The 288,358-nt window shown below is 37.4% G+C and overlaps 4 protein-coding genes, 1 long non-coding RNA gene and 4 pseudogenes across 39 annotated transcripts; 4 read left to right on the top strand and 5 right to left on the bottom strand.

The window, feature by feature from the left end:
* Nucleotides 1–720: 720 nt before the first annotated feature.
* ANKAR (ankyrin and armadillo repeat containing) lies at nt 721–73,132 on the top strand. The gene is made up of 23 exons (XM_005573714.5): nt 721–953; nt 2,607–3,242; nt 16,011–16,448; nt 18,742–18,905; nt 19,557–19,660; nt 22,051–22,231; nt 23,216–23,435; nt 32,488–32,689; nt 34,391–34,599; nt 38,526–38,630; nt 46,777–47,018; nt 47,874–48,042; nt 54,647–54,888; nt 55,058–55,211; nt 55,447–55,608; nt 57,300–57,406; nt 59,920–60,042; nt 64,411–64,569; nt 65,298–65,415; nt 68,039–68,148; nt 69,795–69,994; nt 71,271–71,317; nt 72,870–73,132. Exons 2-23 carry the CDS (start codon nt 2,642–2,644, stop codon nt 73,115–73,117), a joined length of 4,305 nt encoding a protein of 1,434 aa, XP_005573771.3. The 5' UTR covers nt 721–953; nt 2,607–2,641; the 3' UTR covers nt 73,118–73,132.
* Nucleotides 59,226–88,603, bottom strand: OSGEPL1 (O-sialoglycoprotein endopeptidase like 1). 12 transcript variants are annotated; one of them, XM_074009583.1, is made up of 9 exons: nt 88,518–88,603; nt 87,222–87,462; nt 81,678–82,065; nt 80,660–80,864; nt 80,435–80,583; nt 79,377–79,507; nt 79,181–79,252; nt 77,061–77,167; nt 59,226–59,471 (listed from the first exon to the last, which is right to left on the bottom strand). In XM_074009583.1, exons 2-8 carry the CDS (start codon nt 87,440–87,442, stop codon nt 77,089–77,091), a joined length of 1,245 nt encoding a protein of 414 aa, XP_073865684.1. In that variant the 5' UTR covers nt 87,443–87,462; nt 88,518–88,603; the 3' UTR covers nt 59,226–59,471; nt 77,061–77,088. The 12 variants fall into 12 exon arrangements, 10 of the variants coding, with proteins under 10 accessions (XP_073865684.1, XP_065381838.1, XP_065381835.1 ...); XM_065525766.2 differs by lacking the exon at nt 59,226–59,471 and adding an exon at nt 72,303–73,833 and having other exon boundaries at nt 81,678–82,060; XM_065525763.2 differs by lacking the exon at nt 59,226–59,471 and adding an exon at nt 72,303–73,833.
* A 50-nt stretch (nt 88,604–88,653) lies between these two features.
* LOC141408198 (uncharacterized) lies at nt 88,654–91,421 on the top strand. The gene is made up of 2 exons (XR_012421308.1): nt 88,654–88,826; nt 90,717–91,421. It is a non-coding gene; the product is annotated as an uncharacterized lncRNA (long non-coding RNA).
* Nucleotides 91,422–96,167: 4,746 nt separating this feature from the next.
* On the bottom strand, nt 96,168–110,236 carry ORMDL1 (ORMDL sphingolipid biosynthesis regulator 1). 6 transcript variants are annotated; one of them, XM_065525769.2, is made up of 5 exons: nt 109,780–109,916; nt 108,919–109,053; nt 108,327–108,507; nt 101,414–101,565; nt 96,168–97,761 (listed from the first exon to the last, which is right to left on the bottom strand). In XM_065525769.2, exons 3-5 carry the CDS (start codon nt 108,498–108,500, stop codon nt 97,626–97,628), a joined length of 462 nt encoding a protein of 153 aa, XP_065381841.1. In that variant the 5' UTR covers nt 108,501–108,507; nt 108,919–109,053; nt 109,780–109,916; the 3' UTR covers nt 96,168–97,625. The 6 variants fall into 6 exon arrangements, 5 of the variants coding, with proteins under 5 accessions (XP_065381841.1, XP_065381842.1, XP_065381839.1 ...); XM_065525770.2 differs by having other exon boundaries at nt 109,771–109,916; XR_012421307.1 differs by lacking the exon at nt 108,919–109,053 and having other exon boundaries at nt 99,744–101,565.
* Nucleotides 110,237–110,350: 114 nt separating this feature from the next.
* PMS1 (PMS1 homolog 1, mismatch repair system component) lies at nt 110,351–202,651 on the top strand. Of its 19 annotated transcripts, XM_045367394.3 has the most exons (14): nt 110,351–110,478; nt 111,219–111,344; nt 116,596–116,747; nt 120,878–121,060; nt 131,047–131,149; nt 143,971–144,134; nt 168,522–168,638; nt 177,275–177,397; nt 178,604–178,747; nt 178,904–179,793; nt 188,804–189,286; nt 192,840–192,970; nt 198,533–198,693; nt 202,293–202,651. In XM_045367394.3, the coding sequence occupies exons 3-14, from the start codon at nt 116,616–116,618 to the stop codon at nt 202,455–202,457; spliced, it is 2,796 nt and encodes a 931-aa protein (XP_045223329.1). In that variant the 5' UTR covers nt 110,351–110,478; nt 111,219–111,344; nt 116,596–116,615; the 3' UTR covers nt 202,458–202,651. The 19 variants fall into 19 exon arrangements, 16 of the variants coding, with proteins under 16 accessions (XP_045223329.1, XP_073865675.1, XP_005573789.1 ...); XR_006691102.3 differs by having other exon boundaries at nt 110,351–111,344; nt 192,866–192,970; XM_074009574.1 differs by lacking the exon at nt 168,522–168,638.
* Nucleotides 149,005–149,883, top strand: LOC141408197 (glucosamine 6-phosphate N-acetyltransferase pseudogene; annotated as a pseudogene).
* A 29,284-nt stretch (nt 202,652–231,935) lies between the features above and the next one.
* On the bottom strand, nt 231,936–234,871 carry LOC102139997 (protein FAN pseudogene; annotated as a pseudogene).
* Nucleotides 234,872–252,289: 17,418 nt separating this feature from the next.
* On the bottom strand, nt 252,290–253,544 carry LOC102117027 (telomeric repeat-binding factor 1 pseudogene; annotated as a pseudogene).
* An 8,495-nt stretch (nt 253,545–262,039) lies between these two features.
* LOC123568021 (RING finger protein 11 pseudogene) lies at nt 262,040–270,910 on the bottom strand (annotated as a pseudogene).
* Nucleotides 270,911–288,358: the final 17,448 nt, after the last annotated feature.

The raw sequence follows: 288,358 nt of genomic DNA on the forward strand, positions 1-288,358 counted from the left end.
AGCTCGGTTTGTGCCCCCATCTCTCTTGTTCCCTAAGCAGGGTTTTGCTCGGTTTCTCAATCATTTCAACTTTGTTCTCACTTCATTTCTTTCTCTCCTGCTGTTCCCTGTTCCTGAAAAGCTACTTGTCCAGTTCTTTGCTTGGGTAGCTCTTTTTCATTTTCTAGGCCCGGAGGGGGAAAGGGCACTTCCTCAGGCAGCCTTTCCGAGCCCTGAGCTAGGTTAGCTTTCATTCGAGTGCTGTCATTCCATCTAATATTGGCACACTGTTAAATACAGCTGCGAGATGATCTGTTCAACTGTAAGCTTCTTGGGGTTTCGTGTCTGCCCTGTTTTCTAGGGTTTCCAGTGCCTGACTCATAATAGGTGTTCCATAAATGCTTGTTGAATGAAAGAATGATGATGGAGGTGGCATTCCAACTCGGGACTGCCTCAACGCCCGGCGCTTTCTCCTCTGCCACTCTGTTTTGGTGTTTTAGCAGAGGCAGAGAGTGAGGGCGGCACAGTGCCCACGGCATGCGGCTGGACTGAGCGCTAAAGCGGGCTTGGGAAGATGAGCACGCGGCGGGTCTGAGCCAGCCAAGGGGCCGGGCGCCGCCTGGGGGCGCTGGTGCTGCTGCGGGATGCACCAGGCCTAGTCGCCCGCAAGCTCCGCCTCAGGAGCGGCCCCGCCACCCCAGGACCCGGAGGACCAACCGCTTCGACCCGCGCCCGGGCGGCGGCAGTGTTGGCCGGCGCGGCGAGGAGGGCCGGGCAGACACGGTGGGGCGAAAAGCCCTGAAAGTTCCTCTTAGTTCCTTCCGGTGCGCCTCCCGCCTGCCCATGCAGGGGCCCTGAGGGCGGATTCAAGGCCCCACGAGAAGTCATCTAAGGCGGCGACGACTGTTCCCAGCCCCACTGGAACGGCGCGGACGCAGCGCCCCTCTCTTGGACAAGAAAACAGTCATTCTACAGTAGGTTCCTCCCCTTTCCTTGTTCTATCCCCTTTCCCGTGCCCACGGCTGACGCGAGCTGCTTTTAGACGTGGGTCTGGGCTTGAGTATGGACAGACGTGGGTTCTGTTTCTGAAAGGCGTAAAACCTCAGACATGTCCTGCAACCTCCTGGTCTCCGTTTCTGCCTCTATAAAGTGGGCATAACAAGGTCTGACTCACTCACCTGGGGTCTCAGGTGTGGCGCCCAAACAAGCAGTATCAGCATTTCCTGTAACTTTACTAAAATGCATATTTCCTGGCCCCACTACAGCTCATTGAATCAGAAACTCAGTGGTGGGTTTCAGTGATTTGTATTTGAACAAGCCCCAGGTGATTTTGATACAAGCTAAATTTTGAGAACCACCATATAATAGAGACCAATCAGATGAAATAAATAAAACCATTCTATAGTAAAGAGCCTGACATATAGTAGATGCTCAATAAATAGTAGTTGTGGTTATTATTATTTAAGGAATAGAGAGGCATTCATTGGCACAGAAATTGAAGGTTAAGCAGATGCTGCTTTCCTTTTCTTTTTCTTCTTTTTTGAGACAGTGTTTCACACTTGTTGCCCACGCTAGAGTGCAATGGCGCGATCTTGGCTCACTGTAACCTCTGCCTCCCAGGTTCAAGTGATTCTCCTGTCTCAGCCTCCCTGAGTAGCTGGGATTACAGGCATACCACCACGTTTGGCTAATTTTGTATTTTTAGTAGAGACGGGGTTTCTCCATGTTTGTCAGGCTGGTCTCGAACTCCTGACCTCAGGTGATCTGCCTGCCTCGGCCTCCCAAAATGCTGGGATTACTTGCGTGTGCCACCGCGCCCTGCCCTTTCCTTTTCTTTCATGCAGGTCATTATAGTCTTGCTTTAAAAAACTGAAAACAAAATAAATATCCATATGGTTTGGATATTTATCCCCGCCAAATCTCATGTTAAAATAGATTCCCCAATGTTGGAGGTAGGGCTTGTTGTGGGGTGTTTGGATTATGGGGGCGGATCCCTCATGAATGGTTTGATGCTTTCCTGGCAGAGTGAACTCTACCTCTGAGCTCATGAAAGATCTGTTTGTTTAAGAATAGACACCTCCCCTTTCTCTCTATTGTTCCCTCTCTTACCATGTGACACACTGGCTCCCCTTCCCCTTCCACCATGATTGTAAGCTTGGTCTCCCCAGAAGCTGAGCAGATGCTGGTGCCATGCTTGTACAGCCTGCAGACTTGTGAGCCAAATAAACCTCTTTTCTTTATAAATTATGCAGTCTCAGGTACTACTTTATAGCAACACAGACAGACACAAACATACACAAAAGAATGCCTCTCCAACAACAAAATAGGTATGTAACAGTAGCTTCTCACACATAAACTTAACATTTCTTTTTGACATGCATCTTCTTGTCTTTTGACTTCTTTGAAAAGCAGAACATGGTTAATATTAAAGATTTTATAATTTTAATTATTTTAATTCAAATTTCAGCTTTCATGTACTGCAGTTATTTTTAATTTGAAAACTGTAACCGTTGACCATGAAAAATTAACCTTATATAGGTGAAAGGTACAGATTTATTTCTACAGAAATCCAGTGTCATTGCCATGTCAGATTTTATTGATAATCTTTTCCTTTTTATTCATTGCAGAAGTTTCAAAAAGGACACACTAGATTTAATTGGAAATGTTAAGATTGCCCAAAAAAGGATTACCTAGATTTGAGCAAGTTCAAGATGAAGAAACCTACCTGGAAAATTTAGCAATACAAAGAAATGCATCTGCTTTTTTTGAAAAATACGATCGGAGTGAAATACAAGAGTTACTAACTACTGCACTAGTTAGCTGGTTGTCTACCAAAGAAGATGTTCGCTCTCAAGGAGACCTCCCGTGTGGAATTATGAGTCAAATGAATAATGTAGGCTTCTCCACTGCAATCCTACTGACTCCCGTGGACCCTACTGCCCTCTTAGACTATAGAGAAGTCCATCAAATGATAAGAGAGTTGGCTATTGGAATTTATTGCCTAAATCAAATCCCTTCCATCAGTTTAGAAGCTAATTATGATCAGAGTTCTTCTTGTCAGTTACCTCCAGCTTATTATGATACCAGAATTGGGCAAATTCTGATTAATATTGACTACATGCTAAAAGCACTATGGCATGGAATATATATGCCCAAAGAAAAACGAGCTAGATTCTCTGAATTGTGGCGTACCATCATGGACATTGATGCCGATGGAAAACCTCAAACAAATAAAGACATTTTTTCAGAGTTTAGTTCAGCAGGTAAGAGAATTTAACACTTCTTAAAATATTTTTTTTTTTTTTTTTTGAGACGGAGTCTTACTGCGTTGCCCAGGGTGGTCACGAACTCCTGAGCTCAAGCCATTCACCCACCCAGGCCTCCCAAAGTGCTGGGATTACAGGTGTGAGTCACTGCAGGTGGCCCCTTCTTAATTATTTTTATTCAAAGCCATTTTTTAAATGTTTAAATTTTATTTCGGTAGTTTTTGGGGGAACAGGTGATTTTTGGTTACATGGCTAAGTTCTTTAGTGGTGATTTCTGAGATTTTGGTGCACCGGTCACCCGAGCAGTGTACATGGTACCCCATGTATAGACTTTTATCCCTCACTCTCCTCCTACCTTTCCTCTAGAGTCCCCAAAGTCCATTATATCATTCTTATGCCTTTGCATCCTCATAGCTTAGCTCCCACTTATAAGGGTGAACATAGAATACTTGGCTTGCCATTCCTGAGTTACTTCACTTAGAATAATGGTCTCCAACTCCATCCATGTTGCTGTGAATGCCATTATTTCATTCATTTTTATGGCTGAGTAGTATTCCATGGTATATATATTTTCTTTTTTTTTTTTTTGGAAATGGGGGTCTCCCTATGTTGAACAGGCTGGCCTCGAACCCCTGGCCTCAAACGATCCTCCCATCTTGACTTCCTAGAATGCTAGGATTACAGACATGAGCCACCGCACCCGGCCACCACTTTTTCTTTATCTACTCATTGGTTGATGGGCATTTAGACTGGTTCCATATTTTTGCAATTGTGAATTGTCGTGCTATAAACATGCGTGTGCAAGTGTCTTTTTCATATAGTGACTTCTTTTCCTCTGGGTAGATACCTGGTAGTGGGATTGCTGGATCAAATGGTAGTTCTACATTTAGTTCTTTAAGGAATCTCCATACTGTTTTCCATAGTGGTTGTACTAGTTTACATTACAATTCCACCAGCAGTGTAAGTATTCCCTTTTTACCACAACCATGCAAACATCTATTATTTTTTGATTTTTAAATTATGGCCATTCTTGCAGGAGTAAGATGGTATCTCAGTGTGGTTTGATTTGCATTTCTCTGATAATTAGTGATGTTGAGCATTTTTCATATGTCTGTTGGCCTTTTGTATATCTTCATTTGAGAATTGTCTATTCATATCTTTTGCCCACTTTTTGATGGGAATGTTTGTTTTCTTTTTGCTGATTTGTTTGAGTTCCTTGTAGATTCTGGATATTAGTCCTTCGTTGGAAGCATAGTTTGCAAATATTTTCTCCCACTCTGTGGGTTGTCTGTTTACTCAATATGAGTTTCTGTTTCTTTTGCTGTTTAAAAGCTTTTTAGTTTAATTAGGTCACATCTATTTATGTTTGTTTTTGTTGCATTTGCTTTTGGGTTCTTGGTCATGAACTGTTTGCCTAAGCCAATGTCTAGAAGGGTTTGCCCAAGTTATCTTCTAGAATTTTTATGGTTTCAGGTCTTAGATTTAGTTCTTGATCCATCTCGAGTTGATTTTTGATAAGCTGAGAGATGAAGATCCAGCTTCATGTGGCTTGCCAATTATCCCAGCACCATTTGTTGAATAAGGGTGCCCTTTCCCCACTTTACGTTTGTGTTTGCTTTGTCAAAGATCAGTTGCCCATAAGTACTTGGTTTTATTTCCAGGTTCTCTATTCTGTTCCATTGGTCTGTGTGCCTATTTTTATACCAGTACCATGCTGTTTTGGTAAGTATAGCCTTGTAGTATAGTTTGAAGCAGGCAATGTGATGCCTCCAGATTTATCCTTTTTGCTTAGTCTTGCTTTAGCTATGTGGGCTCATTTTGGTTCTATATGACTTTTAGGATTGTTTTTTCTAGTTCTGTGAGGAATGATGATAGTATTTCTATGAGAATTGCATTGAATCTGTAGATTGCTTTTGGCAGTATGGTCATTTTCACAATATTAATTCTACCCATCAATGAGCATGGGATGTGTTTTCATTTGTTTGTGTCATCAATGATTTCTTTCAGCAGTGTTTTGTAGTTTTCCTTGTAAAAATTATTCACCTCCTTGATTAGGTATATTCCTAAGTATTTTATTTTATGTTATGTTATTTTACTTTCTTTTGTTTTTTGCAACTGTTGTAAAAGGGATTGAGTTCTTGATTTGAGTCTCAGCTTGGTTGTTGTTGGTGTATAGCAGTGCTACTGATTGGTGTTCATTGATTTTGTATCCTGAAACTTTACTGAATTCCTTTATGGCATCTAGGAGGTTTTTGGATGAATCTTTAGTGTTTTCTAGGCATATGATCTTATCATTGGCAAACAGCCACAGTTTGACTTCTTCTTTACCAAATTGGATGCCCATTATTTATTTCTCTTGTCTGATTCTTCTGGCTAGGACTTCCAGTACTATGTTGAATAGAAGTGGTGAGAGTGAGCATCCTTGTCTTGTTCCAGTTCTCAGGGGAAATGCTTTCAACTTTTTCCTGTTCAGTATAATGTTGGCTGTGGGTTTGTTATAGAGGACTTTTATTACCTTGAGGTATGTCTCTTCTATGGCCATTTTGCTGAGAGTTTTAATCATAAAGCAATGCTGGATTTTGTCAAATGCTTTTTCTGCATCTATTGAGATGATTTTTGTTTTTGATTCTGTCTATATAATGTATCATATATATTGACTTGCATATGTTAAACCATCCCTTCATCCCTGGTATGAAACCCACTTGATCATGGTGTATTATCTCTCTGATACGCTGTCGGATTCCATTAGTATTTTCTTGAGGATTTTTGCATCCATGTTCATCATGGATATTCGTCTGTAGTTTTCTTTTTTTGTTATGTCCTTTCCTGGTTTGGATATTAGGGTGATACTGACTTCACAGAATAATTTGGGGAGAATTCCCTCTTTATCTTTTGGAATAGTTTCAGTAAGAATGATACCAGTTCTTCTTTGAATGTCTCATAGAATGCAGCTGTGAATCCATCTGGTCCTGGACTTTTTTGTTGTTGGCAATTTTTTATTGTTTCAAGCTCTCTACTTGTTATTGGTCTGTTCAGAGTTTCTGTTTCTTCCTGATTTAATCTAGGAGGGTTGTATATTTCCAGGAATTTATCCATCTCCTCTAGATTTTCTAGTTTGTACATATAAAGGTGTTTATAGTAACCCCAAATGATCTTTTGTATTTCTGTGGTATCGGTTGTAATGATTCCTGTTTCATTTCTAGTTGAGCTTATTTGGATCTTCTCTCTTCTTTTCTTGGTTAATCTAGCTAATCGTGTATCAATTTTATCTTTTCAAAAAAACAGCTTTTTGTTTCATTGATCTTTCATATTGTTTTCTTGTTTCAATTTCATTTAGTTCCGCTCTAATCTTTATTTCTTTTCTTCTACTTGGTTTGGGTTTGGTTTGTTCCCGTTTCTCTAGTTCCTTGAGGTGTAACCTTAGATTGTCTATTTGTGTTCTTTCAGACTTTTTAATGTAGGCATTTAATGCTATGAACTTTCCTCTTAGCTCCACTTTTGCTGTAATCCCAGACGTTTTGATATCACTGTTATCGTTTGGTTCAAAGATTTTTAAATTTCCATCTTGGTTTCATTGTTGACCCAAAGATCATTCTGGAGCAGATTATTTAATTTCCATGTGTTTGTATAGTTTTGTGGGTTCCTTTTGGAGTTAATTTCCAGTTTATTCCACTGTGATCTGAGAGGATACTTTATATAATTTTGATTTTCTTAAATTAATTGAGACTTGTTTTGTGACCTGTCATATGATCTGTCTTGGAGAATGTTAAGCCATTTTTTTAATTTAAAGGTAATTTATCTGGATCAAGGTGATGCTAAGAGCTTTGTGAAGACCTGAGGTCCGTGGAGGTTAAGGATCAGCAAGAGTGGGTGATGGTTTCCAACAGCGTTAGAGCCTTGACATTTCTGACAAAAATTGTGTTTACTTTTGTTTCCCTTTTTACAAATTTACCTGAGGCTCTCATTTGAGAGGACGTGGGACTGATGATTCATCATTCTCAATAGGCATATGCCAAATTGGTAAAGAAACAACAGCCTCTTTTTAGATTCAGATATCTAGATGGAAACTTTCAGTATAGAAGTCAAATTCTAGAAAGTGATAAAGGTTAGATACATATTGATTAATCATCCACATGTTAAAGCCACGAGAGCCTTTGGATCATCCAGTTAGAGCACCAACAGAGACCTGGTCATGGCAGGAAGGAGCGCATGTCTTGTGTAACTAAGGGAAGAGGGCTCCTGCTTACTTGATGACAAAGTTAGTTACATCAAGCCACTTCATGGCCCAGGATCTGGTCTATTTCATCCAGCTGTGTGTCATATCTGAGGCTGCCACCCTCTATGAGGATTCCCTTGCAGTGGTGCACCTGGTCAGGGGATCAGAGACACATAGGAACATCCTAGTCAAGTTGTAGGTGGAAAGGGAGAGCACCAAAAGACTAATGCTGTCTGTTTTCTACACCTACATTTCCAGGGGTGATACTCAAAACAACCACCAGCACAGTACTGGCACTGACCAATCAGAATGGATGTCAGCCATAATGCTGGAGCAGGGTCTCGGAGACCTCCTGCTTGTCATATTTACCCTTTTCTGGATCATGGAGCTTTTCAGGGGATCCCTGGGGAGGGAGGTATTCAATGAGCTTGGGGCTGCAGCAATTCAGTTTGCCAGTTGAGGGTTGTGTATTTTAACAATGTGGCGTTACTGATGCATATTAGCTAAATATCAGTCCTTTCCTGATAGGAAACTTACATCTTGAGTTTTGTGATTCTACTTTTAAAATATCTCTCAAAATCATCTACTTTGGCTTATCTCTACTGCAACACTGTAGTACAGAATACCCTTTTCCACTGCAACAGCATTCTGACTGCTCTCTGCCTCAAACCTTTTTAAAATTGTTTATAAATGAGGTTGGAAACCTTAACAAATTCAGTCAGTCTACTATCATGTGCCTGGGGATAGTGTTGGGTGTGTTTACAATAAAGTGCTTAATGCTGTTGGCTCCTGGACAATCAAGGATGAGCATCACAGCCATGCATGGTGGAATCTGTCTTTATTCCCAGCTACTCAGGAGGCTGAGGCAGGAGAATTACTTGAGGCCAGAAGTTCGAGGCTGTAGTGTGCTATGTTCGCACCTGTGAATAACCAGCACTCTGCAGCCGGGAAACATAGTGAGAACCCCATCTCTTAGGGAAAAAAAAACAAGATGAACATTACACCTAGGAGAAATATTTTTTTCTTCCTCCACTGCACATTGGGTGTCTGCTTTAGAAACTTCAACAATGTGTTGTGCAAGCAATGGTAAATGACCACCAGCATACATACTAGACCTACTGAAGTAGTTTATAGGGGGAAACTCATGGTGGCAGTAGCAGGAATAGGCACAGGTTTCCCCATCATGCACCACACCTGGAGTACCACTGTGAAATCCTACAGGTCCAATAGTCAGACTCTAAGAAAGGGACCTGAACCCTTGGGCTTTTATGCTACCTGATTAAAGAAGCATCAGGTCAGAGGAAAGGATACAAGAGCAAGATGTTTTAGCCTAGGTTACCCTCCAAACTGCATCAGAAACAAGGACATGAGTCAAGTTAGTTTTTGAGAAATGATTCCAAGGAACAGGAGTGAGGGACAGGAAAAGTGAATAGAAAAGGAGGGAGCACCAACCCAAGAATGTGCTGTTGAGCTTTTTCACCACTTTGGCAATTGGGATTTATTTCGTTGGGACATTCTGAGGAGTCGTATAGAATACACTGCAGAATTGCCAGCCTAAGGAATGTGCTATGGTCTGAATGTTTATGTCTCCCTGAAATTCAAATGTTGAAACCTAATCACCAATGGCATTAGGACACGGGACCATTGGAGGGTGATTAGTTCATGAGGACAGACCCTCATGAATGGAATTAATGCCCTTATAAAAGAGGCCCCAGAGAGCTGCCCTGTCCCTTCCACCCTGTACGGATACAGCAAGAAGGTAACATCCATGAACCAGGGAATGGGTCCTCATCAGACACCACATCTAACTTGATCTTGGATATCCCAGCCCTTACAGCTGTGAGAAATAATTTTCTATTCTTTATAAGCTACCCAGTCTATGCTATTTTCTTATAATAGCTCTAAATGATTAAGACAGGATAGATAAGGGAAGAGTGTATCCACTGGCTACTGTCTCTCATTAGCCAAAGTTTGAATGGAGGGTTAACTTGCTCATGCTTTCAGATTTGTTCCTACACCAGAATGGCTGGATGGGTTCCATCAGGAGTCTTAACAGCAGTGGCAGAGAAGCTTCAGGGCAAAAATAATCCTGTGGTGCACTTGAGGCGAGGTACAGTCAGGTCAAGTCTGTGTGGAGCAAAAACTACAGTTTAAAAATGTGGTCTGAAAGGATGTGAGGTAGGGAACAAAAGATGTCTAATACACAGTGTGACTCATGGAAACTTGGTTGCAGCCTTTTCTTCCAAGCTTAGTGTTACAGACTGAGGGAGTGTACTACCTCGCCACTGGCATGATCAGAGAGCTGTTGTCCAAGCTTTGTAATTGCAGGTACACGGTGTCAAGCTAGCAGCAGTGTAAGTTGTTACATCACTATTCACGTTTGGGAAAACAGCAGCTCCTCTCTTGGCATGACTGGGAAACTGTTCACACCTTGCAGCTGACCATGTGATTACCTTAAACACTGTGCCACAGCGGATTTCCAAGGAATTGTGCAGAAAGCCAACTCTTTGGGAGGGCAGACTGCTGGGAATCAGTCTTGGCCAAGTTAACCTTTACCTCTCACTTAGCTTTGCACTGTGCAAACCACCAGCAACATCATTCTTTAAAAACAGTAGCAATAGTAGAGAATAGAGCACACCAAAAATCTGGTCATGTTACCCAGGTTTCTCAGCAGGTATTTTAGTTAGGGTGGATCCCTTCATCTAATTCATAAATTCTTGAACTCTTTCCAGAAGGCTAGGAGGATGGAAGGAAAGAAGAAAACATCTCATGATAGCAAAATAGCAGAAGGGAACTTTTAATAGAAATATTGAGAAAAAATGGGAACTTATTTAATATCACAAGTGAGTAATGTGAGTTGGGTTGTTTTGTTCTCTGTTCATTCCCTGTCCTCTATCTGGAATGCCTTCTTCCTGCTCACCCCACACCACTCGTCCACATTCTTCCTATGGTTATTGCTACTCATTTTTTGAGACTTGATTCAGACACTGCCTCCTCTATTCTGACTCTTATCTGTGCACAGAAAAATACTTTGTATTTTGAATTGAAATTATTGGCTTCATTTCTTTCTTCCTTATTAGACATTAAGCTCCTTCTTGAGAGCACAGAAAATTGTGTCTTTTTTGGTTTGATTTTAAATTCTCAGCACCTTATACAGTGCATGACATATAGTAAACTTTCAATACATGTAGAAATTAAATGGGTAATAATAGAATATAAGGGAATTCGTCTGGCACAGTGGCTCACACCTGCAATTCCAACACTTTAGGAGGCTGAGGTAGGTGGTTCGCTTGAGCTCAGGAGTTCGAGACCAGGCTGGCCAACGTGGTAAAACCCCATCTCTACAAAATACACAAAAATTAGCTGGGCGTGGTGGTGCACGCCTGTAGTCCCAGATGCTTGGGAGATGGGGGTGGGAAGATCACTTGAGCCCAGGAGGTTGAGGCTGCTGCAGTGAGCCAAGATCATACCACTACACTCCAGCCTGGGTGACAGAGACCCTGGCTCCAAAAAAAAAAAAAAAAAGAGGTTAAAGCTGTGGAAACTTTTTTTCCCCTCATTCCCCTCATCCTCCAAATTTCATTTGATGCAATTTTTTATTAAATTCCTTTTCATTATTTACTTTCCTATGACTTTGTATGTATTTCTTCCAGCTTATTTACATAATGTGCACTTTGTTTTTTTATTTTTATTTTTTTTTAAGGGACAAGCTCTTACTCTGTCACCCAGGCTTGAGTGCAGTGGTATGAGCTCAGCTCATTGTAGTCTCAGACTCCTGGGCTCAAGTGATCTTCCTGCCTCAGCCTCCTGAGTAACTGGGACTACAGGAATGTGCCACCATGCCCAGCTAATTTTTTTGTTTTTTATTTTTTGTAGAGATAGGTCTTACTATGTCACTATGTTGTCCCTGCTGGAACATTTCCTTTCTTTAATAACTTTATTTTTCTTTTTTTTGCTTCTGGTCCTTGATTCAGGGAACATTATTTTTCATGATATGAACAATCATGTTTTTTTTATTTTTTCAAGTAGCTGAATTTTACATGTACTTATTACTAATTCAGTTCCAGTCTTTCAAAGGGAAATACTGAACTCTTCTTGATAAAAAATGGGATATGAAGTTCCATTTTTTCCTTAGAGATGTCTTTCTTGATAACTTCATCCTTCCTTTTGTCAGAACTCATTGCTTTAAGCCTACTTCACTTTCCTTTAGCACCCCTCCCTGCCCCTGGTCCTGTAATTCCAGTGTCTCTTTCATCTGAGAGCCTCTCCTTACCTGCCTGGCGACCCTTGCTGCTTGTTTTCATTTGAGAGTGAGGCAGGAACACTGGTAGACCTCACTGCAGAGTGATGAGGAGGAACCCCTGACATTCCACTGGGAAGCCTGTCCCCCAGATGTTATATCTGCAGGTCTGTTTCCTCCAGTCTCCTGCTTGGAGGGAGGGCTGTGAGTCTGGGGCCAAGGGAGGCGAAGTGCTGAACTGTGGCTGTCTCAGTTCAGCACTCAGACTCTCATTTAACTAGTTTTCAGCACACTGCTCCTCCCAACTCTCAGCTGTGCTTTGTACCCTTTTAGTGAGAAAGAGGAGGAGGACTGTGCTATCTGGGGAAGGTGATTGGGGTCTCACTACACCTTTTGTTTTAAAAAAATTCTTACACCACGGCCTGTCCTTCACAGCCTCCACATAATGCTTTCAATTTCTAAGGCTTCTTGTGGTTTTTGTTGGCTCCCAGCCACCCCAAGCCATGAGGTTTTAGTGCTATCAACAATCCCTCTGGCTTTTTAGACTTCTTTAAACTGCCAGAATCCCTCTCACTTCTTTATAATTTATCTAACTATTTTGCAGAAAAGAGATGAATTATAGTGGCCATTTTAAAAACCCAAGAGTATTCTGGCCTTTTTAAAAAAAAGATTTGAGAAAGAAAAAAGGAAAAAGGAGGGGACACATTGACGTATAATTTACACTTTAGAGCATATATACTGCAAACAAATGCCACATTTTCTACAGTCATGTCTTATGACTCCAAGCAGTTTTCTCAAGCCTAAATTAAGGGTAACATTGTAGATATAACTTTTTTTTTTTTTTTTTTTTGAGACAGAGTCTCGCTGTGTCGCCCAGGCTGGAGTGCAGTGGCGCGATCTCCACTCACTGCAAGCTCCGCTTCCCGGGTTCACGCCATTCTCCTGCCTCAGCCTCCCGTATAGCTGGGACTACAGGCGCCTGCCACCGCGCCCGGCTAGTTTTTTTTGTATTTTTAGTAGAGACGGGGTTTCACCGTGTTAGCCAGGATAGTCTCCATCTCCTGACCTCGTGATCCGCCCGTCTCGGCCTCCCAGAGTACTGGGATTACAGGCGTGAGCCACCGCGCCCAGCCGATGTAACTATTTTAAAAAGACTATTTGACAAGAAGAAAGTCCTCAATTTCTTTGTAAATGGCAAGAAAATGTAGCACGGGAAATTCGTCATTTTTTGATAGAGTAAAATGAAGTTTTAATTCTTACTAAATGATGATTACTTAGCTGGCAGGTTCTTTGTTTATTATGTATGTCTAGCTTCTTATTGGCAAAAAAAAAAAAAAAAAAAAAAAGGCAATGTATAATACTAGCCTGAAAAAACAAATTATGTTTTTGGCCCAAGTGAGAAGCCGATACCCTGGTTGAAGAAAAATCATGTTTTCTTGTCGTTCCATATTTTCCTTGATCAAAGCTGGGACTTATGTTCTATCTGTCTTCACTCTCCTTAGTAACCTACTCATCTGTCTGCTTTCATCTTACACAATTTTATTGGCATTGTTAACTTAAGAATCATGAGATTTATAAATTTAGAATGGAGACTATTTCTTTTTTTGAATTATTTTATTTTAAATTTTTGTGGGAACATAGTAGGTATATATATTTATGAGATATTTTCACACAGGCATACAATGCCTAATAATCACATCAGGGTAAATGGAGTATCCTTCATCTCAAATATTTATCCTTTCTTTGTGTTACAGACAATCCAATTATACTCTTTTAGTGTTTTTAAATGTATAATAAATTGTTGTCTGTAGTCACCTTGTTGTGTTGTCAAATACTAGATCTTATTCATTCTATCTAACTATATTTTTGTATCCATTAATTATCCCCACGCCCCTCCTGCCCCACCATTCCCTGCCACCTTTCCCAGCTTCTGGTAACCATCTCTATTTCCATGAGGTCAATTGTTTTAATTTTTAGCTCCCACAAATAAGTGAGAATATGCAAAGTTTGTCTTTCCGTGCATGGCTTATTTCACTTACCACAATGTCCTCCAGTTTCATCAAAGTTGTTGCAAATGACAGAATCTCACGGCTGAATAGTATTCCATTGTGTATATGTACCACTTTTTCTTTATCCGTTCATCTGTTGATGGACACTTAGGTTGCTTCCAAATCTTGGTTATTATAAACAGTGCTGCAACAAACGTGGGAGTACAGATACCCTTTGATATTCCGATTTCCTTTCTTTTGGGTTTATACCCAGCAGTGGGATTGCTGTACCATATGGTAGCTATATTTTTAGTTTTTTGAGAAACCTCCAAACTGTTCTCCATAGTGGCTGTACTAGTTTACATTCCCTCCAACAGTGTACTAGGGTTCCCTTTTCTCCATATCCAGCAAGCATTCGTTTTTGCCTGTCTTTTGGATAAAGGCCGTTTTAACTGGGGTAAGATGATATCTTATTATAGTTTTGATTTGCATTTCTCTGATGATAGAGATGTTGAACACCTTTTCATATGCCTGTTTGCCATGTGTATGTCTCCTTTTGAGAAATGTCTATTCAGATCTTTTGCCTATTTTTTTAATCAGATTAGATTTTTTTCCAATATAATTGTTTGACCTCCTTCTATAGTCTGGTTATTAAGCCCTTGTCGGATAGATAGTTTGCAAATATTTTCTCCCATTCTGTGGGTTGTCTCTTCACTTTGTTGATTGTTTCCTTTGCTACGTAGGAGCTTTTTAAGTTGATGTGATCCCATTTGTCCATTTTTGCTTGGGTTGCAAAATGTGATTGTGAGATATTACTCAAGAAATCTTTGTCCAGACTGATATCCTGAAAAGTTTACCCGAATTTTTTTAGTAGTTTCATAGTTTGAGGTCTTAGATTTAAGTGTTTAATCCATTTTGATTTGATGTTTGTATATGGTGAGAGACAGGGGTCTAGTTTTATTCTTCCATATATGGATATCCAGTTTTCTCAGCGCCATTTGTTGAAGAGACTGTTCTTTCCCCAGCATATGTTCTTGGCACCATTGTTGAAAATGAGTTCATTGTATAAGTATGCATTTGTTTCTGAGTTCTCTGACCTCCTTTGGCCTGTGCATCTATTTTTATGCCAGTACGATGCAGTTTTGGTGACTATCATTCTGCAATATACTTTGAAGTCAGGTAATGTGATTCCTCCAGTTTTCTTCTTTTTGCTCAGGATGACTGGCTATTCTGGATCTTTCATGGTTTCATGTATATTTTAGGATTATTTTTTCTATTTCTGTGAAGAACAGTGACTGCTATTTTGATATAGATTGCAATAAATCTATATATTTCTTATAAAGGGTTACAGTCTTCAAGCTGGCCATTCTGACAGGCACTTCGAGAAAGAGAGGAGCAAGACAGGAATCTAAGCTGAACTGTTTGGCCAAGTATACATATTCAGGTATACATATGTAACAAGTTGTAGGAAGAGCTATGAACATTCATGAAGTGAGTTCTAACATGCGTATTGAACAAACATGCACGTTACAAATGATCCATGTTCACTTTGGGGTGGAGACTTAACATATAATTAGCATTATAATTAGGCCCTTATTATATGTCAGAAGGTGAAGCAGTGACTTGAAGGCATTCATGTGTACAGCCTCTGTAAACAGTCCAGAACCACATCATGGTCAGTAGTCTTATGAGGATAAAGTTACTGAAGTCAGTCTCTTGTCCAATCAAAGCTCTAGTTATGGCATGGGGAACAGGAAGGTCAGTTATTCAGCATCTGTTGGCGAATACGCCGTAATTATTTTAAAATTGCTTATCTTGAGGACAATGTTTGTTTAACTGTTAGAGAAAAAAGAAGAACCTTGTGACTGTTAGAACATAGTTTATTCTTTAAGTAGAGGGGTTTGTGACTTCACCCTTGCCTGGCATGGCCCTAGGTTTTGTTTATAGTTTGGTATCTTATTGCCACAAAGAGTCCATTCTGTCAGTCTTATGATCTGTATTTTAATATTAATGCTGGTCAGTTGTTGTGTCTAAATCACAAAAGGAAAGGGGTATAATGAGGCATGTCTGACCTCCGATCCCATCATGGCCAAGAACTTAGTTTTTAAGGTTTCTCTGGGGTCCCCTTGGCCAAAACGGGTCTGTTCAGTCACTTGTGGGTGGTGTTTAGAATTTTATATTTGGTTTACAGCATCTAATTTTTCCTTTACTGTCATGTTAGTAGGATTTCACGATAAAATCCTGTTTTCAATCTTCCATATTTATCCAGAAGCCAAATATGAAATTTCCACTATCTAAAATTTTCCTTTTTTATCATGAAGGTTTGACTGATATTACAAAGGATCCAGACTTTAATGAAATCTATGATGAAGACGTGAATGAAGATCCAACATATGATCCCAATAGCCCTGAAGAAACAGCTGTATTTATGAAATATGCTGAAAATATTATGCTAAAGTTAACATTCAGTACCACACAAGTTCAACAGTATGAAAATGTCTTTATATTTGAAACAGACTATTGGCTTACTAATGCTATAAAATATAATCAGGATTATCTTGATATCTGTACCTACCAGAGACTACAGCAAAGATTATATCTTCAGAAAAAGATTATTCAAAAACACTTTGAGAAGAAAAAAGATATCAGAAGAGGGATAGGATACCTAAAGTTAATATGTTTTCTGATTCCATTTCTACTGAGTTTAAAGAAGAAAATGAAAGTTCCATATTTAGGTAGTCTGCTTCAGCCTTTTTCAGGTAAGAGTATCACCAAAAATCAAATATAAAATATAGGTATATATTAAATATATGTTTAAATGCAATTTTGTTTCTAGTATATGGGTGCAGGCAGTAACCTAGCTATAACCTGTTAGAAAGAGAAAACAAACAAAATTTAATGTCTCTAATGTAATTAAAAACACTCAGCGTATGTACATAGTACTTTGTAAATATTTATACCAATTATAAGGACTTCTGAAATATTTAAAATAAGTTAAAATAAAATAAGTTATGTATGAATAGGGAAATATTGCCATATCCATGATGGGAAAACACTGTGAATGTATCATATCTCATTCAAATTACTCTATAAATTCAGTGTACTTCTATTCAAAATCCTGATCATATTTTTCACTGAAGTTTACACACTTACTCTAAAATTAATATAGAGCAGCAAGGGGTTGTTAATGATCTTTCATTTCTGAAAAATAGATTGAAACATATTAAAACTACAATAATTAAATGAGGGTAGTATTGGCACTTTAATAAACAAATAGAGCAATGTAAGAGAATAGAGAGCTGAAACAGGCCATGATTAATGGAATTTGATGGGACTTCAGTATAAACTCTTCATTCTACACTGATTAGCACACAATTTATACATTTTCATTGCTTTCCAAGCATGTAGGCTTATTATAATGGACTTTCTATTCAGATGGCAACTTTTCAGCAGAAATTTTGCAAATTCTTTAGTGAAAGTTTGTATCATGAGAATTCAGGTGCTGAAGATATCAATATCTGTGAACTATTAGAAATGGAATCATGACAGTGCATGGCTCTTGGGTGGTGGGGAGCATGTATAGAACTGAGAGGGACTTGCTTAAAGAGAATGTTAGCTATATCTGCAATATCTTATTACTTAAACTATGGGAAGCAAATAGGACTAATGTTAATAGTTAATTCTAGGTGCTGAGATCAGGGTGTATAGTGTATATTATTGTTTGTACTTTTCTTTACCTTTTATATTTCCCAAAATACATTATGTCCCTTATGTTGAGGAAACTATATTCTACTAACCAGTCAAAATATTGAAAAAACCTAGCCTTTGCTGGAATTTGAGGAAAGAAATTTTTTTGAGGCAGAGTCTTGCTCTGTCGCACAGGCTGGACTGCAGTTTCATAATCTTGGCTCACTGCAACCTCCACCTCCCAGGTTCAAGCAATTCTCCTGTCTCAGCCTCCCAAATAGCTGGGATTTCAGCCACCCGCCACCATGCCCAGCTAATTTTCTGTTTTTAGTAGAGACAAGGTTTCACTATGTTGGCCAAGCTGGTCTCAGACTCCTGACCTCAGGTGATCTGCCTGTCTCGGCCTCCCAAAGTGCTGGGATTACAGGCATGAGCCACCACGCCCAGGAGAGATAATTATTTTAAAAAATAAGTTATCTGTGTAGTTTCATTACCTTCCAGAAATACAGGATGGTTATTTCTGTATGTGAGATATACCCATCTATATCTTTATAATGTCTCTTTTTACCTAAACTAGCTGACATAAGTTTTTGTATATTTAACCAAAGATTCTCTCAGGCACAGAGTTTCTGGTCCTTTCTTATAATTGGGAGTAAGGTATTAATCTTGAGCTCACGATAAATCGAGAACTAGAACAATGTTTTGAGCATACTTTTGAAATGTCTGTACAATGAAACTACAGAAAGTGCTCAAAATGTAAATATATTTTATATATACATACATATATATGAATATATTTTATATATACATATATGTATATATTTGAGATATATATAATATATATGGTAATTGACTGAGGGCAGTATTGGCACTGTAATATATATATTTGAGACAGGGTGTCACTCTGTCACCCAGGCTGGAGTGGAGTGGCATGATCTCAGCTCACTGCAGGTTTTACCTCCTGGGCTCAAGTGATCCCCCCACCTCAGCCTCCCAAGTAGCTGGGATGACATGCGTGGGCCACCACATCCAGCTAGTTTTTGTATTTTTAGTAGAGACAGGGTTTCACCATGTTGTCCAGACTGGTCTTGAACTCCTAGGCTCAAGTGACTCGCCCCTCTCAGCCTCTCAAAATGCTGGGATTATAGGCATGAACCACTGTGCATGCCCAAAAATATATTTTAATGTTAAAATATTTATATACATTAACAGCAAAAATAATTTTATGCACTATAATTGCCAAGATTTTAATTTCATCTGAAATTTTCCTACTTTGTTTACATGAATGAGAAGTTAGATCTCTTAAAATATGATTGTTTTTGTGTTGTTCACTTTTTAAATAAAAATTTGTTTTCATTTTTGGAGATGACAAGGTCAAGACAGAGCGAGAATTGCCTCCATTTATTTATGGAAGAGATTTTAAATGCCAGAATTTTCACTACAAAGAGAATCAATATTTTCATGTTCATGGAGGAATTGAATTTGATATCAGCACCCCTTCAATTGAGAATGCCTTGGAAGATTTTCAGGTTTAAATGATTCCTTAGACAGTTTATCATTTCTCAACTCTTTTATCCTATTATCCAACCAAAAAGAGCCTCTGTTGGTACAGGCACTAGACAGCTTTCCAAATGATTATTCTCACAACTCAATAATTTTTTCATACATTATTTTAACGTAAATGAATTAAGTGCAGATATATGTAAGGTACTGTGTTGGATATCTGAGACAAAATTATAAATAAGCTAGGTACATCTATCATCCTCACAGAATTTACAGACTTCTAATGGACCATATTTGTCCTAGAATAGGTAACCGAAGAGTGCAGTAGAAATCTCTGGACACTCAGTACACATTCTTCCATATTCCTCAAAGAATCAGGATTAGAACAGAGATCCTTTAAAATTTTGGAACAGTAATTCTTCACCTGGAATTTAGTATAAAAATTCTACATTTCAATTGTTATTGCTTTTCTGCCTTCTGTATACTATATGTCTGTCTTTTAGTATTTTTTCCTCCTTCTCAAAGTAAGGATTAGATATATGCAGCTGCTATCCGGGTCTTCTGGAATAGTAAATTTAAAATTTGTCATTTACATGTATACTATTTCATACAAAGAATTATTATAATTGTTTAGATGTGTCTAAGGATATGTCTTTAGTAACATACTCATATTTTAGAAAAGTTTAGAAAAAATACGAGATTGTGCAGCTAATACATTCATAGAAGATTCAGGATATAAAGAATATTACTCAATACCAGTCATGGAATTTCATGGAAAAAGGTAAGGAACTTTTACTAATTACTGACGCTAGCTACAGTTTGTTGAAAGTTAGTAGAGAACAAAGAAAACGACAAAATGCAAAGGTTAATTTAAACCTTTACAATGGCGATTCCAGAATAATAACCACCATGAATGACATATGGACTCAACAAAGTATTAAATGTTATAGTTATTACTTCATGTATTTGGTATAGTCGGTGTAATAATCCTTAGAGTTTGTAATTAGTTCTTATAATTAACAGAGTGGTTAAACAGGGATAGAGATGAGGATGAAATCCCAGCATTTTTTGTCTTTTATGTGTTGTGTTCTTGGATTTTTAAATCTTGGACACTGAAATTTGGAAATATGGGAACTAGAGCTCAGAGGAAACATTTTAATTAGAGGCAAAGATTTAAAAACAAATAAGGACATTTTGCTTGTTGGTTCATTTGTTTGCTTTTAAGGCACGCAAGCAGTTGAGAGGATAGGACCAAGTCTGGAGCTTTGGAGAATAGTAACTGAGGTGGGAGGATAGCTTGAGCCTAGGAGTTCGAGACCAGACTGGGCAACATAGTAAGACCCTATCTTTGTTTTTGTTTGTTTGTTTTTGAGACAGAGTCTTGCTCTGTCACCCAGGCTGGAGTGCAGTGGTGCAATCTTGGCTCACTGCAACCTACAGCTCCTAGGTTCAAGTGATTCCCCTGCCTCAGCCTCCTGAGTAGCTAGGATTATAAGCATGTGCCACCACGCCTGGCTAATTTTTGTATTTTTAGTAGAGAAGAGGTTTTGCCATGTTGGTCAGGCTGGTATCGAACTCCTGACCTCAAGTGATCTGCTCATGTCAGCCTCCCAAAGTGCTGGGATTACAGGCATAAGTCACCATGCCTATTCATAAGACCCTATCTCTACAAAAAATTTAAAAGTTGGCCAGGTGGCCGGGCGCAGTGGCTCACGCCTGTAATCCCAGCACTTTGGGAGGCCGAGGCGGGCGGATCACAAGGTCAGGAGATCGAGACCACGGTGAAACCCCGTCTCTACTAAAAATACAAAAAATTAGCCGGGCGCGGTTGTGGGCGCCTGTAGTCCCAGCTACTCGGGAGGCTGAGGCAGGAGAATGGCGTGAACCCGGGAGGCGGAGCTTGCAGTGAGCCGAGATCGCGCCACTGCACTCCAGCCTGGGCGACAGAGCGAGACTCCGTCTCAAAAAAAAAAAAAAAAAAAAGTTGGCCAGGCTAGGCGGCACATACGTGTTGTCACACCTACCAGGAGGCTGAGGTGGGAGGATCTCTTGAGCCTGAGAGGTAGAGGCTGAAGCGAACAGTGATTGCGCCACTGCACTCCAGCCTTGGTAACAGAGTAAGACCATGTCTCAAGAAAAAAGAATACTGTATTTACAGCAATAAATAGTTGCATTTGGAGGAGAAACCCAGGTAATATATATTTTTTTTTTTTTGAGACGGAGTTTCACTCTCTCGCCCAAGCTGGAGTGCAGTGGCACGACCTCGGCTCACTGCAAGCTCCGCCTCCTGGGTTCACGCCATTCTCCTGCCTCAGCCTCCTGAGTAGCTGGGACTACAGGCGCCCACCACCGCGCCCGGCTCATTTTTTGTATTTTTAGTAGAGATGGGGTTTCACCGTGGTCTCGATCTCCTGACCTTGTGATCCGCCCGCCTCGGCCTCCCAAAGTGCTGGGATTACAGGCGTGAGCCACCGCGCCCGGGCCCAAACCCAGGTAATATTAAGAGGCTTACCACTGACAGAAATAGGTCAGCAGCTGAAGTATTTACCGCTGAAATCTGGGCATGGGAAAGGTACCTCATGGGGGGAAGGGGAGGAAGGTGGTCGTTTTCCCTCACCTGTGATGATAAGCAAACCCAGGGAACAGAGTAAGTCAACATTTTATCAATTTTCCATTCCAGAGTGATAGGGATCAGGGCTGTGTCAAGCCCTACCTATGTTCCAGGGACCTGGTAGGAGGGGGGTTTCTCTAGTCCACTGCTGCAGTGAGTAAAAGCCAAGGAGCCATTACCCAAAGCATCATTCCAGATCACATTCAAGGTAAATTCTTGAGGAGCCAAATATAGACATAATTAGCTTAAAAGAATAAGAGGTAGGTAAGCAGACAGAACTTCAGCCAGAGTTAGGCCTTCCAGGAACTTTTAGACATTGCCCCAGATCACTGTCATGGGAAAGACAGAGTCAATACAATATGAAGAAGGTATTTTTATATAAAGACTTGATTAACAACAGTTGATAATGATGTTATTAATATACTTACAGTTGAGTACAATTTAAACTACCATTTTGTATTTAATTGTTACAGAAAAATAAAAGTTTTGCCAGCATAGAAAGAGAAGTAGCAAATCACTTCAAAGTTAGAGAAACATCTTTTTTTCTTTATTTTTTATAGCTACTATGTGATGTATTTTGAACTTGAAACTTTCTATCAGCAACTATATAAGACACAGTGGTGGGGAGCCATAAATGAAATAATGAACAATCTGAGACCAAAAAGACTTCCACTGACAGATGCTCAATTACACGAACAATTTAAGAAAAAATTTGGTTTCAAAAGAGCTATGAAATGCAAGGTATTTCAGTGACTACCACATAATTTAGTATATGAAGTTATATATTATTGATAAGTATGTGTGTCAGATGTTTATCCTAGGGATAATAATAGGTTAAAGTCTTCAATATGAAATAAAATGCCACATTTTAGTAGCTGAAAGGCTATATAATTCTGGATTATAAATTTCTGTCAGAGTACCTGTTAATGCACTGGATTGTGATTAATCTCAATAATGGCTCATGCTTATTGATTACTTATTTTTTATGTTAGGCAGTGTTATAAATCAACAAACTCTTTTAAGGTATGACTAGTTCTATTGTTATCATTCCTGTTATACAAATGAGAAACTTGAGGTGTAGAGAGGGATCTTTCACAAATCATATAGTAAATGGCAGAGCCAGGCTTCAATCCTCGAACTAAAACCTAAAGAGCAGACCTAGCATCCTGAATCAAATCTCCGCATCTGTTTCAACAAGCCTTGAAGTACAGCTTCTGGAACTGAGCAATGAAGCTCACCAGCTTGAAAGGTTAGACTGGTATTTACTTTCCATTTATTTGCTTTCACGTCCACAAATTGAAAACTCAAAAATTTGTTAGTTGAATTTTTAAATATTAGTCAGAATGTCTCAAGAGGGTGACATTTTTACCTTTTGATGATAAACTGTATTTCTGTAGCTAATTTCTAGACTTCTAAATTAGGTTTTTCTTAAATCAGAGAAGGAACCCAATGATCTTCATTTGCTTTTAAAATATTTTAGAAAAAAATTAAAATAATAATAAGAAAAATTCCCCAAAATATTTTAAAAATTCTTAATATTTGCTTATAGCTCTAACAACTTTAGTCATTATCCAGTAAGAAACTTTCCACGCGTGGATCTTGTGAAAATTCTACTTAATTTTCACAGCATTCATGTGATTCTGTTAATATATTTCATGTCTTTTTTTCCTTAAACCAGACTTTAAGTGCATTTTGATAAACTGATTCTGGCCTTGTTAATTTTAGAGTATTCCATTTGGTATGAAGTCCGCTGTTGAAAGAGGGTTGTCTGCAGTTTTCCATACATTTAGCCGTAAAACCTCAAGCTCAACAATCAATGTTTCAGATGAAGCAGGTTATACTATTTTTCATCATGCTGCCCTGCACAACAGAGTTTCTATTATATGTCAACTGTGCAATGCTAACTTCAAGGTCAACCAGAGGCGCTTTGTTACGTTCGGCCAAGGTACCATAAAGCTTTTTAACCTAAAATGTTGTTATTTTATTTACCCTTACTCAGCATTAGGAATGCATGTTGATTTTAGAGCGGGTTAAAATTTGGTATTAATTAGAGCAAAGTTGAGGTTTTTGTTTCATTTATCTAAGAAGGGCTCCTTTTAGTTTTCTAAGTACCACTTATAACTATCTTATATAGTTTTATATTTGTTCATTGCGTCTCCTTCATATGAGTATAAGCTCTAAAAGAGGGCAAAGATTTAGCCTACTTTATTTGCCTTGGTATCCTAGCGTCCAGATGAAAGCTTGGCTTAATGGTTGCTCAGAAAGTATTTGTTGAGTTAATGCATGGATGGGTGAAGGCAGGATATCATTTGATAAGGGCTGGCAAAATTAATATACACTGATATACTATAGAAATTCAGAGAACAGCAATAGATATGACTGTCAGGTCCCAGTAGAACAATCATTCTTTATTCCAGGATCCTCAAACAGGGAATAGTTTCTTTATATTACATATATTTAAATTACATTTAATAACAAAAAATTTCTTTATAATAATAATATTTAGCATTAATAGCCCGTTAAGGTTAACCTCATTTAAACTTTAAAAGCTATTTTTGTGATTATTAAATATGCATGGACATTTTATAGTCATTGAAATAAATTTAGCTAGAATAAAAACAAAGTTGACAATGAAATTGGTGGCCCTGCATAACTGGAAAGGAAAATATAGATAAATTGTCAGGGGTAGGTGTAGTAGCTCACTGCTGTCATGCCAGCACTTGGGGAGGACGAGGCTGGAGGATCACTTGAGACTAGGAGTTCAAGATGAGCCTGGGCAGCATAACGAGAACCCCCTATAAAATTTTTTTTAAAAAAACCTAGCCAGGCTTGGTGGTACATGCCTGTAGTCCTAGCTACTCTGAGAGGATGAAGCAGGAAGATTGAGCCTAGGAGTTTGAGGTTACATATATATGTACATATTTATGTAAATTGTGAGGAATGGCCAATGCAACAATATTGGCAATAAGAAGTGGTGATTTTATATTTAATGAAGTCAGCTATCTTAATAAGCTATGTTAAATTTTTACAGACACCAAAACAAAATGTTGTGCTTTAACCATATTGAATATCCATAAATTCTGTACTCTATCAGTATGATTAAAACATTTTGATATTCAGATTCTTCTGTTACTGAAAATATTCAATACATAATACATAATGAACCTAATTAAAGTAAGACACAATTCAATCACATTTAAATGCAATAGGTAACACTATTTAAAGATGTATTACTTTAAGCCTTTTTTAGTGTGGAAAAAGTCTTTGGTAAATTAAAAGTTTCTCATGCGCCCTTTGACTGCTTCAGTTTCCATTTGCTGAGAATTGGGTAGATTTTGAAGTGTGGAAAACATAATACTCTACTGCCAATATTATTGCTTAACCAACACCAATTGTCCCACCTGTGAGTTTTAAGCAGCCATTTGGGGGGGCAGATTTTCCAGGTCTGCTTTTATGCGTTGTCAGGTGCATATGACATGCCTGAATGACTTGACCAAAAGTTATTCTCAACACCGTTTGATGTAATCTTGCCAGATACATCTACATAGTCATTTTGTTCTTATTCATATGAGTCTTCTTGAACAACTTAGGAAACCGCTGTATATTAATAATCATACTTCTATGTGCATTCCCTTTTAAAACAGAGTCATCCAAAGTAGAAGTAAAAAAGGAAAGAAATGGTAAGACATAAATAAAATATTTGGTGCATTTAAAAAGGCTGTTGCATATATTAGAACTTTTCTTATAGTATATAATCTCCCAAATGCTGTTGCATCAGAATGTTGCATAATGATGTTTTGTATTCATTTTGAAGTATAAATTACTTTCTACTTATAGTTATTTATTGATACTCCTCTTCAGTTTGGGGAGTTTTCTCTTTTTTTTTTCCTGTGGAATTTGCTGTCACCTCTATTTTTTATGAATTCAGGCCCAAAAGTGGTTTCTACAACTTAAAAAAAAGAAAAGTTATTATAATATAATTTAGATATGCTGCCGTCTAGTGGCATTAACAATCTATGAGGTCTGAGGAATGAGTCATTTTTGACTGAGGTAGTAGACTTAACCTAAATGTTGGATACGGAGAAAAACAAAATTTTAAGAGGTTATACTTTCTGTGTCTATATTTAAGAGGCTATACCTTCGCACTCTGTATAAGAGAATTCAAAAAGGCTTTTGTTTTGAAGAAACTACTTTCAGTGACCTGAATTGTCAAGGGGGAGGGGATAGTTACTTAAACTGGCCATCTTCCGTTTGAGGAGGAGCACAGCAAACCTGAGATGACCTCAGAGAGGGAGCCCGACCTCATTCTTCCTCCTCCAGTCTCCTGCCAGGGCTACCCATTGGCAGATACTGACAAGGAGCCAGAGGACAGGGGTTGCTTTTTCTGCAGGTGCAGGAGAGCCAGAGTGGTAAAGGAGGTGAGTGGACCTGGAGCGGGATAAAAGGAAGCTTACCTGTCCCATCCACCCTGTAGAAATTTCCAGTTAAGTAACAATAGTGTGCCTCCTACATTATTGCTCTCTCTTTTTCTTTTCTAAGTATCACTTATGGCTACCTTATATACATTTATTTATTTAGTTAGTCTCCCTCACTTGAGTATAAAGCTCCATAAAGGACAAGGATTTGGTCTATTTTGTTAGCCAGTTTCCTAACACCCAGAAAAACACTTGGCCTTCATAGGTGCTCAGGAAACTTTTCTTGAGGGGTGTACATTTTATTGGAAACCTTAAATACTCTTCAAATAGAACATGTCTTCAATTAAGGCTCTAAGGTAGTCTACACAGAAAACCGAAGTTTTTCAGATTAGGGGCAAGGAGAGGGACAGTATAGAGGACAAATGCTTAGTTTGCCACAAGGACCCCTCATGATTAATGCTCCTCAGCCAGCTTATCAGCTTCCTTCTCCTTTTTAGGGTTTTTTTCCTCCTATCTTAGCATATTCATTATACTGCTTTTTACATTTTTGTTTTAGTGATTGCCCTAGAGTTTACAACATTAATTTACAATTATTCCAAGTCTACTTTCAGATGACACTAAGCTACTTCACAGATAGTGTAAGTACCTTATAATAACAAAATATTCCTAAGTCTTCCCACCTATCATTCATTTACTCATTTCACTTGTGCATAAGCATATATATGTTATGCATTTCATAAATGTCATTCATTTCACTTATGCATAAGCATATATAAGTATATATCTATATCTATATTCAAACCCTTTGTTGATAATGTTATTATTTATTTACTTATTTTGAGATGGAATCTTGCTCTGCTGCACAGGCTGGAGTGCAGTCGTGCGATTTTGGCTCACTGCAACCTCCGCCTCCCGGGTTCAAGCGATTCTCTCATCTCAGCCTACCATGTAGCTGGGATTACAGATGTGCACCACCACACCCTATATATTTTGTATTTTTAGTAGAGACAGAGTTTCACCATGTTGGCCAGGCTGGTCTTGAACTCCTGACCTCAAGTGATCCACCCACCTCGGCCTCCCAAAGTGCTGGGATTACAGGCGTGAGCCACTGTACTGGGCATGATAATGTTATTTTGAACAAACTGTTATCTGTTAGCTCAATTAAGACAAAGAGAACATTTTACTTGACCTTCATTTTTTTTTTTATTCTCCGATGCTCTTCCTTCCTTTATGTATATGTAAGTTTCTGACCTGTATCATTTTTCTTCTCTTTGGACAACTTCTTTTAACATGCCTTGCAAGGCAGGTCTACTGGCGGTAAATTCCCTCAGTTTTTGTTTGAGAAAGTCTTTATTCCTCATTCATTTTTGAAGGATAATCTTACAGGTTACAGAATTCTAGATTAGTGGTTCCATTATCTCAACACTTTATTTTTTCCTCCACTCACTTCCTGCTTGCATAGTTTCTGAGGAGAACTTGGGTGTAATTCTTATTTTTGCTTCTCTATTAGTAATGTGTTTTACTCTGGCTTCTTTTAGGATTGTTTTCTTTTTAAAATAATTTTTAATTTCTGTGTGTACTTAGTAGGCATATATACTTGGAGTATATGAGATTTTTTGATACAGGCATGCAATGCATAATAATTACATCAAAGTAGAGCATCCATCACCTCAATCATTTATCCTTTATGTTACATATAATCCAATTATACTCTTTTAGTTATTTTAAAATATACAATTAATTTTTTTTTACTATAGTCACCCTGTTGTGCTAGCAAATACTAGGTCTTATCTATTCTTTCTCTTTTGTACCCATTAACTATCCCCACTTCCCCCCACTACCCTTCCCAGCCTCTGGTAACCATCATTCTACTCTGTATCTCCATCAGTTCAATTGCTTTAATTTTTAGCTCCCACAAATAAGTGAGAACAGGCAAAGTTTGTCTTTATGTGCCTGACTTATTTCACTTAACATAATGACCTCCAATTCCATCCATGTTGTTGCAAATGACAGGATCTCATTTTTCATGGCTGAATACTACTCCATTGTGTATCTCCATGAATGGATAAATTTTCTCTATCCACTCATCTGTTGATGGACACTTAGGTTGCTTCCAAATCTTGGCTATTGTGAATAGTGCTGCAGTAAATAGGATTATTTTCTTTATCTTTGTTTTTCTGTAATTTGAAAATGATATGCCTTGGTGTAGTTTTTTGTTTGTTTTGACATTCATTTGGCTTGGTGTTCTCTGAGCTTCCTGAATCTGTGGTTTGATATGTCACATTAATATGGAAAAATTCTCAATCATTATTGTTTTAAATATTTCTTCTTTTCCTTTCTCTCTTTCTTCTCTTTCTGTTCTTTTTTTCCCCCTAGACTTTTTAATTTATTTTTATTTTTGAGACAGGGTATTTGTTGCCCAGGCTGGAGTACGGTGGCATGATCTCGGCTTACTCCAGCCTCTACCTCCCGTGCTCAAGTGACCCTCACCTCAGCCTCCCAAGTAACTGGGACTACAGGCCCATGCCACCATGCCTGGCTAATTTTGTTTATTTATTTATTTGTTTATTTATTTATTTGAGACGGAGTCTGGCTCTGTCGCCCAGGCTGGAGTGCAGTGGCAGGATCTTAGCTCACTGCAAGCTCCGCCTCCCGGGTTCACGCCATTCTCCTGCCTCAGCCTCCCGAGTAGCTGGGACTACAGGTGCCTGCCATCTCACCTGGCTAGTTTTTTGTATTTTTTAGTAGAGACGGGGTTTCACCGTGTTAGCCAGGATGGTCTGGATCTCCTGACCTCGTGATCCGCCCGTCTTGGCCTCCCAAAGTGCTGGGATTACAGGAGTGAGCCACCGCGCCTGGCCTAATTTTGTTTATTTTTTATAGAGATGAGGTCTCACTATGTTGCCCAGGCTGGTTTCAGACTCTTGGGCTCAAGCAATTCTCCCGCCTTGGTTTCCCAAAGTGCAGGGATTACAGGAGTGAGCCACTGTGCCTTGGCTTGGAGGTTTCTACTGATACATCTTCGAGATTAGAGATTCCTTCCTCAGCTGTGTCTAATCTCTTTATAAGCCCATTGATGGCATTCTTCCTTTCTTTTACAGTGTTTTTTATCTGTAGCATGTCATTTTGGTTCTTTCTTAGGACTTCCATCTCTCTGTTTACATTGCCCATCTGTTCTTGCAGGCTACTTTATCCGTTAGAACCCTTAGCATATTAATCATAGTTGTTTTAAATTCCCTGTCTGATCATTCCAACATCCCTGCCATGTCTGGTTCTGATGCTTGCTCTGTCTCTTTAAACTACGGTGTTTGCTTTTTTAATATGCCTTCTAAATTTTTCTTGATGTACTAGGTAAAAGAAACTATAGTACATAGGCCTTTAATAATGTAATGGTAAGGTATAGTGGGAGAAGCATTCTATCATCTTATGATTATGTCTCAGTCTCTTGGTGAGCCTGCGTCCCTATACTTTGAACTTCACCAGTGCTTCTCAGTCCTCTCCCCCTGTCCCTTAGGCCAGGCAGGATGGTTAGAGGTGACTGGAGTTGAGCATTTCCCTTCCCTAGGTAGGTTAGGTTCTGATAAAACCCCAGCAGGTTAGGGTCTGATAAAAGCCCAATAGGTTAGGCTCTGGTAAAGTAGTTTCTCTTGAGAGCAGGTCTTGTTAAGAACACAGTGTCTTGGAATATTTCAAAATGGTTCCTTTTCTCCCTCCCCCGGCTGGAAGTATGAGGGGATTTTTCTTCAATATTCACCGTAAGGACCTGATAAAACTCCTAGAGGTAAAACGCATGAAAGCATGGGGCCCCACTATGATGGATCCTTCTAGAGTTTTTAACTCTCATACTTGTCCACACGGAGCTTCTAGCAATTGTGAATTAATGTTAAGGTTTTCTTAGTCCAGTAATGATTCCTTAGAAAGTTTCTGCTTGTGAGTTTCTGCTCTACTAAGTTATGACTCTCTGAATCCACTTGTCTCTCCAATTTTGAGGGTATCAGTTTGCCCATTACCTCCCTTATCTGACAAACTTAAGGGCTGTTGATTTATTTAGGGTTGGTTCAGCTTTTTACTTGTTGTTAGGATGAAGTGGTGACTTCTAAGCTCCTTAAATCCTGGACCAGAAACTGGAAGACTAAACAATAATTTTAAATAAATAGATTTGGATCAAATTTTATAGACTATCAAGGCTATAATATCAAGCTCCAACTATGAAGGCAGGACACTGGATGTTTCTGATGGCAGAGATTTAATGAAAACAGTGCTTCACTGAGGAAATATCTTTTAAACTGAGAAATGATTAGGAGTTAGCTAGATCCTGGTAAGGGAGGAATTGTTTGGGAGAAGGAAGGTGTCAGAGAACAGCAATAGTCCAGGGTGACCAGATAATTCATCATCCATATCAGGGAGACTTGAAAGTGAAAGGGCACTATTAATAATTATGCTAGCACATAATTATTTAAACTATTTTTTTTGCTTTTTTAATATGCCTTCTAAATTTTTCTTGATAGCTGAACTTGATGTACTAGGTAAAAGAAACTATAGTAAATAGGCTTTTAATAACGTAATGGTAAGGTATAGGGGGAGAAGTACTTGACCAGTACTTTCCTGGGTAACCTGCGGCGTGTGATTATGCTACATTTGGGGAGCTACAAGAAAGCCAGAATGAGGAGAACAAGGTATGCATGGTTTTACTGGGAGGTAGGTGAAGAAGGTAGTTGTAGCTCGTGCTTCAAGTTAAGTTGGAGCCAGTGGATCCTGTCACTGTTCCTCATAATCAGATGGCCTTGAGAAGCCATTGAACAAGGAGATGAAAAGATCAGATTTATGTTTTGAAAAACTGGGTTGGATAAGGGCAAAACAAGATGGGGATAGCAGTTGGGAGATGATTATGGCTTGGATTAGGATGGTAGTGGTGGTAGAGTGGGTTCTAGAGATTTTTAGACTTGGTGATGGGCTGGTTATGGAGAAGGAAATAAGAGGGAGGTGCCAAACAGTCTTCCAGGTTTGTGGTCTGTACAACTGGCTGGATCATCATATCTCTCACTGATTTAGGAAGCAATAAAAGAGAACCAGGTTTGGAGGGAAGGATAGTAGTTCAATTTTGAATATATTAAGTTTGAGGGGATGTGTGAAGATGCTTTACGAGATGTCAAAGATATAGATCTGCAAATCAGAAGAAATCAGATCTAGAGACATAATCCTTGGAGTCATCAAGTTGTATATGGTAAGCAAAGCCACTAAGAAAAGAAAACGGCCCAAGATTGAGCCTTAAAGTTCATTTGGATAGTAGGACAATGAGAAGGTTCCAAAGGAGACTGCCAAGGAGTAACCAGTAAAATTGGACAAAAATTGGGAGTGTGATATCACAAAAGCCAAGAGAAGAAATTATTTTAAATAGGAAGAAGTGGTCAATGGTGTAAAATACTATTGAGAAGTAAGATGAGAAATGAAAAATGACAGTTGGACTCTAGTGAGAATTCATTCACTATCATGAGAACAGCATGGGGGAACTGCCCTCATGATCCAGTTACCTCTCTCCCTTGACATGTGGGGATTACAATTCGAGATGAGATTTGGGTGGGGACACAGAGCCAAACCATATCACATGGTAAAGGTATGAATTGCTATTATGCTTTGGGAGAATAATTTGGTAATATCTATTACCAGTAATAATGATACTGTTGATGATTATACAGTTTAACCCAGCAACTCCCAGTTTTGGGATTTTTTTTTTTCTTTTTTCTTTTTTTGAGATGGAGTCTCGCTCTGTTGCCTAGGCTGGAGTGCAATGGCATGATCTCTGCTCACTACAACCTCTGCCTCCCAGGCTCAAGCGATTCTCCTGCCTCAGCCTTCCAAGTAACTAGGACTAGAGGCATGCGCCACCATGCCCAGTTAAATTTTTTTTTTGTATTTTTAGTAGACCCCGGTTTCACCATGTTGGCCAGGCTGGTCTCAAACTCCTGACCTCAGGTGATCCACCCGCCTCAGCTTTCCAAAGTGCTGGGATTACAGGCAAGAGCCACCGCACCCGGCCCATTTTTGGGAATCTACCCAAATAATAAATATCTATGTGCACTGGAAAAAAATAAAAGAAAAATGCCCATTGGATTTAGTGACATAGAGGCCTTTGTGAACATATATATATATATATATATATGAATTTCAAAGGATCTTATCTTCAACTAAAAAACATGAGTAAAATGGAAAATAAACAAGAAATAATTTACCATAAGACTATTTTACACATTTACTTAAATTTTCAAATATTTAACATTTTATTTTATTCAAATATTTAATATTTTAAATGTTACTCATTCTTCTTTGCTTATAAAGAAATACAGATTTTAAAAAATTTTTGTTTTTTGTTTTTTGTTTCTAAGTATGGATTTTTAGCGGTCGGGATTTTTAATCCTGAGTTAAAGGAATATAGGGTTGTCTAAATGTTTTTTTAGTACTTACTTTGGAGATTTTATACCATACAATACTAAGCTCTGTGGATAGATATCAATAAGGCATTTAGGTTTTTTTTTTAGGAATGTTAGTGCTCTGATCACTGAAGTAATTGTCCATCCATTCTAGGTCCAACACCTCTACACCTTGCCGCACAGGCTTGCTCATTAGAAACAACAGTCTGTCTACTGTGTTCCAAAGCTGATTACACGCTTTCTGAAAAAAGAGGCTGGATGCCAATTCACTTTGCCGCTTTCTATGACAACGTTTGCATCGTTATTGCTCTCTGTAGGAAGGATCCTAGTTTGCTAGAAGCTGAGGCAACAGCTGAGTAAGTCATTAAGCATTTATATCAGGTTGAGGTTGATGTCTGGGCAATAATAAAAAAACAAGAAGAAAGAAAATTAAATAGAATATAAATTTCTGCTTTTCATGGTTTGCCGCACACACTGCCATTAAAAGGCGATAGGCATGGGTGATTTGAAAGGTATGTGAGGCTTACTTTGCTGTCCTTTCTACTCACTGTCTCCTTCTACCATTTATCATTAGAATTTCTAAAGACAAGAGCTTCTATTAACCTATGCATGTTTTCTGGAAGAATAAAGACTAATCCCTGGGGAGTTTTTCCTAACCTTGTTCCAGTAATATGGTTCTGCAGATTAATTTTTCATGTTAAATGCTTTGCTTAGTGCCCTGGAAGAAGCCTGAGACTAGGGAGGAGAGAGTTGCTCTAAACTGGATCCTACACAACCAGGAGGCAGCCCTAGGACTTCGGATCAAAGGGGACAGGCTTTGGATTACAGGAGAAATATTTAGTGATATCTGGAAGAGAAATACATTAAAAAGAATAAAATAACTTTGAAATTAAAAAATCCCAACACTCTTTTGTTTTACAGTTTAGCTGCGGATCAGCATTTAGGGTAAAGTTGTAACTTCTCCTAAAGGTACATTCTTGGCTAGAAATCTAAAGACCAGGTCATTACTTTGGATCTCTGAGCCTGATTTAGGCATAGGTTCATTCAGGTTTTTCTAGGTCTTCGAGTAACCTTTCCACTATTATTCAGTGGTTTAGGGCTAGTGTAACGGCTTGACAGTATAAGAGACATCAGCTTCCTCTTGTTGCTCTGAACATGTGGAAGCCACCAGAGGAAGCTGGTGTCCCTCAGATGGCAACTCCTGCTTTCACCATGATGTCTGGCCATGAGAAGAAAGAAGAGGCCAGGTGCGGTGGCTCATGCCTGTAATTCCAGCACTTTGGGAGGCCAAGGCAGGTAGATCACTTGAGGTCAGGAGTTTGAGTCCAGTCTGGGCAAAACCCCGTCTCTACTAAAAATACAAAAATTAACCGGGTATGGTGGTCCATGCCTGTAATCCTAGCTACTCTGGGGGCTGAGGCATGAGAATCACTTGAACCAGAGAGGCAGAGGCTGCAGTGAGCTGATGTCGCACCACTGCACTACAGCCTGGGCAACATAGTGAGACTCTATCTCAACAACAACAAAAAAGAAGCAGCAGCATCTGGGAAATGTAATATTGCACTGGATAGCCAAACAAAGTATTTTCACTATCTAAAAATCAGATAATGGGTTTTCGAGCAAAACTGTTAGTTTCTGCCACAATGAGGAAGCTGGGATTTGAAAACTGGACATGAAGCAATGGGTGTAATTAATTCCTGAGCCTCAGTTATATCATTTGTAAAATGGGCTGATGATATTTGCCTTGCTTTTTCCTTCACTTACAGAGTAGTTGTGAGGCTTAAATAGGACAGTGTATTGTAAGAACTTTGTGCATTATCATCCTCCAAACAAATTATAAGGCATGATAATTAAGTTGGGTGGGTAGGGAGCCATAGTAAGGATGGCATGGCAAGGGAGGCAAATCAATTCACATGTAGAATACAGAAGATGAGAATTCCTAAGAACAAAAGGTGGTGGTGTAAGTCAGACTGCCTCCAATTACAACTTGAATAGTTTTACAAAAAGTAAATTTGACACTCTATGTGTGTTTAATTGTTACGTTTCTTAATTTTTAGGAATCAGTGCACTCCACTGTTACTTGCTGCCACTTCAGGAGCACTGGACACTATTCAGTACCTGTTTTCTATCGGTGCTAACTGGAGAAAAACAGATACTAAAGGAAATAATATAATCCATTTATCAGTGTTAACCTTTCATACAGAGGTTCTCAAATATATAATAAAATTAAATATTCCTGAACTCCCAGTGTGGAAAACTTTGGTAGGTGAGTATAGAGTATAATCTCTTTATAAATACATGTTCTGATTATTATTCAGTTTAATTATTGATACTCTGAGAGAAAACAAAATAATACGTGCATTATATTTTAAATATTTAAAAATCATGAAATAAATGTTTTATTAAGACCAGAAATAAAAATACAAATAATAAAGAGCTGCATTTTTGTGTATGCAAACGTAGTTTTGTTTCCAAGTTAAAATCAAAGATCTGTGACCCAAACAGACTATATTTACACAATTATATTTATTTTTATTTTCCAACTTTTTCCAGAAGTTCGAACATCTTCTTCATAAAAAAAAAAAAAAGGAAAGAGGAAATTTTAAGTGAAAAATATTCCCTCCAACTTATTCCTTGCCTCCTAATTTTAGAGACAAATTTGGCAAAATCTTTTGTTATATTTTGACGAATGTTTTGTGAAAAATTCTGCTGGAGATTTTGTTTTCGTTTTTTTTTTTTTTTTTCAAATTTGCATTCAGTCTAGCCAAAATAAGGGTAAGGGTCACTAGGTCGATTATATGGACATATCTAATTTTACTCCCTTTCAAGACCCCCCCCCAAATTACATGGAGATTAAGCAATACTAATAATACCACCAGCAGCAGACAAGCATTCAAGGGAAAACAAGAAAGGATGCAACAGCAATAAAATATTGGAAGATGGAAACAGAAAGGCAAGACTTAGGACTTAGCCAGCCAGAGAAAATCATTCCAAGCCAACAGTGGGAAAGCTGAGAACCTCTTGGACTCACACCATAAATCCTCAAAAGGCTTGAGAACTGGCAGTGCCCGTTAGGAGTGCTCTCCTCAGAGCCTAACTAGGAAAGACCTAAAGATGCCAAGGCTAGAATTCTCCCTAAGAAATAGAAAGGAGAGGGACCCGGGAAACTGGGAACCTTACCCAAGCGTAAAGCATAGGGAATTTCAAGGAAGACAGCAAGGGGAAGTTCCAGAATGGAACTGTGCATCCAGTCTAGAGGAAAAAGATGGGAGGAATTATCAGTAGGTACAAGGAAAACTAAGCAGATGAAATACAGCAGTCTCCCCTTCTCAGCAGTTTTTCTTTCTATGGTTTCGGTTACCTGCAGTATAGGACAATAAGATATTTTGAGAGAGAGGGATAGAGCACATTCACATAACTTCTGTTATTGTATATTGTTGTAATCTATTGTTAGTTATTGTTAAGCTATTACTATGCCTACATACTTTATTATAGATATGTATGTTCAGACAGTCTGGTTTGACTTACAGTTTTTGACTTTATAATTGTGCAAAAGTGATAATCAGAAGAAATTGTACTTGCAGTCCTCATACAACCATTCTGTTTTTCACTTTTAGTACAGTATTCAATAAATTACATGAGTTATTAAACACTCTATTATAAAATGGGCTTTGTGTTAGATCATTTTGCCAAGTTGTAGGCTAATTTAAGTATTCCAAGCACATTTAAGTTAAGCTAGGCTAAAGTATGCTGTTTGGCAGATTAGGTTTATAAATGCTTTTCAATTTATAATATTTTCAACTTACAGTGGGTTTATCAGGACATAACTACATCATAAGTTGAGAAGCATCTGTCCGGGAAAAAACGTAGTATATACAGGGTTCAGTACTATCCTCAGTTTCAGGCATCCACTGGGGGTTTTGGAATGTATCCTCTGCAGATAAGGGGGGGACTATTGTAAAATAAGGAAATTATTAGGCCGAGGCAGGTGGATCACGAGGTCAAGAGATAGAGACCATCCTGGCCAACATGGTGAAAACCTGTCTCTGCTAAAAATACAAAAATTAGCTGGGTGTGGTGGCACGTGCCTGTAGTCCTAGCTCCTCGGGAGGCTGAGGCAGGAGAATCACTTGAACCTGGGAGGCAAAGGTTGCAGTGAACCGAGACTGTGCCACTACAGTCCATCCTAGTGATAGAGTGAGACTTTGTCTCAAAATAAATAAATAAATAAAATAAATAAATAAATAAAATAAGGAAATTATTACCTGTTTTAAAAAAAAGGAGACACAACCTTAGTACATTACAGTGTTCAGCTGTGAATAATAATTGTATAGACATCATGTAAACACTTAACATTGATTTAACTAAAAGCTATAAATATGGAGAAAGGGAAGAGGAAAGAGCAATGTTGAAAGAGGTAATTTCCTATTTTTCATAACATGAAGTCAATGAAGTCTAAATCAATGTAGCAAAACACAGCAATGTGTATAAATATGTAGAAATAAGGAGATCTATAAATCATAGAGGGTTATAGGGAAGAGTCTAAACCGATTGTATATGGAGTGATGAACACAGAAAAGTTGGGAGGGTGGGGCCAGGAACCACTAAGTTTTGTTATAGGCCATTTAGTAACATTTAACTCTGAATCATGCACATGCATCACTTTGATAAAAATAAAAAACTAAAGCCAAATAAGAGAAACGAATTGGAGAATGAGAACTGATTTTTTTCCAACAACTCATTTTAGGATAGGATAAAATATGTTTTTAAGATTTTCAACCCCATTCTACTGATTCAAGAAGTCTGGCTCAATACCTGATGTTAGAATTTACTAGGTACTGGGAACATATCCCAAATACTGGATATGAGCCCCAAGAGATATTGGAAAGTGTTTTCAATGCTTATTTGTGTGCATTTGTATCATTTCGTAGTCTTGTTAGGAGGAAGTGAGAGGATCATCCTGTTACTTTTACTAGACTAAATGATTGTAAAAACCTACCTTAATAGTAGGAAGCTCTGCCCCCTAACAGGAATGGCCTAAAAGCACATAAAAATTCACCAGGGCTGCTGCTTCCTACAGCCATTGTGGGGGAAGTCCTGACAATGACACAAACAGAACAAATAACAGTGAGCATCTGGCCACTGCTGTTTTGCCTTGGGCCCTGCAATAGCTCTCCCTCCTCACACTACCCATTTCCACTATGTGTAAAAGAAAAATCAGTTTATTAGAGGTCTCAGGATGAGTTCTTGGAGTAGAAGCTGAATTTTAAAAGAGAATGCCATGGAATGGTAGAGCCAAGCTAGATTTAGGACAGATTTGGTAATAGAGTGGCTGGCTAAAGATATGAGGAAAAGATTGTCTGTTTTTTCCTAGCACAATAGACATGTATATTTGTAATATCTTCTGTCTGTAGTACAAGTTCATCCAAGATTTTATTTAAAGTATCTTTTTTATACTCAGGAAATGTATAAAGCCTCATACCTAATTTAATGGATATTAAATTTTTATTGACAATACTGTGGATTACTTTGCTATTCTTGAAAACCCACATTCAAATTTTAACAACTAATTTTAGCCAAGAGAGATGTATTATTTTCCAAGGGAATTTGAAGTATGTGACCACCCAATCTAAGTCACTCAGACCAAAGATTAAAAATTTCCGCCAGGCATAGTAGCTCATGCCTGTAATCCTAGCACTTTGGGAGGCCAAGGCAAGTGGATTGCTTGAACCCAAGAGTTTGAGACCAGCCTGGGCCACATGGCAAAATGCTGTCTCTGCAAAAAATACAAAAATTAGCTGGATGTGGTGATGCACGCCTGTAGTCTCAGCTACTAGGGAGGCTGAGATGGTAGATCACCTGAGCCCAGGGAGATTCAGGCTGCAGTGAGCTGTGATCATGCCATTGCACTCCAGCCTGGGCAACAAACTGAGACCCCATCTGAAGAAAAGAAATTTCAGGATTTTTTCATTTACTATGTAGACTATAAACCTCAAAGATCATGGGCTGATGGAATTTGTCACTACTTCACAGGGAGCTGTGCACAGAGGGGAATTTAATGCATGCAGTTGGTGGTAATAGTGGTGACCTCAACCCTTGGTTTTACTTAGCTGGTACAAAAAACAGAATCAAGCATTTCATTGCCTCTTGTATAAATTACAGCTGTGTTTTTCTGTTGAACACTTTAAACAGAAATGTTACAGTCTGAAAGCTATAAACGAAGGATGATGGCTGTCATGTCTTTGGAAGTAATTTGCTTAGCAAATGATCAATACTGGAGATGTATTTTGGATGCAGGTGATGCAAACTCTATTAACTATCTTTTTTTAATGCTATTTTATGTAGAGCTATATTTTATTCATCAGTCATTTTTAAATATATTTTTGATTGTAAAGGAAAAATTTTAGTAGATTTTAGGTTTCTTTTGCTAAGATCACTTCATTTACCTGTCAGCCATATATTTTATTTTCCACATGGAAGCTGCACAGGATCAAAAAACTATATCAATTCTATTTGTCTAAAAGCTCAAAAAATTAAAAACTGATGTTAAGTATTAATTTAACTTTTAAATTACTTTACCACACTACTTTTATATTTACTTTCATTTAGAAATTATTCCTATTCTATACTTTGCACAATTTACTTTTGAAATTAAAAATAGCAGATTTAGTGTCAGGTCTGGTGTGTAACTAGCTCTGCATTTAGAACTTAAGATAATTGCTTAACATCTCTTAGTTTAGTTTACTCACTAATAAAATGGCTCTACTGGGGTCCATTCCAAGATGGCCAAATAGGAACAGCTGTGGTCTGTAGCTCCCAGCGTGACTGGCACAGAAGACAGGTGATTTCTGCATTTCCAACTGAGGTACCTGGTTCATTCCACCAGGACTGGTTGGACAGTGGGTGCCACCCATGGAGGGCGAGCCGAAGCTGGGCAGACATCGCCTTACCCGGGAAGCACAAGGGGTTGGGGGATTTCCGTTTCCTAGCCAAGGGAAGCTGTGACAGACTGTACCTGAAAAAATGGGGCACTCGCACCCAAATACTGTGCTTTTCCAACGATCTTAGCAAGCAGCACACCAGGAGATTATATCCCACGCCTGGGTCGGCAGGTCCCACACCCACGGAGCCTTGCTCACTGCTAGCACAGCAGTCTGAGATGGACCTGCAAGGCAGCAGTCTGGCAGGGGGAGGGGCATCCGCCATTGCTGAGGCTTTAGTAGGTAAACAAAGCAGCCGGGAAGCTCAAACTGGGTAGAGCCCACTGCAGCTCACCAAGGCCTGCTGCCTCTGTAGACCCCACCTCTGGGGGCAGGGCATAGCTAAACAAAAGGCAGCAGAAACTTCTGCAGACTTAAACGTCCCTGTCTGACAGCTCTGAAGAGAGCAGTGGTTCTCCCAGAATGGTGTTTGAGCTCTGAGAATGGACAGATTGCCACCCCAAGTGGGTCCCTGACCCCCTTGTAGCCTAACTGAGAGACACCTCCCGGTAGGGGCCGACTGACACCTCATACAGGCGAGTGCCCCTCAGGGACGAAGCTTCCAGAGGAATGATCAGGCGGCAATGTTTGCTGTTCTGCAGTTTTTGCTGTTCTGCAGCCATTGCTGGTGATATCCAGGCAAACAGGGTCTGGAGTGGACCTCCAGCAAACTCCAACAGACCTGCAGCTGAGGGACCTGACTGTTAGAAGGAAAACTAACAAACAGAAAGGAATAGCATCAACATCAACAAAAAGGACATCTACAGCAAAACCCCATCTATAGGTCACCAACATCAAAGACCAAAGGTAGATAAAACCACAAAGATGGGGAGAAACCAGAACAGAAAAGCTTAAAATTCTAAAAACCAGAGTGCCTCTTCCCCTGCAAATGATTACAGATCCTCACCAGCAATGGATCAGAGCTGGACAGAGAATGACTTTGATCAGTTGACAGAAGTAGGCTTCAGAATGTCGGTAATAACAAACTTCTCTGAGCTAAAGGAGGAGGTTCAAACCCATTGCAGGGAAGGTAAAAATCTTGAAAAAAGATTAAATGAATGGCTAACTGGAATAAACAGTGTAGAGAAGACCTTAAATGACCTGATGGAGCTGAAAACCATGGCACGAGAAATACATGACACATGCACAAGCTTCAATAACTGATTTGATCAAGGGGAAAAAAGGGCATCAGTGACTGAAGATCAAATTAATGAAATAAAGCAAGAAGAGAAGTTTAAAGAAAAAAGAGTGAAAAGAAACAAACAAAGTCTCCAAGAAATATGGGACTATGTGAAAAGACCAAATCTACGTCTGATTGGTGTACCTGAAAGTGAAGAGGAGAATGGAACCAAGTTGGAAAACACTCTTCAGGATATTATCCAGGAGAACTTCCCCAACTTAGCAAGGAAGGCCAACATTCAATTCAGGAAATACAGAGAACACCATAAAGAAACTCCTCGAAAAGACCAACCCCAAGACACATAATTGTCAGATTCACCAAGGTTGAAATGAAGGAAAAAATGTTAGGGGCAGCTACACAGAAAGGTCAGGTTACCCAGAAAGGGAAGACCATCAGACTAACAGCGGATCTTTCGGCAGAAACTCTACAAGCCAGAAGAAAGTGGGGGCCAATATTGAACATTCTTAAAGAAAAGAATTTTCAACCCAGAATTTCATATCCAGCCAAACTAAGCTTCATAAGTGAAGGAGGAATAAAATCCTTTACAGACAAGCAAATGCTGAGAGATTTTGTCACCACCAGGCCTGCCTTACAAGAGCTCCTGAAGGAAGTACTAAACATGGAAAGGAACGCCCAGTACCAGCCAATGCAAAAACATGCCAAATTGTGAAGACCATTGATGCTAGGAGGAAACTGCATCAACTAACAGGCAAAATAACCAGCTAACATCATAATGACAGGATAAAATTCACACATAACAATATTAACTTTAAATGTAAATGGGCTAAATGCCCCAATTAAAAGACAAAGACTGGCAAATTGGATCAAGAGTCAAGATCCATCCATGTGCTGTACTCAGGAGACTCATCTCATGTGCAGAGACACACATAGGCTCAAAATAAAGGGATGGAGGAAGATCTACCAAGCAAATGGAAAGCAAAATAAAGCAGGGGTTGCAATTCTAGTCTCTGATAAAACAGACTTTAAACCAACAAAGATCAAAAGAGACAAAGAAGGCCATTACATAATGGTAAAGGGATCAATTCAACAAGAAGAGCTAACTATTCTAAATATATATGCACCCGTATACAGGAGCAACCAGATTCATAAAACAAGTCCTTAGAGGCCTACAAAGAGACTTAGATTCCCACACAATAAATAATGGGAGAATTTAACACCACACTGTCAATATTAGACAGATCAACGAGATAGAAGGTTAACAAGGATATTGAGGACTTGAACTCAGCTCTGCACCAAGTGGACCTAATAGACATGTACAGAACTCTCCATCCCAAAGCAACAGAATATACATTCTTCTCAGCACCACACTGCACTTGTTCCAAAATTGACCACATAGTTGGAAGTAAAGCACTCCTTAGCAAATGTAAAAGAACAGAAATCACAACAAACTGTCTCTCAGACCACAGTGCAATCAAACTAGAACTCAGGATTAAGAAACTCACTCAAAACCACACAACTACATGGAAACTGACCAACCTGCTCCTGAGTGACTACTGGGTAAATAACAAAATGAAGGCAGAAATAAAGATGTTCTTTGAAACCAATGAGAACAAAGACACAATGTACCAGAATCTCTGGGACAGATTTAAAGCAGTGTGTAGAGGGAAATTTATAGCACTAAATGCCCACAAGAGAAAGCAGGAATAAAAAAAAAAAAAAGAGAGAGAAAGCAGGAATTGGTCGGGCGCGGTGGCTCACGCCTGTAATTCCAGCACTTTGGGAGGCTGAGGTGGGCAGATTGCAACCATCCTGGCTAACATGGTGAAATCCCATCTCTACTAAAAATACAAAAAAAATTAGCCAGACTTGGTGGTGGGCACCTGTAATCCCAGTACTTGGGAGGCTGAGACAGGACAATGGCGTGAACCCCAGAGGTGGTGCTTGCAGTGAGCCGAGAACGCACCACTGCACTCCAGCCTGGGCTACAGAACGAGACTCCATCTCAAAAAAAAAAAAAAAAAAAAAAAAAAGAGAAAGCAGGAACGATCTAAAATCGACACCTAACATCACAATTAAAAGAACTAGAGGAGCAAGAGCAAATAAATTCAAAAGCTAGCACAAGGCAAGAAATAACGAAGATCAGAGCAGAACTGAAGGAGATAGAGATACCAAAAACCTTTCAAAAATTCAGTGAATCCAAGGAACTTGTTTGTTGAAAAGATCAACAAATCTGATAGACCACTAGCAAGACTAGTAAAGAAGAAAAGAGAGAAGAATCACATAGGCGCAATAAAAAATGATAAAGGGGATATCACCACCAACCCCACAGAAATACAGACTACCATCAGAGAATACTATAAACACCTCTACACAAATAAACTAGAAAATCTAGAAGAAATGGATAAATTCCTGGACACATACACCCTCCCAAGACTAAACCAGAAATAAGTTGAATCTCTGAATAGACCAATAACAGGCTCTGAAATTGAGGCAATAATTAATAGCCTACCAACCAAAAAAAGTCAAGGACCAGACGATTCATAGCCGAATTCTACCAGAGATACAAAGAGGAGCTGGTACCATTCCTTTGAAACTATTCCAATCAACAGAAAAAGAGAATCCTCCCTAACTCATTTTATGAAGCCAGCATCATCCTGATACCAAAGCCTGGCAGAGATGCAACCGAAAAAGATAATTTTAGATCACTATCCCTGATGAACATCAATGCGAAAATCCTCAGTAAAATACTGGCAAACCGAATCCAGCAGCACATCAAAAAGCTTATCCACCATGATCAAGTCGGCTTCATCCCTGGGATGTAAGGCTGGTTCAACATCTATATATCAATAAATGTAATCCATCACATAAACAGAACCAATGACAAAAACTACGTGATTATGTCAATAGATGCAGAAAAGGCCTTTGACAAAATTCAACAGCCCTTCATGCTAAAAACTCTCAATAAACTAGGTATTGATGAAATGTATCTCAAAATAATAAGAGCTATTTACGACAAACCCACAACCAATATCATACTGAATTGGCAAAAACTGGAAGCATTCCCATTGAAAACTGGCACAAGACAGGAATGCCCCCTCTCACCACTATTCAACATAGTGTTGGAAGTTCTGGCCAGGGCAATCAGGCAAGAGAAACAAATAAAGGATATTCAATTAGGAAAAGAGGAAGTCGAATTGTCCCTGTTTGCAGATGACATGACTGTAGATTTAGAAAACCCCATTATCTCAGCCCAAAATCTCCTTAAGCTGATAATCAACTTTAGCAAAGTCTCAGGATACAAAATCAATGTGCAAAAATCACAAGCATTCCTGCACATCAATAACAGACAGAGAGCCAAATCATGAGTGAACTCCCATTCACAATTGCTACAAAGAGAATAAAATACCTAGGAAACCAATTTACAAGGGATGTGAAGGACCTCTTTAAGGAGAACTTCAAACCACTGCTCAATGAAATAAAAGAGGACACAAACAAATGGAAGAACATTCCATGCTCATGGATAGGAAATCCATGATTTCCTGAAATATTGTGAAAATGGCCATTATTGCCCAAGGTAATTTATAGATTCAATGCCATCCCCATCAAGCTACTGATGACTTTCTTCACAGAATTGGAAAAAAACGACTTTAAAGTTCATATGGAACCAAAAAAGAGCCTGCATTGCCAAGACAATCCTAAGCAAAAAGAACAAAGCTGGAGGCATCACACTACCTGACTTCAAACTATACTACAAAGCTACAGTAACCAAAACAGCAGGATACTGTTACCAAAACAGAGGTATAGACCAATGGAACAGAACGGAGGCCTCAGAAATATCACCACACATCTACAACCATCTGATCTTTGACAAACCTGACAAAAACAGGAAATGGGGAAAGGATTCCCTATTTAATAAATGGTGCTGGGAAAACTGGCTAGCCATATGTAGAAACCTGAAACTGGATCCCTTCCTTACAGCTTATACAAAAATTAATTCAAGATGGATTAAAGACTTAAATGTTAGACCTAAAACCATAAAAATCCTTGATGAAAACCTAGGCAATGCCATTCAGGACATAGGCATGGACAAGGACTTCATGACTAACACACTAAAAGCAATGGCAACAAAAGCCAGAATAGACAAATGGGATCTAATTAAACTAAAGAACTTCTGCACAGCAAAAGAAACTACCATCAGATTGAACAGGCAACCTACAGAATGGGAGAAAATTTTTGCAATCTACCCATCTGACAAAGGGCTAATATCCAGAATCTACAGAGAATGTAAACAAATTTGTAAGGAAAAAAAAAAAAACAGCCCTATCAAAAAGTGGGCAACGGATATGAACAGACACTTCTTAAAGAAGATATTTATGCAGCTAACAGACACATGAAAAAATGCTCATCAACACTGGTCATCAGAGAAATGCAAATCAAAACCACAATGAGATACCATCTCACATCTGTTAGAATGGCAATCATTAAAAAGTCAGGAAACAACAGATGCTGGAGAGGATGTGGAGAAATAGTAACGCTTTTACACTATTGGTTGAAATGTAAACTAGTTCAACCATTGTGGAATACAGTGTGGCATTTCCTCAAGGATCTAGAACTAGAAATACCATTTGACCCAGCAATTCCATTACTGGGTATATACCCAAAGCATTATAAATCATGCTACTATAAAGACACATGCACGCGTATGTTTTTGCAGCACTATTCACAGTAGCAAAGACTTGGAATCAACCCAAATGTCCATCAGTGATAGACTGGATTAAGAAAATGTGGCACATATACACCATGGAATATTATGCAGCCATAAAAAAGGATGAGTTCATGTCCTTTGCAGGGACATGGATGAAACTGGAAACCATCATTCTGAGCAAACTATCACAAGGACAGGAAACCAAACACCGCATGTTCTCACTCATAGGTGGGAATTGAACAATGAGAACAGTTGGACACAGGGTGGGAAACATCACACACCAGGGCCTGTCGAGGGATGGGGGTCAGGGGGAGGGACAGCATTAGGGGAAATACCTAGCATACATGAGGAGTTAATGGGTGCAGCAAACAAACATAGCACATGTGTACCTATGTAACAAGCCTGCACGTTGTGCACATGTATCCTAGAACTTAAAGTATAATAATAAAAAAAAAAATGGCTCTACCCCATAGGATTGTTTTGAGAATAGCTCTGTCCAGAATAGCTTTCTGAAATGTTGAAAATGTTCGGCTGGGCATGGTGGCCCGTGCCTGTAATCCCAGCACTTTGGGATGCCAAGGCAGGAGGATAGCTTGAGCCCAGGAGTTTGAGACCAGTCTGGGCAACATAGTAAGACCCTTTGTCTTTATATCTATATCTCCATCTATCTATCTATCTATCTATCTATCTATCTATCTATCTATCTATCTATCTATCTGTCTATCTACACACACACACACAAAGAAAATGTTCTATTTGAAAATGTCCAATATGGTAGCCACTACCGTAATGTGGTTATTGAACGCACGTGAGATGCTCCATAAATATTAAACGAATAAATTAAAATTTGATTTATCACCGATAGTCCCCTAATATGTTCCTGAAAATCTGTACAAAAAGCTCTATATCCAAAAGGTGAACTATAGACTTAAAGAAGTGACGAGGGATGTTTCATTTCAGGTAGCTAAATAAATATGGTCTTTATTATATCTATTATATTTTCTATCATTTTGTGTGTGTCCTATAAGGTGCTTTCTGCTTATCATTGAATTGATGTAAGTATAACAGGCATCAAACTGAAGCCAGATTTTCTATTTTCACCATGCCCAATGATTTCTATCTTTGAGCCAATTGTAATTAATGAGACTAATGTTGCATTTTACTAGATTCAGCACTTTTTGTTTTTCACATGCTGGTATAAAATAAGGATAAAATATAATAAAATGCTCAAATACTTGCATAAGCAGTGCCATACAAAGTTGATGCAATAACCAAAACTGAACTGTACCATGTGGTAGCACAAAGAATTTATTTATCAATAATCTTAAGCCAGAATTCAGTGTTTCAATGGTGGCTTAAGGTTACTAACATAAAATGCATGATCACGCTCTGTGAAAATCAAATGTATGAACAATGAGAGCTGCCCATACCAAAGACAAGATGGAAGGTTTCTTCATATAGTTTCAAATGATAATTTTATAAATATTTTATACGATTATTTCATAATTATTTATATTATAATGCCCATAAATATTATTTAAATATTGCCATGATAAATTGACTAAAATGGTTACCAATAATTCAAGCTTTTTTATTTTTTTGCTCTTTTCATTACAGGCACCATTCCTGCCTTAATCAATCTATTAAAAAGTTCCAAAATAAAACTGCAGTGCAAAACTGTTGGGTTACTGAGTAATATCTCAACCCACAAAAGAGCAGTGCGTGCTTTGGTAGAAGCGGGAGGCATTCCATCTCTAATCAACCTACTGGTTTGTGATGAGCCTGAAGTACACTCTCGCTGTGCTGTCATTCTATATGATATTGCTCAATGTGAAAACAAGGATGTTATTGCCAAATATGTAAGTTTTTTTCATAGACCGTTATTTTTGACTGACAATAACTCCGTCATATAGAAGTTACAAAAATAGAAACCCACTTTGCTATTCAATGACAAAACTCCCAGAAATACTGGCATGGATGATTCTTCTCAGGGAAGAATACAGCAGGGAAGAGGGAGCGAGAGGGCGTGCCTGATGAAAAATGCTCCACTGAAAAGTTGGCATTTGAGTACAGTCCAGAAGTAGAAGAGGGAGTATTTTCTTAAGTCAGTATATGTCGATTGCTTCTTGCTGTTTACCAATTACCAGTGCAGTGTCTACAATGGCAAATATTTCCTAATGGGGCAATATATTCAATTAATCTTAATTACTTCACTTAGATAGCTGTATTAACTGTCACATAATGTATCTTACCAGTAGACACATTTGTTTGTGGCACTCATTCTCTCCTAAATAGTTATTTACAGCAAGAAAGATTACAAACTTGTGTTTCTTTTTCTTTCTTTCTTTTTTTTTTTATTTTTTTTGAGACAGTATTCTCTGTCACTAGGCTAGGGTGCAATAGTACAATCTTGGCTCACTGCAACCTCCGCCTCCCAGGTTCAAGCAATTCTCCTGCCTCAGCCTCTCAAGTAGCTGGAACTACAGGCATGCACCACCACGCCCGGCTAATTTTTGTATTTTTAGTAGAGACTGGGTTTCACCATGTTGGCCAGGATGGTCTTGATCTCTTGACCTCGTGATCCGCCTGCCTCGGCCTTCCAAAGTTCTAGGATTACAGGTGTGAGCCACCACGTCCAGCCAACTTGTATTTCTAAATAAAGATTACATTTATCTTAAACTAATTCAAATGTAATATTTTTTGTTTATTTTTAGAATGGAATCCCAAGTCTGATAAATCTATTGAACTTAAACATAGAAAATGTGCTAGTAAATGTAATGAACTGCATACGAGTATTATGTATAGGAAATGAAAACAACCAAAGAGCTGTCAGAGAACATAAAGGCCTCCCGTATCTTATCAGATTTCTGAGTTCTGATTCAGGTGAGCTTCTATCTCTGTATTATTTTATAATGACCAGATATATTAAGTGAAGCAAACATGGGGTTTGACTTGTCCTATATGAATAGATGTCTTGAATCTGTCTTTGAATAGATCTAAACATGTGTAATATAACCTTAATATCTAAAACACAATTTTTTTTTCCTAACTGCTAAACTATGTAGATAACAGTTAAATTAATTTAATTTAATTTAATTTTATTTTATTTTATTTTTCTCAAGATGGAGTCTTGCTCTGTTGCCTAGGCTGGAGTGCAGTGATCTCAGCTCACTGCAACATCTGCCTCCCGGGTTCAAGCAATCCTTCTGTCTCAGCCTCCTGAGTAGCTGGGATTACAGGCATGCATCACCACGCCCGGCTAATTTTTGTATTTTTAGTAGAGACAGGGTTTCACCAGTTGGCCAGGCTGGTCTCAAACTCCTGACCTTGTGATCTGCCCGACTCAGCCCCCCAAAGTGCTGGGATTACAGGTGTGAACCACCATGCCCGGCAGAAAACAGTTAAATTTAAACTGCTGGGCTTATAAAAATAATTGACTGTCAGAGGCATATTCTTTTAAAAAGTTTAATTAGACATGTTTACAATGGAAATACTGGCATGGATGATTTTAAAAATACATACAATATGACTAGGAGAGTATTTGCTACCTTGGGTGAATAGTACACATATTGATCATGGGTAGCTATTTTGCAAGTGACAACAAGGGTTTCAGATTTGTTAGATATTTGATGTCAAAATTCAAGGTTATCGGGAAGCATTAGGCCAATTATCAGTTCCTAAAGTGCATCTCAGTACCAAGAACATCAAAAGCCATGAGGCAGTTTCTGCAGCTACTGCAAATGGTCTCCTGGGTTCTGTAAGAATAATCTCATTCCAGTCAGCACATGTAACAGTGTAAGCTCCAAATATATGGTTTTCCCCAAATTTGGGGGAAGAGAAAATTGAGAAGAACTTGCCCTTTTTCTTCCTGCTCAGTATATCATTTGGCTTCCTCTTCCAGTTAACCAGGAATAAATACAAAATAAATATATTGGTTAAATGTAAGTTAAGATTTAAGAATAAGGGGAATGTAGAAGTGATCTTTCCTTTACTTTAAAACTTCAAATTTAAGCAAGTGTCATCTTCTAATAACTTCTATCGCGTGGTGACATCATTTGAAAGCCCTCTCCTTTCATAACAAATTCCTTATGATCTCTCTGTTCATGTGTTCTTCCATCGTTTACTATGCTCTACTTTATCCTTTAAGAATAGCATTAGAGGTCAGGTGCGGTGGCTCACACCTATGATCCCAGCACTTTGGGAGGCTGAGGCAGATCACTGAGGTCAGGAGTTCGAGACCAGCCTGGCCAACATGGTGAAACCCTATCTCTACTAAAATACAAAAATTAGCTGGGCATGGTGGTACACGCCTGTAATCCCAGCTACTCGGGAGGCTGAGGCAGGAGAATTGCTTGAATTCAGGAGGCGGAGGTTGCAGTGAGCTGAGATTGCACCACTGCACTCCAGCCTGGGCAACAGAGTGAGACTCCATCTCAAAAAAAAAAAAAAAGGAAAAAAGAATAACATTAAAGAGGGTCAGCTTTTATGTATATTTTAAATCTATAATTTTTACTCATTTATAGTCATTCTTTATCTCTTTTTTTGTGTTTTATCTAACTAATTAAAATTTAAATATAGGGACTAGATCTTCTCTTCCTGTTTTCCTTTTCTCAATCCCAGATGCTGTAACAAAGTACAAATTGTAGCAGCAATTTGAATAAATAAATAACAAATGAGTTCATTCATGAAAGAAAACTATGGTATGAAATACATTATTGAAATAAAAGTATTTTTTCCAACACCATAATCTACATTATCTGCTCACTCCAACGAAGATAATTTAAAATAAATTTTAATTATTTTTTTCTTTTTAGGTAAGCCCCCCTATATAACTTTAGTGCTTTAGCAAATAGTCCTCTTGGATGTTAGCTGGGTTGTTAAGGTATAGGAGATCAAAAAGGCATATTATTAATTCCAGTGTCTTCTTTACCATGTGAGCTACTCTAAGATTTCATGTATTAAAATGGTCCCAAAGTAGATTCACATATAGTTTCTTGAAAAGATAGATTTGTTAACATCTCCTTAGTCTGAGTCTCTATGTCCAGAGCAAGCCTACCCTTGCTAAATTTGGTTTGTTTTAGGCCTTTCCTTCACCCATTTAGCTGCTTGTATTCACATTCTTATATACATATATTCATGTATACATGCTTTCATTCCTACAATGCTTCTGATTTCATATGGCACCCAACTTTCCTGTTCTGTGTTAGTAACAAAAGCTTATGACACCGCCACAGAAACTCAAATATGTAACAAAAGCATACAGAATTTTCTCAGTTTCAAACTGAGAAAAACTTAAAAGATCACCTCATTTTTTTCTTGAAATGATTAGTCACATATTTCTGCAGAAATTGATTTTCTCCAGACCCTTTGTGATGTTATACAATATGTAGTATTATATACTCCTAACATTCTAAAATCTGAAAACTTTGGAATTATGACCCCAAAAGTTGTAGATAAAGTCTGCCTTCACCATTAGTCCTCCTTTACCCAACTCTTAAAGTTGGAGTTCCTTAAGCTTCCATTCTTGTCATGCTGCTGCTTTCACCCAGCATACCCTTCTTTAACTCTTATTCACTCCAAAGGAACTCTACTAGGTTTACAATCTATTCTTCCCAGTTCTTTATCCACATCCCTGACGTCTTCCCTGAGCTTTAGAGCTACTTTGGATTACTGAATAGCTTAGTAAAGATACTTCCATTCCTTTCAGAATTTGGGTCCAAATGAGAAACAGACAGGAATCAAATAGAGATCCAAACTTCAGCCTTATTGTTGGAAAGCTTGCTTTGAGAAAACAACAAAAAGTGCCAAAAAGAACCTAAACCATGCATTTGCAATGACTCATTCTTCAAACTAAAAAAATTATGTAACTCACTATTCTTCTCATGGGGAAGAATGAGTAAGGGGTAAACTTTTATTCTTAATATTTCTGAGTTGGCCATGGGTGGAGGAATTTCTACTTTTTGTACTGATGCAGGAATATTGGGTAAGGGAAAGAATGGTTTCCCCTATACTCTCTTAATTTTATTAATCTTTCAGGGTTAACATTCCAAGTGTTACTTGAGTGATCTAATTAAAATGTAAAGTTGATCATATCTTCTTCTTTAAATTACTCAGTGACTGTCACCTAGAACATGGTCCACATTTCCAGCATGGCCTATAAGCCCTTTTTACTTTCCTACTTCAAGAGGAAGTGACCCTGTCACTCCCTTTTTCTCTGATATGACTCTCAAGTAATATTTAACTTACTGCTTTATTCTTTACTCTGGTCTTTTCTTTTGTACCACAAGGTCAAGGACCTTGTTTTGTTGGTTCACCATTGTTTCCCTAGTGCCTGGGACAGTGTCTAGCACATAGCTATTCAATAAATATGCACTAAATAAATGATTAGATGATTAAATGAAGAAAATACTCACAATAAAAATAGTTAATGTGTTTGACATAAATTGATATAAAGTGGGTGTAGAAGTTGGTATGAACAATAAGGCCTTAATAGAGAGATAATTAACCTTGATAGTATATGAAAAAACAAATGCTGGATTATAGAGCATCTAAAGGATATTGGTAGCTACATGAATGTACAAACACTTTTCTATCTAGTTTTGCTTTTGGAAATATATTGATATTCTACATAATCAAAAAATTAAATGTACAAGGCTGGGGGAAATGAAAACTGAAAGAAATAAACAAATTATATAACTAGATTTAAAAAGAAAAAATGAATACAAATAATTTTAAACACAGTACATTATATACCCTCTTTCTAAGGGTAAACACAAAACAAACTACACACAGATTTTGAGTTCTTTTTAGTGAGCTTGTATGTCACAGTGATATGGGTAGAACAATTCTGAACCCACATGATAAGTACTGTAGGACTGAAGAAATGAATAAATGTGTTGATATTATTGGGTTCTTACTATGCAAAGAAATGTGCAGAATGTAGGAAAGCAATAAAGAACCCTCTGGGGTTGGATTGGAATCAGAAATGTATGTGTGTATGTATCAGTGTGTGTGTATACACATATACATATATATGTATACATATTATATATGTGAATTTATACACACACACACATATATATACATATACATATATATATATGATCCAGAAGCAATGATATTCCAGTAGCAGTGAGCATACCGAGCACCCAAATCTTGGTTTCTAAATATCATCCCTTATTAAAAGGAACCAGAGCTTCTTGGAGAAATAGTTGATTCCAGGGCAGGGGCAGAGAAGGTATATGGTGAGTCAAGAACATCATCATATGGTGACAAAGTAATAAAATCCTTTTTTTACGGAAAAAAAAAAAAAAAAAAAAAAAGGAGGCATATCTATAGGACACAAGGACAACCTGAAGGGGCTCCCACTGGCCAAATCTTAGACAATTTGAGTAACAACATAAATAAGAAAATACACCAGGCAGAATGGCCCATGCCTATAATCCCAGCACTTTGCGGGACCAAGACGGACAGATAGCTTGAGCTCATGAGTTCAACACCAGCCTGGGCAACATGGCAAAACCTCATCTCTACTAAAAATGCAAAAATCAGCTGGGTGTGGTGGCACACGCCTGTATTCCCAGCTACTTGGGAGGCTGAGGTGGGAGGATTGCTTGAGCCTGGGAGGCAGAGGTTGCAGTGAGCTGAGTTTGTGTCACTGAATTCCAGCCTGGGTGACAGAGTGAGACCTTTTCTCAAAAATAAATAAATTAAATTAAATTAAATTAATGGATTATAACTCATTGAATAAAATAGGAGCCTGTGCCCTCATCTTGATAAAAATTGGATAAACAAGGAAGCAAATAAATAGAGAATAGGGTAGGGCTCTTCCTTATAGCAGAATGTCAACTGACAAATGTGAAGGAGTGGTAGATTTGGAAAATTAGTATTTTGCAAACAGCATAGTAAAGATTGGTTCAGGCAAAAATTATAAATGGTTGCTAAATCTTGGGGACAAATTTTGATATTTACAAGTGTTTTGCTCCTTATTAGTTGCAAGAGGGAAAATAGCAACTATATAGTAGAGAAACTGGATAATCAAAATTAACATCACCATCGAGGAATAGATGGACATTATATAACTCCACAGAGGATATCCCTATAACATAATGTCACTTTTTTTTGAAATGAGGTTGCTATGTTGCCCGGGCTGATCTTGAACCCCTGGGTTCAAGCAGTCCTCCCACCTTAGCCTCCTGTGTAGCCGGGATTACAGGCATGCACCACTGCACCCAAGCCATAATGTCACTTTAAAAATATTCTGGATGGAGGTGCATATCTTGAGTCATGAGGAAACATCAAAGAAACCCAAATTGAGGAAAATTCTCTAAACTAAATGGCCTATTTTCATTAAAAATGTCTATCTCATAAGAGACCAAAAAACCCCTGAGAAAAGGTTCCAGATAATAGAACACTAAAGAGACATAACTAAGTGCAATACATGGTCCTGGTCTGGATCCTGTACTGGAAGAAAGTAAATGTGATAAAGGACATTACTAGGACGGTCAACATAATATGATTAAAGTATTGCATCTACTAATTGCCTTGTAGTTACATAAAAAGATAGGCTTGTTTTTAGTAAATACACACTAGAATATTAAAGAGATAAAAGGCCATGATGTATGCATACAACATACCCTCAAATTTAGAAAAGCAGATTATATAGATAAATGGATAGAAAAACCAATATGGCAATATATTAAAAATTTATAAATCCAGGTAAAGGTATACAGGAATTCTCTGATTTATTCTTACAACTTTTCTATACGTTAAAAAAATGCAACTTGTTAAAATATAGGAAAATGTTTAGACTCACCAATACCAAAAGTACAAAACAAGTTGAGGCAGCATTTTTATCTATCAAATTTGAGCAAAGTTGATGTATTTATTTTTAGTGATAACACCCATACTCAAACACAGTAACATTGATACTTTTGAACTCTGATTATGGAAGGCTAAGATGCTGTTATCATTTTTGATAAGCAGTTTACTGAAATGTACTGAGTTATTCCAGTAATTCCTCTACAAAAAACACAAAAATTAGCCGGGCATGGTGGTGCACACCTATAGTCCCAGCTACTCAGGAGGCTGAGGTGGGAGGATGATGGAGGTTGTAGTGAGCTGAGATCACACACACCACTGTCCTCCAGCCTGGGTGATAGAGCCAAACCTTGTCTCAAAAAGAGTGGTGGGGAGGGAATGTTTTAATTGTAAGTAAAAATGCAGGTTATTGTTTTAAAATACAACTATATCAAATACATCTATAACTATCTAAATCTATCTTCGTAAGAAATAGTACATGAGATTATGCCAAATGATTGATTGTGTTTAGATGGTAAATCTACCCAGTTTTATTTATTTCTACTTTATTTTCTCTAAGCTTTTTTACAAATTTGATTTTATAATATGGGAAACTAATGATATGCTGCACTTTGATATTCTTATTTTTCATAAGGTTTATTTAACTTGTTCTTAAATTCATTTAAAGATGTGTTGAAGGCTGTATCTTCTGCTGCAATTGCTGAGGTTGGGCGTGACAATAAGGAAATTCAGGATGCTATAGCTATGGAGGGAGCGATTCCTCCTCTGGTGGCTCTTTTTAAAGGGAAACAAATTAGTGTCCAAATGAAAGGTGCAATGGCTGTGGAATCACTTGCAAGTCACAACCCTCTTATACAGAAAGCATTTCTGGAAAAATCGTTAACCAAATATCTTTTAAAACTCCTAAAGGTAGGAATTTTATGATTCCTGGTCATTTTTCTTAGATGATGTATTCTATTTTGAATTGTTAAGTGAATAGAAAAACTAAACCAATTCTAGAATAAACATTTTATAAAATACACATCCCTAAAGTGTTCAATAAATATTCACTGAATTAATGAAATATTTTTTAAAATAGGCATTTCAAATAGATGTTAAGGAACAAGGAGCCGTTGCACTTTGGGCCTTGGCAGGACAAACACTAAAACAACAAAAATATATGGCAGAACAGATTGGATACAGCTTTATAATTAATATGCTTTTGTCACCATCAGCTAAAATGCAGTATGTTGGTAAGTTATTTTTCCTTATTTTTATTTTTTAGAGACAGGATCCTGCTCTGTTGCACAGCCTGGCGTGCAGTGGCACAATTATAGCTCACTGCAGCCTCAAACCCCTGGGCTCAAGTGATCCTCCTGCCTCAGCCTCCCAAGTAGCTGGGATTACAAGTGTGAGCCACTGTGTCCTCTGCGTAATGTAGAACAGGGCACTGGAGTATCATACATGTATCTTGCTTTTCTTTATCAGGAGGTGAAGCTGTCATAGCTCTGAGTAAGGACAGCAGGATGCATCAAAATCAAATATGTGAAGGGAATGGAATTGCACCATTGGTTCGCTTACTAAGAATTAGTACGATTGCTGAAGGCACACTTCTCAGTGTCATCAGAGCAGTGGGATCCGTTTGTATTGGTTTGTAAACTTATTCTCAATTTCTTAAATATCTGTAAGAACAAGAACAGATTGGGCAGAGAAATGGAAGTTAATCTCTCTTCCTCTCTATCCCCACTGTTTGAGCCCTAAATGGTATTTAATGTATAAAAGATTATTATAACTTTTTAAATTTGTGTAAGAACTTGGTCACTACAAGTGGTGTAATTAAGAATTTTTTATCAGTCTTGCTCTTGAACAATGGCTAGAGAGGAAAATTAGGACAATAAGCCTTGGTTATTTTGACTGAAAGCAATCTCTTTTTTAAGTTTAAGAGAAAAATAGTTCTTTTGAATCTCAAGAACTATATGTTTTTGAAGATATAGAAGAGTTTCTAATGCTGAGGCACATTCTTGAATGTCTCTGTAATGATCATTTGTTTATATAACATAGAATTCATTGCAAAGGAATTGACATTTTGGGGTTCCTGAGAAAATGTGGAACTGTCAGTTGTGACCCACCAAAAGTTAAAATTTGGGTTCTTGCTGACCTTAATGAATGCAGGATGCTGACTGTAGACTGCTTCTTGCAAACAAGAGGAAAAATCTTTATTTCTAGATCACTGAATTTCCTCAAAATTAGTCCAGCTGAATGAAGTATAATAGGAATTGATTCTCACATTTTTTTCGCTTTGCTTGCCAAAAGTTTCTTGCAGAAACTCATTCACAATTCCAAGATAATCAGCCAGAGAAGATGTTTCTTTTTTTGGCCAGAGACTCTGACATAGTTATTTCTAAAGTTCTAGTAAATGATAACATATATGCAAGGTTGCCTGATATACATACACACACACATTATCAAATTTCTTCTCATTAGTTCATTTCAAAGCTGTCCACATCAGCTGTGTGTGTGTGTGTGTGTGTGTGTGTGTGTGTGTGTGTGTGGTGGGGGTGGGGGGGCTTGTGGGGACAAAGGTGTTCTTTTTTCCTTCAGGCTTCCCTAGATACAATAGGTCGGTGACTTCTCTTCATTGTTCACTGAGAGGCTCAATCTTATATTTAACCCATTTATTTAGAGTTAACCCATTTATATAAACCCACTGTGTATTTATTGTGACATTTAATATTGGCAAAAGAACAGAATTAAAATTCTTTGTCCATGTTCACTAGAAAGAAATGAGTTTCTCAACAGGAAATTGCAAGGAGTGGGGAAAGAGAGAGAGAGAGAGAGAGAGAGTCGAGTTTCTCTGGTGAGATTAGACCCGCAATTTAAAGTAGTATGTTATAAAGAGACATAGTAAGATTATCTTGTTAGCGTGTATAATTTAAGAAACCTAGAAATTTTAACTTGGTGATTTACTCTAGTCATTTTTGTAGAAGTAAACTTTTTATAGAAAACAATATTACTATGAACTTAAGTACATCACACATAGTATTTCTTCAATAAATGATAGCTATTATTATTCCTTGATAGTATAACATTTCTAATTTCCTTTGTTTTGTGACTTTTAGGAAGCCATTCACAATTCTAATAAGCTCTCCGTGTTTATTCACTTTGTCTTTTAAAAAATTAATTCAGGACTATTAAAATAGTGCCAATATAGCATACCCTTTTGTAATTTACTAACTGTATTACCTTAGAACACTTTGTCAACCAAAAATATCAAGCTATGTTTGACTTTACCATTTATAAGATGGAAAAAAAAATTACCTCATTGGCATGGACTCTTACAGGTGTAGCCCACACAAGCAATCCTGTCAGTCAACAGTTTGTTGTAGATGAAAATGCCTTTCCAGTACTTATCCAACTACTAAGAAATCATCCTTCTCCTAACATTAAGGTATATATAAAGGTTTACATTGTTTTCTGATATGGTAAAAATTAACAGAAATATAATTTTAAGAAAATTTTGTGTCTTTATTCAAGTTCATAAACATAAAAATATTTTATCTTTTAAACTAAATCCTATTTTTTCTTGGAGAAATAAGCTAAAATAAAAATAAACAAAATCCTAGAAGTTTTAAACAAAAAGCTTGCTTCAAACCATAAGATACTAGTAAATTTTGTTAAAATAGGGTTTCTCCCAATATGACAAGAAAATCTTACGTTTTTACTCTTCAAATAAGTTTTTTCCTTAGATATTTGATTATGTATTCACAAAACTTCTTTTCTACCTCCCCAGACATCAGTTGCTAAAACTGGGCGGGGATAATGGAAATGTGTGACTTATATGGGAATATTTCTCAAATATTAGTGAATCTTGTCAGTACTACACTTCAAACCAGCCCTGCCTTCTGCCAAGCAGCCTCTGTTGGCTGGAGGTAATAGTTTTCTCAAGGCTGGACATTACAAAGAATTATTGTGAGTTGTTGAAGAGTCATTCAGTCTTCCATTTACTTCTACCAAAATGCCTTTAATAAAATAACATTTATATCTATTCAAATACTTTTACCCAGGCTTTAGAAATTTGGGACATCTATAGATGGCCAGGCAAGAAATTATAACAGCAAAAAAATATTTTATTTTCAAAATTTGGTATGCATGCTACTGGAGATGAGAAAATAGAAATAACATAGGAGGACAATATCTGAGTAAATAGCACTGTTTCTTTTTTTTTCTTTTCCTTTTCCTTTTCTTTTTTTTTTTTTTTTTTAGACAGAAGCTCGCTCTGTTGCCCAGGCTGTAGTACAGTGGCACCATCTCAGCTCACTGCAACCTCCCAGGTTCAAGTGATTATCCTGCCTCAGTCTCCTGAGTAGCTGGGATTATAGGTGTGCACCATACACTTGGCTAATTTTTGTATTTTTGTAGAGATGGAGTTTCACCATGTTGGCCAGGCTGGTCTTGAATTCCTGACCTCAAGTGATCTGCCCGCCTCGGCCTCCCAAAGTGCTGGGATTATAGGTGTGAGCCACTGCACCCAGGCTGTTTCTTTTTTCAATCTTTATTTATTTATGTATTTATAATTGAGATGGGGTCTCTCACTGTCAGTCAGGCTAGAGTGCAGTAGTGCAATCTTGGCTCACTGCAGCCTCGGCCTCCCAGTCTACAGTGATCCTCCCACCTCAGCCTCCTGAGTAGCTGTGACTAAAGGAGTGTGCCACCATGCCTGGTTAATTTTTTGTATTTTTGTTGGAGACGAAGTTTCACCATTTTGCCCAGGCTGTTCTTGAACTCCTGGGCTCAAGAGATCCTCCACCGTGGCCTTCAAAGTGATGGGATTACAGGCATGAACCACCACATCTGGTGCATTCTTTTAACAAATGTGTGTGTTATCATAAAAAATGTATCCATCTATATTTTGGTACATATTTTCAATGAATTTTGAAACTTGTTTAAATAGAACATAAACACATTTCAATACTTTTTCTCAAAAGATTTTATAATGGACAAAACATTTCACAATAATTCAATAATCATACTTTTCAAATTCATAATGTTTTTCATAGAAATGCACAGTATAGCACTTTAAAAACTTATCTGCTGAGTCCCAATAATATGCAAGGTTCATCTTCCTAATGGGCTTTAGAATGTACATTAAATGGTTCCAGAACTAGAAGAGGACAAAATAGTAGTACTATTCCTTAGACTACTCCCCAAAGCTTTGTTTAAATTAATAGGTGCTGCAGGCTGGGTGCTTTGGCTCATGCCTGTAATCCCAGCACTTTAGGCCATCAGGTGGGCGGATCATGAGGTCAGGAGTTTGAGACCAGCTTGGCCAACATGGTAAAGCCCTATCTCTACTAAAGATACAAAAGATCAGCTGGGTGTGGTGGTGCGTGCCTGTAATCCCAGCTACTCGGGAGGCTGGGGCAGGAGAATTGCTTGAACCCAGGAGGTGGAAGTTGCAGTGAGCTGAGATCATGCCATTGTACTGCAGCCTGGGCGACAGAGAAAGACTTCATCTAAAAAACAAAAAAAAAAACCAAAAAAGGTGCTGCATTAAAGCCTTACAACTCAATGGTCAATAGTTAACAAGCAGTTCAAAATAGCTTTTTAATCCATGTCAAAAAATTAAAAGAACTTTTTTTTAATATGGAAGGGATACAACTATGCACTTAGGATAATACCTCCTTACATGCTCTGCTGGCCCTTGTTCCCTTCTCCAGTGCCCTCAAATGGAGCTCTGTGGTTGGTCCCTGAACACAGAAAGGATATTTTCTCAGCTATTAAAAATTATGAGGGAGTTGTAAGTGCAGTTCTTTCAGTAGTAAGAACTGGAATCAATGGATTATATTTTAGCAGATTTTATAGTGTCTTTCCACAATGTATTCTATATAAATGCCTGCACAATGAAATGTGTAATTTCATAAAGTATAATTGAAAAGTAATTTTTGAAAACCACATGTTTAGGTTGAAGTGGCATTTTCCTTGGCATGCATTGTCCTAGGGAATGATGTGTTACAGAAAGACTTACACGAAAATGAAGGATTTGAGTATGCTGATGTCCTTTATCTTCTTCACTCAACAGAAAAGGTAATACCTTTACAAAATATTGAGGCTCATTTTGAAAAAAATTGTTTTTATGCCACATCCTCAAATTATCATCAAGTCTTCTTCATGCCAATATTCAATGTATTATTTAAGAAAAGACATGTAAAAAGATCTCTTTGTAGGTCATTAGTTTGTAATGATGTAATAATACAGCTCCATATCTTTCTGAGTTGTCCCATTTCATCGTTGAAATGCGGTAATTTTAATGTTTGGTGATGAGTCAAAAAACAAATCTCTTATGTCTCAAATCAAACCTTTAAAATAATTTTATGCCCTTTCAGCCCTCAGTCATTCACTTATCCAATACGCTAAAGTGGTGCTTCTCAAACTATTCGTGATGAAGAAATAGCTTTTTCCCAGCAATCTATTATGGAAGGATAATTTTTTTAACTTTAAAAATTTTGAAATAATCTTAGACTTTCCAAAAATTTGTAAAACCAGTATTCTGGTATATCCTTCATCTAGTTTTCCCAGCTGTCAACTAGAACATTAACATTGATACAATACTATTATCTGATTTGCAGACTTTATTTAAATTTTGCCAGTTTTCTCGGCAATGTCCTTTTTTTGGTTTTGTTTTTGTATTTTTTTAATTTAAAAAATTATTTTTATTTTTTTCAGTGTCACTTTTTGTTCCAGAATCTAATCCAGGGTCTCACATTGCATCTAAATGTCTTGTCTCTTTAGCCTCCAGTTTGTGAAGCTCAGCCCTTCTTTGTTTTTCATGATTTTGACATTTTTGATGAATCCAGGCCAGTTATTTTATAGAATATCCCTCAATTTGACCGTGATGTTTTCCCCTAATTAAATTGAAGTTACACCTTTTGGCAAGAATTTCACAGAAGTGATGTGGTCTTCTTTACTCACCTTCCCAGTACATCATACCATGAGGTATATAATGTTGATGTATCTTATGGGTAATGTTAAGTTTGATTACTTGGTTAAAATGGGGTCTGCCATATTTCTTCACTCACTGTTTTTCCTTTTGTAGTTAATAAGTATCTTAAGGTGAGACACTTTGAGATTATGCAAATATTTTGTTTTGCATCAAACTTTTGCTCACCAATCTTAGCATCCATTGATGCAACAATAACAAATGTAACATTTGCCTAAGGGCAATTTAAAAAATTCCCTTCTTCCTTCTGCGTTTATTAGTTGGTAGTCAACTATAAAGAAGATTTGTTTCTTTTCAATGTTTAATCTCAGTTTTGTTATCCCACTGTTAATGATTTTGTGGACTGTCACTGGTCCACAGGCCACACTTTCAATAGCACTACCCTAATGAAATGAGAGCTATTTTCTACAGGGCATTTCAAAACCAGGAAGAAAATTGCCAATGATGTTTCTCTCAGTTCCGTAAGATTTTAGAGGGATCAAGGAGGGTCAGGAGGTAGGTGGGAATGAACTCATGTTTTTTTTTTAATTATAAAATTTTACTCTGTTGTGGTACACAAAAAGAGAAGTGCTGCTATAAAAATATGGGAAATATTTTGGGAGGTTGAGGTGGGCAGATCACTTGAGATCAGGAGTTCGAAACCAGCCTTGCCAATGTGGTGAAATCCCATCTTTACTAAAGAGACAAAAATTAGACAGGTGTGGTGGCACATGCCTGTAGTCCCAGCTACTTGGGAGGCTGAGGCAGGAGAATCACTTGAACCCGGGATGTGGAGGTTGCAGTGAGCCGAGATTGTACCACTGCACTCCAGCCTGGGCAACAGAGCTAGACTCCGTCTCAAAAAAAAAAGAATATATATATATGGAAACTAATAGGGTGAGGACACTAAATGAATGACTGACTCTCTAAGCCACCTTTTGCCCCTCTGCTCTGTTCCTTCTAGATTTTACTCCCATTACCTTACTCCTCCTGTGCACCCTTCTTCTCCCTTTTATTACACATTCCACTCTCAAGTATTCTGCCTTTCCTCCCAGTTTGTTACCACTTGCTTCACTCTCTGGACCTTGCATTTGGCTTATAATAGATACATTATTGTGCATCAGTTCTATAAATGGTAGGGAATCTTAGAGAACTAGAAGGTTTAAGTATAAACCAAAGGATTTATCTGGACTTGGCTAAAATTTTTAATTCTAACAATCATCACAAGGCAAGTTAAAAGTCCTCTAGGGTTTCTTGTACTATATTTTGCCTCAAACTACCTGTCCTGCTGAGGCAATTAGTGCTCTTAGGGCTTTAGAGTACTAAACAACTGTGGTCCTTTGTTAAACCTATAGTGGGAGACTTCAGATTACACAGACGTGTTGTAGAAGTTAAAGGGGAAGGAGGGATGTTCAGCAACTAAATATGTCACTGAATGAATAGCTATCTTATGGATAATGACAGGAATGCAATAAAAATTAAGTCAGGAACCCAGGTTCTTGTAACTCCTAGCCACACTGATATTGTCTACCTGGAGATGTAATAGGTTATGTGTGGTTTTAAAATTAGAATTTAACTATTTTCATGCTACCAAACTAGAATAATATATGAAATGGACCACTGAGATTGATTTTCACAAGCTACATAAAATTAGTCACATTAATGTAGTTACTATTATTCTATCTTTTTAACTAACTCAAATATGTGGGCTAATTAATTATGAATGTACTTTTGAAGAGATGTTAGTGAGCATAATTAACAGGTACTCTTTTCCCATTCATAAATCAATGGGTATAAAATGAAAATAAGTAACCAGTGGGTATAACCACCCTGGTAGATAGGTAAATGAAAATATGTATGAAGTAAAGAGTTTAAGACAGTTGATATTGGGGAAAAAAAGTATGGAAAAATATGTCTTTCCTCAAGGATTAGTTTTTAGCCCTCTGAACTGGGAATAGCCAACTTGGTTCTTGTCCTGTATCTGATACTAGCTGGCAACTATGGGATTCATTTTGAAACATTAATAGCCACTTTATAACCTAAACTATTTACTGTAGACTTCCACAGTGATACTGCAGGAGTGAACCCTACATGGAAAAGAAATGGAAATTGGTCAAGTCTTAGCATATTTCTCTCACTTCACTGTATCTGACCTCGATACACAAAGCATGCCCCTTTGGTTCATTTCCCATTGCCACTCTTTCCTACTTGGCTCTAGGTTCTATTCTGCTGTCTGTTAATCCACCCTTTGACTATGACTGAGACCTAGTTTCTCAAGCCTCTGACTGTACCTAATACTTTTCTTTTTGCCTATTGCTAGGTGACTGGGTTTTTTGTGTATGTGATTTTTATTATGGAAAATTTCAAATATATATAAAATGACAGGGTAGCATAATGAACCTAAATGTTCCCACCTAGCTTCAGCAGTCATCATCTCATGGCCAGTCTTATTCCATCTATACATCCACTCACTTCTACTAAATTACTTTTGATGCAAATTTCAAGCATCATTTAATTTTATCTATAAATATTTCAGTGTGTACATGCAGCATTTTAATATTATGATTAATAATGGCAGAAGAAAATTCAGGGCTGGGTGTGGTGGTTCATGTCTGTAATCCCAGCACTTTGGGAGGCCAAGGCGAGCAGACACCTTGAGCTCAGGAGTTCAATACCAGACTGGGCAACACAGCAAAACCCCGTCTCTATAAAAAAATGCAGAAAATTAGCCAGGTGTGGTGGCACACACCTTTGGTCTTAGCTATCTGGAAGGCTGAAGTGGGAGCACTGCTTGAGCCTGGGAGGTGGAAATTGCAGTGAGCCAAGATCATGCCACTGCACTGTAGCCTGGGTGACAGAGGGAGACTTTGTCTCAAAAAAAAAAAAAAAAAAAAGAAAGAAAAGAAAATTCACTAAGATTAATGAGTTCTTTCTGTGTGTCCTACATAGTTCAAATAGCATAAAATTACAATATATTAAATTATTTTAATATTAAAAATAAGATTTAGTAATAAGATTTTATCTTTTGAATCTTTCTGGAAGGTCTACCATATTTATATGTCTCTGGCAAGCAGACTAATTCTACAGAAGAAACTAGCTTTTGCTGTATGCCTAGCCTCAGAATGTTAAAATGTGATTCTTCAGAATACATTATTTTTCTCCTATTCTTCCTTAAAATATAGTACAATGGAATTTTACAAATGAATTTAAGAGATGATATGGAATACCCAACAATGTACGGAATGCAATAGATAACATGCTATACAAGGGAAGTTTTGATTTATCAACTATACTTTGAAATGTTGAAAGTTATAACATTCTGGAGTAACTCTATTATCTCTTTTCCCTAGTAATGTCGTATTTTACTCCCAGTGATAAGAATGCAATATATTTTAATGAGCAAGAATTCAAAGTCTATTATGTTGAGTAACATGATAAATGAAGTTCATTATAATGCATGTTTCTCCTATTTTTAGGATATTTGCTTAAGAGCAGGCTATGCATTAACACTTTTTGCCTTCAATAATCGCTTTCAACAATACTTAATATTGGAAAGTGGAATAATGACCATATCTATTTTCGAACCTTTTCTTGAATCAATAGTTGAAACTGAGAAGGCAATGGCAGCATTTCAGGTATAAAATTGAGATTAATTAACACCTCAAATTAATAAATGTCATTTTGTGAAAACTTGAAAATTACAATGATTTGGAGACCCAGAAAAATGTTTACTTATTTGTAAAAATTTAGTATTTTGCACATAAGCCCCTTCTACCTCATAAAAACTCCATTATCTTGAGGATTTCTTCATTAATATAGAATTTTACAAGTTACAAGACACTTACTGATGCCTTTATACCTCATCTGATGTTTATAACAAGCCTGTAAGGTTGACAATCAGGTAGTACTATTTTCATCACCCCCATATTAAAAGGAAACAGGTAGAAAAACATGTTAGCATCCAAGACAGGTTTTCTAACTGCAAATCTTTAGTTGATCACACTGATCCTTCAACCTAGTAACAACTGTATGTATCTGGGAAGTTTTATTCTCTCTCTTCATTTTCTATCCTGTGCCCTTTAAGAGAAGTGTTTTCTATGAACCCATATTGAAAGAGTGCAAAAGTTGCAAACATTGTAGGAAGAATAATAGTACCCCCTATGATCACTGCTATGACCAGACAGGGACAAATACTCTTAACTCTCCCCACCACTACATGCTGCTTCTACTGAATCCTCTAAACACTCCCTTTACCCTTCTAAGAAGTATCAAAAGAATAAAAAAAATAAAAAATTACAAACGTGTAATTAGAGAAGCTGAGTAGAAAATGTTTAAAGATTCTCTGCTTCTTTTCTGTTTTCAGATTGTTGTATTGGCTAAAGTCATTAGAGATGTGGACCATATTACTTTGTCTGCAAGAGGTGTTACTATTTTAGTTGATTGTCTGTATTCAGTTCAGACTTCTACTATTGTCTTGACAGGTAAGAAATGACTAGAAGTTAATTTTAGCCACATAAAACTATTTTCGAAAACAGTTTATGGTACTCTGAATAATAATAAAATAATACACCTGATATCTGCCACCAGTTTAAAGAATGAACTTACGTTTATCTACATGGAACTCCACAGCAAGTCTACACGAAACAATGGATGTCTACTCTGTACCCCAAATAGAAGCCGAGTAACTCTGAACACAGACTTTTTGCTTTCCTAATTACTTTTTCAAACCTTTAACTTTTTTTCCAGGATATAAATGTGAATTCAACTATGAACTACCAACAGCAAAATCAAAAAACTGATTTATAATAGTGGTGGCAGATTTACACAGATATACCTCTGTTTGGTTTCCTTTTGTCCAGTTGTGCACATTTTGCTAATACTGAGAAGTTCTTTACATCGCTGTGCAACAAAGCAAAGCAAGATGGTCCCATAGCATTCTCAACACATTTAATGCTATTGTATAACTGCGTTTACAGCAGACCTAACCCAACAAATAGGTGATCAGTAATATTTAATTGACTTGTTATACCACTCTTAAAGTAACATAAGGCAGGGTCAGAATGAGTAATATGCAGTGACTACTACCAATATAAACAAATAAGTATTTGTTTTTTAATTAAAATGGATCACTAAAGGAAACTTCACTTGATGCCATAGAATTCTATTTTTATGAAGTTTATTAGCATGGCAAGGAAGGAAAAATGAAGCAATGAAAACTTTCTGATGGAAACTAGCTAGAAAAAAAGTTTGAAGAAATTATTAAATATGTTTTAATCTAAATATTAATTCAATGTTATAGTAATTCTGTGACTCTGAAAAACAACTGTAGTGGGTTTACACTCCACAATTTTTTTTTTTTTTTTTTGAGACTGAGTCTCACTCTGTTGCCAGGCTGGAGTGCAGTGGTGCAACCTTGGCTCACTGTAACTTCTGCCTCCCAGATTCAAGCGATTCTCCTGCCTCAGCCTCCCAAGTAGCTGGGACTATAGGCGTGCACCACCCGCCAGTTAATTTTTGTATTTGTAGTAGAGATGGGTTTCATGATCTTGATCTCTTGACCTCATGATCCGCCCGCCTCGGCTTTCCAAAGTGCTGGAATTACAGGTATGAACCACCGCACCTGGCCTCCACAAACTCTTATAGGAAATAAATGCCATATTACATTAGCTTTCAAATATTAAATTAATTTCTCCAGGATGAGGAGAAATGAATCTCAGAAATTAATGGACTTTCTCTGCACTCCACAACCAGTCATATGCATGTCCAGGGTATCTCAGGCAAAGCCTGATATTCAGGCCTCAGGTATACTGTAAAATAGCTGATGTGCTTGGTGTCAAGTTGACATGGTTGCCAGAGGAGGCTCCAAAGGCGCAGAAGTTTTTAGGAAACTGTGATTTCTGTTACCAAGAATTCAGTTTTCCTATGTATACTACTTAGCTATTCTCTACTCAGAGTTCCTCCTACTCCTTTGAGAACTATAAACCTTAGTTCTCTTTCTTAGCTGCTCCCTTTGTGTGTTTCCATTTCTAACTTCCCATCTTTAAAGGGTCTTTTTAACTTTAAATAGAGCTTACCTTTAGACAATTTTTGCTTTAGAAGATACAACCCAATTTTCCCCATTCTGAGGCAATAAACACAAGGAATTTCTTGGCTTATAATAGAGGCCAGACAAAAATATAAGGAGAACAAAAACTCACGTCATATCTCAATAAAGTATCCACATACTCCACACACAAATATGAAAATACATTTTTATCTTCAAACAAATATAAATAAAATATTCAGTTGCTAGCTGCACATTTAATTATTGGGACACTTTATTATTTTAAATCTGAAAACATTTCTTTTCTATGGTAAAAACTTCAGTGATTTTAAACCTCAATATGCAATACATTGCTTGATTTTAAAGTATTAATAAGGCTTAACTCAAAGCCATTTCAACTGCAAAAAGGACATATTAATTTTTTTTTTTTTTTGAGACAGAGTTTCACTCTTGTTGCCTAGGCTGGAGTACAATGGCATGATCTCTGCTCACCGCAACCTCTGCCTCCCAGGTACAAGTGATTCTCCTGCCTCAGCCTCCCGAGTAGCTGGGATTACAGGCATGTACCACCACGCCCGGCTAATTTTTGTATTTTTAGTAGAGATGGGGTTTCTCCATGTTGGTCAGGCTGGTCTCGAACTCCCGAACTCACGTGATCTGCCCACCTCAGCCTTCCAAAGGGCTGGGATTACAGGCGTGAGCCACCACGCCCGGCCTAAATTTTCTTATGATAATTAAATCATTATGTTCATAGTTATTTTTAAAACCCTAAAAACTTCAAAACAAAATATATTCTGAAGATATGGGAGAAAGGAAACCTCTAATTTTGAAATTTTTCCACCCTTACATAAACCTATTTAACTTATACTATTTGTGACAGAAAACCAAACTGTAATTTTGGGGAGTTTATTCTATATTTACATATGCATGCTTTTTCTCAGTGCTGCTTCATTGACAGAGATGTCTTGTGACACAAACCTTTTTCAGTGCTATGTGCAATTAATGAAAGTATTATGTTTATATCAGTTAAATAACAAGCATTTTTCTTGTTTAATTTATAGGGAATTTAATAGCAAGCCTGGCTCATTCTAGAGCTGGTATCCCAGAAGCATTTACCACATTAGGAACAATCCAACGGCTCTGCTATCATTTGTACTCAGGAACAGAAGAGGTAAAAACAAGCAAAAACTAATTCTAAAATTAAATATGCTAAAAATATAGTTTACCTCTCTTTCTGTGGACTAATTTTTCCACTGATTGACTGTTACATAGTTCTTATTACTAACTCAAAATTACATGACTGTGTTATATACGTAATATAGTTCTTGTTACTAATTAGTCATACATATCTGCCATCCACAATTTTAATTCCTATAAAAATATATATTTGTTTTAACCCTAAGACTTAAAACTAGGATTTTAATCACAAAAGCAGTATAAAACAACTGTAATTAAAGATTTAAAAAGAACTACCTTTTCAAATTAGTTTCTGATTTAGAAAACAAAAACAAAACCCTACAAAATAGGTCATCTTAATCCTGGAATTAAGAGTCAATCTATAAGTACGTTGATGACAAAGAAATTTATAATTAAAATCTTTACTAGTTATCTAACGAAAACTGGTGACTCTGATTTAAGTTATTTCTATGATTTGAAATGAATGAAAATGGAATCCATAGGATAGTTTTCTTTATATGTCAAGCAGGGTTAGAAGTAAGGGTGTGTGAAAAGAGGTCACAGCAGTGGCTTCCTCTGAGTGTTCTCCTACTCTCTTCCACTAAGGTCTAAAGCAGTTTTACTGCACCTTTAGGGTATATCAGAATCACTTGGAGGGCCTATTATATTGCTTGGCCCCATTCCTAGAGTTTCTGAGCCAACACATTTGAGGTGGACCCTAGAATTTGCATTTCGAACAAGTTCCCAGCAGCTGAACCACAGGTCCAGGGTTCAAGATGTAGAAGACATATGAGCATACAGAGCAACCAGATGCCAACATAAAGAAAACTTTTTATGCTACTATCATATTCCCTACAACTGGCCAGGAGCATACTTTAATTAATCATATGACCAACCTATGGGTCATAGACAGAGGGTATTTTCTTCAAAGAACTATTTTTTCTAGAGTCCTGTGGCCTGATACTTGTGCTTCTTTCTTTGTTTATGCCAGTGGAAAAGTGAGTTGCTTTTGTAACATCTGAATGTTTAAAAAAATTTTTTTTTCTAAGTAATAAATAAATAAATAAATGAGTTGCTTTCTCTAAGATTTCTGTTACCAAGAGTTCAGCTTTCCTATGTGTACCACTTAGCTATTCTCCAAAGTGTCTGCTCCTACTCCTTTGAGAACTGTAAACAAAATAATTAAATAAGAGTTTCTAGGAATGGAACCCAGGCATAATTGTCAAAGATATACGAGTGATGCCAATGCATTGTCAGGGTTGCACTCCACTGCCTTAGTTCAAACTCAAAGATTCTTTCTTTGGTGGCACATTAGAATTACCTCACACAAACACACACGCGCGCGTGCGTGCGCCCCGATTCTACCCTGAAAGGATTCTGATTTAGTTGGTGGGCTTTATTTATTTATTTATTTATTTTTAAACACTCCAGGTGGTTCTAAAATGCAGTGAAGATTGAGAACAACTCTGTAAAAATATGGCAGTTAAGCTTCCAGCTATACATTGCCAATTGTTTGCATACATATTTGCTTACACTTGTTCCCTCCCTCACAGAGACTTTCCTATGAAGTAGCTAATTAGAACATTAAGATATTTTAAGAACAAAGCCCACTGGTTAAGAAAGAATTGTTTCTTCATTTAGGTTCGTGCAGCTTGTTCCTCTGCTCTGGGCTACTTAACATACAATGCAAATGCTTTCCGCATCCTATTCAAAGAATGCAGGAATAAACCTAATCAGTTCATTCGCATAAAAAATAATATCAGCAGAGATGCAAGTATTAACCCAGCATTTTTAAAGGAATTTCAAATGCAACAAACACTGGTGGGACTTCCTTCCTTAAGGTATGGTCCTATGTTAGAAGTTGCAGTAGTGAAATCATTGAAAGGAGACTTTAATGAGGTTTAGTAAGATCCAACAAGAGGAACTATTCTTGATATGAACATATCTCCTGTATAGCAGACGATAAACTTCATTCTAAATGACCATTGCCAAAACCTGTTTTAATTCCAACTCAGCACCAGAGTTGTGGGTGCAGACAAGAATACACCTAGATCTTGGAGATCCTCTCTGGCCAAGATTATTCACATTTTAGAAAGTTTTGGGGAGACTGGTTACAACATCTGATTCAAGAAGTCATTTTTTTAGCAGACTAGGGATACATTTGAGAGTTCTAAGACAAGATCACCACCCCGACCTTAGCATCAAATGGGTCTTCTGGACCAGATCCAAAGCTAGGCCAAATTCCCAGGGTGGAAACAGGGCTAAATTAGACTTAGTGGTTAGAGTTACAGTGAAGTTTGCCAGGAATTTATTCAGAGGATTTCAACTCATGTTGTGGTTTCACCATGAACTTAAGTCCCCACAAAAGGGGAGGAGAGGAGAATCTCTTTACTATGGGTATGTTTCCTCTTCTGCAAATGTAGCTGAATTACAAGTCTTCTCTCCAAGTAGTGGTATTCATACATAGGAAATAGAACTACACAAGATATGTTAACTCTATGATAATGGAAGAGAATAGGATCCAATAATGCATCCGAATAGGATCCATGTACAAACATAGATTCTACATCAATTTTTAAGTACAGAGAATGATGAGTACACCTTTGGAGCCACTTTAATTCTTTGAAAAGCTGAAAGTCTAAAATGGGTGACCTAATTTTATGATAAGCCAGCGAACCTAAATTATAACTGTTGTAATTGATAATTCTAAATAATTTTCATTGGTTCGAGGAATTAAATAATGTAAGTAGTATTTTACACAGTCACTCCCACGGCTAGCCCATGTGATGACTTTGTGGGAATTAGAAAAATATACCCCTTTCTCAGACCTATCTTCTTCAAAACCCAGCTGAAGTGTCTCTTCTTCTGTAACACTTTCCCTGATCACTTCAAGAAGATTTAATGTTCCAAATGTTTGGAGTAAATAAGTGAGTAAATGAGTGACTGAGTATAAAATACTTACAGGTAACATGCAGAGTTAGTGGAGGAACATGTATGAATTAGGCCATCAGGCATTAAACCTGGTACCGTAAGTCTTCATATATTTCTTCATATATTTTTTCTGGGTGTATTAGGTCTTCATTTATTTTAATAACGACAAAAATGTTTTCCTTTTAGTCTGGAGAAGAATGGAGGACCATCCATAATTCCTATCTTTAAAAAAGGTAATTGATTTTTTTTTTTTTAATCTATGAAGTACCTTCTAGCCTAGACACTTTATAATTCTGTATTCCATCTCTAAAAATTCAAAATGTAGGCTGAGCACAGTGGCTCATGCCTGTAATCCCAGCACTTTGGGAGGCCGAGGCAGGTAGATCACTTGAGGTCAGGAGTTCAAGATCAGCCTAGCCAATATGGTGAAACCCCATCTCTACTAAAAATAATAATAATAGTAAAAATTAGCCAGGCATGGTGGTGCATGCCTGTAATCCCAGCTACTTGGGAGGTTGAGGCAGGAGAATCACTTGAACCTGGGAGGCAGAGGCTGCAGTCAGCTGAGATCGAACCACTACACTCTGACCTGGGTGACAGAGTGAGACTCCATCTCAAAAAAAAAAAAAAAAAGTAGAAGGTACCCCCCCAAAAAAGTTTACCTGCATACTTTTCTTTTGTAATTATGTCTACCTAAAATATCTTCCTAATTATAAGTCCATGTTAATCATTTTCTGTAAGGCCTTCCCTACCAGTATCACTTGAAAGTGACTCCTGTCTTATTTTGCTTTTCTCAAACCATGCATAGAAATAAGTCATTATTTAAACGACCTGTAAATATGACTTAAATTATGATCCTGCTATTGCTGTTTTATATACAACTTACCTATCTGAATTCTCGGGGCAGAGACCACATTTTTTCCATTGATACTCTATATAGTTTTGTACATAGTTGGTACATTACACTTGAATGGATTAGATCTGCAGAGATCAGAGTCCAGATCTCATATTATTTATCCCTTCCTATTAGATATGTAATAGGGAATATAAATTACTTATTAATTTCACATACATGCTTAGTGCCTTTTCATGTAGGACCAAAATCAGTCTTACTTGATATGTTGTCCTACTACGAAAATCAAGGATAGAAACATTCAGAAGTCAAGATCAGTTTGCTAGAGTCATAAACAGAAAGGGAGAGAATTTAAAACGACAGTAAAAGGAGAGGAAACAATTTCATGTATTCAGCAAGTATATGAGGGAAGCTAGGTATGTGGGGAGGCGATATAGAAATATATATAGAATATCATGAGTAGAAGAGCATCCATTTTTTATATAGCTTCTTGAATGTAAGAGTAATTTACACAAAAGAATAAAATCAGTTCACTTTTTCTTCACTTTAACAATGGTTTCTAAACAACAATCTGTTTATCAGTCATGATCTGATGAAGTTTTCACAGGTTTGTGGCAACATAAGAAAAAATAAGGACAAGGTAACACGTTTCTGGTAAAATTAATTTCATTCAATGTCAAGTCCATCATTTTGAGATAATGCCTTTTACACTTTCTTTTGGTGCTAAAATATTCTTTATTTTACATAATTATGTTTAAAGTAGTATTTGTTCTTTTATTGGTGCTAACTTAACAAAACAAGCCAGCAAGCTACTGATCTGTTCTCTTAGTATGTTTTAGTTATGTAAAGAAAATAGAACTACATAGAACTAGAAGTAATGAGACTATACCTAGGGCTCTCAGGAGAGACATTTAATTGTGGCTAATTTTTAGGGAAGGATCACCGAAGAAAATTAAAACCTAAAATTCAACCAAGAGATTCTTTGACTTTATTACCTCCTGTAACTAACTTCATGGGACTCTTCAAAGCAACAAAAAAGACCAAGGATTCCCATAATATTTTTTCTTTTTCATCTACAATTACATCAGATATCACAAATGTATCAAGACCAAGAATAGTGTGTTTGAACCAACTTGGGAAACATGTCCAGAAAGCCAACCCAGAGCCTGCAGAAGGCTAATAAAACATTTTAGCATGAAAGGATTCCTGAGCCATCTTTTAAATTTTTTTTTATTTTTAATAATGGTAATATGCAAATAACGTAACTGAATAATCTTTTTGAATGGAAGTTCTTGATCTCGATACTAAGCAGACTTTCCTTAGCATGTCTACGGGAATTTAATATCAGATCAGAATTATGGTTTCAAATAATAAGTAAGATTTCTTTAAAAGAAGGCCTGCACTTAAACCTTAAAATTTATTGACTGACATGAGTGGTATAACTAGTGTATATATCAAGAGTTAACATTTTTAAATTGGCGTGCAAGAGGCCTGATTCAAAGTAGCTCACATGGTAACATTTATTATAATACTGTGATATATTTAGTAATAAATATTACAAATGTATAAGTCTTCTAAGACCCAAAATGTATACTTAAGAAATATTTTGGCTAGGCATGGTGGCTCACACCTGTAATCCCAGCACTTCTGGAGGCCAAGGTGGGAGGATCACTTGAACTCAGCAGTTCAGGACCAGTTCGGGCAACATGGCAAGAGCCTGTCTCTACAAAAAATAGAAATAAAGTTGGCTGGGCATGGACATGCACACCTGTAGTCCCAGCTATTCAAGAGGCTAAGGCAGGAGAATTGCTTGAGTTCAGGAAGTCAGAGTTGCAGTGAGTTGTGATCTTGCTACTGTAGATCTCTTGCTACCAGCCGAGGTCCGAGAGTGAGACCCTGTCTCAAAAAAAAAAAAAAAAAAAAAAAAAAAAGGTCTGAGAGTCAGTGGATGAAGCAGAAAAGAAAAATTTAAAAAGAAAATAAAAATTTTTTACAAGGGAAAAAAAGTTTTATTTAAAAATAAAATCCGAAATCACTGCCCATCAAGTACATAAGTATGGGTTTTGTAGCTAACAGTGTTGCTCATTCTCCCTATTTATAGAGTGTCTTTGGTTTGCAACTGGAAAAGGTAATAGTCTTATGTGGCTTAGAACCATATGATGTCTTTGCTCAAACAGCAATGTCTGCTTCTCCTATTTTACAGCTGCAGACAAATATGATACAAACACCTGGCTTCACCGTGTACTTTATCTTACTTATTTATTTATTTTTTTGAGATAGAATCTCGCTCTGTCACCCAGGCTGGAGTGCAGTGGCAAGATCTCGGCTCACTCCGCCTCCTGGGTTCAGGCAATTCTGCCTCAGCCTCTTGAGTAGCTGGGATTACAGGCGCCTGCCACCACGCCTGGCTAATTTTTGTATTTTTAGTAGAGATGAGGTTTCACCATGTTGGCCAGGCTGGTCTTGAACTCCTGACATCAGGCGATCTGCCTGCCTTGGCCTCCCAAAGTGCTGGGATTACAGGTGTGAGCCACTGCGCCTGGCTTCACTGTTTACTTTAAAGCTCCCCTTTTCTCCATCCACTTGCTGAATTGCCTTCATACAGTCTGAGGGTCTTGCTGTAATCCATTCTCTACCTGGGCTGCAGTAAGCACTGAAAGTATATATTAATTAGCAGCTATTTTCCCCGATATGTACTTAGGGCTTTCTATGTGCCAGAGTCCAAAGTCAGTGAGTGAGTGAGTGGGTGAATGAATGATTATTTATTTATTTATTTATTTGACAGGGTCTTGCTCTATTACCCAGGCTGGAGGGCAATAGTACAATCATAGCTCACTGTAGCCTATAACTCCTGGGTTCAAAGCAATCATCCCACCTCAGCCTTCTGAGTGGCTGGGGCTACAGGTCCTCGGTCTCTGTTATGCTGAGTGTGGTGGTACAGACCTGTAGCCTTAGCTACTCAGGAGGCTGAGGTCTCTGCTGTGTTGCCCAGGCTGGTCCCAAATTCCTGGCCTCAAGTGATCCTCCTCCCTTGGCCTCCCAAAGCACTAGGATGAGCTACCATGCAAAGCCTGTGTTCTTAACCACTGAAAAATAAGAGACGTCTTTAATCTTCATATTTAATTCTAAATTATCTTAATGGTGCTGAGTCACAACTTTCTGGTGGATTGACTAAAATATAGGAAATGCGGAGGGAAATGGTCTATTTTATACTAGAAAGGGATACATATTCAAGTAATAAATTGTGTTATCCAGCACCATTAAGGATAAGAATTCATAACAATGGAAATATTAAGCTTCTGTAGATATTTTAAAAAGCCTTTAGAGAGCAACTTTTGAGCTCTGAAACTGGTTTCAGGTAGGCTCAAGACTATATTTTAGGACTATTTTCCGGTTATCAGAGTTCCTTTGCATTCAATTCCAGATATTTCCTGAGTATCTTGGCCTAGCCAGACCATCCTACCACTCCTAAAATGTATACTACTTCTCCTATAAATCCCCCCCCATAAAGATTATTTTTATTGGCCGGGCATGGTGGCTCATGCCTGTAATCCCAGCACTTTGGGAGGCCGAGGTGGGTGGATCACGTGGTCAGGAGTTCGAGACCAGCCTGGCCAGCATGGTGAAACCCCATCTCTACTAAAAATACAAAAAATGAGCTGGGCATGGTGGTGCTTGCCTGTAGTCCCAGCTACTCGGGAGGCTGAGGCAGGAGAACTGCTTGAACTTGGCAGACGGAGGTTGCAGTGAGCCGAGATCGAGCCATTGCATTCCAGCCTGGACAACAGAGTGAGATTCTGTCTCCAAAAAAAAAAAAAAAAAAAAAAAAAAAGGTTACTTTTATTATTCCACGGTTTTTGTTTTTTTTTTTAAAGGATGTGTGAGAAGTCAGGCCCTGGAGGCTGAAGTTGGAGGATTACATGAGCCTAGGAGTTCTAGTCCAGCCTGGGCAACATAGCAAGATGCTGCCTAGAAAAACAAAAATAAAAAATTATGTATGAGAAAGGTCTCCAGATATAGAGGGTTATATTCAAAGAATTGTACATTTAGTTACTTTAATCAAGAGAGAAAAACAGTGATAATCTTACAATATTTGCAGTACAAAGTTTGGATTAAAAAAAATTATCCAAAAAAACTCCCTCATTTATTTCCATCTGATTATATACAATTTCTCAAATAACTGATGTAAAAGTATATGGACAACTAAAGCGTACAATACATACTTGAGGGATTACTTACATGTCAAAATTGTAAAACCTCAAATTATATGAATTTTTAAAAATGCATAGACATCCTGTTTACTCCAGAGAGGATACCTAATCATGAACTCTTAAAATTAATAACATACTATGTTAGAGAAACTCAGCTTTTGTCTTGATTTGGAAATGTCTGCTTTGACATGACTTTGATCTAAAATTGCTTTCTCATGCACATTTGTAATCCCAGCACTTTGGGAGGCCGAGGCAGGCGGATTGCCTGAGCTCAGGAGTTCAAGACCACCTTGGGCAACATGGTGAAACCCTCTCTCTACTGAAAATACAAAAAATTAGCCAGGCGTGGTGGTGGGCTCCTGTAGTCCCAGCTACTCAGGAGGCTGAGGCAGGAGAATTACTTGGACCCAGAGTAGAGGTTGCATGCAGTAAGCCGAGATGACACCACTGCACTCCAGCCTGGGTGACAGAGGGAGATTATCTCCAAAAAATAATGATGATTTAAAAAAAAATAAAACTGCTCTCTCATTATAAAGTCAGGTTCTTGTTTCAGTAGGAGTTAAAAAGGAGCTTCTCCTATCCTGATTTGAGGAAGTGGGAGAAAGTCCTAGGCCTGGATGATACAGGGCCAGAATTCAGCAAAATTACTGTGTTTCTTCCAAAGTTTTTCTTTCTACCTGCCAACATCAATACATTCCTCTCTCAAAAGATGTTTTATTTTGGTTTTTAATAATTTAAAAAAATATATATGTTCCCTTGTAAGGCTTTAATACAGTACAGTATCTCAGAAGAGCAGGTAAAACATCAAACATAAAAAGAAAATAAGAAAGTCTTGATGAATAATTAATATTATATATCTTCTACAATTTGATACACAAAATAATAAAAACTTAATTTTAACATTAACGCTACCTTTAGGGACTTTTTTGAACAGCAGAAATCATATCTCCATTTTTAATTGTGGTACTTTTATGGCAGCTTCTCCAACTTCTTTTGATATGTCTACTCCAAGAGGACATCTACATCATAAGCAGACAAATCATATTATTTATTTGCTTCATGATCCATCACTAGTTCTGCAGACTATTTGCTTAGAATTATGACAATATAAATATCAAATGTTTAATTCATCATATGTGGTGATGATTCTTAAATACTTACAAATATACCGGGACCTCAAGTCAGAATAATGAAAGCTAGTCTCAATAAGAAATCTAACTTTTGAGATGTTCTTGAAAGAAAGTTTTACTGCTCTCAAATACTGTAAATAAGTTAAAAACATAAAATGAAATATAAAAATAATGAAAAATGTCTTATAATTCTCTACAAAGCTGAAAAGGTAAAAACATTTTTGCCATACAGCTAAAGTCAAACCTGTGTCCATTCACATTTTAGAAATGTCCTAGGTTTCTATAGGTTCTTCTCTGAAGTTTAAAAAGCTGCCTTGCCCCTTTTCTACCATCCTTTGCCATTACTAGCCAAAGAGGTCTTAGTTCCTGCTGTCTTTTTCTGTTCCTCCTCAGTAACTAATTTTTGCTTCAGATTTCTGCTTTTCTACCATGTTGTCCAAGATAAGACTTTGCTTTGACTGAATCCCAACCTGGAAAAAGCCATCATCTCCAGCCTCAACACTGTCACAAGGTGACACAACTGAATCAGAGGATATACTCTATCTGAGACAAGGTATCAAAGGGATGCCTTCCAGTACTACTAACTCAATTCAGTTCATTCATGATCAGCATACATGTAATTCATGTATAGCACAACTGTCAAGTTACGGAATATAATGCTGACAGTTGTGTGTGTGTGTTTTTTTTTTTTTTTTTTTTGAGATGGAGTCTCGCTCTGTCACCCAGGCTGGAGTGCAGTGGTGTGACCTCAGCTTACTACAACCTCCACCTCAAGGATTCAAGCAATTCTCCTGCCTCAGCCTCCCAAGTAGCTGCGATTACAGGCGCCTGCCACTACACCTGGCTAATTTTTGTATTTTCAGTAGAGATGGGGTTTCACCATGTTGGCCAGGCTGGTCTTGAACTCCTAACTTCAGGTGATCTGCCCGCCTCAGCCTCCCAAAGTGCTGGGATTACAGGCATGAGCCACTGTGCCTGGCCAGTGCTGACAAGTTAAAACATCAGATGAAACAGTGTTCAAAATATAATTATGTTAGATTATGAAAATAATTCTTTTACTATTCCAGAATTAACTTATAACAGAATTTGATAGTAATTTGAAAAACCAGCCAGGCAATGGTGGCTCACACCTGTCATCCCAGCATTTTGGGAGGCTGAGGTGGGTGGAACACTTGAGGCCTGGAGTTTGAGAACAGCCTGGCCAACATGGCAAAACCCAAAAACTAAAAATACAAAAAATTAGTTGGGCACAGCTGTGTGAACCTATAATCCCAGCTACTCAGGAGGCTGAGGCATGACAGTCACTTGAATGCGGGAAGCAGAGGTTGCAGTAAGCCGAGAATGCACCACTGCACTCTAGCCTGGGTGACACAGTGAGACTCTTTAAAAAAAAAAAAAAAAAAAGTAAAAGAAAAAGCTGTGCTATTCACTGGAACTTTGATTTGGGAGAGGAAATAAGGCTTGCAGGAAACAGCTATCTTTTGGCCAATTCTCAGCTGCCTGTGTGAAAGCATAATCACAACCCACTCTCACACCTGAATGCTTTCTGCATGTTTTCCTTAAATTTCCCAGCATACCTGCTGGTTCTGAGATGTTCCTGACATTGCCAAAGTCCAGGCCATGGACACAGTTTACATTCTAGTTCCAAAGGAGGGAATTCATCACTCTTATTCATGACCTGTTTCTAACTCACCTAAACTTGTCAAGATTTTTATAATTTGATACTATAGCAAAAATATTTCTCATATGGTATCAACCTTAACTAGGTTCATGAAAGAAATTTATGTAACTTTCCTTCAAGTACCACCAGAATGTCAATGAAAACCTCATATATAAAGGCAAAATCCAGGCTTTGTCTTAAGTAATGTAACTTGCATAAAGATCATGAATGATATCACATACTTTGGTTCATAGCGGATGCCTTCTATGTCATGTAAAATGCCCAAGCCAGCACGTAGTCTTTCAATACCGTTCCTAAATAAGAATCATTAAAATAAAATCAATAGCTCCAAGATCTGAAGGAATAAGGTTTAGTATGATAAAACGGCAATTAATATTTACATAGTTATGAGTGAAGCACATATATCCTGTGGCCTACCATGCAATCATAATGCCATTATCAGTGCACAGTCTGGGAGGAGGACACAACAAAGTGCACTGTGTTGCGTTTGTTAAAATTTCCAGAGCTCTGCGGACATAGAAGTTACTTGCAACACCACCAGATGCAACCTGAAGGAATTGAGAAAACCAAAATAACTATCATATATGGATAGGAACCAAGCTGTTAATTAAACCTGGGGAAAATATCAGCATTATACAATAATAAACTATCCCATTTTGAGATTGGTAATGGGCAAATGATATATCTATATAATAAAAATTTGGAAAGAAAAAAATTACTAACAATTCTAATAGCATACAAACATTACTAGCATTTTTGTATATTTTCTTCCAACCTTTCATCTAAATATTTATTTAATATAATCACAATCATAGAACACCATTTTAGACTCTGAACTTTTTTATTAAATATTTTGTGCATTTTACTACATAACTCTGAAAAGATTATTCTTTGATATCCAAGTAAAATTCCATCTATGAATTACCACCATTTAAACATTTTCCCACTTTAGTTTATAATTTTTAAATGAATAAAGTTTAAGCTACAGTTAAACAGGATGTTTGTCTCAAGGCTTTTAAACACAATTAAAGGGATTTCAGCTGGTACAATATAGTGGATTTATCAACATTAGTGTCACGAAAGTTGGTATACCACCTCCCACTGCTAAATTTGACTGGCTTATTAAAAAACAAACAAAGGAATTTCATCAAAGGATGAAGGAAATCCATCTATTTTTCTAAAAATAGTGATAGCAGTTACTGCATTTACTTTCTTTATTGTAAGCCCTCTTTTAAATCCAACAAGAGGATGCGATCTTAGACTTATGAGCCATAGAAGCTATACAGATGTCCCATGAAGCTGCCAAACTAGTACAAGAAATGGCTGTTAGTCTTTCCTATCCTGCATAATTTCATACTGTCAGGGCTAGCATAGGGCATAAAGATCTGTTCATCCTAAACACCAGGTCAAGGTCTTGGGAAAAAAGTAACATATTGCAAAGTGTAACTATTACTTTAAAATGAGATAAAACTTACCAGTACTGCATTATTTTGAGGTAACAAGTCTCTCTGCTTACAAAACAGAATAGCCCGATGTGTTCTTTTCACAATATGACATGCCATTGTGTGCTGTACTGTGGCAGCAATGTCTGCAGCTGAAGACAGGACTTGCCCCTCCTCAATACCTGCAGAAATGAGCAGGCATTTTTAGGCACAATCCAGGAACATTTATCTGTTCAACTTTACTAATTAGAAATATACCTTCCTCTTTTTCCTTTTTCATTATTCTTTTATTAGTAACTTGTTGAAGTCCAGTAAAAGAAAAATCACAGTTTTTAGCATGATGCAAGGGAGGTTTGATGTCAAAATGAAATCTATTTCCTTGTTTGGCCAAATGTTCTATGGCTTTCCCACCACTCATGGTGGAGCACTCTGGATGTTTTATTAAAGAAAGTCTTCTTGCCACCTATCAAAAAATTATATTTTTTTAGAGTCATAAAATTAAATACTTTGAAACGAAAAGATGCAAAGGAAATGAATTGAAAATTACTAACAAAACAAAACCCCCCTGAATGAATAAAACATGCTATACTTTGGCAAATATAGACTACAGCTTATATTCAGGTAAGCAGACAACTCTGCTCCTTATGATGACCCGAACAATAAGAGGCCAATCACTGCCCCATCTACGTTTGCTCTTCTATTGGGGTTGGAAAATAGGCTTGAAGTTGACAATGACTGCTTAATGATGAATGTCAATAATAAGAACTTGTCCTATACTTTCTTCCTATTATTTCACTGTGGAAAGCAGTGTTTTTATATATATGGCAGTAGCCTCTGTAGTATTCTAAAACAAAGGGCGGGGTGGGGGGGAACCCTACCTGTCTATGGTGTCAGCAATTGTGATTTAATTCTGTGCATTGCATCTTTAATGTCATGTTAATCTATATATGTTATCTTATTTTACCTTTTTTGCAGTATGTTAGTTTACAAAGCACGTTCTTTCACATATATTATTTGACAAAATACATAACTGTATCTGCAAACTATTTCAGCTTTTATGTACAGATATGAACCTCTTAACATTTTATTAGGAAAGGCTAAGAATTATACAATTGTGTACTACTCTTTGTATTTTTTACCATTGTGAATTTTTTTCAGTTTATTAAGATATCATTCAGAAATATTTAGGTGAATGGTGGTAGCACATCGATTGCTACTTAGTTGAAATGGACAACGTAACAAAAAAGAATGGAGAAATTAATTCTTAAATAATTACCTTGTCAAGCATGTCACCTGGTGCTATGTCCAAAGACTTTCCAAGAAGCAGAAAATCTGAAACTCCTTGAACTAATGCCAACAGACAGTGACCTCCAGAAATCAAAAGAACTAAAAAAGGAAATTCTACTTTATTGGTCAACCTAATAGTAAGTGCATGAGCCTCCATATGATGAATGGGAATGAATGGCTTTTTTAACTGTCCTACCAGCTGTAAGCTAAATGATAAGCCCACTCCCAGGCTTAAAGCAAGTCCTGGTTTTATGGTAGTTGCAATTGCTGAGAGGTCACTTGGTGAGATTCTACTGGCAGAAAGAGCTTCTTGTACTATTCGTTGAATATTGTCTCTGTGAAGCTGTTGAGCTACTGCAGGAACAATCCCACCTGTTCTGAAAGAAAGACAGCTTTTTGTAGTTTTAAGATTGTAAAAATGAGGAAAACTGATAATATATTACAGTTAAAGGCATGTCTTCAAGTTAATCATTACATAGCTAAGTCAAATATTTTCTAATTGTGTGCCTTCTAACATAGCATACTATGGTTAAAACTCAGTAAGCAGTAATTAAGGGGATAATGTTTCTGACTTTTTCAACTTATGCACAACAAAATCCCATGGATTTGTTTGTTGACAAATGAAATCACCAAAATAATCTTGCAAAGCATTCCAGACAAGTTTTGAGCATGGGAAGGACAGGAAAAAATTGTATTTAAGGAAAATTAATTTCCTTGCTGACAGAAGAATTTAAGAGAGATTACTGTGAAAGTATTTGTGTAAAATGATTATATCTTAAACTGGGTGATTGTGGAAATGGAAAGAAAGGGACAGAGAACCTTAAGAACTGTAATAACTAATTGAATTGAATATAAAGGGACAGGGGGACTAAGGCATCAAAGTTTGTTCAGCTATTCAGCTGGAATGACTGGGAGAAAAGAAATTCTAAAAGACAAACATGAAGACAGTTTTATAAAGAAGATGAGTTTATTTTAAAACACATTCCAATTGAGGTCACAGCAGGACAGCAGATGGCTTGCAATCCTGAAATACAGTTTGGGAATCTGGTGCTCAGAGTTGGTAATTTGGATTTTTGGTCCATGTAGGATGGTGGATGGCCACTCCAGATGTCAAGTGTAAAGAACTAAGAGACAAATTTGCTAGCAACAAATTTGCTACCATGTGATTGATTTACAATATGAGAACTAGAGCAATAAAATAGAGTCTGCAAATTGCCCTGCTAGTTTCAAAAAAAAATCTTCAAATATTTGATGTTGCAAGACCTACTAGTTCTATGTGTAGAAATGAAAATCCTCAGTAAGTGCATTCAATGAATATTTGCTGAGTAATTAAAATATTGTTTCAGGCAATGAGGGGGATATAAATGAAATGATCTGATTTCAACACATCCACATTGTAATATAATTTTCCTTAATTCTTCAAAGCTACTTTTTCTCTTATATTCCTCATCTTTGTTAGTGGCATCAGATAACCCTTGGGTTTCAAAGTTCATCTTTACTTCCTTTCTCTCCTTCACTCTCCCCATTTAAGTTTATCATCACTCCCACTGCCAAGTCTCGAAAGCCCTCATCTCAGTCTATTTATTCAACAGTCTTCTAATTGTACTTTCCTAACTACGTCCTTTGATCCTTAAAGTCCATCCTATATTGCTGCCAGAGAATACTCTAAAGCACAGTGCTACTCCTGTTATTCCCCTACTCAAAACCTTTAGTTTCGTGGAATTTGGGAGGCATCAAATCTAAATTATCTCCCTGCCACTCATTCCTTCCTTCTCTGTCTTGCCTCCATTCTTTCCTTTCTATGCCTTTTCTGTGTATTTTATCTTCCAGGGATTATGCTAAACACTAGGGCCAAATAAGAACATGGCTTTATTCTCAAAGAATTAATAATAACAATGTATTTTTGTCTTACTATGATTTGTAGACAGTATGGAGTGTGGATTAGGGAACAAAGCTAATAAAGAGGCAGGGAAACCACTGAGGCTTGAAGCTATAGCCAAGAGTCTATGCAAAAGACAATAAAGGATTGAACTCAATCAGTGAGAAAGCAGAGGAAAGTTGCAAAAAATATTTGGGAGATGGATTTACTATGAATGACTGATTTGGATGTGGAATGGTGAGGGAGAATTCAAGGATGTCCTTCAGGTTTCTGGCTTGGAAAAAGGGACTCCTCCTGCCAAGTAATCCTCTATTACTGCACTTGCCATTCTGTTTCACAATGGTCTGCTTACTGTCTTCTTCACTTTTACTGATAGTAGTAGTAGAACTACTATTGTTACTAATAGCTAGCTTGTATTCAGCCGTTGCTATTCATCAAGAATGCCCCAAAAGCTTTAAAGGAATTCACACTTAATATTCACAACACTAATTTGAATTAGTGGTAATTATTATCATTTAACAGATAAGGAAACTGAGGCACAAAAAATTGTGCACAGTATCAAATGTAGTAAATGGCTGAACCAGAATATAAGCCTAGTAAATGGCTGAACCAGAATATAAGCCTACACTCTAACCCACCTATATGGTGAGCTGTTCAAAGGCAAGGGTCATATGTCTCATTTATATTTGCACCCCCAATGCCCCAAGTATTGCCTGGCAGCTATAGGTATTCAAAAAATGCTGAGATGCGCCAGGTGAATGGTATCACTGAAGCCTATTTGCCCAGTAGTCTCCTTAAGTGACCTATGGTCTAGCTAAACTGAATGTCCAGTACTTCTCACTTCTTTGCCTTTGCTGACAATGCTCACTTAGTGATATGGTTTGAATCTGTGTCCCTGCCCAAATCTCATGTAGAATGGTAATTCCCAGTGTTGGAGATGGGGCCTGGTGGGAGGCAACTACATCATGGGGGCATATTTTCCCCTTGGTACTGTGTCACCATAGTCAATGAGTTCTCATGAGATCTGGTTGTTTAAAAGTGTGGGCCAAGCGCGGTGGTTCACGCCTGTAATCCCAGGACTTTGGGAGGCCTAGGTGGGTGGATCACTTGAGGTCGGGAGTTCGAGACCAACCTGACCAACACAGAGAAACCCCATCTCTACTAAAAATACAAAATTAGCCGGTCATGGTGGAGCATGCCTATAATCCCAGCTACCCGGAGGCTGAGCGGGGAGAATCGCTTGAATCCAGGAGGCAGAGGTTGTGGTGAGCCGAGATCACACCATTGCACTCTGGCCTGGGCAACAAGAGTGAAACTCCATCTCAAAAGAAAAAAAAAAAAGTGTGTAGCACCTCACCCCTCTCTTTCGGTCCTGCTCCTGCCATGTAAGATGCCTACTCCCACTTTGCCTTCCCTCATGAGTAAAAGCTCCCTGGGGCCTCCCCAGAAGCAGATGCTGCCATGTTTCCTACACAGCCTGTGGAAACGTGAACCAATTAAACCTCTTTTCTTTATAAATTACCCAGTCTCAGGTATTTCTTTATAGCAATGCAAGAATGAACTAACACAGCCAGTTTATAATATTCTTTCCATCTCCATTCACTGAAGGCCTAACGAAAGGCCACTGAACACCTGTGATGTGTCAAACATTGTGTTGGGCACTAGGTATAGCATAGTGATTAATATAGACATGGCCCCTGTCACCATGGCACTTAGACTCTACTGCGATTATACATACACAAGCAAATGTATAAATTGTGAAAATATTACAAAGAAAACATGCAGGATATGATGATACAGAATAAACAGGATGGGAGTACCTAATTTAGATAAAGTGGTCAGGGTAGTCCTTTCTGTGCCATTAACATTTACATGTTCAAAAGTTCAGTGCACTCAGGAAAAACTGAAAGGACTGAAGGCACGGTAATACTAGTTACTGTCTGCACCACTTGTTTTACCTTATGCTGCCTTGCACTATTAATTTTCCTTGTAGGTCTAGACATCATGTCTCCATAATCAAGTTAAGCTTCCTGAAACCAAGGACTTTGCAGTACTTCACAGTGCCTTACTAATATCCAACACAGTCCCTTTCACATAGTTATTGTTTGAGGCTTAATCTGCCTCTTTACATATATCATTTCTAACGCCACCCTCCCGTAATTCTATAAGGCAGATGTTATTTTATTTACTTATTATTATTTTTTGAGACAGAGTCTCCCTCTGTCACCCAGGCTGAAGTCCAGTGGTGTGATCTCGGCTCACTGCAAGCTCCGCCTCCCGGGTTCATGCCATTCTCCTGCCTCAGCCTCCTGAGTAGCTGGGACTACAGGCGCCCACCACCACGCCCAACTAATTTTTTTTTTGTATTTTTAGTAGAGACGGGGCTTCACCATGTTAGCCAGGATGGTCTCAATCTCCTGACCTTGTGATTGCCCGCCTTAGCCTCCCAAAGTGCTGGGATTACAGGCGTGAGCCACTGCACCCAGCCAATTTTCCTATTTTACTGATGTGAAAACAGAATCAGAGAGGATATGGAACTTGCCTACAGTTACAGAGCCAATACCAAGTGCTTAATTCAGGATTCAAATACAGGACTGTCATTCCAAAATACCAGGCTTTTTCACTATTCAGATGTTGTCAATTGATAGCTTAAAGGCATACTCATCTGTAGAGTATTTTAATATATTTTAAATTAGCTACTAATTTTAAAAATCTGGAAATACAACATTAAAAATCTGGATTTCCGGCCAGGCACAGTGGCTCACGCCTGTAATCCCCACACTTTGGGAGGCTGAGGCAGGTGGATCACGAGGTCAGATCGAGACCATCATGGCCAACATGGTGAAACCCTGTCTCTACTAAAATACAAAAAAATTAGCTGGGCGTGGTGATGCGCGCAGGTAGTCCCAGCAACTTGGGAGGCTGAGACGGGAATCGCTTCAACGCGGGAGCCGGAGGTTGCAGTGAGCTGAGATCAGGCCACTGCACTCCAGCCTGGTGACAGAGTGAGACTCTGTCTTACACACACACAAAAAATCTGGATTTCCATTTTCTCTTGAAAACTGTAATAATCTAATAACACAGGTCCTGCATTCCCGCATGACAACTGGCTAGAGCTGAGTGGTGACTTCCTCCAGACATTTTCCACTTTTTATCTTGTCCATTTATTGAGGTAACCTGCCTGGTGGTCCTCCACAAACATCTCAGTTTACAATCCTTGCACCATTCTATGCTTTAATACAACAGTGTATTATTATTTATTTAAGTACTAACACAATTTATATGTATAAATATGAACAGGAATTTTTTTTTCAATGACTAACACAGTTTTCCTAGGACTTCAGCTGAGACCATGAAACATAGAAGTGGAGAAAAGAAGGAATGCATTACTGAAGGAAAATCATCGATAAATACTGAAGCTGGGAATGAGCTCAGTATCTTTTGGCAACAGGATTAGTTAAGGTTGGGACCTTATTGTGAAGACCCTTAAAAGCCAAGATGAGGTGTTTGAGGTTTTCTAAGTAGCAGTTATTAAAAGTGTTTGCAAAAAGGAATAAGACAGCAGCTCCTGAAAACTTTTATATATGACAAATACAAAAGAATGATTTTACTTTTTCCAAAAAAGTGGAAATGACTAAGATAATGTCTACTTACTTTAAATGAACTTCAGTTTGGGAATGTATTGCTTCTCCCAACACATTTCCAGTTTCATCCACCACAGCAGCTGCTGTATCATCACAACTGGTTTCAATTCCCAATACTATTTTGTGAAGAAATAGTGTTCCAGGATGAAAATTAAAACTTCTTAAAAATTCATAAACTTTCCTTTTTGATGGTTTAAAAAAAACTCCTGCTGTCTTATTCAAGATTAGCATACTTACTCTATAGATAATTCCTGAAACAGAATTACAGAAACAACTTATTATTTGCATCTGACATTAGCCAGCTTATTTTTCAATATATAATTTTATAGAATTACAGGACAGTTTGTAAAAACTCACCAAAATTTTGTAAAGGCTATAGCAACATGTGAATATAAATAATATTATGAATGAATATAATATTCTCCAAGGGGGAAAACGGGTCAGATATAAAATTTTTTAGTATTATTATTACTTGCATGCTGTTCCTACCAAAAGACTTATTATTAAGACAGCTAATATACAGTACGATAATATACAGTACGACAGCTAATATACAGTACGATAGAGTCCTCTGAAAAGTGCTATTTATTTTCTGACAGCTAAAATTAAGACAAAATATGGATTTTTCTAACAAGAATCAAACAACAAAGGCAGATGGAACAGATAAAAATACTGTTAATGTATTCTACTTCCTAAAAACACCTTTCAAAATAAAACTGGATCATTTGGTTCAAAAACAAGAGTTAACATAAACACACATACTTACCAACTGCAACCTAACACCTATTTTATCCTTAATTACAATCTTTGAAATTAAATCTCCACTTTTTGCTATAGGTTTTGTCATAACAAGGATCTTCCCAAATCTTTTTCCCCCAAAATAATAGCAGCCCATCACTAAAGCACACTAGTATTTTCACACTGCGAAGTACCTAATTTCATGCCCCCATATCATCCGTTATAAAACTTTCTGGGTGTTAAAGCAGGTTCTTTCTCCACCACACTAAAGGGACACAGGGCATCCCAGGGATTAGAGATGAGCGACCTATTTGCAGAGGGCAGTTGCGGCAAGTGCAGCCCAGACAGACACAACGTGGAGGAATTAGATTTGCATTAACAAAATCTGGACAGGGAGGATTGTGCGAAGCACTACCCTTTCGGGCCAAGAAAGCTGCAGTGTGAACCCACGTGACTTGGGTAGCGCTGGTCTCCGGTAGGCTCTAAGGCGGCGAAGGGCGCAAACTGGAACCGCTTTTCCAGATGCGCAAAAGCGTCAGTGGGGTGAAGAGTGAGCAATTTCACCCACCTTCCTCTTGGGCGGTAGTAGCCAGCACTTGTCTCCTTTCCCTAGTAAAGACTGTCGACTGCCCTTATTGCTGCAGTAGAAAACCCGAACCTGGCGCCCGGAAGTGATGTCATCGACACCGTGCAAGGTCCCTTCCAGAGCTAGCTGCTGTTTCACTGGAGAGCCGCACGCTTAGTGAAGAAAAGCTTAAAGGCCGTCTTTGCTCGAAACGCTCTCTGTGCGCGCCCGCATTTCCCCCCAGATTTGCAGGTGATGAGAGTTCTGTAAAATTACACAGCTAGTGACTGATCCAGCGGAGACCGAATACAGGTTTGTCTGACTACACAACATCAAGTTCCAAACACTAAGCTACATTAAAAAGTAATTTTTTTTTTTTTTTTTTTTTTTGCCCTTGGCTGGAATTTGGTTGCTACTGTGAGAAAAGAATGGGGTAGATTATTCGTCATTCTATTTTTAAGGGAATTATCACCAAATCTAAAGGTAGGGGTGAGGTACCTGATACTTGTATCGGAGAAATAGGATGGAATCTAGCGGCGCCCCCTAGCAGGAGTCCCAGAGAACGGAAGTGTTTCTGGTCGGACAGTGTAAACCGTTTCTCCCACTTCACTAGGAAGAAAGGGACTGGCTTATTTTTACAATTAAAACAAAACAAAACAAAACAAAACTCGGGAGACTGAGGCAGGAGAACTGCTTGAACTGGGACCCGGGAGGCGGAGGTAGCAGTAAGCCGAGATCGCGCCACTGCACTCTAGCCTGATCTACAGAGGGAGACTCTGTCTCAAAAAAAAAAAAAAAAAAAAAAAAAAAAAAGGCTGTGGTAAATATTCAGTTGCCTTAAAAAAATCCTATTTTCATAATGCATTTTATTGTCCTTGCTTACTATGTACACGAAATTCAGCATGGTATGTTTTCAGAGTCTTGCACCTGCTTTTTCTTTTTTTTTCTTTTATTGGTTTGTGAACTTTGTTTTGAACATTGTTTGAACAGATTTAGTTCAAGAGTCAGTCTTCTCCCACGCTGGTATTTAAGATTTTAGTAAGCAAGGACCTTACAATCCACTGTTGTACAGGGCTGGCATATATACCTGCACTTTGCACGTTGTGAAGCTCTGGGTATAAAAGATGAGTAAATCCCATAACAACATGTTGGGAAGCCAGAGTACAGTCTAGAGGTAGATACAGATAAATAAGTAAATAATTGCCAGAATATGGTTGAGGTTTTTTAGTTGGAATTTGTGTTTTTCAAAAATTTCATTTATGTGTAACAATAACAATAATGATAAAGTGGCACTATGTACCAGGCACCTGTTGTAGATTAATTTCTTTCACAATCCCATGAAGTAGTCTCTGTCCTCATTTTACAGGCAACTGGGCCACAGATTTTGGGTGCTTTGGAGGTCACACAACTAGGAAAAGCAAAGCTAGGATTAGAAGTCAGGCCATCTGGCACTGGAGTCTGTTTTCTTAACTGCTAGAAGAGAAAATAACTCACATTTTCTCTAGGGTGCACTGTTGGCCTAAAAAAGGAAAAAAAGAAAAAACCTAAAGGTTAAGAAAAATTAGTCATACTGTTAGAGGGGTCAGAGGTTATTTCTGTTATACACTGGAATCCAGTTTGAACATAAAACCTTTCACATCAGGTATTATTTTTCTTACAATTCCAATTATGTTCAGCGGGTGTATCCCAATGCTCTTCTGTGCTGTCAAGACAAGCAAGATCCTGTGTGTGCTATCATTGGTAGATTCCTCATCTAGGCACTCTTGGCCAGTGTTGAGTCCAAATGCTGTATTATGTGAAACAGGAGAACTCTAGGGCACATTAGTAAGGAATTTTATCTTTCCCTTGACCAAATATATGTGAAGTGGCACTTATACAAGTCCCATGTATTTAGCAAAGGTGTACATTTTGTATGTTCTTATTGTAACATAGGAGAGGGTTATTGGGGGAAAGGCATGTATGCTGAGTCCTGTCTGTACTTTTATGCAGATACAGCTAGAATGCCACTCATGGGCATTCTCAACAAATATGGCCTATGTAAGCTTAACATAAATCAAGAGTTCCAGCTGTATCTAGATATGCTTATTTTGTCGCAGATACTGCGTGTCTAACTTTCCATTTGTAGCCTTCAGAGGAAAATTGTATTATTAATACATATTATATATTAATACATAGAAGAATCTTCTTTTTCTTTTTTTTTAGATGGAGTCTCACTCTGTCACCAGGCTGGAGTGCAGTGGTGTCATCTCAGCTCACTGCAACCTCCACCTCTTGGGTTCAAGCGATTCTCCTGCCTCAGCCTTCCGAGTAGCTGGGACTACAGGTGCCTGCCACCATGCCCAGCTAATTTTTGTATTTTTAGTAGAGATGACATTTCACTATGTTGGCTAGGCTGGTTTCGAACTCCTGACCTCGTGATGCAGCTGCCTCGACTTCTCAAAGTGCTGGAATTACAGGCGTGAGCCACTGCGCCTGGCCCAAATCTTAATTTTCAATATTTATTTCCTAATTATGTTCTACTAGGTTAGGTTTTATTTTCATTTATTACAGATTTATTGGGTTATTTCCTTTGTGCTAGGAACTTTATTAGTTATTAAGCATACAGATAAGGTCCATTGTCTGTTCTCAAGGATCTGAGTCTATAGGCAGAAGACAAAATGCAATACAGAATTATGGAAATGTGAATGGAAAGTGCATTCAGAGAGGGGTATTACTTGGGGAAAGCCACGTTTGCTTGCCACAGATGTATGCACAGCCTGGCAGGCCCATAGTATGATTACTTAAGTTTCAATATCTGATTATTTTATAGGCTTGAAATTGGTTTATCAGGTCTGGAAGTGACTAGACTTGGGAGTACTGAGTTACCCACCACAAATTGCTAATAAAATGGTGTGTAAAAGCCATTAATACTAATATATTCGTTTATGAGAAATGCAATTATGGAGGAGCTAGGATAGTTGAGTTTGCCGGTCATTATCTTCCTTCTATTGACCAAATTACAATGAAGGCTAAATCCACATTATAATCAGAAGATTGCTTGGTAAATATGGAATGGAAACAATAGACATGAGTTTGGTGCTTTTAATGGCTAATATTTCAAGCCTGATGCAGCCCTTTCCACTTGAGTCACATATGTGTCTTACATTCTTTGAGTTGGCTAGTGCTAAAAATACATTGCCATTTTCCTTTCTCCTTTTTTTTTTTTTTTTTTTTTGAGACGAAGTCTCACTCTGTTGCCAGGCTGGATTGCACTAGCGTGATCTCGGCTCACTGCAACCTCTGCCTCCCGGGTTCAAGCGATTCTCCTACCTCAGCCTCCCGAGTAGCTGAGACTACAGGCACGCGCCACCACGCCCAGCTTTTTGTATTTTTAGTAGAGACGGGGTTTCATCATGTTGGCCAGGATGGTCTCCATCTCTTGACCTCGTGATCCACCCGCCTTGGCCTCCCAAAGTGCCGGGATTACAGGCATGAGCCACCGCGCTGCGCCAGCCCATCCTTTCTCCTCTTAAATTTTCTTTGCTGACCAGTATCTCTTGATGTGGAACATTCTTTCATCAGTGGTAATACTGTCAATCAGGTCTTTGGAAGATATTTTGGGTTTTGTTTGCTGAGCCATTATGCTTCTTTTACAAATTAACTTTTGTGAACTTTATTGCGGTAGGATTTACATAACAAAATTTACCATTTTAACCATTTTTAAGTTCAAAGGAACTAAGTACATTCACATTGCTATGCAACCATGACTACCATCTAGCTCCAGAACCTTTTCTTCTTCCCAAACTGAAATTCTGTACCCATTAAACAGTAAGCTCCCAGCTGGGCACAGTAGCTCGCTCCTGTAACCCCAGCACTTTGGGAGGCTGAGGTGAGCGGATTACCTGGGGTCAGGAGTTCGAGACCAGCCTGGCTAACATGATGGCCGTCTCTACTAAAAATACAAAAATTAGCTGGGTGTGGTGATGAATGCTTGTAATCCCAGATAAGTGGGAGGCTGAGACATGAGATTCACTTGAACCCGGGAAGCAGAGGTTGCAGTGAGCCGGGATTGTGCCACTGCACTCCAGCCTGGGCAACAGAGGGAGACTCCATCTCAAAAAACAAAACAAAACAAAACAAAAAAACCCAGAAACCAATAAGCTCCCATTCCTTCTGCCTTCCAACCCTTAGCAACCACCATTCCACTTTGTCTTTGAATTTGATTACTCTAGGAATTCATAAAAGTGAGATAACACAGTATGTGTCATTTTGTGACTTATTTCACGTCATAATGTCTTCAAGATTCATCCAGGATGTAATATGTATCAGAATTTTCCTCCTTTTTAAGGCTGGATAATATTCCATTGTGTGTATGTCACATTTCTTTTAACCATTCATCCCTTGATGGACACTTGGATTGCTTCCATCTTCTGGCTATTGTGAATAATGCTGCTTTGAACAAAAATGGACAAATATCTGTCCAAGTTCCTGCTTTCACTTCTGGTATATACCCAGAAGTGGAACTGCTGGATATAATTTTAATTTTTGAGGAATCTCCGTACTAGATGATCTTATTTCCTTATTTTTTAAGTGTGTGGGTCTATGTGTGGTTTTGGCAGGGAAGGGAGAGGGTGAGTCTCTGTCCTTCCCACATACTCCCCATGACTGGTAAGTAATGTGTTAGAAGCATATGGTTTGATGAGAATTCTAGGAGAGACAAATGTTTCAAAGAATCTCTGTATTTTTACCAGCAATAACTAATAAATCATCTGGCTTCTCTGTTCCCACTATAAAATTATAAAATGAGGAAAATACTACATGTTTTATCATCTTGGTAAAGTGGTCAACATAAATGCAGAATATTTGAAAACTCGGGGGTTTTCAAAATAAGATTGTCAATAAAAATTTCTAATTGCATAATTGGAAAGTCAGAAAATTTAAACACTGTAAAATTCCTTTCATACTTTGTATCTTAAAACTATTTATTTTACAATGTTAATGAAGTAGCTTATTTCTTTACTAAAATCCTTGTATTTAAGATTATTTTATCAACACATACTTATGCAGTACGAGTGAACGGACACAGTGATAAACTGCTTTATCTGCTAAACTTAACATTAGTTAGAACTTGAGAGCTACACCTGTCATTCTATAACCATTGTTTATCAAGGGCTTGAATATGTGTCAAGAAATGAAATAAATTACAATACTACACTGAAAACTCAAATTTTTTTTTTTTACTGTTTTTCTAATTATGAAATGTTTCAGATTTTGAAAAAAGGAAATACTATAAACAACTTCTGTGAGGCCAACATTCAACTTGAGATAAAATCATCCAATAGAGTTGAAGCCCTGTGTTCTATATACTTGATATATTCAGGATTCTGACTTTGATGTTTATAATTCTCTTGCGTTCATTTGTAGCTATATGAAAAATTTTAAACCCAACATAACAAACTACTTGCTAAATCACTGGATCATTTTTACCTGGAACTGAGATTAGGGAGTAAAATGTGATACATCTCATTATTTTCTTTCTGACATAATAGAGAGTTTATCTCTGCTATTCCACTTACCTTCCCCTCCCCTGCCTTGCACTACTCCAAACCTCCTTTTAGGGTATTTTACCTAGACATGTCTTTTTAGTACTGAACTTGTTCACATTTCTCACATTGACATGCAGTATCCGTGTTACTGTTTTGGGAATTACTCTTTTCTTTCTATCCTGTTAGAAAGACTATTAAATTGCACTGGTTGACACTGGGTTGCTCCATTTGTATTCTTCATGACTAGCATAAGGCTATTTTTATGTGATACTTACTGATGACATATATAATATAGAAGACACAGGAGAAATATACTGCATGAAAATCAAGATTCAGCTTTAGCTAGAGAAGATGAATCAATAAACTAAAATCTAACAAGATGGAGTTCTAGAGGAAAAATGTCTTAAGAGTTTGGTTTAATAAATCAATTTAATATGTGAAGGGTAATCATAATTTAACAGCACTATATATTGAAGATTAAAGATTTTAGTGACATAGTGAATCAGTGATATGTAGTTGTCAAAATAAAAAACTAAAGTGGTATTAAGCAGTGTTAAAAAAAAAAAGCATCCAGAACAGGGGAAGTGGTACTCTTTCACAGCATATCTGATCACCTCTTGTATTTAACTCTTGTGCTATATAATAAGGAATAAACTGGAACTTAGAGCAGAATTACCAGGATAGTGGGAGAAATCTGAAACCATATCATATCGAAAATGATGAAGGCTCTAGTAATATTTATTCCATGCTGCTGACACAAATTTAAAAGTTATCTTTAAATAGTTGAAGAGTTATGTAAATATTAGATTTTTGACTCAATATACAACAAATTGTAAATTCCATTACAAAACTAGAATATACTGTCTTATAAGTCCTCTTCTATTAATATTATTATTAAAACAGAACTAAACAGAAGGGTGGTAATTAATGAAGATTTAAGCTAAGGTAGGGGGCCCAGCAAGCAGATCACTTGAGGTCAGGAGTTTGAGACCAGCCTGACCAACATAGTGAAATCCCATCTCTACTAAAAATACAAAATTAGCTGGACGTGGTGGCACACACCCATTATCCCAGCTACTCAGGAGGCTGAGGCAGGAGAATTGCTTGAACACGGGAGGCAGAGGTTGCCGTGAGCTGGGATCACATCACTGTGCTCCAGCCTGGGAGACCAAAAAAACCCGGCTCCAGCCATCTCAAAAAAAAAAAAAAAAAAAAAAAGTTAAGGCAGGGGGTTGAATTACATGGTGTCCAAGGGCTTCTCTAATTTAGCCTCATATAGCTCTATAAGCTAATTCACATAGGTGTTAGTCAAGGAGATATTATTATGCCCCTTAGGATCTTTATAATTCAATAGACAGTAGTACCATAAACCTAGAACAAGGATGGGGGCAGGTCAAAGGGACATAGCAGTCAACTTGTAAGCACTCCTAATGGTCAAAGCTGGAGGACAATTTGAGCAACAAATCATAATGGATTATATAACCCAAAGAATGAAATATCCATGAGCCCAGAGTATAAGTGATTTAATAAATAAGTAAATGAGGGAGAATAGACAAATCTTCCTTATAAAAGATTCCAATAAATAATTATAGAAGGAATAAGATAAACAGAAAATCATCACTAGAACTCCACAGTAATAATTGCTGCAAGAAAGATCCACCAATGAATGCTAAAATTAGTGGCATTTCTGAGCTCATGACTCCTTAGAAACTGCCATTATGTCTCCTGACTTGAAGCATTTATGGCATGGCAATTTATTTTGTTCCAAGTAATAGTCATTATAGATTTTGTTTGAAACTGGAATGTAGCCATCAAAGGGAAGGGAGTTGGTTTGTCTTGTTTACAGACTATCCTCAGTACCTAACATAATTCCTGTAACAGAGTGGGCCCTTCAAATATCTACCGAGTAAATATTTTTAAAGCATTGATAGGAGAAAGCAGTGAAGAAAGCATGTGTAAGAGGGAGACTTCTGTCTCTGAAGTATGTTAAAAAAATGTAAGCCTTTTGAGATGAACTTTAAAATAAAGAAAAATGAATGTTTTTTGTTACTTTAATTTTACAAATTCAGTTGCTTAAAAATAAACTTGAAAAATGTCACTTTAATTTTGATGACTAAATTTGGAGAGCTTTTGAAATAATCTTACACCAAGGAAAAATTTTATTAAATTATGGATCACCAGTTATTTAAAAATACATGGGAAAAGACAGACATACAAAGGTAGTATCATACAACTGATTTCTAAACTCAATACTTTTGAAGTACAAAACAATGATCATTACCCCCCAAAGTCAGTTTACTGACACGAATTGATGTTTAAGTTGGTCTGTAATTCTTTTCATTCAATTATGTTTATAAATGTTACTGAATTTTTAAATTTTGTCCCATATCTGAACTTGGTTTTTTTTGACGTTTACTTCTCAAAGTAGTATATAGTTATTTCTTGCAATTAATGTCAGCAACTATAGGAAGCTTTCCTAAGTCACAAGAATTCAATATGGTTGCTGTTCTGGAGACAGTTACCATTTTGGGCTATATATACTAAAACCCACGTATTCAAAGGCAAAATATTCATGGGCAAAATATGGGGGTTGAGAGCAGGAGAACTAAGAAAAGAAAATGTTATCTTTTACTGCAGACCTGCCAAAAAAGACTCCATTACTTACTTTGGTACTATTGCTAGAGACGTCATTTCTGCCACAGGTTGGCTATATGGTTGTTCTTTTATATTTCCTTTTTCAAATGATGACAAACTTTGCCAATTAAATAGTTCAACCAAATAAGCAGACACCTTTAAATTACCATTACTTTTCAGTTGCTTGAAAGAAATAAATTATTTTCTTAATTGGTTTAGCAGCCTTGTGTCTGGAAAAGCAGTAAAACCCGCTTTGTTCCAAAATTAGAACACTGACTCAGAGGCTGCTTGTCAGATACTTGGCTATTTTCTATCACCAATCAGTCACAAAGGTGAACCTCCATGAACTCTGTAATGTAATAAATGTAAAAATGGCCTCACTGACCAATACACAATATTGAGCCAGCAAAACCAAAAAAGTACCCTCATAAGTGAGAAATGGCTTGTATAAAACAAAAGGATATACATCCTCTTACATAAAACAAGAGAAATATGTATAGTAATAAAAATAATCTTTAATAAACTTGTATAGAGATGATTCCAGTTTACATGTAAGTCTGCTTTAACTAACCATGGCTGAATGATTGGAAATGTTCTTTTCTTAACACAATGCCCATTCATTATAAGTTAAGCTGGTCCTAGTTTTTTACAAATCTCTTATTTCCTTGAATTTATCTACCACACCCTCACTGTGATGCCCTTGAACTTATAAGCTGGGCCTGCCCAGCCTGCTTATAAAGCCCCTCTTCAGAAATATACCAGATGTATTAAACAGAGGCATCATTTAATGGAAATCTGCACTTCAAAACAGCACTTGAAGGACCAACCATTGGCCCTCCAATGTAAATACTTCTTAATTTCACATTATCACAGAAACAGTGCAGTTTATAACCACTCCTTTCTTATAAGAAATTCAGCAGCTGTAAAATGTTTTGTTCAGTTTCAAAAGATTTCAATACTTATTAATTCCAAAGATCCGAACACCATGTAGCTGTGGCATTTTGGGAATTAGCACACTCAGGAGAGAAGCTGTGTTTAGGATGAAGTGAGTTGGATCATACTTCGTATAGAAACTTGCCAGAAAATATCTGTAGAGATAAAAGTTAAGAATATATATAACATCCAAAAATAAAATTACTTAGAACTTAAACAATTTTAAAGGTAGAAAAAAAAGGCCATTAAAGCATAAATACCTAAAAATAAAACTATTTCTGAGCACTAAAATAAAAGGAACCATTTTAGTTTGGCCCCAAGTTTTATCTCATTAGGAACTAAAAAATTTGTTTAATGGAGGTCCATATTTTCCATTTCTGTAATTGTATTAAATACATTTAATAGAACACATTGCATCCTTTAAAGCAAGGCTTTCAAACTAGGGTTCATATGCCCTCTGTAATTACAGGTGTGGTTCTGTATTTCTATGTATGTTTCTGAGAGAGATCTGGATTCAAAGCATTCATCTTATTCTCAAAAAGTTTTATGACTCACAGGTTAAAAACCTCTACTGCAAAGCTCCGAAAAATGGGGTTTTAGTTCATTAGTACAATTCCTATCTTTGAAGGAAATAAATATTTAGTTGCCCTTTTGATGTTCTCATTTTCATACTGTAGTTGATTAAGCAGCTCTGTAACCAGTTTAACTGGTAACTTGAAAGACACTGTTGTACCATTCCAGCTGCTTTTTAATAATCAAATGCATGTATGTTTTTGGATATCCAACTGAGAATTTGTTTTAACAAGCCCCAAGCCTAAAGCACCTTTAAAACCATAAATCACCAAGTCCAGAATGTTTAGTTTCACCTACGGGTATATCAAGGTGCAGACACATCATCTGATTACTAACGGAATAATACAGAAAAGATATAAAGAATAAAACATCATGTCTTATTTGTTCATAACTAAGAAGTTAGTTTCTATTTAGGTGTTTATTTTTGTAGTACACAGGGAAAGTATTCTAAAAGTCTTTACTGACATTAGTTTCTCATAAGGGAAAATAAATATCTTGTGTAATATGGTTAGAAGAGAGAAGCTACTTCCAAGTATGACAAAAAATCACAGTCAGAGAATTTTATACATTTTTAGAACCATCTACATTGAGAAATCCTACAATCTTCCACCTATTTTGCAAACTAGTCAGAATATTCTTTCTCGAGTGTAAACCATATTCAATTCTGAAATTCTTTCTTCCTGCTTTCATGTATTTGAAGACTAAATTTATACTTCCTTTACTGAACAAAATAGGACATCACTTGCATCTAGCAAACTCATTTCATTTCCCACCATCATTACAGGTTTAATCTATAATCTGGGATAGGTTAGAAATAATAAATCTTATAATGGGTTCTTTTGACTATAACCTAGCATATATCCCCTTTTTGTCTTTTAAACGAATTTTGTGTGTAGATTATATGAAAATTACTTGCCTCTTTCAAAAACTTAGACAACCCTCTGATGGTATGCAAAACCCAGGTGGGAATCAGTGTGACAACATTTATTTGCCAACAGCTATATTGGAAAGAGACCTGTATTACAAGATAGTAGTTTAGGGTGTAAACCTGAGCTCTTAACTCCAACTAGGTGCAAGATAATGCATTTGAGTCTGTTTCTTTACCTAAACATCTGGAATATGGTGGCTCATGCCTGTAATCCCAGCACTTTGGGAGGCCGAGGCAGACGGATCACCTGAGGTGAGGAGTTCAAGATCAGCCTGGTCAACATGGTGAAACCCCATCTCTACTAAAAATACAAAAAGTAGCTGGGCATGGTGGCACACACCTGTAGTCCCAGCTACTGGGGAGGCTGAGGCAAGAGAATTGCTTGAACCTGGGAGGTGGAGGTTGCAGTAAGCCGAGGTCACGCCACTGCGCTCTGGCCTGGGCAACAGAGCGAGACTCTGTCTCAAAAAAAAAAAAAAAAAAAATCTGGAATAACATTCCATGTCACACCTACCTGACAAATAGTTAAGTAAGAAAATGTGAAAGCACTTTGAAAAGTCTTAATGCTATATAGATGGCTTTAATGCTATTTCTTCAGTTAAGTAAGCAATTTAATCAGAATATTTGAAATCATACCTGTTGGTCAAAAATATATTTTGAGAAATATGGACACTGTACACAGGTACATCTCAGTTGACCTTTTGTGTGATAACTGTGACTAAAACTTCAGAATATGTCAGGCGTTTTACATGTATTATGATGCAATCTTCAATGTTTTACAGATGAGAAAACTGAGCCTTTGAAGAAAATGGCCAAAAGTCACAGAGCTTCAAAGGGGTTGAGCCAAAATCCAAATTCAGGGCCATCTGAATAACCAATATTTTTGTTATTACATGCATGCATGCATTCATTCACTTATTTATTTAATAAATCGGGTCTTACTCTGTTGCCCAAACTGGAGTACAGCATGTGACTGGAGCTCACTGCAGCCTCCAACTCCTAGGCTCAAACCATCTCCTGCCTCAGCTTCCCACGTAGCTTACGTTTATTTTTATTAGACCTCACTGACACTTTTCTTTGAGGTTAATTTTATATGGGACTAAACCAGTTCAAAATTTCCTCAAAGGGCTATAAATTAAGGAAAAAGGACCCCATTATTTTATGATCAGTTTATTCCTTTCACTTGAAAAATGTCTTCCCTTACTTAAATATCTAAAGCCTATTCTCTCTTAAGTTCTAGCATAAGGATTTCCAACATCCACCTCCAGGATGTCTTTTGTGCTGCGCCAGGCTGTGCTGACACTATCATGGATATTATTATGTTTAAGCTAGATGGTACAGAGTATTAAGATATATGAGCAATACCTCTATTATGTGTAGGCCACTGTACTTACTGTGGGATTCAAAGCAATCCATGCACTTATAAATTCTTTGGAGAGACAAAATAAAACATATATACATTTTTTTTATTTGTCAATTATACCTCAATAAAGCTGGGGAAAAAAGGAAGCGGCATTTCAGGTAGGAGATATGATTTGAACAAAGACAGAAATAGTACTACACATGAAATATTCAAGAAATGCTGCTTAGAAGGCCAGGTACGAGTTGGGTGGGGATAAAATATTTACATCAAGGGAAAATGGGGTAAGAACTATTTTCTGGAAGGTGCAGAACATCAGATAAAAGAAAGAAATTAGATACCAGATACAGGTTACATGCTATCCAGGTAGATATTATCTCATTTATTTCTTACAGCATTAGTATTGAATTAGGTATCACTAGCTAGAATTTTATATATGAGCAAACCAAGCTGGCTGAATGATATATATAGGACTCCACCCAGGTCTGTCCTGTAATGAAAGCCTGACCTCTTTTTTTCGAAACCATACTCTTTCCCAAGGAGTCTGAATATCTTAATAGGTTAGGTGGCCAGTGAAATTCTTCTGATTGTCTAAATCATTGCTTAGGGAGATTAATCTGACAGTGCAATATAGAATATGATTATGTATTTTGTGTCCTTATATGAAACCTAAGAATGGGAGCTGGAATACATTTGACCTCTATATCCTACATGTCTAGGTGCACTGATTAGCATGTAATATTGTCTTCGTATGTACTGACTGAAGTGAAAACTAATTTATTATCAACTTGTTAAAAATTCTGTCTATAATTTATATTCTATCCGAGGTGCCACTTATTGATAGAAGTTTTCAACAAAATGCTGTTTCTAATTCCAATTCAATCTGATGAAAGGATATTTTCCTCTTATCCAATCCTCCTCATACCTAAACATTTCTGCCACTTACAAAATTATTGGAGAAATTGTGAAAAACTTCCGTGAAGATGTAAACTGTACTCCATAGTCCAGTTGTTCCCAATGAGTTAGAAGCCTTGCTTTACCCTGGTCAGGAGTTTCGAAAGGTGTTCCTTTCACTGCATGCAAAAATACATACATCCCCTGGAAAACAAGCAAGGGGGTAGAAATGAACAATATTAAATACAAAATTAGTCTTTGTCAGTAGCATTAACAAGGTTCCAAGCTGTTTGTGAGAGAGTGTGGGATTTAGCTGAGTTCATTTTGTGCTTTCAGATAATAGTGAAAGGCTGTGGCCAGTTTCATTATAATAAAATAGAACTTTCTAGGGTATATAAATTATTATTAAATGAGAATTTGTAAAAGGTCAATTGAAAGTAACCTGTTTGCATTTCTTTTCATTAAATTGAAAATAAGTATCAGTGTAGCTTTGTATCTTTACATTCAGATTTTCCTACACTTTTCCTATTAGGAAATAGGATTACTTTTTCCCCAATGTACAGGAGGTTTTTCTTCAGGGTATATTAGTAAATTTGATGATACTTAAAAAATGATGAAGACATACAAACTAGTAGAAAACAATAAAATGATTAAAATCTATCGGGAAAAATAGTTTTGAGATATTTAATATGATGACTGCCTTTGCCTTAATAGTTCTCTTCCAAAGCAACAAAAATAGTTTGATATAATAGGTATAATGTTCCACTCAATTCCCTTTTTAAATCGCCATTGTGCCTCAATAGTGTTTCTTCTGAAGTCAGTTTTTAAAACTCAAAGCAAATAACATTACTAAAAGCCATTCTGTCAGATCTGTCACATCATATGAAACATATAACATTTTTATTAATAGTTAGGATAGAATAAAACCAATATATAGTAGATCTGGTTTCCTTGAGATTATGATACCCATTTAGACTGATAGGCAGTGTTTCATTCAGGATCACTGCTTGAGACACTGTAAAAGGATAATGCCTAAATATTATCATGACACAAAATTTTTCCTTCTAAACGCCACAATGTGATGTCATTTTTCCTACCTCAGCTTTTAATGATTATGTAGAAAAATTACGGATTTGAAATTTTGTATGATACCAAGTTAACCAAGCCCTTCCTTTCAAGGCTTAGTCTACTTCCTAGTTTTTCCATTAGGCAATTCAGAAGTCGTTTAGCTGCAATAACACGTAAGCTATGGAGGAAAGGACTCATGTTCAATTGGATTTAACCCACCAAATATTTAATAAGTGGCTTATATGTACAAGACACAGGACATACACGCACATATGAAATTGAATGAGATGTACCCAAGCCTTGGAGAAATTTAATCCTCTAAGAGATGGTAAGGAAAAAAAGATATGCATAAACAGCTAGAAAGTAGGGCAGAAATTGCTATCAAAGGTACAATCAGAATACTCAGCAAATGGCAGGGGAGGGAAAGGTTCGTTGTTGCTGTGGCAAAAGTCTTGATGCTACCTCATTAATTACCTCATTCTTAAAGGTTCAGCTCAAATAACAATTCCTTAGGAAAACCTACCTCATTAGTAATAATTAATCTCCTGTTTATGTAGTTGTATACAATTTTATTGAAAATACGATTACAGTACGGTATATTGTGTTAGAGTTGTTTGAATGATGTTTGTTTTCCCATTAGCCTGAATACACTAGGAATAAGCACGGGACACTGCAAGACATTAGACACTGGACACTTCCAACATTAGAAATATTGGAAGATGACATTATGCCAAGGAGTATTTATTCTGTAAGCACTACAAAACCATTTTTATATGGGCTTTAAAGTGAATTATAAAACAGAAAGTATGTTTTCAAATTCTCAGGGGGTATAGGACCCCCAAAAAGTTAAGAACATCTGTTCCAGACCACATACATATTAGAAACTAAAAGAATAATCATCCTTTCATTATTTCCTTCAAACTATATAGACTTAACTAGTGTTTAGAATATCGAAACAGTTTATTTTATACATCTTTTCAGTGAAAAATAATAAAATCTTTATCTGGCCATATATCTTCTGCCCCAGTATTATTTTTTAAATTATTTTTATATAAAAATGTTTGTGATCATTATTCCTACATTAAAAGAATTAGGGAACAAAAGTATGTAGCTCATGGCTAGTCCTTACTAATACCTACTGAATCAAAATGAATCATTCATTTTTAAAGCTGGGCCAAGAATCTTGTGAAGCATAACCTCTAAGGATGAGGTAGCACTTAATAAAACAACCACTGTAGGTTTCTTTCAGAAAGGCAAATACACTATTTTTCTAACTGGGTGTAACAATTAGGTCCATTTTCTCATTTTTAAAGGCATTCAATATATATTTCAGATTTTTAATTGGTTTATTGTGGCTATCTTCAAAGGAAACTTAAATTTGGAGTCATGTAATTGCAACTCCTATGGGTAATTAAGTTTTTAGTGTGGTGAACTAATAACAAATAAATCAGAGGTTTGCTTTCTATACAGTGTTAATTACCAATCATTTGTCCATGGTCAACCAATTTGAAACAAGGTTAGGGGGTGGTAGTGGTGCAGGGATGGCTTCTAAAATATACTTAATACATGTGCCATTGGAGAATGGAAAAGACTAACTTGGCCAGGTGTGGTGGCTCATGCTCAGTACTTTGGAGGCCAAGGCGGGCAGATCACCTGGGAGTTCGAGACCAGCCTGACCAACATAGTGAAACGACGTCTCTATTAAAAATACAAAAATTAGCCAGGCGTGGTGGTGCACACCTGTAATCCTAGCTACTCAGGAGGCTGAGGCAGGAGAATTGCTTGAACCCAGGAGGCGGAGGTTGCAGTGAGCTGAGATCACGCCACTGCTCTCCAGCCTGGGTGACAGTGAGACTCCGTCTCAAAAAAAAAAAAAAGAAGACTAACTTATTCAGCAAACATTTAAATAAGTCTTTAGAGATACAAAAATTAAAACATAAAGAGATAAACTGCTAATTGTAAAACAATGACAACCACATGATAAAAGAATGCAGCATGGGAGTTGTGTAGATTCCTGGAGGGACAGTTTTGCTGTAGGAGAGCAGGAAGGAGGGAGGGGTATTAAAATACTAGAGAGGGCTGGGCATGGTAGCTCACACCTGTAATCCCAGCATTTTGGAAGGCCAAGACAGGTGGATCACCTGAGGTCAGGAGTTCAAGTCCAGCCCAGCCAACATGGTGAAACCCCACCTCTACTAAAAATATAAAAATTAGCTGGGTGTAGTGGTGCATGCCTGTAGTCCCATCGATTCGGGAGGCTGAGGCAGGAGAATCGCTTGAACCTGGGAGGTGCAGGTTGCAGTGAGCCAAGATTGTGCCACTGCACTCCAGCCTGGATGACACAGAGATACTCCATCTCAAAAAAATAAAAGTAGGCCCTGAGTGCCATGGCTCACTCATGCTTTGGGAGGCTAAGACAGGAGGATCACTTGAGGCCAGAAGTTTGAGACAAGATGGGTAACATAGCAAGATCCCCATCTCAATCAGTCAATCAGATGAGCATGGTGGCACACACCTACAGTCCTAGCTGAGGGAGGCTGAGGCAGGAGGATCACTTAAGACCAGGAGTTCGAGGCTGCAGTGAACTATGATCATGCCACTGCACTCCAGCCTAGGTAACAGAATGAGGCCCTGTCTCTGTAAAAAAAACAAAATGGCTGGGTATGGTGGCTCATGCCTGTAATCCCAGCACTTTGGGAGGCTGGTGCAGAAGGATTGTGTGAGGCCAGGAGTTCAAGACCAGCCTGGGCAACATAGTGAGACCCTATCACTATTAAAATAAAAACAAATTAGCCAGATATGGCGGCATGTGTAGTCCTCAAATTTCTTGGGAAGCTAAGGTGGGAGGAGCTATGATCACGCCAGTCTCTTAAAAACAAAAGAGTACTTGGTCCAGGTGAAAAGAAAATATAGTAGAATAGCTTAAGCCAAAGCAATAAAATGAGAGCAGATGATTTTATTGCTAGTGTACAGCCTGTATTTAGAGATGGTTGAGATAAGGTGAAGTCTCCTTGTTTCTGCACTGTTATCAACTGGTCTTATATGTCACACAAGAAACTTGGATTTTACCATGACTGCAGTGGATAATCACTGAATGACTTAAGAGTATGACTTGAGCAAGCACGCATTTTTAAAACATCACTCTGCCAAGCTGGAATGCAGAAGGGTAGAGAAGCATCAAGAAGACCATTTGATTTATCCGAGTAATTTACTTGTGGAAAAAATGAGGGTATGGGGATCAAGTTGAGAGTAAAGCAGTAGAAGGCAGTGCTCTGAGCAAACTGGATATGGAATATAAAGGAAAAGTTATCCTAAGACTTAGGTGACTTTGTATTCTTGTTTGCATTGGATGGTTCTGATTATACCTATTCTCTTATAGTAGTTATTACCAGAGCTCCATTTTACTCTGTAAACAGTCTGTTTGGACTATACGTTACAGGTTGAGTATTCCTTATCCAAAATGCTCGGGAGCAGAAGTGTTTCAGATTTTGGATTGTTTTGGATTTTGGAGTATCGGCATATACATAATGAGATATCTTGGGGACAGGGCCCAAGTCTAAACATGAAATTCATTTATGTTTCATATACATCATACACACACAGCCTAAATATAATTTTGTATGGTTATCTTTAATAATTTTGTGCATGAAATAAAGTTTTGACTGCATTTTAATTGCAACCTGTCAGGTCAGGTATGGAATTTTCCGCTTGTGGCACCATGTTGGTGCTAAAAAAGTTTCGAATTTTAGAACATTTTCTATTTTGGGTTTCCTATTAGGGATGCTCAACCTGTGTATTAATTGCTTTACCATTAACATTTAGCTGTCCGGCTTGGCCTTTAGAAAAGATTAGTGGTGAAGTCAGAGGAGCAGATTGTGGGTGGTAAGGGACTAATCAGGAATAAGATAAGTTCCATTTATACTCGTTTGGTTTAAGGTGCAAGGTAATCTGGTGATATAAATAAATAGGAGCATCCTTATTCTACAGGTAGAAACTGAAAATATAGGTAGATGAAGTAACCTAGGTAGAATACATAGCATAAGAAGAGATGAAGAAAAGAACCTTGGGAATAGAAATATTTAAGAGAGGAAAAGAGAAAGTAAGACTCCATAAGAAGAAAGAGAAGGTCAGAAATACATGCCGGTGAAAGTGATCCTATGGAAGCCAAAGGAAGTTTCAACAAAAGGGAGATGATTAGTGCAAAATATTTCAGAGAAGTCACTATTTAAAAGAAAACATCTTTTGCCCTTACAAAGTCTATCACATAAAATGGACTAAATGGACACGTATTTATCATGTCTACCAGCACATCATTCTTGTCCTCCTCCAGTCAACTTCAAATATACTCCAGAAGATAGAAAATAAATATTATTATTATTGTTATTATTTGAGACAGGGTCTCACTGTCACCCAGGCTGGAGTGCAGTGGCACAATCATGGCTCACTGTGACCTCCGCCTCCCAGGCTCAAGTGATTCTCCCACCTCAGCCTCCCGATTCTCCCATCTCAGCCTCCCGAGTAGCTGGGACTACAGATGTGCTGCCACCATGCCCGGCTAAGGTTTTGTATTTTTTGTAGAGACAGGGTTTCCGGTTTCACCATGTTGCCCAGGCTGGTCTAGAAATCCTGACCTCAAGTGATCTGCCTGCCTCAGCCTCCCAAAGCACTGGGATTACAGTGAGCCACCGCTCCTGGCCAAAATAAATGTTAATTTTAAAAAATCAATTTCTCCTGTTTTCCTGTCTTAATGCTTTAAGTTAATTTTAAAAAATATCTTTCAACAAATGTACTGCTAAACTGGATTCAATTAAAATTTTCAAGTAACTATTTCCTCCTTTTCACGTTATTTTAATAGGCTATTAAAACTAGAAAAGTCGCTGTCAGGATTTTTTGTTTTTGTAAAAGGCAATTTCCAGGGCTGCATTATATGGTCAGTAGAGTCAGTCAAAACTTTGCTACTCTGTTAGCACTAATACAAGAGAGTGATACTCAACAAGCAGCAGCTAAGGCACCATAAGATCCTGAATCACATAAGATATGATTAAGTTCAACACTTAAATACTGAAACAGTAAAGAATACTTATACAATTTAGATAGATAAGTTAACAAGGATTGAAACTAAAATGATCTATTTTCTGGATTTTATACAATGAGAAAAAAAAAGTCTTACTTAGAAAAAGGCCCAGTTTTGAAATAAAGTGTGAAAGAAAAAAGAAAATTCTATCCCAGATTAGAATTCTTCAAAATTAAGTCTTATATACTAAAAACCACTAAACTATACACTTTAAATGGGTGGATTTTATTGCATGTGAATTATATCTCAAAAAAAGCTGTTAAAAAAACTAAGTTGTACATATCACAAAACCTTAAGCTTTTTTAAAAACTGTGTTTAAACACACGTCATAAAGTTTACCATCTTAGATGCTTTTTTCCTTTGAGACAAAGTCTCACTTTGTCACCCAGGCTGGAGTACAGTGACATAATCTTGGCTTACTGCAACCTCTGCCTCCCAGGTTCAAGGGATTCTCCTGCCTCAGCCTCCAGAGTAGCCGGGACTACAGGCATGTGCTGCCCCGCCCAGCTAATTTTTGTGTTTTTAGTAGAGATAAGGTTTTACCATGTTGGCAAGGCTGGTCTTGAACTCCTGACCTTGTGATCCACCCGCCTTGGCCTCCCGAAGTGCTGCGATTTTAAATGTATAATTGAGTGGTATTAAAAACATTCATATTGTTGTGCAATCATCACCATTACCATCGACATCCACAACTCTCTTCATCTTGCAAAACTAAAAACTCTGTACCCATTAAGCAATAACCCTCCATTCCTTCCGCCCCTTAATTTCTGGCAACCACTAAACCTAAAACTTTTAAGTGTTTAGTATAATGTGAAATTCTTACCAGATTATGGATAATATTTGTTAAAGTCCAAGCAACAGGAACACTGAAGAAGGGAATGCTGAGTAAGACAATATGAAGCAAGCCAACTCCCAATGCATATGTTAGCCACATACCCCGGCTGTTCATGACACGGGTATTTGGATTCACTTCACTGTGGGCAACTCCAACATTCATGTTTGCTCTATAGGAAAGTAATAAAATGAATCAACACTGATATAACTGGCAATCTAAACACCCCCAATTCTGACATGACAAGGTACATGTGTTACGATGATTATTTTTTCCTAGTTATCTTGAGGTAGCACACAAACACCATCCAAAATATGCTACTTGTAGAGATGCTGCTGACAGCAGTGAAGAATCGTCAACATCTGACTTTATGGTAAGACAAGACTTATTATCATGGTTCTAATTTAAAAAGTAGTTAAAATGCCTTTCCTAAAGTTTGTTTTCTAGCATGCTGTTTTACTAAATAGGAAAATTCAAATTGAGATAACCTACATTTTCTTATATCATGAGAGCAACGTGAAAAGCCAAAAGCTAAATTTACCAACATAATAAATTTATATTAAAAAGAAAAAGCAGAACTCACCCAGCCAGTCTGTCAAGTAGCCAGACTCTTATATCTGACTTACTGTATCCATAAAGAATAGTCAGAGTTCAGATCACTTCTTTCTGAATACTGAATGTGGAAGGTACATGCCGTTGACATAATGTGGTGTAAAATCTACATGGTCAAGGGATAATGTTTGTTTCTCAATTTTGTGATACATCTAGGTGAAAATAAAGAGTCTTCTGAATATTTCTCTAGTCAATTAAAAAACTTCAGTTTTCTTTCTTCTCTTTAAAAAAGTTTTTCCCATCTCCTTTCCATTTAAGATGGACTCCAAAGGAAGAACTGATAATAGTTACCAGTTCTTTTAATGATGGTGTTTACTTGGGTCTAAGAATTCCTTAAAATAAAACTGTCCTGAAGAACACCTATCATCCGAGGGAGGGGGAAAACGAGGCTAGATTACATTTGGAACAGTTGTGATTTTAAAATACACAAACGCTTGTATTACGGAGTTAGCATACGGAGAGGAACTTCTCTTTTCCCCATCCAGCAAGTGCTTCCAGAGTATAATGCTCCTTCCCCTCTAGAGACGCACAGAACAGGCATCAAGGGTTAAGGGGACGAAAAGTTAGTTACACTAAGACCGCGAGAGTCTCCAATTTGTATGTGTAAATCCTTCGTCTAAACACACATCATTTATCATACATTATTTTAAACTACTTAGAACATGCCAATACTCAAGATAGTTTTCCCACGTTCCACAGGATGGAGGCCTGAAATTTACATCTCAGCTGGAAGGCAAAGCTGGTGCGGTACTCATCCTATTCCAACCAGAAAACCTTTCCCCAGCAGGTTTGCCGCGCTGCCCCGCGACTGGTAAACAATGACCTTACAGACCGTGAAGAGGCCGTCGGCTCTGCCCTCGCCGGTGCCTCCGGAGACGGCGACCCGCAGCGGCTCCTCAAGGGAGTTCCCCCTGCCTGAGCCCTCTGGGACAGAGAAAACGCAGCAAAGGCCGCCACTGCTACCACCTCAGCACCTCCCTCAACCCGCCCCTTCCTTCTCGCAGCCGCACGTCACGTCAGGACCCTGGCAAGACAGCGAAGATTTGCGTAGGGGACGAGCCTCTGAGGCCACGGCTCGCACGGCCACGCAGGGCGCCGCAGATGCAGCCGGACCTCACTTTTCCCTCTCAGGACGACCCTAGGCCGCCAGCAGTTCCCTACGGACGAAGGAGACTGTACAGCGTCCGTCGTGTTCGTGCCCACTTACCCGCCGCCCCACTCCCGGCCGCCGGCTCGCAGCAGGACCAGCCGGGCTGCTACGGCCGCGGATACACGCCCTCAGGCCGGGCGCTGCGTAGCTTGCGGAAGCGTTCACAGACAGACTCGCTGCCAGCGGATTGGCTGCGAGCAGCGCCAATCTTACGTTCCCCCCGGGCGAGACGGGACTAAGTGCCGCGCTCCTTGTACCCGCTCTGCCGCGCGCATGCTGGGTGCGAGTGAGGGGTCGGGCCTGCGCTCCGGGTGAGACGCTGGCTGCTTGCCGCTGGTGGATGGTAATTGCCTGCCTCGCGCTAAGCAGGAAGGTAGTGTGGTATGACTAACGGGTATTTATTATATTCTCGAGGGCTTGAGGGCCACCATCTCCTTTACTCGTCCTGGTCCGGGCGCGAACGCTGTAGTGCAGCTAAGGGCGCTCCCCGCGGGCGGGAAGCGAAGCCGGGCTTGCAGGCGCGCACACGTGGAGCGCGTTCTCTGAGCTGATCTGGGCTCGGGGTGTTCTGGCTTGGTCTTTGTTGCGGCCCATTCCCAGACCCTTCTGGGTGCAGGACTTATAATTTGTTTTCCAGGCAGCAAATTTAACCCATGGCAACTGTAACTCATCTTGTGAGGTTGGCGGTTTATAGTATTCTATCCTGTGGCATCATACAAGGGGTGCAAGTTAAACTCTTTAAAGTTAATCACGATGTTTGCTCGTGGCCTTCTGGGTTTATCCGTACGCCCAAGACAGGCACCTGTATTACACATACTGAGGAAATGTGGATACCAAAAACTGATCCTGAGGAAAGTCTTGATTAGATTTTTTGGAATCGCCTTTGAAATGTAATTTCCCTCACCTTGGCAGTGCGGAAAGTTTGTGATCTTTATTGCCTAAATAGCTTTCAACATTTTGAAATTGACTTGAGAATGTTCGCTGTGTATGTCTATGTATCTTGAATTTCTGTTGGCTTTGTGAACTTGTTTTGGATTTAGTCGGATCTTTAAATAAATGATTTCTTTGTGTTCTCTCTAATGAAAGTCTGTGAGTTCTCTGATCTTTACTTCTTTTTTCAGGCAGACTTGTTGTCCTTAACTGACTTTCCGGGTCATCAACATTCCTTCAGAAGTGTTCCTTTTCCCTCTCAGTAAATATGGAAGACTGACTATCCTGATATTCCCAGACATTCTTTGCTGTGATTTGTAAGCCCGATATAAACCATTCCACTTTTTCAAAAGCATTCATTTGGTACACCTATGGTATAGAGTGCTATATTCCAGGGGCTATGCTAGGAATGTGTGATTGATATAAAATAAAACCCCTGTCCTCAAAGAACTCTGAGTCAGGAGGAACAGACAGAAACACATATTAATAGAATAACTTGTGATGAGGTTAATTAGAAATGAGGTAAAGGGGGACTGCAGAGGAAGGAATACCTACTCTGTTGACAGGTGAAAGAAAGGAGGCTGCAGCAGTGAAGAAAGGCTTTCTTGAAGAGCTGATACTGAACTAAATCTGGAGGGATGATTAGAAGTCAGCTGAGAGAGAGAGAGAACCATGTGAACTGAGGAAGGAGTGAGTGTCACCATGTTAAGAGAGATGAGTTGGTTGGGCACGGTGGCTCACGCCTGTATTCCCAGCACTTTGGGAGGCCGAGGCGGGCGGATCACCTGACGTCAGGAGTTCGAGACCAGCCTGGCCAACATGGTGAAACCCTGTCTCTACTAAAAATACAAAAATTAGACGGGCATGGTGCTGCGCTCCAGTAATCCCAGCTACTTGTGGGGCTGGGACAGGAGAACCGCTTGAACCTGGGAGGCAGGTTGCAGTGAGCCGAAATTGCTGCACTCCAGCCTGGGCAACAGAGTGAGACTGCCTCAAAAAAAAAAAAAAAAAAAAAAAAAAGTTGTGCAGTATCATCCCCCTAGAGCACATTTGGGCAATGATGGGATGACTGGGAGAGTAGGCAAAAATCCAATTGTTAAGAAGTTTGTACTTAACCTGGTTGGCAGTTGGAAACCTTTATAAAAATTTTAAGTGGGGCAGCAACATGATGAAATTTAAATACAGAAAGAACCCTATAGTGGTTGAGATTCGAGTCAAAATATCAATTAGGTGGTTACTGCAATAGTTCAGGAGAGTAAGTTTGAGAGGCTGAATGGAGGCAGTACAAAGAGGAGAGGACTAGTTTGGGAAACTGTGAGATCTAGATAGTAGGGGAGAGATGACTGGGTGGCAGGATGTAGAGAGTGAGTAGAATTTCTAGGATGACTTCAAGGTTTCTAATTTTGCTTTATGTGCCTGTATGGAAAGTGTTTAAGAGCATGGGCTTTGTAGTCAGACGTGCCAAGGTGTGCATCTGTCACTTAATAGTTTTGTGATCTTGAGCAAGTTACCATGCCTTTAAATCCTATTTGGTGATAAAGGTTGATAGAATTCATAGAGTTGTTTTGAGTATTAAATAGAATAATATATATATAATTCTTATGTTGGCTATTATTTTTATTATCAAACAAGAAATACAGGAAGAAAGCTGATTAGAGTTCTGTCTTGGTGGCTCATGCCTGTATCCCAGCACTTTGGGAGGCCGAGGCAGGCAGATCACCTGAGGTCAGGAGTTCAAGACCAGCCTGGCCAACATGGTGAAACCTCGACTCTACTAAAAATACAAAAAATTAGCCAGGTGTGGTGGTGGGCACCTGTAATCCCAGCTACTCGGGAGGCTGAGGCAGGAGAATTGCTTGAACCCGGGAGGTGGAGTCTGCAGTGAGCCGAGATTGCCCATTGCATTTCAGCCTGGGCAACAAGCGCAAAACCTGAAACCCCATCTCAAAAAGAAAAAGAAAGTTAGAGAAAGATTCTCTGATCAGTTTGGGACATGTTATGTTTAGGTTGCCTTCAGCTCATCTAAATGATGGTATTTAGAAGGTAGTTGGAAGTAAGGCCCTAAAGTTCAGAAAAAAGTGTGAGATACAGGTGAGCTGGAGGATAATATGGAAGCCAGTTGAAATTATGTATGTAAAGAGAAGGAGGATATTTTTTCTAACGTTTGCGTTAGCATAGGAAAGATGCTGGTAAATTATATTTAGTGGTCCTTCATTAATATTCATGAAGTGAAGGGCTTGCCATGAGTGAAGCATTTGATTGTTCTGCCTGGCATCCTACATTCAAAAGTTGTACAGCAGAAAAAAAAAAAGTTTTGCAATTCAGGACAGGGGTATAGTAGGTTTAATTATACAATTTAATCTTTACAGTTAATAATATTTTACATTGATTTACATTGATGATAGGATAAAGTGATATTTGATATTTTGAATATATTAGATTATCCAAATACATAATTAAACTTCACTTTTTCATTTTTTTGTTCCTTTTTTAATGTGACTACTAGAAAATTTTAAATGATATATATGGCTTATAGTTTTGTTGAACAGTGCTGGATAGAGTACTGGTTAAAATGGCTAGCTCTGAAATCACACTACTTTGGTTTTATCCTAGCTCTTACTAACAGCTATATAATACTGAGAAAGTTAAACTTTCAAAAACTCAATCAGCTAATCTATAAAATGGAGATAATACAGATATCATATGCTTATGAATTTGGGAGAGACACAAATATTCAAACTGTAGCAATTAGGAGAGAAGAAAGATGACATGACATGGAAGAAGAGTATGAAAAGAGATGCAGACATCTTAAGACCAGAGGACACAATAGGATGGGGTAAAGTGTGATAGAATTCATGCTATGAATTGCCATGATCTTAGTAAACTAGAAGGATGAGGAATATTGGCATGAAATTATAGAGATTTGAAAAAAAAAAAGATTTTGGATTTGTCATTGTAGTAGATGAGGTATTGCAGGGAATGAGACAAAGATGATGAGATTAAGACTGCTCAGAAGGAGTCAGTCTAGGTTTATACCCTAAAGTTTTGTTGATCAGTGTTTTTCTTAGATCCTTGGGATTTCCTAGGTAAGGTAGAAGACTTCTTGAACCCAAGCCTAATGTGTGAGCCCCTTTGGGGTAGGGGTTAGTGGTGGGGGGATTGTTCATTTAGGGGTTTAGAGGAGCTCAATTTAGTCCCAGTACCCTGGGATGTTTTTAGCATTTATTTGCCAAACACTGTAATACGTTATTTATATATACTACCTTATTTACTTCTCACCACAATCATACTATATCATTATTAGATCCATTTTGTGGATTAGGTGATTGCATTTTAGAGAGTTTAATTTCCTCAGTGTGATATACCTGTTAGTGTAAGAGCTGGGATAAAACCAAAGTAGTGTGATTTCAGAGCCTGCCATTTTAACTACTGCTCTATCCAGCACCGTTCAATGGAACTATAAGCCACATATGTCATTTTAAATTTTCTAGTAGTCACATTAAACAGATTTTTTTAAAGGTTAGTTTTAATATATTTTATGTAATCTAATGTATCCAAATAGGACATTTTTTTGGTCCGATAAAATCTTGATCCTATAGAGGAATTGTATGTTGCATGTTGTCAAGCTTGTGCTTTTATTCCTGTAATGTTTTCTGTAATTAGGCAATAAGATGCAAAAAGCACCCCCCTCCCTGCATGCTTTACAGATGGAATTTCCATAGGACATTTTTGGATTTTTTGTTTGTTTGAACAAAGGATTTCCAGTTACCAACAGATTTTGGATCTGCAGGTTGGATCTATAAAGGACCTCAAATGCCAGCTTAGAGATTTGAGCTTTATATTGGCTTTGAGGAGCCACATGATTAAAATAATGTAGGCAGAATAATATAGAGGATAGTTATCTGACATGTCTGGTATGAGACTAGTTCAGATTAACAGTAATCCTAACTCTGAAGGAGCTCAGTGATTGAAAAAGACATTATAACTCATCAGAATGTATGGATGACTAATGATGTTTAAATGAGACTGTTGGTAAAGCACATAACTGATTGTCATCCACTTCCCAAAGTTGTATTATCGCTTGGTCATTCTCAGCCAACATTACACTCATTATAGCACAATTGTTCTCATTATTCAGTTATTACCACAGCATTTGTTTTTAAGAAATCTTTTTAGAACATGCATGTCTTGATTCCAATATTTGTGAGCTTTCAGTGATCCACTGTAATGAGTTTGGACCAAGATATAGTTGGCACAGACATTTAAGGAAATAGATTTGAAATAAAAATCTCAAATGAGAAGTTCTTGGGCCCAGTTACTTACTCAGCTTTCAGCCTCTTAAATGGCCATAATAATAAGTCTAATTTTTATACATAGTACCTACTTTTTATGGTTTAGAGGTTTAAATGCAATCCCATATGTAAGGTGTTTAGCACAATGTTTAGCATACTATATATTTAATGTAGTAGTTGCTGTTCTTATTGTAATCATCATTTTAGTTAACGGCAGTATAGACTGGGTGACCAAAGGTGAAGAGTCATTGAGGCTAATTAGGAAATTATATTGGGAACTAAATGTGAGAAATACTGAGAAAAGAATTGAGAGGATTTATGAGTTGATTAGATTTGAGTCAGGGTGAATGGATTATTCCTATAGGAAAGTCATGGGTTTAGGGTAGGGATTGGTTAATTATTCCTGGAGTTTGAGCTAGTGATTATTTCAGCAGGCAGTTGGAAATACAGGGTTCGAGTTTGCAAGAAAAGTCAGAATTGATGATGATAATTAGTCACACGAAAGTCCTGGAAGAAATTAGAAAAAAACCAATTTCTTCCTCTAATGTTACTGTGGACTTTTTTTTTTAGATGCTTGTGGCAGAATATTGTGGATTTTTTGAACCCATTTTTGGTCATTTTTATTCGTAGGCATTTATATGTATTCATATATTACATATCAATAGAGAAAATGTTGAAGGACTTGCCTTAGCTCTGCCTCTTAATAACTGGATGACCTTGGACAAGTTTTCTAATTTCTTTGTGCCTTAGTAGTTTTATAAAATTGAGGTGATAATGGCACCTGTTTTCAAAGGGTAATAGTAAGAAGACTTATGGCTAGGCGCAGTGGCTCATGCCTGTAATCCCGATACTTTGGGAGGCCAAGGCAAGTGGATCACTTGAGGTCAGGAGTTTGAGACAGCCTGGCCAACATGGCAAAACCCCGTCTCTACTAAAAATATAAAAACTAGCCAGGTGTTGTGGCGGGCACCTGTAATCCCAGCTACTCTGGAGGCTGAGGCAGGGGTGCCTGAACCTGGGAGGCAGAGGTTGCAGTGAGTCAAGATCATGGCACTGCACTCAAGCCTGGGTGACAGTGAGATTCCATCTCAAAAAAAAAAAAAAAAAAAAAGGAAGAACACTTAATATTGTATGTGCTAACAGTTGAGCAGTTGAGCCTAGCATACAGTAAGTGTCAGTGAAGATGATCTATTATCATCTGTCATTATTATTGCCATCTGTCCTGTTGGTCAGGAATGTTTAACAATTCTTACAAGTTGCATTTTTTATCTTCTAGCTGTTTTGTTAAAAGCAAAAATGAAACAGTTGCCTGCGGCAACAGTTCGACTCCTTTCAAGTTCTCAGATCATCACTTCGGTTGTCAGTGTTGTAAAAGAGCTTATTGAAAACTCCTTGGATGCTGGTGCCACAAGCATAGATGTTAAACTGGTGAGTATCCTTGAGAACCCAGATACCTTTAAGACAAAGAAAAGGGGCTGGACAGATGTTTTCTCTTTAAACTGTTACCTTTATTTTATTTCTTTACACCAGTAAATTATTCTTAGGACATTGGACCCTTTGTCTTAAGAGTAAATCCTTAAAAATAAATTTTAATTTAAATTAACATTATAGTAACGCTAAAGGAAATATAAAAGAAAACATGTTCTTTGTTTTTTTGAGACATGTTTTTGAGACAAAAAACATGTTCTTTCTTTGTATTTTCTACAAATATTGGTTATTCATGTTTCTTTGTTTTAAATATTTCCTTTTGCATTTTATTTTTTCCATCTAATCTAATTTCAAACCATTTCTCGTTACTTTTTTCACATTTTAAAATATAAGTTCTGTATATTAAATCATTTGAGTAAATATGGCCTATATCACTCATTATGATTTATTGCAATTAGTTTCCATGACTAGTTCCCCTGTTCTAAATTGCTAACACGTAGATATATGGTCTATTTTATTCATTTTTGTGTCCTCTATACCTGGCTAGTACCTAGTACCTACTAGGAAGGTAAATAAATCTGATTGAATATAAGAATACATTTTTAAAAATCTCCTAATTATCAGATATTTATGCTGTTTCTGGTGGTATAGAACTAGAAATAATGCTGATAGAAATATATTTGTAGGGCCGGGTGCGGTGGCTCAAGCCTGTAATCCCAGCACTTTGGGAGGCCGAGACGGGCGGATCATGAGGTTAGGAGATCGAGACCATCCTGGCTAACCCGGTGAAACCCCGTCTCTACTAAAAAATACAAAAAACTAGCCGGGCGAGGTGGCGGGCGCCTGTAGTCCCAACTACCCAGGAGGTTGAGGCAGGAGAATGGCCTAAAAACCCGGGAGGCGGAGCTTGCAGTGAGCCGAGATTGCGCCACTGCACTCCAGCCTGGGCGACAGAGCGAGACTCCGTCTCAAAAAAAAAAAAAAAAAAGAAAGAAATATATTTGTAGGAAAGGGACCTAACCTTTTCTTATCTACCAGATAAGATTCTATGAGATGGACATACTATATGTATGTATATTTGTGTGAAAATAAAATCCTTTCTTATAAATCACTTCTTATAAAACATTGTGACGTAACTACTATACCCATTTTATTTATTTATTTATTTATTTATTTATTTATTTATTTATTTTAACTGGGTCTCGCTCTTTCGCCCAGGCTGGAGTGCAGTGGCGCGATCTCAGCTTACTACAATCCCCCTCCCCAGTTCAAGCAATTCTCCTGCCCCAGCCTCCCAAGTAGCTGGGATTACAGGCGCCTGCTACCATGCCTGGCTAATTTTTGTATTTTTAGTAGAGACGGGGTTTCACCATGTCGGCCAGGTTGGTCTCGAACTCCTGACCTCAGGTGATCTGCCCACCTTGGCCTCCCAAAGTGTTGGGATTACAGGCATGAGCCACCCGCGCCCAGCCATACTATACCCATTTTACAGGTAATGTTCTGAGAAGTTTCCCAAAGTCTCATAATTAGTAAGTAGTGGAGCTAAGACTGGAATCCAGGTCTTTCTGACTCTAAAACCCGTTCTTGATCTTCTGTCTGTGCCAGTGGTTCTCATGATGTTTGGATGCATCAGAATAACTTAAGATGTTTGTTAAAACTGTTACTGGGCCTTACTCACAGAACTTCATAGTCTAGATGGGACCTGAGAATTTGCATTTCTAGTAAATTTCTAATTGATGCTGATGCTGGTGGGTTATGGAACACACTTTGAGAACCATTCTACTCTATCAAACCTGTATTCTGTTTTTAATACACTCTAAGCTTTATAAACAAGAAAAAAAGTATATTAAACCCAAAGAAAGACAGTTTGTTTTTCTTAGGCATTTCGTGTAGTCAGTTCAGTCTGATTAGAGTATAATTGATAATAATTAAACAGGATTAAATAGTTTTATTTGACAGACTTCACTTAAGAATCTTTGGCAGGCAAACGTCCTTTTCTTAAACATTTCTGAAAGAAAAACTGGTTTTTAAAATAGTGTTACAAAGCCAACAGAAGTCCTGTATAAACTAAGTTAAATATTTTAATCTGCCTGTAAATTTTAGTCTCTTGACATTTACCAGTATTTGCATTGTAAAATTTTAAGATACACACCTTAAATGTGTGGCTCTACATAATAAGACCTGTTTCATTATGGTTTTATGGTATAATAGCTATCCTGACTAGATATGTTTTCTTAATTAATTAAACATGATGATACAATTTTAAACATTTAAACAAATCTTTGTCTTCTTATTATGGGGTTTCGAGATCATGTTGCCCAGGCTGGTCTCAAACTGCTGACCTCAAGTGATCCGCCCATCTCAGCCTCCTAAATTGCTGGAGTACAGGCATGAGTCACCATACTTGGCCCGGTTTTTCTTTAAAATGAAGAAGAAAGACTGTTCCCAGAATGTAAACTTAACTTTATTTATTTGTTTATTTATTTTGAGATAGTCTCACTCTGTTGCCCAGGCTGAAGTGCAGTGGTGTGATCTCAGCTCACTGCAACCTCTGTCTCCCGGTCTCAAGCGATTCTCCTGCCTCAGCCTCCCAAGTAGCTGGGATTACAGGTGTGTGCCACCACGCCCAGCTAATTTTTTGTATTTTTAGTAGAGACCAAGGTTTCACCATGTTGACCAGGCTCGTCTTGAACTCCTGACCTCAAATGATCTGCCTGCCTTGGCCTCCCAAAGTGCTGCAGTTACTTGCATGAGCCACTGCACTCAGCCAAACTTAATTTTAGATTGAGAGAGGTGTGAGGAACAAAATGTTACGCATCTCCCTCCTATGTTTTGTATATCTAATTTATCTAAAAATTGCTGACATATACAGTATTATATCATTTTAGGTTATTAAAAAGATGTGATATTATTTTAAATACCAGAGTCAGTATAATTATAGAAAGTTTTTTTTCCCCCTTTGTAACTTGCATCTATGGTCATACACGTAAGACTTTGTGGAGTAAAGTCAGGCTTATTTATTATGGAAGTTGGCTACCAAATTTAGAATATGGTGTTCATAGAAAGTATGATCACTATGGGAATTTAAATTTTGTTTTTGTTATATTTGCATATTTTTAGTATTAGAATATAAAACTAAGCAATGAATTGAGATTTTGAAAAAATTTTCGTTGTCTGATATGATGGCTCACACCTGTAATTCCAGCACTTTGGGAAGCTGAGGCAGGAGGATTGCTTGGAGCCAGGAGTTTGATATCAGCCTGGACAACAAAGTGAGACCCCACCTGTACAAAAAATAAAAATAAAAGTAGCTAGGCCCTGGCATGCACCTGTAGTCCCAGCACCTCAAGAGGCTGAGGTGGGAGGGTCACTTGAGCCCAGGCCTTCAAAGCTGCAGTGAGCTATGCTCATGCCACTGTACTGTATGTTGCCTGAGTGACAAAGTATCTAAAAAAAAGTCTTGATTTTTTTTCGATTAAAACTCACTGTAGTTGCCAAATTAGATGTGTTTTCTCAGCAGTTTCCTGTTAGATGGCTGTTTGCAGAAAAAGATTTAAAAAGTTATAATGTAGTAAACATAAAGATTTTTATATGTACAGTAAGGGAGAAAGTATTAAAAATCAGGTTGATTCCTGCCATAGAAAAGCAAAATAAGTAAACAAAAAAAATAAATAAATAAAAATCAGGTTGAATAATGATACTTGCTAGGTTCTTCCTGACTAGAACATGTGTTACTTTGTTGCTGATGGAATTCTGTTCTGTTTTGTTTTGTTTGGGGGCCATAGATACAAAAGGTGTATGTAGTTCAGAAGAATTTTTTCAGTCAAGTGTAAACATAAATTATTGTATACTGTAAATACCCATGATAATGAAACAGTGAAAAGAAACCTTAAAAATCAGCCTAACCTCCTTATTCAACAGTTGAATCTGTGTCCAGAGAAAACAAGGGAGTTGCCCATTGCATAATAACTAGAAATTAGTAGAGCTAAAGAATTTAATGTTTTATATCCATAGTGCTATGCTTTCATAAAAGTAAATAAATGTCAAAATTCTTTCACTTGTGTTTCTTTCTAAGTGTGATAACAGTTTAATACTTTTACATACTGAAAGTGTTTTTTGACATTTTTTAGGAGAACTATGGATTTGATAAAATTGAGGTGCGAGATAACGGGGAGGGTATCAAGGCTGTTGATGCACCTGTAATGGCAATGAAGTACTACACCTCAAAAATAAATAGTCATGAAGATCTTGAAAATTTGACAACTTACGGTTTTCGTGGAGAAGCCTTGGGATCAATTTGTTGTGTAGCTGAGGTAAAGTAATTATGTTGGTTATTTTAGTGATTTCATATTCACTGAATATTACAGTTAAAACTAACCCGGTATTTGGTGAAGTATGGTTTTAATTATTTTTATTATGGTAAAATATACATAACATAAGCCGGGCAAGGTGGCTCATGCCTGTAATCCCATCACTTTGTGAGGCCGAGGCAGGTGGATCACCTGACGTCAGGAGTTTGAGACTAGCCTGGCCCACATGGTGAAACCCCGTCTCTACTAAAAATACAAAATTAGCTGGGTGTGGTGGCTCACATCTGTAGTAGTAGTCCCGGCTGAGGCAGGAGAATTGCTTGAACCCGGGAGACAGAGGCTGCAGTGACCCGAGATCGTGCCACTGCACTCCAACCTGAGCAAGACAGAGCGAGATTCTGTCTCAAAAAATATATGTATATACATAACATAAAATTTATCATTTTAACTATTTTTAAGTGTACAATTCAGTGGCAGTGGCATTAGCTATGGTCACATTGTCATGTATCTATCACCATTATTCATCTCCCCAGCGTTTTCATTATTTCAAACTCTGTACCCATTAAACAATGATGCCCTTTTCCCCGTCCCCTAATACTCACTGTTCGACTTTCTGTCTCTATAAATAGACTATGCTAGGTATCACAATTAAGTGGACTCAAAATATTTGTTCTTTTGTATCTGGCCTATTTCTCTTATAGTGTCTTCAGGGTTCATCCGTGTTGTAACATGCATCAAAATTTCCTTCCTTTTTAAGGCTGAATAATATTCCATCGTGTGTATATACCACATTTTGTTTATCTGATCTTCCATCGGTGGACACCCGGGTTACTTTCACCCACCTTTGGGCTATTGTGAATAATGTTTCTGTGAACATTGGTGTACAAGTATCTGTTTGAGTCCCTGCTTTTACTTCTTTGGGGTATATACCCTGAAGTAGACTTGCTATGTCATATCATAATTCTGTGTTTAATTTTTTGAGGAGGAGCAAAGTGTGTTTTGCATTTAAAAATTGTGAATTGTATTAAGAAAATTAAACGGATATTTAACTATAGCACTTCTCAGAGCCTTTACTATGTTCAAGCACATTGTAAATTTCTAAGGTTAGTTTATATAGGTACTTTTTCCTATACCTGCTTGACCATGAAATTCTTTTATTGAGAAAGCATATCATTTTTGTTTGTTTGCTTGTTCTGTGGACTACACTTTGGAAATACCACTCTAATCTCAGTTAGTGAGATTATGCCCTAGAGATGTGAACTGACTTGGTCTAAACCCTACCTAGTTAAGGGCAGATTGGATCTAAGAACTTTAACCTTCTGACTGGGTTAGGTGCTCAGTGTCTATGTTCTCCTGAGTTCAGTGCTTGGCACACTCAATTGCATAGTACAAATTATACTACACTGCCTCTGCCCCGATCTTATAACTAGTTTGTGGCAAAACCCATCTGGAATCTTGATCTCTTCATTTCTGTTATCTCAGTTGTGTTTGATTACATGACTCTGTACTGCTTTTTTTGTACTGTACTATTACCCTATGGATGTTGGGCTCTTATTGTGTAACATATCTATGTGCCAGGTGACAGAGTGATTGTGAGGGTCTCTTGAGCTATTGAAATTTGCCCAGTAGCCGTGTAAAAATCCTTCATTTGTGCTTAGGCTGGCAGACCCTATTTAGGCAAGAATGTTCCAGTACAGTAAAATGATAGGACTTCATACCTGTTGTTCTGGAAAAGTGACACAGACATGAGCTATTGTTGCTGTCTCTCCTTCTGGTCTTTGGACATCTGTTCAGTAGTCCAGTCTTCCCAGGAGTAATGATATATTCTCTAGGTTCATTGTGGTCTTCCCTCAGCCCTTCTGTTTTTGAAGTGCTGGCATAAGGTAGTGTAGGTTTTCTCCATTTTTTGTGGCTATGATTCCAGCTCAGCACAGATGCTGCTTGACTTATGAGGGGATTACATTCCTGATTAAACCTTTGTAAGTTGAAAATATTGTAAATCGAAAATGCATTTAATATGCTTAACTTGCTGAGCATCACAGCTTAGCCTTACCTACTTTAAACATGCTCAGAACACTTACATTGGCCTACAGCTGGGCAAAATTATCTGGCAACATAGGACACTGGAGAGGCTCTGTTGTTTATCCTCATCTTCACATGGTTGACTGGGAGCTGTGGCTCACTGCCTCAGCATTGCTAGCGTGTCCACTGCTTTCTACTGAATGCATATCACTTCTGCGCCACTGTAAAGTCAAAAAATCCTAAGTAGCACTGTTGTTAAATTGGTGAACATCTGTGTTCAGTTTTTTTACTTTTGGGCGTTTCTGGCTGTGTAACATCATGTCTTAAGTAGGCCAGAAAAATTGCAAAGGAGATGAAGTTTAAGTGGGAGATTTTGCTGTTGGAGCATAGAGGACTGGGGGCCCTTGCTTATTAGAATCCAGATGTTTAGACATCATTAAAGGGAAATTGTTACGTGTACTCTTAAAACCGCTGTCCAAAATCTAGCACACTATGTATTTCTCTATTTTCCTCAGCACTCGCTTTATTTAGAGTTCACAGAGCCTCCAAATAGATTTTGGGGAAGAGTGACTAGAGGGTTCAACTGGACATTATTCATTTTTCTCCCCGAGACTGTAAATGGGAATCCACAACTCTGGATCTTGTACGAAGAGTTTGTTTTTAAAATTGCATGAGGTTTGCACCAGGGAACCTCTGAACCTGCTCGTATGCTTTAGCTGTCAGTGACTACTTTAGAAGTCATTTTTTTTTTTTGTTTTAGAGCATAAGTATTTGATTTTTTTTTAACTGTTGTTCAGACTTGACAGATAGGCTTTACGCTTTATTTGGTAGATTATTGTCAAAAAAGGTAATTTGGCATTTCTGTATTTTCTGCAAGATATATGTAACCCTTCAGAGCTGAAATTGGTCATAATTAGCTTTGCCTGCTAGGTGGCAGCACTATACTTGGTTTTTAGAAATAGGTTTTACATGAGCCGTATGATTTATTCAAATCTTCACTGTAGTTCTGAGTTTAGATGGCAGTTTTGTATTTTTTTTTCCATTGGTCACTTTCTATCTTGTTTCCTTATTTGATTACTTAAACCCACTTGATAGGCAAGTTTATCATTTTGTCTTTGTTTTATTTTGAGGCACTCAAGTGGCCTTGAGTATAAATAAAATAATTTTGCTCATCAGAATTACAAAAGAATTGTCAAAGTATCACAATAGTGGAAAACTATAAAGTTTTTTTTAAAAATGTTTGCAATGCCAAGCATTTATATTAGAAAATATTAACAGTATTTTATGGAGTTTCCTTTCTTACAAGTCTTTGGGAGAACCACATATAGATGTGTGTGTGTATGATTTACACACACACCTACACTAACAACACAATGAATTTTTACATATGTATACTCCTGATCAAGATTTAGACCGTTATCAGAACCCCAGAAGGTTCCCTCATACCCACTCCCAGTCAGTACTCCTCAGAGGTAACTGCTGTTCAGACCTGTCAGCACAGCTTTGTTCTTTATATTCTTGAACTTGATATAAATGAAATCTTACGGTATGTATTATTTTGGCACAGAGTTTTTGATGATGATTTAGGTTTGATTGTACCTGAAAACTAAAGGAAATACAGAGCTAGCTGGAAGGAACTTTTATAGTAGTAGGGGACCCTGGTACACTATCTAGATCCCCCACTTCTGGACTGAGCAGTCAGCCCCCAGCTGCCAAGAGTGTTGGTGACTCACCACTGAGTCTCCATCTGGAGCTTGCCCTTATTGCAGCTGAAGAGAGCTGCCTTACCCAAGTCATGCAGGGCAACCTGCATCCAATGAATCCAGTGACTGGTTGAGGGGTTATAAAGGTCCCGGTTCAGGACAACATTGCCCTGTGCCCACTGGCGATCATCCCAGAGAACCCACCAATAAACTGCCCGCTCACTAATCTACATCTCAAAATGAGCTTCATGGATTAGCCAGCCTACAAATGTAGGTCTTCTGTGCTTCAGTCTCTTCATAGTACTGATGAGGAAACTGAGGTCTTTTGAAGCCAAATGCCAAGTCTTCTTACCTCAACTTCAAAACACTGTCTCTCATACTCAAGTAATGTTCATTGTGTACTGCACACAGGGTGCTGCGCTAGGTAGTTGATTTCAGAGGAATTGTACACAGTGAAATATGAAATTTGTAACCTATTCAGGGATACATAGTGTGTTCAAGGCAAAGCCCAGAATTCAGTCCTAATTTCATACCTTTCAGTAGTGAGTTTTCCATGGTAGGTTATATTACCTCTTTACTAGCATGATTACAAATGTATTTATAAAGTTTAAAAATACCTCCATATTAAATATTAAATTATTTACAAATATACCCAGGCCTGCATTGCTAAGTTCAATAGATAAGTTGTTAGGAGTAGGTGAGTTGAAACTTATATGGGAGGACTGTGAATAGTATTTGAGAAAAACAGGATGTTCGTTGAAGTCAGTTACATTTAAAAATAAATATTTTAAGTAAGAGTTAATGGGTGCTTTTTGGGAGAAAGGAGTTCATTTTTTAAACTTAATGAATATTCCTTGTCACTCAAAGAATTGAAGTTTCACATATAGAAAAAATATATTTTCAAGACTGGCTTATTTTGAAACTTTTTAGATGAAAATTATAGTGAATGCAATAAAAATTAGTAATTTGATTATTTTATCTACCAAACTAATTGATGCATATAATTTTAAAGTCACAGGGTTGTAAACCATCCTAGGCTCAGTAGATTGATACGTAATTGGGCACACTATTAAACAGCCATCACCTATAACTCTAGTTGTTGACATTACTTTCTGTTTATTTTAAAATGTTATTAAGAAGAAAAATTAACTTAGACTGTCAGCAGAATTGACTGGAGAAATCTAAAATACATCTAATTCTGTGTTCTTTATATACTTGAATGATCAGTTTTCCTAATTTGTCAATTATAAAATAACTTCCAACCTTAAACAGTCCAAAGGAGTAAAGCATTATTTTTGTTTTGTTTTGTTTTCTAATTTTTAAAATTTTTCATAGAGACAGGGTCTCACTCTGTTGTTCAGGCTGGGCTCAAAATCCTGGCCTCAAGCGATCTTCCTACCTCAGCCACCCAAATTGCTGGTAGGCATGAGCCATTGTGCCCTGCAGGCATTCTTTTTATATTGACAGAGTAAACTATTGGTATTTTATTTTATTTTTTTATTTATTTTTTTTTTTGAGACGGAGTCTCACGCTGTTGCCCAGGCTGGAGTGCAGTGGCGTGATCTCGGCTCACTGCAAGCTCCGCCTCCCGGGTTCCCGCCATTCTCCTGCCTCAGCCTCCTGAGTAGCTGGGACTACAGGCGCCCGCCACCGCGCCCGGCTAATTTTTTGTATTTTTAGTAGAGACGGGGTTTCACTGTGGTCTCGATCTCCTGACCTTGTGATCCGCCCGCCTTGGCCTCCCAAAGTGCTGGGATTACAGGCTTGAGCCACCGCGCCCGGCCAGCTATTGGTATTTTAAAATGGAATTACTGCTTGCATGATCTGTGATGAGTATATCAGCAGCTGACACATTTACTGGTAATGGTTTTCTTTAAAATTGTAAAGGCAAGCATAACTTCTTGAAATGTATTGTTTGTAGAGCAATACTTTTGAGAAATTTGTCATCTTCAGTGTTTAATTACTAGTACTAATTACTAAGCACAGTAACTGAGTTGAAATAGTAAAAATCCTGTCTTGACCTTCTCATAAAAATTTTTATAAAGATTATTTGTATATATTATTTCTATCACATAATAAAAACCATAAAATATATTTCTTTTTAGGTGGTAGTTTATATATGTTATCAAAGAAATGTTTAAGAAACTAACAACATTTTTGAACTGGATTTTATATGGAGGCTGGTTTTAGAAATACAGAAATTTTTTTTTTTTCTTAAAGAGCAGATTCTGAAGTAGGAGTCAGAAGCCTAATTCTAAATCCTGAGTGTTTGAATAGGAGACCTGGCCAAAGGCCAAAGTCAGATTAAGTTTTCTGATAATTTTTTTTTTTTTTTAATTTATCAAATGAGGTTCAAATAATGTCTTGAATATTGTGTACATACACATGCAAGTTATTTCTACTTGGACTTGTATGTGAAAAGTAGGATGCAGCTGGATAAGATCATTAGACTTGCTTATTCCCCTTTGCAAATAGTATTTCCCCTCAGCGTTCAATGTATACTTTTCTACATTTTGGGGAAATCCCTTCTAAAATGTAGTAGCCATTCATAGGTAAATTCCTTCTAATTCCCACCAAATGTCTTCATTCTGTAGTGTTAGTTCATTTTTTTCTCTCAGAAGAATAAATGTCATCCTCTGCATAACATTTATATTTATGGATTCATTCATCCACCATTTAAATGATTAGAATGTACTGAATGTTACTCTCACCTTGTCAAACTCATTATGCAGTTGACCCTTGAACATCACCCAGTTGAGGTGCAGACCACTCCCTTCCCCCTCCGCCACCACTTCGCCATGCAGTCAAAAATTGACGTGTAACTTTTGACTCCTTTAAAACGTAACTACTGTTGACTGGCCTACTGTTGACCGGAAGATAACATATTTTATATGTTACATGTATTATATACTGTATTCTTACAATAAAGTAAGCTGGTGAAAATAATGTTATTAAGAAAATTATAAGAGAAAATATGTTTGCTATTCATTAAGTGGCAGCTGTTCATTAAGTGTTCATGTTAAGTAGGCTAAGGAAAGGGTAGAGGAGGAGAGATTGGTCTTGCTGTCTCTGGTGGCAGAAAATCTGTGTGTTAAGTGGACCTGCACAGTTCAAACTTGTGGGTCAACTGTACATAATTTTGTGATGAGATAATATAGGATCTGTAGGTTTGTTTTTATATCACATCACGTTAAGTCTCCAGGGGTTGGAGGAGCAGAATGAGAAGCTGAGTCATTCTGTTTTGAAGATGGAAGTTGGGACTCACTTATTTGTGGGCCCACATGCTATAAAAGGGCCAGGGGAAGCCCCTAGTGTCATTATGATGGTTCTAAGCCAAGGACTCCTGACTCCTTTTCCACAGTGTAGGGCTGTCTCCTATATTTTTTATAGCTGCGATGGAAGAGCTTTAGTCAAAATATGTCTGGGAAGTTTTGAAGCAGTTATAATATTTTGCTTCCTAAATGCAGCTTCTTCACAGGTGATGGAACTCTGTTGAAAGGAAAAAACCAGGGCCAAGATCTCCCTGTTGTTAGGCTCCCCATAGCGGGTATCTGAGAACAAGTTCTGCAGTCAGAGTACTTTAATTAGTGCACAATACTTGCACAGGCAGGCAGGCATACTCACACACAGAAAAGAAAACATTTCAGCCATTCAGGCAAAAGTCTGTATTTCACCTGAATCATAAAGACCCTGAGTTTTCAACTCGTTTTTGTGTCAGTTTTCATCTAAAAATTAGCCCCCCAAAAACTCAAAAGACTTTATCATAATTACCTTAAATGAATTTTTGTCAAGAGGATTTTTACCAGAATTATCAGGATATATTCTAAGTTTTTTCTTTACTTTTTATCTAAACATTGAAGAAAAACTCTTTTTTTATTAAACATAAAGTTTAAATGCTTTTATGTAATTTTAATTTTGCAATGATATACTGCAATTTCTTGAAACTCAGTAAACTGGACCAGAGAGTCAGTTTTTAATAACTGATAACTAATATAGCCTCCAAGGTTCTCTAAGGACTTGTAAAACTTTTCCATTTAAAATACTGGTTTTCTTTATTTCTTCTCTTGACACCGGTAGATTCACTCTCTGCCACCATTCCTCAATGTCTCTAGTAAGAATCACCAGTAATGTGTACTGTTAGAGATGCTCCTGATAGTGGAGTTACTGCAGGCTCACATGCTAGGGCCTGCACAGCTAATGAATTCTGAACCTGTGCCCGGTCCAAAAAGAAGTTTCCTGCTCCAGACACAGGGTCATGTGATGAAATGAACTCTCAAAATACAATTCCCTTTCCTTCCTCTGTGGAACAAACACACTGGATTTCATAAATTTATGAGATACACTTATGTGTTTGCTTTATGCTTACTGTCTTTAACCATGAATCGCAAAGCGTTTCCTATCTAAATAAATTTTCATAGTATTCTACAAATTGTAATTTGACAAAATTTTAATGTTGGAAAAGAGCGGGTTTTTTTTTTTTTTTTTTTTTTACTTTAACATAAATGTTACGTTATGAGCACTAAGGTCTTATTTTGCTTTTTAGCACTTCAGTTTCTTTGCCTAGATTAGAGTATATATGTTTAAAGGATGAGCAAGTTAATATCTTGTAAGATACTTTGAAGTGGTTAAAACAAAATCCCATGTAACCTTATAAAGTATTAGCATCATCTTCATCTTATCATCACCCTTCCCTTAAAGATGATCTGTGTAATCATTTATTCAGGACCATCTAGAAGCCACTGGCAAGGTTAGTACTGGAACTCAGAGTTCCAGGGCCGCCTTTGCTCAGTGACACCAACTTTAGGTCAGGTGACTAGTTCTTTGGAGAAGAGAAGTAGAATTCAGTTGACCTTGGCATTTTGGAAAAGCAGTTGGTTAAATGTAGAATTGTCTTTAAAAGGATAATTGTGGAATAATTAGGCCCAGAAAAGAAAATCTCGAGTACTTTCTGTGCTCTAAATTACACTGCTTTTGAACCATGGAATGTATTTTGGAAGAAGTAGATCCCTTAAGAGTACTCAGAAACTCATAACTGTTTTAGGTTCTGCTTTTTTGGGGGGATAGTATCACAGTAATAGCAGCTTGACATAGCGCCCCTAGTAGGAGTTTCATAGACTTCATTTTCAGAGAGAATCTAACGTCCTCTGATGGTACTATGAGCTGGAGAAGCCGTTTCTTTTTGTTGCTCTGATATTCCCTGCATGGTACCAACATGTTCCACAGAGCTGTAGGCCCTACAGTAAATTTGCTTGGTTAGGGCAGGGTGACAGAACCATCAAATATAGACCCACCTGGATTCAGATGAATTCCAGCAGTGGGGTTGGATTATTCTGGTGTCTAAATTATATGGATTTACTTTAGAATATTCAGCTCTTCATATAAAGATGGCCAAGAACGATTACTCCCAATTTTGGGTCATCATTGGCTCACCAGACGTGTGAGGAGGCTACCTTCTTCCCAAGGCTTTCCTTGCCAGCATCTCCACTCCCCACTGTTTTTTTTGTTTTTTTTTTCCGAACAGTAGCATATTTTACTATTGTTGTACTTTCATACCTACCTCATGGGGTAAGTAAATAGAAAGCTGAGGATGAAGCTAGCTTAAAAGAGGGCAGATACTTTAAAATTTGTATTTCTATGACTAACATCTGAGGAAATATTTTCATACTGAATGAAATGTCTTCTTGACTTACGCTTACATGTTTTAAAGATTTTTTAATTAATAAGAAATCTATGCTTAATGACTTTAAAGCTCAGTTTTAAGAAAAAATATCTGTATATATATATATATAAAATTTAATTTTTTTTGGACCATAAACTTGAAATACAGAAGTGCAGTTTTACACATTATATAGATGGGGGAGGGAATGATCACTTTACTGAAGAACTATTCATTTACCAACAAATTTATGGAAATAGTCTGTTAAAAAACAAGTTCCCTTAATACAGTTGAAGTACTTGCTTTTATAGACAATAAGTCATATAATGCATAGAACAAATGGCATTTCAGGTATACTTGTTTGTGTACAAGTGTTTATGAAAGTGAAAGACTCAAAACAGTAATTTGCAACGTAAAAAAATACAGGCTGACCTGTTGCTTATTGGTGTAACTCTAAGGAATATTACAAAAGAACTGGTCACAAATGTTTATTAGGTAAAATACAATATTGAGTAAATATATTATGCAATAATCATTTCAAATCTTTATTAATGAACCCATCGCAATATCTAAAGTGTTAGTTTTATTAGACATTTTTTTTCCCCCAGGTTTTAATTACAACAAGGACGGCTGCTGATAATTTTAGCACCCAGTATGTTTTAGATGGCAGTGGCCACATACTTTCTCAGAAACCTTCACATCTTGGTCAAGGTAAGAAAGTAGCTTTGTATACAAACATTCTTTACCTTTTCTGTCTTAATTGTTTCTTTAAAAAAGGAGAAAGTTACTCCATGAATACAAATGTATTGCTTTGGGCTTGGTCCTGATTAAGGCTAGTTAACTTCCAAGTAAACATTCACCCTTTATTCTAGCCACCGATTTCTTAAATGTTTACCATTGTTCTGAAAAGGAACTGTATGAGAGACTGGACACTTCCGTGGACTAGTTACTCTTCTGTAAAAACTAAGAGTATTTATTTTACCAGTGCTGAATCACCAGTGTCATCTTCATATATGAAGAAGATTAATATTTTATTGAAACATATAATACATCATTGATTTGGTAATAATGGTAATAAACCATACCATCAAGATATGATTAAATAGATAATTTTAAATGTGTTTGTTTATGGAAAACTTCAAACATGCATAAGAAGTTACTGTACTTATCACTCAGTTTCAATAATTTATCAACTCATTGCTAAAGTTCTTTCATGTAATACTCTCACCCATTTCTTCCCTTTCTATATTACTTTGAAGCAAATACATGTATTATTGTTTCCACTTGTAATGTAGTTGGGGTTTTATATACTTTTATGTAATATTATTACATTTTAATTGATATGTTTTTATTTTTTATTTTATTTTATTTTTCCTGAGACAGGGTCTCACTCTGTCACACAGGCTGGACTGCAGTGGCGTCATCTTGGTTCACTATAGTCTCTGCCTCCCAGGCTCAAGTGACCCTCCTACCTCAGCCTCTTGAGTAGCTGGGACTACAGGTACTTACTACCGTAGCTGGCTAATTTTTGTATTTTTAGTAGAGACAGGGTTTTGCTGTGTTGCCCAGGCTGGTCTCGAACTCCAGAGCCCAAGTGATCCACCTGCCTTGGCCTCCCAGCGTGCTGAGATTATAGATGTGAGCCACTACGTTCAGCTGATAAGTTTTTAAATTTCTCTAAAAACTATTTACTTACAAGGGTAAAAAAGATCTCTTTAGGCTTCAGTTTCACATATTTCCTTTAATCTTTTTTTAGTAATTTCTAGTAATGGGATGATTAAGAGACTATTAAAGCTATCACCTCTTTAGAGTCATGTTCAAAATAATTATTAGATCTGAAAAGGGACTTGTCGGTTTTGTTTATCCTTCTCCAATTTGTGTTGTAAATTCATGTTTAATTTTTGTGTTCCCTCATTGTAACTTATCAAAGTACATCCTGTATATTTTCTGTGTTTTTTTTCTCTTCAGTTTTAATGTTAAATTATTGGATTTTTTTTTTTCAAAAGACTTCTGTGTTCATTTCATGTATAAAATATAAATTTCTTATATTTTAATACTGGTACCAGATTCCCTCACTTGTTCTCTTATTTTGTAAATCCTTAGCTTAATTACTGATTACTTTTGCCCATTAGGAATTGATATTTTTGTTCCACATAAAGGAAATAGTTAATAGAAACTCCTAAGACAATGCACATTTTTTCCTCATTTATTCAGTTAATGAAAATGAGCTCAAGTCTAACAGCTATTTTATTTGATGTAGAATAATACAAATATTATATAGGTTTTAATTAAAAATAATAGATTATAATTCTTTTACTATATATCAAAGGTTAAGACAGAGAAAAGGCATTTTTAAAATATGGCTCCTCTCTAGAAATACTCTGACCCCAGTTCTTACGCGTTCAAATTAGGAAACCATTAGGAGATATTTGAGTGGCTATCCAGTAGAGTACTTTGAAGTAATCTAGTTGCCTTATAAAACTTAAAAGAATTTATTTTTATCTTAGTAGTGACTGGTCTAATCTGGATGGCCAATGGTTTTGCATCACTCATACTTCTCATGCTTTTCTTTATTCATCTCCATGGGAACTATGAAATAACAATCCTTAGATATGGAATCCATCTGATCTTTGCCCTTTTGCTGTTGATTTTCCTTTTCCTGCTGACCTCAGTCTTCTACCTTAAGTAAGTGAGACCAGGTATGCATATTAAGGAATTTCTGTAGTCAACAAATGAACTTTACTTTCTTTAGTATATTTCTTTTATCTCAAGAAACAAGAATAAATACTTAGAAGATCAGTAGTTGCAAAACTACTAATTGCTTTTCATAACTCAGTTTTTTCACCGAATTATAGTTGATTGGTTAGGAAAACAGCAGAAAGTCAAAGTTTTAATTTTAAGTTGTCCTAGATGGACATATTATATATATCTACAAACACTTTCAAAAGCCTTTTATATTTATATTGACTTAGTGCTGATAGTTTTTGAGTGATTGAATCACATACTCACATTTCACCAGCTGTCATTTAGCTTCCATTTAAATATTTTCTGCGTAAGATAAAATTACAGTTCAACCATCCTAATTTATACCTGTACATGTAGGGTTCTTGGACTAATTTCTGCTGTGAGGTGAACATCCCTGCTTAGCATTTACTCTTCATGTCATCTGATATAATGATACCTGTGGGTGGCATAATTGTAGGTACAAGAACAACTTAACAACAAAATTTTATTTAGGTATTGGAAAATTTGTTACCCCTTTAAAAAACATTTTTTTTTATTATTATTATTATTATTATTATGAGACAGAGTCTCACTCTGTTGCCCGGGCTTATTATTATTATTATTTTGAGACAGAGTCTCACTCTGTCACCCAGGCTAGAGTGCAGTGGTGTGATCTTGGCTCAGTGCAGCCTCCACCTCCCAGGTTCAAACAATTCTTGTGCCTTGGCCTCCCAAGTAACTGGGATTACAGGTGTGTGTCACCATGCCTGGCAAATTTTTGTATTTTTTTTTAGTAGAGACAGGGTTTTGCCATGTTGACCAGGCTGGTCTTGAACTCCTGACCTCAAGAAATCTGCCTTCCTCAGCCTTGCAAAGTGCTGGGATTATAGGCATGAGCCACCACACCCAGCCTAAAAAACATATTTTACAGTGTTTAAAACTAGGTTACTAGAAATTCCAGCTCTGGTTTTTCTAGGTGTATATTTGTTTTATGGATTAATTCAGCCATTTAAAATGATTTATGTGTTTAACAGTATGCCACCCTAAGTTGCCCTTACCTTCTGTTCACTTCCATTTTAAAGCGTTTTTCTAAACTAAAAAGAGAAATAAGTCTATCTTTTAAATTATTGTACCAAGAACATGGAGTAAATTATTAGCTTTAGTCCTGTCATCTTCTGTCATCACCTATATTCCCTTTACCCTAGATAATCAGTATTAAGCTTTCCAAATTGGTTTACCATCCTGGTCAAATTCTTTTAACATCTCTCAGTACTCTGCCGTAGAAATTTCTTATATATCAAAAGTAGTATTTAAAGGGCTCTGATCATTTTGCTGCTGTTACTAGAGTTTCAGAACATCATGTTCTTTGTAAACTCCTACTGTGTGATTGTGCATATATTAAAATATCTTTTCATCTTAAGAATGGAACTTTTATTCCTTAAATATTTTAAGAAAACTTTCTGATATATTCAACTAACCATACCTTTACATTAGGAATATAAATAGCTGCCATTATAATAAATGGCGTACCATAGGGTCATGTAAAAATATAACAGGGAGCATATTACAAGACTGCAGTTTAATTCTGGTGTTTGTAGGATGTGCTAAAGTTAGAGAGCTGAATGATTTTCTTGTAAAACATGATAGTGTAATGAGGCCTCCTTCCTATTGTTGGCCAATATTACTTGGTACTTTCAAGGAAGTGCATTTCTTTTTGTTGTTGTTGTTGGGTTTTTTTTGTTGTTTTTTTGTTTTTTGCTTTTTGAGGCAGGGTTCATTTAGAATCAGAAAAGATTTTCCATAAGTATGTTTTATTTAGACATATAATTCTCATTAATAATTCTCAATTGGCTGGGCACAGTGGCTCACGCCTGTAATCCCAGCACTTTGGGAGGCCAAGGCTGGCAGATCTTGAGGGCAGGAGTTCAAGACCAGCCTGGCCAACATGGTGAAACCCTGTCTCTACTAAAAATACAAAAAATTAGCCAGGCGTGGGGGCAGGCGCCTGTAATCCCACTGAGGCAGGAGAATCACGGAAGGCAGGGGTTGCAGTGAGCTGAGATTGTGCCATTGCACTCCAGTCTGGGCAACAAGAGTGAAACTCCATCTCAAAATAATAATAATAATAGTTCTCATTTTACTTTCAGAGGATATTTTTAGGTGCTGAAGCAATAATTTATCAATATACAGATTAGGTATAATGTGATCTTAGATACATAACATATATTTAAAAATCAACAGATATCTCTTTTTACTTTCATATATACATTTATATTTTGCCCTCGTGATTTCTGTCTTCCTTCTGTCTAGAGCTACAGTGCATGCCATTATATTTGTCATCTAGGAACTTACTGACTAGTGGGGAACACAGGTGAGTGAATAATGACAAAATGAAACCACTGACTTCCTAGAGAAAGGTTAGCAAGTTTTTCAGAAAAGATGACGTTTGAGTTGGAAGATGGTAGGAGTTTGAAGATGATAGATAAGACATGGAGTGTAACCTTTCGGCAAGAGAAAAATAATGGATACAGATTTTCAAGAGACCATTGCTATCTGCATAGCAATGAGGGGAAAAAACCATAATTTTAAAAATTTGTAGTCTTTAAACTCATTGAAGAACTGTGTCACAGAAAAGTTTAAATGGACAAAGCTCACGGGAGAGACTACGTCTTCCTAGAAAAGAAGTGCCTGGTGGCCATTTGCATCGGTGGAAGCATTAACTGAGTCATAGGTGGATAAAGGAGCAAGCCTTCTATAAATAAGGGATCTTTTATGGTACTAGGAGAAACCTGCAGAACTTTTAATATCCACTTGTGGGCTGACATGACAGATTAGAGTATGGGATCCTCAAACAGAGCTAGGCCAACCCTCACACTGAATCTCAGCAGGACTTTTGTTGAGTAAAAAGTGATGAAGAAAATTGGGACTGAGCTAGAGAAAGAAGAATCTTAAAGCCAGAGGAGAGACCTGATTCCATGTTCAAGACATTTGAAACCAAAGACATTTGAACTGGAACTAAAAGTTTCAACTCAGATAAACTCCTAGAGTTTATCTTTGAAGAGATATATTATTCACTCTACCTGCTTGGCAGGAAACAAAACACTTTCTCTGGGAGAAAATATTTCCTTCTTTGGTATCTATTGTTCTTTTGTACACAATGTTTGGCAAAAATAAAAATTTTGAGAGACTTGAGGAAAGGAAAATGGGATCCATAATCAAGAGAAAATATAGTGTAAATAAACTCACCAATAACCCAGATGTTTGAATTAACAGACAAAAACTTAAAAAAAAAAACTTATGTTAAAGAATTTAGAAGAAACGATGGTCAAAATTGGTAAGTAGGTAGCAAATTTCAGCAGAGAAATGGAAACTATAAAACTAAATGAAAATTCTAGAACAAAAAAGTACCATGTCTGAAGAATTAATTGGATGGACTTATTAGAGTCAGGTCAATAAAAATGATATAAAACAGAAGCACAGAAGTAGAATGGGAAAAGAACATCAGAGACCTGTGGGGCAACATTAAATGGTCTAACATACATGTGACTGGAATCTCAAGAGAGAGAATGGGGCAGAACAAAATCTGAAAAAAAGAAAAAAAAAAAAAGAGTCTGAGGGCCGGGCACGGTGGCTCACACCTGTAATCCTAGCACTTTGGTAGGCCAAGGTGGGCAGATCACTTGAGGTCAGGAGTTTAAGACCAGCCTGGCCAAAATGGTTAAACCCCATCTCTACTAAAAATACAAAAATTACCCAATTTTTTTGTGTTTTGGCTCATGCCTGTAACTGGCTACTTAGGTGGCCGAGGCAGGAGAATCTCTTGAACCCAGGAATTAGAGGTTGCAGTGAGACAAGATTGTGCCATACGCTCTAGCCTGGGCAACAGAGTGAGACTCCTGTCTTCAACAACAGCAACCGAAAGAACTAATAACAAAATTAAGATTAAAAAAAGAACATGTCTGAGAATGTGCCAAGATTTTTGAAAAGATACAAAGCCACATACCAAAGACAGTGAACAGAACCAAGTGGAATAAAAATAAAGAGAACCACAGCTAACCACATCATAATTGAATTACTGAAAACCAGTAATGTGTTGGACAGGAGTGTTGTTAAGGCAGTGTATTATACTTTAATTGGAAATGTTTTTTCTTTTTTAGAGATTCATAAAAGTGTGGTGCTATTTACAGCTTTCATGAAATACTAAAAGCAGCTAGAGTAGAAAATACATTGAATTCAGAGGAACAACAAAAATAATGACAACTGACTTCCCATCAGAAACATAGAAGTCCAAAGAAAATGGAATGACATCTTTTAAGTATTTAAATTTTTCAGCCAGGTGTGGTGTCTCACGCCTGTAATCCCAGCACTTTGGGAGGCTGAGGCATGCGGATCACCTGAGATCAGGAGTTCAAGACCAGCCTTGCCAACATGGCGAAACCCTGTGTCTACTAAAAATATGAAAATTAGCTGGGTATGGTGGCGCATACCTGTAATCCCAGCTACTCGGGAGGCTGAGGCAGGAGAATCGCTTGAACCCAGGAGGAGGAGGTTGCAATTAGCCGAGACCATGCCACTGTACTCCAGCCTGGGTAACAGAACAAGGCTCTGTCTCAAGCAAAACAAAACAAAAAACAAAATTTGATTTAGACTTCTATAACCAGTAAAAATACCCTTTAAAGAATGAGTACAAAGTGAAGGCAATTTCATACAAATAAAACAGAGAATCTCCCATGATGCACTAGAAGAAATACTAACAGGATTTTTAAGCTGAAGGAAAATGATTCTACATGGCAGTCTGAATCTGCAAGAAGGAAAGAAAAGCACTAGAAAATGTGTGGAAAAAATGGAAAGACAGAGTATTTTAAAAATTCATTTTACAAAAACAAAACCAGTATATTGTGGAGTTTATCACACAGAAAAGTAAAATGCATGACAAAAACTTTACAAAAGGTAAGAGTAAATGAGGTACACTATTATAAAGTTGTTACATTGTGAAATATAATTTATTTCACGGTAATCAAGGTAGACTGATAATTTAAGAATATATGTTATACTTTCTAGAGTAACCACTAAAAGCAATACAAAGTTACATAGCTAAAAAGTAAATAAAGCATATAAAATGGAGTACTAAGAATGACATGGCAGAATTCAGTGCGAGGATTTTGGAGTAGTAGAAGCAGGAGGTTTAGCTTAGAAAATGGTAGTGTAGGCTGGGCGCGGTGGCTCAAGCCTGTAATCCCAGCACTTTGGGAGGCCGAGATGGGCGGATCACAAGGTCAGGAGATCGAGACCATCCTGGCTAACATGGTGAAACCCCGTCTCTACTAAAAATACAAAAAACTAGCCGGGCAAGGTGGCGGGCGCCTGTAGTCCCAGCTACTCGGGAGGCTGAGGCAGGAGAATGGCGTAAACCCGGGAAGCAGAGCTTGCAGTGAGCTGAGCTCCAGCCACTGCACTCCAGCCTGGGCGACAGAGCGAGACTCCGTCTCAAAAAAAAAAAAAAAAAAAAAAAAAAGGAATGGTAGTGTAGGTGTTAGATTATGAAGGGCCTTTTATATCATACCACGTAGTTTGTACCTTACCATTATGAGCCATTGGAATTTATTTTAGGCAGAGGATTGATATCATGTTATTTACAAAATTAACTGCTAGGGTTAATATTCTGTTATTTACAAGATTAACTGGTATTTTCTACTATAAATTTTGTCTTTAAGATACTGTCTTCAACTACTAGGGTTTGAGGGGAGGGAAAGGACTTGACATAAATTGGAGAGAGACTTCTAGGATAGAATAGATAGACCTATAAGACTTATGCAATATTGCAGTAAAAAGTAGAGGGAAGAATCAATTCTATCTGTAGTAGCTACCTTTGGAAACAATTGGATGTTGGTGTTATATGAGAAAGGAAGGTTAGGTGTAGTATCCAACCCAAGGAAGAAGATAATGAGTTCCAGCCTGAGTGTAGTTGATTTCATATACCTTGAGGATAGCCAGCTGGAGATAATGAGTGAGCATCTGTCTATAAAACTTAAAAGAGTCGGCCGGGCGCGGTGGCTCAAGCCTGTAATCCTAGCACTTTGGGAGGCCGAGACGGGCGGATCACGAGGTCAGGAGATCGAGACCATCCTGGCTAAAACGGTGAAACCCCGTCTCTACTAAAAAAAATACAAAAAACTAGCCGGGTGAGGCGGCGGGCGCCTGTAGTCCCAGCTACTCGGGAGGCTGAGGCAGGAGAATGGCGTAAAACCCGGGAGGCGGAGCTTGCAGTGAGCTGAGATCCGGCCACTGCGCTCCAGCCTGGGGGACAGAGCAAGACTCCGTCTCAAAAAAAAAAAAAAAAAAAAACTTAAAAGAGTCGTGTAGGTCTCAGATATGTGTCTTAGTTAACCAATTCTAAGATATGCATTTTGTCACACTTGACGTCCCTGAAAACAGATTGTGACTTATAATTAATGGCCTCCCAAACTCCTTTTTGGAAAGGCAGCAGTGTTGGATGTTCTTATTGTTGTATCAATTGAATTTTGTGCAATATTGATAATTCGTGTGTTGATTGGAGGAATAAACAACTTCATATTTTATTGCAAAAAATGCTTTATGAGACTTAAAAAGGGAAATAGTTACAACTAAATGAAGCTGCATTAAGTGCCAAAGGATTGCTGTCATATGCAAAGCATTGAGATTGATGGCACCAGAAGAAATTGCCATATTCATGGGAGTAAAGAAATTTCAAAGCAATGAGAGGCTGATGTGACTATTTCATGTGTTACACAGGACTGTTGTTAAGGCAGTGTATCATAGTTTGATTGGAAGTGTTTTCTTTCTTTTTTAGAGATTCATAAGAGTATGGTGCTGCTTACAACTTCCATGAAAAGAATCATTGGCATATAGGTAGTAGTTGAAGACACGGGAATGGAGGAAACATCTAGGGGAACAAAGAATGAAGTGAGGTGTCTGTGAATAGGATCTGGTATGGATTCTGGTGTGTGTGTATTTTCCATTTAGCAGTAGAGGCAGAATGCATACCTGCTCTGACTGCTAAATGCATGCACTTCTTGATCTCCATCAGCTTCTGCTCCAAAATTTGTCAGTGACCTTTTTACTTTCCTAAGCCAAAGAATAGTAGCACCAAAGTGTTACTAGTGAGAAATACGATGGTGTTCCAAGGAATTTAATCCTGCTTTTGGAAGTGATGTATACAGTTAAGCCAAGGAAATGCTGTATATAAAAATAGAGGAAGACCCCCGCCAAAAAAAAAATCATTAGTAATGTTACATGCTGATGAGGCACCAGATCAAGAAAAAAGCAGAAAAACATCAACTGTGAGCAAAATAGGAATGTTGCACTTCCTTTAGTATTTTTCCACAAAAATTTTTTCCCCCATCTTGTTTTATTTTTTTCTTATAGTAAATTTCCTTTCAAAAATTACAAGTACTATGTGTCTTCCATAAATAAATAATTCAGACAAATACAAACTTTATTACTTTCTCTTATTTTCTTTCTTCAAGTATTCATTTAAGACTTTTTTGTTAAATGCCTGCAGATTATTCGTCATTGTTCAAGGTGCTAGGGATATAATGGTAAACATGGTAGTCCTTTGCTCTCATACTTGTATTCTAAGAGGGGAGGCAGACAAAAGTTTTTTCAAGTAGTGACATTTTCTAAAAAGAAAGAAAACATAGTTCCATTGTAGAAGCAGCAGTCTTGGATAGGGCATTTAGGGATGGATTTTCAAAAGATATGATACTCTGAGCCAGGCACTGTGGCTGAAGCCTGTCATCTCAGCACTTTGGGAGGCTGAGGTGGGCAGATCATGAGGTCAGGAGGTCGAGACCATCCTGGCTAACATGGTGAAACCCCATCTCTACTAAAAAAATACAAAAAGTTAGCTGGGCATGGTGGCGGGTGCCTGGGGCTGAGGCAGGATAATGGCGTGAACCCGGGAGGCGGAGCTTGCAGTGAGCTGAGATCGTGCCACTGCACTTCAGCCTGGGAGACAGAGCAAGACTCCGTCTCAAAACAAAAAAAAAAAGATACTCAAGCTGAGATCTGAAAGAGTTAGCTGTGGAAAGGTTGACAGAAGAACATGTACAAAGGGTCTGAGGTAGAAACAAGTCTGATGTGCTGTAGGAACAGAAGGAAGGACATTTGTAGGAGAGAACATAGCCATGGACCAGGTTGTGTGGGACCATGTAAGCTTTATACCTCTTAATTCCCACCCCTTTTCTTCAGTTAAGCAGTGTTACTGATATAGTTTGGCTCTGTGTCTCCACCCAAATCTCATCTCAAATTGTAATCTCCATGTATTGAGGGAGGGACCTGTAATCCCCATGTGTCTAGAGAAGGTGGTGATTGGATCATGAGGGCGTTTTCTCCCGTGATGTTCTCATGATAGTGAGTTATCAGGAGATCCAGTGGTTTTTGTGTTTGACAGTTCCTCCTTCATGCACTCACACTCTCTCATGCCACCTTGTGAAGAAGGTGCCTGCTTCCCCTTCCGCCATGAATGTAAATTTCCTGAGGCCTCCCAGCCATGTGGAACTGTGAGTCAATTAAACCTCCTTTGTTTACAGATTACCCATTTTAAGTTATGTTGCAGAGCCCACTCACATTAGCATCTTCTGTTTACCGTCAAACTTTTAAGATGCTTTGCACACCACATTTATTTTCTCATCTTGTTGTCATAAAATGTCTTTTTTTCCCCCTTAGAAACAGGGTCTTATTCTGTCACCCAGGCCTGAGTGCAGTGGCACAGTCATAGCTCACTGCAGCCTTGAACCCCTGGGCTCAAGGGATCCTCTCACAGCCTCCCAAGTAACTAGGACTATAGACATGTACTAACGTGCCAGGCTAATTTTTTATTTTTTATTTTTAAAGATGGGGTCTCACTGTGTTACCCAGGCTGGTCTCTACTTCCTGGGCTCAAGCCATCCTACTGCCTAAGGTTCCCAAGTAGTTGAGATTATAGGTGCAACCTGCCACACCTGGTGAAATCTCTATTTTGATATTATAGTCATTTGATTAGAGTTTATCTTGTATTATTTTCATCAAATACATTTGGGTGATACACTTCTGGATCTTTGCAAGTCCAAAAATATCTTCATTTTGCCCTATACCTATCTTAACTGGCTGTCAATTTCTTAATTTCTTCTTAATAGTTAGTAAATTGTTTGTCTTCTAGTGTTATAGGTGAGAAATTTGATGTTAGTCTTTTCTTGTAAGAAACTTGTTCTTTCTGTATGGCAAAGTTTGTAAAATTCTTGTCCTCAAAATTTAGGATTTCCAGTAGAATGTAGTTTCTTTTTTCTTCCTAAAATATTCCTCCTGATAATGAAGTAAGCTCTTGAAATTGACACGCCTTTAACTCAAAAATTTTCTTCTAGTATATATTTAATTATATCTCCATTTGTTTCTTTTTCTCCTTTTGGAACTTTAAAACTACTAGTAATTTCATTTTCTCCTCTTGGAACTTTAAAACTACATAAAATTTTACACTACAGTTTCAAAGTCTTATATGTTCCTTATGATTGCCATTTTCTTTGTGTTTTTGCCCTGTGTTATAAGCAGTAGGACAAAAATTGACCTTTTGCAGCAACTTTAGCCTTTTTGACTGATTCACGGTAATAAGTATATTTTACATGGCAACCCAGTTCACACATAGCTAATCAAAACAAAAATGTCATGACATAATATTTATCCTAACAATAGGTGATGCACTGTATTTTCTGTTCTAGTTTATTCTGTCTTTTTATTCTATTTTAGTTAAAAAGAAAAAAGATGATAGTTTTTAAATACTAAATCAGTGGTTCTCAACCAGGGCAACTTTGTTTCCCAGGGAACATTTGGTAGTATCTGGAGATACTTGATTGTCACAACTAGGGAGGATGCTGCTGGCATCTAGAGGGTAAGAGGCCAGAGATGCTGCTAAACATTCTATAATGCACAGGACAGTCCCCACAACAAATTACCTGGCCAAATGTCAGTGCTGCCAAGGTTGAGAAGCACTACAGTATAAATTTATTTCATTACTCCTCAGTGTAATGATTCTCTACTCTGACTATGCATTCATAAGAATCACATGGGGAGATTGATTTCATAACTCTGAGATTACGTGGTGACTAGTAGTTTTTTAATGTTTTAAATGTTTCATTCTTCAGTGTTTTAAAAATATGTACCATCGTATATGGTTATGACAAATATTCAGTCCTAATTTTATGTGGCAGTGGTGTTTTTTTGGGTAAAAGCTAGTGGTTAATCTGATAGTTTCAGCAGTATAATTTTTACACCTTTATTGAGCTTTCCAGTTAAACTATAAGTTAAAAAAATTCTTTTGTTAGATTATCCTGTGTTTTTGAGTGTTGTTGAAAATGAGGTAAATTTAACTTGGTTACTAGACATTATTTCAGGTAAGAATTTCCAGTGACATAAGGTTATTATATAAACTGTGTAATCTTGTATCTCCTGTAGATTATATTTTAAAGTCCAGAATAAGCACCATTCCCAGGTAGTTTGCACACCAGCAGATTTCATATGATACTGCATTCTTGTAAGCCCGTGTTTCTATCTGGTGATAGAAGTAAGATTATGCTTGTTTAGACCACATAGAGGAGGTCATACTTCATAGGTCAGTCTTGTTACAAATAGAAGAGTCTAGCGTGGAATCAGAGTAGTTTGCAAAGTTGAGCCTTTGGGTTTCTAGAATTGGAGAAGACCTTGAGTTATAGAAGGGGTTAATTACAAATTGTATATGGATTTGAAGATCTGTGATGTTCCTTCCAAATCTAAAATGCTTTTCTCTTGTCTGTCAACAGGTACAACTGTAACTGCTTTAAGATTATTTAAGAATCTACCTGTAAGAAAGCAGTTTTACTCAACTGCAAAAAAATGTAAAGATGAAATAAAAAAGATCCAAGATCTCCTCATGAGCTATGGTATCCTTAAACCTGACTTAAGGATTGTTTTTGTACATAACAAGGTAAGCATTATTTTATTTTTATAAGTTTCTGGGTATATGATATAAATAAATGAACAGTGTATACTTTCTAAATCAGTTAAATATGGGCTATGACTAAATGTGTGCCCTCACAAAATTTTGTTGAAAACCTAATCACCGTGTGATGTTATTAGGGAGTGGGACCTTTGAGGAGTGAAATTCATGCCCTTAAAATAAAGGAGACCTCAGAGGGCTGCCTTCCTTCTGCCATGTGAGGAGGCCACTACATAGTCAGAGACACCATCTATGAACCAGAAAGTGGGAGCTCACTAGACACCAAGTCATCTGGTACCTTGATCTTGGACTTCTCAGCTTCCCAAATTGTGAAAAATAAATTTATATTGCTTATAAGCTACCTAGTTTATGGTATTTTGCTACAGCAGCCCAAAGACAACATGTGAAGAGTCTTTTTTTCAAAATGCTAGTCCACATTTGTCTAGTTTTATCTTTATTACATAAAGAGTGTCTATAACTGGTTGCCTAATATGTATATGATCTGATTGAACCTTTCATTTCTTAATCTCTAAAATCAGGGATTCCACCAGCAGATATTTTTCATCTAAGAAATGGCTTGAGTGCTTCCTTTTATCAGGTGCTGTGATAGATTCTGAAAATATGAAAACGAGTAAGACTGGTTCTTTTCCTTTAAAGACTTCACAATTTAGTGACATTTTTCACCCTCTACATTGTTTATTCTTTGGAAGAGTGTGTGTGTCGGGAGGATACAAGTATAATTTTGTTACATGGATATGTTGCGTAGTGGCGAAGTCAGAGCTTTTAGTATATCCATCATTAGAGTAACATACATTTTACCTTTTAAATAATTTGTCATCATCCACCCTCCTCCCTGTCTCACTCTTGTGAGTCTCCATTGTCTATCATTCCACACACTATGTCCATACTTGTGGTTTAGCTTCCACTTATGAGTGAAAACATGCAGTTTTTTGTCTTTTTTCTGTATTTGTCTTTTTCTGAGTTTCACTTAAGATAATGACTTCCAGTTCCATCCTTGTTGCTACAAAAGATGTGATTTCATTCTTTTTTATGATTGAATAGTATTCCACTGTGTATACATACACATTTTCCGTATCCATTTATATGTTGATAGCACTTAAGTTGATTCTATATCTTTACTATTGTGAATAGTGCTGTGATAAACATATAAGTACAGGTGTCCTTCTGGTATAATGATTTCCTTTGGGTAGATACCCAGTAGGGAGATTACTTGGTCAAATGGTAGTTCTATTTGTAGTTCTTTTAGAAATCTCTGTACTGTTTTCCATAGACGTTATGCTAATTTACATTCCCATCAGCAGTGAGTAAAGGTTCCCTTTTCTCTGCATCCTCACCAACATCTGTTATTTTTCGTCTTTTAATCATAGCCATTCTGACTAAGGCAAGATGATAATCTCATTGTGGCTAAATTTGCATTTTTCTAGTGATTAGTGATGTTGAGCATTTTTTCATATGCTTGCTGGCCATTTGTCTTCTTTTGAGGAATGTCAATTCATGTCCTTTGCCCACTTTTTAATGGGATTATTTGTTTGTGTTTTTGTTTTTTGAGCTTCTTATACCTTCTGGATGTTATCTTTGTTGGATACATAGTTTGCAAATATTTACTCCTATTCTGCAGGCTGTCTGTTGACTCTGTTGATGATTTCTTTTGCTGTGCAGAAGCTTTTGAGTTTAAGGGAAACTCCAGCTCCTTTCCATTTTTCAAAGCAGGGCTGATAAGAGAAGGTAGTCATTTTGTTGCTTGTGAATCTTAAAGGAAAGAAAGGTTTGCATATTTTCTAATTATTCTGTTTATCTGATGAAATTTCACATGGGTATCCTGCAGGAAAGCGAACTACACAGCAATGTGGAAACCTGATGGGGAATAGGGAATTAACATTTATTGAGGGCCTACACAATGCCAGGACCTGTGCTAGGTGTATTAATTTTCTGTAATCCTCACAGCAATAACCAAGTGATGTAGGGATTATATCAATTTTGCAGTTGTTCTCTGAATGGAATTCAGATAGGTTGAATACTTTGCTCACTGTTGAGTAAATTGAGATGGGATTTGAAACTTAACATGCCTTCAGAGTGCTTACACTCTACTATGTTCTCTTCCTTTTTTTTCTTTCTTTTTTTAATTGAGAGGGGCTCGTTCTGTCACCCAGACTGGAGTGCAGTGGCATGGTCACAGGTCACTGCAGCCTCAGGCTCAAGCAATCCCTTCCACCTCAGCCTCCTGAGTAGCTGGGGCTACACATGTGTACCACCATGCCTGGCTCATTTTTAATTTTTTTTTGTAGAGATATGGAGGGTCTCCCTATGTTGCCCTGGTTGGTCTCAAACTTCTGAGCTTTCAAGCAATACACCCTCCTTGGCTTTCCAAAGTGCTGGGATTACAGGTGTGTGAGCTACTATGCCTGGTCCTTTTTCCTATTTTAATACTACTTTACATTTATATACTTTTTTCCCAGGTTTCAGAACAGTTACAATAACTTTGTGAGATAGAAGGCATTATCTCTGTTTATATGGGGGAACTTAAAGCTCAGAGCAACTAAAGGAATTGTTTTATATTTTACAGTAATAGTGCTTAGGTCAGAACCCTTTTTGATCCAGTTTTCCTATTGTCAGGAAGATTCTTTATTGAAGCCATGGTAGAATGTTTTTGATCAAAATCTTTGATCATTTAAAATAAATAAAATAAGAATAGCAACCTATTCTTGTTGGCATAGAGCTCAACCAAATGATACCTTGAGATCCCTTCCAGCGCCACCATGCTATGATTCCTTAGGATGTTAATGGATGGAGGCTCATCCTACTAATAAAAATAACTCTATGACTCTGGATCCAGAGGATATTTAGTAATAAAAAGTTTGTCCCGAATTAATAAAAGACCAACATTAGAAGGAACATAATAATTAGGAAGGAAAAACAGAAAAAAGTAAAATATAAAGAGAAATAGGAATTACATATTTGTAAAAGAAAAGTGGGCTGAGCGCGGTGGCTCACACCTATAATCCCAGCACTTTGGGAGGCCGAGGTGGGTGGATCACGAGGTCAGGAGATCGAGACCATCCTGGCTAACACAGTAAAACCCCGTCTCTACTAAAAATACAAAAATTAGCCAGGCGTGGTGGTGCGCGCCTGTAGTCCCAGCTACTCAGGAGCCTGAGGCAGGAGAATCACTTGAACCCGGGAAGTGGGGAGGTTGCAGTGAGCCGAGATCGTGCCACTGCACTCCAGCCTGGGCTACAGAGGGAGACTGTCTCAAAAAAAAAAAGAAAGAAAAGAAAAGAAAAAAGAAAAGTGAGTAGAAATCTTTTGAGTTAGAAAATATAGTAAGTGAAGGCTGGGTCTGGTGGCTTACACCTGTAATCCCAGCACCTTGGGAGGCCGAGGCAGGTGGATCACTTGAGGTCAGGAGTTGGAGACGAGCCTGGCCAACATGGTGAAACCCCATCTCTACTAAATGTACAAAAATTAGATGGATGTGGTGACAGATGCCTGTAATCGCAGCTACTCAGGAGGCTAAGACAGGAGAATTGCTTGAACCTAGGAGGCATAGGTTGCAGTGAGCCGAGATTGCACCACTGCACTCCAGCCTGGGCGACAGAGACTCTGTCTCGAAATAAATAAATAAATAAATAAATAAGATTATCATTTCGTGTGTGATGAAAATGAATATATTAGAAATTTTTGAAATGACATGAGAGTTATTTTCAGTCAAATATGTATCTTCTAAGTTTTTTTGAGAAGTTTATATCATTTTCCCAACCAACGTAAGATTATCAATGTAGGTATTTTCTTTAGAAATTGGAAAGTGGAAATTGGAACATAAAAAGTGGGCAAAGGATATGAACAGACATTTCTCAAAAGAAGACATTCATACAGCCAACAGACACATGAAAAAATGCTCATCATCACTGGCCATCAGAGAAATGCAAATCAAAACCACAATGAGATACCATCTCACACCAGTTAGAATGGCGATCATTAAAAAGTCAGGAAACAACAGGTGCTGGAGAGGATGTGGAGAAATAGGAACGCTTTTACACTGTTGGTGGGATTGTCAACTAGTTCAACCATTATGGAAAACAGTATGGCGATTCCTCAAGGATCTAGAACTAGATGTACCATATGACCCAGCCATCCCATTACTGGGTATATACCCAAAGGATTATAAATTATGCTGCTATAAAGACACATGCACACGTATGTTTATTGCAGCACTATTCACAATAGCAAAGACTTGGAATCAACCCAAATGTCTATCAGTGACAGATTGGATTAAGAAAATGTGGCACATATACACCATGGAATACTATGCAGCCATCAAAAAGGATGAGTTTGCGTCCTTTGTAGGGACACAGATGCAGCTGGAAACCATCATTCTTAGCAAACTATCACAAGAACAGAAAACCAAACACCGCATGTTCTCACTCATAGGTGGGAACTGAACAATAAGATCACTTGGACTCAGGAAGGGGAACATCACATACAGGGGCCTATCATGGGGAGGGGGGAGGGGGGAGGGATTGCATTGGGAGTTATACCTGATGTAAATGATGAGTTGATGGGTGCAGCACACCAACATGGCACAAGTATACATATGTAACAAACCTGCACGTTATGCACATGTACCCTACAACTTAAAGTATAATAATAATAAATGATTATTGACAGTAAAAAAAAAAAAAAAAAAAAGAAATTGGAAAGCAGGGGCCCCGCCACTAGCTCTCCGGGCGGGGCGGATGGCGCCTCGGTCTCCACCTCCACCTGCCTGCTCGTGGCCCTGCGTGAGAGGGCAGAGGCAGGGTGGAGGCGTTGGCGTGGCCACATGTGGGCCGCGGTTGCTGAGTGTGGCGTGGCAGTGGAGGAGGAGGTGGGGCATGAGCTGAAGCGGGATCCGGATCCATTGCTGTGCACGCTGGTGGGGGAGAGTCCCATGCGCCTCGCCTCGGTAGGAGCATCAACTGCGGGGCCTCTACCGACCTTACTAGAAAGATGAAACCTGATGAAACTCTTACGTTTGACCCAAGTCAACTCAAAGAAGTGGACCGGAGTCAGAATACAGCTACATTTTCTCCAGCCATTTCCCCAGTACATCCTGGAGAAGGGTTGGTTTTGAGGCCTGTGTGTACTGCTGACTTAGAGGGTTTTTTTTAAGGTATTGGGTCAGCTGACAGAGACTGGAGTTGTCAGCCCTGAACAGTTTATGAAATCTGGGGATTATGTTACAGTTGTAGAAGATGTGACTCTAGGACAGACTGTTGCTACAGCAACTCTGATAATAGAACATAAATTCATCCATTCCTGTGCTAAGAGAGGAAGAGTAGATGTTGTGGTTAGTGATGAATGCAGAGGAAAGCAGCTTGGCTAATTGTTATTATCAACCCTTACTTTGCTAAGCAAGAAACTGAACTGTTACAAGATTACCTTTGAATGTCTACCACAAAATGTTGGTTTCTATAAAAAGTTTGGATGTACTGTATCTGAAGAAAACTACATGTGTCGGTTTCTAAAGTAAAAATCTTGTAAGAAAATTGTTAAAAGAGCTAATGCTACAAGGCTCCACTCTTCTTAGAGTTAAAATATTTTGTTGCTGCAGCCAAGTGACCTCCATAAATACTGGACTGAAAAAACATTGTAATACTACAAGTAAAATGACATTTACAAGATTACTTTGGGCTGATGGGAAATGCTGTGAATTTAGATTACAAATGAATATTATAAAGGGGATGATTTTTTTTCATGTCTTTTTTTCCTTTTTTATTTCATTGTACATAATTCATGTTTTGATCTCTAAAACTATGCAGTCATCTTTAAAACTTTGGATCTTTAAAAACAAATACCCCATTACTCCTAAAATTTGACTGAAAAAACTCACAGATTTTTTCTTTTTCTTTTCTTTTTTTTTTTTTTTTTTGCTTTCTGCTTAGATTTTATTTTTTATTTTTATTATTATACTTTAAGGTCTAGGGTACATGTGCACAACGTGCAGGTTTGTTACATATGTAAACATGTGCCATGTTGGTGTGCTGCACCCATTAACTTGTCGTTTACATTAGGAATATCTCCTAATGCTATCCCTCCCCCCTCCCCATACCCCCTCGACAGCCCCTGGTGTGTGATGTTCCCCAACATGTGTCCAAGTGTTCTCGTTGTTCAATTAGGGGAGTGATTTTTAACCAAAGGAATATATTTTTAATTTGAATCTTTTCTTGCATTGTATTTTCCCAAAAGTTTCACTTCATTTCTTGGTAGTCAAGAGTATGGGTAATAAGGAGTTGTATGTCTGCTATCTGTGTTGCTCATGAAAAAAAAAAGAAGTATATATCGAATAAGGCTGTTTCTTATCACATGAATAAAATTAAATCTTTTTGTTTCAGAGAAACTTCTCAGTACGCTTAGGGATGTATCATTTCCCACGTACTAAGTCAGGCTGGATAAATTAGTTATTATAACTAAACATAGTGTAGTCCAACATTCGTTGATTCCAATACAGGCAAATAACCTGGTCAGTCTTTTAAAGAAGTAGAAGAAATGAAAATTATTTGACAAGATTAAAAGTAAAACAATTTAAATGTTTTACTAAAAGTTTATATAGGTCTATGTAGATAAAAAGTACCACTTGTCTTATCTGTGAATTATAACTATTCATTTGTTAAAAACACCTAAGAGCAATTGTAGTGGGACATCTAAGGTACTTTTTAACAGTGAATTAGCAAACCTCAGCATATGTGTTTCTACCTTTATTTTTTTCTTTTCATGGGTATCTGAAGCCTCTCTTCTGACTAACAGGTTTTTCAAAAATGGAATATCACAAAATTGAGTGAAATACAATACTTAAAAAATACATTGAACTGGATTTGTCAAATTCATAAAGTGTTGATGGAAGCTTTACTTTTTAGTGTGATTATAAGGGCACTACTCTAGTCATTATCCTGTTTTTATTTTATTTTAATTATTTTTTAAAGTTGAAAAATATTTTAATGGTTCTAATCTTTTGCATTCCATGTTACATTAAACCTGTTCATATGATGAGTAGTTTTCTGTTAGAACAAAAAAAGAAATTGGGAAGCAGTGTTTATAGTGTACTACATTTTATTATTTTTGGAGGACACTATATCAGAACTTATATTTAGCAAACACAAGTTCCTTTATAGCCTTCAGTAATTTCAGATGCAGTTCAAATCCTGGAGAGTATGTTGAGAGTATTATACTGTGAAAGTAATATAAAATCATCAAAAGTCTTTTTGTAAAATTAAGTATTAGCTATTATACAGAGAAATCATGGAGTGAATTAGAACAAGCTGTTTATGTTCAAGCTTTTTTTTCATAGTAGATTTTTTTTAATTTTTATATTTCTTAATAGTGCTGTTGCACCTTTAAAATGTCAAAATATGTTGTTAAACCTCCCAAAATAGCAATGGCGTGTTACTATAAATCTCTTTGAACATTGAGTCCTATTTTGCTCTTAGCCTTTTTCTTTTAAACATGCCTACTTTCATCATTCCTTATGTGCTTTTTTGTAAAGAATTTGTCAGCTTAAAATTTAAACCTGGCGATATTGTTGTCTTTATTTTTTTCTGCTTTAGAAACAAACAATCATATTGCACATAATACGAGAAGTACTATTGCTATTTTGATAACTTGGATTAGATAGTGTTCCTTCTTTTTATGAAGGTTTAACCTGCCAAGACATTCTTTGAATACTGATAATGTTGATGTTCTTGCCAGTATGGTTATGTTAGAGAGAGGTATTTTTCTTCTTTCATCACCATGTTCCTTGAAAGCATAGTGAATAATGAGACAGCCAAAGGGAAATAATTTACAAGTGGATTCAGTGAGTTTATTTAAAGTAGATATTATTTGGAGAATTGCTAGAGCCATTCTTTAGATGAGCACTACAGTTTTCAGCTTTAGTTGTAATAACTGAATCCCTGTGAGGTCCTACTGTAAATATTTTTATTTATAAAGTAGTTATTTTGCAAAATTAACAGTTTTTCTCAATATGATAGTATCTGAAACCAATTTAGTATTCTTAGCTATTTCATATGACAGTGCTTAATTTCATAGACCACTAGTTCAAAACATAATGTGAAATGTGTGATTTCAAATAAGGGCTTCTCCTATATACGTTATAATTGCTGATTTGTGTGTATATTTGCTTTTCCAGAAATAATATATGTGGTTGTAAAAATTGTTTTGATTGAATTTTGTTTTGATAATTAGAGGCCCACTGGTATTGCAAAAGCTGAATTGGATGTCATTGATATAAGACGGTTTTAACTGTTATGAAAGAGAGACATGAATTAAAGAATGTGTTCCTTCCTGTTCCCACTTCTGTATCACATGAGCATTAAGGCTTATTGAGATGTTGGTTTTCTGTGTTGTTTGTGTTGTTCTTGTTGTTGTTTCTTTGTTTGTTTTGAGGTCTGGAAGAATGAATGATGTCAGCTCCAAAGGGTTGAATATCTCTGAATTCAGTTAATCTGGGAAGAGGCAGGCCCTTAACCAGGAACAGAGACCCAAAAAACTGGCTGTGGAGATTTGGTAGTGAGTGGTGGCTGAAGATTTGGTTTATAAGATGAAGATAAATAAGTGATGCCCTATAATATATATCCACTGTACTCATGATATCTCCTTTGTCATTTTGTCCTTCTCTATCTTTTACTTGATCATCTTGAATGTCCCAGGTTTGTTTTACCTGTGCTACTGGGAATCAAGGAAAAGTCTTTTGCCACATTTGGACCAATGTTAAGGGTCAGCTCCCCTCCCCCAATCCCAGCCAGGAATGTGAAGTCAGTATAATCAGAAAGAGATTCCAATTCAGGAGTGTGGCTCAAATGCCCCTTCCTTAGGAAGAAATTATTCCAGTGCCAATCTGGAAAGTTTGGATGTGTTTTGTTTTTGTTTCTTTTTTAGTTAAAGAAGGCGGACATCTTTTCAGATATATTTTAAGATTAGCTTGGGGCTGATTATCAATATGGTTTGGTTTGGGGTTTTTTTTTTTTTTTTTTTTTGCTGACAAATTGATGACTAAATTTATTAAATGGTTTTCACATTTTCTTTTGTTAAGGATTCTTTTACTTTTCACCTAAATTTTGTGAAATATAGAAAAGATGAAAGACATGTAAGTCAAATTTTAGTGTAGTTTTATGTTTGTAAGCAGTATTAGGAGTCTCCGAAGTCTTCCATTATTCCTCAATAGGACATTGTTCCTCAACTGCTCCCAGTGTGTTTTCCACATATTCCTATTATGTCATTTTGCTTCACTGGCAGTGATTTGCATTCTTTCTTTCCTACTTGACAGACTTTTATGGGAGGGAGGGCTACATCTAATTCATCTATATTCCCCTTAATACTGAGTGCATAGTGCAGGATGGAATATTAAATTAATTAGGTAGTGTTAAAGCCAAAATAGTAAGTGTATGAAACACTAGTTTTAAACACTCTGGCCTCTCATACCTTATTCATAATATTTATTAATAAAATTCATTCTTTTGAATTCCCTGGTGACCTATTATGTATTTAGGGAGTATATTTTCACTTGTATTCATATATACAATTCTAGTCCATTGCCCTTCCTGGGAGCTAAGTCACTGATACATCTTCTTTAGAACTAATAAGGAATCGTATAAAGACTGCATGGATGGGGCGGTTGAGGGGAAACACTTGATGGACAGTCTCTGAGAGCTGTCAATTTAATGTATTTTGTTGCTATTAACAGTCAAATAGGAGAACATAATTGTTCCTTTACTGATCTTCTAACCAAATACATTTTATATACTTATTGTTAATCCTAACACACATTTCTCTATTCCAACACTGTAGATTTCTCTTCCAAACAATAATATCCAGATAATCCTGCACAAATGTAGCTTTTTGAGATTAGGCCAGTGAAAGTCAATGACATGATCTCTAAGGCCCTTTTTAACTCTAAAACTCTGATTTTTAAGGATGTTCACATATGTGTATCTTGAGCACTTCATTTCTTTCTTAGAAAATTGGAATTTCACATTTCTGTTACTTAGAAGTTCTACTGAGTTCATATATGAAATCATAAAATAATAAAAGGTAGAAAGTTCTGCAATAAACATGGTTATTCAGATCTCTTTGACATACTAATTTTCAACCTAAATGCCCATCAAATGATGAATGGATAAAGAAAATGTCGTGTGTATATATTATATATACAATAGAATGCCATTTAGCCATAAAACAGAATGAAATCCTATCATTTGCAGCAATATGGATGATCTTGGAGGACATTATGTTAAGTGAAATGAGCCAGGCACAGAGAGACAAATACCACATGATCTCACTTATATGTGGAGTCTAAGAAAGTTGATTTCATAGAAATAGAGAGCAGAATAGGTGTTACCAGAAGCTGGGAAGGAGAAGGAGGAAAGCTAGAGGAGTTGGTCCATGGGGATAAAGTTATACTTAGGAAGAATAAGTTTGTGTGTGTGTGTGTGTGTGTGTGTGTTTGTTTTTTTGTTTTTTTGGGTTTTTTTTGAGACGGAGTCTTGCTCTGTCGCCCAGGCTGTAGTGCAGTGGCGCAATCTGTGCTCACTGCAAGCTCCGCCTCCTGGGTTTACACCATTCTCCTGCCTCAGCCTCCCGAGTAGCTGGGACTACAGGCGCCCGCCACCACGCCTAGCTAATTTTTTGTATTTTTAGTGGAGACGGGGTTTCACCATGTTAGCCAGGATGGTCTCGATCTCCTGACCTCGTGATCCGCCCACCTTGGCCTCCCAAAGTGCTGGGATTACAGGCATGAGCTACTGCGTCTGGCCCAGGAAGAATAAATTCTTATATTCTGTCACACCGTAGGGACACTATAGCAAATAACAATGTATTGTGTATTTCAAGATATCTAGAAGAGCTTTCGAATGTTGTCATCATGAAGAAATGAGAAATGTTTAAAATGATAGGGTAATTGCCCTGATTCGATCATTGTACTATGTATACATGCATTAAAACATCACATTGTACCTCATAAATGTGTAATTATTGTATGTCAATTATAAATTTAAAATCAAAAACGTTTTAAACACTCAGTTGCAGAGTTTACTGGTAAATACTTCACTGTAATAAAGCATCTCTCACAATGTATCTCTGAAGAAACATTCTCAGATTTAGCTTTTCAACCTGTATATGTAAACTTCACAATGTCACAATGGTAAAATTAAAATAGTTAAAAATCATGCTTTAGATGTAAAAACTAGATTATAGGGTTTACTGGTAAACATTAAATTCACTGTAATAAATAAGCTCACAATGCATCTCTGAAGAAACATGCCCAAACTTAGCTTTTCAACCTTTGTATATAAACTCTGCCATAAGTCGCAATGGTCAAAACCATGGTTAAAAAGCATGTTCTAAACACTTGATTACAGAGTTCACTGATTGTTAAACAGTTCGATTCACTGTAAGAAAGCAGCTCAAAATGCATCTCTGAAAAAAAAAAAAAAATGAGGATGTAGAAGGATCCTTAGATCTTTACGTCTGAAAAGACCACTGAAAATCTTTTTTGTCCTGCCTCAAATCTTTTAGCAAATAGTGTTTTTAATCCCGTCCACCTGACTTTTTATCTTTGTGTGACCCCAAGAGTTTTAGTGAATTGCCCAATGACTTAAACATTGAATATAGTAGAGGATGAACTACAGTTCACATATCTTAATTTTTAATGCATCATTCATCCTCCCTTACTGTAGCTTCCTCCTACCAACTATACTCAGAGTATTGAGTAGGTGCTTTGGAATGATTAAGTGATGGCTTGCACTCTGAAGGAGCTTACGATGTAAATGAGGAGATAAGATGTGAAAGTGTATAAACATAGCATAAACATACCGTAGACCTTGTCATTGCCAAAACCACACTTACTCCATAATTTTAGTGTTAATGTGTTCCTTCTCTAATCACTACCTGATGCCTCTCCATCTTACTCTGTTCAACAACCCTTAGACTCTGTTGGACCTGTGACCCATTGTTCCTACTGCTTTTTAATTGTTTCTTGTCCTCTGGTGTCCTTGGTTCTCTCCTTACCTTGCTTAAATTTTGTGGTCCATCATTGTCATCCTTCTCTTGGGCACTTTGTCAGTTCTCTTGGTCCTTTCTCACTTAATTGTACTTGTTTGACTAACCAAATCCTGATTAAATCCATCTTGTCATCATTTTGGTACCAGAGCCCAGTATGTAGGGGAAGAAAACACATACCCATGCTGAATAGTGCCTCTGTAAATTCATGAGCACTAATATTCATGCTGCCAGACAGTCATATTCCTGTTTTTCCAGTTAGCAAACCAGAAGCCTTAGGGTTATTCTCCGCTACTGATTCTCTCACACTGTAATCTGATTCCAGAGTAAATTCCATAGGTCTAACTTTAAAATATATCTAGAATCTTAACGACTTTTCACCATGTCTGTAACTACCACTGTGGTCCAAGCCACCATTATCTATCACCTGGATTTTTGTAATAGTGTCCTAATGGACTCTCCCTGCTTACTTCTTACCCTCTTCAGTGTATTTTCAGCCAGCATTTCTATAAAAATGTGAGTCAGATCATATAACTCGTGTTTAATTAGTTCCCATCTCATTCAGAGTAAAATCAAAGCCTTTATAAGCGGCCTATGAATTCTGTATCGGGGTCAGTAAATTTTTTTCGGTATAGAGTCAGATGGTAAATATGTTAGGGTTTTTAGGGCCATATAGTTTCTCTTACAGCTATTCAGCTCTGTTGTAATGTGGATGTAGCCATAGACGATGATACTTTATTTACAAAAACAGAAAGGCCGTGGGCTGTAGTTTGCTGACCTCTGTAGATCCGATGCCCCCATTACCTCTGATTTCATTAATCTTTTTCCTTTTGCTCATTTTGCTTCCGTTGTTTCTGGAACCTGTGAGTCATACTTCCAGCTCAGGACTGTCGCATTTGTAGTTTCTTTGCCTAGAACATTTTTCCTCAAGTAACTGGTTCAATCCTCATCCTTTAGGTCGTCACTTAAACTTTCTCCGTGAGGCTTTCTTTAGCCCTCCTAAAATTGCAACCATTTCCCCTGTCCTCCCGCCCCCTACTTTCCTGCTTTATTTTTCTTAAACTTATCAGCATCCAGTATGCTATATATTTTATTTATCTTGATTTATTTTTGTCTCCTCCTCTAGAATATAATTTCCTTGAAGGGAAGGACTTTGGCTCTTTTTTCACTGTCATATCCCTAGTGCTTACAGTAGTGCCTCAAGTAGGTGCTCAAAAAACATGTCAGATGAATGAGGGCTGACAACAGGATCAAGGGCTGAGAACAGGAGCACTCCATTATGCTAGTGGCACCAGCCCGACTGGACTGTAAGGGTAGACCTTAAACCACCTGAGATCTAGAAGCAGATGGTATCAGTGTAGATTAAAGGTAACAACTGGACACAGAGCAAAACAGCAAGTATTAGCTCTCATACTCTAGACACTTCCCACTCCTGTTGGTTGGGAGACTTCTAGAAAGTCACCAAAAAGGGAGGGGTGAGCCTGGCCAGTTGGTAGGTGGGTGTTATTCATTCAGTGGAGTAGGAACAACCTCTGAAAGAGATTTCATTTAGGACCCCCCGGGTGGGTTATAGGAAAATTTTGTTACAGCAGAATTTGGTTATGTGGATAAAATGGTCGAGATTATTCTAAGTAGAGAAATAGTTGAAACATAAAATACATAGGAGAGCACATTTAGAGGCAGTAAAGAAGTTTGTTTAATTGAGTTGGTATTTGATATGAGAGAATAGAGGAAGATAAATCCAGCAAGATAATTTAAACTTTTTAAATGAGAAAACTGGAAGCCATTAAAAGCTTTTAAGTAGGGAATTGACATGATCAAGATGATGCTGCTACCTTTGAGAGTCAGTTTGGCAGTACTCTACGGGGAGGAGCTAGGGAGACCATAAACATTTAGGAAGCTGCTATAAATTGTATGCTCTAAGGGCCTGAATGCAGACAAACACATTAGGTGTGAAAAGCACAAAAGTGTCTATTTCCCTTTATAGCTATTATGGGGAAGAATCAATGGGACTAGCTGTGAGTAGAAAAGGACCAGAAAAGGTTTGAAGATAACTGATTTATTTAGCTTATGTGCCTAAGGAAATGATAATACTACATCCTTTTTCAAACCCTAAATGCACACATCTGAGTTGCTCCTATAATGTATTGCCTTCCTGAATTACACTGACATAATTTTGATTTTAATCCCAAAAGAAGCTTATAGAAACAAAACTTTTAAAGTGAAATTGTTACTGCACCAGTAGAGAGTTGTTAACTGGTCAATTCAGAGAGAAAAACTAATCAACTCTAGGCTGGATATTATTTATTTTTTAAATTAAAAAAAAATTTGTTTAAGACAGAATCTTGCTCTGTTGCCCAGGCTGGAGTGCAGTGGCACCATCTCTACTCACTGCAACCTCCATCTCCCAGGTTCAAGCAATTTCCGGCTAATTTTAGTATTTTTAGTAGAGATGGAGTTTCACCACGTTGACCAGGCTGGTCTCGAACTCCTGACCGCAAATGATCCTCCCACCTCGGCCTCCCAGTGGATGTTATTTGTTACTCTTAAAACTTGTTGCTTGTTTTGGAGGGGGAAAAGACCCAGAAGTAGAATAAAGAACCACACTGTTGAGATCTTTGCCCGAACAAAATAGGGTGTATAGGAAGGGAAATAACATTGGATAGGTACCAGGGAGCCAGCTGATGGGAGTGTTATAAGCTCAGCGTCTGTGCGTTTGGTCTTAATATGAAGGAGAACAACTTAAAAATCATGTAGAGGATGGAGTTGTAATGCAGAAGAGATGATTGGGAGGGCTTCATTTTGAATGAAAACCAGAATGTAATCTATAAGGTGTCCTATTAAATGAAAATAGAGAGTAAAGGCTGAAATCAAATACTACTATGTTGTTACAAAGCAATAGCAGCTTGATTTGTAAGTAACCTTTTGCATAAAGTGAAATATGTTAGAAATGAGCAATTGCGCCGGGCGCGGTGGCTCAAGCCTGTAATCCCAGCACTTTGGGAGGCCGAGGCGGGTGGATCACGAGGTCAGGAGATCGAGACCATCCTGGCTAACATGGTGAAACCCCGTCTCTACTAAAAATACAAAAAACTAGCCGGGCGTGGTGGCGGGCGCCTGTAGTCCCAGCTACTCGGAGGCTGAGGCAGGAGAATTGGCGTGAACCTGGGAGGCGGAGCTTGCAGTGAGCCGAGATCGCGCCACTGCACTCCAGCCTGGGTGACACAGCGCGAGACTCCGTCTCAAAAAAAAAAAAAAAAAAGAAAAGAAATGAGCAATTGCCTCAGGATTCAAAGACTGAAGAACTGATCAGCAAGGCTGACCTGAAGGGTTTTCTTTTTTTTTTTTCTTAATTGAGATGGAGTCTTGCTCTGTCGCCCAGGCTGGAGTGCAGTGGCACAGTCTCAGCTCACTGCAGCCTCCACCTCCCGGGTTCAAGTGATTCTCCTGCTTCAGCCTCACGAGTAGCTGGGGCTACAGGCGCGTGCCACCACGCCCAGCTAATTTTTTATATTTTAAGTAGAGACAGGGTTTCACCGTATTAGCCAGGATGGTCTTGATCTCCTGACGGCGTGAGCCACCACACCTGGTTGGGTTTTCTTTAAACAGTATTAAGAAGTACAGATAGTACAGAGGCAGAGAAGAGAACTTCAAATATTGTCGTATTTACCTAACTTTAGTGCTGTTTGAAAGGTAGGTAGTGAACTTTAGAAGGCCAGTTATTGAAATATTTGTTACTTAAATAGTAGTCTCCTAGTCCTAAAACATTTTATGTGTTTTAAATAATAAAATACAAAAATGGATACTACTGTATTGAACAGCTCCTGAATATTATTACTAGTGTCAAGACCAGCCATCTCCCTCTGCCAGCTTTGTTCTTGAAAACAGAAAGAATGTTACACATTTTAATGTAGTAAGTGGGCCAAGAGAGTTCTAAAAAGTATGGTTTTAAAATTCATCTCCAATGTCTAAAAACACACATTAGCTTCGTTTTCTTCTTCCTTTTCTACGTGAAATCTGAGTAAACTTACTGTTGATTTGCTTCTCATAGAATAGTGTTGACCTTTTCTCATAGTTGCAGTGACCTATATTTAAGTTAAAGCTTGAGCCAGCTAGTATAAGAAACAAATTTGCTTTTAATTAGTTAAATATAGTTAATATAAGAAGTAAATTTATGGTCTGGCACAGTGGCTTACACCTGTAATCCCAGCACTTTGGGAGGCCAAGGCAGGTAGATCATGAGGTCAAGAGATCGAGACCATCCTGGCCAACATGGTGAAACCCTGTCTCTACTAATAATACAAAAATTAAGTGGGCATGGTGGCACACACCTGTAGTCCCAGCTACTCGGGGGGCTGAGGCAGGAGAATCGCTTGAACCTGGGAGGCAGAGATTGCAGTGAGCCGAGATCACACCATTGCACTCCAGCCTGGCGACAGAGTGAGACTCCATCTCAAAAAAAAAAAAAAAAGTAAATTTATTTTCATTTGAGTAATTAAATATTTCATATATATCAACTGATGCTTTTTCATTAGGCTTTAAATGTTGTAATGATATGATTCTTTTTAAAATCGGAACCCCTGCTCCCACTTCCCTGCTGGAAGAAACCATACATGTAGCAGCATTATGTGAGAGACTTGTCTTGATGGATGAGAATAATTTCTAATTAATCTTTTTTTCTTTATTTGTTGTAGAAAGGGCATCAGATCTTCAAGATTTTTACTTTTGAGGAAAAAAATTATAGAACTTTCAGAGACCACCACAATCTTCCTTTCATCCTTAGGAAGAACTTACTTAACTACATATCAATAAAATAGACTCTGGAGAATAGTTTCAAGTTCTGACCTTACATATTGCCACTAACTGGTTTACATTACGTGTCTAGGCTTCAATTTCTTTGTCTCTTTAAAGTGGAATAATAGTACTTACCTTACAGAGTAAGGTTTTTAAATGAAAAAAAGCATTCACAGCACAGTGCCTGCTCCATAAGTACTCAGTAAAGGTTAATTGCTATTGTTATTAATGTGAATATTGTTAAAATCTGATTAGATTCAAAAAGGATTATTAGAGGAAGTGGCCTTAAGACTGGTTCTTCGGAAAGACTACGCGGGCAGAGGTATTCAAAGCAGGGAGAACAGCATATGCAATGTCAGGGAGTCATCAGAGGTCAGAGAAAGCTGGTCTAAGAAATGAGATGAGGCTAGAAGGGTTGCTTGGAGCCAGATTCTGAAGGACCTTGTGTAGCTTACATGGGAATGTGTACTTCTTGTTGAAGTGACCAAAAGGGAACTAAATGAGACATTTCGGTAGGAGACTAACAAAATAAGATAATTCTCATGGCAGTTGGAGGATGGACTAATTTATGTTTCATCATTGTTAAGAATGTGGAAACTGATTCCATTGTCTGGGAAGTTACACAAGGAATGGAGAAGAGGATCTAGGCAAGAAAAACATTTCTGATGTAAATAAGATTTGATTACCAATTGGAAATAATCTTTCTTGTTTTTAAAGACTGCAAAGAAATGAGTCTCAAGAATATCCCTTTTGAAAGTTATGCAAAGATTAACTTTATGCCTTTACATTTTTATTTAATGTTTTATTCTATTTCATTTTATTTTTAGAGACAGGGTCTTGCTCTGTTGCCCAGGCTTGAGTGCAGAGGCATGATCATAGCTCACTTCAGCCTGAAATTCCTGGGCTCAAGTGATCCTCTTACCTCAGCCTTCTGAGTAGCAAGGAACACAGGTGCATGCCACCATACCTGGCTAATTTTTTTATTTTTTGTAGACACATGGTCTCACTGTGTTGCCCAGGCTGGTCTTGAACTCCTGCCTCAGCCTCCTAAAGTGCTGGGATTACAGGTCTGAGCCAACATGCCCAGCTTATTATTTAATTTTTTAAAAGATCCTACCTTTACATGGTTGAAAACCCAAAAATGTATGAAAAGATAGAATGAAAAAATTATTCTTATCTTCATCTTTCATCTGTCTAGCTCCTATAAACTGCCCCTTCTGTAGATAAAATGTCTGTTAATTTCTTTGCAACCTTCAGGAAAAATAATTATGCATGTTCTCTTTCAAAAAAGAATATAAAATAAGAGTAAAAGTAAGAGATTTTATAACTCAATTGTACTGCATAAATTTTACCAAGACAGAATCATTTTTGAAAGTTTGAGGCTATTTAGCAACAATCAATTCATATTAATGTTTATTATGTCAGTAAAATGTGGTTTGTTCTTTTAACAATGGTATTGATATTGTGATGGAATAATCTATAATTTTATACTGAATTCAAAACATTTAGCAGTGTCTTAGTGGTAAGATGTTATAGCTCATATTGTTCCTGTGTTGCCAATGTGGGAAAAAGATAACCTTTTTAATATTGTGTTTGTGCCTCTGTCCTTTTTGGAGTCAGAGTCAGTGCAAGTACATACACAGGAGTAAATAGTAATAGATATAGATCTAGTTATAGTAACTTGTAAGATCTTAGAAGTAAACTTATGGTACTTAAGAAATTTGGCTGGGTATGGTGGCTCACACCTGTAATCTCAGCACTTTGGGAGCCCAAGGTGGGAGGATCGCTTGAGCCCAGGAGTTCAAGACAAGCCTAAGCAACATGGTGAAACCCTGTCTCTTCAAAACATACAAAAAAATTAGCTGGGCGTGGTGGTGTGCACCTGTAGTCCCAGCTACTCGGGAGGCTGAGGCAGGAGAATCCTTGAGTCCAGGAGGCTGAGGCTGCTGTCAACTATGATCACACCGCTGTACTCTAGCCTGGGTGACAGAATAAGACCCTGTCTCGAAAAAAAAAAAAAGCAAACCAAATAAAACAACAACAAAATTCATTGGTGCTGCTTCTTGTTTGGTGGAAAAAAAAAAAAAATCCAAACGGGAGTTTAGTACATCTATGCCTACAATTTGCAAGAATTTTGGTTGCAGTCTAGGCCAATAATGTATCCTCTTTATTTAGAAGGAGTTGACTTTGCTCAAGCAGTTTTAGCATTGTACTATTCACTTAATTATGCGTCATCTGTGTGCAGCCTACATTTCTCTTTATCACAAATTGCCTTTACAAACAATTGAGGTTTACTGATTAAGTATTGAATATTCTCATCTAACTTCATTTTCTTCAAGTAGCGTATGTCAATGAGGTAGGAATTAGGGGCAAGATATATTTGTCTAACTTCAAACCTAAGATGGTGTGCTTGTAATAATATATTTTTGATTGAGGTGTTTTTGCACTGTCATCATACTGACTAGAGTCAGATTCTTAGTTGGCACATCCAGGTGCTCCAACTTTGTGTGACCTAGATAGAAAACATATGGAGGTTTGTGTGTATTTTTAGCACATGTTAAGCTTTCGGCCTAAGGGCAAGATTTACAAAAACCTTCGGGAAGTGAAAAGAAAATCTGTTTTTGAAAATAACATAGAATTGATGATACGGTAGAGAAAGCAAACTGAAAACTGTATTCTGGATTCCCAGTATTCCCAGTTTTTATTCATCACATTTTATAGTTTCATTTTTTAATGGTGGATCCTGTTTTGAAAATGAATCTTAGTTGCCCAATGAGAAAGTTTTATTTGTTGGCAGACCACTATCATTTATTACTAGCCCAAGTGTAACTAGTTTAGAAAATGCTCTTAAATTAGCGCCTTGATCTGATGCAATAATTGCCTAGTGTGAAATAATGCTCCCAGACTCCTAGCGTGTTTACTTTAAAGTAAAATCACATTGCAAAAATAGTTCTCATGTTTCACAGCTTTTTCTAGGACCCATTTCCTGAAGTGATCTTTCTGCGGTTCTGTATACTAACTATTCAGCAGGTCAGGCAGTGAAATAGCATCCTTGCATTAATCAGCAGCTAAGATTTATATCTGTATCTAAGGCATCACTCTAATATAAACTAAAATAAACAAGGTGATGTTTATGTTAGTAATACCGCAGGCTTTTTAGCTATATTCAGTGCAGGAATTTTAAAACATTGGTTTTTTGAAATATTTCCTTGAATGCTTTATTTTAAAAGTGTCAATATCGGAGAGTTAGCATTCCTTTAAAGAGGTACACTTTTTGTGAATAAGGTTTTTTTGTTTTTCATTTTTGGGGGGGTCTCCCTTCGTCACCCAAGCTGGAGTGCAGGGTGAGCCACTCCCACCTCAGCCTCCTGAGTAGCTGGGACTACAGGTGTGTGCCACCATGCCCAGCTAATTTTTAAATTTTTATAGAAACAGGGTCACACTATGTTGCCCAGGCTGGTGTTGAACTCCGGACCTCAAGTTATCCTCCCACCTTGGCCTTGTGAATAAGTTTTTATGGTTCAGCTATTCTTTGTCATAAGGAACTTCTGATGTGGAAAGTATGAAGCAGGGGACATTTCATTTCCTATAATTGCAGATTATTCAGAACCTTATCTACTTCCTTTTATTTTGAACGTTGTTCCTTAAATTATTAGCTGTTGGCTGGCTTAAAACTAGAGCCATAATAGCAGAAGCCAGTAGTTTGCCTTTCTAGAATGCGTGTGCATGCAAGGATTACAGTCTGGCAGTTCTTCAAAAAACATGGAGCTACCATGTGACCCAGCAGTTCCACTCATAGGTCTATACCCAAGAGAAATGAAAACATATGCCAACACAAAAACATGAACATGCATGTTTATGGCAGCATCAGTTATAAAAGCCAAAAAGTAGAAACAACTCAAATGCCCATCAACTCATGAAAGGATAATTCAAATGTATTATTTACAATGGAATATTATTCAGCCATTTAAAAGGAGTGAAGTACTGATATAAATAAACTTGAAAAGGTTATGCTAAGTGAAAGAAGCCAGTCAAAGCCCATATATTGTATGATTCCACTTATATGAAATATCCTAAGTGGGCAAATTTTATAGAGAGAGAAGCTAGATTAGTGATTGCAAAGGGATAGGAGTCACTGATGATGGATATAGGATTTCTTTTTGGACTGATAAAATTGTTCAAAGATTAAATCATGCTGTTGGTTGCACAGCTCTGTAAATAATCCAAAAACCATTGAATTGTAAATTTAAAGTGGGTGAATTGTAGAGTGTATGAATTATACCTTAAACTGTTATGTTAAAAAGAAAGAAAAGGAAAGATTGGTTTGGATTTCCTTAAGTCAAGTAGTAGACAAAAAGTGTAATTTTAACAGGTATGGTGATGTGACAACTAGCAGCCTTATCTTTAAAAACAAAGAGCTAGTTTTCAACTCTACTGGGGTTACTTTTTCCTAGGAAAAAAAATGTGTTTATTTGCTCATTCCTTTAACAAGTAAGTATTTAGTGGGCTTTGCTAGGTGTCTGGTACTGTTCTTGGTACCAGAGACTCAACAATCAACACTGAACAAGCTGAACTCATCATCTCCTGCCACCAATCCTGCTCTTGTGAGTTTCTTATCTTGTTGAGCGTTACTATCACCATTCCAGTTTCCCAGGTCGGAAATCTGGGAGGCATTCGTGATTCTTCTCTTTTTATTCCCTCTCCACATAGAGTCAGTCATCAAGCCCATTTTGTATCCGTTAGTCTGTCCCTATTTTCTGTTTTCCTCCTACCAGAGTGGTGGTTCTGTTAACACAGCCCGATAATTCTCAGCCGCGGTGTATTAATACCAGTAAAGTACCAAAGTTTACAAATGGTTTATTTTAAAAAACAAACAAACAAAAAAATAACGTAAGGGAATAATCCTGTCAATGTCACTTTCACTGACTTGCATTCCACTGAACTTTTGCAAGAGGAAGAGAAAGCTGTAGCATGATAGCTAGTATACTAGGAATTAATTACACATAGTCCTCAGGTCACCTATCGGAATATTTTTTGAATGTGAACTTTCAGTTTTGCATGTCATTCGTAAAAGTTGAGAGTCTCTGAGTTGGAGGAATACGATCACTTTTTTTTTTTTTTTTTGAGACAGAGTCTCTCTCTGTTGCCCACATTGGAGTGCAGTAGTACGATCTCAGCTCACTGCAACTTCCGCCTCCTGGGTTCAAGTGATTCTCCTGCCTTAGCCTCCTGAGGAGCTGGGGTTATGGGTGCCCGCCACCACGTCTGGCTAATTTTTTTATTTTTAGTAGAGATGGGGTTTCACCATGCTGGCCAGCTGGTCTTGAACTCCTGACCTCAAGTGATCTACCTGCCTCTGAAACCTTTTTTCAGTGAACCAAGCTAATGAAACTGAGTAATACAATTCTGCTATTTTATACCTCCTCCATAATCTTCAAATATTTAAATCACTGTCATTTTGCTTTCAACAAAAGACCTCTTTTCTGCATTTTAGAACAAAGGGGAACTTTCTCAGCCTCTAGCCACTGAGTCTCCAAACCTACTTGCTAGTGTACCCATTCTTCCCCTTCAGTTTCCTGGTCAAATGTGTCCTATTCCTGCCTCCAGTTATTTCCCTGTCTGCTTGCATTTCCCAGCCAGACTTTCTGAAACACTTGTTTCAGAAAAGTTCTTTTTTTTCATATCCTTCCCATAGTCACTATCCAAATTGGTTCCATTTACTTCTCTAGAACTGCTCTCACACTCTTGATTGCCATTTAGCCAACCATGTCTGTTCCTACCATACTCGCTCAACATTGGAAACATATGATGACTACTTTCTTCAAAAACATCCTTATTCTGTGTACCACACTTTGCTGCTGCTCTTTCTGCCTCTGTGACCACTCGTTTTAGGTTCCTCTTCTTCCTCTGCCTGCCCCTTTAATGTTGATATTGATGTTTTCTCCCAAGCCCTTTGCACAGTTTCCTCCAGACTTAGGAATTGCTAAGTGAATTTGTTGAATTCTACCTGTACTGGTGATGGGATTTGACTGTAATTGGACCTTGTTTAACTGAAGAAATTGCAGTATGTCAAATCCGATTATGTACTTCAAAGCCAAACCTTGGTCTAGTCTCTCTGGACCGTGATTCTCTTAAAATCTACCCCATGTTGACCTAAAAGGAAGAAGCGGAAGCAGAATTAATATAGAGAGTTTATTTGGACCAGCATTGAAGACAGCTGCCTCAGACACACTTCCAAATTATCTTGGGGTGTGTTCCGTTAGGCTTTTGTTATAAGCAGGTTTTTAAAAGCAAAAAGGGAAACAAGGAGTGAGTTGATAGAGTTGTTTGTCAGGAATTTTTATTAGTAGCTGTACATCGTTGAGCTATAGGGTATGGGTTATGGTGTCTGGTGTGTGGCATTGTTAGGTCAGTGGCTACTTGTGGCAATAGCAAGCAGTTTTCAATAAATACTTAGCTCAAGGGGGAAATTACTCTCATTTTAATGCCTCTCTGGGCCTGATAATTTAAAAGGGCTCATATTTTTCAGATATGAAGTATTATGTATATGTGTGTGTGTGTGTGTGTGTGTGTATATATATATATATTCTTATTTTATTTTTTAAGACAGAGTTGCGCTCTGTCACCCAGGTTGGAGTGCAGTGGCGTGATCTCGCCTCGCTGTAACCTCTGCCTCCCCAGTTCAAATGATTGTCCTGCCTCAGCCTCCCACATAGCTGGGATTATAGGGGCATGCCACCACGCCCAGATGCTTTTTTGTATTTTTAGTGGAGACAGGGTTTCACCATATTGGCCAGGCTGGTCTCGAACTCCTGACCTCAAGTGGTCCACCCACCTCAGCCTCCCAAAGTGCTGGGATTACAGGTGTGAGTCACTGCAACCAACCTATTGTTTCTCTCTCATCTCCAACATACTCGCAGTGAAAAAATCCAACCTCATGATTCAGCTTTTATGTTTATGAGATTCAGTTAACATTTTGTGAATTCTCTATTTAAAAGGTACAAAGGTAATTTTAAATTGTGATTTAATTAAGAATGGTTTTTCCAAAATTTTTATACCTGTTGACTGTTTATACAAATCCTGTAACATAGCCGATCATCCTCAGTAAAATAGTAATACCTTATTTGAAGCAGCAATTTGTTTTTAAATATACACGAAAGTCTATATTTTGAATGTGAGGATTAGAGGTGGAGAGAGAATCAATATTTAATGAAACCATTTTATGCCAGGCACAGGCATATGTGCTTGTCTACATATAGATTTTTTATCTTCCAACAACTCTGAGAAATCTTGTAAAGAGGACAAAACCAAGGTAAAGGGAAGTTAAATAGATTGTACACTGCAACATACACAGCTTCTAAAATTCAGAACCAGAGTTTCTTTTGTCAGACCTCACAGCTCATGAATCTCTTCTAAGTGATACTGAAATTTTAAGCTGAGGATGAATGCCAAATATAGGAATAAAATACTGACTTCTTGAGTTCAGTAAATCTAAATTGTATTAAAAGTTATCTGTATTATTTTTGTCCCTAGGCAGTTATTTGGCAGAAAACCAGAGTATCAGATCACAAGATGGCTCTCATGTCAGTTCTGGGGACTGCTGTTATGAACAATATGGAATCCTTTCAGTACCACTGTGAAGAATCTCAGGTATACTGCAAAAATGTTCTCTGATAATTCTGATTTACTTACGAAGCTGTTCACATATTTCCCTTTGGAGCAGTTACAGTAGAAAGAGGTTAGTCTTTTAACATTTTAATCAAATATGTGTGTGAGGTAAAAGAGACAATACAGAGCTTATGTTAAACCTCTTTCCCCAGCCCTGCTTCCCTTTTTATCTTCTGTTTGTTGCTTACAATGATTTTCAAAAAAATTATGTTCAGTTTAGAATCTTTTCTGTTTACTTTCTACTATAAAAGAAAAATAGTTGACTAGGCATAGTGACTCACGCCTGTAATTCCAGCACTTTGGAAGTCCAGGGGGTCGGATCACCTGAGGTCAGGACTTCAAGACCAGCCTGGCCAACATGGTGAGACCCTGTCTCTAATAAAAATACAAAAATTAGCCCCGTATGGTGGCACATGCCTGTAATCCCAGCTACTCGGGAGGCTAAGGCAGGATAATCACTTGAACCCAGGAGGCAGAGGTTGCAGTGAGCCGAGATTGTGCCATTGCACTCCAGCCTGGGTGACAGAGTGAGATTCCATCTCAAAAAAAGAACCGTTTTTCTCCCCCTTTCCCATTCCACATATGTGCTTAAACTTTTTCTTGATCTATCAGTTTAGACAGTGCTTTTTTACTCCCTAATGAGTTAAGATGACGTTCTTAACTCAAACTTATCTTCTTACTCCTTCCTCTTTGAATCGTATCAGCAATAGTTTTATATTATCAAGTTTAATTATATATAATATGTATTTACATATATGTGTAATTTTTTTCTTTTTCTTTTTTTTATTTTTTTGAGACAGACTCTCATTCTGTCACCCAGGCTGGAGTGCAGTGGTGGGATCTCAGCCCACTGCAGCCTCCATCTCCTGGGTTCAAGTGATTCTCATGCCTTAGCCTCCCTAGTAGTTAGAATTACAGGGGTATGCCACCACACCCAGCTAATTTTTGTATTTTTAGTGGAGACAGCGTTTCACTATGTTGCCCAGGCTGGTCTTGATTCCCTGACCTCAGGTGATCTGCCTACAACGACCTCCCAAAGTGCTGGGATTATATGCGTGAGCCACCACTCCCAGTCTCGTATTTTCTTATGTAGCCATTTTTTAAGTGTTCTATCTTTTGTCTGAAGATTGATTCTAAAAGTTGAAAACTTGTATAGACTATAAAACAATCTTCGTTAAAAGCCCAGTATTGTAGTAGGACTGCATTTTACCTCGGCGGGCGGATCACGAGGTCAGGAGATCGAGACCATCCTGGCTAACATGGTGAAACCCTGTCTCTACTAAGAATACAAAACAATTAGCCGGGTGTGGCAGCAGGCGCCTGTAGTCCCAGCTACTCAGGAGGCTGAGGCAGGAGAATAGCGTGAACCCGGGAGGCGGAGCTTGCAGTGAGCCGAGCTGGCGCCACAGCACTCAAGCCTGGGCGACAGAGCGAGACTCCGCCTCAAAAAAAAAAAAAGATACAGGGTTATATCTCTTATGCCGTATAAATGATAATATTCCTAGAGCCCTGATTAAATGGAATCTCTGTTCTTGTACTCCCATAAGTTGCTTAAAATTTATCATGTTTTTCTTTGCTTTATAAGTAGACTATCTTACATAGTTTTTTGCTTTTTCTGGGATTTTCAAAAGTTTTTTTTAATGAAAAAGTTTTCTTCATCATGTTAGCAATAAAATCCAACTCTTTTAGTCATCCTAGCTGTAGTTGGTAATCCATTTCATTACATATTTTTGAAGTCATTGTTCTTAGACCCCACTTATTTCTTACTTGGATCATATCTTAGGCCTTCTGCACAACTCTCATCTTCAGATTTCTTTTAATAGGAATGATGGTAGGTTCCATTATTGGTATGTCATGCCTTCCTCTTTCTTGGCACTCATACTCATTTTTCTTTTTTTTTTTTTTCTTTTTGAGATGAAGTCTCGCTTTGTCACCCAGGCTGAAGTGCAGTGGTGCAATCTTTGCATACTGCAACTTCCGCCTCCGAGGTTCAAAGGATTCTCCTGCCTCAGCCTCCTGAGTAGCTGGGACTACAGCCACAATACCCGGCTAAGTTTTGTATTTGTAATAGAGGTGGGGTCTTACCATGTTGGCCAGGCTGGTCTCAAACTCCTGACCTCAAGTGATCCACCCACCCCAGCCTCCCAAAGTGCTAGGATTACAGGTGTGAGCCACTGGGTCTGGCCCCATACTCATTTTTCTGAGGCATATCTTTAAGTAACTTCCACAGAAAGAGGGGACACGAGAGGTAATTTTTCATGTCTGTGGCTGGGCGTGGTGGGTCACACCCGTCCCAATACTTTGGGAGGCTAAGGCAGTTGAGGCCAGAAGCTCTAGACCAGCCTGGGCAACATAGTAAGACCCTGTCTCTAAAAAAGAAAATACAAAAATTGGCCGGGTGTGATGACTCACACCTGTAATCCCAGCAGTTTGGGAAGCCAAGGCGGGTGGATCACCTGAAGTCAGGAGTTTGAGACCACCCTGGCCAAAACATGGCAAAACCCCATCTCTACTAAAAATACAAAAATTAGCCAGGTATGGTGGCAGGCGCGTGTAATCCCAGCTACTTGGGAGGCTGAGGCAGGAGAATCGCTTGAACCTGGGAGGCAGAGGTTCCAGTGAGCCAAGATCTTGCCACTGCACTCCAGCCTCGGCCAGAAAGAGATCCTGTCTCAAAACAAACACATTTTAAAAACAACTAAAAATTTTCATGCCTGAGAATGATTTCATCTTGCACTTTCTCTTGTTGATAGTCTGGCAGACATAGACTTGTCGAATGAAATTAATTTTTGAAATCTTGAGTATTTTTTTACTATCCATTTTTGCTAACGGGAAACAATGCATTCTACTTCTTTTTTTTTTGTTTTGTATTTCTCGAGACAGACTCTTGCTCTGTCACCCAGGCTGTAGTGCAGTGGCGCAGTCTCGGCTCACTGCAGCCCCCGCCTCCCAGGTTCAAGTGATTGTCCTGCCTCAGTCTCCTGAGTAGCTAGGATTGAAAGTGAGCACCACCACACCCAACTAATTTTTGTATTTTTAGTAGAGATGAGGTTTCACCATGGTGATCAGGCTGGTCTTGAACTCCTGACCTCAGAATCCGCCCGCCTTGGCCCCCCAAAGTGCCCATTTCTTTTTTTCTAGATGGTACGTTTTCTTCTATTTGAAAGTTGTTAGGATCTGTCCTTCATCCTTACAAGGATGTGTCTGTGTGTCTTTTATTATTTGTTTATTGTGCTGAGCACTTGATGTGGATCTTTTGAATCTGAAGGCTCATTTCTTTCTCAGCCCCAGGTTATGTACTTCCATCCATTATCACTTTGATAATTTCTGGTTTTTTTTATGAAACGCCCTATTGTCATTAAGACCTCCTGTTAATTTTCTCAGGTTTCCCATCTTTAATTTTTTCCATGAGTTTTGAGAAATCTGTTTTTTCAAGCTTCTATTGAATGTTTTTTTTTTATTTTAAAAGTTATGTTTAATTTCCAAGAGTATTTTTTATTGCTTTTTCATACTTACTGTTTTATGGATACAAAACTTGGGTCTCTCTAAAGATAATTATTTTTGTTTTTAAATTATTTGTTCCTTTAATAATTTCTGTTTATTAGGAGGTCAGTTTTGTTTTACCTGTCAGGTCTTTTTCCTCCAGTCCTCTAATTCTCCTGTCTTTCCCCAGGAATAAGAAATCTAATTGGGAACATGGTGTTTGTGGCTGGGCTTATTGACTGTCAGGTTCCACGTTAGTGTTGAGTAATCAAGGTCCTAATTCTGTTCCTGGAGTTGTGCTAAGCAGTTGGCTTCTTTTCTTCTCTTCCATTTTTTTTTCATAATTTGTTGAAACCTCTTCTGCTGCTAGGTCCCTTCCCATTCTCTTTGTAGTATTGAGTTCTTAATTATTGCTTATCATTTTATTAAAATCTTGGATGGAAGCTTGTACTCAGGTAATTCTTGGGATTTTCTTTGCCAGGGAACAATTCAGGCCAACCTTTGTGGCCAGCTACAATGTTGGCCATGATGTGACATGGGTCCTATTTTTCAGAGCTCCCTAAAGAGTTGTTTTCTAGTTTTGACACACTCCAGTGCTACTTCAAACTGGTTACGGTTGCTGACTTGGGATGGCAAGGTTACTGTCTAAATTCTGCTGGATTCCTTGTAGCTTCATGGTACTTTGTTGCCTACAGTGGTAATCCAGGCAGCTTATGGCAGGAGATCTAGACTTGATACCTTTACCATCATGCCCTGGATATTCTAGCTATTATAATTTAGTCTGAAGACTAGCAGTGTTGGCATCACCTGGAAGCTTACTGAAAATAAAAAATCCTAGGCTTCATCCCAGATCTACTGAATCAGAATTTGCATTTTAACAAGGTCCCCAGGTGCTCATTCAAGTGTGAAAAGCACTGATCTTGACTTTGGTCAGCTATGATTTCATGAGTGAATGGGACTATCACATGAATCAGTCCTATACTTGGAAATCTTTTCCTCCCATCTGTTTTGAGATGTGTTGCCAGATCTGTGCTTGCCCATTGAATTTTTATTTTCAGTGGGCAAGCACAGATAGAATTGCATAAAGACTCCTAGTAGTCCTTCATAGATAATTTTTGCTGCACCTCTGTGTGGTTATTTTTGCATGGTGGATTGAAGGAATTAGGTAAGCATGTGTTAGTGTTCCAGTTCCACAGGCTGCCAGAATGATAAACTTGAGTGTCTCTCTGGTGAGAGTGATCATCTAACCAAATCCCTCTTCTCTTGTTGCACTGTGTGTCTAAAGTATTGTATTTATGTTGCCACCAGCTACCCATCATCACTCCATTGTTTCTGGGCTCGTATGGTTGAAGGGTACTGGTCCTATATCACAATTCCTTTGAGCCCTTTCTCCATCCCTGGCCAAAAGCAATCTTAAGTTGTTTTCCACTGCTAGTTAGTGATTGTCCTCACTCACCTCACTTCTGTCCCCATTATATACCTTTAAGATGTGCAACTTGGCCACCAAGGCCTCTTGACTAGTCTGGAATGACAGTGCCATTGGCCATTGGGAACCTTGGATGTAGAGAATCTTTATATATCTCTTCCCATAATGTGAGGGTACTTCCCCCCGCCCCCATCTACAGTGACCCCACATGGGAAGAACTAATTATTGGTGGTGATCTCAACAGGGCCGCTGGTCTGGTGGCTTTTGTGAGGCATTTCCCATCGTGACTTTGTGGGCTTGATGGAGCTCCCGAAGTTACCTTTTTGACATCTGTCTTCTCTTTGACATTTCCATCTCTGCATTACTTTATGCTAAGTTCTGAATAAATTCCTCATCGTTGCCTGATTTTAATTCCCAAAACTATATATTTTGTTTCTAGGATTTACAATTTATTTGTTTTCATATTCTTCTCTAATAAACTTGATTTCTAGCTACCAATTCTAATTTCTTTACCTTGTTTTAAGTGGATGCTACTTTTCTTTTTTTAAAAGCATGTTACATATACTAATAATTTCAAAGTCCTTTTCATATTACTCTATCATTTCTACTTTCTTGAGACAAAATTATCTAATTCTCTGATGTTTTATATGCTTTGAAAATTTAATTTCAAAATCATCTTGAATGCCGGTTTATTGTTTTTGTTGCTTTGTTGTTGCTTTCCCCAACTTCCACTTCCTTCCCATAGTTTGGCAGATTGTTCACTTGCCAGTCCCAATTCAACAGCAGGTATCATATTAGTAATTCATGCCTCATCCTGCCAAGATTTTACAGGCCCCTTTTCTTAGCCAGTTTGGCTTAGCCTTGTTCTTGGTTTGGAGTTGTCTCTCTTCTTTCTTGTGACTCTGGCAAGCAGCTCCAGACAGTGGCCACAGTATTTTTAAACTTTTTTTTGTGTTTTTTTTTTTTGGAGAAGAGGTGCTATATGAGCCCCCTTTTTTAAATGGAAAGACTGATTTCAGTCCCCTGTCTTGAATGGGGTGTTTTCAGTCCTTATTTCCGTACCAGAATTGAATTTCCAGCTGACACATCTTGTTTCTGATCCTAGACCACATAGGACATTTTACTTTAGCCGTCACTCCCTGTTTAATGTTTTGCAATCATAACATCTTTAACTACTTTTATGTGGGTGGCCTTTTGAAAATTTGTATTTTTTTTTTTTTATCACTTTTATATATTTGCAGTTGGAATGGGAGAGAAGGGGGTTTCACATGAACTTGTTTCACTGTCCTGACCAAAAGTACTTAGATTACTACTGTAAAAATGTAACTTCATGGTGTTGTGGAGATTTACTGAAAGAGGAGAAGAATTAGTGTTAGGAGACCAGCCAGGGTTACATCAGTATAATCGGGGTTAAGAAGAGGAAATGGGTTTGACAGACTGGGTAGCTGGCACAGCCCCTTATCATAGTAAAGGAGTACAGGAGGAGCTAGCAGGATAGAAGTAGGATGAAATATTTTACCAAGTTTTGAATGTGGTGACATTGAGAATATTTTTGTGACAGCCAGTTGAAGATGGTAAGCACTGGGGAGTGAAAGAAATAGAAGTTACATACATCTGTGTCTTGGCATCACTGGTGTATGGGTAGTTGTTGAGTAGATGTGAATGAAATTAGGAAGAGTAACTAGAGAGCAGGAAAAAGGGGCCTGATAATGGAATTTGGGTACCATCATCATTTATACAAGGTAAGGAAAAGGGGAGAAACCAGCAAACCAGAATGAAGAGGAGGCATCAGAGAGGAAGCAGAAGGACCGAAAGAAGGTTGAAACAGATTCATTCAGTGAGACCCTTCCCAGATGAGAGAATTGTGAGGGTGTCGGGCTGCAGGGAGTCAAATAAGATAAGGGCTGCGTAGTGTCCCTTGGAGTTGGTTATTGAAGTAGAAGCCTGCTTATAGGGGATTAGAGATGAAGGGAAGAGAGAGGTAGCCCATAGTTGAGAAGCAATTAAGGAAGAGAGGTAGTTGTATTTTGCCTTCAATTTTTGTTTTGCTTTTTAGGAAATTGAGTAATACACTTGGGTACAGAATTTTGTAAAGTCTTACCTAATTTTTAATTTTGTTGCACTGATTTGGTGTCTCAAGTTATTTTTCCATGAAGTGGCCTGATTTTCACTTTTTACAGCATTTTATAAGACTTTACTGTTTTATTTTACTTTGCCATGTAACTTAAACATAGTTTGTTCTTAAGATTATCCTAAACCATTTTTAAATCTCAAGATCTAGAATAGTAATTATTCAGTGGCCAACCACGATGGTGTGAAAGGAAATCAATAGCAATATTACATATTTCTTCTTCATTTTATTCTTTATTCTTATCCTTTCAGGGCAGACTTTTTTTAAAGTCACAAACCCAGTAAGTCTTTCAGAGGCTTAAACAGGCTCTCCCTGATGCCCAGCAGGTGCTTTAAGAAGGGTCTCATGTTACCTGATAAATTATACAACCATTTTTAAATGCTGTGAAGTTTTGCAGTTAATTCAGTAGTATCATTTTATAATGGATTATACAGATTAATTTATTTTTTCAAATTGGCACAATTTGGCATTGTGACAATAATGCACTTAGTGTTCTAAAACTGGTAATGCATCTCCTTAAACACTTATTTCCAAGGACAGGGATAGTCATAGACATAGGTGGCAGCTTACAGGCTATGTTAATAAGGAGCCCCACGGTTCCTGCTTAACTAAAAATAGTACCGCCAGTGACTTGCTTGTTTTTCTCAACCTAAGCTAAAATTTTACTATTAGTGTTCCTTGACAGATTAATAACACATCTAGTTCTAGTTTTTGCTGATAAGAGATTTTAAGCATATATTTTAAATAATTTTACAAAAATCACGTAGCTAGTGGTAGAACTGGGATTCAAACCTTGTCAATCTGGCTCTGTCTTATATCCTTAACAGTATAGTATGTTGTCTTTAGCTGTGTTCGTTAACTAAAGATAAAAGTGGGAGCATATTCTCTGCTTCCTATCCCTTCAATGTCTTTCTCTTCTCTCTGGTATTCTTTTCTAGTATCCTTTTCTCTTTCCTCTTTATACATTTGTAAAGTAGAGAAAGATAGCATATAAATAACCAGTAAAATTTTTATAGAAAGAGTTTTCTAAACAAAAATGAAGCTAAAGTACAACAGTACAATCAGTATTTAGCTCTGAGGAAGTTAATACAGAGTAAAAGATTTTTTTTTTTAACTCAGAAATGAAAACCCAGTAAGATTGGCTTTATATAGCATACTAAGAATGAAGATAGAAACAGCAACTTCTTTATAGGAAAAGATGGTTAAAGAGAAAAGGACAAACAGCCAGAGAAAAGTCACAATGTGAGGAAACTTTTAAAAGACAGAAAAAGGTTGAGTAGAGAGTGAATGCTGTACGTCCCATGACAGTTAAATATCTGAAAGTATAACCATTCTTGAAGATTTTGTAAATGCCAATTTTTCCATAGAATTGCAAAAAAGGCACACAGCACCAGTGTAGCATGCTTTACTATTTTATTTAATGTTAATACTTGAGACGTGGTTATCAGGAAGTATATGGCTTTTTAGACCTTAAGATGAAAATCTGGTTTTTAATTTTTTTTATACCTCTCAAAGTGTGTATAGCTAGACCCATGGAACTACATTGTTGACATTGCATATTCTATAATTATTATATAGATTTATCTCAGTGGATTTCTTCCAAAGTGTGATGCAGACCACTCTTTCACTAGTCTTTCAACACCAGAAAGAAGTTTCATCTTCATAAACAGTCGACCAGTACATCAAAAAGATATCTTAAAGGTAATATGCTTTAGAAAAAAAAAATTATTTGAATTGAAAATTTGTCACATTGTACTACTTGGACTACTTCCAAGAATTTGCTCTAAAACAAAGAAAAAGGAATACAATATCATTTATTAAGCATTATGCATGATAAAAAGATATATGATGTCTCTCTTATTCTTCACAGCAATTCTGGACTGCATTATCATCCCCATTTATAGTGAGGAAACAAATGTTCAATGTTTCTCTTAGGCCACATAGCCAGGAAATTAAGAGTTGGAGAGTTAGTAGTATTTTTGCTTTTTTTTTTTTTTTTTTTTTTCCTGAGACAGAGTTTTGCTCTCCAGGCCGGAGTGCAATGGCATGTGGCGTGATCTTAACTCACTGCAACCTCCGCCTCCTGGGTTTGAACAATTCTCCTGCCTCAGCCTCCCAAGTAGCTGGTATTACAGGCACCTGCCACCATGCCCAGCTAATTTTTTTTGTAGTCTTAGTAGAGATGGGGTTTCACCATTTGGCCAGGCTGATCTCGAGCTCCTGTACTCAAGTGATCTGCCCGCCTCGGCCTCCCAAAGTGCTGGGATTACAAGCCAGAGCCACCACACCAGAGTTTTGATTTGAACCCTAAGCCTTCAGAACTTACATGACATTGTGATTTTTAATTATTAAGCCAGTTTCATTGCATGTTTGTACTTGTTATGAATGTTTGTGCTTCATTTAGGTTTAAGGCCTCCAAAGGAGTATTACTACTTAGATAATGCTTTTCACTTTTTTTGGTTTGTTTGTTTGTTTGTTTGTTTGAGATGCAGCCTTGCTCTTTTGCCCATGCTAGAGTGCAGTAGCATGATCTCGGCTCACTGCAACCTCTATCTCCCAGGTTCAAGCGATTCTCCTGCCTCATCCTCCCAAGTATCTGGGATTACAGGTTCCTGCCACTATGCCCTGCTAATCTTTCTACTTTTTAGTAGAGATGGGGTTTCACCACGTTGACCAGGCTGGTCTTGAACTCCTGACCTCAAGTGATCCCCCTGCCTTGGCTTCCTAAAGTGCTGGGATCACAGGCATGAGCCACTGTGCCCAGCTATGATAATGCTTTTCCTAATAAGCAGTTGCATCTACTCAATTTCTCAGTTGAATTTGCTTGTTTTTATTGTACTTTAAGTTTGGTGATATTTTCTTTATTTACATATTATATTTTCTTTTATTTATTACATGTATTTCTAGTTAATCCGACATCATTACAACCTGAAATGCCTAAAGGAATCTACTCGTTTGTATCCTATTTTCTTTCTGAAAATCGACGTTCCTACAGCTGATGTTGATGTAAATTTAACACCAGATAAAAGTCAAGTATTATTACAAAATAAGGTAACTCTTTTCAGATAATTTTTTGTTACGCTATTTATAAACATATATTCCTGTTTTCATATTAAAAAGATTTGTTTATATTTTTCTTTTTTATTATTTAAAATCTTGTCTATTTTTTCATAATTTCCCCTAACATTTGTTAATTTGTATTTTTAGGAATCTGTTTTAATTGCTCTTGAAAATCTGATGACGACTTGTTATGGACCATTACCTAGTACAAATTCTTATGAAAATAATGAAACAGATGTTTCCGCAGCTGACATCGTTCTTAGTAAAACAGCAGAAACAGATGTGCTTTTTAATAAAATGGAATCATCTGGAAAGAATTATTCAAATGTTGATACTTCAGTCATTCCGTTCCAAAATGATATGCATAATGATGAATCTGGAAAAAACACTGATGATTGTTTAAATCACCAGATAAGTGCTGGTGACTTTGGTTATGGTCATTGTAGTAGTGAAATTTCTAACACTGATAAAAACACTAAGAATGCATTTCAAGACATTTCAATGAGTAATTTATCATGGGAGAACACTCAGACGGAATATAGTAAAACTTGTTTTGTAGGTTCCGTTAAGCACACCCAGTCAGAAAATGACAATAAAGACCATATAGCTGAGAGTGGGGAAAATGAGGAAGAAGCAGGTCTTGAAAACTCTTTGGAAATTTCTGCAGATGGGTGGAGCAGGGGAAATATACTTAAAAATTCAGTGGGAGAGAATATTGAACCTGTGAAAATTTTAGTGCCTGAAAAAAGTTTACCATGTAAAGTAAGTAATAATAATCATCCAAGTCCTGAACAAATGAATCTTAATGAAGATCCATGTAACAAAAAATCAAATGTAATAGATAATAAATCTGGAAAAGTTACAGCTTATGATTTACTTAGCAATCGAGTAATCAAGAAACCCATGTCAGCAAGTGCTCTTTTTGTTCAAGATCATCGTGCTCAGTTTCTCATAGAAAATCCTAAGACTAGTTTAGAGGATGCAACACTACAAATTGAAGAACTGTGGAAGACGTTGAGTGAAGACGAAAAACTGAAGTAAGTTTCCAGAGCTTGCATGTGACTTGAATGTTCAGCTATTTCCATTCTATATGACTCACTGTTCAAAAAGAATTTTTTTCACTTCTTATTTATGGAAAAGCAGATTGGAAAATACCTTTGGCTTGGATAAAGTACCTTTTTTGGTAACACTTTTTTTCCTGCTAATTTAGGTTTTTTGTTGGGGCGGGGCTCGTTTTATTTTGTTTTGTTTGTTTGTTTGTTTTACTATAAGCCTTAACTGTTTTTTGATTTACTAAGTTTTTTGCTATAGGTTTTCCATTCATCTTCTCAGTTTCAAACCACCATTATGTTCTTTTGTTTTGTTTTATGTTTAATGACTTTTCTGTTGTAGAACTTTTTTAAAAAGCTTTTGCATTGGAACAGTTATAACTGGTGTTTTTAATATCTTAACTAATCCCTTTCTTAAATTGGTCTCCAAAATATGTAGCACAACACAAAAAATTTTGTATTATTGGCGATTCAATTTAGTGTTGTTCATTCATACTGTTTCTATTCAGTATAACTTAAGGCTTGCTTCTAAGATGTATTATTTATTATAACTTATAAACTATAGTGGGTATTTTTATTATGTAAATAGGTGATTTGATCTGTCTTTGATTAAAATAGTACTTGCCATGTTTAAATTAGATTATCTGAATAAATGTTCCAAAATAATATGATGAATGTTTTTAATTGACTAGGACACTTAATATAAACACAAAATATTACGTTCTGGTGATCTAACCCAGCAGAAAATGAGAGTAAAATTATACCTCCAATCATATACAGGTATCTAAGTATCTCAATATTATATCAAGTGTGTGGGAAAAATTTTAAAGGTAATCCGTCATCTGGAGTTTATTTTTGGTGATAAACTCCCTAGATACTTGACCAATTTTTTTTCATTCTTTCCTTAGCTTATTCAGCCTTATAAAAACAGTATCAATTTAAAATGATAAAGACCACTGTTAATACCAAAATGAAAAGCCCCCATAAAGCTTTTCTCTTCAGCCTTTTTTTGTCACCTTTTTTTTTTTTTTAAGTGGGAATGGTTATTGTATTTTGTTATTTTGGAAATATCCACAAAAGTAGACATTTTTAAGTATAAAGCCATTACCCCATTTCACCACCCATCATCTCATGGTCAGTCCTGTTAGTCCTGTTTCATCCATACTTCCATTCACTTTCTTTCCCTTTCTTTATTATTCTGAAGCAAATCATAGGCATATCATCTCAGTATGTATCTCTAAGAGATAAAGATACTCATATTTTAAACATAACCATAATAAAATTGTCATAACTTTTTAAAGGTATAGATTCCTTAACATAGCAAATACTCAGTGTTCAAATTTATAATTGTTTCATAAATGTCAGATTTTTAAAGATTTGTTTTGAATCATGATGCAAATAAGGTTCACACAGTTGTGATTGTCTTTAGTTTTACCTAAATGACACAACTATGCAGTTTAAAGGTGAGGGGACTTAACTTTTAAATACAGTAAGTCCACAAAAGTTGAATTGCATTGCCCGGGGAAATGAACTGAGAATTGTCTGAGAATAGAAAAAAATCATAGTTATTTCAAGTTCTTAAGGAAATAGGGACAGTGTACAGGCTTATGATGGAAACTTACCTTGCTGACTGTTCCTTTGCAGCCTCACAACAGCAGGTATCCTTCCAGTTGCCTTTTGGGGAATGTCTGCATTGTTTCTCCTTGCGGGTCCCAAGGTGTCAGGTTCCTAGGATTATGATTAATAGACCTCATCTAAAAATCCATTTACCATCAATTACCAGAATATTCCAGGTAATATTCTGGAATCAAGCTTACTTTCTCTCACATTGCCCTAAAGTAGACAAAAGAGGCATTGATGGTCAAGACCTCTGAAGCTTCACCTGGGTTCTAACCACAGTTCTTTGTTAGCTTTTTATTAAAAAGGGTGGACAGTCTCTCATGGATTGTTGTGAGGATTAAATAATATATTGTGTGTTATGATACAGGATAATTACTAACACATAGTAAATGATTGCTCACAATGTCAATATGATCAGTTTTTAATCTATGAAAGGGAATTTTTCTGTTGAGAAGAACATTTTTCATTTGCTGAGTCAAGATTAAATTGAATTTGGAGGCCAGAAATAGAAATCAATGAAGGCCGGGCACGGTGGCTCACGCTTGTAATCCCAGCACTTTGGGAGGCCGAGATGGGCGGATCACGAGGTCAGGAGATCGAGACCATCCTGACTAACACGGTGAAACCCCGTCTCTACTAAAAATACAAAACTTAGCCGGGCGCGGTGGCGGCCGGCGCCTGTAGTCCCAGCTACACGGGAGGCTGAGGCAGGAGAACGGCGTGAACCCGGGAGGCGGAGCTTGCAGTGAGCTGAGATCTGGCCACTGCACCCCAACCTGGGCGACTGAGCGAGACTCCGTCTCCAAAAAAAAAAAAAAGAAATCAATGAAGAAAATATAGGTATCTTGGGATGAGAGTTCTATTGTATGTCACAGAGTGCTGTGTTAGAACCTTTCAGAGCCAGGGTTCTGGGACCATGATCAGTTGAGTCTAGTATCATGATTAGTGAGAAGGTAGAGCAAAAATGATATCATACCCAAGAATCGTACTAGCTACCACTTCTCTCCCTGTCTTTATCTTGGCATTCTTTCCATGATACTAAATTCTCTAACATATATTAAGGGATATGAGAGTAGACTCCTCTTCTGTAGACCGTCAGTCCATTCTTTTCTTCCTTCCTTTTTTCTTCCTTTTTTCCTTTTCCTCTCTTCTCTCTGTCCCTCCTTTCCCTTCCCTTCCTTCAACTAGGAAATATTAAGGGTTTTCTGTGTATAAGGCCTGATGTACTCTAGATAGTCACAAATAAAACATACTTTCCCAACTCATGAATCGTGTAGGCTAGTAAGGAAGATTCAGTTAAACAAGAATGTGATGAGCTTTAAGACATAAGTTTTAAATATAAGGAGTTAGGGAAAAACTTGGCAGTTGGATTTAATATTATCTGTGGGACAGGTAATGCTTCCCTGCATAGAAATTAACTAGAAGGATTTTAGGGAATTGTGTAGATTGGAGGAACAGTATGTGAGAAGGCCCAGGAGCTAGAAGGAACATGGTGTTATTAAGGAGATAAGATTCTATGACGGGAACAGAATATGAGGGAGTATGTGTAAAGAAAGTTGGGGGAAGATGGGGCTGGATAATGGAAGATTCTCAAAGCTATAACAAAGAGTTTGAATAAGGAGTAGGATCAGGATTGTTCAGTTATTAAAATTCCTCTTTGGGAGGCCGAGACGGGCGGATCCCGAGGTCAGGAGATGGAGACCATCCTGGCTAACATGGTGAAACCCCATATCTACTAAAAAATACAAAAAATCTAGCCGGGCGAGGTGGCGGGCACCTGTAGTCCCAGCTACTCGGGAGGCTGAGGCAGGCGAATGGCGTAAACCCGGGATGGGGAGCTTGCAGTGAGCCGAGATCTGGCCACTGCACTCCAGCCTGGGCAATAGAGTGAGACTCTGTCTCAAAAAAAAAAAAAAAAAAAAAAAAAAATTCCGATGAGAGCTTGGGACAGATTTTGGAATCAGGGGGTTACTTCCATTGTTTTAGTTCTTCCTTTCTGGAGTTTTTGTTTGTTTTTTTTTTTCCTTCCTAACCTTTCTTCTAGTGGATTAAAATCCAGATTTGTGCCATGTGCCCTACCACTGGGGTCTCAGCTGACGTTAGCTTGAGCTTTTCACTTGCAGTATTTATGAATATATTGCTATTTAAACTAAGAAAAATATTGCAATTAGGGGATTATGAAAATGATAAATTTTATAACTAAATGCAGTGTTTAGTCACGAGAACATTATTTGAATTGACTTCTGGTCAAATCAGGATTAATATTTTCCATTCAAGTTACTAAATCCCTTCTTGACATTAAGTACAATGGTAGCAGCTGCTTTTACTTAACATTTACTTAATATTCCTTTGGACACAACTTTTTATATTTCCCAAAGATGAGTACCATATGTGAAAATTTGCACATTATAAGTAATTACAAATGGTGACCTTTGTTTTCAACTCATTTTACCACTGCACAGGAAAAATCTTTAATTTGAATGTCTAAGAGCTAAAAATACTATTTCTAGGACCTGTTGAAAGTAAACTATTGAAAATCATGTGTTTTATATAGCTATTCCAGAACCTCAGATTCTAAGTAGATAATAACTTTAAAATTGTGAATATGGCATGGTAAGTAACCAAAGGAGCCATTTTTTAATGTAATTTACAATGAAACAAGGTCTTTTTTGAATAATCTTATTCAGATAACATTTCTTCATTCAGCAGACAGGCACCGAGCACAAATTACATGCCATGCTGTGATCTCCTGTCTTTTAAATCTCACTTTTAACAGCACTGTTCTCTCAATAATATTTTTATTTCTTCACATTCCATATTTTCCCTTGAGATTATTTTATATATATATATATATATATAATAAAATTCAGTTAGTGTTTTAAGAGCATGAGATTAGAGATAACCTTAATTCTCTAGTCCCAAGTTTAAAACATTCTTAAAAAATAATCTTTTAGCAAAGTTACTTAATTTCCAACCATTACTCGCCCCTTCATTGTGAGATTTTTGTTTCTTGGTAGAAAATAATGACAGCAAAACATTTATCAACGTTTACTTTGTGCTAAGTAGTATTCTAAGTACTTGGCACACTTTAACTCATTTTATTTCTCACAACAAAACTGAGTAGATGTAGATTATCCATATGTTACAGTTGAGCATAATGAGACACAGAAAGATTAAATAATTTTCATAGGTTTACAGAACTACTAAGTGGCAGAACCAAGCCAGGCTGTCTTCAGAGTCTGTGTGCTTCATCACCACACTTTGCTGAACAAATAGCAGTAGTTTCCAATTCTGGGTATGTAATGGAATCACCTGTGGAGCTCTGTAAAAACAGAGCTGCCCAATCTCAACCTCGGCCTAGAGAATTAGAAGCTCTGAGGGTGGGATCCAGGTATCACTTTTTAAGAAAAGGGGTGACATAACCGCTGTGCTAGGTCTTTGGCCCCGGAAGTTTCATTTTTCTTACATTGTTGACAAAAAGATCTCTTAACTTTCTACCCAGTGTAATTTTTTTTTTTATTCTTGAGTTCTTAGAATCTATCCAGTATAATTTTTCAAACGTCCATTATCTTGTACCTTTGAAATTGAGTTAAATTAGATGGTTTGGGTGTGTTTAGTTTATCCAAATGTATCTTTTCATTGATGACTAACATGAGAATAAAAATATTAACAATTAGCTAATCACATACTTTCTGTTTTGTGGTTATTGTAGTGACTATAATTTCACTAGCAGTTACTAAATGAAGTATTATATACATAAATTTTCTTTTGTGTTATTTGGGAATTGTTTATTCTATGTTGATGTTAAAGCAGATTTATAAGGAACTCTTCAGATCCGGAATTAATCCATTTCTTTATTCATCCTCTCTTAGAAATTCTGATTGCTTATGGCTCAAAGCTTTCTTAAATGTTTTTTTTTTTTTTAAACTGGGTAAAATTTACCTAATGTGAATTGCAGAGATGTTAACGGTGTAATTTAATGTATTTTCATACATGTCTACACACACATAAACATCACCCCAGACAAAATAGAGAACATCTCCATCATCCCAGAATGGTTCCTCATGCCACCTCTCAGCCAGTGTAGTTCTTCTTTTTTTTTTTTTTAAATCAAAGAGTAATACTCAGTTGTATAAATATACCAGAATATGTTTATTCAGTCTCCAGTTGATGGACATTTGGGTTGTTTCCAGTTTGGGGCTATTATGAGTAAAATTATGTTGTTTACTTTCCAAATATTTGGGGCTTTTCCGGATATTTTATTTCTAATTTAAGTGTTTCATGGATAGAGAAAATGCTAAGTTAGATTTCAATCTTTTGAAAAGTAATGAGAATTAAGGCCCAGTGTATGTTCTATCTCAACAAATGTTCCATGTTCACTTAAAAAGAATCAGGATTCTCCAGTTGCTAGATGGTAGTGTTCCAAAATGTCAGTTAAGTATTAAGTAGTTGATAATATTGCTAAAATCTTGTACAGCTTTGAGGATTTTTTTTTTTTTTTTTTTTTTTTTTTTTTTTTTTTTGAGGAGGATCTCTAGTTCTGTCAGTTACTGAGGTAGGAGTATATACTGTTGCCTGCCACTCTGGCTTATGCTTACTATTTGCATGGTGTATCTTTTTTTTTCAGTCTTTTAGACTATCCCCATCTTTATATTTAAAATGTAACGCTTGTAGACAAAGTTGGGTGTTACTTTTTAAATTCAGTTTGATAATCTGTGCCTTTGAATTGCAATATTTAGTCCATGTAATGTAATAATTGATATGGTTGGGTTTAGGTCTGCCATTTTCCTGTTTGTTTTCTGTTTGTCCTATCTCCATTTTGTTCTTTTGTTCCTCCTTTTTTGGGGGGGAGAGGAGCCCTTTAGGGTTAAAAGAATATATTTCAGTATCTAATTTTAATTTCTTTATTGAGTTTCCATTAGTTTTTGCTTTGGTGATTACATTATGCATCCTTATCATAATCTACTTGGAGTTAATAAAATGTAAAAACCCTGTAAGTATAATTTCACTTATATTTGGTGTCACTCTCCTTAATTGTGCACATATACTGGCAACTAATTCTCATCTTAATCTGAAAACGTCTATTTCATCTTCATTTTTGAAGGACTTTTTTTTAATGATATAGCCGGATTCTGGGTTCTTTTGCCACTTAAAAGATTTCACTGTTGACCAGGCGCAGTGGCTCATGCCTGTAATCCCAGCACTTTGGGAGGCGGAGGCAGGTGGATCACCTGAAGTCAGAAGTTTGAGACCAGCCTGGCCAACATGGTGAAACCCCCTCTCTACTAAAAAACAAAATTAGCTGGGGGTAGTTGTGTACGCCTCTAATCCCAGCTACTCTGTAGGCTGAGGCAGGAGAATCGCTTAGAACCTGGGAGGCAGAGGTTACAGTGAGCTGAAATTGTGCCACTGCACTCTAGCCTGGAGGATGGAGGGAGACTCTGTCTCAAAAAAAAAAAAAAAAAAAAAATTTCACTGTCATCTGCCTCTGCATTGCTCTTTATGATATCCATTATTTTTGCTGTTTCCTCTTTGTACTGTTTTTTTCCTATTTTCAGGATTTTATCTTAATCTTTGGTTTTCAGCGGTTGAATGTAATATACCTACCTGTGAATTTCTTTGCATTTATTCTCTTGGGAGGTTTGTTGACCTTCTTGCATCTGTAAGTTGTATTTCTCCAAATTTGCTGATTATCAACCCTAATTTCTTCACATTTTATTTTCTTTCCCAGTTTTCCGTTGTTTATCTGGGACTCCCATGACATATATATTAGATCGTTTGTTTTGCCTTAGGTCGCTGCAGTGCTTTTCCAGTTGTCTTCACTTTTCTGTGAAAACAACACATTTTATCATTTCTATTGATCTGTCTTCAACTTTACTGACCCTTTCTTTTGCCATCTTTTTATCTGCTGTTAAGCCTGCCCAGTGAATATTTAATTTCTGTTATTGTATTTTGTAGGTCTAGAATTTCCATTGTATTTTTTTTGTATAATTTCCACTAATCTGTTGAGATTCCCCCTTCTGTTCTCTCATGATAATCTTTTAATACCTTAAACATTTATCAAACCTGTTTTTAAGTGGTTTTTTTGGTAATGTTGACATCTGGGTCATCTTGAGGTTGGCTTCTACTGACCATTTTTTCTTTTGACCATGACTCACGTTTTCTTGTTTTATTTGTTAGAGTGGTAACTTTTGATTGTATAGCAGGCATTGTGGGTAGTATGCTTAAAATTCTAGATTCTGTTATCCTCTTCTGAAAAGTGCTGATTTTTGTTCTACCAGGTATTTAAATTACTAACAGATCACCTTGAGCTTATGGAGGTTTTGTTTTATACTTTGTTAGGGAGAAGCTGTTTCAATTTTGTTCTTGGTCCCAGGGCAACTTCCTTAGTTTAGGACATAGGTTTTTTATCCTAAGATGTGGCCCTCTTCCAGTTTTAATTGAAAGCCCAAAGTGTTCACCAGGCCATGAAACTGTGGAATTCAGATTCCAAACGTTGTTTCCCCTGCAATGGGCAGCAGCTGAAATCTCTGTTCAGCTCATTTAACCTTCTAATGGTTGTTTTTCTTTGGGTTCCCACACATGGAATTTTCTGGGATTTTCTTTCTCAATTTTCAGTTGTTCTGGAAGCAGATAGCTCTGTGTCCTGGTGACTCAGGCTACTAAGAGTGCAACTTTCTGATTGAGTTCTGACCACCCTGGTCCCCCTTAATACTGAGGACTGCCCTCTGGTTAGAAGTCCTATAAATGTGGGACTCTGTCTCGTTTTTCACTCCCCAAGGAGTGAATCCATTCTAATTTCTTCCTGCTTTTGGCTGTTCTTCAGTGCCTACTTTAAATAATTGAGGGTTTTTTGTTTGTTTGTGTACTTGTTTGTTGTTGTTTTCTTTTTTCTTTTTCTTTTTTTTTTTTTTTTTGAGACAGTCTCGCTCTGTCGCCCAGGTTGGAATGCAATGGCGCGATCTCGGTTCATTGCAACTTCTGCCTCCTGGGTTCAAGCGATTCTCATGCCTCAGCCTTCCAAGTAGCTGGGACTACAGGTGCACACCAACATGCCTGGCTAACATTTGTGTTTTTAGTAGAGACAATATTTCGCCATTTTGGCCAGGCTAGTCTTAAACTCCTGATGTCAGGTGATCTGCCCGCCTCGGCCTCCCAAAGTGCTGGATTACAGGCATGAACCATCACCATGCCTGGCCAATAACTGATTTTTATATTTTGTTCAGTGTTTATCATAGTTATATTCAGGAGTTAGTCTAATACATGTTCCTTTGTCATTACTATACCTGGAATACCAGTTCTTTAGTTTTATAAAATTCAGATGGTTAATATATTTCTGATTATGATCTCATTAATTCTATTTTATTTCTCTTCTTAGATATGAAGAGAAGGCTACTAAAGACTTGGAACGATACAATAGTCAAATGAAGAGAGCCATTGAACAGGAGTCACAAATATCATTAAAAGATGGCAGAAAAAAGATAAAACCTGCCAGTGCATGGAATTTGGCCCAGAAGCACAAGTTGAAAACCTCATTATCTAATCAACCAAAACTTGATGAACTCCTTCAGTCCCAAATTGAAAAAAGGAGTCAAAATATTAAAATGGTACAGATCCCCTTTTCTATGAAAAACTTAAGAATAAATTTTGAGAAACAAAACAAAGTTGACTTAGAAGAGAAGGATGAACCTTGCTTGATCCACAGTCTCAGGTTTCCTGATGCATGGCTAATGACATCCAAAACAGAGGTAATGTTATTAAATCCATATAGAGTAGAAGAAGCCCTGCTATTTAAAAGACTTCTTGAGAATCATAAACTTCCTGCAGAGCCACTGGAAAAGCCAATTATGTTAACAGAGAGGTATGATGATACAATCTTTTTTAAATGTAAAAATATTTATTATAATAGTTCATACTAGATTAGAAATTGAAGATAGAAAGTTGAGAATGGTTCCTAGTAAGGATTAGTGGTATTTATTTATTTATTTTAATCTTTTAAAAATGTGATTTCTAGGCCGGGCACGGTGGCTCACGCCTGTAATCCCAGCACTTTGGGAGGCCGAGGTGGGTGGATCACGAGGTCAGGAGTTCGAGACCAGCCTGGCCAACATGGTGAAACCCTGTCTCTACTAAAAATACAATAATTAGCCAGGTATGGTGGCATGCACCTGTAGTCCCAGCTACTTGGGAGGTGGAGGCAGGAGAATCGCTTGAACCTGGGAGGTGGAGGTTGCAGTGAGCTGAGACAGTGCCACTGCACTCCAGCCTAGGTGACAGAGCAAGAGTCTGTCTCAAAAAAAAAATTTTTTTTTTAATAAATAAAAATTAAAAAATATATATGTATTTGATTTCTAATCTTTAATGGAATTGTTTGTAAATAATATTAGAATACTCTGGATAGTTCACTTCTACATTTAATAAATATGAAGCTCATTTCTCTTGTACATTAGTGACTTCTCTAGGGTAATTTTGAAGTTAGATTGCCATGACTTTATTCCATTATGTACTCATTGTTTTAACATTTTCAAACACATAATAAAATAGAAGTATACGATGCATACCTTTATCAGTAATTATCCAAGACTTTGCCACATTTGCTTTACCTTTCTATACAGTATATAAACGTGCATTTTCTTTCCTTTGCCAAAGTAGTTTAGAACAATTCCCCTTCCTACATCTTTCAATATATCTCTCTCAAAAAATGGCTGTTTTCTAACCTAACCACAATACCTTTTTCATACCTTAAATAATAATAATTCCTTGTAATTGTTCCTCATTATCTCAAAATACCTTTTTTCCCAGGTTTTTAAAAAATTTATATTTAATTTGTATCTAAAGATCCATATACTGCATTTGGTTATCTTGTTTATATATCTTAAAAATCACTCTATTATAGATACTGAGTCATTTGTTCAGTGGAATGTTCTGTTGTCTGTATTTGCTTTCTTATGGTGTTCAGCTTCTCTCCCCCATGTTTAATTGGGGGTTAGCTCAGGAGGGCTAAATAGATTTAGATTCTACTTTCTGATGAATCTACTTAATAGGTTGGCTATGTACTTCATATTTCATCACATCAAAAGGCACTATCATTAGGTTCAGCTAATGACAGCCTGTCTTTCACTGGAAAGTTCCCCATCAACCTTTCCATGTAATGGTGCCATTCATTGATGATTTTTGCCTGAAATAATTTTATATTGGTTGTAATATAGAGTATTTCCTTTTCCTAGTTTATATGATTAAATTACTTTCTTTAAAAATAAATAACCTTGGATGACAAAGCCTGGGAAGACAAAAAAAATTTAAAGATTAAAAAATAAGTAATGACTATTAACATTTCCCTTTTTTAATTTAATATTTCTTTTTCTGTCAGACACGGGTGAAACAGAATCATGACAAAAATAATAAAAACCTGAAGTTTAAAGAGATATAATTTGTTCCCTGGACACATCATTAGATAACTCTGTTTCAGAACTTCTAAGAATAAAGCAGAAATCATTTATAAAATATGTTGAAACTCTTGTTAAAGACACTGCCATCATTGGAGGAGGAAAAAACAGGGACAGAACACAGAAAAACATCTGTTAAGTCTGTCTTTTTAAATAAGGAAACAGCAACCACATTAACCAAAATCCAGTATCTTTCATAGTATAGTCTTGAGATTGGTTTAGGAAACTGTCAGAGGAACAATTAGAAAATAGTGCCTTAGGCTACATTCAAACAGTTTAAACACCTGATGGTGCTTTTATCTTCCCTAAAAAAGAACTAGGGTACATCTGAATTTTTAGACTTGACAGCTTTTCTGAATGGCATTTGTAAACTTCATTTAAATTTCAAAAATATTTTTGTGCTTTTTCAAATTATAGGTTTTTAAAAATATTTTTCTATGTGATGTTCTGTTCTTCAAAAAACAAATACATTAAAAACTATTATTTTGGGACCATATTGGCCTGAAAAAAAATCTTTCTTAATTGAGCATAAACAGGAATAAAGATTAATTCAAAATAGTTTTTCTTCCTTCTTTTGGAATGTGGCATCCCCATCACAGTTAATGATGTAAGTTTTTCAAAACTGAGTCATGGACTAATTTATCCCACAATGCAACAATGTGGACAGGGTAATTGTAGGTTGGGCTTAGTTTTCTTGCCGGAGTTCTAATGCCATTTGTGTAACTTACCTCTGAATGGAATAATTTAGGTATCTATAAAGTATAAAGTAAGGGCTTAATAATGATAACCTTAATGATGGCTAATATTTATTGAACATTTACTATATGATAGGAACTTGACAAAGTTTTTTCATGATCTTCACATCAACTTTATGAGGTAGATAATATCATCCACATTTTATAGCTGAGGAAACTGAAATGTAATAGTTAAATAACTTACCTAGGCTCACATAGACAGTAAATAAGCTGTATGTCCAAGATTACAGTCTAGACAGTTTAACTGTGGAGTGTGCACCATTAATTGCTATACAGTATCATAATCATCACCATCACCACCATCCCTACTGTCTCTCAGATCAATTTTAGGATATTGTTTAGATGAAGCAGAGTACATGTGATATATAGCCAAAGCTCTCTTCTCTATTATATCAGCTGTCACAGCCATTGGGGTCTTCAACCATTCAGAGCTGATAAGCAAAGACATCAGTGTACTGGAACACAGAACAGTGCCTTGCATACCTAGGACAGTATCTGCCACAGGGTGGGCACTCAAATATTCTTTGAAGGAGTGGCAAAATGGTAACTATTCATATCAACCCCAACAGACACCTTTTTGCAATGACTAACACATCCCGACCAATCCTAAAACCAGTATGTGCGGTTGATTTGTACCCTAGATAACCTTTGGCTTCCTCAAATTTTTACACCACTCAGAATCATTTCATATACCACCTTTGGGAAACATGCCAGACCTGCAGTAGACTGAAGGAAGCTCTCCCAAACTCTGTATTGATTAATTTATTAGTTCCTAGAAGAAAGAGATACATGTTTATCTTTTTGTTACAGAAGAAACTTTGAATAGCAATTGAAAATTTGGCAAGGATGGACCACCTAACTTGACAGTGTATTATTGTGTTTGTTTTGAAGGAATAAAATGAAATTATTTATAAAGTTTTCATTTGTGTTATATTTAGAGAGAGCCATTTTTAGATTTTCACATTCAATTTGTAACATTCTAGAAGACAGACTGTCTTCTTTCTGTTCCTCCTTTCTGTATACTGTGTGCAGTAGGTATTTTATAAAATATTAACAGAAATGTAAAACAGTGGTTTCTCATAGAGTTACTTATACCTTTATATTTTGGTTAATGATGATAACACTTGTCAAAGGGCCCTAGGATTAACTTTTTCCCATAAACCCTCTTATTTTGTGTTTTTAATAAGTTAAAGGGCCATAATTTCTTTTTCAGTCTTTTTAATGGATCTCATTATTTAGACGTTTTATGTAAAATGACAGCAGATGACCAAAGATACAGTGGATCAACTTACCTGTCTGATCCTCGTCTTACAGCGAATGGTTTCAAGATAAAATTGATACCAGGTATGATAGTGTGTTTTATTATTTTCTGGTGTGGAAAAATTAGTCTTGTTCCAAGAGTTACATTTGGGTTTCATGATTTACAGATATGGTGGTATATTTTTGTCTCACCAGTGTCAGCTATGTTAAAACATTTATTTCAACACATCACCTCTGCCTGAAACAAGCCAGTGTGGCATCTCTTTCAGTCCAGTGCTTTGCATTTGCATTTTCATAACTAATCAGATAGTTTTATTGTAATTTTTGTCATCCTTTGACAAAATATTCAAACTGCCTGCTTTGTTTAAATTATTAAAATACTCCTTTAGATAATGAAACAGAAACATGTAGGGCATTGGAATTGCCTAACAAAAATGGACATCTTTGCTTTTTAAAAAGCATTTGCTTGTTTTGCCAGTTAAGACGTGCAACATCAGCAGTTGTGCTATCTGGAGAATGGATGATTCAGTTCCATGGCTTTGCTAAAAGACTGATAACCCTCTTTGCTCAGTATGGAAATTCATTGGGTGGATTTAAAAAAAAAAAAAAAAAGAAAATCCATCTGGCTAGAGGCTTCAGTTTTCCTGGCTGGCACTTTCTCTGTTCTTTTATAGTTTCCATACCCAACTGCCTTCTGCCTTACCTTCTGTTAATTTTTCTTCATCTGGTATCAAAGGGGTACAGTGGAACCATGAGGAAGGACTCCACTGTCTCCCTTCCTGCCTCCAAACTTGTCACACTCAAAGTATAGAAAAACAGAATTCACCCAAAACAGCATTTGAAGATTTTTAAAGGAATGCTTTACTGAGATATGAAAATAAATAAAAACAGTGTACAAAAGCATGGAGCTGGGTATATACAGAAAATACTTTGGTGTCCCAAACATAAACTAATTTTACTTGATTTTTGTGATTTTTAAGGATACCTAACCTAAGCTTCTTACCTCCTACCTCAATTCTATTAGTCCAAATCCCAGCACTGCCATTTAAAAAGAATGTGTTTTGGGGAAAGTGACCTGGCCTAACTGTGTCTTCATTGATAACAACTAATAATTATAATGTAAAAAGGATAACTGTCCTTTCTTACCTCCCACTCAATTCCAAGAGCATGTTTTTGTTTGTTTGTTTGTTTGTTTGTTTTTGAGCTACCCAGTAAGTTTATATCAGATGGAAAAATTGAGGCACAGAAGTTAAGTTTGCTCAAGGGGACACAGTTATTGGTAAAACCAGAATTTGAACCTAGGCAATCTGCCTTTAAAGCCTAGCTCTTAACTCATTTATCATATTGCCTTCCTGTCAAAATTTAGATATTTACTCCATGAAGTATTTGTGAGCATTATCCAAGGTAACAAATCAGTGAGCATGGTACATGGCAATGGGAGATGCTCACGTATTCTCTTTTCTTATCATCCTTCAGCCCGCTTTCGCAGGCTTGCAGTCATCTCTTTTAGTCTTCCTAGAAATATTTCTTCCTCAGGGTCCCTGGCATCTTAAAATTTATGTGAAGTGAATTTACTTGAAGCAAGGGATGGGTGGGGGTGTATGTGTTTTATTCTCAACTTAATGTTTTTCTAATTAACTATGTGGTGTTGGTGGCAGGTACCGGTTTTTTTCATGAAAGATATTAAACAGGCCGGGCACGGCGGCTCATGCCTGTAATCCTAGCACTTTGGGAGGCCGAGGCGGGTGGATCACTGAGGTCAGGGGTTCAAGACCAGCCTGGCCAACATGGCGAAACCCTATCTCTACTACAAAATACAAAAATTAGTTGGGCATGATGGCGGGTGCCTATGATCCCAGCTACTTGGGAGGCTGAGGTGGGAGAATCGCTTGAACCGAGGAGGCAGAGGTTGCAGTGAGCCAAGATCGCGCCACTGCACTCCCCACTGCGCAGCAGAGTGAGACTCCATCTAAAAAAAAAAAAAAAGAAAGATGTTAAACAGCAAGTTGTTGTTGTTTTAAGGATAACTGTCCTTTCTTACCTCCCACTCAATTCCAAGAGCATGTTTTTTTTTTTTTTTTTTTTTTTTTTTTTTTTTTGAGTTACCTAGTAAATTTGTATCTGACAGATGCTTTCAGCTCTTAGCTTGTAGGTAGTATTTTTAAAATCTAATTGAATGCCTAATACTTTTCATAGCATCAGAGATGCAGAAATGATTAAGTCACCTGCAAACTGACTTGATTTGATCGGAATTAACTTTACTTAGATTATCATAAGCATTATTTCCCTTGTCAATATCAGAACAAGTTAAAGATATTTATGTTTTCTTTCATTTGTTTGTTTTTTCATTTTTTTAAATTAGATTGTATTTTCTTAACAGTTCTGTCTTGTCAGAGTATTGCTGCATTTTACTAACTTTGAATCAACAGTTTGCCTGTAGTCACAGTACATCTTTGGATAAGGATAAAAGCATTTGAAAGAGAAAGAATACATCTGGCTTTGAGAGACAAGATTCTCAATGTGACTCTAAGTACTTTGCATGCTAATGGGAATAGCTTTCTGTCCTGCATCAATAAGAATTCCATATTTTAGGAAGTGAAAACTTGTCAAAGCACTTACTCATTTGATGTATTTTCCCTGAAAATTGGTAAGCATTTCACAGTATTTTATGGAAACTTTTCAAGGGTTATTGTTACATAGTTCCAATGTCTCTAACTTTTCCATGTCTTAATTTTACAAACCCAGAAGTTAAAATATTGCTCAATTTCCTTATTTGTTGCCAAGTACCTTTTACCCATTTCCACTAGGAATTCTGTGAAATGTGTATAATTTTCCAGGGCAAATGTAATTAGTATTAGACTTTTCATTCTAATCATACTGTAAAAGATTTAAAACTACCAATAGTGAAAAAAATCACTTAGACTGATATTTTTGGCAATTTTCATATCTATATAAATAGTTAAAAGAGATGTGAACTAGAATATTCTGCTACTACTTTTTGCCTACCACACACAGTTTTGAGTTCCATTTACATTTCCCCTGTTGCCCAAACTCATTTCATTTCCACTGTTAGTCTGTGTTTCTATAAAGGAATACCTGAGACTGTGTAAGACTCAGGTAGACCTGAGACTAAAAGAAATGACCACAAACCTTCTTTATAAAGAAGTTTATTTGGCTCATAGTTCTGCAAGCTGTACATGAAGCATAGTGCTAGCATCTGCTTTCTTTTTACATATAAGTTCCAAGTTTAAGTCATTTCTTTGCTCCCATATCTGATGATAGCCATGCCATTTCTTGAACGATTTGCTGCTTAGAAACTTCTTTGCTAGATAGCGAAATGAAAAAGTGATGACCTGGGTTATCACTCTTAAATTCAAACTTCCACAGATCCTAAGGGCAAAGGTGTCCAATCTTTTGGCTTCCTTGGGACACACTGGAAGAACTGTCTTGGGCCATACATAAAATACACTAACACTAACAATAGCTCTTGAGCTTTAAAAAAAAAAATTGCAAAAATCTCTCCATGTTTTAAGAAAATTTACAGATTTGTGTTGGGCCGCATTCAAAGCTGTTCTGGGCCACATATGGCCCACAGACCACAGGTTAGACAAGCTTGCCCTAGGGCATGGACACAGTGCAGCCAGAATCCTTGCGGGGACATAAAAAGGGTGACCTTTACTCCAGTTTCCAATAAATTCCTCAATATCATCTGAGACTGTGTCAGCCTTTTACTGTCCATATTTCTATCAGCATTTTAGTCACAACCATTTAACCAGTTTCTAAGAAGTTCCAAACTTTCCCTCATCTTCCTGTCATCTTCTGAGCTTTCAAACTCTTCCAACCTCTGCTCTTACCCAGCTCCAAAACCACTTCTACATCTTCAGTTATCTATAGCAGTGCCCCACTCCTCAGTACTAATTTTCTGTGTTAGTTCATTTATGTTGCTATAAAAGAATACCTGAGACTAGGTAATGTATAAAGAAATGAGGTTTATTTGGCTCATGGTTCTGCAAGCTGTACATGAAGCATAGTGCTAGCATCTACTTCTGGTAAGGGTCTCAGGAAGCTTACAATCATGGCAGAAGGCAACAAGGAGCCAGCATGTCACATGGCAAAAGAGGGAGCAAGAGAGAGATGCCAGGCTCTTTTAAACAACCAACTCTTGTGTGAACTACCACAGAGACCTCACTTATTACCATGGGGATGGCACCAAGCCATGATGGATCTGCCCCATGACCCTCCCACTAGGCCCACCTTTAATAGTAGAGGTCACATTTTGACATGAGATTTGGAAGGGACACACATCTAAACCATAGCATCTCACTTCATTGATCTCTGTATCTCATCCCTTAATGCTTGATAATATAATATTATATATTATTCTCTGGGAAAAATGTTTAGGATACCGTCTCTATAGTCTACCAGCACTGCATCTGCCAACCAGGTCAAGGATCTAGTCTGTAATTGGGAACAGGTAAGGGATTGGATTATTGAAGTCTCAGGATCTGAAACTTCAAGTTATATCACATCTCTTTTTTAAAATTAATCCATTGATAGCTACTACTTATCCAAGATTGGACTGTCTCTTTTCTTTTAATTCCAGGTAGCATTATGTGAACTTCATGAAAGAACACTGTTATACAGATACAGCCAAAGAAGACAAATCTCTGCCATTTTCCAAAAACATGCATTCTAAAGCCAAATCTGATGCCTTGAAATATGTGCTGTTATGGATTATGTACCCAGTTATACGTCCAATCCTGTAGCTAGTTTTTAGTTTTATTTTATTTTTTGAGATGGATTCTCACTCTGTCACCCAGGCTGGAGTGCAGTGGCACAATCTCAGCTGACTGCAACCTCTGCCTCCCAGGATCAAGTGATCCTCCCATCTCAGCTTCCCTAGTAGCTGGGACCACAGGCACGTACCACCACACCCATCTAATTTTTTTTTGTATTTTTGGTAGAGACGGGGTCTTACCATGTTGGCCAGGCTGGTCTCAAACTCCTAATGTCGTGACGTGCCTGCCTCGGCCTCCCAAAGTGCTAGGATTGCAGGTGTGAGCCACTGTGCCCAGCCATTTAGTTTTATTTTAATTACTAGGAGTAATTTAAGTAACATTTAACATGTCAGTTTTATTTGTCCTATTAAAATATTTTGAACAAACAGTATTTTCTTCTAATTAATAATATCTCCATAAATTACTATGTGACTGTTTTTATAATTTGTAACTTAAAATCACAGAAATAATTCAGGCATTTAGATATTAAAATGGTAGGGTAGAATTTGAAGAGCAGCAGTTGTTAAAACACTTAAACCAGTTTTATTTTCATAAATATCATGGGACTCCGTTTTCTCTCCAAAGCAAGAAATGATCTAAACAAATGTAAGGAACAGAACAGCAATAACTGGGATTAAATTAAATTATATAAAGCACATGTGGTGTCAATGAGCACTTATGACTTAATGTGAGATCCTATGGGAAATTACTGTTTGTTCTCCAACTAAGGAACAAAACTTTGTCTGACTATATTAAATTCTAATGAGGGTTCACCAAATGTTTTAGCAGCAATTTTTGTTTTTAATGGACATGTTCTGGAATATAAACTTAACTATGTGTGTGTGTGTGTGTGTGTGTTTTCTTTCAGGAGTTTCAATTACTGAAAATTACTTGGAAATAGAAGGAATGGCTAATTGTCTCCCATTCTATGGAGTAGCAGATTTAAAAGAAATTCTTAATGCTATATTAAACAAAAATGCAAAGGAAGTTTATGAATGTAGACCTCGCAAAGTGATAAGTTATTTAGAGGTATGCATTATTTTATATATATGTTAGTGTATACAGGGGTCCCAAATCCTAGGCCAAGCCAGTTAGGAACCAGGCCACCCAGCAGGAGGTGAGCAGCCTGCCAGCGGGCATCACCACCTGAGCTCCACCTTCTGTCAGATCAGTGGCAGCATTAGATTCTCATGGAAGCACAAACCCTATTGTGAACTGTGCATGCGAGGGATCTAGGTTGTGCACTTCTTGTGGAACAATTTCCTGAAACCATCCCCACCTGCCAACTGTGGAAAAACTGTCTTCCACGAAACCGGTCCCTGGTGCCAAAAAGCTTGGGTACTGCTGCTGATTCTATATATAGAGGTATTATAGATTGGCCAGACTTTAAGATACTTATTTCTTAAAATAGTAAATTATTTCCAAATAGTAGAATATTTTCTGTAAATTTTATTATGTAATTGTAAGGAAAACACTATTATAAAAAAGGACACTCCATTAAAAGTTTCACATCATAGACTGACTGTGATAAACTCTATCATGGATTCTTACCATAACATTTTCTTGGGTACGTATTGAGGAAAGACCTTATAAATGAGATATTCTGCAGTGAAGTTCTGTTTTAAAAAACATTTCATAAATAATCCTCTTAGAAGGGATTTAAAATAATTCTACCTTTATATCACATACTTGTCTAAAAAGTATAATAATATAATTCTAAGTCCTGATCTTATCAAGAGCAGTAGAAGGGAAGGGTAAGTGAAAGATATGAATCTTTGAATAAGTGGAAATTTTCATTTTTGTGACAGTATTCACCACAAAAGAGAAATGTAATAGTGGGTTAAAAAAAATAAAAGGATTTAGGAAGGTTATAAACATTAAAATGTCCAAGTATAAGATAGTAGAAGGAAAACAATAGTGTTTCCGTCTATATATCTTGTTCTAGATATCCCACAAGATTGGCTAGTATTATTTTTTTAAAAACCTGAACTCTAATGAAGTTTTTCTCCCTTTTTAAAAGTGAGCCATTTTTGTTTACAGTTGGTAGTGTGCCTGCTGTATTCTGAAGGTCAGACTTCCTTAACAGGAAAGTCTGCTTGTTACTCCTTCTGAAGAACATATTCAGTAATGTTCTGTGAATCCTTTAGGAGCTTTGTTATGTGGAAAGTCCCAGCGTATTGTGCAGGTAGCTTAACATTGATAGTTTCTAGAGACTTCAAGGGAATATTTTCTTGTGAAAGAGTTAGTATGAACTTAAAGGTTGAGGGAGTTGTGGGTCGGAAGAACAATGTGGGGAGAAATAAGATTTCAGAAATAACAGAAAAAAAGTAATTGGGACTGGTTTTAAATATTTTTTTGCTAATAGTTTACCTTTCAGTATGTTAAGGTAACAGTGGTATAAGTGTTAAGAAAAATGGCTTAGAAAAAAAAGGAGAGAACTTAAACCACAAGGATGCTTCTATTTAAGGTCAATAAGATGAATCAGAGAAGAAGATAGGAAAGTGAAAGAAGAACCAAGAGAGGCGTGGATGTAAAAGTCAAGGAAGGAAGGAATTTTAATCTTAAGTAGTATCACATTCTGTATAGGGTAATAATTGCTAGAAGATATATCAGATATGGCTGCTAGATGACAGTAGTAACCTTGAAGAGAATCGTGATGGCAAAGTACAATTGCCCTTCTGTATACTCAGTGGATTGGTTCCAGTACCGCCTGTGGATACTAAAATCCAAGCATGCTTAACTCCCGCAGTCAGCCCTCCAGAACCCACATATATGAAAAGTTGGCCCTCCGTATATATGGATTTCGCATCCCATGATACTGTATTTTCTATCACAGTTGGGGTTGGAAAAAAATCCATGTATAAGTGGACCCCCACACAGTTAAAAACCAGTGTTGTTCAAGGGTCTGCTGTAGCAGGAATAGACGACATTTGCCAGTGGTTAAAGAGTGTAGTAGTGGAAAAGTAGGCAGCAAGTCATATTAGTGAATAGTGAAAGGAAGGAAAGAGTATGTTCAGCATGTTTGTGTTGAATTGGTGGAAGACTGACAATAAAAGATTGCAGAGGAGGCCAGGTGCACTGGCTCATGCCTGTAATCCCAGCACTTTGGGAGGCTGAGGTGGGTGAATCACCTGAAGTCAGGAGTTTGAGACTAGCCTGGCCAACATGGTGAAACCCCATCTCTACCAAAAATACAAAAATTAGCCAGGCGTGGTGGTGCGCACGTGTAATCCCAGCTACTCAGGAGGCTGAGTGAGGCAGGAGAATTGCTTGAAACTGGGAAGTGGAAGTTGCAGTGAGCTGAGGATACACGCTGAACTCCAGCCTGGGCAACAGAGCAAGACTCTGTCTCCAAAAAAAAAAAAAAAAAAATTTGCAGAGGAAATGTTCCCAAAAAGGCAAGAGAGAAGATAAGATATGAATATAAGGTTTAGAAAGAAGAAGCTGTCTGAATCAAGAGCAGAAAATGGAAAAGGGGAAAAATGAAAATAATTTTTATGTAAACTTTTAAAAACTTTTTTCTTAATCATTAGAACCTATGAAATTTTAGGTGAACTTGAGAGAAGTCATGTTGATATATGTGGCGAAAGAGTAGAAGTTACCTGCTGAGAGTGGAGGGGTTGTGGGAAGGCGTTGGTAATTTTAGTACAGTAACAAAGATCTGAAAATAAGAGCTGTAGGTACTATAAGAGAAGGTTAAATAAACAGGAATAAGATTTCCAGGTGTCATTGAGGGCTCGTAAGAGTAAACATTTGTATTGAATCCAGCCAGGACAGTTTTGTGACTCAACAATGCTCAGTAGAATTTGTCCAAGTGTAAATCAAAACACCAATTCCTCACCCTGTCCTAGAGAGTGCCTAATTTCCTTTTCCTGTTCCTCTCTTTTGAACAACTATGTTGCACCCACATTGAACATTCAGTTTCTCTTCTGTCTGCCTGAGATGTTTTTCTTTCCCCATGAACTTTCCATTAAGGTTTCTTATTTATTTTTGTTTATTTGAGATAAGGTCTTGCTCAAAAGCTGGAGTGCAGTGGCATGATCACAGCTCACTGCAGTCTTGACCTTCAGGCTCAAGTGATCCTCCTGCCTCAGCCTCCCATGTAGTTGGGACTACAAGCATGCCCCACCATGCCCAACTTTTTTTTTTCGTAGAGACTGGGTCTCAGTGTTGCCCAGGCTGGTCTCGAACTCCTGGCCGCAAGCAATTCTCCTGCCTTCGTCTCCCAAAGTGTTGAGATTACAGGCCTGAGCCACCGCGCCCAGCCTCGTTCCTTATTTAAATTCAAGCTTAAAGCTATCTCCTCAAGTAATCTTTTTCCAGCTCTACAATCACTCTATCATGTGGCCCAGTTTAATTTTGTGCATTATTTATTGACTAAAATGTTCTTTTGTCTGTTTTCTGTTTCTCTGCACTAAAATGTAAATTGCACAAGAGCAAGGGTCTTGGTTTTTGGTTCGCCACTACATCCCTAGAGCTGACAACGTAGTTGATACTTAATAAATATTTGTTAGTGAATTCATAATAAGATGAAAATAATCAATATTCTGTTATCCTTTTTGCCAGGATAACATGTTTTCTGCTTCAGGGTATATCATGGTAAAATGTGTGACTTTCCCTTTGGACAGGGAGAAGCAGTGCGTCTATCCAGACAGTTACCCATGTACTTATCAAAAGAGGACATCCAAGACATTATCTACAGAATGAAGCACCAGTTTGGAAATGAAATTAAAGGGTGTGTTCATGGTCGCCCATTTTTTCATCATTTAACCTATCTTCCAGAAACTACATGATTAAATAATGTTTAAGAAGATTAGTTACCGTTGAAATTGGTTCTGTCATAAAACAGCATGAGTCCAGTTTTAAATTATCTTTGTATTATGTGTCATATGGTTATTTTTTAAATGAGGATTCACTGACTTGTTTGTATATTGAAAAAAGTTCCATGTATTGGAGATAATGTAAATAAACTAATATAGACTATTCATTTTATTCTCAAGAACCAGCCATCATCATAATTATGAGTTGTAGACTCAAAATTGGAAAATAGGTAGTATTGTTGGGTGGTTATTTACTAGGTCCTCTCTGTGCAGGGAGAAACCAAACATCACACATACTAGCATATCTGACAAACAGTGTCAATATTTTTTAAAGTGTGATGGAGAGACACAGTGGGAGAAAATGAGAAAATGAAATTCAGAGGAAGAAGAAAACCAGAAATTCTTCCATTAACCTCAATTTAGGGGGTAACAGATTAGATGTTGCTATCTCTTCATTATATGGTAATTATTGGATTTGGGGGTCAACTTTTATCAGAGAACATGGGAAGAACTGGATTTTTAACAGAAAACTGAGGTGAATTTTTTTTTTTTTTTTTTTTTTTTTGGAGACTCTTGCTCTTGTCACCCAGGCTGGAGTGCGGTGGCACGATCTTGGTTCACTGCAACCTCCACCTCCCAGGTTCAAGCGATTCTCCTGCCTCAGCCTCCCAAGTAACTTGGATTACGGCTGCCTACCCCACGCCTGGCTAATTTTTGTATTTTTAGTAGAGATGGGGTTTCACCATGTTGGCCAGGCTGGTCTCGAACTCCTGACCTTAGGTGATCCATCCACCTCGGCCTCCCAAAGTGCTGGGATTACAGGTATGAGCTGCCGCCCCGGGCTATTAGGTGAAAATTAATGTACATATGCCCCTTCAAAAACCAGGTCCCACAGTGCACCAAAATACCTTTACAAAAAGTTGAAACATGATTTTTAATGAACATATTTGTTGCGTAAAGTAAGATATGTTATACTGGATACGGTATCTCCACACTCACACCATCTCCCATAACTCTCAAAGATCATCTTTAAATTCCGAAGATCCTTGTGTTAAGTACAAATTGTGAAACCTGGATTCTGCCTTTTATCTGCCAACATCATCCTGTTCTGCATGAACCAAAAGAATGCTTCCCTTGACTCTCCATTACCCCTTTTATAAATGTGGGGCCCTGCTCTGGGAGAGTTTTCTGGGAGTAATTCTTTTAAATTAACTGGGTAAACTGAGGGAAGAGAGGCTCACAGAAGCTATCAAAGATGAAATTTGCATCATTTGCACTCACGCTAAGTAAAACTGTAGACTTATTTTTTAGCCAATATAGTCTGTATTGGTCCTACAACTATCTTGTAGATGAAGAAACTCATTTTTTCTTACCAGTTATGAGTTGTGTCAAAGGTTGGTAGGAATGGCAGTAGGTATTTACCACTTATTTGCTAGGCAGGCTAAGCACTTACCTTGGATGATCTCATTTAATGTTCACAACTAATTTAAACTTGTGGTTACTCTTGAGATTCTAATGCCAGAGCTCCTGTTCTTAACCACTATTATACTGCCTGCCATGAAAAATGGGCCCTAAAGAGTTACTTGGTCAACTAAGCGTAGGTAGTTAACAGAGTATAAAACACTCCCTGACACCACTTTAACGAATGCTGGAGTAAATCAACTTCAGGCTGCAACTTTTTTTTGAGACCAGTCTCGCTTTGTCACCCAAGCTAGAGTGCAGTGGGGCGCCTCCCAGGTTCAGACGATTCTCCTGCCTCAGCCTCCCCCAAGTAGCTGGGATTACAGGCGTCTGCCACCACGTCCAGCTAAATTTTGTATTTTTAGTGGAGACGGGATTTCATCATGTTGGCCAGGCTGGTCTGGAGTTCCTGACCTCAAGCGATTGACCCGCCTCAGCCTCCCAAAGTGTTGGTATTACCCACTGCACCTGGCCAGCAACTTTTTCCTAATGGTGACTGGAGTAGCAGACTGGCGTGAATCAGCTTTTTGCAGAACAGAAATGGGCTTCAGGTGAGGGTCTAGTGTCGCCCCACGGACCAATCCTGGTTCATCAGGCTAAGGGAAGCCCAGCAACCACGCAGAAGCCCGGCAGTCTCCCGCTGCGCTCCCATCCACAAATCCTTGCAACAGCCCCAGCACCACCCGCGGACCAAATGCTGGAGCTGGGAGCGGCGACAGGGAAACCCTGGCTCCCAGAATGGAGTTAACGCCCGCTGCGGCCTGGGAGGCTTACCCGAAATTAAGGGCGAGGCGAGGAGATCCGAAGGAAAAGGAAAGCCTGACCCCAAGTTATCCATTTGCCTCTTTAGGCTGGGTTGCCAGAGTCCTTGGCCTGGGAGAAGGACTCTTAAGGTACGAGTTCTAAAGTGCTCTTTAGACCCAAGTATGTTGCTTAGGATCCCAGCCTTGGCTGTAGCCACAGGGCTGACCCAAAGCCTTATGGAAGTCAGACCTGCAGGCCCCTCTTGGATGGCCATTTTGCTGGGAAGGTAGCCATCTTAGGTCTGGCCAGGCCTGGGAGGTTTTAGATATTTAACCTACCGAAAAATGTTAGACCTGTATTCAGATGAACGGATTTTTGTTACTTTCATTGGCTACGTGATTCTCTGTGATTTTATCCAGATTTTGTGGCTCAGGTTGTGGGAATTGCAGCCCAACCCAGCACAGCCCGCATTTCTCAACTAAAAGTGTAAATAGAGCCATTTTTTCCTCTCCAAATTCTTTCCTGTTTTATTTTCATCTCATGTTCTTATGTTTGCAAGCTTCCTCCAGCATTTTTTGGGGTGTGTGTGTGGTTTTTTTAGGGCAGGAGGGAGCAGAAGCCACTAAATAAACTTGGGCTTGGGTCTGCACTGAAAACCAAACATAGATTTAACTCTTGTAAACCAAAAAACATCTGAGATAGGTCTCAATAAATTTAGAAGTTTATTTTGTCAAAATTAAGGACATACCCGGGAGACAGGTCTGTGTGCCTTTTCCAAAGATGATTTTGAGAGCTTCAGTATTTAATGCGGAAAGGTAGGCTGGAGGGGAAGGAGGGAGGATATGGTCACATTACTGAATCCACATGTTGCAAAAGAAAAGGAGCAGGTAAAGGAATAGTCAGTGTATTGTCTGACGCTCAGTAAATTCACATTTTACATAAGATAAGGTGAACATAGAGTAGCTACCTGTGGAGATGTTTAACGTTTTATCTGTAGCTATCTGCTTAGGAACAAAGGAAGGGCAGTTTCTTGGATGACTCAGCTTTCAGCTTAATTTTTTCTGTTTGGCATAGTGAATTGGGTCCCAAGTTTTTATTTTTGTTTCACACTCTTTACAGTACCTAATTAATGCAAAGGAAATAACACATTTGGGGACCCCAAATGTTGATCACTAACTTAACCAAAGTTACCAGGCCAATTAAGATACCAATAATGATACTAAGATATTTAAATGACTAGACTTGTTCTTGGAGTGAAGCATTTCGGGCAAGCCAATGTTCATGGATTTATAGTGGCTAAAAATAATCTTGAGGTGAGCCAACTAATTTTACAGATGAGAAAGTAGAAGCCCAAAGTGATGACATGACATACGTGAGCACACACAGCTAATCTAGTGCTCTACTAGTTCCACTTTAAATGTTTGTATTACCATAAACAAAGATAAGTCCTGAAAAAAAAATCAAATTCTACTGCAAAGCCAAATAAAAAATGACTTGAGATTGTCACCTGCTTTCTCCCTTTACAAGCATAGATAATCCAGAGTTAACTGTTAACCTTGTGAAACGAAAATAAATCTTGGGGCCCCTAAATCACTAAGCTAAAGGGAAAAGTCAAGTTGGGAAGTGCTTAGGACCAACCTGCCTCCCATTCTGTTCAGTCACCCCTGTGCTCACTGAAATAAATGCATACCTGATTGGCATCTCCAAAGGGTTCTCCAAAGGAGGCAATCGGATATGCATTTATCTCTGTAAGCAGAGGGGTGACTGACTAGAATGGGAGGCAGGTTGTTTCTAAGCAGTTCCCACCTTGACTTTTCCCTTTAGTTTAGTGATTTGCAGGCCCCAAGATTTATTTTCCTTTCACATTTCCCCCCTTTCATTTTTAAAATCTTTTGGAGAAAACACTTTAGAAGAAAACTAGTTTCTGGTCTCAGGTTTCCTGTGATCTCTCATGGCTAGGATGGTTTATTCCTAGATGAGTAGATCCTGAGTTATTAGGAAAGCTCATTTTTAGCAGGTTTGTGAAGTCTCATGTCCTATGAAGATAAAAGAAGGGGAGGAAGGCAGAAAAACAATAAACAAAAGAACAATCCTGGAAAATCTATATAGGCCTCATTACTCTGAAGTCCATACATCTGTAGGCAGGTATGAAAGTGGCTTATGTTTGTAAGTAGGTTGCTGTTATTTTCTTCTGAAGTTTAAGTTGTCTAGCTTCACTTTGCAGGGCTTTACGAAAGCACAGCTTAGTTTGCAGTGACTGCAAATTAGGAAAAATGGGGAGAAAGAAGGAAAAAAATTGAAAACATTATTTTGTAGTCTTGTAGCCTGCAAAATAGAAAAATCTGTCCAAATTGTAGAAAATAATAAAAGTTGAAAAACATTAGGCAAGACTAGAATCTAACAACAGGCGTACTGTAGTTTTTGAAACATAATTTTTCTCCAGTTTCCCATTTTTATTAAAGACAAATCATGGTAGAACTGAGTTTGCTTTATTATACTTGTTCTGATTATTTGTATACAGTGCAGCAAGAATAATTATTTGTTTTTACGTAGGCTTTTAAATTGGCTTTGATGGAACTTTGTTTCATAGAAGGAATCTCAGATAAAATTTTTTTAAAGCCAAGCCCAGCCATGGATTTGTACCATCAAATACCTATGAGCTGGATGAATTCCTCTTTGAGGTTCCAACATAAACTTGGGGCTCCTGGGCCTGTCAGAAAGTGACATTCTTTCTAAATTAACTGAGACCTGTCTCAGATTTTTGGAGTTCACAACTTTATTCTAGAGCTTTCATTTAATCTCACCTAAACTTGATCAGTTTTATTTTTAAAGCCTTCTTCACTGTTTCCAGTAATAACTAGTATGAACCCAAAAGTATCTGAGAACGTATCTCAATTTAGAAAGTTTATTTTGCCTAGGTTAACGACACGCTTGTGACACAGCCTCAGAAGGTCCTTACGACATGTGCCCAAAAGTGGTGAGGGTACAGCTTGCTTTCATACATTTTAGGGAGACATGAGACATCAATCAATATGCGTAAGATGTACATTGGTTCAGTCCAGAAAGGCAGGACAACTTGAAGCAAGGGGCCTCCAGGTCATAGGTAGACAAGAGACAAAGGTTGCAGTCTTTTGAGTCCTTGATCAGCCTTTCATTGAATATGCAATTTAATCTGGCTCAGTGAATCTCCATTTTTATATAAACAGTAGGGCAGAAGAAGCAATCAGGCATTTGTCTCAGGTGAGCAGAAGGATGACTTTCTGTCTGAAACCTGTGAGGATAAGCTTTCAGTTTCCATTGCCAGTGTGAAATTCAGCAGAACTGTTTCAGGGTAAAGATCTTGAGTCTCACAAGAAATTTTCTTGTGGGCAAAATATGAGGGAGATACATAACTTTTAAAACTCTTTGTAGCTGTCTTATTTAGGAATAAAATGGGAGGCAGGTTTGTCTGACGTATTATAATTCTCAGCTTGACTTTTTCCTTTGCTTATTTTGGGGGTCCCAAGGTTCATTTGGTTTTTTTTTTCCCACACTAGCAACACACTATTGGACTCTCACAACTGCTCTTAGAGGTTTTCTCTGCTTACTTGATTTTTGGTCACAATTTTTATTCCTCCTTAAAACACTGCAAGTTAATGTAGAGCTATTTTCTCTAGCTATTAAAAATTCTGTCCCAGTGGTTATCAACTTTGAGCATACATCAGAATCACCTGGAGAGCTTATTAAGCACTGAGTGTTAGATGCTATGCCCACAATTCCTAATCTTGATGGTCTGGGGTGGGATTGAAAAATTTCACTTCTAGTAAGTTTCCAGGCTTTTGCTACTTGTCGAGGAGCCACACTTGGAGAACCACTACTCTATCTCATGTATCAAAGTTCCCCTAACAATCAATCTCAAGTCAATTTCTATAAGCCTGTATTTCTTACTGACTTTTACTAAAATCTACCAGACATAAAACACACCAGGGCTTAGAAGATCTCAACCTGACTATGCTGTTATAGACATCCATTTCTTCATCTCTGAAATTAAGATGCTGAACTTGATCTCCAAGTACACAACCATTTCTAATGTTCTGTTATTTTGTTTTGTCCTGATTTTTTTTTTTTTTTTCTGAATGTCAGGATTTGGAACAACCTATTTTCCCTTACTTATGTCTACTATTAAACATTTAAATACCTCTGAACTAGCTCACTTTTTCATAAAATCTTTTAAACTAAAGCCGGTAGGGATAGACTTCCTCCACTTTGCTTTAGTTGGACACAAAATCACTATAACAAACTCCTTCATCTCTATCTCCTTTAGTTATAGCTACATTTCTTAGTTTATTCAGTGATATTTATCATTACGGCACTCAGTACTACTGAACAGAGAATATAGAGAGAAGACATTCCTTGCCCTCTAGAGGAAACAAAATAAGAGCAATATAATATAAATGTTTTGGTGAGTTTATGTAGTATTGTTAATCTATATGGGTCTGCAGCACCCTCTTGGAAACCAACTTAAAAGTTTCTAGTTGTTCCTTAAATTAAATATTTTTTGAATTTATAAAGAACTTAAATATTCAAATATAATTTTCTAGTTAACGTTTACACCCAGATGCTTAATAAGACAAAATAATGACTGGTAATTTAAAATGATCTTTAATTTTGAACTTATTTGATATTTAAGAACTTTCTTAAATTCTTAAATTTCTTAAATACCTAAATAGGTATTTTAGTTATGTTTTGTAATTTAGATGATAGAAATGCAAGATGAATTAAGAAATAGGCAAGAAATTGTGAATGGATTGAACATATTTATGGGAAAAAATGGTATGTTTTCATGTTATTTCTTTAAAAAGGCATTTTTGTTTTTAAACTGGCTTTAATTTTACCTCGAGACACTGGTAAATTATAGCAGCTTAACTTGCAAGACAGTGATGCTGTACTGTCAAAAATATATTTTAAGTAATTCACTAATAACAATAGCAAAAACAATCTACATTTTTACATGTACATTACTAAATATGTATGATACTTGTTATCTATTTTGAAGTTATTTGCACTCTTTTTTGGTCTTTTCTCCTTAGTTTTCTTGGTCAATAGCTGTTGTAGAAGAAACGCTTCCTCATATACATAGTAATAATTCTTGATCCCAGATGAAAACAAGATTCCCAGCCACACATACACATTCAGCTTTTAAATTGTCAAAGACTACTGAAGCAATTCAGTTTTAGCTGTATTCCCCCTTTAAAAACAAAATAAAATGTCTGATCCTCCATCCCTAAAGTTGACAGGACAGTACTTCATGTTTTTTAGGTTTCTTTATTATGAGTTTGAGGATACTCTGTTTATGCTAGTATATGAGTATACTCCAACTTTAATATGCATATAAATCTCTCTGGGCATCTCTGATTAAGTAGGTCTGGGGTAGAGTCTGATATTCTGCATTCCTGGAAAGTTCCCTGGTGATGCTGATGCTGCTGGTTCAGGGATTACACTTGGATTAACAAGAGTGCACATAATCCTGATGCACTAGATTCCTGAAATAGAATACAGATAGATTTTTAATGCAGATGTGTACTGAAAATAAAATAATCAGATTAATGAATCTGCTTATGGCTCTCTATTCTCTTTGGGAAGTCAGGTTTATGTTTTCTCTTGGGGCATCATTCTTTATTTAGAAAATCAGATTTATATATCTCAAAAATATTATGAGGTAGCTGGATCCGCCATCATTTCTTTATTGTACACACAGGCATACCCCTTGTGAAGAGGTGGGATCTGTTCCTCCACTCCCTTGAATCTGGGTTAGTTTATGATTACTTTGCCCATTAGATTATAACAGGTGTAATGCTATGCAACTTCCAAGACTAAGTCATAGAAACCTTGCAGCCTTCCTGGCTATCTTGAAATGGTATCTATGGGGAAGCTAGTCACCTTGTAAGAAGTCAGTCTACCCTGAGTCTGCCATTGTATAAAAAGTACAAACTAGCCAGATAAATAGGCTGTGTGGAGAAAGAGATGCTGAGGGCTCTGTTCTGTTCCATTGGTCTATATCTCTGTTTTGGTAACAGTACCATGCTGTTTTGGTTACTGTAGCTTTGTAGCATAGTTTGAAGTCAGGTAGTGTGATGCCTCCAGCTTTGTTCTTTTGGCTTGGGATTGTCTTGGCAATGCAGGCTCTTTTTTGGTTCCATATGAACTTTAAAGTATTTTTTTCCAATTCTGTGAAGAAACTCAGTGGTAGCTTGATGGGGATAGCATTGAATCTATAAATTTCTTTGGGCAGTATGGCCATTTTCATGATATTGATTCTTCCTATCCATGAGCATGGAATGTTTTTCCATTTGTTTGTGTCCTCTCTTATTTCCTTGAGCAGTGGTTTGTAGTTCTCCTTGAAGAGGTCCTTTATGTTCTTCTCTAAACTGATATTTCTAGTTAGCAATTCCTCTAACCTTTTTTCAAGGTTCTTAGCTTCTGTGCATTGCATTAGAACATGCTCCTTTAGCTCAGAGGAGTTGATTATTACCCACCTTCTGAAACCTACTTCTGTCAATTTGTCAAACTCATTCTCCGTCCAGTTTTGTTCCCTTGCTTGCAAGGAGTTGTGATCCTTTGCAGGAGAAGAGGTGTTTTGGTTTTTGGAATTTTCAGCCAAAAGGGGTTGGGTTTTTCTCATCTTCATAGATTTATCTACCTTTGGTCTTTGATGTTGGTGACTTTCGGGTGGGGTTTCTGTGTGGACATCCTTTTTGTTGATGTTAATGCTATTCCTTTCTGTTTGTTAGTTTTCCTTCTAACAGTCAGGCCCCTCTGCTGCAGGTCTGCTGGAATTTGCTGGAGGTCCACTCCAGACCCTGTTTGCATGGGTATCACCAGCAGAGGCTGCAGAACAGCAAAAATTGCAGAACAGCAAAAATTTCTGCCTGTTCCTTCCTCTGGAAGCTTTGTCCCAGAGGGGCACCTGCCAGTTGCAGCCAGAACTCTCCTGTATGACGTGTCTGTTGATCCCTGCTGGGAGGTATCTATTAGTCAGGAGGCACAGGGGTCAGAGACCCACTTGAGGAGGCAGTTTGTCCATTAGCAGAGCTCGAGTGCTGTGCTGGGAGATCTGCTGCTTTCTTCAGAGCTGGTAGGCAGGAATGTTTAAGTCTGCTGAAGCTGCACCCAGAGCCACCCCTTCTCTCAGGGAGATGGGAGTTATGTCTCTAAGCCCCTGACTGAGGCTGCTGCCTTTCTTTCAGAGATGCCCTGCCCAGAGAGGAAGAATCTAGAGAGGCAATCTGGCTACAGTGGCTTTGCTGAGTTGCGGTGGGCTCTGCCCAGTTCGAACTTCCTGGTGGCTTTGTTTACACTGTGAGAGGAAAATTGCCTACTCAAGTCCCAGTAATGGTGGTCACCCCTCCCAGCACCGAGTTCAGGTGTCCCAGGTCGACTTCAGACTGCTGTGCTGGCAGCCGGAATTTCGAACCAGTGGATCTTAGCTTGCTGGTCTCTGTGGGGCTAGGATCCACTGAGTTAGACCACTTGGCTCCCTGGCTTCAGCCCCCTTTCCAGGGGATTGAATGGTTCTGTCTCATTGGCATTCCAGGTACCACTGGGGATACGAAAAAAAAAAAAAAAAAACTGCAGCTAGCTCGGTGTCTACCCAAACAGCCGCCCAGTTTTGTGCATGAAACCCAGGGCCCTGATGACGTAGGCACACAAGGGAATCTTCTGATCTGCAGTTTGTGAAGACCATGGGAAAAGCATAGTATCTGGGCCAGAGTACACTGTTCCTCACAGCATAATCCCTCAAGGCTTTCTTTGGCTAGGGGAGAGAGTCCCCTGACCCCTTGTGCTTCCCGGGTGAGGCAATGCCCCACCCTGCTTTGGCTCGCCCTCCATAGGCTGTACCCACTTTCTAACCAGTCCCAATGAAATGAGTCAGGTACCTCAGTTGGAAATGCAGAAATCACCTGCCTTCTGTGTTGATCTTGCTAGGAGCTGCAGACTGGAGCTGTTCCTGTTCGTCCATCTTGCCAGCCATCCTTGTGCTTGCTTTTATATGTACAGCTGGCCCTCTCTAAACATGGGTTCTGCATTTGTAAGTTCAACTAACTGCAAATCAAAACATTTGGGGAAAAAAAAGGCAGTAAAAAGTAACAATACAACAATAAAAAATATAAATAAAAAATTAAATATAAAAACTACATAGTATACATTGTATTAGCCATTATAAGTAATATAGGAATGATTTAAACTGTATAGGGGTATATACATATGTTATATGCAAATACTCTGCCATTTTATTATAAGGGACTTTAGCATCTGTGGGTTAGTATCTGGTATGTGGATTGGTACTGGAACTAATCCCCTGGGCATACCAAGAGATGACTGTATATATAAATTTTCAGGACATCATAGGCATTACAGTTGACTCAATTTGCATCTATCTGCATAAATTATAGTACAATTAGGGAAGGTCACATTTTTTTATTTTATTTTATTTTATTTTATTTTATTTTTTTTAAATTTATTTATTATTATTATACTTTAAGTTGTAGGGTACATGTGCATAACGTGCAGGTTTGTTACATATGTATACTTGTGCCATGTTGCTGTACTGCACCCATCAACTCGTCATTTACATCAGGTATAACTCCCAATGCAATCCCTCCCCCCTCCCCCCTCCCCATGATAGGCCCCCGTGTGTGATGTTCCCCTTCCTGAGTCCGAGTGATCTCACTGTTCAGTTCCCACCTATGAGTGAGAACATGCGGTGTTTGGTTTTCTGTTCTTGCGATAGTTTGCTAAGAATGATGGATTCCAGCTGCATCCAAGTCCCTACAAAGGACTCAAACTCATCCTTTTTTATGGCTGCATAGTATTCCATGGTGTATATGTGCCACATTTTCTTAATCCAATCTGTCACTGATGGACATTTGGGTTGATTCCAAGTCTTTGCTATTGTGAATAGTGCTGCAATAAACATACGTGTGCATGTGTCTTTATAGCAGCATAATTTATAATCCTTTGGGTATATACCCAGTAATGGGATGGCTGGGTCATATGGTACATCTAGTTCTAGATCCTTGAGGAATCGCCATACTGTTTTCCATAATGGTTGAACTAGTTTACAATCCCACCAACAGTGTAAAAGTGTTCCTAATTCTCCACATCCTCTCCAGCACCTGTTGTTTCCTGACTTTTTAATGATCGCCATTCTAACTGGTGTGAGATGGTATCTCATTGTGGTTTTGATTTGCATTTCTCTGATGGCCAGTGATGATGAGCATTTTTTCATGTGTCTGTTGGCTGTATGAATGTCTTCTTTTGAGAAATGTCTGTTCATATCCTTTGCCCACTTTTTGATGGGGTTGTTTGTTTTTTTCTTGTAAATTTGTTTGAGTTCTTTGTAGGTTCTGGATATTAGCCCTTTGTCAGATGAGTAGATTGCAAAAATTTTTTCCCATTCTGTAGGTTGCCTGTTCACTCTGATGGTAGTGTCTTTTGCTGTGCAGAAGCTCTTTAGTTTAATGAGATCCCATTTGTCAATTTTGGCTTTTGCTGCCGTTGCTTTTGGTGTTTTAGACATGAAATCTTTGCCCATGCCTATGTCCTGAATGGTACTACCTAGGTTTTCCTCTAGGATGTTTATGGTATTAGGTCTAACATTTAAGTCTCTAATCCATCTTGAATTAATTTTCGTATAAGGAGTAAGGAAAGGATCCAGTTTCAGCTTTCTACTTATGGCTAGCCAATTTTCCCAGCACCATTTATTAAATAGGGAATCCTTTCCCCATTTCTTGTTTCTCTCAGGTTTGTCAAAGATCAAATGGCTGTAGATGTGTGGTATTATTTCTGAGGACTCTGTTCTGTTCCATTGGTCTATATCTCTGTTTTGGTACCAGTACCATGCTGTTTTGGTTACTGTAGCCTTGTAGTATAGTTTGAAGTCAGGTAGCGTGATGCCTCCAGCTTTGTTCTTTTGACTTAGGATTGTCTTGGAGATGCGGGCTCTTTTTTGGTTCCATATGAACTTTAAAGCAGTTTTTTCCAATTCTGTGAAGAAACTCATTGGTAGCTTGATGGGGATGGCATTGAATCTATAAATAACCTTGGGCAGTATGGCCATTTTCACGATATTGATTCTTCCTATCCATGAGCATGGTATGTTCTTCCATTTGTTTGTGTCCTCTTTTATTTCACTGAGCAGTGGTTTGTAGTTCTCCTTGAAGAGGTCCTTTACATCCCTTGTAAGTTGGATTCCTAGGTATTTTATTCTCTTTGAAGCAATTGTGAATGGAAGTTCATTCCTGATTTGGCTCTCTGTTTGTCTGTTACTGGTGTATAAGAATGCTTGTGATTTTTGCACATTAATTTTGTATCCTGAGACTTTGCTGAAGTTGCTTATCAGCTTAAGGAGATTTTGGGCTGAGACAATGGGGTTTTCTAAATATACAATCATGTCATCTGCAAACAGGGACAATTTAACTTCTTCTTTTCCTAACTGAATACCCTTGATTTCTTTCTCTTGCCTGATTGCCCTAGCCAGAACTTCCAACACTATGTTGAATAGGAGTGGTGAGAGAGGGCATCCCTGTCTTGTGCCAGTTTTCAAAGGGAATTTTTCCAGTTTTTGCCCATTCAGTATGATATTGGCTGTGGGTTTGTCATAAATAGCTCTTATTATTTTGAGGTACGTTCCATCAATACCGAATTTATTGAGCGTTTTTAGCATGAAGGGCTGTTGAATTTTGTCAAACGCCTTTTCTGCATCAATTGAGATAATCATGTGGTTCTTGTCTTTGGTTCTGTTTATATGCTGGATTATGTTTATTGATTTGCGAATGTTGAACCAGCCTTGCATCCCAGGGATGAAGCCCACTTGATCATGGTGGATAAGCTTTTTGATGTGTCGCTGAATCCGGTTTGCCAGTATTTTATTGAGGATTTTTGCATCGATGTTCATCAGGGATATTGGTCTAAAATTCTCTTTTTTTGTTGTGTCTCTGCCAGGCTTTGGTATCAGGATGATGTTGGCCTCATAAAATGAGTTAGGGAGGATTCCCTCTTTTTCTATTGCTTGGAATAGTTTCAGAAGGAATGGTACCAACTCCTCCTTGTACCTCTGGTAGAATTCAGCTGTGAATCCATCTGGTCCTGGACTTTTTTTGGTTGGTAGGCTATTAATTGTTGCCTCAATTTCAGAGCCTGCTATTGGTCTATTCAGGGATTCAACTTCTTCCTGGTTTAGTCTTGGAAGAGTGTAAGTGTCCAGGAAATTATCCATTTCTTCTAGATTTTCCAGTTTATTTGCGTAGAGGTGTTTATAGTATTCTCTGATGGTAGTTTGTATTTCTGTGGGGTCGGTGGTGATATCCCCTTGATCATTTTTAATTGCGTCGATTTGATTCTTCTCTCTTTTCTTCTTTATTAGTCTGGCTAGTGGTCTGTCAATTTTGTTGATCTTTTCAAAAAACCAACTCCTGGATTCATTGATTTTTTGGAGGGTTTTTTGTGTCTCTATCTCCTTCAGTTCTGCTCTGATCTTAGTTATTTCTTGCCTTCTGCTAGCTTTCGAATGTGTTTGCTCTTGCTTCTCTAGTTCTTTTAATTGCGATGTTAGAGTGTCAATTTTACACCTTTCCTGCTTTCTCTTGTGGGCATTTAGTGCTATAAATTTCCCTCTACACACTGCTTTAAATGTGTCCCAGAGATTCTGGTATGTTGTATCTTTGTTCTCATTGGTTTCAAAGAACATCTTTATTTCTGCCTTCATTTCGTTATGTACCCAGTAGTCATTCAGGAGCAGGTTGTTCAGTTTCCATGTAGTTGAGCGGTTTTGAGTGAGTTTCTTAGTCCTGAGTTCTAGTTTGATTGCACTGTGGTCTGAGAGACAGTTTGTTATAATTTCTGTTCTTGTACATTTGCTGAGGAGTGCTTTACTTCCAATTACGTGGTCAATTTTGGAGTAAGTATGATGTGGTGCTGAGAAGAATGTATATTCTGTTGATTTGGGGTGGAGAGTTCTATAGATGTCTATTAGGTCTGCTTGCTGCAGAGATGAGTTCAATTCCTGGATATCCTTGTTAACTTTCTGTCTCGTTGATCTGTCTAATGTTGACAGTGGAGTGTTGAAGTCTCCCATTATTATTGTATGGGAGTCTAAGTCTCTTTGTAAGTCTCTAAGGACTTGCTTGATGGATCTGGGTGCTCCTGTATTGGGTGCATATATATTTAGGATAGTTAGCTCTTCCTGTTGAATTGATCCCTTTACCATTATGTAATGGCCTTCTTTGTCTCTTTTGATCTTTGATGGTTTAAAGTCTGTTTTATCAGAGACTAGGATTGCAACCCCTGCTTTTTTTTGTTCTCCATTTGCTTGGTAAATCTTCCTCCATCCCTTTATTTTGAGCCTATGTATGTCTCTGCGTGTGAGGTGGGTCTCCTGAATACAGCAGACTGATGGGTCTTGACTCTTTATCCAGTTTGCCAGTCTGTGTCTTTTAATTGGAGCATTTAGTCCATTTACATTTAAGGTTAATATTATTATGTGTGAACTTGATCCTGCCATTATGATATTAACTGGTTATTTTGCTCATTAGTTGATGCAGTTTCTTCCTAACCTCAATGGTCTCTACATTTTGGCATGTTTTTGCAATGGCTGGTACTGGTTGTTCCTTTCCATGTTGAGTGCTTCCTTCAGGGTCTCTTGTAAGGCAGGCCTAGTGGTGACAAAATCTCTAAGCATTTGCTTATCTGTAAAGGATTTTATTTCTCCTTCACTTATGAAACTTAGTTTGGCTGGATATGAAATTCTGGGTTTAAAATTCTTTTCTTTAAGAATGTTGAATATTGGCCCCCACTCTCTTCTGGCTTATAGAGTTTCTGCTGAGAGATCTGCTGTTAGTCTGATGGGCTTCCCTTTGTGGGTAACCCGACCTTTCTCTCTGGCTGCCCTTAAGATTTTTTCCTTCATTTCAACTTTGGTAAATCTGGCAATTATGTGTCTTGGAGTTGCTCTCTCGAGGAGTATCTTTGTGGCGTTCTCTGTATTTCCTGGATTTGAATGTTGGCCTGCCCTACTAGGTTGGGGAAGTTCTCCTGGATGATATCCTGAAGAGTGTTTTCCAACTTGGTTCCATTTTCCCCCTCACTTTCAGGCACCCCAATCAGACGTAGATTTGGTCTTTTTACATAATCCCATACTTCTTGCAGGCTTTGTTCATTTCTTTTTCTTCTTTTTTCTTTTGGTTTCTCTTCTCGCTTCATTTCATTCATTTGATCCTCAATCGCTGATACTCTTTCTTCCAGTTGATCGAGTCGGTTACTGAAGCTTGTGCATTTGTCTCGTATTTCTCGTGTCATGGTTTTCATCTCTTTCATTTCGTTTAGGACCTTCTCTGCATTAATTACTCTAGCCATCAATTCTTCCACTTTTTTTTCAAGATTTTTAGTTTCTTTGCACTGGGTACGTAATTCCTCCTTTAGCTCTGAGAAATTTGATGGACTGAAGCCTTCTTCTCTCATCTCGTCAAAGTCATTCTCCGTCCAGCTTTGATCCGTTGCTGGCGATGAGCTGCGCTCCTTTGCCGGGGGAGATGCGCTCTTATTTTTTGAATTTCCAGCTTTTCTGCCCTGCTTTTTCCCCATCTTTGTGGTTTTATCTGCCTCTGGTCTTTGATGATGGTGATGTACTGATGGGGTTTTGGTGTAGTAGGTGTCCTTCCTGTTTGATAGTTTTCCTTCTAACAGTCAGGACCCTCAGCTGTAGGTCTGTTGGAGATTGCTTGAGGTCCACTCCAGACCCTGTTTGCCTGGGTATCAGCAGCAGAGGCTGCAGAAGATAGAATATTTCTGAACAGCGAGTGTACCTGTCTGATTCTTGCTTTGGAAGCTTCCTCTCAGGGGTGTACTCCTCCCTGTGAGGTGTGGGGTGTCAGACTGCCCCTAGTGGGGGATGTCTCCCAGTTAGGCTACTCAGGGGTCAGAGACCCGCTTGAGCAGGGAGTCTGTCCCTTCTCAGATCTCAACCTCCGTGTTGGGAGATCCACTGCTCTCTTCAAAGCTGTCAGACAGAGTCGTTTGCGTCTGTGCAGAGGTGTCTGTGTGTCTTAGTTTACTGTGCCCTGTCCCCAGAGGTGGAGTCTACAGAGACAGGCAGGTTTCCTTGAGCTGCTGTGAGCTCCACCCAGTTCGAGCTTCCCAGCAGCTTTGTTTACCTACTTAAGCCTCAGCAATGGCGGGCGCCCCTCCTCCAGCCTCGCTGCTGCCTTGCCGGTAGATCACAGACTGCTGCGCTAGCAACCAGGGAGGCTCCGTGGGTGTGGGACCCTCCCGGCCAGGTGTGGGATATGATCTCCTGGTGTGCCTGTTTCCTAAAGCGCAGTATTGGGGTGGGAGTTACCCGATTTTCCAGGTGTTGTGTGTCTCAGTTCCCCTGGCTAGGAAAAGGGACTCCCTTCCCCCTTGCGCTTCCCAGGTGAGGCAATGCCTCGCCCTGCTTCAGCTCTCGCTGGTCGGGCTGCAGCAGCTGACCAGCTCCGATCGTCCGGCACTCCCCAGTGAGATGAACCCAGTACCTCGGTTGAAAATGCAGAAATCACCGGTCTTCTGTGTCGCTCGCGCTGGGAGTTGGAGACTGGAGCTGCTCCTATTCGGCCATCTTGCTCCGCCCCCGGAAGGTCACATTTTACGGATGGACACTGGTGGAAGAATCTGGGTTCAATAAAAACAATTATCTCAGAAAATGTGTTTGTCAAATTTATATCCTTTGTACATTAGGTAATAGACCAAGAATCTCTTTAGATGCTGCTTTTTTTTTTTTTTTTTTGTATTTTTTTAGTAGAGACGGGGTTTCACCGTGTTAGCCAGGATGGTCTCGATCTCCTGACCTCGTGATCCGCCCGTCTCGGCCTCCCAAAGTGCTGGGATTACAGGCTTGAGCCACCGCGCCCAAAGTAGTGTGACATTCATGTCTTAGAAGAACAGAATGAATACTTCTACTGTCAGATACTTAATACACAGAATCTTTGAAAGAGAAATGTACTTTGCAGCTTAAGGGTAGATTAAAATAATTTTCTTTGTAACACATTTATGAAGTAACATTCAGTTTAATCTCCCTGATGATATGCCCCTTTGTGATAGAATGGATATCTGAAGTTGTTTTTCTATTTTATCTGTATCTTCCACAGGTAGAACTGGCATCCTCATCTTTTGGGCATCCTCAAATAAAATCTTATTTATGATTGAGTTAGAAACAAGAACTAAAGCTCACTGAACTCACTGAGTTTCAATAATGCTTGAAACTACCTAATCAATTTTAGACTGACTGGTTTCTTTTCGGATCACCTCATCTTGTCTCTCTCTTCTCATGACCATATCAGACAATTACATTTTATTTACATAATTCTGTTTCCACTTTTAGTTTTCCTCTTATATAGTATTATATAGCGTTGTTATTTGTTACTACATTATTGGATTATATAATATTAAATGTTAATGTATAGAAAAATGAATATTATGTTATATAAACAATATATTATTTCTTATGCTTGAAATAGTCTCATTTTCTTAATGTGAAAGTTTTTGGTGTCTTAAAATGCCTCTCATAATATCTTATTTCAAATATCAGGAAAGATTCATGTTTGTGATTTATATTTTTAAAATTTAAAGGCCATACTTAAAAACCTTCTTAACTAAAAAGTACCAATTAGAATTTAGAATATTTAGAATCAAATATAGAATTTTGTATATTAAATAATATTATTAAATATTTAAAACTTCTCAGTGCTTAATTCTAGTCAATTGAAAGAACAACAGTAATGAAAGAAAAAAAGACTGAAATAAAAAAGTGACTTGAACACTATTTACAAAAAGGACATGCAATTGGTTACAATTAATGAAGAAATAACATGAGATCACAACCATTAACATAAAAGAAAACATTCAAATGAAAGAGCAAAGGAAGGAGAAAGTGGAAGAAAACAGTCTGATTAGAGAAGAAGAAAGGGAGTAGAAAGGAAGATCACCACAAAATTTCTTCGACCATTTTCTCCTCCACTTGCGTTTTATAAGGTTCTGCACTAGTTTGTAATCCTAATGCCTGGATATTCCAGCTGGCCAAAATCTCCTATTTTTATTTTTAACATTGAAGTAATTCCTATACCCTAGCACTTGTGTTGACCATTCGTTCAGTGCTTATATTAATGTCAGTATTATGATTTTTCTTATATTGCTTCACTTCTATTTATCTTTATCACCTAGCGATAATCGAACTAGTCTCTTCTAGTACTACTGGAGCCTAACCCAGAGGGCAGTCTTATTAATATCTGTATATTTGAATAAAACATTTTATTTAGCTCTCTTTTTCTCCAGTTCCAACTCTGCAGATATTAATGTGCCAATACTGGTCATAATCCCCATGCTCTCCAAAGGAGAAACATCATGGGAAATAGGATTAATGTTTTATTTGGGACCAAATCTTGAGGGGACTTGAATATTAGGCTAAAGGTTTTCAACATTGGAAAGAACAACTAAATGTTTTTGAATAGGAAGATAACACAATCAGAACTATACATAAGGAATATTAATTTAAAAGCTTGTTTAAGATGAATCAGAATGAATAAGAAGAGAGATGGGAGATCAGTTTAGAAAATCATAGTGCTATTACCAGTCATGGTGGTGCATGCCTGTAGTCCCAGCGACTCCAAAGGCTGAGGCATAAGAATCGTTTGAACTGAGGAGGCAGAGGTTGCAGTGAGCCAAGATCGTGCCACTGCACTCCAGCCTGGGCAACAAAGTGAGACCCTGTCTCAAAAAAAAAGAAAAAGAAGAAAAATCATACTGCTAAAATTTCATTTATGTATGTTTTTAGTCATCTTACGTTCATTGTGTTCTTTCAGTATATTAATAGAAGTTTCTTTAGAAGAACTTGAAGAATTTTACTTTCTTGAGATATACAAATATATTGTTTCTAAACTTAAATTCAAACTTAGTAAAATTTTAAAGCATATATATTTTTTCAGTTTTCTGGTTCTGATACTTGCCGGTAAAATGTGTTAGTGACTTTGGAGGATGACAAAGATGGAACTTAACAAGAATGTTGAGTTTATGCCGTACATAGACAAAAAGATGGTTTAAATTTAATTTTATCTTGATTTTCATAACAGCAAATATTCCCATATTTGCCTAGGGAAAATGTACATTTTGTTATCTTGTGTCATGGCTTTCTAGGTTCCTTGTACTTATTCTTGTCTCTGTACTTTTTCCTGCATTCCCTATGGGCCTAAATATTTCCATAGTATTTCTTATTTGTTCCTTCCCAACTACCAAATTACCTCCCCTTTTCTGAAATTAGTTGATCTTGGCTAAATGTTAAAGGAACAGGAATCAGGTAGAAATGGTTTGTATCAATGCAAATGATATAAAGATGTGTTCTGTCATAAAGGGAGAAAACTATAATATGAATGACTGGAATATTTGGATCTTAAGAGGAATTAATTACCCTGAATCAGCTCTAATTAATTGAATTTTAGGCAATATAGGGATATATTTTTGCTATTTGGAGAAAATTACCTACTTTCATATGCATGTAAGATGGGTCCTCATATTACATTTTTCTTTCCCCAAAGGATAAAGAAACAAACTATAAGTGGTAGTTCAAAAGAAGCACATATGTCAGTGAAATATATTTAATATTTTTAATTTTAACTTTTATTCAAATATAAGACTTATATGTCCTGAATTTCAGAATCAATAATACAATATGATGTAAGACTGTGGACTTTGAGGTAGGATAGCTTCAGAACTGAATTCCAGCTCTATTCATTACTAGCTGTGTTACTGTAGACTGTTAACTTTTCAATGAATGTACTTCCTCTGTGTTGCATGGGGATAATGTTTACTCTGAAGAGTTTGTAAAGACTGAGAGAAAATATGAAGCAACTAGTGCAATGCTTAGGATATGGTAGATACTCAACAAATATTACTTTGCATTTCTTTTCTCTTTTTATCTATTTCTTAAAGGAATTTTACAATTAAAAAGCAAATCATTTTTAAAACACAGAGTCTGTCTCTGTGCACCTAAGTATAACTTGTTATATACAATTTTTGGTAAGCTATTCATCATGACAGTGTTTTAGAATTAGGTACCATCTTAATTATTAGATATTGACAATAATTTGATACTGTAAATTACAGTTAACTTTCTATTAAGCTAATGAAAGAGAGCCCCTTTTTAACTATAGTTAAAATATTATGTATTCTATAAAGTTTGCTTTAGAATATGAATATTTTTGTTCTGATTTTTTACAGCTCTTCAAAGACAATAATAAGAACATTTTGGAGACCCATTTTAAGTAACTCTGGTAATTTACTGAATTTCTCTATCCTTTCTTCTTAGATTCTTCTCTTATAAATCTAGTTTGGAAATAGTTTGCATCAGCTTTCAATGGCATAAAATATCTTTCTAAAGTAGATCTGAAAAACTATCACTGTAATATCTACTTAGGGTGGTTAAGTTTTATATATTTCTTGGGACAAATTAATGAAAGATCATATTCCAACTTCTCTTTGTTTTGAATAAACAAATCATCTTTATTTCAGCAAAATGCTCTGAATGGGTAGCAGTGTTGAATAATTTAGAAGTTATGTGTATCCCAGACATTTTACTAAATCCTCTCTAGAACTTATAATTGAATGAAATAGAAAAGTGAGAGTAGAGCCGGCCTCAGTGGCTCACACTTATAGTCTCAGCACTTTGGGAGGCTGAGAGTGGATCGCTCAAGCCTAGGAGTTTGAGACTAGCCAGAGCAACATTGTGAAAACCCCATCTCTACAGAAAATATAAAATTTAGCCTCACATGATAGCACATATGTGTACGCAGAAGGCTGAGGTAGAAGATCACTTGGCTTGAGCTCTGAGCGGTTGAGGCTGCAGAGAACTGTGATTATGCCAGCCCAGGCTACAGAACAAGACACTGTCTCAAAAAAAAGAAACGTGAGAGAATAGGAACTAAAGCTTTTGGATGATTCAGGGTAATAACATAATAGCTAACATCCATTGAAAACTTACCATTTACTAGACACCGTTCTAAGCCCTTTATGTAAACTCATTTAGAGAGCTAGGCATTGCCTGAATTTTAAGTACAGCTTATTGGTGATTTCAAATGAAAATAAAGACTTCAATTTTTTTAAAGCATCCCCACAAACATCATTTCCCACCTACTTTCATCTTTTCTCTCATCCATACATTATTGGTACTGCATTTTGTATATTGCCTTTTTCATTTTATTTTCCAGTATGCCCACATGCCTCTCTACTCATACCTTCTTTCGGCATGTGTATATATGCTTTTAGTTCACATGCATCTATATACTCATAATAACCATTATAGAGTCCACCCAAGCTCTCAAGTTGGGAACATGGGAACCATTTTAACATCTCCCTGATGATCTTGTCAGTTCTACTTAAAAGCTTTTGAGCCTCTTTCTTCTTCTCAATCTGTACTGCCACTGCCCTCATTCAAGCTCTAATCACTTCTGGCCTCAGTCATTTTAAAAGTCCTTGAACCAGTCTCTTCTAGTACTACCCAGGTCTTGTCCATATCCCATATTGCAACAAAAGAACCTTTCTCAAATGCAAATCTAATCAAATCACTCTTGTATTCCTTGTTAAAGTCAAACTTCTTAGTATGATATATCAAACACTTTATAGTCTGACCTCCATACACATTTTCAGCCTCATTTCCAAATACTTTTTTATCTTCTACATGAACTTCGACATGCTAAGTTGCTTGAACTTATCTAAAATAAACCTTGTTCTTTCCTGCTTCTGTATACATTCCTTGCTTTAGAATATACATCTCCAATTTCCACCTACTTAATCCCTCCTCTATACCATGTCAGTTCTAGAGCTACCCAGCAAACTTCTGTTTATCTTACAAGACTCAGAATTAATATTATTGAGAATTCTTTCTTGATTTCCCTAAACAGATTGAGCACCCTCTTCTTTGTGTTTTATAAGCTAGTTATTGTTCTGGGCTAACCTCAGTAACAGTTTTTGTAGCTTAGTGATAATATCACTGCTGTGACTCTTAGCAGTTTGCAAAGTACTTTCATATGAATCAGCTAGCTTAGTAATTCTGTTTTGTATTACCTTTATGTGATTTCCTCTCTTTTATATAGATTTCTTGGAATATATTAACTCTAATGTTTCCTAAGCCACTCTGTTATTATTTTCATTGAGATAATTGGTAACCATTTTGTCAGAAATGGGATAATAAATGGTTGTTCAGCCTCCACTCTTTCTTGCTGCATGGTCTCCTTGAGGATCTTTGACAATGGATTCAAACTTGTTTCTGTAATAATTTTGACTTTTTTTCCTATGGCCCAAACAGTGTATGAATGTACATACATACATGTGTGTTTTTTCCTTTATTTGGCTGTTGCCCTTTTTCATCTCTGTTGTCTATGAGACTACTGTCTACCTTTTTTTTTTTCCTCGTAGATTACCCCTTTGGCTATTACCCTCTCCTTTCTTTTTTATTCTGTTATTCTAAAAGTATTATATTTCTTTCTCTACTTTTTACCTTCCATTTAGTTTTTTAGATTAATTCGTGAATTGCAAAAATGTTCCTATTTATTTTAGAAAAGGTAGAAAATTTTAAAGAAAAATCTAAATCCCTACCTAGATACAATTTCTATCCTTTAAAAAATATTTTTTTCTGTGCACATATATAGTATTCATGGAAATTATAATAGTATTAAACACGCTGGTCTGCATATTGCTTTTCTGGTTTGTCAATAAACATGAACAGTAAGTATAGTCATATATTTTCATGTCATTAATATGGACTAGAATCACCATTTTGCTTGCAGCATATTATTTCATTATATGAATTTGCTAACAAAACAGTATTGAATTGTTGCAATTTAGTTTGTTTCCAATATTTTAAATTATAAACAATTATTTATAATGAAATGCATTTTTCAAAAATGGATGCCTATTTGTTTGTTTCTTTGGGATAAATTCACAAATGTGAAATTTTTAGACCAAAGAATGAGACTTTTTTTTAAGTCCAACAGAGCCTAAAGGTTAAAAAAAAAAAGAATGTGGCTTTTTCAAGAAGACGTTTTGCATATTACCGCATGTATTCCCCCAAAAAATGATAGTTCTTAATGGTCAGTGGAGATTTTCTTGCACCTTTGCGAACACAAGCTATCTTTGCTCAGCAAGCAAATAAAATATCCAAATAAAATATCTCAGTATTATTTTAATATGCATTTCTTTGATTACTCATGGATATGAAAGTATTTTAGTATGTTAATTAGTAATTATATTTTTCTTGTGAATGCTATGCTCTGTCTTCACCAATTTCTTTTTTTTTCTGTTTAGAGTGTCGGTATTTTACTATTTGTAAGAACTACTATATTGGGTAAAACTTTGTCCCATATGTTGTGGGTATCAACTCTCAGGGGCCAATGTCATGTGGGCAGTAAAAAGAATTTACCAAGACAGTTCCAGGTAAAGAAAGGCAGGTTTATTAGAGAAAGTATGAACATATGTTGCAAGGAAGCAATGGGCAAATGGGCAAGACGAGCTGACTGCAAGGAGACAAAGGCTTGTTGGGGATTTTATAGGATGCTACTTGTGCTTTGTGCTGGAGAAGGCTATTTAGGCTACTGATTACACCAAGGTTGCAGTGAGCTAACTTGATTTTTCTATCAGCCAATGGTCTGGTGATAAGTTAGCTGCAGGACGATTGTGAGTTATTTGCACAGGAGGGCTTTGTCCTGGACCATGAGGAAAGGCAGACTTACAGCTTATCTGCTTTCTCTTTTTGCTTTCCCCTGCTCCTGTCAGCCTGACCCCTCTTCTCTTATTAGGACTCTACTCTATATTCTGAAAAAAAAAATTACTAATTTAGTATGTGTATTTAACTTGATGTTGGTATATTTTGCCATGTAGATGTTTTGGGATTTTTATGTCATCAGATATATTAGAGGGTTTTTTTTTTTTTTTTAATGATTTTTGCTCTTGGTGTCCTTCCTAAAGAGAATAATCACAATTTAAAATTACATAAGTAGATATTTATGTGTTCTTCTTCTTCTTTTTTTTTTCTTTCTGAGATGGAGTCTCACTCTGTTGCCCAGGCTGGAATGCAGTGGTGCAATATTGGCTCACTGCAACCTCTGCCTCTGGGTTTAAGCTATTCTCCTGCCTCAGCCTTCCGAGTAGCTGGGACTACAGGCAAATGCCACCACACCTGGCTAATTTTTGTATTTTTAGTTTCATCATGTTGCCCAGGCTGGTCTCAAACTCCTGGCCTCAAGTGATCTGCCTGCCTCTGCCTCCCAAAGTGCTGGGATTACAGGTGTGAGTCACCATGCCTGGCTGCATTTTGACATAAATCTTTAAAATTCATATGGAAATTAATTTGGTATAAGAAGTAACATGGGTATCTACCTTATTTCCCCAAAAATGTTAGCCAGTTGTCCCTCAAACTTAATAAATAGTTCACATTTACTTGAAATGCTACCTTTATCTTATACTAAATTATTAAGTACACTCAGGTATATCCACTGTTAGCTATATTCGCTTGACTAAATTACTGTATGTTTGCATTTTTCTTTCCTCACCTGACAAATGGACATAATAAACTCATAAATTTATTATAAGTACTATGCATGAGTCATTAAAATATAAATATGAATAAAACACATATATCAACAATTAGCACAATGATTAGCCCAGGGTAAATGCTCAATGAATGAGAGTTATTACTGTTATTTATTTTTATTATTAACATTGATGAGTCTATTCTATTAGAACCATACTTTTTATGATTATTGCTATGTAATAAATTTTAATATCTCATAGGGCAAAATTTTCATCTTTATGTTTCTGTGAAGCCTAGGAGATTGTATTCATCTTCATCTATTAAAATTTTATGTATCTTTATTTAGTATTCTCCACAAGGTATATAGTTATCTGATGAGATGCTAAATCTTGTTCTTAATTATCCTGTTTTTTCCTTCCTGAGAATTATTGCTAGGCATAGTCTCTTCTTTATTTTTTGTTTCCAGTGTTATAGTTTCTTAAACTTAGAAATATTTATTTTTTGCATTTTGAGAGGATTAATATGAGAATCAAGAAGTTTGTCATAATTACATATGAATTCAGAAAACCTCCATGAACTTCTTGGTAATTTCTACTTTTTTAATTTAAAAGATGTTTGTAAAAATTTAAATGCATCATTTTGGAATATTTTCTAAGTTGCATAATTAGAAATTTCTCATAGAGCTTTTCCTTTCTTATTTTTTCCTTAATGCTTTGGATTCAGTATGTCAACTGGTATGTACTGTCAGTATTAAAAGTATTACATGAGTGCTAATATGCTGTTAAACATGTATTGGATATAAATACCATCTATATTAGGTCTCAGAAATTATTCCTTTTTGGTCAAGCCATATTAAGAACTATAAGTAAAAAATGTATACTTCACTGTTCAAATAGGTGCTCTTTTTTTTCATGATTTAATTTTTTTTGCTTGAATTTAGCTAATAGGAAAGAGTAGAAATAAGGAAGGTTATCGGTTTCACTGTACAGCTTGGTGGCATATATTTTCTTCCCCTTTCACTGTTAAAGTGCATTAAATAAAGTAAGTCTTCATTAATAATCTCTTAAAGAGATGATGAGATAAACTATAGAGAAAAAAAAAAAACTGGCCAGTGGGAGATGTAGAAGGAGGGAAGTAATTTGGATTAACAGGATAGGTATTAGAGGATATCTTAAAATAGGGTTTTTTTTAGTATTTTCCCTATAGGAAAAATTTGAATTGCAGGCTATCAAGAAATTATTTATAAATGGAAAATCAGAGAGTAAAATATGGGCAAGATAGCTATATGCTTTATATAACTACACATTCTTCTGAATAATTTTTCTTAAGAGGTATGAAAACTTTAAATGCTGAATATGTTATTAGGTTAATTTTAATTATGGTAGCAAATTACAGGTTGAGAAACCAAAATAATATAAAGAATATGAAAAATAATTATTGCCATGTATTTAACTTATATTAAACCTAATCTGTAAATTAAATTTCTAACCACTAAGTTTAGATAACAATTATTTTTAAAATACTGGACAGTAATTTATATTCATAATGATGATTCTTAGAACAAGGCAAGATCTTGAGGATTAAATTTTTTTCACTGTAGTTTAAGTATACCTTATTTATTATATTTAGTTTTTGTAGAATCAATGAACATTGTTATCACCATTAGATTCAGTAAATATTTGAATGCCATTCATATGTAAACATTAAGTGAATTCAAACTGTTAGAGCATTCCATTTTGGGAAAATGGGATGATACATTGCCTGTAAATATGTGCTTTATTTATTTATTTAAATTCTGACTTTTAGATACAGGGGGTATATGTGCAGTTTGTTACATGGCACTATTGTATGATACTGAGGTTTGGGGTATGGATAACATCACCCAGGTAGACAATATGGTACCCAATTAAGTAGTTTTCCAACCCATGTTCCCCCACTGCTTCCCCTGATCTAGTAGTCCACAGTGTCTACTGTTCCCAAATTTATGTCCATGTGTGCTCAATGTTTAGCTCCCACTTATAAGTGAGAACATGTGATATTTGGTTTTCTGTTCCTGCCCTAATTCGTTTAGGATTATGGCCTCCAACTACATCCATGTTACTGCTGATTATGTGTATAACTTGTAGAAAGTAAACTTAGCATTTTATAGTCATTTTTTGTATGTAAAAATTTGAATTTGCAAGTTTTAAACGAGAGTGATTGTTTAAAAGATTATTCAAAATTTACTTTCTTTGATTTATGAACAACTTTTAATAATGTTTGTATAACTTGAAATAAGCTTAGTTACATATGATGAGTAGCAGTTAGTATCTACATCAGGAAATAGAATGAGCAAATCAATAATTATGTTGCCTTATATTTATATAGTGCTTGATGCCTTACAAATTGCCATCACATACATTTTTATGTAATCCTCACAGCAATACCGTAGGTCAATACTGTTTTGCAGATGAAACACAAAGTGCTTAAGTGATTAACCCAAGTTTAGGCCCTTGTAAAATCCCTTTACTCTTGCTTTAGTTGTCTTCCCACCACGACAGCATTATACACAGGTTCTTACAGAATTATGATGCCAATTATACTTTGTCATACAGGCAAATTATATGTTTCTTTTTGTCTCTAAATATATTTAAGCTGTTAACACAGAATGGGAAAAGGGTACCTTACTGGATTTCTTAATGTGAAACGCAAAAACGATTTTCTAGGGAATCATCATTATCATTTTGAGGACAAAAATCTGTTTTTTAAAGTCACTTTTTGGGAAAGGTATTTGAAAAGCAATTGTTTCCCAAATTTTTGTGCAGTTATTGATGTTAATGAACATCAGTCTTTAATCCTTGTGTTTACACAGCCTATCTTGAGAGAAAATATGGTACAAAAGAGATACTTTTATGTATTACAAAAAATACTGGCTCTAAAGTGAAAGAACCAGGTTCCAACTCTGCCCTTGTCACTTAGTGACCTTAAGGAAGTCATTGCTCTCCTTTGACCTTTAGTTTCTCACTTAAGAAATGAAGACAAAAATACCAGTTATCATCTGACAAGAATATTTGGAATGAAACAAGATTATATATGTCTAAGTTCTATATAGTTATTTTCATTTATTGCACTAAGAGAATATATATTTATGTATCTCTTCACTTTTCTATCCAACAGAGAAGCATGGGATTAAATAGGCCCTTTGATTCTAAAATTCTCTATTCAATAAGATTTACAAATAAATAAATTTATTACTGAAGTTTTTACCTAAAAGAAAACTTGTTAAAGTCTTTGATTAAGGTAAGACATGTGTAATACAATTATTTCATAATTTAATTTTTCTAAAATATCTGGATTTTTTAGTCTTCGGACCATAGAGACAGCTACAGTTGTATTTCCTAAGAAGCTGATGCTTTAGTTGCAAATGTACAATGTCCTATGTTTCCATTTGTATGAAGCTGCTTAGAGAAATATTTTGAGCTTTATTATTTTATTGTAAAGATATGAAAATGAGGCAGTTTACCTCGTATTCAACAGCTGACTGAACAAAGGATGTAACTAGAAGTGTGTAGTTGGGACAAGCTTGATGTTCATAATTTCCTTACCTGCCACACACATTGAAGTCTGAATCTCACAGTCATGGGAAAAATCTGTAGCAGTGAAGGTAGTTTTAGATTCTCTTATTATTTATTATTATTATTATTATTATTATTATTATGCTTTAAGTTCTAGGGTACATGTGTACAACGTGCAGGTTTGTTATGTATGTATACATGTGCCATGTTGGTGTGCTGCACCCATTAACTCGTTATTTACATTAAGTATCTCTCCTAATGCTATCCCTCCCCCCTCCCCCCCCCACAATAGGCCCTGGTGTGTGATGTTCCCCTTCCCGTGTCCAAGTGTTCTCATTGTTCAATTCCCACCTATGAGTGAGAACATGCGGTGTTTGGTTTTCTGTTTTTGCGATAGTTTTCTGAGAATGATGGTTTCCAGCTGCATCCATGTCCCTACAAAGGACACAAATTCATCCTTTTTTATGGCTGCATAGTATTCCATGGTGTGTATGTGCCACATTGTCTTTCTTTTTCTTTTTTTAGAGAAAAATATTTTTAATGTAGAAAAGTTGAATAGCTATAATGAAATACAAACTATTCCTATACACAGTAAACTTACTGTTATAAGAACTGCTAAAACTTCTCCAGGTTCTTAGAATCTGGGTACAGCATTATAGAAAGTAACCACTCTATGAAAACATACACCCAAACCCAATGGGTAGCAATTGTGATAGATTAGGAAGACGAAACAGATTCAGAAGTAGCAGAGAATACTGCACATTTTGTTGGAAAATTCTTAATTGTTCAGTGCTTTCTGACAAGTTCCCTAGCCCAATTTATCTCTTAGCTGTTCTCTGCTACCCAGTCCTGTCTTCTGACAATCATCATACAGGGATGATCATCTGCCTTACAATGTAACATGTTTTTCCTAGCACTGCCACATTTTATCTGCCTTAAGAGAATGGCAACTAATGGCTTTCAACGAAGTCACCATGATTTAGAAAGTTTAAAACCACAAATTTTCCATGTGGTAAAACTTCTAGCATTGCACATTCACCAGTCCGTTTAAAAGTTTGGTTTAAAAATGCATTAAAACTTAATATTCAGGAGAGGAAAAGGCACTTAATACTGCAATTTCCAGAAATAATTTGTCTGTCTTCCCCTCCTGTGATATGATACTGCTACACTGTTCATTCATCCATATACATGTCACAGCACATGTGTGGCCCTGTGTTCTCTCAATGATTTTTGCTCCAAGGAGTTTCCAAACAAGCAGTTCACCAGACTGCCTTCCAGATAAAATGGAATTTCCATCCCAGACAAGGCACCTCTGGGGCTCATCTGACGTCATGGAGGAGATGAGCATTCCTCTCTGTACATCAATGACATTAAGACAGCCATCTGCTCCTGTGCTGAGGACGTGGCGGCTATCTGGGCTAAAAGCAGTGTCACATACAATCCCTGAATGGCATGGAATCTGGTGCATTAAGGTGGCCGTTTTGAGGTCCCAAATATTCACTGTGCCTTCTTTGGTGCCGGAAACTAACAGTGTGCTTGCAGGATTTAAACTGATTGTCTCTACACTGACATCATGTTCCAGCTCAGCTAGCAAGTCAAAGTGGTGTCTTTTGGTGCCTGGCATCTCCGCAGGAACACCAGACCACACCTTCACTGCAGAGTCCCATGATGCAGAATATAGCCTGTTGTCATGCCAACAGATCTTACCAACAGCATCATCATGTCCCATTAATGTGTCCTGGCGTCTTCCAAACGCTATGGAATAAAAATAGACATTATTATCCCATGAAGAAGTTATGACAGTGGCATCTCCTGGTAAAAGTAAACAAGACGATAAAGCCATATTTGAAAATGATATGCTTCTTTGTAGCATTTTCGATTCTTTAGAAAACATCTTCAAAGTGGAATCTTGGGATGTTGTGAAGACTGAAGATCCATTGCGAGAGACTGTGATTCCAGTAACTGCTTCTTTGTGGATTTTATAGTGCTCATGTAACTGCAGTTTGGTGATGTTATTCCAGGCCAGTGTTTTGCTTTCTTCGGTCAGGTCTTCAAAAGACTCTTCACCTGGAGAGACTGGGGAATCTGCCATAGAAGCGTTATAACTGGAGGTCTGGGACAAACTTTTAAATTTTGGGGTGATCCTTCGAGGGTGTGGTGTCACAAATAGTTGTTTTGGTGTTTGCCCAAATTCCAAGATTTGCGTAAGCATGGCTACCTTCTCATCAGGATCCTGGATGCTGTTCAAGTCTACACCTCCTTCATAGGTCAGGGGATGAAATACATTATGGGCCCCAACTGCACCACTCCGTTTTTGTTTGTAGCCAAATATTAGATCAATCCACTTGTGAAGGTGTTCAGACACATAATTGCTTTCCAATGCATCTTTGCTCTTCTGGAGAAAGTCCTCGGGACTGGAGGCCCAAGGGGGAAGCTCCACATCGTCAACCATCTGTCCTCCTTGTCTCTTTCCCAAATCCAACTTCAGGCTATTGACTAGAAAGCTTATATCATCACCATAGAATTCTGGAATTAACTCTTTAAAATCCGGTGCACCATCCAGACTGTTTTTCCAAGTTTCTGCAATACTGTTGAACATTCTATCTGCATTATCAAATCTGCCATTCTGTAGGCACAGCATATACTCTGGTGCAATCCTAACAAGATAAAAAAAGTACATAACCCGGGGAAGAGTAGTGACTCTCATGCATGAACTTTGGTTCAGGCATTTCCTGGTAGCGTGTCAGTAGCCTCTCCAGCCATTCCTTATTTAGGGCCCCCACTGGCTTACTAAGATCCCGGAAGTTTCCTGGATTTGACAAATCTAGTTCTGAGCTGGAATAATCATGTATTATCCATGGAAACACAGGGTACTGGGAGAGGTCGTTGCAGCTGCGGTCGGCCAGGTTGTTGAGGTGAAGGAGGTACTGATAGTTGGAAAGGAGTCCACGCTGCCACTGCAGCATGTAGCTCTCAGCAGTGTGCCCCGCCACATGGTGCTCTAGGTATGTGGCAATGTAAAAATAGAGATCATCTCTATCTTGAGGTTCATAGAACTTTAGGTAGATGTCGGAACACAGATCACCTTCTGTGCAAAATACTTCCAAGCCCAGAGGCATGAGGGTATGCCTCCTTTTGTAGATGCGGCGGACATCTTGGAGTGTTATTTGGACCACAGGTTTCGGGTAGCCATTGAGAGGCTGAAAATAGAGGTTTGTGTCCGTGATGCACACGTGTCCAGCATTAGTCACCAGAGGCGTCACCATTTCTGCTTTGCATTCCATGTGCAGCTTTTCAGAAATGTTTTGGAACCTGTTTTTGTCAAATGATGTTCTAGCCAAACGAGACTGCAAAATAGCTGTTATCATGGCGGTTTGGTCACCCAATTTGTCAATGCAGGATGCTCTGTGAAGCTGAAGCAACGTCTCCACAACATCTTCCACTTTCTCGGAAACATCCAATTCAAAAACATACTCCATTTTGCCCGTTTCTATTTTATATGGTGTGACAACATTATGTTCTTTAATGAAATATACCTGACTGAAAATGAGTGAAATACTCCCAGATTTCGCCTTTGTGAAGTGTCTGTTGGCTCCATTTTCTCTATGCTTTCCTGTTTTTATACAGTCTCTCAAAGGAATCTTGATGATGGGCTGGGATATTGCATCTGGTTCAAAAATCGCTGATTTTGAACATATTTTTAAGGAGCCTCTGATTTTTCTTTCATGGTGACTGCCCTTGTGCAAAATGTGATTGGCTCTATGCTGTTCGGAGTAGTACTCCTCCAAGTTAAGCAGCAGCAAGGAAAATCCTCCCCAGCGAACGCCGGGGCTCGCGTGCTGGGCGCGGGCGCCGGGGTAAGGATCCGCGCCCCGACCCCGCGCGGCCTTCTGGGTGAGCTGCCCGCGGCCGCCGGGACTGCACTGTCGGCCGGCTCGGCGTGCTTCCGCTGCTGCCGGGTGGAATCTGGCCTGGGCTGTCATCTGGTTCCTGTCCCGGGCAGGCTCTGGCCCAGCGTGCCACATTTTCTTAATCCAGTCTGTCACTGATGGACATTTGGGTTGATTCCAAGTCTTTGCTATTGTGAATAGTGCCGCAATAAACATACGTGTGCATGTGTCTTTATAGCAGCATGATTTATAATCCTTTGGGTATATACCCAGTAATGGGATGGCTGGGTCAAATGGTATTTCTAGTTCTAGATCCTTGAGGAATTGCCACACTGTCTTCCACAATGGTTCAACTAGTTTACAGTCCCACCAACAGTGTAAGTGTTCCTATTTTTCCACATCCTCTCCAGCACCTGTTGTTTCCTGACTTTTTAATGATCGCCATTCTAATTGGTGTGAGATGGTATCTCATTGTGGTTTTGATTTGCATTTCTCTGATGGCAAATGATGATGAGCATTCTTTCATGTGTCTGTTGGCTATGTGAATGTCTTCTTTTGAGAAGTGTCTGTTCATATCTTTTGTCCACTTTTTATGCTTTTTTTTTCTTGTAAATTTGTTTGAGTTCTTTGTAGGTTCTGGATATTAACCCTTTGTCAGAAGAATAAATTGCAAAAATTTTCTCCCATTCTGTAGGTTGCCTGTTCACTCTGATGTTAGTTTCTTTTGCTGTGCAGAAGCTCTTTAGTTTAATTAGATCCCATTTTTCAATTTTGCTTTTGTTGCCGTTGCTTTTGGTGTTTTAGACATGAATTCCTTGCCCATGCCTATGTCCTGAATGATATTACCTACGTTTTCTTCTAGGGTTTTTATGGTTTCAGGTCTAACATTTAAGTCTCTAATCTATCTCGAATTAATTTTCATATAAGGAGTAAGGAAAGGATCCAGTTTCAGCTTTCTACTTAAGGCTAGCCAGTTTTCCCAGCACCATTTATTACATAGGGAATCCTTTCCCCATTTCTTGTTTTTGTCAGGTTTGTCAAAGATCAGATGGCTGTAGATGTGTGGCATTATTTCTGAGGGCTCTGTTCTCTTCCATTGGTCTATATCTCTGTTTTGGTACCAGTACTATGCTATTTTGTTTACTGTAGCCTTGTAGTATAGTTTGAAGTCAGGTAGCGTGATTCCTCCAGCTTTGTTCTTTTGGCTTAGGATCGTCTTGGCAATGCGGGCTCTTTTTTAGTTCCATATGAACTTTATAACAGTTCTTTCCAATTCTGTGAAGAAAGCTGTTGGTAGCTTAATGGGAATGGCATTGAATCTATCAATTACCTTGGGCAGTATGGCCATTTTCACAATATTGATTCTTCCTATCCATGAGCATGGAATGTTCTTCCATTTGTTTGTGTCCTCTTATTTCACTGAGCAGTGGTTTGTATTTCTCCTTGAAGAGGTCCTTCACATCCCTTGTAAGTTAGATTCCTAGGTATTTTATTCTCTTTGAAGCTATTGTGAATGGGATTTCATTCATGATTTAGCTCTCTGTTTGTCTGTTACTGATTTATAAGAATGCTTGTGATTTTTGCACATTGATTTTGTATCCTGAGACTTTGCTGAAGTTGCTTATCAGCTTAAGGAGATTTTGAGCTGAGATGATGGGGTTTTCTAAATATACAATCATGTCATCTGCAAAGAGGGACAATTTGACTTCTTCTTTTCCTAACTGAATACCCTTGATTTCTTTCTCTTGCCTGATTGCCCTAGCCAGAACTTCCAACACTATGTTGAATAGGAGTGGTGAGAGAGGGCATCCCTGTCTTGTGCCAGTTTTCAAAGGGAATGCTTCCAGTTTTTGCCCATTCAGTATGATATTGGCTGTGGGTTTGTCATAAATAGCTCTTATTATTTTGAGATACGTTCCATCAGTACCAAATTTATTGAGAGTTTTTAGCATGAAGGGCTGTTGAATTTTGTCAAAGGCCTTTTCTGCATCTATTGAGATAATCATGTGGTTTTTGTCTTTGCTTCTGTTTATATGCTGGATTACATTTATTGATTTACATATGTGGAACCAGCCTTACATCCCAGGGATGAAGCCCACTTGATCATGGTGGATAAGCTTTTTGATGTGCTGCTGGATTCAGTTTGCCAGTATTTTATTGAGGATTTTTGCATCAATGTTCATCAGGGATATTGGTCTAAAATTCTCTTTTTTTGTAGTATCTCTGCCAGGCTTTGGTATCAGGATGATGCTGGCCTCATAAAATGAGTAAGGGAGGATTCCCTGTTTTCCTATTGATTGGAATAGTTTCAGAAGGAATGGTACCAGCTCCTCCTTGTACCTCTGGTAGAATTCAGCTGTGAATCCATCTGGTCCTGGACTTTTTTTGGTTGGTAGGCTATTAATTATTGCCTCAATTTCAGAGCCTGCTATTGGTCTATTCAGGGACTCAACTTCTTTCTGGTTTAGTCTTAGGAGAGTGTATATGTCCAGGAATTTATCTATTTCTTCTAGGTTTTCTAGTTTATTTGCGCAGAGGTGTTTATAGTATTCTCTGATGGTAGTTTGTATTTCTGTGGGGTCGGTGGTGATATCCCCTTTATCATTTTTTCTTGTGTCTATTTGATTCTTCTCTCTTTTCTTGTTTATTAGTCTTGCTAGCGGTCTATCAATTTTGTTGATCTTTTCAAAAAACCAACTCCTGGATTCATAGATTTTTGGAGGGTTTTTTGTGACTCTATCTCCTTCAGTTCTGCTCTGATCTTAGTTATTTCTTGCCTTCTGCTAGCTTTTGAATGTGTTTCCTCTTGCTTCTCTAGTTCTTTTAATTGTGATGTTAGGGTGTCAATTTTAGATCTTTCCTGCTTTCTTTTGTGGGCATTTAGTGCTATAAATTTCCCTCTACACACTGCTTTAAATGTGTCCCAGAGATTGTGGTATGTTGTATCTTTGTTCTCATTGGTTTCAAAGAACATCTTTATTTCTGCCTTCATTTCGTTATGTACCCAGTAGTCATTCAGGAGCAGGTTGTTCAGTTTCCATGTAGTTGAGCAGTTTTGATTGAGTTTCTTAGTCCTGAGTTCTAGTTTGATTGCACTGTGGTCTGAGAGACAGTTTGTTATAATTTCTGTTCTTTTACATTTGCTGAGGAATGCTTTACTTCCAACTATGTGGTCAGTTTTGGAATAAGTACGATGTGGTGCTGAGAAGAATGTATACTCTGTTGATTTTGGGTGGAGAGTTCTGTAGATGTCTATTAGGTCTGCTTGGTGCAGAGTGGAGTTCAATTCCTGGATATCCTTGTTAACTTTCTGTCTCATTGATCTGTCTAATGTTGACAGTGGGGTGTTAAAGTCTCCCATTATTATTGTATGGGAGTCTAAGTCTCTTTGTAAGTCTCTAAGGACTTGGTTTATGAATCTGGGTGCTCCTGTATTGGGTGCATATATATTTGGGAAAGTTAGCTCTTCTTGTTGAATTGATCCCTTTACCATTATGTAATGGCCTTCTTTGTCTCTTTTGATCTTTGATGGTTTAAAGTCTGTTGTATCAGAGACTAGGATTGCAACCCCTGCATTTTTTGTTTTTCCATTTGCTTAGTAGATCTTCCTCCATCCCTTTATTTTGAGCCTATGTGTGTCTCTGCATGTGAGATGGGTCTCCCGAATACAGCAAACTGATGGGTCTTGACTGTTTATCCAATTTGCCAGTCTATGTCTTTTAATTGGACCATTTAGTCCATTTACATTTAAGGTTAATATTGTTATGTGTGAACTTGATCCTGTCATTATGATCTTAGCTGGTTATTTTGCTCGTTAGTTGATGCAGTTTCTTCCTAGCCTCGATGGTCTTTACATTTTGGCATGTTTTTGCAATGGCTGGTACCGGTTGTTTTTTTCCATGTTTAGTGCTTCCTTCAGGATCTCTTGTAGAGCAGGCCTGGTGGTGACAAAATCTCTAAGCATTTGCTTGTCTGTAAAGGATTTTATTTCTCCTTCACCTATGAAACTTAGTTTGACTGGATATGAAATTCTGGGTTGAAAATTGTTTTCTTTAAGAATGTTGAATATTGGCCCCCACTGTCTTCTGGCTTGTAGAGTTTCTGCCAAGAGATCTGCTGTTAGTCTGGTGGGCTTCCGTTTGTGGGTAACCCAACTTTTCTCTCTGGCTGCCCTTAACATTTTTTCCTTCATTTCAACTTTGGTGAATCTGACAATTATAAATAAAGAGTGTCTTGGAGTTGCTCTTCTCGAGGAGTACCTTTGTGGCATTCTCTGTGTTTCCTGAATTTGAATGTTGGCCTGCCTTGCTAGGTTGTTGAAGTTCTCCTGGATAATATCCTGCATAGAGTTTTCCATCTTGGTTGCATTCTGCCCGTCACTTTCAGGCACACCGATCAGATGTAGATTTGGTCTTTTCACATAATTCCATATTTCTTGGAGGCTTTGTTCATTTCTTTTTACTCCTTTTTTTCTAAACTTCTCTTCTCGCCTCATTTCATTCATTTGATCTTCAATCACTTATAATCTTTCTTCCAATTGATTGAGTCGGTTACTGAAGCTTGTGCATTTGTCACGTAGTTCTCGTGTCATGGTTTTCATCTTTATCAGTTCGTTTTTGGACTTCTCTGCATTGATTAATGTAGTTATCCATTCTTCCATATTTTTTTCAAGGTTTTTAGTTTCTTTGCGCTGGGTACGTAGTTCCTCCTTTAGCTCTGAGAAGTTTGATCGACTGAAGCCTTCTTTTCTCAGTTCATCAAAGTCATTCTCCGTCCAGCTTTGTTCCATTGCTGGTGATGAGCTGTGTTCCTTTGGAGGGGGAGATGCACTCTGATTTTTTGAATTTCCAGCTTTTCTGCACTGCTTTTTCCCTATCTTTGTGGTTTTACCTGCCTTTGGTCTTTGATGATGGTGACGTACTGATGGGGTTTTGGTCTGAGTGTCCTTTCCATTTGTTAGTTTTCCTTCTAACAATCAGGACCCTCAGCTGCAGGTCTGTTCGTGTTTGCTTGAGGTCCACTCCAGACCCTGTTTGTCTGGATATCAGCAGCGGAGGCTGCAGAAGATCGAATACTGCTGAACAGCAAGTGTTGCTGTCTGATTCTTGCTCTGGAAGCTTCGTCTCAGAGGTGTACCCAGCTGTGTGAGGTGTGAGGTGTCAGTGTGCACCTAGTGGGGGATGTCTCCCAGTTAGGCTACTCAGGGGTCAGGGACCCACTTGAGCAGGCGATCTGTCCGTTCTCAGATCTCATCCTCCGTGCTGGGAGAACCACTGCTCTCTTCAAAGCTATCAGACAGGGACATTTAAATCTGCAGAAGTTTCTGCTGCTTTTTGTTTAGCTATGCCCTGTCCCCAGAGGAGGAGTCTACAGAGGCAGGAAGGCCTCCTTGAGCTGCAGTGGGCTCCAGCCAGTTCGAGCTTCTTGGTGGCTTTGTTTACCTACTTAAGCCTCAGCAATGGCGGGCACCCCTCCCCCAGCCTGGCTGCCACCTTGCAGTTAGATCTCAGACTGCTGTGCTAGCAATGAGGGAGGCTCTGTGGACATGGGATCCTCCAGGCCAAGTGTGGGATATAATATCCTGGTGTGCCGTTTGCTGAGACCCTTGGTAAAGCACAGTATTAGGGTGGGAGTTACCCAATTTTCCAGGTGTTGTGTGTCTCAGTTTCCTTTGGCTAGGAAAAGGAATTCCCTTCCCCCTTGCACTTCCCAGGTGAGGCGATGCCTCGCCCTGCTTCAGCTCTCACTGGTTGGGCTACACCCGCGGACCAGCACCAACTGTCCGACATGCCCCAGTGAGATGAACTCGGTACCTCAGTTGAAAATGCAGAAATCACCTGTCTTCTGTGACACTCACGCTGGGAGCTGGACGCTGGGGCTGTTCCTATTCGGCCATCTTGGGTGCCCCCTGAGTTTTAGATTCTTATAGTGAAAGGAAATTTTATCCTTTTGTCTTCAAGGTCTGCAGTCTATAGATTACCTTGAATTCATTATCAGTATTGAAATTTCATTTAATATGTTAAAAAATGCTTCCTCCCCAAAATATAGTCAGTTTTTTGTTATCTGTTTGAGGCAGTACTGCATATGAATTTTCAAGCTCTCATTAGCAGTAGGAAGCTTTCAGATTTACCTGTTTGGGCAAAAGAAAGCTTGAGAATTTCTAGAATTTACACTCAGTTTTAGGAAGATAACTTTTACAGTACAATTTGAAATTTTCTTTCCATGTTAGGGAAGTATTTAGGCAAGAAGATACCACAAGGAAGGAAGGTAGCAATTTGGTTTGCCTTTTACATTAATTTTAGAATGGTTCATTTTCCTCTAATTTGAATTGGATTGCAGACAAGAGTGAACAGGATGAAAGAGTGAATAGCACAGTTTTCATATCCTTTTGAATTGGGTATTCATGGTAGACTTTGCATTTTACTTAAAATATGAGTTCTTAAATTGTCAGATTTTCACATTTGTTTAAACAGATTTATCAAGCATTTAATATGACAGGAACTATGCTGAACACCCTCCTACTCTGATCTTAAGTCATTATGTGAGGACAATTATCCTTTTAGAAGGGAGGAAATTGATATTTAATAGAGAAATAAGCCTAAGAAAGGGCTGGTTAGTGACATGTAAGGCATTTGAGCCTATATCTCAATTCTGCAAGTTCCTTAACTTTTACACATCCAAATTTTTTTTTAATTATAACTTTAATTCCAGTTCACTGTAGAACATTTGAAGAATACAGAATATAAAAGGAGAAAATGAAAATAGCTATAATCTCACCCCCTGGAAATAGTATTTTTAGATATTTTCTTCTAGTCTTTTTGACATATTTTACATAACTGGGAACAGTTATGTTCTTTCTTCCAGAAAGTAGGAAGCTTTCAGATTTACCTGTTTGAGCAAAAGAAAGCTTGAGAATTTCTCTCTAGAATTTACACTCAGTTTCCACTCTAAAATTTACACTCTCTAGAATTTACACTCAAAAAGAATAAGACTGTGTGTATACCATCTTATTCTTTTTGTATTCCGTTGTATAAGCATTACCCCCATGTTTTAAAAATAACTGTATTATTTTAACTAGCTGCATAGTATTCCAGCATGTAGATATACAACTATTTATTTAAATATTCCCTTATTTTTGAACATTTCAGTTGTTGTAATATGTCTAACTTTTTGATTTAAAGTTTCTATGTATCATAAAAAACTTAAATAAATTTACAAGCATAACAGAAACCAAGAAAAATGTTTGCCTCATACATAAGTGCTACCTTTTATGAGAATTTTAAATTACATGAGAAATTTCAATTTCATGTGACGATAGCAGGGTACTAAGCTGTACACATTTTTTATCCCTATGATATTAATTATACACATGCTCAAATGCACAGGCAAAAAGACTGGAAGGAATTACATAAAAGTCTTAAGAGTTGCCCTCGTCTCTCACCTAGATTGTTAAAATAGCTTCCTAACTGACCCTTTAATTCCACTTCTGCTTCCTTCCAGTCCATTCTTCACACAGCAGCCAGACCAATCCTTGAACTACAAAAATCATTTTAAGTCATTTCTCTGCACAGACCTTCCAGTGACTTTGTCACAGTGAAATCCATAGTCCTTGCCATTGCCTACAAAGTCTTACATATCTATGCCTCCCACTCCCCAACTTTTATTTTCTCTCTGATTTTAATCCTCTGCCTCTGATCCCATGTTTCATTTCTCTAGCCACACTGGCTCCTTGGCTGTTCCTTTAAAGTGTCAAGCATGTTCTTTTCTTTTCCTGTTGCTATTCCTTCTGGAATGCTCTTTCTCAAGATACCTGCAGTATTTGTTGACTCACTTGAAGTTTTTGCTTGAATATCATCTTATCAGAAAAATCTATAAATGCTATAATATTTATCATTCTGTTAAAAAAAGCATCATTCTATACTATATACTCTACATTATTTTTATTTTTAGCACTGGTGCTAGTGTACTTTTAATGGTTTGTCTCTACTCACTAAAAACTAAACTTCATGACGAGAACTTTTTTTAGTTATTGTTGAATTCCCAGAAACCTCAACAGAGCAGGGTATGTAGTAGGCACTCAATAATTAATTGTTGAACAATAATGATTTTCTCTGAGTAGTAGAATTGTAGATAGTTTTCATTTAAAATTTTCATTATATTGAACAAATATTATATATATAAAACCTAAAACTTTAATACATCACAATTATTCTCTGGGAATTTACCCATTACTTCTGGGTTATCCAATTTATTGGCATACAATTGTTCATAGTATTATCTTAGGATCCTTTGTATTTCTGTGGTATCAAATGTAATTTCTCCTCTTTAGTTTCTGATTTTATTTGAGTTTTTCTTTTTTCTGAGTGTAGCTAAAGGTTTGTCAATTTTGCTTATTTTGTCAAAAAAAAAACTCTTCTTAGTTTTGATTATCTTTTCCATTGTCTTTCTAGCCTCCATTTCATTTACTTCTGCTCTAATCTTTATCATTTCCTTCCTCCTACTAACTTTAGCCTTAGTTTGTTTTTCCTCTTCTAGTACCTTAAGGTGTAAAGTTAGGTTATTTGAGATTTTTCTGTTTTCTTCATGTAGACGTTTATTACTATATACTTTTTTTTTTTTTTTTTTTTGACAGAGTTTCACTCTGTCGCTCAGGCTGGAGTGCAGTGCAGTGGCATGATCTTGGCTAACTGCAATCTCTGCCTCCCAGATTCAAGTGATTCTCTTGCCTCAGCCTCCCAGGTAGCTAGGATTACAGATGTGTGCCACCACACCTGGCTAATTCTTTTTGTATTTTTAGTAGAGATGGGGTTTTATCACTTTGGCCAGGCTGATCTTGAACTCCTGGCCTCAAGTGATCTGCCCACCTTGGCCTCCCAAAGTGCTGGGATAACAGGCATGAGCCACTGTGCTCAGCCCTATATACTTACTTCTTAAGACTACTTTTGCTGCATTGAATAAGTTTTGACATGTGTTTTCATTTTGATTTATCTTAAGATACTTTCTGATTTCCTTTTGATTTCTTTGACTCATTGGTTGTTCAGGAGCATGTCCACATATTTGGGATTTTAAAAATATTTGTCCTGTTATTGATTTCTAGTTTCATACCATTGTGGTTGGTAAATATATTTGATATGATTTTCAGTCTCCTTCAATTTGATAAAACTTGTGTTGTGGTCTAACATATGCTCTGTCCTAAAGAAGATTCCTTGTGTACTTTGGAATAATGTGGATTGTGTTACTATTAGATGGAATGTTCTATGTATGTCCCTTAGGTCCACTTGGTCTACAGTATAGTCCAAGTCCAGTGTTTCCTTATTCATTTTCTGTCTGGATGACCTATCTATTCTTACAAGTGGGGTATTGAAGTCTCTCACCATTACTGTATTGCTGTCTATCTCGCCCTTTAGATCTATTAATAGTTGCTTTATATATTTATGTGCTCCAATGTTGGGTGCATATATATTTACAGTTGTTATAGTCTCTTGATGAATTGACCCCTTTTTCATTATATTAATTATCTTGTTTCTTTTTACAATTTTTTAATTTCAAGTCTATTTTGTCTGATAGTAGAATAGTCACACTACTTTCTTTTGGTTACCATTTGCATGTAATATATATATTTTTTAATCCCTTTTCTTTCAGTCTGTGTGTTCTCAAAGCTAGAGCAAGTTTCTTGTAGGCAGCTTATTGTTGGGTCTTGTTTTAATAAAAAATTCAGTCACTATCTTTTGATTGGATAATCTAATTTATTTATATTCAAGGTAATTATTGATAAAGACTTATTGTTTATCATAATTGTTTTCTGGCTGTTTTGTAGATGCTTTGTTTCTTTCTGTAGCTCTTGCTGTCTTCCTTTGTGATTTGTTCATTTTCTGCAGAGGTTTGCTTTGATTTGTTTTTTCTTTATCCTTTTGGTATCTATTGTAGGTTTTTGCTTTGTGGTTACAATGAGGCTTACATGAAACATGTTATATTTATGATAGTCTATTTTAAGCTGATAACTTTCATTGCATACAAAAACACTATGCTTTTACTTCTTCACCTCTACATTTAATGTTTTTGATGTCATAGTTTATACCTTTTTATATGATAAATCCATTAACAAGTTATTGTAATTATAGTTACTTTCAATATTTTTGTCTTTTAAGATTTCTTAATTTTATTAGGCAAAGAAGTCAACACTGATATGGTAAGCTGTAGTAGTTATTGTAAAAAACATTTGAATAGTTATTAATGGTCATTTGTATGTTTCTTGTATGTATCAACATATAAGAAATGATGAATACTAGTTTCAGTAGTGATAATTATGTGTCAAGGTGTTTTTTTTTCAAGTATAAAACTGATTTCTGTAACACAGGTCACATGTCTGTAATAAAGAAATATACTTTCCTTTAATTTGTGCTTTGATAGGCTTCCTATGTATAAGGTCTTGTGTTATTGGATATATTCTGAATTTAGCTTAATTTCATTTAGTAATTTATCATTTGAAATTGATGGGGCAGACATTTACCTTTGTATTATGAAATTACTAAATATACAACTAAATTGTATACTAAATATACAACTACAAGTGAAAGAGTTATTTAAATTACTTTAGAACAAACATTAAAAGCCATATTTGCATAAAAGTCATGATAATTTATAACACCTACTTTTTATAAAGGAAATCCTGTAGAACAGGATGTGTGATTTTAGCAACTAGTTTGATAGGCATTAAGGAAAACGGTCGCAGCCTTATATCAGCATTGGGTACAGTGTATTACTTTATTGTAGTTTGTTGTTTTGGCTTCACAGTATCACAAAAGTCTTGATTCACAGATAGCAGTATTGTTGCCCTTACCCAAATACTTTCCTGAGAGTGCATATGGTCAGGCCAAATTACTATAAACCAACAGCTTCATGCAAAACTATACTGTCCTAATCATTTGTAGTATCATAAGAATTTGGAATGTGTTGAAAGATAGAAAAAAATATATTTTAAGATATATTCTCTTTTTCTCTTCTTTCTTTCTCTCTCTCTCCCCACCACCATCTCTAATTGTAAGAGACAAAGCATAACCATATTTTTTTGCTGATAATCAGTATTTAAAACTGGAATCAAATTAAATTGCTAATATGGTGCAATAAGTCACTTATTTAAATTCTCAATGAACACAATGACACAACTCTTAGGATATAAAACAAGGTGATATGTAGCATATGTAAACTTTTACAAGGGTATTTATAAGGACTATTTTGTAACTTATTACTTGTACTAGAGATTGGCTGTTATTTGACATAAGCCAAACCTCAGTAACTATTTTCTTTGTAAGTACTGTTCACATGTAAAGGAGAGGCGTAGTTTATTCCATGGATTTAAGTTAAGCTTTTAACATACTTCTCTAAAGGAAATTCCCTATGTGTTATTTCTCTCTATGGATTTACGTATTGATAAAAAGTTTATTTGACTTGTTGGAAACTAGAAAATGTACATGAGGAAGAATTTTACTCCATCTGAGGAAATGTTGCATATTAGAAGGTGGAAGGAAAGGAGACTACTTAGGCTTATTACTTAGTGTCTTCAAATTTTACCATATGTATAGCCACATCTTGGTTGTAAGAATTGCAAGCAACACTTTGAGATTTTTGAAGTTTTATGGGACACAAAAAGCTGAGATGTGTTACTCTTCATACCACTTTATTAGGACCCATTTGAACATATGGTTATAATTATGTATTTGTTACTAATTTTGGAGGATGTATGTCAGTTTTTGAAATTGAAGTACAGGTACATGCATTAAGATTACTGAATTTTGAAGGGGATTTCTAGATTTTACTGATCTCTTACTTTCCTAAAATTTTTCAAGCCACAGCTGTAATTTATTATTTGATTATTAAGTGGTTTGTAGTAGCTATTCAAGTACTATGTAATGTCAAACACTATGCCAGTATTTATCTCATGATTCTAATCATATTTATGTGTGGTAGAAAAATAGTCAAATGTTTAATATAGAAATTTGACCAAATTTATAGTTTACTCTAGAAATTTGACTAAATTTATTTTATACAATATGAATTAGAAAAATTCAGGAAAGGAAAGTTTTTGGTTATTAGAAACACCTATCCTGTAGTTTCTTTAAAGGCTGATTTTTTTTTTAAAAGCATTAAGCTTTTAAAATGAATTGTCTTTAATGACAATTCATTTTATCCCTTGGTTACCATTTTGCCTTATTTTGTCTGACTTATTTAGATTGATTAATTGCTTTAGCAAACATTGTTTAAAAATTTTAGTTTTCTAATATTTCTTAGAAAGCTCTCTTTGTTATTTTCTACTCCTAGTTTTTTTTTTTTCTATAGTTACCTCAATTATTTCTTTTAATAATACAAACTGGTTGATTTACCCTTCCTTATGAACATAAGAATAGAAAATAAATATATAATTACTGGAATATATATGTATATCCAGTTATAGCAACAATTGAACAATTTAATATAATTTTGCATGTTAAGGGAGCTTAGCGTGTATATTGTGCTTTTTGTAAGTTGGTATACCACAGCATGTACATAATTACATATAATAAACTTTATTATTTGTTTTTTCAGTTGTTTTTGTTTGTTTTTCATAGAACCAATTCAGTTTTTTCTTGATAAAGAAACAATCTAACTTTGCTGTTATAATTAAATATGATAAATATTAAGATAGTTCGGATATGGCTGGGTGCAATGGCTCACACCTATAATCCCAGCACCTTGGGAGGCCAAGGTGGGTGGATCACTTGAGGCCAGGAGTTCAAGACCAGCCTGGCCAACATGGTGAAACCCTTTCTCTACTAAAAATACAAAAATTAGCTGGGCATAGTGGCTCACACCTATAATCCCAGCTACACGGGTGGCTGAGGCTGGAGAATTGCTTGAACCTGAGAGGCAGAGGCTACAGGGAGCCAAGATCACAACACTGCACTCCAGCCCGGGCAACAGAGTGAAACTCTTGTCTCAACAACAACAACAACAACAACAACAACAACAACAAAAAGATAGTTTGGACAAATGACCACATATAGTAATTTATGAAGACCAAGGACTTCATGAAGTTTATGTAAGCAACTCATAAATTGATCTATCATGTGATTTATTATTGTCTCTATACTTTTGATTAACTTATGAATCAGTCACATAGTTCATGGTAACATGTCATGGTTAACATGTCAACATTTTACTGCATGTTAGGCAGAATTAAGCTTTATTAAATTTTGCGGTAAAATTAGTGTTTTTCGTCATTCTTTTGACGTGAAAAGTGACTTCCTGTGTTTCCTTTCAAAACCTAAGCAGCAAACTAAGAATTTTCATTTGTCATAGTAGATTTCCAAAAGGACCAGAAAAACTGTTGTAACATAATTGCTTGGCTGAGGACACTGTAATGCAAAGCTGCATTTTATTTTAATTTAAAATCATCTGTACCTGAGCTAAAGAGAAAAACGATCTACTGGGAGAAGATCTGATGCTTTGTTCATCTTGAATAAGCAAATATATATATTATAGTTTACATGTTTTTCCTCATGTATACATTAAAACATATAGTCTCAAGAACGCTTTACATGTACATGTTAATGAACTTCTTTTTCTAAACCTAATTTGACAAATGTCTTTAAGAAAAGAAAGCCACTAGAACACTTTTGACTCCTTTGATATTCTCCCTTAACTTTTCCTTTCCAAGTTCTGTAACGAAAAATATATATAATGGCCAAATTAAAATATTTCCCACTGTTCTTTCTCTTCAATTCTTTAATGTTTTCATCAATATTGGTTTTGTAATTATTTTTGACTGTCGCTTCCATAATTTACAGATTAAAAATTATCCAGATTTATTAAATTACTAGAATAGTCAGTTCTTTTGCCCAAAACACTTTAATATATTATATTTTCTTTTATATACAAATCCCTCCTAAAACTATATGCTAAACATTTATTGTATTTACCAATTTTGATTACTTTGTCATGCTGTAGGGAAGTGATTACTGATAATTTATTATTAAAATATTGGCTTTCCTCACGGTTCTCTTGGATTAAATACATACGGCTATAGGTTAGCTGGAGCACTGATGAAAATAAATTGTAAGCTCAAACTTCATTATCATTCGTAGTTTAAACATAGTGAATTTGATACAGTGTTACCTCATAATTCTGATGCTCTTTGCAGTAAATTTGATATAGAACAGTTGCTAAAGAAACCCTGTTCAAATGTGTGACCATTTTTATGGAAAACATCTGGGGTAATTATAATTAGTTCAGGATGTGTACTGTTTAAAAATAATCTTGAATTCATGGAGAATGAAGCATATCTTTTCCTTAATGACTAGAATAATCCAAATTAATGTGAAAAAAAACCCTTTAAGTTATTGGTAGCTGTGCTTAGACTATGCTTTAGAATATTCCATACGGAAATGAGGAGTAACTTTTATGTAAAATGCCAAATTGGCACTTTACACCTGTTAGTGTGTTTCGTTTAGAACAGCTGTGTCTTTTATTATCAGTAAACAGATGCAGAAAGTAATGGAATGTTTTAAAGCAATATGTTAATCCTGTCTTCCACTACTGAACTGTCTCACAATATAGTGATTAAATATTGACCGTGCAGCTGTTACTTACAATTATAGAATTTCTTAGTTAATTTCTCCTTCCCAAGCCCAAATGCTTTAATATTTAGAGATCTAGTTTCTAATCTTAAAGTGTTTCATAATGTAGTTTGTTTATTACAAATTGATTTCTGAAGACAAGTTATTTGAATGCTACAGAGACAAATTCATGTTCTTAAAATTATTATTAAATGTTTCTATGAATTGATGAATGTTCTTGGTAGGATAAACAATTTAAAAATTGTATTTGTTTATTTTTCTTGACTTGTTCATGAATATGTAGATGATTATTGAATATAACAATTTTGTTTAAAACTGCCAGCAGTAAGCTAAATAGGAAATTACGGCTCTTTCATCAGACATTTATGAACCAGAGTGTATAATACTTTCTTAGAATGATGAGTATGCAAGTTATTTCAATTATAATAGCCCTTTTGCACTTTAATTATGTTTTAATTCTTATATTTACCTTGTCAGTGAAGATATTTAAAATGTTGCTTCATTAATTATATTTATTCTTAAGCTTGAGAAACAGTTCTATTAGCTAAGATTGTTATTAATATCTAACATGTATTATACTCCTAGTATATGAAAGGTATTGTGTGAAGCACTTTATTATAATATTCTTGCCCCATTTTATAGATGAGAAAATTGAGGCTTAGAGACATGAAGTAGATTGGCCAAAGTCTTACAGCTAGGAAGTAGTAGAGCCTGGGTTTATACCCAGGTATTTTCACTCTCAAGCATCTTGTTCTTAACAACTTTATATTTTGCCTGCCATTAGCATCTAATATCAACATTATACTGAGGGGAAATTATGTGCGAAGCAAATTTTGACTGTTCTTTTTTGAAGCCATATTGTTCACCGCAATGTGATTATTAAATCGTTTAGTCAACTTGCCTAAAAAGAAAACATAATTAAAACATGCATGGAAAGAGAGAGAGCTTCACTTCTTGGTATCTTCTCACACAATGTCTGTGTTGGTAGTTCACAGTCTACACTAGAACTGTTTTTTAACTCCCTTTATGATTTTACTCTCATTGTACTACTTCCTGAGACAACTCCAGCAATTTATTTGTTCCTCTTCCTAAAAATAGCCTTTGCTTCTCTGCTTCAAGATTTTTAAAAGAGCAGCATGATGTAGTTTTTACCTATCTTACATTATTTATGCATTAACCAGGCAATATCAGTTATTATGAAAACTTTTATTAAATGGCATTCCTCTATCAGGATAGTCATTACTACTTCAATATTCTTTGTTTGTTATATCATTTGTCATAGGATGTAACCCCATTTTATATATGAAAAAACTGGGACTAGAGATACTAAGTAAATTGGCCAGGATCCCAGCTAGCAAATGGTGTTTGTGTCAATTTGATTTTTTTTCTCAAAATAAAAAAATTTGAAATTTAAAGTATACAACTAATCATTTTGTAGAGGGTTTTAAGACTTCAAATTTCGCCAGATGGTTACTTAAATATAGTTTCCCTTGACACTGATGAGGATGCTTATAAGATTAACTAGGATCAGCAATGTCATGAGGTATTCCCGGGGGTAATTTAATATATATTAGAAATCCATTATAAGGTAATTCTTAAGGGGCACAATGTTCTTGGTTGCAAGCTGTCTAAAATATAAGAATAGATGTATCTTTGCATGCAATAAGATGAAATGTCATGTTTATAACAGATTTTTAAATGAAAAATTTATTTTTGCTCAGTATAATTAGCTATTCTGTACTTATTCAGCATTATTGTTTATTTAAATTTTTATTAGTGTCTCCATCAAAATCAGTTACCCAACACATAGAATATAAGATAAACAATTAAGCTATCACTTTATAGTGTGTAGCATAGAGCTTTCCCAGGCAGATATAATTATTTGGCTTTTGTTTTTGCTTTACATTTTTGAAGTATTTTAAAAAAATAAAACTTTTTACTTTGGTATATTTGTAGATTTACATGCAACCATAAGTAATACGGAGAGATCTCATGTACTTTTCACCCAGTTCTCCTCAATGATAACATATTGCAAAACTATAGTTCAATATCATAGCCAGGACATTAATGTTAATATACTAAAGACACAGAACATTTTCATTGATCCATCATATGTTATACTTCTATAATTTTGTATAATTTTTTTTTGGAGATGGAGCTGTCGCCCAAGCTGGAGTGCAATGGCAGGATCTCAGCTCACTGCAACCTCCATCCCCCAGGTTCAAGCAATTCTCATGCCTCAGCCTCCTGAGTAGCTCAGATTACAGCCATGCAGCACCATGCCCAGCTAATTTCCATATTTTTAGTAGAGATGGGATTTCACTATGTTGGCCAGGCTGGTCTGGAGCGCCTGGCCTCAAATGATCTGCCTGCCTTGGCCTCCCAAAGTGCTGGGATTACAGGTGTGAGCCACTGCACCCAGCCTATACTTACATAATTTTCATATACCTGTACTACATTTCTATAATTTTGTCATTTCAAGAATGTTATATAAGATGGAATCATACAGAATGTAAACTTTTATGACTGGCTTCTTTTAAACTCATTTTAATTCTCTGAATTGTCATCCAAGTTTTTAAATGTATCAGTAGTTCATTCTTTTTTACTCCTGGGTAGTATTCCTTGGTATGGATATACCACAGTTTGTTTAGTCATTTATCCATTGAAGGACATCTGAGTTATTTCCAAAACAGAGTAAAATCTGGTTTCATTCACAGTATAATTTAGAGTTTTCCATTTTATTCTTAAGTTCATGATTGATTTTTTTTCGTATGAGCTTTTAATTTTTTTATTGGAACAGGATTTGGGGGTGGGGGATACTAAATGTGGCAGGGTTCAACAAATTTACATTTTATCAAAATAAGATTCTTAAAGAATATAATGATAACATATACTTTAACTCTTATAGCACAAACCCTCATATTAATTGATGGTCACAGAAAAATACTGTAATGCTTTAAACAAAAGTTTTAAAATACATCAATGGTGCAAGTTTCAAACAAAATGCAGTGACCAAAATATTTAACTGTTCTTTCATCAAAATTTTACAAACACAATCTTCGCTGTCTCAGCAAATCAGTTTTAGTTTCTTCATGGTCCTCCATCTGTTTTTTAACGTGACACTTGTCCGGTTGTTGAATTTGTAATGCAATAGTATTTTAGATCAGTTTCCCTCTCCATATTTCCTCATGCCGGATCTCAAATTCTTGTCTTCTTCTCAAAACCCTGCCTGTTTTTTTCTAGCTCGATGTTTTCCAGGAATTACTGGTTGACACTTTGAAACAGGTATTCTGCTTTCAGTGGCTCTTCTGCTTTCTTTTTTCTTTTTTGCACTTTGAAGAGTTCCTACTCTTCTTTCTTTCTTACTAAGGTCTTGTTGCTGGGTTCCATATTTCAACTTAGATAAGAAAAGATTCTTGTGAGACCTTTTTCTTGTATCCAAATTAGCTTAAGTTTCCATTTCAACATCATTATCATTAGGTTTATCTTGAGAAGTTATCGTTCTCGTTCTTTTACTTTCTACTACTTTTGCTGCTGCCTTCATTAGAAAGGTTGATGAATCTACTCTGCCAATTTGTGTTTTTTAATTGATGGAGTAAGACCACCTACATTTAATGTAATTATGGGCTTTAGACTGTCATTTTAGTTTTTTTTCTGTTTCTGCTGTTTTTTATTTATGTGTTTTATTTTTTCTGCTTTCCTATGGGTCACGTCAAAATTTTTTAGAATTCCATTTTGACTTATCTTTAGTGTTTTTAAATATCTCTTGGTATAGTTTTTTAGAGGTTGCTCTATGTATTACATTATATATACATAACATCATTGTCTACTAGTGTTGTCATTTTACAAGTTTTAGTAAAGTGTAGAAACCTTACCTCCCTTTATGTTTTTTGAAACCCTCTCCTATTTACAATTGTCTTAAGTATTTGCTCTACATATGCTTAGAGCCCCAGGAGACAATATTATATAGGCAATAGACAATATTATAATTGTTGTTTCATCCATTAAACATAACTTACAAAACTCAAGAGGAGAGATAAAATATATAGTATTTATATTTTTTACTTATCATATTTCTTTCTTCCTGATATTCCAAGGTTTCTTCTTTAATTGTTCTTTCTGGTTAAAGAACTTTAGCTATTCTCATACAGTGGGCCTCCTAGTACCACATTCTCTCTTCCTTCATCTGAGAATGGCTTGATACCTGTCATTCCTGAAAGGTATGATTCTCAACATCCAGTAAAAACACCTTAGACTCAATTATATTGAGTAGATATCACTTTACACTCGTATGAGTATAATTTTTAAAAATGAGAAGATTAGTGTCAGTGAGAATGTGGAGAAATTGTAACACTCATACATTACTGGTGGGGATGTGAAATGGTACAGCTGTTATAGGAAATACGGTTTTGAGTTAACTCAAAGAGTTAAACGTAATTCCCATATAACCCAACAATTAAACTCTCTAGTATATACCCCAAAGAATTGAAAATGGCATTCAAATGTATACTTGTACACAAATGTTCATAGCAGCACTATTCACAATAGCCAAAAAGTGGAAACCTAAATTTCTATCAATAGATGTGTTGTCCACAAATGTGGTATATCTATAAAATGGAATATTATTCAGCCATACAAAAGAATGAAGTACTGACACATAGTATAGTGTGGATAAACCTGAAAAATATTATGTTAAGTGAAATAACCCAGATATAAATATCACAAATGGTATGATTCCATTTACCATAGTCCCCCCTTATCTACAGTTTTACTTTGTGTGGTGTTAGTTACCTCTAGTTAACCATGGTCCAAAAATATTAAATAGAAAATTCTAGAAATAATTCATAAGTTTTAAATTTTGGCACATTCTGAATAGTGTGATGAAATCTTGAGCCATCCCACTTTGTCCCTCCTGGGATGTGAATCATCCCTTTTCCTAGTGTATCCATACTTTATATGCTACTTACCCATTAGTCACTTATTAGCCCTCTTAGTTATCAGATTGAAAAGACTATATGTAGGGTTTGGTACCATCTGCAGTTTTAGGCATCCACTGAGGGTCCTGGGACATATCCTCTGTGGACAGGGGGGACTACTGTATATGAAACTTCCAAAATAGGCAAGCCCGTAAAGACAGAAAGCAGACCAGTAGTTGCCAGTGGCTGGGGGAAGAGACAGATGTAGAATGACTGCTTAATGGGTGTAGGGTTTCCTTTTGAGCATTAAAAATGTTTTGGAAGTAAAAGTGATAGTGGCACAACAGTATAGTGAATGTACCAAATATTAATGAATTGTATACTTTTAAATAGTTAGTGGTTAATTTTATGTTAATTTTTACATCCTTTTTTTTTCTTAAAAAAAAAAAAAAAAACAGGATACATGTGCAGAACGTGCAGGTTTGTTACATAGGTATAGGAGTCCCATGGTGGTTTACTGCACCTATTGACTCATTCCCTAAGTTCCCTCCCCTCACTCCCACCCCCCAACAGGCCCTGGTGTGTGATGTTCTCTTCTCTGTGTCCATGTGTTCTCAATGTTCAGCTACCACTTATGAGTAAGAATAGGGGGTATTTGGTTTTCTGTTCCTGTGTTAGTTTGCTGAGGATGATGGCTTCCAGCTTCATCCATGTCCCTGCAAAGGACATGATCTCATTCCTTTTTATGGCTGCAACATCACTTTTTAAAAAGCTGCTAGAGAAAGCTTCACTTTATGTTGTCTCTGTAGAGTCATCTCTAGCCTAGTGTGAGCCTGCTTGTGTATGTTCCTTATCCCTTCATCTTGCCACTCCTCCATCCTCTTCCTCTATCTTCCTTCCTTCTTCCTTTTTCTCCCTTCCTTCTTCCTTTTTCTCCCTCCCTCCCTTTCAGGACTTTGATACAAAGTGGCAAGTAGCAGCCTACACACACCAACATTCTGAGTTTTTCCAACAAATTTCAGTACACCTGCAATAGTCTATCTTCCATGTTATTGTAAGATACAGTTGTGCCAGATTTGTTGTGGCTTAATCAGGATAATTTACTTTCCAATCTGCCATTTCTGTGCCCTCACCATTGCTGGTCAACCATATATTCTCAGTTTGGTTCTGGTAACACCCCACTTCCAGTATTGTATTTTATATTAGATTTGTTTACTACAACATAAAAAATATAAATGTATTTTTCTTTCACTGAGTCATCGATATAGGACCGATATGGCGGTTTGAAGATGTCAGATTCCTGGGCTTCTACTCTTTTCTTGCACTATCATCCTCAATATGTAACTTCCATCTCACGGTCTAGGTTGGCTGTCCTAGATCCTTCCATCACATTTACGTTCTCACCAGTAGGCAGAAGAAGAAAGGAGAGTAGAGAGCATTACGTTGTTTTCCTTTAAGGCACAAATAGAAGTTGTATACCATTCTGCTCATATCCAGCAGCAAGCAGGGCTGAGAAGTGCAGTTTTTATCTGGATGGATATGCCTAGCTAAAATGTAGGTGTTCTATTCCTAAAGAAAGAGAGATGAATAAGATCTTAATGGATAAGAAGCAATCCTGCCCCAAGGCCTGAGGATACCACTATTCAGTTTATACATTTCTGCTTAATTCCTGTTTTCAAGCCAACAGTTCAGTCCCACTTTCTTCTATGTCTTGTGTCACACTGTCTGAAACCTTTTTTGTTCAAATTCTCCAGCCCAAAAATTTCTGGCATACTACAGGAGAAAGAAGGAATGGCAGAATAATGGCCTGGCCAAGTGGTGGAAAGAGGAAAGATCTTGGAACCCAGATCTCAGCCTGCGCACTCACCCCCTCCTTCTGGTACGTGATGCCTTCAAGGGTTAATGCTTTCTAGGATTTTCAGGGTGTATTTCTTCTCATCAGGATCTCCCCATCAGGGCAACTTATTCTGGCCTTTTCTGTTGTGCTGAGTCGATTGCTACACCTCCATCTACTTTATATCATCAGGAAATGTGAACTTTCTCACCCACTGATAGACCTTTTTTTCTCTTTTCTTTGTCTTTGTGGAATTATACCTTTACGATTCCTTAACTATCATTTCAGTGGAATTTCTGCAAGGAGAAGAAAAAAGCACATGGTCAATTTGCCGTGTTTTCCTAAAAGCTTTATATTTACTATTTTATGCGAAATGTGTTTTGCAACCACACTATACTTTCTGTTCGTACTGTTTGCCTTAGAACTTTATTTTTAGAGGTGGTTAGAGGAAGACAAGCAAAGAAAGCTGATAAGAAATAGTTAACAAGAAAAGAAAAGTCAGGAAAATGTTGTGTCATAGAAGTTGAAAGAAGAAATTATTTCAGAAAGAATAAAATGGTCAGTTGTGTACTGTGCTGCTGAGAGGTCAGATAAGATGAAGACACACCTGTGACCATTGGATTTGACAACGTGAAGTTATTGGTGAATCTGTCAAAAATAATTTCATTGAAGTGATGAAGATCCCCAATGTGGTGATTTGTAGAGATTAGGAGGTGAGGGATTAAAGGCATAAACTATAGGTATCCCTTAGAAGATTTTTTTTAAAGGGGCAGAAAAATGGATGATAGTGAAGAAAGGTAGAGAATTATGGGTGGGTTCCATTAATCTTTTTTTAATATGGGCAATGAATAGCATGTGTATGTGCTAATGGGAATGTTTCAATAGAGACGGAATACTTCATAATATAGAACAGAGAACAGAGTGGACCTAGAATTAGTTTGAGTAAAAGAGTAAGATCATCAGAATTTGTGTAGTATGATCAGCTGGCAGTCAGGAAGGTGTGCAGATAGATATATCACCTTCTCACACATAATGAGGAACTATTGATTTGTTCACCTGACATTAAACAGATATTATGAATACCTGGGTATGCGAAGTACTGACTGGGTTAGGCTCTGGGGAAAGGGTGATAGTTGTCTTTGTCCTCATGGAACTAGCAATTCATTCCAATAGAGAGATAATTTGAACTGAATTGGTGAGTATAAAGAAAGATAGGGAAAGTATAGGATGCTGGATGAGCACATAGCAGAAAGGTTCTGGAAGAGGTAACAGTAAAGTAGAAATGTGAAGGGTTAGTATGAGCTAGCCAAGTAAAGAGGGAACAATGAACTTGGCAGAAGAAATAGCATATACGAAAGCCCAATAATAAGAGAAACCTTAAAGAAGTTCTGTTTGGCTGAAGCTCAGTAGATAAAAGGGGGGTAATAGCAAGAAAGGAGACCGAAAAGACAAGGATCATATCATTGTAACTTTTGTTAAAGTGTTGGCTTTTGCTGTGGCTGGTCATTGAAACATTTTAAACAGGAATTATATAAGATTTTTAGAAGAAAAACAATTCTGGCTACTGCTTGCAGACTACATCAAAGGAGAGCCAGAAACAAGACCAGTTTGAAAATTGTCAGCTTAATCCATAACCAGTATGGGTTGTCTAAACTAGACATGGGTATAGAGAGAAGTAGGTAGATTCAGCAGATACAGTTGATCCCTGCTGGTGAATTCTGTATTTGCAATTTTGCCTACTCACTAAAATTTGTTTGTAACCCCCAAATCACCACTCGCTATGCTTTCACAGTCATTTGTGGACATGCACAGAGCAGCAAAAAAATTTGTGTTGTCCAATGTACATGTTCCCAGCTGAGGTTGAACAAGTCAACATCCTGCCTTCTTTTAGTTCTTATCCTGTAAACAAATATCTTTTTCACCTATTACTTATTGCTTTGTTTGCTCATATCTGCGCTTTTTATTGGTAATTTCACTGTTTAACCTGTCCCTAACCATATTTTTAAAGTACTGTCTATATAGTGTTCCTCAGTGCAAGAAGGTCATGATGTACTGTATGGGGCAAGTATGTTTGTTAAGGTGAGCTTCTGCTGGAGCACGGTGGCTCATGCCTGTAGTCTTAGCACTTTGGGAGGCCGAGATGGATGGATTGCCTGAGCTCAGGAGTTCAAGACCAGCCTGGGCAACATGGTGAAGCCCTGTCTCTCCTAAAAATACAAAAAATTAGCCGGATATGGCAGTGTACACCTGTAGTCCAAGCTACTCGGGAGGCTGAGACAGGAGAAATTGCTAGAATGCAGGAGGCGGAGGTTGCAGTGAGCCAAGATCGCAACACTGAACTCCTGCCTAGGGGACAGAGTGAGACTCCATCTCTAAAATAAAAAAAATAAATAAATACAAATAAGCTTCATTATGGTATGAGTTATACTGCTGTTAACCATGAGTTCAATGTTAGTTAATGAAAGGTGTGTTTAAACAGAAACACACTTTCTGTCCTAGACAATAATCTCTTCTCATTATACTCATTAACCTTGAGGGAGGGGGTTTCACCTCACAGTTATGGCTTCAAAAACCACGTATTGCACATATGAAAGTGAACCCAAAGATTATCCTATCCTAAACTGTTCCTGAGATTCATTTATACCCACAAATAGACCTATGAACATGTCCAACTGGATGTCTTTTAGGAACATCTAACAATGTTGTGTGTTGACTGCTGAAAATCTGTGACCAGAGACTCACAGGAATACAATCCTGTATTTCCTCTAGGAATGGTGGTTTAGTGTTCACTAATTCAGTGTTCATAGCAACTTTATAGAATATAACTCATGCAAATAGTAATCTACTCAATTTAAGTGATAGAATATACTAGATTTAATAGTTACTTAAATGGAGGTAGTGATGAATGAGAAATAAAAGATAATTCCCAGGTTTTTGTCTTGTGCAAATGATAGTGCCATTTATGAAAAGAGGAAGAGCAGTTTTGGGGGAGGCAGTAGCCATAGGGACTAGAGATAATAAGTTTAGTTTTTGACTTGTTGAGTTAGATGTTCCTGAAAGACATCCAATTGGACATGTCCATAGCTTCATTTGTGGGTATGAATCTCAGGAACAGTTTAGGATAGGATGATCTTTGTGTTCACTTTCATATGTGCAATACCTGTTTTTTGAAGCCAGGAATGTGAGATGAGACCCCCTAACCCAAGGTTAGGGTATAACATGAGAAGAGATTACGGTCTAGGACAGAATTTTGAGAAATGTCAATAAAGAGATGGCTAAAGGAAGAGAGCATGCAAGGATACTAGAAGCAGAATAGAGAGACAAAAATCAAGAAAGTATACATTATTAAAGCCAGGAGAAAAGACCATTTCATGAAGGAAGGTGTTTGTATTATCAAATATATGTTATCAAGAGATTAAGGACTGAAATGTATTCATTGGATTTAGTGAAAAGTACATTTATAGATCTTTCTGAGGATAGTCTCATGAAGTGATGATGGAAACCTGATTTTACTGGATTGAGTAGACTGTGAAAAAGAGAAATCTGATTTGAAATTAATCTAGATGCTTTTTCTTTAGTTTCTAAGTTTTCTGTTCAACCTTTGCATTATCATTGATATTCCGTTAATTACATATAAGCAGGACATATAGGCATTTTTTCTTGATTATTTTCCAAGGATAACCACTAAATCACACTGTTTATGGAGCTTTCCATTTTACTCTGTGGGAATGATACTATATGTTCCATCTCTGCAGAAATAAAAAGATTCCCAATGATTTTTATGCCTTTTTTTTTTTTTTTTGATGGAGTCTTGCTCTGTTGCCCAGGCTGGAGTGCAGTGGCCCGATCTCGGCTCACTGCAAGCTCCACCCCCCAGGTTCACGCCATTCTCCTGCTTCAGCCTCCCGAGCAGCTAGGACTACAAGCACTGGCCACCACGCCCCGCTAATTTTTTGTATTTTTTTTTTTTTTTTTTTTAAGTAGAAATGGGGTTTCACTGTGTTAGCCAGGATGGTCTCGATCTCCTGACCTCATGATGCACCCACCTCAGCCTCCCAAAATGCTGGGATTATAGGCATAAGCCACTGCGTCCGGCCTAATTAACTGTTTTTTTTTTAAGAGCAAGGATCTTACTCTGTTGCCCAGGCTGGAGTCTAGTGGTGTGATAATAGCTCAATGCAGCCTCAAACTCCTGGATTCAAGTGATCCTCCTACCTCAACTTCCCAAGTAGCTAGGACTGCGGATGCACACCACCATGCCTGGTTGATTTTTTTTTTAAATTTTTTGTAGAGACAGATCTGTGTCTCTCTGTTGCCCAGGCTGGTCTTGAACTCCTGACCTCAAGTGATCCTCCCATCTCAGCCTCCCAAAGTACTGGGATTACAGGCATGAGTCACCATGCCCAGCAATGAACTTAATTTTGAAATACCTTTGCTACTTTTAATATTCAGTACTCAGGCTGAAATCTCAGTTCTATGCTCTTTCTTTCTCTGCTAACTATAAAAGTTTAGAATAGCTTAATATATTATACACTTTTGGTCAGAGAGTGAATATTTTGTTTATAAAGTATACAGGAGTATTTTAAAAAATGAAATTGAATTAGCAGTTGAACGCTCACATTTCATGAACAAAGTGAAAAATAGTGATGAGTAGGAACGTGATTAATATTTTTATATTTGCAAGTTTTAGTGAGAATAACATTGATTTTATGCAGCTATTCTTTTTAACTTTTAATGTGCAATGGTGGTAGACTTACAAAAATAGTATGAAGAATTCTGTATACACTTCACCCAGATTCTCAAAATATTAACGTTTTACCACTTTGCTTTACCATTCTTTCTTTTCTCTAAACATTTTGAAGATTTTAAGTTGTACACATGATGCTCCTTAACCTCTAAACACTTCAGAGTTTTTTCCCAAAAAATAAGGATATTCTCTCGTGTAATCTCAATGCAGTCATCAAATCAGGAAATTAACATTGATCTAGTACTATTGTCTAGTATATAAGCCTGTGCTGTTCAGTCTGGTAGCTACTAGACATATGTGGCTATTTAAATAAATTAAATATATTAGAAATTCAGTTTCTCATTTCCGGCACTCAGCAGTCCAGTGGTTATTGTATCAGAGAGCATAGATGTAGAACACTTCCGTCACTGCAGAAAGTTGTATTAGTAATGCTCTAGACATTCAAATGTTGCTAGTTGTCCCATTCATGTCTTGTAGTAAGCAGAAGATGATTTTTTTTCCTGTTTCAGGAATGATTGTACAATCAAGTGACATTTGGATTTCATGTCTTTTTAGTATTGTTTAATATGAAATTGTTTTCAGAATTAATTTATCTTTCAGGTCCTTAACATTTTTCAAGAGTAATAGGTCTGTTATTTTATAAAATGTGCCTCATTTGGAGTTTGGTGTTTCCTTCAGATTAGTATCAGGTATTGGATATTCAGGAATAATACTATAGAAATGTATTTGTGTCTTTTTCAGTGCATCATATTTGAGGGCCCATTATATCAATTTTTCTTGTTACTGGTGATGTTAATGATATATCAGGTTCATTGATCAATTTCCATTGTAAAGTTGGAGCAGCTTTTTTTTAATTTTAAAAAGTTCATTTACCAATTTTAACAATCGAGAAAAAACATCTGACTATAGTACTTGATGACATAGGCATCACGTTTAAGTAGAAAACACAAGAATAAAAAAAGCAATTATCACGGATAGTATTGCACAGCCTCAGTTGTTTCCTTCAAATTTGCTTTATGTAATTGGGTGGATATAAATTAATAAACAGAAATTTAAGCAAGATACATGTAACAGTTTAACAGAACCTCATACTCTAATTTCTTTCAATTTTTCTCAAATTCATCTTTAAGTCTTTCCATCATGGGGCTCATAAGGAAATTTAACCAACATATGGATACTACAGTTGAATGTCAAATCTTTACAAAGTACTTAAGAGATACTAAATTCGTCTATATTGCAACTGTGAAGAACCTTCATGACACTCTGTTTTGCGTGTAGAAAAATGTTAGAGTCTAATATTCAGCTCAGCATAAAATAATAAACATTTCTGATTTCTTTGTTAGGTTGAGACCACTTTTCCTTTTTCTAATGAGTGATTTTTTTTAACTGTTATGTCATTGAGGTGAACAAGCAGGTCACCTTTTAGTACATATGAAAAATAAACACATGTTAAATGGATTAAACATTGCTACTACATCTTTACCTCTAACACTTCAGAAGCCTAGGGATTTAAAGTATTCTTACATTAACTGGAAGAAAAAGTGGAGAAATTCCTCCTTTTTTGAGATCACAACTATGAAGTCATGTGGTTATACAAATTCTGCATTTGTGTGCAAAATGTGAAACACACTTATCTTTATTCTACCTGCTTCATTTTGTCAGTCAGCTAGCAGGATGTAATAGATGCCCTTCCAAGAAACAGGGACTGAGATGTGATTTATGTAATGTCAATAACCCCAGCACTACGGTAATGAGGGATGCAGTATCCTTTTACTATGGTTCAAGACAAGAGGCAAAGAGGTCACAGGAAACAGAATAAATCAAAATTGTTACAGCTGAGTAACTGTTTCTCATGAGGTCTCACCATGGTGCCACCTTCATTTTCCATAAACATGGTGGCATAATTCAATCTCAATAAATCAGAATTCTTAATATTTAAAATTTACCTTGACTTTCAATTATCACCATATTAACAACCAAAATAATTAGAAAAAACACATAGGAAAGTGTAACATTAAACCCCACTTTAATAGAGTTGGTTTATTGACACTTTTTTTTATTTAATAGAAAAGGGATAGTGCATGTCAGTTTGCTTACAAGGTAGGAGATCACTTTGAATTCTGCATTTCCTGACTGCAAGCAGAATATATCACTTATAATAGGTTATAAATAAACTGGTTTTCAAGCATAGAACTAATCCCAACGATAATAATACACTATTTAAAAAGACCTAAGGCAATGAATTCCATTTCTAATGGAAAAAAAGAACTGTGCAAATAAGCTTAAAACTGTTTTTGTATGTGCCAGTGTTATAAAACATAGCTTTTAATAAAACCTTACCCAAATGCCAGTAACATCAGAAAAGAATTTGGGTGGGGAGGAGGAAGAGAAGAAAGTTATTTCTTTTTTTTTTTTTTTTTTTAATATATTTTAAGTTCTAGGGTACATGTGCACAACGTGCAGGTTTGATACATATGTATACATGTGCCATGTTGGTGTGCTGCACCCATTAAGTCATCATTTACATTAGGTATATCTCCTATGCTATCCCTCACCCCTACCTCTCCCCACAATGGGACCCAGTGTGTGATGTTCCCCTTACTGCGTCCAAGTGATCTCATTGTTCAATTCCCACCTATGAGTGAGAACATGCGGTATTTGGTTTTCTGTTCTTCCGATAGTTTTCTGAGAATGATGGTTTCCAGCTGCATCCATATCCCTACAAAGGACACAAACTCATCCTTTTTTATGGCTGCATAGTATTCCATGGTGTGTATGTGCCACATTTTCTTAATCCAGTCTGTCACTGATGGACATGTGGGTTGATTCCAAGTCTTTGCTATTGTGAATAATGCCACGATAAACATACGTGTGTATGTGTCTTTATAGAGGCATGACTTATAATCCTTTGGGTATATACCCAGTAATGGGATGGCTGGGTCAAATGGTATTTCTAGTTTTAGATCCTTGATAAATTGCCACACTGTTTTCCACAATGGTTGAACTAGTTTACAGTCCCACCAACAGTGTAAGTGTTCCTATTTCTCCACATCCTCTCCAGCACCTGTTGTTTCCTGACTTTTTAATGATTGCCATTCTAACTGGTGTGAGATGGTATCTCATTGTGGTTTTGATTTGCATTTTCTGATGGCGGATGATGCTGAGCATTTTTTCATGTGTCTGTTGGCTGTGTGAATGTCTTCTTTTGAGAAGTGTCTGTTTATATCTTTTGTCCACTTTTTATGTTTTTTTTTTCTTGTAAATTTGTTTGAGTTCTTTGTAGGTTCTGGATATTAGCCCTTTGTCAGATGAGTAGATTGCAAAAATTTTCTCCCATTCTGTAGGTTGCCTGTTCACTCTGATGTTAGTTTCTTTTGCTGTGCAAAAGCTCTTTAGTTTAATTAGATCCCATTTGTCAATTTTGCTTTTGTTGCCATTGCTTTTGGTGTTTTAGACATGAAGTCCTTGCCCATGCCTATGTCCTGAATGGTAATGCCTACGTTTTCTTCTAGGATTTTTATGGTTTCAGGTCTAACATTTAAGTCTCTAATCCATCTTGAATTAATTTTCGTATAAGGAGTAATGAAAGGATCCAGTTTCAGCTTTCTACTTATGGCTAGCCAATTTTCCCAGCACCATTTATTAAATAGGGAATCCTTTCCCCATTTCTTGTTTTTGTCAGGTTTGTCAAAGATCAGATGGCTGTAGATGTGTGGTATTATTTCTGAGGGCTTTGTTCTGTTTCATTGGTCTATATCTGTTTTGGTACCAGTACCATGCTGTTTTGGTTACTGTAGCCTTGTAGTATAGTCTGAAGTCAAGAAGTGTGATGCCTCCAGCTTTCTTCTTTTGGCTTAGGATTGTCTTGGCAATGTGGGTTCTTTTTTGGTTCCATATGAACTTTAAAGCAGTTTTTTCCAATTCTGTGAAGAAACTCATTGGTAGCTTAATGGGGATGGCATTGAATCTGTAAATTACCTTGGGCAGTATGGCCATTTTCACAATATTGATTCTTCCTATCCATGAGCGTGGTGTGTTCTTCCATTTGTTTGTGTCCTCTTTTATTTCACTGAGCAGTGGTTTGTAGTTCTACTTGAAGAGGTCCTTCACATCCCTTGTAGGTTGGATTCCTAGGTATTTGATTCTCTTTGAAGCTATTGTGAATGGGAGTTCATTCATGATTTGGTTCTCTGTCTGTTACTGGTGTATAAGAATGCTTGTGATTTTTGCTCATTGATTTTGTATCCTGAGACTGCTGAAGTTGCTTATCAGCTTAAGGAGATTTTGGGCTAAGACAAGGGGGTTTCTAAATATACAATCATGTCATCTGGAAACAGAGACAATTTGACTTCACTTTTCCTAACTGAATACCCTTGATTTCTTTCTCTTGCCTGATTGCCCTAGCCAGAACTTCCAACACTATGTTGAATAGGAGTGGTGAGAGAGGGCATCCCTGTCTTGTGCCAGTTTTCAAAGGGAATGCTTCCAGTTTTTGCCCATTCAGTATGATATTGGCTGTGGGTTTGTCATAAATAGCTCTTATTATTATTATTATTATTTTCTGTTCTATGATTTTTATTTACTTTTAGGTTTAATGTGAATTTTTTTTAAATTTATTATTATACTTTAAGTTCTCTCATAGGTGGGAACTGAACAATGAGATCACTTAGACTTGGGAAGGGGAACATCATACACCGGGGCCTATCATGGGGAGGGGGGAGGGGGGAGGGATTGCATTGGGAATTATACCTGATGTAAGTGACGAGTTGATGGGTGCTGGCGAGTTGATGGGTGCAGCACGCCAACATGGCACAAGTATACATATGTAACATGTGCACGTTATCCACATGTATCCTAGAACTTAATAGCTGTTATTATTTTGAGATACGTTCCATCGATACCAAATTTATTGAAAGTTTTTAGTGTGAAGGGCTGTTGAATTTTGTCAAAGGCCTTTTCTGCATCTATTGAGATAATCATGTGGTTTTTGTCTTTGCTTCTGTTTATATACTGGATTACATTTATTGATTTGCGTATGTTGAACCAGCCTTGCATCCCAGGGATGAAGCCCACTTGATCATGGTGGATAAGCTTTTTGATGTGCTGCTGAATCCGGTTTGCCAGTATTTTATTGAGGATTTTTGCATTGATGTTCATCATGGATATTGGTCTAAAATTCTCTTTTTTTGTAGTATCTCTGCCAGGCTTTGGTATCAGGATGATGCTGGCCTCATAAAATGAGTAAGGGAGGATTCCCTCTTTTGCTATTGATTGGAATAGTTTCAGAAGGAATGGTACCAACTCCTCCTTGTACCTCTGGTAGAATTCGGCTGTGAATCCGTCTGGTCCTGGACTTGTTTTGGTAGGTAGGCTATTACTTGTTGCCTCAATTTCAGAGCCTGCTATTGGTCTCTTCAGGGATTCAACTTCTTTCTGGTTTAGTCTTAGGAGAGTGTATGTGTCCAGGAATTTATCTATTTCTTCTAGATTTTCTAGTTTGTTTGCACAGAGATGTTTATAGTATTCTCTGATGGCAGTTTGTATTTCTGTGGGGTCGGTGGTGATATCACCTTTTTCATTTTTTATTGCATCTATTTGATTCTTCACTCTTTTCTTGTTTATTAGTCTTGCTAGCGGTCTATCAATTTTGTTGATCATTTCAAAAAACCAACTCCTGGATTCATAGATTTTTGGAGGGTTTTTTGTGACTCTATCTCCTTCAGTTCTGCTCTGATCTTAGTTATTTCTTGCCTTCTGCTAGCTTTTGAATGTGTTTGCTCTTGCTTCTCTAGTTCTTTTAATTGTGATGTTAGGGTGTCAATTTTAGATCTTTCCTGCTTTCTCTTGTGGGCATTTAGTGCTATAAATTTCCCTCTCCACACTGCTTTAAATGTGTCCCAGAGATTGTGGTATGGTTGTATCTTTGTTCTCATTGGTTTCAAAGAACATCTTTATTTCTGCCTTCATTTCGTTATGTACCCAGTAGTCATTGAGGAGCAGGTTGTTCAGTTTCCATGTAGTTGAGCAGTTTTGATTGAGTTTCTTAGTCCTGAGTTCTAGTTTGATTGCACTGTGATCTGAGAGACAGGTTGTTATAATTTCTGTTCTTTTACATTTGCTGAGGAATGCTTTACTTCCAACTATGTGGTCAGTTTTGGAATAAGTGCGATGTGGTACTGAGAAGAAGGTATATTCTGTTGTTTTGGGGTGGAGAGTTCTGTAGATGTCTATTAGGTCCACTTGGTGCAGAGTGGAGTTCAATTCCTGGTTATCCTTGTTAACTTTCTGTCTCGTTGATCTGTCTAATGTTGACAGTGGGGTGTTAAAGTCTCCCATTATTATTGTATGGGAGTCTAAGTCTCTTTGTAAGTCTCTAAGGCTTGGTTTATGAATCTGGATGCTCCTGTATTGGGTGCATATATATGTAGGATAGTTAGCTCTTCCTGTTGAATTGATCCCTTTACCATTATGTAATGGCCTTCTTTGTCTCTTTGATCTTTAATGGTTTAAAGTCTGTTTTATCAGAGACTAGGATTGCAACCCCTGTCTTTTTTGTTTTCCATTTTCTTGGTAGATCTTCCTCCATCCCTTTATTTTGAGCCTATGTGTGTCTCTGCATGTGAGATGGGTCTCCCGAATACAGCAAACTGATGGGTCTTGACTCTTTATCCCATTTGCCAGTCTGTTTCTTTTAATTGGACCATTTAGTCCATTTACATTTAAGGTTAATATTGTTGTGTGTGAACTTGATCCTGTCATTATGATCTTAGCTGGTTATTTTGCTCGTTAGTTGATGCAGTTTCTTCCTATCATTGATGAACTTTACATTTTGGCATGTTTTTGCAATGGCTGGTACCTGTTGTTCCTTTCCATGTTTAGTGCTTCCTTCAGGATCTCTTGTAGGGCAGGCCTGGTGGTGACAAAATCTCTAAGCATTTGCTTGTCTGTAAAGGATTTTGTTTCTCCTTCACTTATGAAACTTAGTTTGGCTGGATATGAAATTCTGGATTTAAAATTCTTTTCTTTAAGAACATTGAATATTGGCCCCCACTGTCTTCTGGCTTGTAGAGTTTCTGGCGAGAGATCTACCGTTAGTCTGATGGGCTTCCCTTTGTGTGTAACCTGACCTTTCTCCCTGCCTGCCCTTAACATTTTTTCCTTCATTTCAACTTTGCTGAATCTGACAATTATGTGTCTTAGAGTTGCTCTTCTCGAGGAGTATCTTTGTGGCGTTCTCTATATTTCCTGAATTTGAATGTTGGCCTGCCTTACTAGGTTGGGGAAGTTCTCCTGGATGATATCCTGCAGAGTGTTTTCCAACTTGGTTCCATTTTCCCCGTCGCTTTCAGGCACACCAATCAGATGTAGATTTGGTCTTTTCACATAATCCCATATTTCTTGGAGGCTTTGTTCATTTCTTTTTACTCTTTTTTCTCTACACTTCTCTTCTCACTTCATGTCATTCATTTGATTTTCAATCTCTGATACTCTTTCTTCCAGTTGATTGAGTCGGTTACTGAAGCTTATGCATTTGTCACGTAGTTCTCGTGTTATGGTTTTCATCTCTATCAGTTCTTTTAAGGACTTCTCTACACTGGTTATTCTAGTTAGCCATTCGTCAAATCTTTTTTCAAGGTTTTGAGTTTCTTTGCGCTGGGTACGTAGTTCCTCCTTTAGCTCTGAGAAGTTCGATTGACTGAAGCCTTCTTGTCTCAACTCGTCAAAGTCATTCTCCATCCAGCTTTGTTCCGTTGCTGGTGATGAGCTGCGTTCCTTTGGAGGGGGAGATGCACTCTGATTTTTTGAATTTCCAGCTTTTCTGCACTGCTTTTTCCCCATCTTTGTGGTTTTATCTGCCTTTGGTCTTTGATGATGGTGATGTACTGATGGAATTTTGGTCCTTTCTGTTTGTTAGTTTTCCTTCTAACAGTCAGGACCCTCAGCTGCAGGTCTGTTGGAGTTTGCTTGAGGTCTACTCCAGATGCTGTTTGCCTGGGTATCAGCAGCGGAGGCTGCAGAAGGTAGAATATTGCTGAACAGTGAGTGTTGCTTTCTGATTCTTGCTCTGGAAGCTTCATCTCAGAGGTGTACCCAGCCGTGTGAGGTGTGAGGTGTCAGTGTGCACTTAGTGGGGGATGTCTCTTAGGCTACTCAGGGGTCAGGGACCCACTTGAGCAGGCAATCTGTCCATTCTCAGATCTCAGCTTCTGTGCTGGGAGAACCACTGCTCTCTTCAAAGCTGTCAGACAGGGACATTTACCTCAGCTGAGGTTTCTGCTGCTTTTTGTTTAGCTATGCCCTTCCCCAGAGGTGGAGTCTACAGAGGCAGGAAGGCCTCCTTGAGCTGTGGTGGCCTCCACCCAATTTGAGCTTCCCAGCAGCTTTGTTTACCTACTTAAGCCTCAGCAATGGTGGGCACCCCTCCCCCAGCCTCGCTGCCGCCTGGTAGTTAGATCTCAGACTGCTGTGCTAGCAATGAAGGAGGCTCTGTGGGCATGGGACCCTCCAGGCCCGGTGTGGGATATAATCTCCTGGTGTGCCGTTTGCTAAGACTCTTGGTAAAGTGCGGTATTAGGCGGGGAGTTACCCAATTTTCCAGGTGTTGTGTGTCTCAGTTTCCCTTGGCTAGGAATAGGAATTCCCTTCCCCCTTGTGCTTCCCAGGTGAGGCGATGCCTCACTCTGCTTCAGCTCTCGCTAGTCGGGCTGCACCCGCGGACCAGCACCGACTGTCCGACACGCCCCAGTGAGATGAACTCGGTACCTCAGTTGAAAATGCAGAAATCACCCATCTTCTGTGTCGCTCATGCTGGGAGCTGCAGGCTGGAGCTGTTCCTATTCAGCCATCTTGGGCGTGCCCAAATCACTACCGAAAGTTATTTCATTTAGGAAAAATAACTACTATCTTCTTCTTATCTTCAGTACACACAATTTAAACAAATACAGCTGCTATAACACTTTACACAATTCCTATGTACTGGAATAATAACAAGGTCTAAATACAGTTACATTTTTAAACACTGGGTCAAGGCCTTACATAAAAATACCATCCTACTTTTCCCTCTAAGTTTTGAAATATCATGTACTTTCCCCCCAACATCTGCAGCCATCCAGGAATTTTTAGGAAACTTTTGTGCATGATCTTTGGACTCAGTGACAAAAGATCAAAATCCCCCAAAATGATGGTTCACTTGAAGTCAAATGAGAGACCCTGGCTCAATAGTCTCCTAGGATGAAAGCAGTGCTGCATCAACTGGCTCCATGGAGGATGGGCTCATGAAGGATCTGATCAATCAGTCATAATACAGTCCAGGTGGTAGATGTACATGCTCAGTAGAAATTGAATTGGGTCTGGGCACATTGGCTCATGCCTGTAATCCCAGCCCTTTGGGAGGCTGAGATGGGTGGATCACGAGGTCAAGAGATCGAGACCATCCTGGCCAACGTAGTGAAACCCCGTCTCTACTGAAAATACAAAAATTAGCTGGCCTGGTGGTGCATCTCTGTAGTCCCAGCTACTCCAGAGGCTGAGGCAGGAGAATCACTTGAACCTGGGAGGTGGAGATTGCAGTGAGCTGAGATCACGCCACTGTACTCCAGCCAGGGTGAGAAGAGGGAAACTCCATCTCAAAAAAAGAAGAAGAAATTGAATTGGGTCCCCATAAACAAAGTCCATTATACAGATCACACACTCCTGGATCTGTTGTTCTGATTTTCTGATCCACCTCTTCCAGGATCATGAACTCCTTTAGGCAGTTGTTGTATAAGGCCTATTCTTTGAGGTATCCTAATTTGTTAGGATAGGTGTTGCTAGGTGTTGGATGGTAGACTGGAACTGGAACCTGTTCGTGATATGGCAGCGGCTCCTGATACAGCTTAGTCCCCTCACCAAAGCTAGCCCAGTTGGACTGAGACTCCTGAAGCAGGGAGATGTCATCCGAGGTTGGGGATTTGAGGCAGTTCCCCATCTTCTGGGGCTGAGGGGTGTGATCTGTGCACTGACGGTCTTCTCTATTTTCTACCTTGAGATTAATAAATATGTGGGATACTTTATGTAAATATATTGTTGCTTATACTTTCATCCACTAGTTTTAGCATCTACTGATGATGATTCTTACTTGAAATAGTTGTGGTGGTTTGTGAAATGGTGGTTTTCTTTCTTTTTAAATTTTATTTTGAATTAATTTACATTTACAAAAATTGTAAAAATAGTACACCCTTCACCCCAAATGTTAACATCTTACACAATCATAACGTAATAATTGTACTGTGTGTAGAAAACAGCAAATTAACACTGATGAAATATTGTTATTGTTATTATTATTTTGGAGACAGAGTTGCACTCTGTCACCCATGCTGGAGTGCAGTGGTGCGATCATAGCTCATGTTAACCTCAAACTCCCAGGCCCAAACAGTCCTCCTGTGTCAGCCTTTCTAGTAGCTAGTACTACAGGTATACATCACCACACCTGGCTAATAAAAAAAAAATTTTTTTTTGGTGGCAGGGTCTCACTGTCTTCCCCAGGCTGGTCTCGAACTCCTGTCCTCAAGTGATCCTCCTGCCTCAGCCTCCCTTCTCAAGGAAACTTGTCCTCAAGTAATCCTTCTGCGTCAGCCCCAAATACGCACAGTCATGGCTCACTGCAGCCTTGACTTTTTGGGCTCAGGTGATCCTCCTACCTCAGCCTCCCACGTAGCTGAAACTATAGGCATGAACCACCATGCTCAGTTAATTTTTTGTAATTTTTTGGGAGAGACGGGTTTTTACCATGTTGTCTAGGTGGGTCTCAAACTCATGAGCTCAAGTGATCTACCCACCTTGTCCTCTTAAAATGCTGGGATTTACAGGCATGAGCCCAAGCCCGATTCATATTATTAACTGATTTACAGACCTTATTTAAATTTTGCCAGTTTCCCAACTAATGTCCCTCAAAGCAAAAGAAAAAAGTTCTAAATTTTGCCAAACACCTCACTGTTCTTGCTTTGGTCCAGAATCCCTCATTGTGTTTAGTTGTCATGTCTTTCTTATGTGATTAACAGAGATTAACAGATGGTCATCTTCATCCATGTGACTAACAAGACCAAAAAGGTATAATTCCTCAGTCTTTCTTTTTATGACAAATGGTCATTAAAAAGCAAGATCAGGAGCTCGAGACCAGCCTGGCCAACATAGTGAAATCCCGTCTCCATTAAAAAAACAAAAATTAGTTGGATGTGGTGGCACACACCTGTGATCCCAGCTACTTGGGAGGCTGAGGCAGGAGAATCACTTCAATCTGGGAGGTGGAGGTTGCAGTGAGCTGAGATTGCGCCATTGCATTCCAGCCTGGGTGACAGAGCGAGACTCTGACTCAAAAAAAAAAAAAAGTAATTCTATACATGATAAATGGTGATTTCCACCCCCCACCCCCCGACACGCACACACCACTTCTAACATATATACCACATTGATTAGTTGGGATTCCATTTTGGGGAGGAATTATCCCTTCTCCTTTATTTACTACTGCTGGTAGGGACTCATGTGCACCTTTAGTCCCAGCAACTCAGAAGGCTGAGGCAGAAGGATCGCTTGAGCCTGGGGATGTCGAGGCTGCAGTGAGTCATGATTGTGCCACTACACTCCATCCTGTGCAGCAGAGTGATACCCTCTCTTTCAAAAAAAAAATCCGTTACTGTCATTGGTTCTTTTGATGCTACGTTATCCTAGATTTGACCATTGAGAGCCTTTCAAGCAGGTTTATATCGACTAAATATGTCTCCTGGTAAAAATGGGATCGTTTTACATTATTGGTAACATGTAATTAAAAACCACATGGAATATAGCATTCTCTATCAGCTGAGTATCTTAAAATATTTGAATCATTGTTATGGTCCTAGAAAGCAAAGATTACTGATCATATGATTGCCAATAGCTCATATCTAGATTATCCTATGTCTCATGCCCATCACTGAGAACATTATGTCATCACCAGCATCACTTTATTAGTGTTTAATTTGCGCAGATATTCAGTATCTTCAGTTTTCAGTTTTGAGAAAAAAACGTATATAATCAGCATTTAGTTATTAGTATTTTCTTGCTTGTTAAGTGCCTTTACTAATGCCAGTGCTGGTGAAACTAGGTTAATACTATATTTGGGTTGAAATTGATAGTTTACTCATATAACAGAAGTATCTCTCAAAAAGACTTCTATTTCTTTTGGGAGGGAGATCTGAGAGTGGGGACAGAGGGAGTGTCTTAGAAAATCAAAACTGTGTACCTAGTGTCTAGCATTATGTTTGTCACACTTAATGCCCAGTAAATATTTGTTGAATAAATGAATAATACCCAAGAAAGGGCCCACCTTCCCATTTCTTTTATTTTCAGTTCTTTTAGATGATTTTTTAACTTAGTCATTTTTCATATGTGGGCCATTTTTGCTTTTCACATTTTACTGCTTAAATATCTAAAATTATCAAAGCCTTTCCAAATTGTCTTCTGTGGAAAAATATGGGGGTTGAAATTTTCAGAAAGGGGTAGAGATTTCATGTACAAAAATTAAATTGCTTTCTTTTTTGGACTTAGCTCACAGAGCCTTTAATATGTTAATTACATACCATGAATCTCTTAGAGATGGGAGAATACTCGACATTTTTGAAACTTATTAATGATAAAAACCCATTTTTCTCAGTTTCTAAGAGACTATGGAAAATGCTTCTCTGATTTTTTAAAAACCTGCTTAACTCTCTTTAGGCTTATTTCTTTGTTATTATTTGATATTATTTTGTCACTTTTGGACTACTTGATATGCCCCAAATGAATTTTCTTTCTCACTGACCTGGACAGCCTTTTCTCAGCTAAATATGGCATGTCCTAAGAAGTCCATTGATTGCCCAAAAAGCTGAGCCCATGGATTAGAAATAGCCTCAGGAAGATTACTCATCTAAACATTTGCCACACATTTATCAGAGAAATTTAATGCAATTTTTCTAAGTCATCTAAATTCTTTGTAAGCCATTCTATACACCTTGGTAGGAGATGTTTCATATTTGTAGAAATTTCAAATATTCAAAGAATGTTGAGTCAGTCTCTCAATTGGCAAAATTATACAGAGTAAGAAAAATGTCCATAGAAATAGAACCAAGAGAAGTCTATATAAATAGTAGTGTGAAGAAGAGTGAATTCCTTTTTAGCTGTAACATCACATTTTTTGCATGTTGCACACATTGTTTAGCCGTTTCTGAACACATTTCCATTTACGTCATTTGTAAAAACTGCCTAGCCTCATATTCTGGAAAACTGACAAAGTTGTAATGAACAGATGCAGATTCCATAATTGTAATTGGCCTTTATTCTAAACTAATTTTTGGTTCATGCATTGTTAATGATTTCTATTTTTCTCCATTTTTACCTTAAAATTGGAAAGGGTATCTTTTAGAGGGAAACATTTTTTGTTGACTTTTAAAAATCAGGGCTTATTACATTATGACCTGTAGGTTCTCCAATTACCTATATTTAAACCTAGAATTTTAAGGGTGCCTTTTTAATATTTTCTGTTAATACTTAATTTTACAGAATCTTTTAAATTTTTCTTTTATAATTCCCAGATAAACACATCAGTTTTAAATGAAACACCTTCTTAATTTTTTTCTATAATTAATACTACCTTGTTTTTAAATAATATATAGATCATTTAGAATATAGAAGATTATAAAGAATTTATCTATTTTATGTTTTTACAATTCAAGTCTTTCTTAAATTGAATAATAAATATTAGTAGATCCTCAAACAGAATCAAAAAGATGTATTCTCATATTGTTTTATTATTGTATGATTTTCTAACAATGCCATTTAAAAGACTTTGACTTTCCAAAGTAGGACTAATTCAGGTGAATCTCTGATTGTCCTAATGGGACTATATGATCTGGCTCCAAGCATAGTACATGTAACGTTTTTAAGTAAGACGAGATAAACCTGAAAAATTCTGATCTTGGAACAGCTCCTCTGATACTTCTGACTAGTGCCAAATTTTGTCATATGAACAGGGAACATGATATTTATTAATGAAGGAATGGGTTTTTAAAATAATTGTTTTAGTGTTTATAGGTCCTTTTTATTAAAGTATGAAATACAGAGCAAGTGTTTTGGCATATTGTTGCTTGTTATAAGGAAGATTTAATAGCTTGTTTTGGGCTATTAATATGAAGAGAAGTCATTTGGAGTTCAGATATATATTTAGAACTAGCATGTGTGCAAAAAGATACAAAGTAAATCAAGAAATTCTGGAAAAGATTGTTTGAAGAAAAGAAGTTGCTATTTTCAAGCTAACATTGGTAAAGTAAATATCAAAAAGAGACTTAAATATTTTCTTTATTTTGAATATTTTATTAAGGGTCCCAAATCAAAACTTAGAATTGACAGAATTAAATCAGTGAAAGTATGAAACTCTGTTTATAAAGTAACAGTTATGTAAATATAATTTCAAATGGAGTCTAGGAAACCCAGACTGCTTACTGCAGTTAGTTATAGGAGATGATTACAAACGGAACAGCTGTCTGAGTTTAGTAACACAAAGCTATTGTTACTGCTTATAGAAAATTTAGTTATGTTATATAAATTAGTTTTCTCTGATTTTGAAAATGTCTTTATCATGATTTTTGCATGAAGAGAATATCTTCACATTTCACATACTTTTTCAGTAAATGTTAATAGGAATTCAATGATTTGTTCTTTAAGTTTTAATTTGTTGATCAAAAGATGTGTATAATACTAAAAAATACATGCCAAGTAGGTTTGCTGCATGAATTTTATAGCATATAATATATGAAAACCCTGGTGTCCTTTTGGCCTTGTTGGTCACATGCATGAAGATGATTATCTGCTGATCTCTGCTAATCACTAGTACATCCTTTTACAGAAGACAGAACAGTTTTTAGTTGTGTTTCATTTGCTCCTTTGAAAAGTGCTTTAACAAGAAACTTTAGGAAATCATTTGATACTGTAAGATTATAAAATAATGGATATTTTCTATCTAAAGATGGTAATTTTAAAATGAGAATTAGAATTTTTATATAGGAGCAATACAGAAAAAAATTCAACATGTCTCCATATTTTATTTGGGTATTTTTATGAGTTTGTTTTAGATGCCAATAATAGTTTTATGAATGTCATAGATGTGAATGACTCTGTTAGACTTGTCGATACAAACACACACACACACACACAGCTATCTCTCACACACTTTCACATATGCAGTGCGTTATTGTTATAACTCTAAAATGTTTAAAAACTGTCAGAATAAAACAGTGCCTCTCATCCTTTGATATATGTATAATTTACCTAGGACCTTGTTAAAATTTAGATTCTAAGTCAGTAGTTCTAGGGTAGGTTTTGAGAGTCTGCAATTATAGCAAGTTCCCAAATCATGACTATTCCGCTACTCCAGAGTCATAAAACTTTTTCTATTAAGGATCATGTAGTAATATTTTAATATTTTAAGCTTTCCAAGATAAGAAGCAAAATTGAGGATATTCTGCAGGATATTTCCTACATTATAGGATAAAGAAACAAATGTCCACAAATTTTTTTATTGATGAAATTCAATAAGTAATTGAGAACTGTTTCGTGGTATAGCTGTATACACTACTTAATAAAAAGGAATGATCTGATACACACAACAACAGAATGAATCTCAAAAATATTATGCTGAGTGTTAAGATTGAATAAAATTTCATTGTATGTATAAAAAAAAAATTATGCTGAGTGAAAGAGACCTTACACAGAAACTACGTACTATGTGATATCATTTATATGAAGCTCTGGAAAATACAAACTGGGCCAGGCACAATGGCTAATGACTATAATCCCAGCACTTTGGGAGGCTGAGGCAGGAGAATCACTTGAGGCCCAGAGTTCAAGACCAGCCTGGGCAATATAGCAAGACCCCTGTCCCTGTCAGTACATGGGAAATAAAAAAATATATGTGGGCATAATGGTGAATGCCTGTAGTCCCAGTTACTTGGGAGGCTGAGGCAGGGGTATTGTGTGAGCCCAGGAGATTGAGGTTACAGTGAGCTATGATCATGTGACTATACTCCAGCCTAGGTGGCAGAGCAAGACCCCCTGTCTCTTCAAAAGAAAAGGAAGAAAGAAAATACAACTAAACAACAATAACAGAAAGCTGATGATGGTTATATGGAGACAGGAGTGAAGGGATGGACTGACTACAAAGGAACATGAAGGAACTGTTTGGATGATGGAAATGTTCTGTATGTTGGTTGTGAGTAGTTATGCGGTATATATGTCCTTCAAAACTTATTGAACTTGGGAAAGCCAGCTGACATGTTGTAAGGACACTCAAGCAGCCCTATGGAGAGACTAGGTTCCAAAATGGTGTAGAAGCAAGTTGGCTTCACTCTTCTTCACAGAAAACCACAAACAAGAGAGCACCGAGATTATCACCAGCAATATCCCAGCACTCAAATATGAAGATAAAACAGTTCATAGAATCACAGAGAAAAGAACAAAATCTATGAGCAAAACTCTATAGGAAAAAAATCTAATAATCCAATTGAAAAATTGGCAGAAGATTTCAGTAGACATTTCTGAAAAGAAGACATACAAATGGCAAACAGATATATGAAAAGGCGCTCAACATCCTTGACCATCAGAGAAATGCAAATCAAAACAATGAGATATCATCTCACACCAGTTAAAATGGCTTACATACAAAAGGCAGGCAATAACAAATGCTGGCAAGGATGTGGAGAAAATAGAACCCTCATACACTGTTGATGGGAATGTAAACTAATATAACCACTGTGGAAAGCAGTTTGGAGGTTCCTCAAAAAACTAAAAATAAAGCTACCATAGGACTCAGCAATTCCACTGTTCTCTGTATACCTAAAAGAAAGGAAATTGGCCTACTGAAGAGATACCTACATTCCCATGTTTGTTGCAGCTCTGTTCATAATAGCCAAGATTTAGAAGGAACCTAAGTGTTTATCAAGAGATAAATGGATAAAGAAAATGTGGTACTTAGGCCAGGCACAGTGGCTCACACCTATAATCCCAGCACTTTGGGAGGCCGAGGCATGTGGATTGGATGGTCTGAGCTAAGGAATTCAAGACTAGCCTGGGCAACATGGTGAAACCCCGTCTCTAGTAAAATACAAAAAAATTAGCTTGGCATGGCAGCATGTGCCTGTAATCCCAGCTACTCGGGAGGCTGAGGCAGGAGAATAGCTTGAACCCGGAAGGCAGAGGTTGCTGTGAGCCGAGATCACGCCACTGCACTCCAGCCTGGGCAACAGAGCGAGATTCCATCTCCAAAAAAAAAAAAAAAAAAAGGAAAGAAAGAAAGAAAATGTGGTACTTATACTGTGGTGTACTATCCTGCCATGAAAAAGAATGAGATTCAGTCATTTTCAACAATGTGGATGGAACTGGAGGTCATTACAGTAAGTGAAATAAGCCAGGCACAGAAAGACAAACATTGCATGTTCTCACTTACTTGTGGGATCTAACAATCAAAACAAATTAAATCATGGAGATAAAGAGGAGAAGGATGGTTACCAGAGGCTGGGAAGGGTAGTGGGGGGGTTGTGAGGAGTTGGGGATGGTTAATGGTTACAAAAAAATATTTAGAATGAATGAATAAGACCTAGTATTTGCTAGCAAAACAGGGTGACTATAGTCAATAATAATTTAATTGTACATTTAAAAATAAAAGAGTATAATTGGACTGTTTATAAAACAAAGGATAAATGCTTGGGGGAATGGATACCCCATCTTCCATGATGTAATTATTACACATTGCATGCCTGTATCAAAACATCGCATGTACCCCATAAATACATACATCTACCCACAAAAATTAAAAATTAAAAACATTAAAAATATTTGAGCAAATAGTAATAGAATTGGACTTCCATATCTTCAATCCCCTTCCCCACAATCTGCCCAGCACCAGGTATGTGGAACATTTTTCCTCCTGACTCATGGTTTCTACACTGGAAAAAGTGAGGTTGAGATGGATAACCAGCTTCCCCACCATCTTGGGTTCCTGACAGGAGACCTGTCCCTGCTTCAACCCACAGGAAGCATCAGGAGTGTGTAAAGGAAGAAATATTCCTGAGGACAGCCAGAGACAAAGCAGGGAGGTGGGACTATCATCCCCAGCCATGGAAACTCTGATCTGTTACTCCACCAAAGGAGATGCCAGATCAGTCAGTGTGGCCTTTCAGTGGCACCATACTGTAGGAGGTTTGTTCCATCATTCCTCTGGGCAAAAACCCCTAGCCAGACTTTCTACATTACTGGAATATCTCCTGTGGGACCTTCCCAATTTGGGATGGGCAACACTCTGATTGTTTACTAGAACTGAGGCAAACCTGTGCTTAAGGTACCATTTAGTGCCAAAAAAGAGTCTACAACCTAGCAGGGGGGAAAAAAACGTAAATTACAAAGAATCTCTAAGTAAAGGTATCTAATAAAAAACAAAACAAGCCAGAAGAGAAGACTGGAATAAATAACCAATCCTTCAGTCCGAAGACATAGACATACAGGAAGCAACAACAGAGAACCTCCTCAAATGGATAAGGCAAGGAACTAGTGACTGACTCTAATGAGATGGTGATGTGTGAACTCTATGACGAATCATTCAAAATACAGTTTTAAAAAAACTCAGTGATCTTCAAGATAATACAGAAAAGCAATTCAGAAACGTATGAGCGAATTTAACAGAGAGATTGAAATAATTTTTAAAAATCAAATACTGGAACTGAGAAATACATTAGTTGAACTGCAAAATTCATTAGGAACTCTTAAGAGTAGAGTAGACTGGATCACACAGAGGAAAAGATCAGCAAGCTGTAAACAGGCTATTTGAAAATACTCAGTCAGCCAGGCACGGTGGCTCACACCTATGGTCCCAGCACTTTGGGACGCCCAGACAGGTGGGTCAGTCTGGTCAGGAGGTCAATACCAGCCTGACCAACAAGGTGAAACCCTGTCTCTACTAGAAATACAAAAATTGGCCGGGTGTGGTGGCTCACACCTGCAATCCCAGCACTTTGGGAGGCCGAGGCAGGCGGATCATGAGGTCAGGAGATAGACACCATCCTGGCTAACACGGTGAAACCCCATCTCCACTAAAAATACAAAAAATTAGCCTGGTGTGGTGGTGAGCGCCTGTAGGAGGCTGAGGCAGGAGAATGGTGTGAACCCGGGAGGTGGAACTTGCAGTGAGCCAAGATTGTGCCACTGCATTCCAGCCTGGCGACAGAGCCAGACTCTGTCTCAAAAAAAAAAAAAAAAAAAAAAAGCCAGGTGTGGTGGCAGGTTCTTGTAGTCCCAGCTACTTGGGAGGCTGAGACAAGAGAATGGCATGAACCCAGGAGGCAGAGCTTGCAGTGAGCCGAGATTGTGCCACTGCTCTCCAGCCTGGGCAACGAAAAAAAAAAAAAAGAGAAACTACACAGTTAAAGGAGAAAAAAGAACAAAGGAACAAAGAACACAGATTGCCTACAAGATATAGAAAATTACTTCAAAGACCAGATTTAAGAATTATTGGTGTTTAAGAGGAAGCTGATCAAGAGCAAGGGGTAGAAAGTTTCCCAAAAAAAAAAAAAAAAAATTCACAGGAAATTTTCCAAAACTTGAGAAGGAGATAAATATTTACGTATTGAAAGGTCAGAGGGCTGGTCACAGTGGCTCATGCCTGTAATCCTAGTACTTTGGGAGGCTGAGGTGAAACCCCACCTCCACTAAAAATACAAAAAATTTAGCAGGGTGTGGTGGCGGGCATCTATAGTCCCAGCTCCTTGGGAGGCTGAAGCAGGAGAATGGCATGAACTTGGGAGGTGGAGCTTGCAGTGAACCGAGATTGCACCACTGCACTCCAGCCTGGGCGACAGAGCGAGACTGTGTCTCAAAAAAAAAAAAAAAAAAAAAAAAAAAAAATTCTTTAAAGGTCAGAGAATACCAAATTTGTTCCAAATCAGACACCCATGGGTAAAATAAAGCTTCAAAGGTCAAGGATAAATGGAGGATCTTAAAAATAGCAAGAGAAAAGAAGAATATAATACATAAAGGAGGTTTAATTTATTGGGCAATAGACTTCTCAGTAGAAATCAGGCCAGGAGGAAGTGTAGTGACATTTTCTAACTGCCATCCAACAATACTGTACCCAGCAAAGTTTTCCTTCAACTATAAAGGAGAGATAGAGCCTTTCCCAGACAAATAAAAGCTGAATAAATTCACCACCATCAGACTCATTTTACAAGAAATGCTAACTTCAATCTAAAAAAACAAAACTAACACATGAAAAGAAAACATTGAAAAGTATAAAACCCACTGGTAAAATTAAGTACACAGACAAACTTAGGATGTAATTGTGGTGTGAAATCCACTTCAGTATGAAGGCCAAAAGACAAGTGTATGGAAAATAATAATAGCTACAGCAACCTGTTAAGAGATAAGCAGTATAAAAATATGTAAATTGAGACAACATAAAGTCAAAATGTGGGAGGGTGGTGAGAATTTAAATGTAAAGTTTTTGTTTTGTTTTTATTTTTCTTTGTTTTCACGCTTTTCTTTGAGATCCAAAGTAGTCATCTCTTTAAAATAACTTGTCATATCTATAAGATGTTTTTTGTGAGCCTCACATAACCACAATGCAAAAACCTGTAACAGATTCACTAAAAATAAAAAGCAATGAATTAAACATACTAACAGAAAAAAAAATCACTTAACCACAGAGGAAGATAGGAAGAAAAGAAGAGAGGAGTTACAAATCAATGAGAAAATCAACAACAAATTGGCAATAGTACGTCCTTATCAATAATAGCACTGAATATAAATGGACTCAATTTGCCAATTAAAAGGCATAGAGTGTCTAAATGGATAAATAAACAAGATGCAACTATATGCTGCCTATAAGAAACCCAGTTCACCTATAAAGATACACGTAGACTGAAAGTGAAGGGATGGGAAAAAAGTATTCCATGAAACTGGAAACCAGAAGAGAGCAGGGGGAGCTAAATTTAGATAAAATAGACTACACATCAAAGACTGTCAAAAGAGACAAAGAAGGTCACTATAAAATGAGAAAGAGGTCTGATATAGTGTTGACCCTGCCAAATCTCATGTTTAATTGTAATCCCCCATGCTGGCGGGAAGGCCTGGTGGATGGCGTTTGGATCATGGGTGCAGATCCCTCATGGCTTAGTATTATTTTCATGCTAGTGAATTCTTATGAGATCAGGGCATTTAGAAGTGTGTGGCACCTCCCCACTCAACTCTGTGTTTCTTGCTCCTGTTTCATTATGTGATATGCCTGCTCTCCCTTTGCCTTCTGCTGTGATGATAAGCTTCCCGAGGCTCCCCTAGAAGCCAAGCAGATGCTAGCATTGTGCTTCCTGTAAAGCCTGCAGAACCATCAGCCAATTAAATCTCTTTTCTCTATAAATTACCCAGTCTCAGCTATTTCTTTATAGCAGAACAGCCTAACACAGAAAATTGGTACCAGAAGTGAGGCTTTACAATAAAGATACCTCAAAATGTGGAAACAACTTCAGAACTGGGTAACAAGTAGAGGTTGGAAGAGTTTGGAGGGCTCCGAAGAAGACAGGAAGATGAGGGAAAGTTTGGAACTTCTTAGAGACTGATTAAATGGTTGTTACCAAAATTCTGAAAGTGATATGGACAATGAAGTTCAGGCTGCTAAGATCTCAGATGGAAATGAGGAACTTATTGCGAACTAAAGCAAAGTCATATGTGTTATGCTTTAGCAAAGAGCTTGACTACATTCCGTTCATGCCCTAGGAATGTGTGGAAGTTTGAACTTCATAGTGATGATTTAGGGTATCTGGGAGAAGAAATTTCTAAGCAGCAAAGGGTTCAAGATGTGGTCTTACTGATTCTAACAGCCTGTGCTCAGATGTAGGAGCAAAGGAATGACTGAAAGTTGGAACTTATATTTAAAAGGGAAGCAGAGCATAAAAGTTTGAAACTTTTGCAGGCTGGCCATGTGGCAGAGAAAGAAAAAGGTTTTTCAGGAGAGGAATTCAAGCAGGCTGTGGAGCAACCACTTGCCACGGTTATTTGCATAACTAAAAGAGAGCCAAGTGCTAGTATCAAAGACAATGAAGAAAAGGCTTCAAAGACATTTCAGAGACCTTCACAGCAGCCCCTCCCATCACAGGCGCAGAGGCCTAGGAGGAAAGAATTGTTTTGTAGGCCAGGGCCAGGGCTCTGCTGCTCTGCACAGCCTAGGACAGTGCTCCCTGCATCCCAGCTACTCTGACTTCAGCTTTGGTTCAAAGGTCCCCTGATACAGCTCAGCATGCTACTTCAGAGTATGCAAGCCATAACCCTTGGCAGCTTCCACATGTTGTTAAGCTTGTAGGCACATAGAGTGCAAGAGTGAATGAGGCTTGGCAGCCTCTGCCTAGATATCAGAGGCTGTATGAGAAACCCTGGGTGTCCCGGCAGAAGCCTGCTTCAGGGGCAGAGCCCTCATAGAGAACCTCTACTACAGCAGTGCCAGGGGAAATGTGGGGTTGGAGCCCCCACACAGAGTCCCCAATGGGACACTGCCTAGTGGTGCTGTGAGAAGGAGGCCACTGTCCTCCAGACCCCAGAATGGTAAATCCACCAGCAGCTTGCACCCTGAACCTGGAAAAGCTGCAGGCACTCAACACCAGCCCATGGAAGCAGCCAAGGGGGCCTGAACCCTGTAAAGCCACAGAGATGGAGCTCCCAAGGCCTTCAGAGTCCACCCTTTGCACCAGTTTGCCTCGGATGTGGAATATGGAGTCATTGGAGATTATTTTGGAGCTTTAAGATTTAATGACTGCCCTGCTGAGTTATGAACTTGCATGGGGCCTATAGCTCCTTTTTTTCTGGCTGATTTCTCCCTTTTGGAATGGGAATGTTTACTCAGTGTCTATATCTCCCATTGTATCTTGAAAGTAACTGACTTGTTTTTAATTTTACAGGCTAATAGGTAGATGGGATTTGCTTTGTCTCAGATGAGACTTTGGACTTTTGCATTAATGCTGGAATGAGTTAAGACTTTAGGGGACTGTTGGGAATGCATACAAGGCAGGCTAGTATTTTGCAGTGTGAGAGGGACATAAGATTTGGGAGAGGCCAGGGCAGAGTGATATAGTTTAGATATTTGTCCATGCCCAAATCTCATGCTGAATTGTTATCCCCAGTGCCAGAGCTGGGGCCTGGTGGGAGGTGTTTGTGATAGTGAGCTCTCATGAGATCTGGTCATTTAAAAGTGTGTGACACCTCCCTGTTCCTACTCTCTCTGTCTTGCTTCTGCTTCACCATGTGATGTACCTGCTCCTGTTTGCCTTCCACTATGTTTGTAAGGTTCTTGAGGCCCCCCTAGAAGCTGAACAGATGTCAACACCATGCTTCCTATAAAGCCTACAGAACTATAAGTCAAAACTCTTTTCTTTATAAATTATCCCACCTCAGGTATTTCTTTATAGCAGTGCAAGGACAACCTAATACAAGATCATTTCAGCAAGAGGATATAATAATATATATGTACCCAACACCAGAGTTCCCAGGTATATAAAGTAAACATTAATAGATCTAAAGAGAAAGATAAATTGCAATACAACAGTAATAGGGGATTTTAACACCCCACTGTCATTAACGAACAGATCATCCAGACAGAAAATTGACAAACATCAGAGTTAAACTACACACTGGAGCAATTTGGCTTAACTGACCTTTACAGGACATTTCACCCTACTGCTGCAGAATACTCATTGTTTTCATCAACACACGGAAAATTCTCCAGAATGGACCATATCTTAGGCCATAAAACAAATTCAAAAATATTGAAATCATGTAAAATATCTTTTCTGACCACAATGGAATAAAACTAGAAACCAGTAAAAAGAGGAATGTTAGAAAGTATGAAAACACATGGAAATTAAACAATATGCTCCTAAATGACCAAATGGTCAATGAAGAAATTAAAGAAATTTTAAAATTTCTTGAAATAAATGAAAATGGAAACATAACATACCAAAATCTATGGGATAGAGTGAAAGCAGTACTAAGAGGGAAGTTTATAACAATAAGATCCTATATCAAAAATGTAGAAAGACTTCAAATCAATTAACCAACAATGCACCTCATGGAACTAGGAAAGCAAGAACAAACTAAACTCAGAACTAGTAGAAAGAAATAATAGAGATCAGAGCAGAAATAAATGTAACCGAGATCAAAACAAAAAACAAAACAAAACAGTTCAGAAGCAGCCTTACAGAGAGGTCTATGTGACTAGAAAGTAAAGGCCAATAGCCAGCAGAGAATTGGTGCCTTCTGCCAAGAAGCCAGGTGAGTGAGCCATCTTAGATGCAAACTCCACTGCCTGTTTCTCCTTTTAGCCATTAAAACATTTTTAGTTTCCAAATTCTGAAATTATCTGAAGTTATCTCTTAGATTACTAGATTTTTAGTCTTAGTAAATAGGTGCATGTATCATAGGAAGATATTTCTTTCTTAAATCTTCAAATAGAGATTTTAAAACAAATGTTTTTATACTTTTTCAAATGCTTTTATTCTTTGGTTTTGCATTTCATACCAGAAAGCTAGCTTTCCCTGATATATGGTTACATAAGGGTAGTAATCAGTGATCAGTACACATAAAAATTATTTTAAAATTTAGCTCATTATTTCCAAATTGTGCTTTCCTACACTGACACTGGCCTATGCTTAGTGCAGCTTTGGGATCATTTAGACCTAGATTCAAATCTCAGCTTTGTCACTTACTGGCCATATATAAGTTGTTCAAACTTTCTAAGCCTCAGTTTCATTTCTTTCTTTTTTCAAAATGGAGTGATAATATCTAGCTTATGACATTGTTGATTAAGGATTAAGTGAGCAAACACCAAAGTGCCTAGCAGTGAGAATTTTTCTTTTATTCCCGAAAGTTAACAAATTTAACAGTGCGCTGTTAGACCCAACAATTGGGTTTTTGTTTTACCACGTATGAAGAACTAGTAACAGAAAAAAGATCAGTTTGTTCTCTTAAGTTCCATCCTATTCCATTTGCACATAAAAGACTGGAAATAGCCCATCCATTTCTTTGGCTTGATATATGGCTATTTTTTTGCACGTTGTTGGCACTGAATAGTTTTCATACATGGATTATTAGGTAGTCAAATCTTTTTTATAAGTATACAATTTTAAACTATTTTACTAGTGCTTAAATTATTTCCATTTATTCTAGCACTAGTAACTAAATTTATAAAATATTTAATGAAAAGGCAATAATGATACTTTGTTATCAGAAAGATGGAGGTTTGAATCCCAATACTGAATGTGAGCTTGGACTAGCTGCATAATCTCTAAGCCTAAATTTCCTCGGCAATTAAATGATGATGATAATTATTTAGCGTGGCACATGGAACATAAACACTCAAAAAAAAGTTGTATGTCATCATCATCATTATTAAGTGATAATAATATATTTAACCCTATATGGATTATATATGGGTTAACCTTATATGGGTTAAACCTATAACCCATATAGGTTACTCTTGTTGATTTCTAATTCTAACCACTTTGCTGACTTTTAGTGATTTCTGATTCTAACCAGAGTTTTCAAATCTATGTGAAGAATAAACCTATTATTCAAAAGTGCATACTTAGTTGATGGCAGACCAATAGTATTATCTTTATGTTACATGGACATTTGAAGCAATAGGTTTATGTTACTAAGATTCTTGACAAACTGCTTTACCAAATTCATCATCATTGTTGGGCTATGCCAGTCTAACTTGGTGGAAAATTTGAATCATGAAATATTTAACGTATAATAAGTACATTTGTTTACCTCCTGTGAGAGTTATCACAGTTGTAAGTACATTGTAGACAGTGTATTAATTACTTTATTAATATTGACTTAATTTCTATAAGTTGGGAGAATTAAAAATGTATAGCATTCTTCATGTACTAGCAAATGGTATTCTGAAAGTTAATAAGAAAGAAATTAATTCATTTTAACTTCTTAGAGGGTCAAAAAAATTCACAAATATTAAAAATCATTTTTACTAAGTCTTGTTACAGATTCTGAAAATGAGATTCAGATCAGAAGAATAATTTTCTTTGTCTCTGTTTAGCTTAGAGGACATATACCTCTTGTGGTTTTTTTTGCATTCAATGTTTACACTTAGCTTTTTAAAAAATAGCTTTTTCCTTATGCTGCAGTAACCTGTACCTCCCTGATAAACTTCAGGCAATATAGAGAACAAAATAAAAATTACACATAGTTTTGCTCCCCTGCACTACCCACTGTGAACATTTCAATCTGTCTCTCTAGGCTCTATTTTTTAAAAATTTATGTACATCCACCCCCATAAATATGGTAGGATCATGTCTGTCTATGTTACTACATTAAACTTACAGTGCCACTATAATTATCAATTGCCTTATGACTTTTTCTATTAGCGTCTTAATTTTTTAGCTTCTTTTTAAGTATTCTTTTATGTAAGATATACATAACACATCAACATATATATAGCATATACATAACAAAGTCCTGCAACACTTAATTTGTGGTACTTTTTTCCTGTCATACAAATTTTCAAATTTTATTTAGTAAAATCATTTTTTTCTTATAGATGTGTTTTGGTATTCAGCTTAGAAAGACCTTTCACCTCAAGATTATGTAGGTATTTAAACTTTTTTTAAAGTTCTTTTGTGATTTTTGTTTTGTTTTTCTAGTTCTTATGTGATTTTATTTTACATTTAACTCTTAACCCTTTGCTAAATGCTTAAAATACTTTGAAGGCCTAATCTAGGAAGTAGGAAAATACAGTGGTCCCTCAGTATTCACAATGAGGATTGGTTCCAGGACATCCCCCACCTCCCAGCAGATAGCAAAATCTTTGCATACTCAAGTACCACAATCCTGTGAAAACCAAGTATACAAAAAGCCGACCCTCAGTATCTGCGGGTTTCACATCAGACAAATACCGCATTTTTGATCTGCCTTTGGTTGCAGATGCAGCACCCGTGGATATGGAGTGCTGACTGTATTTATTGAGAAAAAAGAGCCGGGCACGGTAGCTCACGCCTGTAATCCCAGCACTTTGGGAGGGCAAGGCGGGTGGATCACGAGGTCAGGAGTTCAAAGCCAACCTGACCAAGGTGGTGAAACCTCATCTCTATTAGCCAGGCATAGTGACAGGCACCTGTAATCCCAGCTACTCAGGAGGCTGAGGTTTACAGTGAGCTGAGATCAGGCCATTGCACTCCAGCCTGGGTGACAGAGTGAGACTCTGTCTCAAAAAATAAATAAATAAATAAATAAATAAATAAATAAATAAATAAATAGAAAAAGAAAAAAGAAATCCACATATAAGTGGATCTACACAGTTCACATCTGTGTTGTTCAAGGGGTCAACTGTGTATGCGTAGGTAAACCCAACAGTTGTTACCTACTTTTTTTTTTTTTTTTTTTTTTTGAGATGGAGTCTCACTCTGTCACCAGGCTGGAATGCAGTGGCACAATATC

The sequence above is a fragment of the Macaca fascicularis genome, chromosome 12 (genome assembly GCF_037993035.2).
Source record: "Macaca fascicularis isolate 582-1 chromosome 12, T2T-MFA8v1.1".
Classification (NCBI taxonomy): Eukaryota; Metazoa; Chordata; class Mammalia; order Primates; family Cercopithecidae; genus Macaca; species Macaca fascicularis.

What these genes read in the sequence shown, in the direction of transcription:
- ANKAR (XM_005573714.5), top strand. Translation starts at nt 2,642, where the DNA reads ATGTTAAGATTGCCCAAAAAAGGATTACCTAGATTTGAGCAAGTTCAA. An exon ending in TCTGCTTCAGCCTTTTTCAG is followed by an intron (nt 16,449 to 18,741) that starts GTAAGAGTATCA and finishes TCATTTTTGGAG; the next exon opens with ATGACAAGGTCAAGACAGAG. An exon ending in ATTTCTGAGTTCTGATTCAG is followed by an intron (nt 48,043 to 54,646) that starts GTGAGCTTCTAT and finishes ATTCATTTAAAG; the next exon opens with ATGTGTTGAAGGCTGTATCT.
- OSGEPL1 (XM_074009583.1), bottom strand. Translation starts at nt 87,442, where the DNA reads ATGCTAATCTTGAATAAGACAGCAGGAGTTTTTTTTAAACCATCAAAA. An exon ending in CAGGTGACATGCTTGACAAG is followed by an intron (nt 80,865 to 81,677) that starts GTAATTATTTAA and finishes ATTTTTTGATAG; the next exon opens with GTGGCAAGAAGACTTTCTTT. An exon ending in AATGGCATTATGATTGCATG is followed by an intron (nt 79,253 to 79,376) that starts GTAGGCCACAGG and finishes ATTCTTATTTAG; the next exon opens with GAACGGTATTGAAAGACTAC.
- ORMDL1 (XM_065525767.2), bottom strand. Translation starts at nt 108,500, where the DNA reads ATGAATGTTGGAGTTGCCCACAGTGAAGTGAATCCAAATACCCGTGTC. An exon ending in CAAATATTATCCATAATCTG is followed by an intron (nt 101,566 to 108,326) that starts GTAAGAATTTCA and finishes CTTGTTTTCCAG; the next exon opens with GGGATGTATGTATTTTTGCA. An exon ending in ACAATTTCTCCAATAATTTT is followed by an intron (nt 97,762 to 101,413) that starts GTAAGTGGCAGA and finishes TTATCTCTACAG; the next exon opens with ATATTTTCTGGCAAGTTTCT.
- PMS1 (XM_045367394.3), top strand. Translation starts at nt 116,616, where the DNA reads ATGAAACAGTTGCCTGCGGCAACAGTTCGACTCCTTTCAAGTTCTCAG. An exon ending in ACCTTCACATCTTGGTCAAG is followed by an intron (nt 131,150 to 143,970) that starts GTAAGAAAGTAG and finishes GTCTGTCAACAG; the next exon opens with GTACAACTGTAACTGCTTTA. An exon ending in ATCAAAAAGATATCTTAAAG is followed by an intron (nt 177,398 to 178,603) that starts GTAATATGCTTT and finishes ATGTATTTCTAG; the next exon opens with TTAATCCGACATCATTACAA.